At 45.3% G+C, this 288,358-nt stretch overlaps 1 protein-coding gene across 1 annotated transcript; it reads left to right on the top strand.

Moving 5' to 3' along the window:
• Positions 1–46,399: 46,399 nt before the first annotated feature.
• On the top strand, positions 46,400–244,274 carry LOC146785774 (phospholipid scramblase family member 5-like). Its single transcript, XM_085633635.1, has 7 exons — positions 46,400–46,998; positions 102,915–103,078; positions 156,084–156,126; positions 167,550–167,770; positions 172,165–172,326; positions 230,218–230,379; positions 243,684–244,274. The coding sequence occupies exons 1-7, from the start codon at positions 46,986–46,988 to the stop codon at positions 243,720–243,722; spliced, it is 804 nt and encodes a 267-aa protein (XP_085489761.1). The 5' UTR covers positions 46,400–46,985; the 3' UTR covers positions 243,723–244,274.
• The last annotated feature ends 44,084 nt before the right edge of the window (positions 244,275–288,358 follow it).

Below are 288,358 nucleotides of genomic sequence, written 5' to 3'. Positions count from 1 at the left end.
GGCCGAGAGCAGTGGGTTTGCATCCCAGCAGTCAGCAACACTGCCAGCAATAACATCAACAGCACCAACAGGATCATCAGCCACATTTAAAAAAATGGCAGGTGATTGGTTTCTACAGAAAGGGTTTTGTACGTCCATGACTGATGCAAAGGCAAAAGAGGCCAAGCAAATCGGAGCACCCCTGAACATTGAGCGGATGGTTCAGGCCAATTTAGATGACACAACAGAGGTCTTCATGGAGCAAATCCCATTGGTGTATTGGTATGGGAAAAGAAGCCAATGGCCAGTGCTCAGCAGGGTGGCGATAAAGTATGTGGCTTGCCCTGTTGCAATTGTCTCTTCAGAGCGTGTTTTCAGTGCTGCTGGTGCCATTGTTACGGTTAAAAGGACCAGTCTCTCGCCCAAAAGCGTGGAGAGGTTATCCATGATCAAAATTAATCAACACTTTATACCACCGGAGTACAAAATACGTGAATCACAGCAGGAAGAGGAGAGCGACTTCGATGACATAAGTAGTGGGTTCTTGCATGACGTACTTCTGTCCGAACCACCAGAGTTTGAGGACGAGCTCCTCTTCCCTGACAACTAGGCTTTCAAATTGTTCTCCCTTCCTTTATTTGTGTGTGACTGTGTATCTGTTTTTCTGGTTCAAAATCTAATCACAACAAATCCATCAACAGTCTCCTCTTTTTATTTCCCTATTGGAGTTGCACGTCTGTGCATAACTGTCCACTCCACTCCTCAGGCTCCTGCTCCATCTTCCTTACTCTCCCTAAATACATTTCAAGCAAGCCAGACATTGGATGGAGATGGAGAATAGTACAATACATGTTGCCTCTAACAGTCCCTCCGTAAGAAGTGAAACGTGACTCCAGCTATATTCCGTTTTGTTTCCCAGCCAAAAGAAACTCATCACTGACTGTCAGAAGGCTAGGCAGGCATCAGATTTGACAGCCAAAGAGAACAGCAAGACAGGTAATGAGTGATTATTTTGAATGATGGCATGCATTGCATTAGATGCTTGCTGACTACGAATGAATGTGCATGAAGTTGAACTATACTAGATTATCGACAAAGTAAAAGTGACTCAGGTCAGGTGACAGTCAATGTTTCCTTGTTGTTTAATAATCACATTGTACTCCTACCACTGCAGGTGCCGGCCAATATCCGTTGCAATTTTGTAATATGGAATATATTATAAACGTAATCAGTCACTACAGACTGAGTTGGTGTTGGAGAACACGTACCACACGGTCATCATGATGCTGAGGAGCATACTATCTTTGCACACAGTCAGTCAGTTGGATCGGAGATAATTGATGGAATAACTGCGTTTCATGGACTGCCTTAAAAGGTAAACAGTTTCAACAAGAACCACAGCAGACCTAGGCTATATGTCCGTGTAGTGGTGTGGACTGAAGTAGAGTGTAGTGGTATGAGGGACAGTGGTGCATTGATTTAGTCACTTCATTTGGAAAATGCTAGGTTGCTGCAGTGCATATGCCATTTGTATGGCTCAGTCAAAATGTAAGGTAAGGGGTAGGGTACCTGGCCTGTGCCACGGTTGTCCTGTTCTGTGGCTGTGCTGGCTCCTGAGTCCTGTCCCGTTGTTGTAGTAGCTTAACGCTGTAGAGTAGACACTATGTATCCTATCCAAGCTGCCTCAGTCTGACAGTGTTCTCTCAAGAGTCTTGTCTTCTATTTTTGCACTCCACTGTAATTGAGGTTTTTTTTTAATTCAGTTATTTTTCAAAACCCCTTTTGTTTTTCCATCTACACTTACAGGCCGGCCTTTAACCTGTGCTATAGTGGGAGAAACAACTCACACTTGCCTTACCAATCCGCATCAGGCAGGCAGTGGTACCCAAGATTGATGTGCGGAGTGTCCATGGAAGGGAGGATCAAGAGGAATGACGAGAATGATGCAACTCCACATTTGGACCAGGATAATACAGTAACTTTAGTATCATTCATCATTCGTCTTTTAATTTATTTTATTCAATTTTTCTCTTCAATCATTACAACTGTGTGTTGTGGTTTGTTTGGTAATTGATCCCTACAACTATTTTTTCATTTCCTTTGCTAGCTTGAAAAATAATAGTAAGCCCGGTACAGCATGTAATTTGGTTCGGTCTGAGCTCTGAGGGCGGCTGACAGGCAAGGCAAATTTCATATTAATATTTTCTGCCCTGTACTGTCTAATTGTGTAGTCAGTAAGTACAACTCATTATCATTAACCATCAAGTTCTCTTCCTCAGCATGCATGCATTTCCTTTTTCTCACTTTATACTTTGATTTCTTTGATAATGGATCATGGTCGTCTTACAAGATTGTGTTTTACTTTTGTTGTATCCATGCATACTGTCTGTTTTTCTTTCTCAAACCTTTCCCAAAACCCCACTTACCATCCATTCATCAATCCCTAACCCTCTTCCCCCGGGCTGTGTGATTTATATTGAGGTGTGATGTGACTACATTAAATGTACACCAACAATTGATCACACGCTTGCTGGGGCAGTGTGGTGAAAGCAAAACTAATTGAATTTAAACTAAGGCAGGGCAAGGATCTTCTTCTGCTTGCCCACCCATGCTGTAGTTTACTTAGTTCTACTACTCCTCCCACAGTCTCTCAGTCAAGTGACTTTCTCTTTCTTTTTTCAAATGCTATTGCCATTGTCTACTACTACCACCACAATAATGGCATCTTCTCCGTTCATTTGGGAAACCAACCATGCAGCCATCAGTGTGCCGAACTTCATCATCATCAATCACAGGTAAGATACGTTTGGTGGGAGGTATAATGGACTAGGAGGAGAGACTGACAGTACTATTATGACTATTAAAAATAACTCAGTGAGGGGTACTGCATCTATCGGTTTGTGTGTTACAAAATCGGCAGATCTTTTAAATCAAACACTGGCTGCGGGCATGAAGCAGCAAGGAAACAAAGTAACAAACCATGTAACTTAGATTGAATTCGGAAAACAGTAACCCACCACAAAACATTAACATTGTATGTTTAAGTAAATAAATAATATAAAATTTAAAAGACCCTAACAAAAATTAACTATCCCACTCTGACCTAACCCACCCCACTCCCTAACCCCAACCAATGTCCACAATGAAAGTACAAGTCCCAATGTCCAAAAGCGAATCCCCAATGCCCAAAAACCCACCCACCAACAAAAGGAATTAAAAAAGGGGCAAACTACAAGGTCATCTATAGTCGGCGGGCCTTCAGGTGTTTATCCACCAGGATTTTTACCCGCTCCTCTAGGTTCTCCTCCAAGCGGGCCATCCGGCGAAGCAGCTGGCAGCGAAATGCCCTGCAGTTACATGCAGGGTGGGGGGAAGCAGTGGTTGAGATGGAGGCGCGGCGGCGGGCGGCTGCCGGACCCCCGCGCTGTAAAACTGGCGGCAGGGCCTGACTGGGGCCCGGGGCATTGGAAGAGGCTGCAGCTGCAGCCGCCTCCTCCTCCTCCTCCGCCTGAGCCACCAGCCGGCGACATTCTTTGCAAATGGCCTCCAGTTTATGGCGCCGGGCCCTGGCGGCAAACTCCTTCCTAGATGGTTTGGGTGCGGATGTGGAAGGAGTATCTATATCAAGAAAGAAAAAGAAAATGTTGTAGCCAATACTCTTAGCAAAACAGACACTAAAATCATTCAGCACATAGTGTCACAGTATCACTAGCAAGCACAGTACATAACATTTGTGATTTGGTGGTAAGTATCTATATTCCTACTTCCTTGGACTCTAACATTTGTGGGAGTTTCCGACATTATACTCATACTATGTACTCCGGTACACCAGTCGTGTTGTTCTTATCTCTAGTTTAGCGCAATTACATAACCTTGTTGTAGCCGGCCCGGCATGCCAGCTTAGTCAGCTAAGCTTGCACCCAAGAGAAACAGATATGAGTCACATGATGCAGACTCACGTTAGTTTTATTTACTACTACTGTCTGCAGGTGGGGAGGCTCATATTTTTGTATTACGCCTTATGGCCGGTGGCACTGGCCATACTGTCTATTACATGAGGGCAAATGATAAATTTCACTTACACCCTGCCCTGGGTACTACAAAAAGGCTGATTATTTATCTGATCCAATGATCATTGCTTATATTTATATTATAGATGGTAATACGAGCGACATCAGGTCAGTAGTGGTCGGTACTGGGAGTGCTGCCGGGCGGTGATGTGGGAAGGTGCAGGGTGGGGGTAGTAAACTATGAATTACGGACAATCACAGGTAATTAAACAATACGTACAAAAAAATAAAAAAAATTGTTGCACGCACTGCATCGCATTCGGCGGTGCAGTGCGCACAATGAAAATCATTTCATTTATTTTTATGTTGATTACCTGTATTTGGCAGTTATACATAGTTTACTTGCAAGTGCCCCCCACCCTGCCCCTCCCCATGTCACTGCCCGCCAGCACTCCCACCACCAACTGCTACTGCATAGGGCACTTTGCTTTCATTGATTATGTAACCATAACCAACAGATAGGCCACCCTTTGCAGGCTGGCTGACCCAATCGAAAATACATTAATAGGTAGGGAGCGGTCCCCGGAGTCGGAGGAAGGGGCTTCGGCTTGATAATATATATATATATATATATATATATATATATATTACCTACTGGCGGTCGCCAGTAGGTAGTTATAGTTAGGACCACGTTTCCATAGGAAAACCTCAACATTCTATTTTGAATAACTTTGGCGCCGGTCGACGAATCCTCGCGAATTTCTCAAAATAGGTGGGGCGCTACGCTCCGCTCCTACCCTGAAAGTCTCGGGGGGATCCGTCAAGCGGGGGCTGAGATAAAAGGGGGGTCCCAAAACGCGTTTTTCCCATGCATTTTTCCATAGGACCTTTAGAACGAGCTACAGCCCGAACGGCTGAACAGAATTACTCAAAATTTGGCAGAGAGGTAGTCCCTAGGTCAAGGAAGTGCCTTTTGTAGGTTTGGTGTAAATCTGTTCAGTAGATTCTGAGAAAATAGCCTTTAAATCAATATATATATCTGAGCCAGCTTACGGTACGCTTACGGTACGCTTACCGTAAGCGTACGGTGGCGTGCGCGAGCGCGATTCTGATTGGCTCTTAGATCTTAGTAAACATTCGAATCGGCCGAAACCAGGAAGCGGCGGCCGCCATTTTGTGTATTTCACTCTGAAAAAAAAGAGTGAAAAGAAGGAAAGGGGGCAATGAGGAGAGTTACAGACCCCCTAACAATTGTAAGGGGGTCAAAGAAGGACAGAAAAGTACAAAAAAAACATTTATTGATTTTAAAAAAAATCACGGGGTACGCGTACGGTAAGCTTACGGTAAGCGTACGGTAAAAAAAATAAAAAAAAATAAATGAAAAGCAGATTTAAGAGTTTAGAAATTAGGGAGCTCTAAAAAGAGCTGTTGTGTTTATGAAGTCATTTTTTTAGTGGTACCTACAAGTAAGTACCGATGCAGAGTCTAAGGTTCAAGAGGAAGACTCTGTTCCCTTCATCATTGAAGTGCACACCATCTCCTCTATAAATGTCTTGCATGTCATAACGCAAGTTGTTGTGGTAAATGGCACCCATACCATAGTCACGGAGGAAAGCAGAAACAGATTTGTTGACGTGCTTTCTTGCTTTGTCAATCTGTGGACAGAAATGATTGGACCAGTTCCATTTTTGCCTTTGGCATATGTTGGAAAACACAAAGGCAGTTTTAGGGAAAAGTGTAAACAGTTGTGCAAAGGTGTCCTTCATAAGCATTTCCAGACCTACCCCAGTCAAAGTGCCTAGGTCATTGCCACCACAGTGCACTATTATGAGGTCAGGGTGTTGGATTTGAATGAAGGATTTTACCAATGGCATCAATTGGTGCCACTTTAACCCTCTCTGACCAATCCATTTAATGTCTACATTTGGCAAAGCAAGGTCTCTCACCATATCTGTTTTCTCTGCAAACTTTTCACTCCAGAAGACATAGCTGTGCCCTACAATCCACACTGTGAGCATCTTCAAAGGAGAACTGGATGCACTCAGGAGGTGTCTTTCAGTAGAATGGCAATATGAAAAGAAAGACAGTTTGGAAATGGAGGCATACATATTTTTTTAAAACAAAAAGAACTGATTGGCTGTTTCATACCATTCCAGAATAAAAACTAGGCTGTATGTGAAAATTAATAGAAGCATGTTTTGTATTGGTACAAAAAAATGTGTAACCAAAGAACAGTACTATGGATTTGCTGTTAGGTTTGAAAAGTCAAGCACTCTTGCTCTGTGGAATTGAAACATTGTGTGTCGAACTTCTGACCTAACTGCACACAGCAGTGTTCCATGAGCTGTTGCTATGGTAGCAGGCAGAAGTCAAGTTGGGGGAAGGGTACTAGGCAGAAGTCAAGTTGGGGGAAGGGTACTTTTGGAAAAGGGTTCGTTTTCAACCAATAGAAATGTGTGAATACATGTGAAAAAAAGGGGGAAGCACTGAGATTTGAAACTTACATGTATATGTGTGGAAAAATAGAGGGAAAGTTTGCCATTATCTGGTTCTGCTGAGAGGAGAGAGGTGAACACAACAGAGATCCTGGCTCTGATAATCTGCTGTTTGAGTGTCACATTTCTTTCACAACTAACTAATTTTAAAGGTGAGTTTACAGTTTGAGAGGGGATGTATGTGGTAACTTAAGAAATGAATAATAGAAATGGGAATTGTTTTTGTTGTAGTTACACATGGTGGTTTCATAATGTGTCAGTGTGTAAAAGTGATTTTCACTTGGCCCGAAAAAAAAAAAGAGCAGTAAGTGTGCTTTCAAATTGGCAAAGAAATTTCGTTTTGGGACTAATGTGAAAACATGACTCTGTGTACATAGAAGAATTATAGGCAGAGATTTATTGCGTCTTGCTCTGGTGATTTCACAGTTGCATTAGATGGAAAGGGGGAGCGAATTATTGGGGGAAGAAGCAGAGGCTTAGCACACACCCATGTCCTTGCCGTGTATAGTCATGCACAGTATTTACAAGCCAGTGGGGTTTTCAGGTTTAAGTCTGTAATGCAAATACATTCAGCATCACTAAGGCTGGTTGCCCTTGCTGGAGTGTAGGCAGTCACAGAGAATGCACATGGTGGTGGTCTGAAAAAAAAACAGCTTGGACACGTGCAATTAAATAAATCAAAAATAGTGGTTTCATAATGTGTCAGTCTGTAAAAGTGATTTCAAATTGTAAAAAGAGATTTTCACTTGGCCCGAAAAAAAAAGAGCAGTAAGTGTGCTTTGAAATTGGCAAAGAAATTTCGTTTTGGCACTAATGTGAAAACATGACTCTGTGTGCATAGAAGAATTATAGGCATAGATTTATTGCGTCTTGCTCTGGTGATTTCACAGTTGCATTAGATGGAAAGGGGGAGCGAATTATTGGGGGAAGAAGCAGAGGCTTAGCACACACCCATGTCCTTGCCGTGTATAGTCATGCACAGTATTTACAAGCCAGTGGGGTTTTCAGGTTTAAGTCTGTAATGCAAATACATTCAGCATCACTAAGGCTGGTTGCCCTTGGTGGAGTGTAGGCAGTCACAGAGAATGCACATGGTGGTGGTCTGAAAAAAAAACAGCTTGGACACGTGCAATTAAATAAATCAAAAATAGTGGTTTCATAATGTGTCAGTCTGTAAAAGTGATTTCAAATTGTAAAAAGAGATTTTCACTTGGCCCGAAAAAAAAAGAGCAGTAAGTGTGCTTTGAAATTGGCAAAGAAATTTCGTTTTGGCACTAATGTGAAAACATGACTCTGTGTGCATAGAAGAATTATAGGCAGAGATTTATTGCGTCTTGCTCTGGTGATTTCACAGTTGCATTAGATGGAAAGGGGGAGCGAATTTTTGGGGGAAGAAGCAGAGGCTTAGCACACACCCATGTCCTTGCCGTGTATAGTCATGCACAGTATTTACAAGCCAGTGGGGTTTTCAGGTTTAAGTCTGTAATGCAAATACATTCAGCATCACTAAGGCTGGTTGCCCTTGGTGGAGTGTAGGCAGTCACAGAGAATGCACATGGTGGTGGTCTGAAAAAAAAACAGCTTGGACACGTGCAATTAAATAAATCAAAAATAGTGGTTTCATAATGTGTCAGTCTGTAAAAGTGATTTCAAATTGTAAAAAGAGATTTTCACTTGGCCCGAAAAAAAAAGAGCAGTAAGTGTGCTTTCAAATTGGCAAAGAAATTTCGTTTTGGCACTAATGTGAAAACATGACTCTGTGTGCATAGAAGAATTATAGGCAGAGATTTATTGCGTCTTGCTCTGGTGATTTCACAGTTGCATTAGATGGAAAGGGGGAGCGAATTTTTGGGGGAAGAAGCAGAGGCTTAGCACACACCCATGTCCTTGCCGTGTATAGTCATGCACAGTATTTACAAGCCAGTGGGGTTTTCAGGTTTAAGTCTGTAATGCAAATACATTCAGCATCACTAAGGCTGGTTGCCCTTGGTGGAGTGTAGGCAGTCACAGAGAATGCACATGGTGGTGGTCTGAAAAAAAAACAGCTTGGACACGTGCAATTAAATAAATCAAAAATAGTGGTTTCATAATGTGTCAGTCTGTAAAAGTGATTTCAAATTGTAAAAAGAGATTTTCACTTGGCCCGAAAAAAAAAAGAGCAGTAAGTGTGCTTTCAAATTGGCAAAGAAATTTCGTTTTGGCACTAATGTGAAAACATGACTCTGTGTGCATAGAAGAATTATAGGCAGAGATTTATTGCGTCTTGCTCTGGTGATTTCACAGTTGCATTAGATGGAAAGGGGGAGCGAATTATTGGGGGAAGAAGCAGAGGCTTAGCACACACCCATGTCCTTGCCGTGTATAGTCATGCACAGTATTTACAAGCCAGTGGGGTTTTCAGGTTTAAGTCTGTAATGCAAATACATTCAGCATCACTAAGGCTGGTTGCCCTTGCTGGAGTGTAGGCAGTCACAGAGAATACACATGGTGGTGGTCTGAAAAAACAGCTTGGACATAATTGTAGTCTCTCAAGGACCTTGTAATGTGATAAATGATTTTTAGTGTTTTTTTTAAAAAATAAAAAAAAAGGTACGCTTACCGTACGCGTACGGTAAAAAAAAAATAAAAAAAAGTTTTTAAAAACATGTAAAAAAAAGATGAAAGATAAGGTTGGCTCTTAAAAGAACCGTTGTGTTCATGCAGGGACAGAGGAAAGGAAGCATGGGAAAATCATTCAAAGCTACAAATGTGCTGATCTATTTTGTTGTTCACTAGGGAAACACTGGTCTCCCTATGACAAATTAGACCTTTACAAAATGTGCAATGAATATCAACCTTCCGAAATCGAAGGTTCATTTCCAGAGGGCCAGCAAAAGGAGATTCTCCCCCCACAGATGAAGGGCTCACCTGACCTGCAGAAGAAGGAGTAAGCTCTGCAGATGATGGTCCAGGCTGAGCTGCTGTGGATGTACTGGCTCGTCTTTCTGAAGAGTTACCTCCAAAAAGATGACCATGTGTCCTTCTGTGTACATCCTGGAGGTGTCTCTTCATGGTGTGATTCCCAAAGGAATACTTCCTGTTAGGATTACCTCTAGAAAGTACACGCTTACACAGCTTGCAAGTAACTAAGGGTGCATTCACCTTTTGCTGGCCTTCTGGAAAAGTAAAATAATCCCAAACATAAGAAGGCTTTACTTTCCTCGCTCTCTGCCTCAAGACAGTGCTGCTGGTGCTAGCCTCACTCTCAGAAGAGCTCTGCTGTTCTGCCATCGTATCCCAAAGACAAACCAGCTCCTTCTCCCAAGGGATCACAAGCAGAAATGAGGGGAATGGGTGTGGTGTAGGAGAGTTCTAGAACTGAAAGTACTTTCAACCAATCAAAAGTTGTGTTTCATGATCACATGACCTACCGTACGCTTACGGTACGCTTACGGTGCGCTTACGGCAAAAAGTACGCATGCGCGTAAAAAAGACACGCGCTTGCGCGCATGCGCATAACAGTCACTCCCCGGCACTTCCGCGTAACGTGCGCGTGTGGCGTAAGCGCGCACGCGACCCACGCGCAGTACGCGCGGCTACGCAAAGTACGTAACTATACGCAAGCAGCGTAGATAGATTACGGACGTTGCGTAAACCGTACGCTTACCGTGAGCTTACGGTACGCGTACTATAAAAAAAAAAAAAAAATCTGGAAATAAATTTTACATGTTTATTTTAAAAAATATATATAAAAAAAATATTTAAGGATTTTAAAAATTTAAGCATAGTCTTTATAAAAGGTAAGAAAATTAAATTAAAAATATGTTTGAAAAAAATGAAGAATAAAAAAAAAAAATAGCATTTAAAAAACCTTGCAAATTCACTGAAAAAACCATGGGTTTCACACACGTTATAGTTAGGAATTAGCATTTAAAAAACCTTGCAAATTCACTGAAAAAACCATGGGTTTCACACACGTTATAGTTAGGAATTAGCATTTAAAAAACCTTAGAAATTCACTGAAAAAACCATAGGTTTCACACACGTTATAGTTAGGAATTAGCATTTAAAAAACCTTAGAAATTCAGTGAAAAAACCATAGGTTTCACACATGTTATAGTTAGCTGAACATTTTACTCGTAAAAAACCAATGAAATTGCCCCGTTATAGTTAGTTCAGCTAACTATAACTCGCGCGCCCGCAATGCACTGCTGATGACGTCACATATTACATCACTCATGACATGGTCAGTGACATCACTCATGACATCACTGATGACATCTCAAATGACATCACTGATGACATCACTGATGACATCATCCTTGTGATAGAGTGGCAGACCTCCTCTCACCTTAATATAAGCTTTGATACACACATTCAAAAATAGAGACTAAAAATTTCAAAACAATGGACATACCAATACCAGTTACAACAACCTCTTCAGTAATTCTAAGATCCACATACACATCCACTCATTCACCAACAGTCCTATACAGTCACTCATACATGTACTCACTCATCATATGTACTCATACACCTATACATCCTGTTACATAATGCCACTCATCCATAGAGTTACTCACACACATAGTCACTCATGCTAATAAAGAATCAAACATACATTCACCTGCATATACAGTTATACACACACCACCACACTTACTTCTACGGAAACTTACACATACTTAGTCTTTTAAACAATCACTTATAGAAACACATACTTATTCATACAGGAACTCTTTCAATCTCTCCCTCTCACATATACTCACATATATACACCAATAGTCACATATACTAGTTTAAAACATATGTAGTTACTCCTGAAGACACTATTGGGACAGTCATTCACTCACTAACACACCCATACACACACTCATCCACCCATACAGTCCTGCACACATGCTGTCTTCAACACATACAAACAGTGAGTCACTCATTCATGCACCTATGCACTACGTAATACCCCCCACCGAACCATACAGACACTCAGACTGATACTCAAAAAAACAACTAATAACCTATTTAGACACCCATGTAGCTACTCACCAACCCATGCAGCCACTTATACACAAAGTGAGAGATACACTTAATCAGTCAGTTACACAATCAATTTTTCAAAAACAAATCATCCATTTAGACACTTATATACCCATTTATTCTTCCATCGACCTTGAGATATACATATATAAAACATATTTAATTTTCAGAAAAACACACATTCACTGGATGATGTCATCAGTGATGTCATCAGTGATGTCATTTGAGATGTCATCAGTGATGTCATGAGTGATGTCACTGACCATGTCATGAGTAATGTAATATGTGACGTCATCAGCAGTGCATTGCGGGCGCGCGAGTTATAGTTAGCTGAACTAACTATAACGGGGCAATTTCATTGGTTTTTTACGAGTAAAATGTCCAGCTAACTATAACATGTGTGAAACCTATGGTTTTTTCACTGAATTTCTAAGGTTTTTTAAATGCTAATTCCTAACTATAACGTGTGTGAAACCTATGGTTTTTTCAGTGAATATATATATATATATATATATATATATATATATATATATATATATATATATATATTATCTACTGGCGGTCGCCAGTAGATAGTTATAGTTAGGACCACGTTTCCATAGGAAATCCGCAACATTCTATTTGGAATAACTTTGGCGCCGGTCTACGAATCCTCGCGAAATTTTCAAAATAGGTGGGGCGCTGTGCTCCGCTCCTACCCTGAAAGTATCGGGGGGATTCCTCAAGCGGGGGCTGAGATAAAATGGGGGTCCCAAAACGCGTTTTTCCCATGCATTTTTCCATAGGACCTTTAGACACAGCTACAGCCCGAACGGCTGAACAGAGTTTCTTGAAATTTGGCAGAGAGGTAGTCTACAGGTCAAGGAAGTGCCTTTTGTAGGTTTGGTGTAAATCTGTTCAGTAGATTCTGAGAAAATAGCCTTTAAATCAATATATATATATCTGAGCCAGCTTACGGTGCGCTTACCGTACGCGTACGGTGACGTGCGCGAGCGCGATTCTGATTGGCCGTTAGATCTTAGTAAACATTCGAATCGGTCGAAACCAGGAAGCGGCGGCCGCCATTTTCTCTCTCGCACTTTGACAGGGGGTTGAAAAACAAAGGGCAAAAACATGTAAAGGGGCTGTTTCGACAGCTCCAAGCACCTAGCCATGTTGAGGGAGTCCCCAACGATCCCCCAAGTGAAAAAAGGCAATTTTAATTTTTTCGAAAATTTCGCCGATTACGCTTACCGTACGCGTACGGTAATAAATTATAAAAAAAATAAAACAATATCCACACTTACTTCACCCCATGTGCCAATGGTGCCCGAAGTGCACCATTTGTGCATGGCATATTAAATAGAAGCAAAAAATATATTTTACCTGTCACAACGATGCTCATCATATGTCCTCCTTGTACGCACGGTGCGCGAAGCGCATCGTGCGTTCATGGCCCATCTAGTGTAACGTGTAACGTGTAACGTGTAACGTGGGCACGCGGTGCGCGAAGCGCACCACGTGCTCACTGTGAGCGCACGGTGCGCGAAGCGCACCGTGCGCGCACGGAACGAACTGCGTTAAGTGGGCGCGCACGCCACGAATGGCGTAAAGTAACTTAGCATTTAAAAAACCTTGCAAATTCACTGAAAAAACCATAGGTTTCACACATGTTATAGTTAGCTGGACATTTTACTGATAAAAAACCAATGAAATTCCCCCGTTATAGTTACTGTAGGCAACTATAACTCACGCGACCGTAATCCTCTGCTGATGACATATGTGTCTTTATGAAAAAAAAATATTTGTAATATATGTATAGCTAAAATTTAATGGAAGAAGACATGGGCAGAAAAGTGTCTAAATACAGTATTAGCATCAGCAGAGGATTGCGGTCGCGTGAGTTATAGTTGCCTACAGTAACTATAACGGGGGAATTTCATTGGTTTTTTATCAGTAAAATGTCCAGCTAACTATAACATGTGTGAAACCTATGGTTTCACACAGTTACTTTACGCCATTCGTGGCGTGCAGTGTAACGCAGTTCGTTCCGTGCGCGCACGGTAAGCACGCGGTGCGCTTCGTGCACCGCGCGCCCACTTTACGCAGTTAGTGCCGTGCACGCACGGTGGGCACGGCGCTTCGCGCACCGTGCGCACATGGAGGACATATGATGCACTTCGTTTTGAAAGGTAATATTTTAATTTTTCGTAATTTTTTTAAGCCATGCACAAATGGTGCCCTTCGGGCACCATTTGCACCCGGGGTGGACAGAGTGTGGATAATTTTTTTTTTTTTTTTTTTTAAATATTATAGTTTATCTCATCGGTTATAAGCCATGCACAATTGGTGGCCTTCGGTCACCAATTGCACACGGGGTGGGGAGAGTGTGGATAATTTTTTTTTTTATATAATTTTTTACCGTACGCGTACGGTAAGCGTAATCGGCGAAATTAGCGAAAAAAAAAAAAATCCGTTTTTGGCCTTGGGGGATCTTTGGGGACTCCCTCAACATGGCTATGTGTGTGGGAGCTGTCTAAACAGCCCCTTTACATGTTTTTGTGCTTTGTATTTTCATCATCACTCTCAGGTAGAGAGAGAAAATGGCGGCCGCCGCTTCCTGTTTTCAGCCGATTCAAATGTTTACTAAGATCTAAGAGCCAATCAGAATCGCGCTCGCGCACGCCACCGTACGCGTACGGTAAGCGTACCGTAAGCGCACCGTAAGCTGGCTCAGATATATATATTGATTTAAAGGCTATTTTCTCAGAATCTACTGAACAGATTTACACCAAACCTACAAAAGGCACTTCCTTGACCTGAGGACTACCTCTCTGCCAAATTTCAATTTCACTTCTGAGGGCCACCAGTGGTCACCCCACAGCTCCACTCCCTTCCCGACGACCATCACCTCTGTTTTAGTGGCGTTTAGCTGAAGGCAATTGCCTGTCAGCCAGCTAGCCACCGCCTTCAGTCCGGACTGAAACCTGGGGGCCTCAATCTCCGCATCCCCACTGAGAGTAACCGCCAGCTGAGTGTCGTCAGCATATGAGACCAAAGTAAGGCCCCACTGCCTAGCGACATCAGCCAGCGGTCTCACGTAAAGATTGAACAACGTGGGACTCAGCGAGGACCCTTGCGGAACCCCCATGGCCAGTGGTTGGTAGTTGGACTTGAAGGGAGGGATGGCAACACAGAAGGAGCGGTCATCTAAAAAGGAGCGGAACCATTGCAACACCTGACCGCCAATGCCAGTCTCCTCGAGCCGACGCAGGAGGATGCTGTGGTCTACCGTATCAAAGGCGGCGCTCAGATCTAACAAAATAAGCGCCGCCGTTTGACCAGCATCCAACCTTGCCCGAAGATGTTCCACCATCACAAGTAGCGCAGTTTCCGTACTGTGCCCAGCACGGAATCCGTTTTGTGTGGGGTCGAGGGCATTGGTCCGAGTCAGATGTTCAGACAGGGCCAGGTTGACGTGGGCCTCCGTGATCTTGGCTGGCCAGGGTAACAACGAGATGGGGCGATAGCTTTCAGGCTTGGAAGGGTCCAGGGTGGGCTTTTTAATGATCGGGGACACCACAGCTTGTTTCCACTTAGATGGAACAATTCCCGTTTCCAAGGAGAGGTTGACAAGGGAGCATACGGCTGTACGCCCCATAAAAGCTTGGTCTCGGAAGAGAGCAGGCCTTACTGGATCGGATGGGGACCCAGATTTGACTTGCAGCGCAAGTTTGTCAAAACCATCCAAGGTGAGGGGGGGGGAAAACAAGCAGTGTAGTCTGATGGTGGACCCCATTTATACTTTCCTCAGTGAACCCTATGCTAGGGAATGTCCTATATATAGCTTGGACCTTCCCCAAGAAGTAACATGCAAGGGATTCACAATGGGAAAGGGAGCTCACGGTCGTAGAGGTAGTCCGCTTCGCTGTGAGATCTTTTACGGCCTTAAAGATAGCTTTTGACGGATTCGGACTGTTCCGGAATTCGGTGGCATAAAAAGCCGCACGGGCTCGGCAGTTAGCTCGATGGTAGAGCTTAACGGACTTGGCGTATGCAGCTTTTAGATCAGCCCCATAGGTTTTCCTCCAAGCCCTCTCTGCTCGTCTACAGGCACCCTTTAGGGCCCGGAGAGTGCCATCGTACCAGGGACTCGACTCTCTGGGATTGATTTTAGTTGAAACGATGGGTATCAGAGAGTCCAAGGCCCTAGTTATCCATGAACAGAAGAGGTCATACCCCCTTTCCACATCCGTCAAAGGGCCCAGCGGCTCCTCTAATAGAAGACGATGAAAGTCCTCTAGCCGAAGCTTTTTCCAAGCCCTCTTCTGAACCCGTCTAGCCGTAGAGATGGAAGGAGTGGCCGAGACCGGGCAGAGGATGGACACCAAGAAGTGGTCTGTCCATTCCACCGGAGAGACAGAGGTAATTTGAATCCCCAACAGATTGGTAAACAGGGGATCCAAAATATGCCCCCCCAGATGGGTAGGCTGGGAAACCATCTGGGGAAGTTGAAAGGCCTCCAGGTCAGAAGAGATGGAACGCACTGTCAGGCCAGAGAGGGTGTCGAAATGTAGGTTTAGGTCACCCATGATAGAAAAGTTGGCACAGTCGGCGACCAAAGGGCCAACAGTGTCAGGGAAAGCATTTCTAAACGCCACATCACTGCCGGGTGGGCGATAGACGACCATCCCGGACAGGGTAAACTCAGGGCTGACAGAGACCTTGAACATGGCACTTTCACACCCGGAGATGTTTAGGGCACCCCAGACGCAAAGGTAGATAGATTTTACCACTAACGCGATACCTCCACCCCTGGACAGCCTATTCAAGGTGTACATAGAATAGCCGGGTGGGCAGGCTAGATTGGTAATAGCGGTATCAGCGTCCTGTAGCCATGTTTCCGTCATGGCAAATACGTCTGGAGCTTCCTCCTCAATGAGGTCATAGATATGCTGATAGTGTTTCAGCGCAGACCTGACGTTTAAATTCAGGATCTTCAGAGTAGTAGGAGTGTCTGTAGTACGGCGGGTCTCCGAGGAAATAAACCTTGGGAGAGGATGCGGAGAGTTGAGAGCCCACCCATTACAAGGGCAATGATATGGGCCACGCAATGGGTGTACCGGTGGAAGGGTGCAACAGCGGCTTACCTGACCGATGGCAAACAGGCAATCCCGCGAGTACGTCAGCATGGTGGACCCAGGATGGTATAATAGTCCTTACACAGAGTACCGCGACGTCCAGCGCGTCCTTAGCGCGGACGGGCGCAGACGGGCAGGACTCTGGCACGACTCCGGCCACGCGAGGACACGCCCGCTGCGCGATCCCGCTGCGCTAGGGGAGGAGCTTTAAGTAGGTGTTCCCAGGCTGCTCCTGCGCACTGAAGCGCTGGAGGGTAGAGACACCTCTATCCACACACCCCACTCCAAAATGGCGGCCAAAACGGACAGGTCACCCACCCCAGAGCCAAATCCGCCAAAACGGCAGTGCGGGGGCCAATTATGGTGCAAGTGAAGGGCGCTGTCTAAAAGCAGGTATACAAACAAATTAAACACAAAAGTTGTTAAAAATCACGAAGGTGAGAGCAAATGCGCGCAGAGCGCTCACGCAGCTACCTTGTCATAATGATACATATATAACTTAGCATTTAAAAAACCATACAAATTCACTGAAAAAACCATAGGTTTCACACACGTTATAGTTAGGAATTAGCATTTAAAAAACCTTGCACATTCACTAAAAAAACAATAGGTTTCACACATGTTATAGTTAGGTGGATATTTCACTCGTAAAAAACCAATGAAATTCCCCCGTTATAGTTAGTTGAGATAACTATAACTCGCGCGACCGCCACTCTATCACAAGGATGATGTCATCAGTGATGTCATGAGTGATGCCACTGACCATGTCATGAGTGATGTAATATGTGACGTCATGAGCAGAGGATTGTGGGTGCGCGAGTTATAGTTATCTCAACTAACTATAACGGGGGAACTTCATTGGTTTTTTATGAGTGAAATATCCACCTAACTATAACATGTGTGAAACCTATGGTTTTTTAAGTGAATATATATATATTTTCTTGAGCATCACTCAAGTTATGATTCATTAATTTAAGAAAGGAACAATAAAGTTTTCCTAGGGTTCTATTGAATGGACAAATAGCCAATAATGACATGGTTAATGAATTTCAGACCTATCCTTGAGACTATTTATCTTTCCATTGTGAAAGCAAACACTGTGAAAAACAATTTAAATCAGCAATCATTCTGTTTCTAATGCTTTAAAGAACATTTCATGTTTTTGTCACATTTATTTAATTTTAAAACGACTGTTGGAGTGATGGTAACTCTTTAAGTCTGTTTTCCATTATTATTTGTCACATGATGGTTTGTTTATTTTAAGTAGATTGGCCAAACGATACCTGATACTCGTGATCAAGGGGTTGTCCCCGAAACGCGTTGGGTTGAGTGCGAAGCGACAATAAATCACCGCTTTCTGCAACATTATGGTCTTCGGCTGTTGATTTAATGAAGAGAATCGACATTTGTTTGGATTGATAGGGGCTCGCCGTCCCGCCGAAGAACGCCGCCGCAAGTGGCAAGGATACATGGCGATTGCATTGCTTGCAATGCTCAGCTGAGGGACTTTTGAAAATCCTCGCCCGCTTTTTGAAATCGACAACCACGAAACAAGACGCTGAACCTTTGTTTACAGGATCCGTGAACTGCCATGTTCGTAAGCACGGTACTGTGAGAGCAATCAGAGAACAGCGCCGGATGGTTTCGTTTATTTGTTAACAACGGAGAAAGAAGCAGGCGGTTTTCCCCCGCGGAAGTGAGTATTTGCTCGGAAACCGCTGGGGAGTTGCAAGCGGTCACGCATACGGCGTGTAAAATCAGTTTTTGTCATGGCTTTGTCACGAAACGTGAAACGATGTGAGGCGGCAGACAAAATGTTCGAAAATTACAAGGACAGTGTTAAAATTGGACCCATTACATTGGAGAGTCATGAAGATGCAGCACCCAACAAACGACAGTTGTGGGATCGTCTTTGGAAAGCTCTCAAAATGGAGCAAAACAAATGGTGGGAAGCAACAGCGCTCCAGAAATACATCGACGTGGGGCGAGTACCAAGGGGTTTAAGGATTTTCGTAACCCCCACCTTTAATGATCCAGACCCAGAACTTATCAGCGACTGGGCAGCCAACAACCACAACTGCTCAACTATCATGTTGGGTTTGCTTGTGAAATATGCGAGGAAGGATGTAGAACGACTAACAGATGAAATTGACAACATCACCAAACAGCTGAAAGTCATTTGTGGACAAGATGACTTTCAAAAAGAGATGGATAAACTGGATGTGAAATTGAGCAAAATCGAGGAGGACATTAAAACTAAAAAACAAAGGAAATTCCACAGAGACCTGATCGATTATCAGAAAGGACAGGTATTTACCTTTGCGAAGAAGTACGATAGATTACGTGACACCCATACGACCACTGACGATGTTAATATTGAGCAGATAAGAAGACACACCAATGAAGCCGGTGAAACAAGTGACAACTTAAGAGAAGAAAGTATTGTCAGCGAAAGTGACATCTCCAGCATTTCAGGACGCGATGGGGTAAAAGAACGTATTTTAACAGAATTCACACTTATGGCAAAGGGAAGATTAACAGCAAACAGACTAACATCAAATCGAAGTCGTGGAAGAGGAGGCAGAGGCGCATCAAGAGGAAACAGAACCACATTAGGAGATTTGGGAAGCCCAGTGGGAAGTCGGACAAGGGGCCAGCAGCAAAAGAAATGATGCAACAGAACACAGTGATAAACCTCTCGAAGCGTCCATTGACCGACATTGAGGTAGAGATCCTTTCTATGGGTTTATCTTTTTGTCCCTCGCAGAATTTTAACTACACTCAGAGTCGTATTGATTTATTTTATTTTACACGCAAACTTAGAATTAAGAAATGGTTTGCGACTAAGGTTAAGGACACAAGATTGAGTGTTATTGATGACCCAAGCACAACCAGCATAGGAGATGTTGAATTGTTTAATACTTTGAGGGAGTTGGGAGGTGACAATGATGAAGTTGATTTTGATGTCATTACACGTACTGATTGTAGTGCAGGCACTAGCTTTAGACCCAAATCAATTTTCCTTCCCCAAATCAGGAATGACACCATCGATGTATTTGAAAGAGGGGTAATGCAAGAATTTTCTAAATTATCCAGAAAACGTTGGCATGGCAACAACAATTTATCTTATTTTAAAGAACAAAGGTCCTTGGCATAAGAGGAGATAGTTTGAATGTTTCAACATAGACTACAATGAGCACTATGGAGGTTCTTCCAATGTCCAGCCGGACAGAGGAATATTTATTCAAGTAAGATAACAGGATGGACAAAATACAAGGCACAACAGAGATGGCGAACGGCACAGTCCTGTACCGAGCGTTTGAAAAGAAGGTATAGGGAGTATATCACGCCGAACGGAAAAGCAGACCCTTGCTTCCTCCGGCCGCCAGCTACTCATCGAGAGCTCCGGTCCCGCGCTGTCTGGCAGCCCTATCCGCTGCATATACTCTCTACCTCTGGCCATTGAACACTCGGTTCTGGCCCCTTGCGCCCTGTGTGTATCTACAAGCTCCAGCCCTCCTGAACGCTTGGTTCATCCGTCGCCCACTGTCCCATAATACGACCAACTGTGGACTACGATCAAGCATCCAGACGCCCTCGTGGGGCTTTCGCTTACTGCCGACGAGCTCCAGGCACCCATTGAGCTGCTCCTGGCACCCACCGAGCTTTCCCAGGTCCACTCCGAGCTGCTTCCCAGGCTCCTTGACACTATCTATCAGGCAACAGTTCAATTTCTAGTCCTGATGATGATCCCATAGTATTGAGAGCTAGGGATCGAAACGTCGACCTTTGTAGCAAACACCACTATTTAACCATTGTGACAAAATGAGTGCGTTGTTTGTTGGTTTGAGCTTACACAGTATTATTATGTAAATGTAAGCCGCCTTTTGCTCTTCCCCCCTTTTTTGCCTGCTGTTTCCTTCTTGTGTCTATACTCCCTATACCTTCTTTTCAAACGCTCGGTACAGGACTGTGCCGTTCGCCATCTCTGTTGTGCCTTCTTTTCAAACGCTCGGTACAGGACTGTGCCGTTCGCCATCTCTGTTGTGCCTTGTATTTTGTCCATCCTGTTATCTTACTTGAATAAATATTCCTCTGTCCGGCTGGACATTGGAAGAACCTCCATAGTGCTCATTGTAGTCTATGTTGAAACATTCAAACTATCTCCTCTTATGCCAAGGACCTTTGTTCTTTAAAATAAGTTATTACCCGAGGTCCCTAGGCTACCAGAACGGGTCCCCTTGTTCTTTTCTCTACTACTAACAACAATTTATCTGACACCCAAATGAATGCTATTGTAAACCTTAGAAATGATCGCACCATTGTCATAAAGAAAGCTGACAAGGGTGGTAACGTGGTGGTTTTATCACGTGAGATGTATGTTAATGAAGGTTTAAAACAGTTGATGGACCCAGAGAAATATGAGGCAAGCAGTAAGAAAGAATATGAGAACTCTGTTCATTCTTATCAAACACTACTATCAGTCTGGTATGAGAGAGGTATTCTGGAAAAAGACGAGTACAATTTTCTGGTCTGCAAACATCCCAAATTACCGGCATTGTACCTGCTCCCCAAAATTCATAAGGACAAATTAAATCCCCCGGGCAGACCCATCGTTTCATCTAGGGGAAGCTTTCTGGAGAACACATCTAAATATGTCGATTTTTTTCTCCAGCCTTTCGTGCAGAAATTGCCATCCTACGTCAAGGACACAGGGGATTTCCTTAGACTCCTTAGCACAATACAATGGGAAACTCGTTATAACCTTTTATCCCTTGACGTTGCAAGTCTTTATACCTGCATCCCCCATGATTCGGGTATAAGAGCTTGCGAACATTTCTTGAAAGAGAGATCAGCCTCATTTACTTCACACACTGAAATGTTAACCTCAATGATGCTCAGTTGCTTAACACGGAACTTTTTCATATTTGAGGAGAAAATCTATAGGCAAACCCTAGGAACTTCTATGGGTAGTTGCTTTGCTCCTTGCTTTGCGGGTCTCTACCTAGGATTTTGGGAAGAGACCATAGTAAACAAAATGGAAACCAGAAAGAGAAATGTAATTGTCTGGGCACGCTACATAGACAACATTTTTGTTGTTTGGGATGGCAGCGAAGAAGAGGCCATGAATTTTGTTGAAGAGTTGAATAGTAATGATTTTAACTTGAATTTTACTAGTCAATTCTCAAGCTCAACATTAGAGTTTCTTGACCTCAAACTGACGGTGGTAGAAGGCAAATTAGAAAGTATGCTGTTTCGAAAAGAGACAGCAGGCAATAGCCTTCTACACGCAAGAAGCTGCCACCCAAGAAATCTGATCCATAGCATCCCATTGGGGGAATTTTTGCGCGCAAAACGCAATTGCAGCACAGACGATAGCTATTACCTGGAAGAGGAAGCTATGACTAAACGTTTTCTTGAGAGAGGTTACACCAAGACAGTCATTAGAAAAGCTAAAACTGAAGTCAGGGCTCGCAACAGAAGTGATCTTTTGACTGAAGCCAATGTAAAAGCTGTCATCCCCCCTGATGATAAGATCAGATTTATAACCACGTTTAGCAGACAGGCCCAGCAAGTAAGACAGAGTCTCAACAAATTTTGGAATGTACTTTCCACTGACAAAGACCTGGTTTCACAAGTGGAAACCTACCCACAAATCACGTATAGAAAGGCTAAGTCTTTAAAGGACACTATTTGCAAAACACTAGAGCCATCTAAAGAAAAAGGTTTCAATATCAAGGGTTTTTTCACTTGTCGCAATTGCAAAGCATGCAAATACAGCAAAAACTGCAAAGAATGCAAATTATCACCTTCATGCAAACCATTCACAATCCAAAAACATCTATCCTGCAACACAGATCACGTAGTGTATGCTCTGCAATGTCCTTGCAAAAAGACGTACATAGGGAGCACTCTACATAAAGCCAAGAAACGAGTACTAGAACACTTGAGAGCCATAAGAAATGGCGACAAACAATACCCCATGGCTAGACATTTTCAGGCAGCCCACAACAAAGATGAAAGATTATTATCCTTTGTGGTGTTGGATTCGGTTAATGTGAACATAAGAGGAGGCAATCGTGTACAAGATCTAAGACGGTTAGAATCAAGGCTTATTATCCAATACCACACGATGGTGAGGTTCCGTGTGAGACGGGATGGCACTTTCTGAGTGGTGACGAATATGGATGAGTTTGGTATCTATGAACCGCAAATGACGAGTATAGTGGGTGTACGAAGTTTCGCTATACAGCTACGTATGGTTCGACTCATTTTTGGGTTCGTTCATCCGAACCCTCGGGTTCCATTTTAGATACAGCGTCCATTTTGTTTCTTGCCCTCAGGTAGCCAGCGAACGGGCTTCTTGTCCGCTTCGTGACCCTGGAACTTTCAAGCTTACACGGAGGACACGTGTTTCTTTGAGGTGACTTTTACGATGAGGGAAATGACACGACTAAGGCAGATGGCCCTGCTTGAGGCTCATCTTGCCGCTCCGGTCTATTGTTTCAGTCACGCATACATTAGACACGAGGCCTTTGACCCCTCTATCGAGTTTCCTTTATTGCCCCTAACACTCTTTTCTAACCTGTTGTGCATCCTCGTTTTTCCCCGCATTCTGTTTTTCGTCCTTCCTTAATGCTTTTATGGTTGGGAGGAAATGTGTTTATTGCGGAGGGAATATGTTTTTACAGTTGGGAACTGGCAAGACTGTTGTAATTATGTTCCGGCCTCCTGAAACATGAATGCGACCCTTTTGAAGTTTATTGTGGGAACTGAGTTGTAACCTTTGTTCGCCATACTGTGCTATGGCAAAAACGTGTATTAAAGGAGCGACCCACTTCTACGAATTTGAAGCAGTCTCCGAGAACCTACACGTTGTGTACTTCTTGTGACCTCTGTATCCCTGCAGTAAATAAACGCTGATCTCTGACGTCGCTGGAAGTGTCCCGTGTCTCTGTGTTTGGTACGCCAGAACAGGTAACCCACGAAGGTTTCAGGTGTTGTTCCCTGGCACCGCTGGGTCTTAAGAATAACCCAGTCCTTCAGTTGGCGCCCAACGTGGGGCTCGATCAACGGTACCGGTCCAAAGCCAGACGATCGTGAGGAACTTCGTGTGAAATCTCCGAGGGAAGGTGCACCCCGCTTCATCGATCCAGTTGTCGAAACAAGTGGCCCGACGTCTTTTCCCGCGAAGATCCCCGCCTCCTGACGGCTGCGACGGACCGATGCCCTGACTGTCGACCTGTTTTGGCGCCTGGCGTAGTCCTTTGTACGGCGAGACGATCAACGGGCCTTCCTGGTGACGCCATTGTTCTCTCAGTTAAGTATTTGTGGGTCGCTCCCAGTATTGCTTTGTTGTTTGCATGGTTCCATAGCATTCGTGGTTCTTAGTTGTTGGGTTTTATTTGACGATTGCAATTGCCAAAAACCGAGGGTCTTGCATCTTTGCGAGGACATCGTAATTCGATAGCCCTTGAAGTTTGTATACTTGGCTAGTGTGCACGATGCCTGGCCGTAGTACTTTGTTTGGGTTTCTCAAATATTGCAGCATGGATTCCCGGCTGGAGGATTCATGTCCGATACCTCCGGCTGGAACTCCGCTTTATGAGCTCTATAGTCGCCATGGCGTGGGTCCTATCGTATATAATGAATATTGGGTTCGTTACACTAAAAAGGATGGCGTCCTTAGTTGGCCACCTCATGGTAGTTTCGAGACTGCCATTTTAGATAACTTGGAAGCTAAATTATTTAAAAGGAAAGCTAGGCCGGCCATGTTTGATTCCTTCCGGTTATGGCGGAAAGAGGCCAAACAGAAAGAAATCAAACAGAATAAGAAAAATAAACGAGAAGGTGTTATTACGGTGATGCGCAATGCGGAACAGTATCAGTTAGACAAAGATGAGAAAGAGCAAGAAGTTAGCGCTCGGCTTCACCATATGGCAGTGGACAAATGTTATCCGGCGCTACCTTCTACGATCGATAAGACAGGAGAAGAATCAGTGGAAGATTCGCTTTTGTCTTATCTGATGAAATCGCCACCTCCCTATGCTCCTGATGTTATGGGTCCCGTTCGTCCACCTCTTCCTCAACCCGCTGATTTGGCGGCTGCTGGTCAGCCCGCCGTTCCTCCCGTACTCCCGAATCCCCTGGGGCCACAGATCGTACATCCTCTTGTCCCGGCTTCTCTCCCTACTGCGCCTTTCCAAGTCCCTCCTCAGCCTGTCGTTCCCGCTACTCCTGTTGCTGCGTCTACTTCTACTGTTTCCACCCCTATGGCTGCTACGCCTGTATCTTCTTCCTCTTCTCCTTCTGTTCGTAATCGTCTCATGACTGCTGTTGCTTCTCTTTATTCTCCGCTCTTTGGGCCGATACTTGGTTCGACTCTTTCAGATGTTGCTCAAAGACGCAGCCAGCTTCCTGATGGTAGGGAACGTGAATCGTTGGTGAAAACGGCACGTAGATGGATTCGTAACCCTGTTAAATACACCCCACGTGTAGTGTTTGAAACGTTTTCTCAGTTTAATGTGCCCACGCAACGATTTGTGTTCGAAGAATTGTGTAAGTCATTGAAAGAGGAGTGGGACGATGATATAGTGGATGATATACCACCTGAGGTTTCCGAGCTACAGCTTCGGTTTGCCACGGGTACAATTGTAGGTGACAAAGTTCGAGAGGCTCTGGAACGCTTGCTATCCTTTCGATGTACAGTGCAACCACCTGCGCTGTTTAAGGACGCGACCGCGGAATGGATGGCACAACCTGGTCAATATCCTATGCGGGAAGTTCCCCCGGTATGGATGCCAGGTGATCAGGCTGCTAACCCTCCTGTCCCAGGCCATTTCCAGAGAGTGTGGATACACCTCCCTTGGAAGCGATCGGAAGTTTTGCAAGTGAAACAGTCCCTACCTGATCCCCGTAAGAATCCTGCAGGGTATTATAAAGAGCTGTCCCAATTGGTGGATGCTACTGTTATGAACCTAGCCGATATTGATATGTTGTTCGGCAATGTGGTGCCTCAGCCGATTTGGGCGAAAATTCGTCACGAGAATCACGTAGCCGAGTTAGGCGGTGACTGGCCTGCCCTTACAGCGGCAGATGCCCGGCAGGTTGGTGGGGCTAAACCCGAACAGATTATTGTGGCTTTGCCCCAGAGGATAATTACCCTCATGAAAACACTTATGCCAGCGATGCGCGTCAACTGGGACAAATTATCAGCGTGCAGGCAAAAGAGGGATGAAAGTGTTTCTGATTTCTTTACAAGATTTGAGGAAGCGTTCATTGATCATAGCGGTCAGGACATGGGTTCCGAGGGTGGTCAGCGGCTGTTCGTTGATAAATTTGTATCAAATTTGTCACCCGACCTTGGCAACAAGTTGAAGAACTCTGAGAGTGCGTGGGCTGTTTCTACCACTGCCCAAATATTGGCTACGGCCCAATATTACGAGAATAGAGAAAAAGAGGAAAGTGAGCGTGCAGAAAAGAAAACTAAGGATCTCAAAACTAAGGTCTTGTTGCAGCAAGCCTACCCACCGCGTTCGAATTTCAGTGATACACAGCAGCCAAACAGATCGCAATCACAGTTCTCTAGATCACAGCCGCGAAATGCTTCGCCTGCGCCTCGCTTTGTGCTGGGATATAATCAATGTGCATATTGTCGTGGGGAAGGCCATCTGAAGTTTGATTGTCCGGTTCTCCGTGATAGGGCCAATGGCGTATCGGCTCGGGGAGGACGTAGCGGTCCTCAACAGGTCTCTCGTGGTAGAGGTCGCGGAGTTACCCAGAATCAGGCCGAACGCTTTGCGACGTCTTCGGATTCGCAAAATTGTTTCAATCGGCGCGAACAATCGTCCGGTCGGTCTACACAGTATCATGTGGATGATTGCTATGTTGAGTGTGATGTTGATACGGATGGTATCTATTAGGACAGCCATAGACAAAGGAAGGGAGAAGTATCAGTTCCGGTTGATCAGAGAGGGCCATACGTTTCAGTAGCCACTTTGGGCGTTGTTGAGCCTTTTCTGTTGGACACTGGTGCAGCAAAAAGTTCCATCATGTATTCAAAACTCCCTGGCGCGCCTTTGTCTGGCTTAACGAATGTTTCCGTTGGATTTTCTGGCGCCCCCGTTAGCAATCCAGTTTCTAGCCCTTTGCCCCTCACAATTGGGTCTCATGAGCTGGAAGCTCCTTTGATTTTGACTACTGGTTGTGGTGAGAATCTTTTGGGCCTAGATTTGTTGAAAAGGTTACATGCGACTTTGTACTGTTCTCCTACGGGTGTGGAGCTTACGTTGGGTAAGAGTGTGATTTCCCCTATGTATTTATCGAGCGACAAGCTCCCATCGCAATTGAGATCTCTCCCAGACTCCTTGTGGGCGACAGGTCCCAATGACGTGGGCCTGTTGGATATACCACCTTATGTTGTCCACCTAAAAGTTGGTGCGCGTTTGCCGCGTATACCTCAGTATCGTATTTCCCTGGATGGTGAAAGGGCACTGTTAGCGATCATTTACGATCTGATCGGCAAAGATGTTATTGAGGAGACACGAGGTAATGTGTGCAATAGTCCCGTGTTGCCTATTCTGAAACGAACGGATCCCTCCAAGCCTCCCGTGTATCGTCTAGTTATCGACTTACGGGAGGTAAATAAAGTCGTTGTTCCGCAGTTTCCTGTGGTGCCAGACATTACAGCTTTACTGACTCTGATTCCAGCCACTGCATCATGGTTTTCGGTGATCGATCTGAAGAATGCGTTCTTTAGCATTCCGATTGCTGAGGAAAGCAGAGACTTGTTTGGTTTCTCATTAGGGGGTCGCAGCTTCAGATTCAAACGCGCTCCACAGGGCTACTGTGAGAGTCCATCAATCTACAGCCAAGCTCTAAAGAGTCAACTTGATGCGTTTGTGTTACCGGCTGGTGCAGCCTTGATTCAGTACGTTGATGATCTGTTGGTTGCTGCTGACACTGAACAGCTCTGTAGAGCCGCTACAGTGTCTTTGTTACAGCATCTCTGTGCTTTACATCATAAAGTGTCTCCTTCTAAACTACAATATTGTTGTCAAGAAGTTACCTATCTCGGTCACTTATTGTCAAAGGCGGGAAGAAGGTTGACCCCTGAACGAATTGCAGCAATTGCTCGAATGCCTGTGCCAGCAACTCAGAGAGATGTGCGTGCCTTTTTAGGTATCACGTCATACTGCAGACAGTGGATCCCGAACTTTTCACTGTTAGCGAAGCCATTGGTAGCTCTCACGTGCAAGGACGTTTCAACTCCTTTGCCTTGGACGGAGGAATGCCAGAAAAGTTTTTCTGAACTACGTGATGCGCTGTGTTCGGCTCCTGTGTTAGGTACTCCTGATTACAGCAAGCCTTTCACATTATACGTCCATGAGAGGGACGGTTGTGCGTTGAGTGTTCTAACGCAACAATTTGGTGATAAGCAGCGTCCGTGTGCATATTTTTCCTCGACCTTAGACCCGGTGGCTAGAGCGTTGCCAAGTTGCTTGAGGGCGACAGCGGCAGCTGCGGCGTCTATTCGGCAGTCCGCAGGTCTGGTCATGGACAATATGCTCATAGTAATGGTTCCGCATGCAGTTGATACGCTCTTGAATCGGACAAAGACTCAACATCTGACGAGTGCAAGGTTGTCCGGGTACGAGCTGACCCTTTTGGCAAGTCATATACAGATCAAGCGTTGTAATGTACTGAATCCGGCGACATTGTTGCCGATTAATATGGAATCAGATGATGTGCTGCCCCATGATTGTTATTTACGGACTGAGGAAGAAACAAAAGGTCGTGTGGACCTGAAAAACACCCCCTTGTCAGATCCTGATGGTACTTTGTATGTGGATGGCTCTTGCTTTAAATTGCCGAATGGCGATGTGACGACTGCGTATGCTGTGGTGACATTAAGCACGATTGTGGAAACTGCGAGATTGAACCAGAATTCAGCACAAGCAGCAGAATTAATTGCATTAACAAGAGCGTGTGTTCTGTCGAAAGGAAAGCGAGTGAATGTGTTTACCGACAGTCAGTATGCATTTGGTGTTGCGCATAACTTTGGAAGATTGTGGAGAGAAAGAGGATTTATGACATCGCATGGTACAAAGATCCAGCACGGGCATCTCGTGAATGATCTTCTGGATGCACTTACGTTGCCTAAACAAGTGGCGATCGTCAAATGTAGTGCACATCGGAAAGTGACGGATGATGTTGGTCGTGGTAATGCATTTGCGGATGAGATTGCTAAGGAAACGGCTAAGAATCTTGCGACTCGAATGTATGTCACGAGTTCAGTAAGGTGGCCGACGGAGACTGGTATGTGTGAAAATACTGTTGAAAGTGTGAAAGAAATTCAGAACGAAGCTACTGAAGCTGAAAAGACCAAGTGGAAAGAAAGTACAGGGAAATTGGATATGCATGGATGTTGGGTTGACCTGACGGAATGTCAGAGGTGGATGTTACCAGACGCGTATGTATTAGCTGTTGTGACGATGGCCCATGGGTTGTCACATATTAGTGCGAAAGGAATATGCAAGTTCTTGTCTCCTGTATGGAGGAATGATGGTATCGCTAAGTGTGCCGAAAGAGTGGTTAAAAATTGTATGGTGTGCTTGATGCACAATCCCGGAAAAGGTACCCCCACTCCACCTGGTCATTTCGCTCCTCCTGCCTGTCCCTTTGAGGTTATCCAGTTGGACTTTATCCATATGGAGAGATGCAATAACCTGAAGTATGTTTTAGTTGTGGTTTGCGCGTTCTCCAGATGGATTGAGGCCTATCCTCTTAAGGATAATACTGCCCTGTCCACAGCAAAAATCCTGCTGAAGGAGTATTTTCCTAGGTATGGAATGCCGCGGATTGTGTGGTCGGATAATGGAAGTGAGTTTGTGGGAAGTGTAATGCAGAGTGTGTGTAAAGGCCTTGGAATACGACAGAAATTCCACAGTGCCAACCATCCTCAGGCAGCGGGTTTGGTCGAAGGGTACAATGGTACCCTGAAGCTGAAACTCGCTAAGATTCAAGCTACGACTGGTCTGTCATGGCCTGATGCCTTGCCTCTGGCTCTCCTATCGACCAGAGCAACTGTACACTCTCGAGTAGGGCTCAGCCCATATGAGATTGTGTTCGGTCGCCCTGCAAATATTTGGGGAGTCCCGAGACCTAGGGCTTTTGATAGTCTTGAATATCCAATGTTGATTGATTACTTGCATGATTTGACCACTAAACTACGGTTAATTCATCAACAGGTCTTTGAAGCTCTACCAGCGCAGACAGAGGGTCCTGGACACCAGCTCCGGCCAGGAGATTGGGTGGTCACCCGAAACTTCGGTCGGAAGCGTAACTTGGAGCCCAGATTTGTCGGACCCCACCTAGTCTTGTTGACGACGAGGACAGCGGTTCGACTGGAGGGCCGGAAAAATTGGGTCCATGCCAGTCACACAAAGAAGGTACCGATCCCCTTACCAACCGACGGTTGGGTGAGAACTGGGATTTCGGCCGGAGAAACTGAGACTCCTCCGCGTTTTGTGCCATTTAGCGACGCTCAACTTGTGGAAGAGGATTCGTCTTTGCCGGAACCACAAGTGGAGTCATTAGTAGCAGAGAACCCAAGGTCCGACTCGTCATCTGCTTCATTGAACACTGTTGCGCCAGCTGAACAATTGTTCGTAGAGCAAACTCGACCTGGAAGAAGTCGATACTTTCTTCGTTCAAGGACTAATAAAAATTAACAGTATAGTGGTTTTTAACGTTACGAATATTATGAACAATTACATCCTTTCTTTTTGAGTTTTTGTGCTTTCCACTGCTAAGAGACTTGTAATAAATTTGAACGTTTCAAGGAAACCTCGCCATCCGGGTTACCGTAGGGCCGTGCGGGTACTTCTTTCTGCTTAGCAGGTTTCCGACGTTAGGTTGGTTACTTTTGTCGATCTCTGGGAACTCCTGGGGATTGATAATCGCTACTCAGAACGAAGTGCGTCAAGTACGTCACGGACGGTTTGTAGAGGATGGCATTCTCTAAGCTGGTGGAAGAAGAAAGGGTGTTGGCACAGAGATCAGAGTTATGGAGGGTTGTACAAACAAAATGTTTTTTGTTTCAGGTGTGTCTATTGTTCCTAACTGTATCTATGTTATTTGTGGGTGGAGTGTATTTCGGAGTATCGTTGTTCTTGCCTTCTGTTTCACCTACCTCTTCTCTTAACCTAAGTTCCCTCACCACTGTCTCCCCACATTCCTTTCATCCTTTGCCTCAACATGAGCAGGTTAGACGTGCGGAATTCATGAATAATTCCTTTGTTCAACTCCTACATCAGCATCAGTTGGTGGTGAATACTACCAATTGTTGGGTATGTGGGTTAATGCCACACACCATGGATAGGGGTATTCCGTATCTGGTCCTTCCATACAGCTCCCAGGGTTCAGCTCGAGCATTCCAAACTATGTTCCGCAGTGCACTAGATTCCTACCCCAGTCGAGAGCCACGGTCTGTTAACTTCGGTCCTGGGCCGTACCACAAGCCTTTGGCGATAGCCATAGCAGATCTGGACAGAGATGTTTTCGATGCATCACTCATTCCAGATGAAGAAGTGCAGGCCTATAAGGATCTGAGTGAGACTGAGTATAGTACATCAGTGGGTGATAGACAGCTTAAGAGCTCGTCCCCAATATGGATTGTACCGCACCTTGGAAATTTCTGCTTGCAGGGTTTGGGTCGAAATCCGAGAGCACAACTTGGGAACAGTGCTTGCACTGAAACGTACGTCCTACCGATGCTCTCCTCCCCTGTTTTTCTGACTGCTAAGGGCACCTATTTTGTGTGTTATGAACGCGCATATACATGGTTACCCCGCGATTTTTCGGGTACCTGTTATATTGCGAATCTTTTGCCTCCAACCTTCACAGTTGCCTCGGACTACCACAAAACTAGAGTTGTGAGAGGCGTCATTAGCAAAAAGGATACTGCTGGTCAAGAAGCAGGAGACTTCTTTAAGGGTTTCTTGCCGTTTTGGGGACCTATGGTTAATAGTAGGAACCTACGACAGTTGACCCGTGTGGTAGAATCGACTGCTAATATTACTGCAAATGCCCTTGGTAATCTAACAGCTGAACTGCAGGCGGATAGACTCATGACGTTGCAGAACCGTATGGTTCTAGACGTTGTTCTTGCAGATAGAGGGGGTGTGTGTAAAATTATCCATTCGAGTTGTTGCATTTTTATTCCTGACAATGCTCCAACTGTTTATCAAGCCATCTCGAAGTTGCACAAGATTTCCGAGTCCATACACGTGGACGAAGGTAATTGGACGCTCCTAGGATGGTTTTGGGGCCTGATGTCAACCTGGGGTTGGAAGATTCTAATGATCGTAGGGGCTGTTGTAGCGTTTCTGTTCACGTGTTGTCTTTGTGTACAGTGTGGTCCTGCCTTATGTGGCCTATGCGCTGCGACGTGTATAAGGCGGCCATCTGTTACCAAGGAGACATTGATGAGCAGAATGATGTTCCAGCAGCATCTGAACGATCTGATGAATATTGATATAGATTCCGATCTTGACTAGTGCTTGCCTACATGAGGGCAAAAGGAGCGTCTGAGGTTCCGTGTGAGACGGGACGGCACTTTCTGAGTGGTGACGAATATGGATGAGTTTGGTATCTATGAACCGCAAATGACGAGTATAGTGGGTGTACGAAGTTTCGCTATACAGCTACGTATGGTTCGCCTCATTTTTGGGTTCGTTCATCCGAACCCTCGGGTTCCATTTTAGATACAGCGTCCATTTTGTTTCTTGCCCTCAGGTAGCCAGCAAACGGGCTTCTTGTCCGCTTCGTGACCCTGGAACTTTCAAGCTTACACGGAGGACACGTGTTTCTTTGAGGTGACTTTTACGATGAGGGAAATGACACGACTAAGGCAGATGGCCCTGCTTGAGGCTCATCTTGCCGCTCCGGTCTATTGTTTCAGTCACGCATACATTAGACACGAGGCCTTTGACCCCTCTATCGAGTTTCCTTTATTGCCCCTAACACTCTTTTCTAACCTGTTGTGCATCCTCGTTTTTCCCCGCATTCTGTTTTTCGTCCTTCCTTAATGCTTTTATGGTTGGGAGGAAATGTGTTTATTGCGGAGGGAATATGTTTTTACAGTTGGGAACTGGCAAGACTGTTGTAATTATGTTCCGGCCTCCTGAAACATGAATGCGACCCTTTTGAAGTTTATTGTGGGAACTGAGTTGTAACCTTTGTTCGCCATACTGTGCTATGGCAAAAACGTGTATAAAAGGAGCGACCCACTTCTACGAATTTGAAGCAGTCTCCGAGAACCTACACGTTGTGTACTTCTTGTGACCTCTGTATCCCTGCAGTAAATAAACGCTGATCTCTGACGTCGCTGGAAGTGTCCCGTGTCTCTGTGTTTGGTACGCCAGAACAGGTAACCCACGAAGGTTTCAGGTGTTGTTCCCTGGCACCGCTGGGTCTTAAGAATAACCCAGTCCTTCAGTGGCCCCTGAAGGACATAATTGTGACGAAGAATTGTCTGTACATTTAGGATAGAAGTCCACATAACTCTCGCCTTTTATTCTTGCTGTTTTTTCTGCATCCATGCCTCCACAATTGTCAATGTTTTAAGTAACTTAATGTGATAGGCATTTTCACAAACTTTATTGAGCTGCATTTACTTGACTTTTCTAATAGTACAACAGACTTTCCTTGGGGATTGTATTTAACACTGTTTTTTAACATTCTTATTCTAAGTAGCAAGATCTTTTTTATAGCCTTCAACATCACACATTTTTGTATGTTTTTGTGTATCTGTTTGACATGTATAATTTATAAAATTTATTGATCATTGTTGGTTTTTGTTTAGATCACAGATTGGTTGGATTAGGAAGCAGTCATGAAAAGGATGGAGTTCTGTTCAATATTATAGAAGATCAGCCGATTTTCCCTCCAACACCCTTTTATATAATCATTTTGAGATACACAATGATTGCCCACTGGGGCTTTATTATTTTCTTGAGCATCACTCAAGTTATGATTCATTAATTTAAGAAAGGAACAATAAAGTTTTCCTAGGGTTCTATTGAATGGACAAATAGCCAATAATGACATGGTTAATGAATTTCAGACCTATCCTTGAGACTATTTATCTTTCCATTGTGAAAGCAAACACTGTGAAAAACAATTTAAATCAGCAATCATTCTGTTTCTAATGCTTTAAAGAACATTTCATGTTTTTGTCACATTTATTTAATTTTAAAACGACTGTTTGAGTGATGGTAACTCTTTAAGTCTGTTTTCCATTATTATTTGTCACATGATGGTTTGTTTATTTTAAGTAGATTGGCCAAACGATACCTGATACTCGTGATCAAGGGGTTGTCCCCGAAACGCGTTGGGTTGAGTGCGAAGCGACAATAAATCACCGCTTTCTGCAACATTATGGTCTTCGGCTGTTGATTTAATGAAGAGAATCGACATTTGTTTGGATATATATATATATATATATATATATATATATATATATATATATATATATATATATATATATATATATATATATATATATATATATATATATATATATATATTATCTACTGGCGGTCGCCAGTAGATAGTTATAGTTACAACCTAGTTTCCATAGGAAATCTCAAAATTCTATTTTGAATAACTTTGGCGCCGGTTGACGAATCCTCGCGAAATTTTCAAAACTAATGGGGCGCTCGGTTCAGCACCTACCCTGAAAGTCTCGGGGTGATTCGTCAAGCGGGGGCCGGGAAAAGGGGGGGTCCCAAAACGCATTTTCCCCATGCATTTTTCCATAGGACCTTTAGTCGCAGCTACAGCCCGAACGGCTGAACAGAATTACGTGGTATTTGGCAGAGAGGTAGCCATAAGGTCAAGGAAGTGCCTTTTGCAGGTCTGGTGTAAATCTGTTCAGTATTACCTGAGAAAATAGCATTTAAATGCATATCAATATCTATATGCGCGCACCGTGCGCGCACTGTGCGAGCACCCTGCCGTGCGCGAGCGCAATTCTGATTGGTTGTTAGATGTCGGTAAACATTCGAATCGGTCGAAACCAGGAAGTGTCGGCCGCCATTTTGTCTCTCGCAGTCTGAGGGGGTGAAAAACAAAGGTGGAGAACATGAAAAGGGGGCAGAGTGGACAGTTCCTGACCCCCTAGCCTTAGTCAGGGGGTCACAGAAGAACCCCCAAGGGAGAAAAAAAACCAAAAAAATGTTCTCAAAAATCGCGAGGTGCGCGCACCCTGCGCGCACGGCACGAACTGCGAACCGTGGGTGCTCGGTGCGCGAAGCGCACTGAGCGCCCACAGAGCGCGCAGGGTGCGTGCACCTTGCGATTTAAAAAAAAAATGTGTTTTGTTTGAAAAACCTGAAAAAAAAAAATAATAAAATCATAACTTAGCATTTAAAAACCGTACAAATTCACTGAAAAAACCATAGGTTTCACACACGTTATAGTTACGAATTAACATTTAAAAAACCTTGCAAATTCACTTAACATCACTGATGACATATGTGTCTTTCTGAAAAATAAATATTTGTAGTATATGTATAGCTAAAGATTAATGGAAGAAGACATGGGTAAATAAGTGTCTAAATACAGTGATGTAATATCTGACGTCATCAGCAGAGGATTGCAGTAACTATAACGGGGGAATTTCATTGGTTTTTTACGAGTGAAATGTCCAGCTAACTATAACATGTGTGAAACCTATGGTTTTTTAAGTGAATATATATATATATATATATGACGTGCTTGCAAACTACTGCGAGTCAACTGTATTTTGATAATACTACCTATATTCCCCTATGCTTTGCTACTGTGGTGCAGTTTCTTTTATATTTTCTTCAAAGTAAGACTCTCCAGTGACACTTTCCACCTATGCTGTCTATTGATGATAGTACATCCAGGCATACATCCATTAAAGTAAACGTTTATCCTTCTTTTTTATATATCTCATAACAAACCTTAGTTGGTTTCACCAACAACCACCCATGCTTCCGCTCCTTCCTTGCTTGCCTTGGATTTGAGTTTGAACCAAACACCGCTGCTTCTTGCTAGCTAGTACTATCCACCCATACTGTATCGCCCACCCAGGCAGGCATTCTCTTTCACCTTCCACCCATCCTTCAACAACCCATGCATCTGATCTGATTACTATCAGCCACCTATGCATGCTTCCAACATATCCTTCTCTGCCAGTCAGTCATATTATTTATCTCGCCCGTCCTTCCACCCTTCTTTCCCTCTTTGTTCAACACATCCATCAAGGTCATCTGATCATCATTCACAGCTGATTTTGGAGTCAAATAGAAGAGGCCATTGGTTACTCAACTCACGCTGCTAATGCTAAGTAAAGGGTGTCTTCTTCAAACGTTGTATAATGTTCACCACAACTTAATAAGTCGCACAGTACAGTGAAGTAGTGAACACAATTCCATCTAGTAGTAATGTCAAGAAGTAATGAATATAACTTACCACCGCTGGCCACTGCTGGTGGCTCCCCCACTGTTGCTCCTGCAGGTGCTGCCAGTTCTCCTGCCCCCTCTGGAATCGCCGCATCGCCGCTGGCCCCGCCGGCACTGGTGGTTGGTAGTGTGCCTAGAAAAAAACATCACAAATTTTTAGATGCCTGGAAACCTCTGCCTATTTTATTAGTGTGCACTTGGAACATTGAAAAAAAAGTTAATACAACATACATCAGCAATAGAGTAGTAAGTACAGTCAGTAGACAGACACTAGTAGTGATATGGTTTATAGGGTCATCTAGTCCTACTCTACTCTTTTGAAAGTTAGCCTGAGCCATGTGTAACCCTTTTAGATTCATCAGGTCGACTACTACTCTTTTGGCGCATATTTAATTATACCTGGCAGCTTATTGACATGTGCAGTAGACGCATTTGAGGCCACATGACTGTTGCGTACAAGTGAAGAGGTCGAAAAACAATGAAGGCACTTTGTTATTGAGTTTGGTTAGTCCGTATTGCTTAGCCATCACATACATGTTACACTTTTTGCCATGACTGCAAAATGCTTGCATTCACCACTATACTATCTAACGGCTAACGTGCAGCATTTTTCTCATATAATAGGCGGAAGATTCCCTTCTACAAACCAGAGATTTACAGAGCTTAGGATGCATGATGTAACCAGTATTTCTACGTTATACGGTGAGGGGTCTTCCAGAATTGAAAAGATCTTATCTCTTGTTCTTGTTGTCATGCACTTGTAAATGTTTACTGTTTTAATCTTATGCATTTTTCTTGCTGGCTTATTGACGATGGCTGTAGTAAATTAAATTTCATATAACGACGTACAGAACTTGTTTCAAATAAACTTTTTGAACTTACACATAGACTCTGTGGTATTTGGTGTGGTGGGGTGGACTTACACAAGTGAGTGAGCAAAATGGTGTTATGTTCTGGGTTGTCTGTCTCAGTCATCATCAACATTGTGTATCTTCTTCGTGGGGGGGTCGGGAGTGGGACCCTAATGTCAGACACTATAGCTAGTCGGTCAGGGGATCATGGATTCTTCGGACTGAGGTGTGATCAGTAAGGTCCAACCTCCCATCACCAACATCCTATTTTGTTGTGCATAGTTCTGTATGTGGCTCTGCAGAATCACTACAACAATAGTAGTATCATGTACTATCCAATCCAAAATACTAGTCAAATATCTGAGTGGCCATTTTGTTTGTGGTAATTGTCAAAGCCTCAACATTGAGAAGACTAGAAGAACACAACCCAAAGGACAGGACACAGTGGCTAGAGCTATTGGTCAATCAGAGTTTTATTATTCCAAAGAAAACCTTCAATAAAGATTGGGCAACTGTGCAAGCTTCGCTACAGACAGAATAATAGTAGTAGTAGTAGTACAGAGAGTCATAGCAGAGGCAGTTAGAAGGAACTTAGTTAGAGGCAGGGATGAACAGAATTTGGAAACAGATAGTCAAGGTCAAAGAAGCTTTTGTAAAAAATAGAATTAGAAAGTGGAACCATAAGTTATAGTTCGGAAAAAAAAGATGCAGTAAAAGTTAGGGAAATATAACTGTCAATATAACCACTGGAGGACCTACTGGGGCCAGCAGCAGGAGCCTCGCTAGAGAAGCGGTCCTGTGGTTCCCCCACCGACTCCGCCCCATCTTCTTGCCCCTGGGTGGTGCTGATGATCATGTAAAATATAATAAAGAAAGAGACAAACATTAAGGAGTGCTGTGAAACAAATAATAATAAATCATTTGGAAAAATAAGTCAAACAACTTTTTAGGAAACAACAATTGCAATAAAATTGACCTATCTAATCAGATGGATCGACTACTGGCTGCTTCCTGCATTCACGGATCGTCTACTTATTTATGAACACTCCAGTGTTCCATAATTATTCTGATTACAAATACTAACGAAGTCTACTAAGTACCACCTGACCTACACCACCTATTCCAGACGGGCCAATTGTTCACTAAGTCTGCATTTCCATTTTTTTCAGCCATCAAATTCATAGATGAAATGGAGGACACATGCATACATTTGTGCATACATACAATAAATTGTGGGATGGTTGCATGATTCTGATCTAGTTCTGCTACTGACTGACCATGCTAAGCCTACCACTCACTAAACAAAGTACAAAAGGTTCTACGGAGGACTGGGGTAAGCAGCACTCAGTGACAGAGGAGGCGTCACGCAGACCGCATAAAACAATTATTAACTAATACTAACCAACTAAACCTAGTATCCAATATCTAACCACCACTATTTCACAGTAGGACAATGGAAGGACTAGAGTCTCTCTAGCAAATTGCATTACCTAACTTCAGTTCTCTAAAATAAACTCTTACATAATTAGCACAAGCTAGCGCAAACTAAGTTGTAAACAAGTAAGAGTACCACCGAGCACCTGGGTCCTACAATCACAGAAGATTTTGCTTTTTGGAACGTAATTTACCAGCAACGCGTAGCACGCAGCAGTAATCTTATTATTCGTCAAATGTAATTTATACACAATAAGTTACTCACCAAGCCCAACAACCTCGACACCTAGCAGGTCCAACAGGTCCTGCTCCCGGTCCAGGATGTCGGACCACCGGTGGGCCAGCTGATTATGGGTGCGCCGGACCCCAGAGCACCGGAACACTGCCCGGCACACCTTTGCCCACCAACGGTGACGCTCCTGGGTAGCTTACCCAGAGCCGGGCCTGCTGCCTGCTGCCAAGGTCAAGGGGAGGTGGCGCTGAATGAAAAAAACAAGGACGGCCACCTCCGCCTCCCCAAAAAGTTACCAGGCCTGCACCCCTGCAGGACGCATTCTGCCGCAAGGCAGGCGGCCCTTGTCTGCTCCTGCAGGTCCCTTGCCCTTGACACTAGGTGTGCCCTTAGCCATGGTTCTGGGGTGTGTGGGAGGAAGAAAAGAAAAGTTAGAAGGGGAAAAAAAGTTAGGGGGAAGAAGAAAGAAAGAACTTTATAATAGTAAAAAAACACACAGTAAAAGTAGAAATAAAATGCAAAATATAAACTTAGGGAAAGAGAGAGATAGATGATAACTAAAAAAAGTCAGAAAAAATGTTTTAAATACAAAGGATTACAAAGATTAAGGGAGGATAGAAAAGTAGGCCCAGAACCATAGCATAGAGAGAAAAACAAGATGGCCGCGCCCATTCGCGATCGCGTGGGTAAGTTTGCGCTATATTTCTCGCGAACATGCACTATTCATCGCGAACAAGTAAAATGTGCTCCTGAACACGACAACGCGCATCGCGAACATGCTATCCGCGACTCGGATGAGGAAATAAGGCATCGCGAGTGGGCGGGACAATTGAAAAACTAGATGGCCGTGCCCATTGGCGACCGCATGGGTAAGATCGCGAGATATTATCCCCTGAGCATGCAAACAGCTCCCCGAACAGGCTCACCGTGCTCCCGAACAAGAAAAAGCCATCGCGAACGGGCACCCCAAGCAACTACGCAAGCTCGCGAAGCTACGTGTAGCTCGCGTAGTGCAAGTACATCTTAGCGTAGCTTCGCGAAGCGTGACTACGCAAACTACGCCCAGGGTTAGTGTACACTGTAAGTGCACTCACTACCACAGTGCAATTCAATACAGGATTTTAGTATTTAGAATAAATCGCAAAGGTGCACCTCCTGTCTTTTTGCACGGGAACGCCTACTCTGCATTTCATTATCAGCACTTTAATGCAACTACAGTTGAGATAAATCTAACACACTATTCAGAAGCTGGTGCAAACTGTAGGCATCACCAGTATTGCTGTGATAACTGCCCCAAAATTTAACACCATGGTGGACACCACAAAATAACAGTAATAAGAACGAGAAGGAGTCACACAGCTCTTAAGTAACAACCAAAAACTTTATTGAATTATTTTTTTTCAAACTTTATTTTTTCATAAACATATATATAAAGGATAAACTAAATTTAACAAACAAAACAACAAGGCGGAAGACTCCGGTCGGGACCATGAATGTCGACGACACAGCCTGGAAAATAAAGCACAAAATAAAGACGTGTGTAATGCACATATCAAAGGAGTGAGACACAGAGAAGGAAAAAAAGCCAGAGAGAAAAAGAAAGGGAAGGAAAGAAAGGGAGTGAGAAAGGGAGAAGGGAGATAGAGAAAGAGAAGGAATGGAAGGAAGACAGTGAGAGAGAGAGTGAAGAGAGGGAAGTGAGAGAGAGAGAGAGGGAGAGAGAGAGATACTGCCGCCCCTGCGCATCCATGACCAAAAAGTTACCTGCTGCCAGTGGGCACTCTATGTGCACGTCAAAGCTCCGCGGTCCGGCAGATCTCACAGATGTTGCTGAGTCATGAATTGCGAGACCACATCAGCTTCTCCGCGGCCAGGCAGATCTCACACATGTCGCTGAGTCCTGAGTCATCAATGGTGGAGACCACATCAGCTTTTTGTGTCGCTAACCCTGTGCAATGCAAGTCAGTGCCACATGGTGATAGGCCGCTGACAGCCATACAACTTAGGGTGCGACTAACCCTGTGCAACTCAAGTCCGTGCCACGTGGTGGTAGGCCCCTGACGGCCACATTAGCTTCAGTTGGCACTAATCCTGTGCATCTCAAGTCCGCGCCATGTGGTAGAAGGCCCCTGACGGCCATACAGCTCAGGGTGCGACTAACTCTCTGTGCAATTTTTCATGGACTCTTTATAATAGAGACCCGTGGAGCGTCCGCCATCCAGTCACCACTGGCAATAAAGGATGTGACTTTGTCGATCCATTATATTTGCATGGTCACATGGCCTGTGACGCATGTGCCGGATGGGTGTGGTATGTGTGCAAACCTGCTCTCAGGGAGTGGCCGTGACATGTTGACAACTAGACCACTGACCTGCACACCAACAGCGAGTACGCCTGCGACAGGTAGCTATGTGGGGTGGTGAAAACGTGTTTTCTCAATGGATTTTCTATAGGAAACTTTAGACAAGGCTACAGGTCAAACTGCTGAACGGAATTCCGCCAAATTTGGCAGGGAGAAAAGTCTTGGTCTAGAAAGCGATCTTTCTTGCATCAAGTGAAAATATAGAAGAAAGGTCTCGGGGGCAATTTAATATACCGGAGCTCTGTTTCTGCGAGATAACTCTTTCACGCTCCCTCTGCCCAACATCACCACTTCGCAGCTATGTCGTTAGTAGCCAGTCCGTCGGCTCACAGCTCTCTACCTTTGCGAGCTAGTACGCTACTGTGCCTGTACCTCTGTGAGCTACTACGCTGCTGTTCCTTTGGGAGCGGACGGCTCGTATTACTGTGTCTGTGAGTCGAGCGGAGGGGCCGCAGTTGTTCCTCTGTGAGCCTGGGTGCGAACTGTTCATAACTCACACTACATAAGCATTGAAAAACCATTTTGTGATCAGTCCGTCAGCTGGCATCTGTCCGAGGCTTTTCTAAAAACATATCGTAGTTCTTTTTGTGAGAGATACCCCATTCACTCTGCCTCTCCCCACATCAGTAGGTTACGCACCCTCTTCCCACATTACCAACATACCCCCAACAACCTTCTTGGGCCCGGAAGTGTCCCTGTGCGGTTGGACAAACAAGAATCTTAGTCATGTATAGGTTTACATATAAAACATTTTATTTAAAGAAAACAACAACAAATTAAACTGAAGGGGGTCTGGTGCAGTGGTCGCTGCCACGAAGTTGGGGTCACTGCTATTCAGGACTCAGGACACAGTTTCACATGTGGGATTGGCTTGTGTTGAACAGGGTTAGTGGCACCACGTGTCGTGCCTAGTGTTGTACAGGGTTAGTGGCACCACGTGTGGCCAGCCTTGCATATGGAAATATGCCTAACTGATCAAAGGGAGTCTGGTGCTGTGGTCGCTGCCACAGACTTGGGGTCACTGCCATTCAGGACTCAGGACACAGTTCCACATGTGGGATCGGCTTGTGTTGAACAGGGTTAGTGGCACCACGTGTCGCACCTTGTGTTGTACAGGGTTAGTGGCACCACGTGTCGCCGGACTTGCATATGGAAATATGCCTCACTGATCGAAGGGAGTCTGGTGCTGTGGTTGCTGCCACAGACTTGGGGTCACTGCCATTCAGGACTCAGGACACAGTTCCACATGTGGGATCGGCTTGTTTGAACAGGATTAGTGGCACCACGTGTCGCACCTTGTGTTGTACAGGGTTAGTGGCACCACGTGTCGCCGGCCTTGCATATGGAAATATGCCTAACTGATCAAAGGGAGTATGGTTGGTGATGTGGTCGCTGTCACGGACTTGGGGTCACTACCATTCAGGACTCAGGACACAGTTCCACATGTGGGATCAGTTTGTGTTGAACAGGGTTAGTGGCACCAGGTGTTGCGCCTTGTGTTGTACAGGGTTAGTGGCACCACGTGTTGCCGGCCTTGCATATGGAAATATGCCTAACTGATCAAAGGGAGTATGGTGATGTGGTCGCTGTCACGGACTTGGGGTCACTGCCATTCAGGACTCAGGACACAGTTCCACATGTGGGATCGGCTTATGTTGAACAAGGTTAGTGGCACCACGTGTCGCCGGCTTCTGTTGAACAGGGTTAGTGGCACCACATGTCGTGGCTTGTGTTGAACAGGGTTAGTGGCACCACGTGTCGCCGGCTTGTGTTGAACAGGGTTAGTGGCACCATATGTTGTGGCTTGCGTTGAATTCTGCCTCAATAAGGCCACGTGATGATGACTTGTGGTGCAGTGAGTTAGAAGTACCTTTGGCGCTGACCGTGTACATACCCTGCGATGATGCGTGGTCCAGGGGGGCCGCACTCGGACCAATTTCTTTTGTCTATTGAATTCTGCCTCAATAAGGCCACGTAGCGTTGACTTGTGGTGCACTGAGTTAGTGGCACCTGAAGCACTCAGCGTGTGTGCACCCTGCGATGATGCGTCGTCCGAGCAGGCTGCACTCGGAGAAATGTCTTTTGCCTACTGAATTCTGCCTTAATAAGTCCACGTGTCGATGACTTGTGGTGCAGTGAGTTAGTGACACCTGAAGCACTCAGCATGTGCGCACCCTGCAATGACACGTGGTCCGGGCAGGTCACACTGGTAGCAATGTCTTTACATGCATTGAAAGAATCTTCATAGCAGTCAAAATCTCCAAATAATTCCATTTCAGTCCGCCAAGGTGTGAAGAGTTGCAAAAGAGCTAAATAGAAAAACTTTCTCTTATCTGGAGTATCACAACTTAATTTCCTGTGATTAATCAAATTTCCTTTGGCATTCTTTACGAAACATCCATCAGATCCAATTACAGCATATTTCTCTTCATTTATTTTTTCTTTAACATTTTTTCTAAAACTATAATGTTGCAGTATTTCATATAGACATATGTTTTCCAGGTATGGACTGCTATTTGGATAGTATGCGAGGAACCGCAATTGAGTTATATGCAACATATTGTATGTCCATATTTGCATTCCACATCTTCAAAATTACTGGATTGCATATCATTAGCGTTAGTTGTGACTCTCATTTGTGGTGATTTTTTTGGCTGAAGGAATCGATGGAAAAGTGGTGAAGTTTGCAGTTTTGACCAGGTTGAGAATGGGATGATAATTTAAAAACACAGAAAAAAAAGAAAAAAAATAGGTTTAATGAACATTATAATTAGAAATTAGCATTTAAAAAACGTTTGAAATTCACTGAAAAATCCATAGGTTTCAAGCACGTTATAGTTAAAAATTAGCATTTAAAAAACCATTGAAATTCACTGAAAAAACCATAGGTTTCAGGCATGTTATAGTTAGAAATTAGCATTTAAAAAACCTTAGAAATTCACTGAAAAAAACATAGGTTTCAGGGATGTTATAGTTAGTTGGACATTTCACTCATACAAAACCATAGAAATTCCCCTGTTATATTTAGTAGAGCTAACTATAACTCGCGCCCCCGCTATGCACTGCTGATAACGTCACATATTACATCATTCATGACATGGTCATTGACATCACTGATGACATCACTGATGACATCTCAAATGACATCACTGATGACATCATCCACGTGAAAATCTGATGCACGTCATCACATCCTAATGTAACCTTTGATACACCCACTCTAAAATACAGAGTATAATTTTCGAAACCATCAACACACCAATACCAGTTAGTACATATCCACTCACTAATTCCTAGCTCTACACACACATCCACTCATTCACCCATACAGTCACTCATACATACAGTCAGTCATCAATACAGCGTTATCATATGCACTCACATATCTATACAGACACTCACACACCGCCTCTCATTCATAGAGTTACTCACACACCTAGTCAGTCATGGAAATAATCAATCACACTTTAATTTACTCACCTGTACAGTTATACACACACCACCTCACTTATTTAAACATATACTAACCCATACTTACACTCTAATACAATAACTAATACAAGCACACACTGATCCATACAGCCACTCTCACAATAATTCACTCTCACATATAGTCATTTATAAACTCCAACACTCACATATACTGCCTTTCACATATGCAGTTACTCACACATGTACCACTGAGGCATCCATTCACTCATCAACACACCCATACACACACTCACCCATTCATACAGCTGTTCACAGATGCACTCTTGAACCTATACACCCAGTGAATCATCCACTCACACATTTATAGACAGTTACACCCAACTCCACCTACCCACACAGACACTCAAGCACCCATAGAGATACCCGAAAAAACTAATCAATAACCCATATAGATCCTCATTTAGGTACTCACCAACCCATGGAACCGCTTACACACCAACTGACAAACTAAACTGTGTGAATGTCTGTATTAGTTACTAACACATGCATTCAGTAAGACAAAATTAATCACTCACTTATACAGTCAGTCACACAAATACTAAATCATCCATCCTGACTCTTATACACCCATTCATTCTTCAATACACCTTGGCATAAACATAAAACATATTTACATTTTATAGAAACACATAGTCACTGGATGATGTCATCAGTGATGTCATCAGTGATGTCATTTGAGATGTCATCAGTGATGTCATCATGAATGATGTAATATGTGACGTCATCAGCAGTGCATTGCGGGGGCGTGAGTTATAGTTAGCTCTACTAACTATAACAGGGGAATTTCTATGGTTTTGTACGAGTGAAATGTCCAACTAACTATAACTCCCCAGAAACCTATGTTTTTTCAGTGAATTTCTAAGGTTTTTTTAAATGCTAATATCTAACTATAACGTGCCTGAAACCTATGATTTTTTCAGTGAATTTCAATGGTTTTTTAAATGCTAATTTCTAACTATAACGTGCCTGAAACCTATGTTTTTTTTAGTGAATATATATATATATATATATTATCTGCAAATTATGCAGAATTTAATTGATTATGTGGCAAGCAGTGAGGAAAACACTGCAGTGTCATAATCACATAAATCCAGTGGCCATGCTGAGAGGTAGGCCTGTCTAACATCAGTGGTTTTGCAAAAGTCCAGATGGTTCATTCACTGTAAGTAATCATTCGAATTTAAAAGGTTGCATGCCTGTGTTTTAGTTTGTTTTCACTAGTTACTACGATTTTAAAATGTTTGTTTTGTTATGCCTACTTTGCACGTTATAAATATTGTAGCATATATTTAAAAAAATGCAATATTGGGAAAGGTGAATCTTGGGTTTATCGCCCAATCCCAGTGCAAATATGTTTTTGAATTAGGATTGGCTGCTGAAAGCTATACACTGAAAAAGCCCCCAGATTGGCTAATACAAAAACGATTCATCAGTTTATACACTGAACTGCATCCTCCACTCCGCTGCTTTGACAAGGCGCACTTGACATCGAACACTTAAAAGGCTTCAGTTACAAGGGGCATTGACATAGCATGTTCGAATTTCATGGCATCCTTTGCTTTAAGTAAAATAATTCATGGTATTTTGTTGCTGAAAGGGGGTCGGGGAGCTAACTGCGAGACTGCACATCGTAGTGTTATTATATATAATAAAATGGTTACGCGTACTCTTTCTTTGCTTCGTTCAATGATTCTCTTAGTTCGGGAACCGTGAATCATCCGCATCTCCATGGTGACTTGGTTAGACAAGAAATATGAGCTTGAAAACCAAGGTTACTTTCCTGCTCTTTCTCTCTCTCTCTCCGTCTCTGAGTTTCTGCGTAGCAGGTGATGATGAGAATTGCATTTTGATTTGCGAGCTTAATCTAAAATTAAAGCCTGCGTCGGCGTCGCCCGGGCCCCGGGTGCTCTGTATTCGGCCTCAGTAGCCGGCGACGCTCGCAATTAATGACGTCCGTGTGGTGACGCAGGCAACGTGCACATGAGCGACCTTGTGTCCGAGGGCCTGTCACCGCCGTATACCATAATCAGAAGATACCTTCATTAATATCCCTCCATGCTCCCAATAGCACACAGAAGAGAGAAAGGCACCAAAAACGGAGACGCAATATGCGTCAATGTGAACCGGATGCACTTCGATGGAATAACTTTGTTTGTGGACCCTGCCCTTAGTCTGTGGATGCCGTGCTTGCCGCTTCTTGTTTTCTTTTTACCTGACAGCATTGTGATAGCGTGGCACAAATAAGAATTTCCCAGCAGCCGTCCACTGTTGTCCACCCGACATCCAATATCTGCTCTGGCAACCGGTGAAAGCAGATCCGCTCTCTTGCTGTTTTTTTGTAAACTAACACCGCCACCTTGACTACAGCAGAAGTTCCCCACCGCGGGTGTTTGCTATTTGCCTGTCCACCGCAAGAACAACTATTCGTGGACGCAGCGAGAAAAAAAACTCCCTGCAGTTTGCTACAATCGACAAACTCACTTCACCCCAGCTGTCCAATGGCCTCCCCAGGTAAGCACAGATTCGACCTTGTTATTTTAGGGTGGCATTTGGCATACTATAAATGTATATTTTATTTCCCGCTTGGAAAAACACGTAATAGCCGTTTTGCATGCGTGCAGACGTCTGAAATGGAACATGCATGTCAAAAAGTTCTTTCAGCACGCGTCATGCGCAAAAGTTAAATGGAGCGCGAAACGATAAATGCAGTGTGAGACTTAGACATTACATTGTACATTTAATATAGACAGTGCATTAAAGGCATTCGGCTAGAGTTACATGTCACACATTTTGTTGCATGTACAGCAATGGATAAACAATTGTATGCTGTTTGGGAACTCGTCTATGTGCTTCTTTTGAGGAGAAAGAATTAATCAACAAAAACTAAACAAAATATTGATTCCCAATGATTAATTATCCACTGTGGAATATTCTTATTTTCGTTCTTGTATTGTAAGAGGACATGTTCGCCTATTGATTCTTTGCACTATCCCTTCAAATCATTCTCGCTACTTAGTTTAATACCCAGCACAAGCAAAATGAATCTTCCAGAACCTACTTTATATTGGATGAAGTCCCAGGTACAAAACGGATGTAAACACCAAGTCATGGCAGCAGAGCAAGAGGCTCACCTTCCTTCTAGGGTGGATGACGTCATGCACGCTTGACCACGTACTAGGTGACGTCAGGGGCAGACTTTGCTATGTGCCTAAAGCAGATGTGATACAGCCCACCATTCCCACGCCTGTTCTTGATGCCATTCACATGCAGCAGATATTGTCCTGTTTACCTTACCTAGTTTTGCTTCATCTCCTCTTTCCTGTAGGATAAAGTAGTTCTAGTTGGCATTTTTTTTCTATCTCTAACACCTATTTAAATGGCAGCATATTTTCCAGATGGATTTACAAAGTCACTCTGCTCCTTCGACTGCGTTCTTGGGGTCTATTCACAAAGGTAAACTTACATGAGAGTAAATCTGTGTATGGAAGTTTACTCTTACACTTTTGAATAACTTTACTACTGAATGCTCCTGACCATTTCCGAGTGTAAAGCTACCAAAAAATGTAGTCTTACATGTCCCCACTCCTGAAATAGCAGTGTAATCAATACAAACAGCAAATACAATTGTAAACTTACTAATAGTATTGACTTTCCACCCTTGCGATTCCAAGAGAATATGGCACCTGAGACTTTGACAATTCACCCACACCTCAGCAGCCTATAACACTCACTCCTGGACTGTTTTGGTCTTTTTACCCGCTTCTGACTGTTGAGTGCTTTTTTGCAAATTCAGAAATTTTCTCGATGGATCTCTGACCATTCCCCTTTAATCCTCCATTTTGTTTGGTGTGTTTGAGGGCTCTGGTGGTACAAGAGCTGAGCGATCATTTCTGGGCATGCCTCCCCTGGTTGCCAGCATGATGTTGCTGCAAAGTGGATGTCCCCTGCCCCTCCCACTTTGTCGGGATTGCAGCGAGGGGTTGATTGGTGGGCACAACAGGAGCATGTGGTTTATGCAGCCAGAGGCTGCCACTGCAACCATGGCCAGGTCTGGGGGAAGTGGCTGGGTCAATTTGTATAAAGGGATTAGAGCTCTGGTTTAGACCATTTAGGATGTTGATGTACCACTTGAGTTTTGATGATTCATGCTGTGGCTGTCTTTTCCTATGTACCTCGATATATGTGTGTCAGTTGTTCAACTCTTGCCACGTTCTGTGGTCTAAAATCAATACAATTTGTATATCAAAATAAAAAAAACTAGCATTGACTTTACAACTATATTTGGGATTCAACACACTTAATTGAGACTCCACAATGGAGGAGGAGATCTCCAGATGGTAAATTGTAGGGGAAAGTCTGGGTCTATGAAACTACCAGTTACCATCAAGGATATTCAAATCAAACACATGATTTTTTGTGTATAAAGTGAGTTGATTCCTTGATGGTGCATGGTTATTAAGGAATAACTATGCAGGTTTAATGTGGTTTTATTGGTGTATTTGGCATGGAACTATTAATATTTTTAATGTACAATTTTTTATATAATATTTCCTACGCACTGAGAATGGTTACTATTGCCTCTACTTGTGGTTTATGGGACAACTCCCCAAAATAAATATATATGGTAAAACTTAAAAGTTTGTTACACTTAAAAATAACTAGGAAAATATTCTACCTCAAATATTAAAGTAATTTATTGAATGTATTTACTTTAAATGTAGAGTGATAGAGTAAAATGTTAGTATTAGGGACTTAATTTTACATTTAAAATAATTATTTTGAACATAATAAATTAATATAAAAGCATTTTTCTGAAGTTTAAATTAAAAAATATTCCCATTTAAAGTAAAAAAAATATAGTTTTATTTTGTATTTAAATGATTAAAAATGATGTTTGAATGAATGAAAAGTCATTTTAATCATTTTTAATATAAAATAATGTTACATTCTTCTTTAACCTTAAAAAGAATATTCGAATATCAAAATAAAATTACATTTACTTATACTTTCAAATAGTTCAAATAATGTCATTTGTTTTAACATTAATTCTTATAGGCTTTTATTTCAAGTCCCTACCTCCAATATTTTAATCTGGAGAGTGCTTCTGTACTAGTGGTTGGCTGTGTGTGATATTGAACATACTCCAGGTCTAATCTGGAGTACACTTGCTACTGTTTTGGGTAATTTTTCACTGTAGTAACAATGGAAGTGCAGTTTGTGAATAGCATTATGCTTATCCTTTTGTGAGTTGGTGGTCCCTCCAAACCACTTCCTAGCTCTACCAAAGCACTCCTCCCTTACCTCCTCCCTTTTAATACTAAGTATTCCTGATCGGGGCGTAGCCTGACAGCATGGCCACCTAGCCGTGTCTTAGGCGAGCTCCGTGCGGCGGCCCAATGTAATTCAAAATCCTGCATTATCCTTGCTTTATACCGATACCGGTTTGTAGCCTGAATTGAAGCAGACCCTGTGCATCCATTGATAACGGCTGCGGAGGTGAATATAAAGCTGCATTGTTAGGAGTAACGGGGCTGCCCGGACTGTGTAGCGGTGCCATCTTGAGCTGGGGGAGCCGGAGACGAGGGTCTGCAGAGAAGTGCCGAGTTCCCGGATGCCCCTGGGACTTGTCTCGAGGAACTGATGAGGTGTGGTAAGCGGATCCGGGGCTCCGGGGTGAAGGTCCTGATTCTGCAGCTGCATTACAACGGAAGCTGTGACACCGGCGGGCCGCTGGAGTCCAGAAGCGGAGCCCAATGCCAAGTGATGGAGGAGCCCTCCAGATTCTACCCCTGTACGAAGCTGTTGGGAGAGGCACCGCTCCTCAAGATTGAGGCCTGCTGTGAGGAAGTCCAGACCCGATGGGGGTAGATGGCGAGAGCCTCTCCCATACAGGCAGGGTGGTGGGGAGCCTCGGATTGAGACCCCGAGGTAAGAGGGGACACTGCCTGGGCCTCAAATATAATTGCATGGTGAGTGGATCCTCTGAGTGGAGGCCAGGGAGTCGAGGTGACAGAGGCAGACGCCGGCCTGGAACCAGCCCACACACAGTGCCATATCAGCGCAGCACTAGCTTCCACTGAGTACTGGTCAGACTCCCCTGGCATTAATCTACAGCTGACGTAACCCAGCTGTATGGAGGAACTGCAGATCACTGCACTTTCCCATTTCGGCTACATTTATGGGACATACTATAATCTGGACAGCGGAGGTGAACTGCACCTGGCGGAAGGCGAACCCCTGGATGAAATTTAGACAATGAAAGCTGCATGGTTTACTAAGGGGAAGCCAGCAGTATAACTAGGGGAACAAACTGATGGCTTCTGCAGGTGAGGAGAATCGTGTGGTGCAGATTGAAGGACTGACGCACCCTAGAGGAACGTAATCCCAGGGCAGCACATGATTGTGGTTTATGGTGGAGGACCGTCTGGACACGGATTGAGATGATTTGAGGGTCCAACCTTTTATGGAAAGAGGGAGGAGTTCCCTCCCTGGGGCCTTTCATCACAAGTCCAAAGCTGACTGACTGGAGCTGCTGGGCAGAGACTTAAAGAAATGGCTGGGTAAGAAGGCCAAGTTACATACAGTGTAGCCCAAGCTTAGACTGAAATTCTACAAGGGAAAAAGCTGTGCAGAGAGGTGAAACAATCGTATTCCAGACAAGAGTGTGGCTCACTGGAGAGTCGCTTTAGTTGTTCCCACGGCGGAGACATCACACAGGGAGTGTTCCCATTCTGACCCTTGAGCACCATGGGGAAAGAAAAGCCAGTGAAATCACAATCAAATAAAATACTGAACTATGCCCAGCCGGTCTTCCATGGTCCTGAAGACACCACTGGGAACCAAGCAATGGACAGGGGAACTCTGGAAGGAGGGACTGAAGATGCGCCAACACTGATGGATGTAGTACGCGCCGTCCAGTCCACAATAGAGGAGATGATAAAAAAGATTAACAATGTGGCAGAGATGTCTACCTCCTGCGTTGCGACCTCCGGAAGGTTTTGGACAGGGTAACGGTCACAGAAAATGATACCGACGCATTAAAAGAGGAAGTTAAAAGCCTTAGCGCCACAGTGGTGGAACTGAAGCATCAGGTAGTTTAGCTCGATGACTGAGCGGAGGACTCCGAAGAGCGATCACGAAGGCGGAATCTACGATTTGTGGGTTTTCCTGAAACGGCAGCGGGCCCTGTAGTGGACCTGTTTTTGGAGGAATGGATCACCCGAGAAATGGCCCCTCAACAGTTATCAAACTTCTTCAGTGTGGAGAGGGTACATCGAATGCTTGCGGCCCCCCTGACGCCTGCAGCACCCCCTCATGCTATTATTGCAAAGTTACTGAATTTCAGAGACCTAGACCTTTTGCTCCAACTCTCTCGCAGTGGACGACAGTTCTTCTTCACGGGCCATTCCATTACAGTGTATCCTGATTACACGCAACAAGTTCAGGAGCAGAGGAAGACCTTAGTGGCAATCAAATGGCGACTTCTGGATTTAAACTTGAAATATAGCCGTATGTTTCCGGCGAAGCTCCGGATGGGAGTGAGGGCCGTGCCCTGATCTTTTTCTCGGCAGAGGAGGCGAGAGACTGGTTGGATGCTAGGGCCCTGGAGGGATGATGTTTGGTTCCTTCTACGAGCTCTGTTGGGACACCCACCTCACAGCCCTCACTGGGAGGTCGCAGAGAGTCCACCCGCCAAAAGCCTCAAAGGAGAACAATGAGCTTGGGCCGTATCACGGTCCGTCGAGACTGAATATTGCATGCTTCGGACTCGAAGGTGGTCCCGGACTCTATAGAACCAATGCCAGATCTTGCACAGGAAGACGGAGGACCAGGCAGTGGTCATGAATATCTTTCTCTGAGCTGAACACTGACTGCTGAACTGTACAGATAAGTTGACCCCGTGTAATTGATAAGTGGTCCTCAGAAACTAGATGGCTTTACATTTTTTGGGATACCTGGGAGGTTTATATTCTGGAATGTAGGGGTGACTCCTTAACCTTCTAGCTTCCTCTTACTTTAATCTGCATATGTAGGTTGAGAGCCATCCCAATGCAAAAAGTTTTGAGTAACGTGTGGCCGCCGGAACGGCAATGCCCCCACTAGACTAGGTCCGCCGGGGTAGCTTGAGAGCAACCTCGCGCCTTGACGTTATCAGTTCTCTTACACAGCGTTCATTTAGATGTAAATATTGATATCTTGATATCTTGGATACGGCTAAATTGGGTCACGACCCTAGAGCAGCCATGCAGACATTGAGGTATTGGTGGGAATGGGGTGGAGGGGGTGGTTTGGGGCGGTGTGTACTGTTTCTTATGAGGATCATCTGTTGCACATATGAATCTTACTACTGCCCGGGGTTGGATTCCAAAGTTTTGTTTTCAAATGTTGGTTTGTTTGTTGGGGAATTTTTAATGACACGAAGCATTATGCCATTATACACAGATTTTGGACTACACTGGAGGGAGATACCATCGGGGTGTGATACACATCAAGCACTTGATACAACATCACCATGGCAGTACAGATGTTTAGGTTTCTTAGCTGGAACGTCTGATGGTTGGCAACCCTAGATAAGCGTCGTAGAATACATGCTTTCCTGAAGAGATATAAAATAGCAATAGTAGGGCTACAGGAAACACACATCTGGGGAAACACAATAGCGAGTCTCCGTAAACGGTGGAGGGAACAGATATATGCTATATCATATTCTGGTTTTGCACGTGGGGCACTGGTATGGGTGGCACCGGGAGTTCCTTTCCACCATATCCAAAATGTTCTAGACCCTGAGGGGCGGTATGATATTGTGTTTGGCAGATGGGAAGGAAGAGAGATCTGAATTATTAACGTCTATGCCCCTAATCTGGATTGCCCTGATTTCTACCCGGCTGTTTTGAAAGAGGCAACTATCTACATAGGTGCTGAGATCCTCCTCTTTGGTGATTTCAATTGTGTGTTTGATGGAAAATTAGATAGAGAGCCCCCTAAAGAGCACACTAAACCCCGTATGGTGAACTCCCTCACTGGTATACTTCAGGGTATGCAATTGAGAGACAAATGGAGAGCGTGCAAATCCAATAGAACAGAGTTCTCTTGCTTTGCTATGACCGAAGCCATTTCCTATTTACCGCGTTATATGTCTGACCTTGCCCCACAGTTGCTGACAGTGTCCAGTGGACTGTGACGACCATCTATTCAACTTTGGAGACTCCGAGTAGAGGCCCTTACAGACCTCCCATATGTGAAGACGGTGGCGGAGGTTATTCAACATTATTTTGCTGAAAATTGGGGTTCCACATCCACCTGAGCCACTGAATGGGAGGCACTGAAATTCATGATCTGGGGGGGGGTCTGCATGAGGACTACCTATGGGGTTATGTCAAAAAAAGAGGGGGGACCAGGAGTTTGATAATGGTCCAGTGCCTATGCTCCAAAAATTAGATCAGGTACTCACAAAAAGAGGCACTGTTCCCAGGTGAATCAGGTCAAGGAGCGACCAAGATCCACATGCGTAAATGAAGGGATAGAGAAGATTAGGTCAGGGATTAGTTACTCTGGATGGCAGGGGAGACATAATATTGTCTCTTGTTGCCCTCACACACCCCGAAGGATGTCATGCTTCATCATCGGGCGTTTGCTCCTCGTCGGGCCGGCGGTGCAATGCCCTACGGGTCCCCCGATGGGTCTCTTTGGCGGAGATCTTTTAGAGAACTGCCGATGGGTGCATGCGGGTATGTGGGAGGGAAGTACCAGAGTGGTCAGTGCAAAGTGGTGTGTGCAAGGTGAGTTTAAGAATACCTAGGGATACCAAACAAATTGTCATTTAATAAAGAGATATCCTTGGTATAATAAAAAACCCGTAGGTTGATAGTTATCTGTCAAGACGTTATGTGTCTGGATAACTTAAAAAATGGTCGACATGTTTCACGCCTTGGGTGGTCAAAGTGATCCTTGGCGTTTCATCAGGACCAGAAGTGATGGTGAAATGTGAATGGTGCACAAACTAAATAAAGCGGGTAGGGTGGTATTAGCCCTCTCGCTGTTCAGAAGGGGGGGGAAAAGGTTTAAATCGCCTACACAGGTAGTGTGTGAAAGAACCAGTATGTTATGCCCCCTTTGAAACTGACCTAATATAAAGAAAAGAAAATGGAGAAAAAGCATAAAAAACGGTGCAAGCTATTTCAATGGCAAATGCGGAGCATCATTGTCTCTGCATCTAGCACCAGTTACCGAAGAAATAGAAAGTCCGAACATTATGGAGGCAGAGAAAGGCTGACTCAAGGTATATCAGGTTCGCGTGCATTGCATACCGCGTCGGCTGTCAATGGGTGCGCGGAGGGAGGTCGGGCCCCAAGACCCAAGCCGGGAAGGCTCGGTGACAGAAGCCAACCAAACCCGCACCGTTTTTTATGCTTTTTCTCCATTTTCTTTTCTTTATTTTAGGTCAGTTTCAAAGGGGGCATAACATACTGGTTCTTTCACACACTACCTGTGTAGGCGATTTAAACCTTTCCCCCCCCTTTCTGAACAGCGAGAGGGCTAATACCACCCTACCCGCTTTATTTAGTTTGTGCACCGTTCACATTTCACCATCACTTCTGGTCCTGATGAAACGCCAAGGATCACTTTGACCACCCAAGGCGTGAAACATGTCGACCATTTTTTAAGTTATCCAGACACATAACGTCTTGACAGATAACTATCAACCTACGGGTTTTTTATTATACCAAGGATATCTCTTTATTAAATGACAATTTGGTTGGTATCCCTAGGTATTCTTAAACTCACCTTGCACACACCACTTTGCACTGACCACTCTGGTACTTCCCTCCCACATACCCGCATGCACCCATCGGCAGTTCTCTAAAAGATCTCCGCCAAAGAGACCCTTCGGGGGACCCGTAGGGCATTGCACCGCCGGCCCGACAAGGAGCAAATGCCCGATGATGAAGCATGACATCCTTCGGGGTGTGTGAGGGCAACAAGAGACAATATTGTGTCTCCCCTGCTATCCAGAGTACCTAATCCCTGACCTAATCTTCTCTATCCCTTCATTTACGCATGTGGATCTTGGTCGCTCCTTGACCTGATTCACCTGGGAACAGTGCCTCTTTTTGTGAGTACCTGACTACCTATGGGGTCCAACACCAACTCAATGCTGATATTGATTCCTTGGAAACACGATTAAAAACCACAGAGAACACACTATATAAGACCCCGACTGATATGACAGAGTGTACACAGGTTAAAGGGGAATTACTTGAGGCTTGGTCCTGCTTAGAGAAGCATAAATACACCACTTATAGGCAATGACTCTATATGGAGGGCGACAGATCGGGAGCACTTCTAGCTGGATTGATTCGTAGCGAAACAGAACAGGTACCAGTGCATCAACTTCGTAATGATGAGGTGATGCACACACAAGCTGCGATACTTACAGCATTTGCGACTCACTTACAACAGACATGCACAGCGGCCCCCCAGTCCGATCACAAGCCTTGCCAGACTATCTAGACGCAATGACACTGCCTACCCTTGAGGAGACAGAATTTGCGGCCTTAGGGGCACCACTTGCTAAGGAGAAAGTGTTAACTGTAATTAAGATCCTGCTGTCGGCAAAATGTCCTGACAGTGATGGCCTCCCGACTGAGTTTTATAAAACATTTGCCCTTCAGTTGGTGGATCATCTCCTAGAAGTGTACAATGAGGCTGTCCATGATGGAAGCTCTGGTGTCTATGGTTCCTAAGCCAGACAGAGACCCATTGTCTCCAAATTCTTATTGGCCTATATCTCTTTTGAATGTTGATGAGAAGATACTTAGTGGAGTGCTGGCAGCACAAATCCAACCATATATATGACCCGACTGGTCCACCATAACCAAGACGGTTTTATCCCTGGTCGAAACACCACTCATAATTTACGACTCCTTGCACATACTTGGCATGCACCGCACTTACAAGACACAGATTGGGCCTTGTGTCTTTTAGACATTAGGCAGGCCTTTGATACGGTTGAATGGGAGTATATATGGGTGGTGCTTGCTAAAATGGGATGGGGGAAAAATATTTGAGCTGGTTAACACTTCTTTATATTAGACCGATGGCTCTGGTCCCTTTTCACAACCAAGTATCTGACAGCTTAGTGCTCCGGAGGGGTACTTGACAGGGTTGCCCCCCTGTCGCCGCTCCTTTTCGCTCTGGTAATAGAGCCATTGGCGATTATGCTGCGACACAGGATGGCACGGTGGGGCCATTCTGTTAGATCCAACATTGCACGTAGGGTCAATGTATGCTGATGATATACTGGTATATCTCCACCATCCCAAAGAGGCGGTCCCAGAGCTTCTTAGAGAGTTTACTACTTTTGGTGTGATATCAGGCCTTTGCCTTAACCCAGGGAAGTCTAAGATGTTCCCTATGGGAAAACTGAGGGATAAAGAAGAAGGTGAATTACCCATTGTGTGGATAAGCCGGGTCACAGACTCAGTGCAATATCTTGGGGTCTGGTTGATTCACACACAAGAGGCTTATTTGGAACATAATATGGGACGCTGTGTGGACGTTATCCGCAAATCAGTGGAGTTATGGCGTGACTTACCTTTATCCCAGATGGGACGTGTTGCCTTAATAAAAATGGTGGTCCTCCCTAGGTGCTTATATATAATGCAGAAGTCGCTCTACCATACATCGCGGGAGTACTTTCTCCAGTTGGACCGTCTGTTAGTTGACCTATTGTGGGGAAACAAAAGGAAAAGGGTGACGTTGCACACATTGCAGAGAACTTGGGAATGAGGAGGAGTAAGGAGGAGTAGAGGTTCCTGGATTAGATTTCTATTATATGGCAGTGCAGTTCCAACATGCCGTACAGTGGCTTGATGAGAATGACAATTGGGAAAAACAGTTATTGAGGCGTACTCCCATATTATTGTTAGACATGTGGCCTCCACCAGGGTTTCTGCAGTTATGATAGCGATACATAGAGCGCCCTATGCTCCTGATGCCCTGCTGTGGGCAGTAGCCCCACTCAGACAAATAATCCAAACTATGTCCGTCTCCAGATGGGTGGAGGGAGGCTGTCAGATGATGGGCGATCTATATTTTAATCAGCGGTTTCTAACCAGAGAGGAGGCCGAATCTGCATTTGACTTGGGCAGAGGTCAATACCTTCAGTATGCAAAGATTTCAGTGGTGACACGGGGGATATGGCCGATGTTCCCGGAGGAGCCGCCCAAAGCCGCCACCCTTCAGGCCCTTGTGACTCTGTCCGGGGGCTGTAGACTGTTGTCTCATATATATCGGGCACTGAGAGCATATCTCAATAGACGCCCACTTCCGATCCAGGCCAAGTGAGATGTAGTATTAGAGGAACCCCTAACAGCTTCCGAATGGGAAAGGGTATGCGAAAGGGTTAAACAAATCAGGTCCAATAGTAGATTTAAACTCACCCAATTTTATGTTGTTCATCAAACCTATTTGACCCCATGGGTGCTTCATAAAATATATCCAGATCGTTCTTCTTGTTGCCCCCGATGTGTATATAATGAAGCTCCATTCTTACATGTGTTATGGGAATGCCCGAGGCTGCAATTTTTGGGGAATTCAATACTGTAGCATTTATGACAGGTCACAGGATGGACACTACCCCAGTCCATTAAGGAGATACTGTTGGGTCTTCTCCCCAGCCCCAAGGGGAAGAAGCTTACTCGTAGATTTCTCCAACTGGGGCTAGTGCTGGCCAATAGAAGGATAGTGATTCACTGGATGAGCGCCCAGCCCCCAAGGTGGAAAATTGGGCCAAAGATTTCAAAGGAATGGGCGACAGCTGAATAATCCCAATGAAGAGAGTCAGGAGGGATGAAAAGTTAGAAGAGATTGTACTGTGCTGGGATTCTGTTGTATCTGTACTGATTTTATCATTCTGGATTTTAAATCTTAATAAACAAGTTTAAAAATATATATATATATTCCGGATTTTCCAGCCACTCTCTCTGTCCCTCCCACATTTAACACTAAAACGTATACTTGTGTTTGCCAAGATCTCTGCAGTCGGGTGGAGAGCTATTAACACAAAAGATAGGAGAGTTGAAGGTATCGACCTCTGCATATATGCATGTGAATTGAATTTCTAGTATATTAGTAGCACTACTGTGTTACTTAGCAGTCAAAATTATAATTCCCTTTGAGGTCACTCGCCTTTCAAATCACCCTACATGCATCCAGTCTCTTCATATACATTCACTCGGTCTTGAAAGAGCAGAGAACTCCACAGAATACTGAAATATGTATAGCTTCAATTCTTTTAATAGAAAATATTATTCTTTTTTCAATATGTCTATTAAGATGAGACAATGAAAGTCAATATAAAAACATATACATAAAATCTATAAAGATACAGAGAAAGGGAGAGGCAACAAATAAGCCAATTTTATTTGTCATAGAATCAAGTTGATTTGTAGGGATTCATAAAATCACCACATTGCAGAAACCAATATCTTTTCTAAATGTGATATTATTGTATCTGACTGCATGGTTACCCCCACTTTTTGCCTGGTGTTTTGCTGGTTTTCGACTTAGTTTGACTAGGATCCTGCTAATCAGGACCCCAGTCTATCTGCTTTCTGCCTAAATTGGTTGTTCATGTACTTTAGGTACACTCCGGATTGGATTCTGGGGTAACCCTATAAGTCCCTAGTATATGGTATAATATATACCCAGGGGATAGGTACCCCAGTGGCCTCTCAAGGGCTGCAGCATGTATTATGCCACCCCTGGGAGACCATGCAAAATGACACAACAGGTATGCTACAGCAGCCTGTGTAAGGTAGTGCATTCACCCCTTACCTAGATATAGGTTCACTATATCCATATCACTACACATATAAACCTATCAGTCATCCCTATGGCAGGTCTTATCAATCCTGAAGGCAGGGTGCTGGGTTTTATGTGAGAGGGTGCCCATGCATGAGCAGAGCCCCTCTGCAGATTTTGGAACCTTTATTCCGGGGTTGTTTGTGATGCAGCCAAACCATATACTCTTAGGTGCATTATAACCTTGCGGTAAATGCTAACTTTGGAATGGCTGCATGGAAACATGTTGTGTTTGGTGTCAAACTCCTTGGAATCATACCTCCACACCAGTAGGTATGATTCCACCCTACTAGAGGGAGAAATATGACAGCACCGTTACACCCGGTACCAGCTTTGCAAGCCCTGGCATCACAAAATGGATGCTGCCAGCCACAGACACGAGTCTGCCCTCCTGCTGCTGGCCAAAACTCCGGCAGGGGACAGCTGGACAATAGGCTTCCTGTCACAGGGTGGTGGGTATTGGGGCTGGGTGGGTGCACTCTACAGGACTTTAGATTTACCTGGACGAAACTCTGCTACAGAATCCCAGAACGTCAACTATCTAAACAACGTTGGATGATCGAAGAATCTCCCTTGGAGTAAAGGAGTTACTCCCCTACAAGGCAGGCACCAAAGACGCATCCGTCTGGTTTGTAACTACACAGCTCCTGAAGGACTCCGAAGATTTTGCAACACAGGAGGTGGGTTTCCAAGTTTTCCTGAGGCCGATCCGTGCTCTCAGCTAACCTGATATCCAAAGCCCTCGTGGGAACCGTGCAACCCAAACCCCTGGACACAGTGAATATTTGCAGCAGCATATGCTTTTTGGCAATCCCTGAGGCTGTGCTTTGGGCTACTTGTAGTTAAGACCCCGAGCAGTGATTCCACCAAAGATTACTGGCCTACAATCCTCGAGTGTCCCGTGGGCTGGTATTGAGTGATTCCTCTCGTGGTCCCTTCGCGATCCCTTGTCCGTCCACTTGTGGGTCCCTGAGAAGGGTACTTTTACCTTCAGTGGGGTTACCTGGTTGCTCCAGACGTGCCCTGGCTCTCTATCGCTTGGGGAGTCCACAGGACCATGCTGGTCCACACCGAAGCCTTTTTAATCTCACCGCGTGGTTGCCGTTGCCAAGGATTGTTGGTCTCCAATCCAGACACCGACCCGCCAGCACTCGACATCCTTCGTGGGACAGCTCGCCTGTGGACTGTGGTCATCCACTCTTGGTCCAGGTGGCAGTGGAGTCAAACTTCACCTCATCGCACCTGAAACACCCGACATCGGTGGGCATCCGTCTATCGTGTCCCTGGTCACAGGCATGTGACCCAGACTATGTCCCCTCTGCTTTCAGGTTCGTCTCATTTTCGATCCAGGCTTGGATCACACCGGACACTTTTCCTTTCCATGGCAGCAGCACTTTGCAGCAACTCGCCATTGAAAACAGCGAAGAGTCCCGACACCCTTTGACACCTATGCACCCGGCTTGCCTGGGTTAGGTAACACAAGTACTCCAGTGCTCACATGGGTGCTGGTCTTAGAACCTTCTAAGTCTTAAAGGGTTTGCTCCAAGTCCTCTCCTAAGTGTCCTTAATCTTTAAAACTCCAACCGCGACTTTCCCATAGGATTGTACAGAGCTCGCGGCTGTGTTCTCACACTGCACGTGTCCCCTGTGGGTCCCCTGTGTCACTACCTTGGGTGGTTCCTTGGGCTTCCAGTGATTCTACGTGCTCTAGGCACTGTGTCTAGTCAAGTTGTGGTTCTTATGCCGCTTTCTTAATATATGGTTTGGTCTCCCCCTGGGGCCCACTGTGTATTGTGATATTTACTGTAGTTTTAGTACTGTAATATTGTGTGCCTTGCTCTCTAATCTCATAAAGAGGTTAGTAGAGAGTGTTTAGTAATAAATACATATATTTTATATATATATACCTTGTGTGGTTCTCCTTTCATTTGGTAATTCAAGAGATTATAATCTGGTAAACCAAGCTGCTTTATATTCCTTCGAGACTTAGCCTGAAGGCTGCTCTCCATAGCTACCACTAGGATAGCTTTCAATAAAGGTTATCTTAAACCTAATCATCAATAAGGGTTGTTTGGACTGGTGCAAGGTGCCCACTAGAACTAGTGGACAGCATATACAAGACCAACTTCTCACAATTATATTCCACAAATTTAACAAAGTCAAGGCGTCAACGCGTTTCGGTGGATTGTATATGATAAAACCACCTTCTTCAGGACAACAACAAAATATATTCCTCTCCTAGCGGTATTATAAACAGCTGATAAGAAGCACTTATTTATAAAAGCCACTACGTTTGAGATTTTTCAGCAGTGTTCATTCATATTTCAAGTCTGAATAAGAGGAATGAAAATAATTGGCAAATTTTGTACTGAATCTGTAGGAAGACGAATACACCAATTTAGCACACCCTTTCCCTAATCAGTCACAAAGACATCTTATGCACTCAATGTACCTTGGACCCATTGCCATTTTGGTAATAACGAATATATTACCTCATGCATTTCTGCACACAATGTTTATGTCACACTGGTTTGATTTGTGTGATATTTGGAAACAAATGCATTCAACCAGTACCACAATCCATTGCTGAGTGAAACAATAACACCAAATAGCCCGCCTGACTAGTAGCTTATTCATTTTCCCCTGTAAAGTCAATGTATCACACATCCTGTCAATCATGGAGTACTCTTTCCTCTTGTCACCTATGCAGTATTATGATAATAATGAGAAATTGTACAATTGCACTGTAAATCTTCACAACATTTGGCATATAATTAATGCGTCTGGCTCAGTTCCATCTAGATCCATGTGGCAGGGAAAGTTTAAAGGAGGTAAGAGGGGTTAACAATTTTTTTCTCGCTGCTACCAACAAAACTACTGAACACAATCTTTCACCAATCTTTTTTTTTATAGAGCTTTAAGTATACTCTGAATAAGGCCTTTTGAGGTCAGGAAAGACGCCATACCTGTCCCCACACCTTATTGGATAAACTAACAAAGCACTTCCAGGAATACTATAGAGAAAGGCTTTGGCTCCACCCACAAGTTGGTGGACATGCATCCATTTTTCGATTGGGTAGAAAGTGTGTGCCTCCACAGAATAAGTGCATACCCTTCAAAAGCTGTAGTAGTAAATCAGAGATCTTTATTTAGTCTAGCGATTGTGTTACAACCAAGATTGACCTTCAAGTCCAACACATGCTACTGCAATGCTATTTGACTCTTAGTGACACAATTATGGTGTTTGTTCTTCTCTAGCAGCAGGCCAAATGGAAGGAAGGCAGTCAGGAGGAATGTGTTACTGTTTTGCAGTGACAGCACTTCCTAATTTCCTTTCCATTATCAGAGATACCTGAACATGGTATCTCTTGAGAGATTGTTTTTTTTGTTTTTTTAATTCCTAGTTTTGATATTTATAGTTTTGAGAGGCTTGTGTAGGTTCACCAGCTCCTCAAAGCTAATTTATAAATTCATGTCTTATTTATTTTGAAATAAAAATACATTACTATTATTATTCAATTGACTTCAAACATAATATTTGTACATATGAAATAAAATTAATTTACTTTTTTAATACTATAATTATAAATTACCCTTGAATTGTAAAAACTATACTGCCCCTAATGCTACCTTTCCCTGAACCCTACAAACTCTTTGCTACCTTTTACTGCTACCCTTTCCCGACCTTAGAAACTCCATGACCACCCCTTACTACTACCAGTCACTGAGCTCTAAAAACCCATTACTACCCCTTAGCGTTTCTGTTCCCTGAACCCTCCTTAATACTCATTAATGCTACATTTAATGAACTGTAACAATCTTTACTAATTGACACTAACTTTCCCTGAACCCTAAAAACTCCTTACAGAAATGTAATGCTTCCTCTCCATAAACCATAAACACCACTTACTATCTCATGATGGTAACCTTTCATAAAACCATAAAAATGCTATTCTGCTCCTTAATGCTACCCATCTACTAACACTAAACAATCCATACTACCCCAAAAATTATTACATTTCCTTTAACCCGAAAAAGACCAATGCTACCCCTTAATACTAGTTTTCCCTGAACTAAAAAAATATTACTACCCCTTAATTCTACCAATCCTTGAACCACAAGAAACCATTTACTACTTCCTAACAATACCCTTCCCTGAATCCTAAAAACTCCTTACTATCATTTAACACTAACATTCTCTGAACTGCAAAAACATGTTACTACCACTTAGTGCTACACTTGCTGAAACTACACACTCCTTAATGTTATCTTTCCCTCAACCCTACAACCCTTTTACTATACCTTATGACTGCCCACCAATAAACCCTAAAAAAACTCTTACTACCCTCTAACACTACCCTTTCAGGAACTCTGAAAACCCTTGCTAGCCTATACCATTAACTATCCCATAATCATAAAGAACTCCTTGCCACCCCTTACAGCTTCCCATCAACGAATCCTAATGACAGTTTACTATCTCTTAAAGCTATCTTTTCTAGAAACCTAAAAAACCCTGCTAACCCTTAATGCTACCATCCCTGAACACTTACTCCCCCTTACAGCTACTCATCCCAGACCCTAAAACCCCCATAATGCCCTTTAATACTACAATTTTTTAAACTCAAACATTTTACTAGCCCTTAATACTACCCGACCATGAATCCGTTACTACCTCTTTATGCTATCCTTCCCTGAACCATATTTACTAACTGTTAACACTACCCATTCCTATAAACCATTTGCTAGCCTTTAATGATAATTTTGTCTGAACCCTACAACCCTTTAACACTACCCTTCCCTGCATCCTACAAACTCTTTATTGTCTCCTAAGTGCTACACATCCTTGCACGCTGGCTACCTAAATCGAACCCTAAAACCTCTTGCTACCACTTAACATTACTCTTCCCTGAACCCTACAATAACTACTACCCCTTAATGCTACCCTTCCCTAAATACAACAAACCCTTTACTATCACTAAATGCTACCTGTCCTTCCACCCTGAAACCCTAACTACCCCTTAATTCTATCTTCCAAGAACCCTAAATTCCCCCTGCTACCACTTAACGTTACTCTTCCCTGAACCCTAAAATATTTACTGCACCTAAATGTTCCAATGCCTGAACCATAGAAAATTCTAAGCACTCCTTAATGCTTCCCTTCCCTTAAGAATTTCCTCTCTGAACCATAAAACTCTTTACTATGCCTTAACACAACACTTATATTCAAAACTCCTTGCTGTCGCCTAACGGTACCTTTACCTTCTCTTAATCATTCCCTGAATCCTACAAACCCCTTTCTTCCCCTTAATGTTATCCATCTCCTTACCCTTAAAACACTAACTACCCTTTAACACTACCCACTATTAAACCCTAAAAACCCATTACTACCCGCTAACAGTACTCAATCTTGACCAAATTAAAAACCCCTTAATGCTACCTTTCTCTGAAACTTAAAAAGCTAATAGTGCCCTTCTCGGTACCCTAAAGATTCCTTAATACACATTAACACTACCCTTTCCTGAATCCTAGAAACTCCTTACTACTCCTTAATGCTACCCTTGGTTGAATCCTACAAATTCTTTACTTTCTTTTAATGCTCACACAGGGACTCTGCATGGTAATCAAATTACTGATTCCCCATGTATTACTAATTTCTGATGTGGCCCTCAGGGTACCACATAATCTGAACCGTCGGCTTTACACTTTTTCTTTAGCTGAACCTCCTGTGCACAAATGTTATTCCTGGTTTTAAATCTTTATTGCCTCGTGGGAGTAGTAGCTAAATGACTAACTTTTATAGTCTTCTCCAAACAAAGGCACGTATTGGGTTCAGCCTGCATGTAATGTAGAATTCAGTAATGTCATTACTGAATGTGGAATGCTGAGTGTGGTGTTTGAATGTGTAGGCAGTTGTTTTCTTCCCAGCTGCCCTTCTGGTAGATGAGTATGTGTCTGCAAGCAAAATGTTGGATTTGCAATTTTACAAGAAAAAAGAATGTAATAATGGAGTGGCATATGTTTTATAGGAGACAGCAGCTTCCTACGGAGCCTGTTAAAAGCTTTGTAAGTGATAAGAGGGTATTTCAGTGGCATGTGACTTTAAAGTGTTTGAAGAAGAGGTGATTTGGAATCAACTAGTGGAAAAGTCTAATAGCAAACAGGCGCAGGAGAAATTACTCACCATGGAGAATGTGAAACTTGAGAAAGCCTTAGAGATAGTGAGTGGCATTGAGCCTACGACAACGTTTATGGAACAAATGTTCATACATACACACGTACATGCCCTGCAGGTCAATGATAAGTCAAGGAGGAAATGGAAAAAAAATATGCTACGAAGAAGTCACTAGAGAGCTACCGATAAGGCAACAAAAACTATTTGGTAAAATCTCCTAACAGTCCTGCTGTATAACGTTTTGTGGAAGATGTAAGAAAAAATTACATTTTCTTAAAGTGTTCAAAATGTGTTGCGGCAATAAATCTAAAGTGCCTGCTAGGAGTGTGAATACAGTAGAAAGGGGTCATGACATGGCAATCCAATCCTATTCAGATGAGGATAGTGGGTTCACTGACTGAATATCGACACCCAAAATATCTCCATAACAAAATATCATGACCAAAATATCGATGTCAAAAATATCTTCATCCTATACTTATAATGGTAAGTATAAAAAAATCGAGAAAAAATATTGATGTAATAAATATTGTGGTATTATTTTCTTTTTAAATATATATAAATTAAAATAATAAATACGCAATATATTAAATAGTAACGTTAAATTTCAAAAAGTTAAATAGATGTAAGATATATTTTAACAAATATAACAAACTTAATAAAAAAAGTTAAACACACATATAATAATTAATATATATATTTACATGTATCTACTTAAAAACAATTATTAAACTAATAATTATAATTTATAGAATAATTTCAAAACTTTTAACTAATATAAAAATATAATAAATAAATATATGTATATTCACAAAAAAATCAAGGTTACAGGGACGTTATAGTTAGGGTCAGATTTTACTCATACAAAGCCAGAGAAATGCACTATAATTCATGCCCCGTACTGCATTGCTTATGAACTCACATACTACATCACTCATGACATGGTTAGTGACATTACTGATGACATCACTGATGACATCTCAAATGATAACATGGATGACATCAGTGATGACATCATCCAGTGACTGTGAGTGTTTTTTAAAAAGTATATGATTGTTAATTATATATACCAAGGTGTATTGGTGAATCATTGGGTGTATGAGTGAAGGTGTGGATGAATGAGTGGGTGCATGACTGACTGTATAAGTGAGTGATTAGGTATTTCAGTGAATGTATGAGGAAGTGACCGTTTGAATGAATGTATGTATCTGTCTGTCAGTTGATGGCTAAGTGGTTGTATGAGTGTGTTAGTGGGTATGTGAATGGCTATATAGGTGATTAATTGGTTGTCTGACTACCTCTATGGTTGTCTGGGTGGCTGTGTGTGTGGGTGAGGAACTGTGTGATTGCCTGTATTGATGAGTGAGTGGGTGAGTCAGTGACTGTATGAGGTAGTGAGTGTGTGTATGAGAAGCTGTTGGTGATTGAGCGCTTGTGTTAGTATGGGTGAGTAACTGGGTATGTGAAAGGCAGTATAGATAAGTGACTGGGTACCTGAGTGACTGTATGTATGAGAGAGTGAGTGAATGTGAGAGCAGCTATATGGATGAGTGCATGTTACTGTCAGTGACTGTAAATGTGAGTGACTACATGTTACTATTTGTATGAGTAAGTAAGTGGGTATGTGTGTAACTGTTCAGGTGAGTAAGAGGCTGTGTGATTGACTATATGGGTGAGTGTGTAGGTGTGTAAGTAGTTCTAGGGGGGACCTACTCAGTATGTGAGTATTTGTATGGGTGTATTTGTTCTAATTTTTATTTTTTTATTAGGAAAGTTCATCAATATATAAAATTCATTGACATATAATAGACAAGGTCAGCCGAATTTAACATAATCTCACCGCTTCCATCATTTCTAAGGTTAAAAAAAATAACAGCAGAGCATGATAAAATATAATCATTTTAAACAGTCAATATCACATTTACCTTTAAAATATTTAAACACTTTAACTTTATCAACACATTACACCATAAAACCCCTCCTTAGTCAAATATTTGCCACAGCTTACAAAATATGTGACCCAGATCTTAATGTGTACACCTTTTTCCAACTCCTTGATCCTAATTATTTTGGATCAAAAATACTGGAATTGAGCAATTTCTCCAGACTGCCATTTTTGGAGAATTAAAGATCTAGCTATTAAAGTCACACTGTACGGTTGTTTTTTAAGTGGCAAATCAACTTTTAAGTTGGGTGAGTACCCAAAAACAGCTGTCAGTGTCTAATGGGTGATGCAATTGCAAAATGTGGCAGCAGAATTGACTAATTTCGTCCCAGATCTTACTCAGCTTTGGACAGGTCCATACCATATGTTTCCAATTGCACCCTTCCTCTACATCACATCTGAAATAATTGGCCGGAATCTGCTGATTGATCTTGTGGAGGAAGGCGGGGTTCTGTATAGCAGCCACTTGATGTAAAACTGCATGTGTCACATATTTGCACCCTTCAACAATCAAAAATTAAACTTGTTAATCTTATCCCAAGCTGGCACTGATATCTGGAGATTTTCTTTAGCCTGCCATTTAGCTAGCACTTTCTCATGGAGCTTAGACTTCCCATAATAATGCAAAAGAGAAACCCAGCAGCTAATTGACCTGTGGGTGTTGGATTCTATCAGATCTTCAACAAGTTCTGTGGATGCCACAATCTGGTGTCGATTCCGATCCTGTAAAACCCGGGTACGAATGGTCGTATGGAGCATTTTTTCCGTCTGACTCGTACCCGGGAAAAACACCTTACAAACTCGCAAGTACGATTCGCACAGAAACACCATTTCCGTACGAGTCGTAAAAAACACAGACCGGCAAAAAAATACATACAAATCTGAATCTGGACAGCGCATACGCGACGTCCGGACGGAGTCAGGCAGCGTTCTATGGACCAGCAAGTACGATTCGTGCCGACGTCACTCCGCATGCAGCATTTTTTACGGGAGCCAAAAACTGCCGGGAAATTGAGGACGATGTGAACAAGGAGCACCGGTACGCGATGGACAGCGATGGACCCCAACCTACGCGTCATCCCGGCCCTCATAGCCTACAACCTCGTGTACAGAAACCGCCGCAGACGCCGCAGAAGGTCAGAACAACCCCCAGGGGCAAAGGGGTGTGTGTGTGTGTGTGTGCAAGGGGCAGGAAACATAACCCACACCCCTAAAATTACTGAAACATCATGAACAATAATTACCTCCATGGTCTGGTCACTTCGGGGGTGTGTTCACCAATCCTACGTCCCGCCACAACGGAAGTGGACGTGGACGCGTACCTGTCACCACCACAATGGTGGTACGGGACGTACCCACGCCCCTCAGAGCGTGGGTACGGACCGTACCACGCCTACCCCTACGTCACACCAACAATGGCGGTACGGCCTGTACCCACGTCCCAAAGGCATGTGTACGGGCCGCACCCCCAAAGTTGGGGTGCCGTAGGGGTACGGGCCGTACCCAGGCCATCAGCGCGTGGGTACGGCACATACCACGCCTACCCCTACGTCACACCAACAATGGCGGTACGGCCAGTACCCATGTCCCAAAGGCATGTGTACGGGCCGCACCCCCAAAGTTGGGGTGCCATAGGGGTACGGGCCCTACCCAGGCCATCAGCGCATGGGTACGGCTCGTACCACGACAGTGGACACATACATAGGGGTGTGTGCCTATCACACCCAGCAGTGGCCAGACATATGAGGGGTGGGTGCCTATCACTCCCAGCAGTGCCCAGACATATGAGGGGTGGGTGCCTATCACTCCCAGCAGTGCCCAGACATATGAGGGGTGGGTGCCTATCACTCCCAGCAGTGGCCAGATGTATGAGGGGTGGGTGCCTATCACTCCCAGCAGTGCCCAGACATATGAGGGGTAGGTGCCTATCACTCCCAGTAGTGGCCAGACATATGAGGGGTGGGTGCCCATGACTCCCAGCATTGTCCAGACATATGAGGGGTGGGTGCATATCACTCCCAGCAGTGGACAGACATATGAGGGGTGGGTGCACATCACTCCCAGCAGTGCCCAGACATATGAGGGGTGGGTGCATATCACTCCCAGCAGTGGACAGACATATGAGGGGAGGGTGCACATCACTCCCAGCAGTGCCCAGACATATGAGGGGTGGGTGTAGAGGACCCCCAGCAGTGGACAGAGCCATGGGGGTGTGTACATCACCCTCCGATGAGCAAAACTCCATGGGTGCATGAAGGCATACACAATGTGCGACAATGTTGAGAGTGCCATGACAACACATCACTGACTGCAGTGTCCCACTCCCATTAGGATGGATGTCCTTCCCCCACTGCATGACACACCACATGTGGGTGTGATGACAAATTACACATGCATACCCACCCCTGGCGGAGGCAGCACAATACACACACTGAGATCATGCAACAAGACAGTATCCTCATGTCAAACACCACTAAACTAAGAGAGCCTAAGGGAACACACACTGTCACCCACATTCCAGGAATGATAGGAATGTACAGGTGCCGGGGCAGCCAACAAGTTGTAGCCTCCCATGGAAGGAAAAGGGTGGAGTACACACAGATACAATGCCCACAATTGTCAGTCAGGTGCCCAAATACCCTGCAGAACACGTAACACATGTGTGTGAGGCAGGGAGTACACACATGCTTAGTGCAGAAAAGGGAAAATGTCCACATGAAGTCATGTCAATATACTCCATACACAAGTACAGTGTCCAGCAAGGATGCCACAAACGATGCAGGTGGAGACATAGCAGAGCATGCATGGCCAAAGTCGAAGGGATGTGTCACACACCGAGGAAATGTTGACAGAGCTCAGCACAACAATTGGGAAACACCCTGCAGGGAAGATGGCAGGTGCCACAGAGTAAGGAACACACCTTGGGACAATGTCACCATGCAGTTAGAGCTAACATGACCTAAGAATACATGCAGTCACCTTGTGACGGCATGCAGATACCAGGGTCCACCCCATGAGCAGCACACTACAACATTTCCCAGACGCACAACACATCATCACCACCCCAACTCAGGGAGCAGCAGCACCAACAGCAACACCAGAAAAGCCATAGTGTGCAAAGGAAAAACAAAAAACCACATTCAGCATTTCGAAGAAAAGTAGCTACAGTACACTATTCACCAAGCCCATGGGCCACGCCAGATGCGAAGTCCTGGGGGGGACACGTTGGGACTTGTCTCCCCTAGCTTGCCTGCACAGTGCACTGTACCATATCATCCACAGAGTGGGGGGCATCATGTGAGGGGGAAGAACCAGGCACCGCAGGGAAAGGAGGGGCACGGGTAGGTGTTGTGGGTGCAGGGACGGACAACTCCACCACAGGGGGTGGGGCAGCACCAAAGGAGGAGGTCAGTATGGCGCTGCACATTGCAGCAAGCTCTTCCAGTGTCTCCCCTGCACCCGAAGGAACCACAGGCCCCATGGAGGGGGGGGGTCAGAGGGATGGGTTGCAGCGCAACTGGGGGAGGGTGTGGAGAGGGGGGAATCAACTACCCTGCCCGGGGAATCCCTCAAACGCTTGCGGGGTGGTGTCACACTGGGGCTGGGGTCGGACTGGCCATGAAGGACTCTCTGTTCGACTGTTGGGCAGGAGAGCCAAGGGGAGTGGTTTTGGAGGTAGTGGGTCGCGAGGACTGCGGACTCCTACTGTGACAGCGTGGCTGCTGTTTTCCCCCCGACCCAGTGCCTCTGCCTTTTCCCCCCTGTGTGTGCGTGACAGGAGGTGTGCGCTTGGCCTTCCCTGGTGGTGTGCTGCCTGTGTCTGGTGGGGTGCGTGCATGGGGACGTCTGGGTATGTATGGGACAGGCATGGTAGTGGGAAGTGCGGATGGTGCCGGGGTAGGGGGGGACAGAGCGCTGCAGGAGACCCACTGCTGCCGTCAGTGACGAGTCAATGGACCTCAGCAACATCCGTTGGTCAGACATCGCTGATGACATGCCCTCCATGTACAACACCATCTGTGTCAGCAGTCTGGTGTGGCCATGGAGGACACGCAGGAGTGATGTCTGACCAACCTGCAACTGGCGCTGAATGTCCACAGACTCTGCATTGACGGCAGAAGGGGAGACAGGGGCAGGGGGTGCGGTGCCTGGCACGAAGGAGACATGTTTGGTGTACCACAAACTCCCCTCAGAACCCAGAACCCCTTATCCGACTAGCTTAGCGTCCCATTCGTTAGCCGAGGTTGAGCTCGGCAGTCCCAATGTATAGACAACCCAGAACAAGCGCATGACAATATTCTCAGGAATGGTGGGAATCAGACATACCTGTTCGTCATTATTCTCAGATCAGTCCACAACAGAATAGACACAGACACGGTAAAGTTGAAAGAGTTCATTCAATGAACCTCGCGTCCTAAGATGTAGTACTGTGGCTAACATAAGCAGACAAATGGTTAAGTACAGAGCATCAGCATTGTTGCATTATCATAGACAATGAAAGGAGCAATCATGAGAAAATGACAGTGGAAACAGCAACCTTCCTGTCGCCAGTAAACCAATAGTAGTATCATTCGACTAATCGAAGGTCTCTAGACTTGAACGGGGGACCCCCACCGTACAGATCAGCTCAGTGGTATCACATCACAGGATCATCTAGTATCTTCCCCTGCGAAAGTTCCCCATCACAATGAAACTCAAACGTGCTGCACTGCAATATGGCAAGCATTCGTCTATCAGGTATCTGCAGCTGCGTGCATGTAATGGCTAAATAGTGGGCCGATCAACCTGCACACAACAACATGCACCGTCTAGTCACCCAGACTGTTTGTGTACACAATGTACAGTACAAGCTCCCTGCTCACTGTGAAGGATGTCAAACAACAGACAGTCCTCATGTGAAGCAAACTCGAGTAGGCATTTTAAAATTGATAACACGCAACTACAGTGTCGCGTGCAAAAGCAGCAAAATTGGCAAGATGGCTCACTAACAACTAACGCGGTGGTGCCAACATAGCATTGTACATAGGGAGATAGGAATCATGACTACACCCCCCCTTGTTCGTACCACTAACCACTAGGGGCGCAAAATCGAGAACGCAGAGTTCAAGTTTGGTAGAACGGAACCAAGGGCACGAACTGGAAGTCCATAGAAGGGAAGCGAAAAAGTCAGAAAAGAAATGTCAATGATGAACGATGTTGCAGGGAAATGAACTATGTAAAAGGGGAAAAAACATAACATCGATGGATGCACCATGAAATGAGCACGGCTAAAGTCAATCCATCAAGGTATAAGCACAATAAGTTGCAACAGCTTCCAAGAGGAAATCATTAGAACGTTCCGCAAAATTATCTGCCATCCTGTTCAGCAGGGGGAAAGAACACACGTGTTCCTCAACAATCGGGGCATCCAGCACCATTTGTGGAAAACAGGTGGGGACATCAAGATAACTTCTGGATAAGAATTCAGTTGCAGCCGTTCCGATGTCCCAATTCCCTAGGACTCCATGTGCTGCAGCACAGGCCATAATCCTGACGCCAGAACAGTCCAACTCATGAGCCACTAAGGAGCTCATCAGTCGATCATAATCCGGGTCAGGAGACACCGAGTTAGACAGGCACAAATCCAGAGCCCATTCGAATGGACAATCTAGGCAATGAAAGACAGGTTGCACGCAGGTAAAGAAGGGAAACCGGAAGGACAATCCATAGGCACTGCTTAAGGTCGCCAGCGGCAGAGTGCCGTAGAATTCAAGCATCTGTTTCCGAAGATGGAGCAGCCGGTGCATGCTGTCTTGTAACGCAAGATGTGAAGCCACAGCGTAGTACGCAGATCAATAGAAGCAAAGGGAGACCTCCTGAAGAACCAGAACCTTTTGGGCCTGGCGGTGCAGGGTACGCCTTAATCTCCGGGGTTCTCCTGCTCAGCTACACAGAGACACGGGACACTCTGTCAGGCGTTAGAAGATCGGATTTATTAGCTGCAGCTAGTACAGTTATCCCAGAAGTACACAAGGTAGGTTCTCAGGAGACTGCCACTTCACTCCGGGGCGCACAATCTTATATAGCACATATGTGAAATATACATTAACCAAATACACACCCAGAACATATAAGAAAGAGGCAATAAGAAAAGTTGGAAAACAGAACAGAACCACAGAACCAATAGAAAAGGTTTGAAAACAAAGTATCAGATGACTCGAAGAAACCTCTCCTCCGACTGTGTTTGTTACCCCTCCCTCGAACTAATTCATTAACAGATCTGCAACTAACTTGCAGGTGGCGAGATACGTTTGTGTGTGTTGGAGGACAGTTGTGAAACGAGAGAATGCTAGCAGAGGACAGCGAAGGCCAGACGATAAGATAAAGTCAGAAGAGAATAGTGTGAACCAACAGATAGTTGAGACGGGGATTAGGAAAACCAGACAGGGATTAGTGGACTTGGCCAGTCCTAACACCAGCTTTGTAAATAGAGGCAGAAGGCTTATTTCGACAGGAAGCTGCAGAAAAAGCAGAATAGACTTTGTTTGCCGTGCTGCCTGAGTGAGGGCAACACAAAATGGCGGCTGAGCACAAAATGGCGGGTCGATTCGATCACGATCGAAAATCAAATTTTCTCAGACCCTCCTTTTGCCAGAACTCAGGCAAGATAGACTCATGTTAATCTGAGTCAATGTCGATGGCCATGAGGTCATCGAGCTGTTAAAGTAGCATCATTCTAATATTCTCTGCTCTTTGTGATTTGGGTTTAGGGATGCACATAGTAGCACAAAGGTCGCAGATGGCGGGACCACAGTGCATACAAAGGCAACAAGAGAAAATGATGGTCAAAACTACTCCAAGGAATGTCAATGTTTTCCAACCCCATTTGGACAGTAGTCTCCAAAACCACTCCAATAATGACCAATCTCCTTCGTCCTGATGAATCGACTCAGAGATTATATGTAATTTAGAGATAACTTGGTATACTGTCGGAGCGTCATCAGGTATGAAAATACAGCAACTTGACCCGATCAATTTGCACACTCCACCACGAACCGCAAGAAAAAAATCTAAGGCAACTCGGTTTGTAAGGTCATAAGACGATCCGCCTGTAGTTCTGCCGTGATATTACTTAAGGCTCCTACAGTGATATCTATAGTGGTTTCTACGACACGAACCAGTTGCCTTATATTTCTGCTGTTGGCCATTGGACCCCAAAAAGGAAGAAATCCTTTGAGGAAATCTCCTCCCTCTTGTCCTGCTGTGTCTTTAGAATCAATAATCCCTCTGCCATATCTGTTTCGATGATAGTTTGCAGAAGCGGTGTATGTAGGGGAAAGAAGGAAAGCTATATAACAGGTACCAGAAAAACCCGTTGGCAACCACGTGTAAGCCCTATTGTGGCAGATAAAATACGTGCCTTGAGATGGCACTAGAGGCGGCGAGTTGTGAGAGGAGTAGACGTATGTGTGGGAACAGTTGTTTCTTTGTATGGTGTCAGAAGGCCGACCATTTATTTGCAGACAGAAATTTCCCTGATTAGGAATAGTCCAAATTGGTGGAGATTTTCTTTGTTTAACCTTACCACTAAGGCTAGTGACATAATGGGTGACGTTCCAGTTTGTGTACGCTTTCCTTTCGTCAATGGAAATCTTACTATTTTCCATGATTTTAGCCATAGCTACCATTCCCTTTATCAATGAACTATGACTAAAATCTGGACCACCAATATATGAACTAACAGATCGTCTGAGTTTGCTTTGATAGGCATTGGAGAAGATAACAAAATAAGCCCAAGCAGAACCCTCATAAGAAAACGGAAGAACTAAATATGGCATTCCTTTTTCTACGGTATGTGGCATAAGTCCACACACCCAACAGTCAGTTGTATTGATCACTAATTGGTTTTGATGTAATAACTGGACAAAGGAATTGTTATAATATTCAGTTCTTCTAATGAGTTCATGTTGAGAAAGGGTATGAAATAGATGTGGAGAGACAGTAGAAGAATACGAAGAGGTAGAAGGAGAGACAACTTTTTGCTGCAGAGCATAAATAATCCAACTTATAAACGCCAAAAGGATACACAATAATATAATAATACATAAGGTTATACTAAAACGACTGTACATTAATCTACAGGATTCTTTTTTCATATCATCCTTTCTCTCTCTTTTGCCTAGTGTAGTTTCCATCTTTCTAAATGGATGCTCACGGCAATCTTCCTCGATCACTTAATTATGATTATCTGCCATCCTATGACACTGCAAGTCCTGCAGGCCTATTGCCACTACTCAGGTCACAATCAAGACTCCTACCGTGACCCTGCAACCGGGATAGAATACTACACAGGAGAGAGAAAATTTTTAAGTGTTCTTTGGTCTAGGTCTCAGATTATGGTGTTCTTTATCAGGTACAGTTTGGTCACGGAACAATGTTCGCGGATTTGTCGTATTCAAGCGACGATGTAGTGTTATCGCTTCCTGAAGAATGTCATCGTCCTCTTTCTCAGACAATGTTCCATTCAGGCATGCATCGCTAAAAGGTACGAATCGTGGAACCTTCTCACTCTCAGAGTCACCAATGCCCCTACGCACCCATTGATAGAAGGGTAGAGGCAAAGGCACTTTCTTACAATGCACGCCGTGAATCCAATTTTTATTTCCTTCGACTTTGACTGCTGTTCTCGTCACCAAAAGTACTAAACGAGGCTCCCTCCACCTGGGCTCCAAATTTTTCGTCCTTTGGAAATTTTTATACAGACCCAGTCACCTGGTCGGATGGAATGACCTGGGTCTGTGGAAGCCTCCGGTAAAGCACTCTGAACCTGTTGATGGAGAACACGTAATTTAGTTGTAAGTTCATGCAGTAGTCAATCAACATTGGATATGGCAAGTCTGAGTATTTCTTAGGGCGAGGGACTCCCCATATATTAGCTGGGCGCCCAAAGACCACTTCGTAAGGGCTAAGTCCCAAACGAGAGTGCACAGCAGTTCTGGTAGACAGGAGAGCCAGTGGTTAAGCATCGGGCCAATTAAGTCCTGTACTAGCCTGCACTTTCGCTAGTTTGAGCTTCAAAGTTCCGTTGTAGCATTCCACTAAACCTGCTGACTGTGGATGGTTTGCCGCATGAAACTTTTGCTTGATACCAAGACCCGCACAAACTTTTTGCATGACTTGGCCCACAAATTCGCTCCCATTGTCACTCCAGACAATGCGCGGCAAACCAAACCTGGGGAAAAATTATTTCAGTAGAATTTTGGCTGTGGATAAGGCTGTATTATCTTTTAGAGGGTATGCTTCTATCCACCTAGAGAAGGCGCATACTACCACCGGAACATATTTGAGATTGTTGCATCGTTCCATGTGAATGTAATTGATCTGCAACACTTCAAATGGATATGTCGGAGGAGCAAAGTGACCCGCTGGAGTTGGGGTTCCCTTTCCCGGGTTGTACATCAAACAAACAACACAATGTTTCACTACATTGTCTGCACATTTTGGGATTCCTTCATTTTGCCACACTGGAGCCAGAAGCTTGCATATGCCTTTTGCACTTAAGTGGGCTGGACCATGCGCCATAGTAACCACTGGGAGTACATAGGCATCTGGTAACAGCCAACGTTGGTGTTCAGATAATTCCACCCAACAACCCATCTCATCTAACATTCCCGTACTTTCTTTCCACTTACTCAATTCTTTCTCTGTAGCCTCTTTCTGAATCGACTTTACACCTTCTACTGTATTCTCATACATTCCTCTTTCTCTGACCCAATTCGCAGGACCCGCCACATACATTCGACTTGTAGCGTCTCTCGCTGTCTTTTTCGCTACTTCATCTGCAAATGCATTTCCTCGGCCAACATCATCTGTAATCTTTTTGTGCGCACTACACTTCACAATTGCTATTTGGGTGGGCAAAGCAAGTGACTCAAGAAGATCAGTCACCGACTGACCATGTTGTATTTTAGTGCCATGTGAAGTAAGGAATCCCCTCTCTTTCCAAAGACGCCCATAATTGAACGCTACACCAAAGGCGTATTGACTGTCGGTGTACACGTTCACTCTTTTTCCTTTTGACAACACACATGCTCTCGTTAAAGCTATCAGTTCTGCTGCTTGAGCTGAGTTGTGTCTGATACGGGCTGTTTCCACAACTGTATGTAAAGTAGTTACAGCATAGGCTGAAACTGTATCTCCATTAGGCATCTTAAAACAAGCACCATCTACCCATAGAGTTCCATCCGGATTCTCTAGCGGCGTATCTTTCAAGTCAATTCTTCCTTTTGTCTCTTCCTCAGTACGGAGGAAACAATCATGTTGCTCCTCAACACTTTTCTCCTCTGGAAGGGGCAACAGAGTAGCTGGATTTAGGGTATTACATCGTTTGATGTGTACGTGACTAGCCAAAAGCGTCAGCTCGTATCCAGTTAGACGAGCACTCGTAAGATGCTGCGTTCTTGTTCTGTTTAGTAAAGTATCCACTGCATGTGGTACCATGACAATGAGAGTATTATCTAGCACCACTCCAGCAGACTGTCGAATAGAAATCCCTGCTGCTGCTGTCGCTTTGAGACAATTAGGCAATGCTTTAGCTACGGGATCTAACATAGCCGAAAAATAGGCACATGGCCGCTGTTTGTCTCCAAATTGTTGTGTTAAAACTGACAACGCACAACCCTCACTCTCATGAACATAGAGCGTAAAAGGCTTATTGTAATCAGGAGTACCTAGTGCAGGAGCGGAACACAGAGCAGTACGCAAATCAGTAAAACTCCTTTGACACTCATCAGTCCAAGGAAGAGGCGGAGGTGTATCTTTCAAAGTGAGTGCCAACAAAGGCTTGGCCAACAGAGAGAAGTTAGGGATCCACTGCCTACAATAGGAAGTAATACCCAGAAAGGCATGTACCTCCCTTTGTGTGGATGGCACAGACATTTGCGTAATCGCCTGAATTCGTTCTGGGGTTAATCGTCGTCCCTCCTTTGATAGGAGATGACCCAAATAGGTAACCTCTCGACGGACATATTGTAGTTTGGAAGGTGAAACCTTATGATTCAGATTAAACAAATGGCGTAACAATGCAACAGTCACATTTTTGCAAATATCTTCTGAATCAGCAGCGATTAACAAGTCATCCATGTATTGTATAAGAGCAGCACCAGACGGCAAATGAAAAGTATCAAGATGGCATTTTAAGAGGAGGAGGAGCCTAGCGCGCAACCAAGATGGCCGCGTAGGTGCGAAGCTCCCGAGGACCTCCGCGACCTCCTGAATTAATCCTGATTATATCCTGTCTTTGATGAGGGGACTGTGTCTGTGTACCCGAGCTGAGGCGGCACCCGTTTTCCGTTTTCGAATCGGACCCCGGACACTGGTGGGAGCACCGATCGAAGATTGCGGCCTTCTCCGCGCCGGCCCCCCGGATTGGAGTTGTGGGGCGGTCCGGGGACAAAGCGAACAACAGCGGCGGGCAGGGCTGGGCGACTCGCGTACCCCGCGCTTTCACTTTCGCGCCCTCCTTGCCCTCAAGCGAGGTAGGGTTGCGGAGCGGGGTGCGGTGGTGTGGCCTTGTCCCGGTGCCTGGCTGACCCGCCGGCTGTGAGTTGTCCTGCGGTCCAGTGGTCACCCCCCCCCCCGGAACCCGTGAACTGGTTTATCGGCCCTTTCGAGGAGATTGGCACGACTTTGGGAGTGCGACATGTCCACAAAGCAAGATGGCGACCGGGCAAAGGTGAAATCGACCCGCCGCGGCCCGGCACATCAGTCAAACAGTATGGACCGCTACACCCTCCAGAAGGGATCCCCAGAGGCACAGCGTACATCCCCCGCGGGCCCGGCTGAGGCGTCTGCTCAGCCCGCGGATCTGACCCTCCGGGACGTCATGGGCGCCATTGCCGAGATGAAGGCCTCGGTGGACCAGCGCTTTGATACTCTTGCGCAGAAGATAGACTCGGCCCTGGTGGATGTGGGCCTGGTGAGAGCCGACTTGTCTAAAACAAATGACCGGGTCGATTCCCTGGCCCACACCACCTCGAGTCTCACTACAGACGTGGCGGTCCTTCAAAAGGAGGTGAACCGGCTTGGCCAGGCGAGCGCCATGATGGACCGTCGATTGGAGGACGCCGAGGGTCGGGCCCGGAGGAACAACGTTCGTATTGTCGGGGTGCCGGAGGGACGGGAGGAGGAGGCGGCGGATTTGTTTGTGGAAGACCTGATCCTCACCCATCTCCAGCCCCGGGGGCTGAGTAAACTTTTTGCGGTGGAACGGGCTCACAGGGTCCCCGGAGGAAGACCTAAGGTCGGAGCCCCGCCGCGGCCTCTCATTGCCCGGATTTTTAACTTTCGGGACAGAGACGCTATCCTGCAGACTTCCAGGCTACAGGGACCGGTCAAGCTCGATAATATGGACGTGAATTTCTACCCTGACTTTACTCCGACGGTCCAAAAGCAGAGACTGAGTTTTCTCGGAGTTAAACGTCGCCTACGGGACCTGAACCTTAAGTACTCAATGCTTTTTCCAGCTAAGCTGAGGGTGGAGGTGGATGGTCGCACGCACTTTTTTGACCGTCCCGAGGCGGCTGGGGACTGGTTGGATACTCTGCCTGGGGATCGGGGCCGGGGGGGTGGGGGGGGTGCGGTTGGCGGGGAGGGCTCGCCGGATCAGAACTGAGGGGTGAATAGTAGGCCTTGCTCTGGACAACATTTTGGTTACCATTCACTGATCGTGTATGATCCCCTCCTATGGAGGTCGTACGGGGTCCACTGGGGGCTTTCCCTCCTCCTCTGGGGGACTAGTTAGTTTTTCATCTATGGGGCGACAGGCACACTGCACTTTGGGGGGGCTGTCTGGGCTCATGCAGGGGTGCAGGGAGGGGGGAGTTCTGTTGGGATGGGTGGGTGGGGGTGGAGTGTTGTTTGTTTGCACCGCAAGGCGAACCCTTTACTGTATTGTTGTTTTTGAGATGCTCTTTGGGGGACGATTGATGGCTTCCATGTATGATGGGGGGTAGGGATCTGACTGTGTTATCATGGAACGTTAACGGACTGGGGGATAGGATTAAGCGTGGTGTGGTCCTGCAGTATCTGAAACGAATTTCACCAGATGTGATCTTCCTGCAGGAGACACACCTTATAGGTAATTCCTTTCATGCCATGAATCGGAGAGGCTATCGCTTGGTGGCCCATTCGGGCTTCACCTCGGGCTCGCGGGGGGTGGGCATCATGATTAAGAACTCGCTCCCATTGGAGATTGATGAGGTGCGCCATGATGAGAGGGGGCGTTACACTGTCTTGGTGGGTAGAATGGAGGGCAGAGTGGTCGTTTTTGTATCAGTGTACGTTCCGCCGGGGTTGCAATCTACCACGTTTGCGGACCTGGGGCGCCTCCTCCTTGACCTCCCGGGTGGGCTTCTGGTAGTTGGGGGGGACTTCAATGCGGTGGCTTCTGGGTCTATGGATCGTCATCCCCCTAGGGACCTCCCCCGGGCACAGGCGTGGCTGTCCGGCCTTTTAGATACACTAGGATTGGTGGATTGCTGGCGACTAAAGCATCCCGCGCAGCTGCAATACACCTTCCACTCGGGTGCCCATGGTAGCCTCTCGCGGCTTGATTATATCCTTGTTCCTGCGGCCTATGCTGGGAGAGTGGGAGAGGTGCGCCATTTGGCGCGGGGTATTTCAGATCACTCCCCACTACTGCTGCACTTTGATGTCTTCCCGAGGGGGGAGGGCAGGGTAGCCCCAATCAATGCCTGGTACCTGCGCGACCCCACTATTCGAGCCGAATTGATCAAATCCTTGCAGCGGTACTTTGAGGAGAATGTGGGGTCTGTCCCTTCGGCTATCTCCCTTTGGGAGGCTTTTAAGGTAGTTCTCAGGGGGGAGGCCCTCTCCTTTATCTCCCATGCCCGGAGGCGCGAGCGGGAGGAGGTAACCCGGGTGGAGGCCGAAATTACTGAACTAGAGGGTGACCTGGGGAGCGGGGTGACGGATGCCACATTGCATGTTCTATACCTCAAGCAGGCAGCCTATAGGGCCCTCGTCACGGAGGCGGCCAGGGGCCTCAGTAGAGAGCAGCAGGGGCGACTGTATGATGTGGGTGATAAGGCTGGTAAATTGATAGCGTGGTTGGATAAAAAGGAGAGAGCGAGTCGTGTGGTTCCGTTGATCGAGAGGATGGATGGTGTATGTGTCACCGAGCCGGACGCCATTGTCTCCTGCTTCGCGGATTATTTCCGCGAGGTGTATTCCCTGGTTTCTCCCTGCTCGGAGGAGGATTCCCATGCCCTGCTTCGGGACATCGCGCTGCCCTCCCTTTCGGTGGAGGACAGGGATTCGCTGGACGCTCCTCCCACCTCGGACGAAATTGCCCTTGCTATCCGCTCGGTCGCATCTGGCAAGGCCATGGGCCCCAATGGCATTCCTATCGAGCTGTACAAGCTGCGACCGGATGTGCTGGCGCCCCACCTGCGCGCGATGTTCCTGGCGGCCCGCTCGCGGGGTTCCCTTCCGCCGGACCAGCGTCTGGCCACGATCGTGGTGATCCACAAGGAGGGGAGACCCCGTGAGCGGGTCACATCCTATAGGCCTATCTCGCTCTTGAACGCGGAGCCCAAAATCCTCGCCAAGGTGCTGGCCAACCGGCTGGTCGGCGTGGTGGGCGACTTGGTCCACCAAGACCAGTCCGGCTTCATACCCCACCGTAACACGGCCCTTAATCTGCGACGCTTGCACGGGGTGCTCGCGCGTGTCCCGTTCGTGCGGGAACCGGCCATCTTGGCGTCCTTGGACGCCACCATGGCGTTTAATACGCTTGAGTGGCCATACATTTGGGCGATGCTGGCGAAGTTTGGCTTTGGACCAGGCTTCATCAGCTGGGTCAAGTTGTTGTATTCCGGCCCATTGGCGCAGGTGGTGGTGAATGGACGAGTTTCGGCCCCATTCGCACTGGGACGGGGCACGCGACAGGGTTGCCCCCTGTCGCCTCTCCTGTTTGCACTGGCCCTGGAGCCCCTGGCGGAGTGGCTGCGGTGGCACCCTTCCATCCGTGGTCTCCGCTGGACCCCCGAGCATGAGGACCGTGTGTCCCTCTACGCTGATGATATCCTTCTATATCTCGCCTCCCCGCGTAAATCACTGATCGTCCTAGTTGATGTTTTGCGCTCATTCGGTCGCAACTCAGGCCTCGTCATCAACTGGGCGAAATCCTGTGTATATTTGCTTGCCGGGGAGGCTCCGGTCCTACCACGGGACTGTCCGATCCAGATTGCCTCCCAGGGGTTTCGGTACCTGGGTATATATATTACTCTGGACCCGGAGGCCCGCTACGAGCGGAATTTGCTGCCCCCCCTCCAGCGCTTGAAGGAGGACGTGGTGCGTTGGCGGCGTCTGCCGCTTTCGCCGCTCGGCTGATCGGCCTTGTTTAAGATGATGTCGTTGCCGCGCTTTCTGTACGCTCTCCAGAACACTATGGATTTGGTTCCGGCGCGCTACTTCCGAGAGGTGGAGAGTTTGCAGCGTCGCCTGTTCTGGGACGGGAGGCCACGTATTGCCTTGGCTAAATTGACGCTCCCGTGGTACGATGGGGGGGTTGCCCTCCCGGATATTAAACGGTATTACTGGGCCTCCCAACTAGCTGCGATTAATCATGGCCTTTACGGGCCCGCCCTGAACCCGGCATTTGAAATGGACAAGATGCTCCTGCCCGGTGGCGACTACAATCGAGCGCTCTACTCTGGCGCACCGGACCCTATCCTGACGGGACCGACGCGTGTCATGGTGCGTGTATGGCACGCGGCTAACGCAGCTATGGGGTGGAAGGACCGTTTGACCCGGGCGTCACCGCTATATGCGTCGACGAGGTTGGGCTCCCTGTGGACCTCGAAGGGCTTCGAGAAATGGGACACGATCGGCATCAGCACAGTGGGAGATCTCTGGACGAGGGGGGGATTCAAAACTTTCGAGACGCTGCAGACGGAGTTTCAGTTGCAAGGCAGTGAGTACTTCCGGTACTTACAAGTCCGCCACGCGCTGGGCTCCGTCTTCCCGGATGTCGCGTCCATTCCGGAGTCTTCCCCCCTGGAGGACAGAGTGCTGGATGGCCATGTCCCAGACAGCACGATCTCCCTTATATATAAAAAACTGATCAACGACCGATCGGGCCTGCTGACTGGCCTCCGCGAGGCCTGGGTTGCCGATGGGCTGGAGTTGGACGACGAGGACTGGATGTCCGCGGTGGCCTCTCCGAAGGAGGTGGCCATCCCGGCTCGCCTTCGCTTCGTCCAGCTTAAGATCCTCCACCGGGTTTACGTGACGGGGCCAAGGCTTCTACGTATGGGCTCTGCTGAGGATGGACTGTGTAAGCGTGGCTGTGGTGCTTTGGCAACTTTCTTGCATATTCTGTGGGAATGCCCAAAGGTGGAGCGATTCTGGCGTGGTGTGCACGAGGTCCTGCGAGTGGTTACGCGTGTCGTGCTGTTGCCTGAAGCGAGGAGATGCTTGCTGAATGTGTGGGAGCCAACTGACTACTCGGTTCCGCAGACGCGGTGGGTGACTCTGGGATACATGATAGCTAAGCGTGACATTGCTCAATTGTGGGGATCCCAGAGGCCTCCGGCGGTGTCGGCCTGGAAAGAAAACATGGATTGGTGTATGTTTCGTGAAAAGGTGGTGTATGTTGTGAGGGGTAAGCCTGGGGCGTGGGTGAAAATCTGGGGCCCCTGGAACGCCTATCGCGGGGGTATTTGCGAGCCGCCGCTGCTGCCGGCTGCCTCACCAGCTCCGTCCCCCTAGCCGACCCCCTCCCCCAGCCATGGGCACGTGGTTCCCCAGTCCCTGATCTGTTCTCATTCCCCTCTTCAGAGTTTGGCGATTGGTTGGGGTCCCCCACTTAAGGAGCGCGTGCTGTCACTTGGGATTGCGGGTTGCCTTGCGGGTGTGGTTGTTTTTGTGTTGTTGTGTTTCGACAAAAGGAAACCGTATTGTGGGTTTGGAGTTATGTGGCCTGCACTACTGATATCTCCTGATTTACCCTTTTTGCACCGCCAAGAGATTTTTCTGTATGTATGTCATATGCTTCTGCCACTCTAGCGGCCGGCCAGACGGTTGTAGGCCCATACTTGTAACTATTTGAGATTGCAATAAACGGTTTCAAAAAAACAAAAAAAAAAAAAAAAAAAAAGATGGCATTTTAAAGCTTGGCTGTAAATGGAGGGACTTTCACAATAGCCCTGAGGTGCGCGTTTGAACCGGAAGCTTCGGCCTCCAAGAGAGAAGCCAAAAATATCCCTACTCTCTTCTGCAATGGGAATACTAAAGAAGGCATTCTTTAGATCGATAACAGAAAACCAAGTCGCTGTGGAAGGTATCATTGTCAACAGAGCAGTGATATCTGGAACGACAGGAAATTGCGGTACAACAATTTTGTTTACCTCCCGAAGATCAATTACGAAACGATATACAGGTGGCTGAGAAGGATCAGTGCGTTTAAGAACAGGAAGAATAGGACTATTGCATGTGTTTCCTCTCGTTTCTTCAACCACACGCTTCTGAATCAAATCATAAATGATTTCCAAAAGCACTTTTTCACCTTCAGTGGAAATTCTATACTGCGGAATACGCGGCAATTCAACATTAGGCTTGAGAGTGACAACATAAGGTGGAATTTCAAGACAGCCCACATCATTCGGACCCGTGGCCCAAAGCGTTGCCGTAAGAGAAAGCAATTCAGGTGGAAACTGATCTTGGGACAAATACATTGGAGAAATCTGTTTCTGTCCTAAAGTAAGATGTACACCAGAAGGAGAACAATAAATCGTAGCATGCATTCTTTTCAATAAGTCCAAACCCAACAGATTCTCACCGCAACCATTCATCAAAAGAAGTGGAGCTTCCAAATCATAAGGGCCAATTGAAATAGGCAAAGGGCAAGAAACTGGGTTATGAACAGGGGCGCCAGAAAATCCTAAAGATACATTTGTTAAGCCAGACAAAGGTGCCCCAGGGAGTTTAGAAAGAATGATAGAACTTCTCATCGCCCCAGTATCTAAAAGAAATGGCTCTAAGACACCCATTGTAGTGACATTAACATAAGGTCCATTCTGATCTACTGGAACCGACACAACTCCCTTACTTTGTCCATGGCTGTCCTAGTTAGCATGAAGACTTTCATTCTTGCCTTCAATATAATGGTCTTCATTGTAGTACTCTGTAGACCTAACATTTTGCTGATCAAAGTAATTCATGGAATTGGGAGGAGGAAGGGCACGCTGTTCTGGAGTCAACACACCTCGACCTCTACCTCTATTTGCTGACTGGAAGCCAGCACGACCTCATGGAGCAGATAATGCTCCACTGCGCTGCAATAAACCCGGGCAACTATTCTTAAAATGACCTTCTTCTCTACAATAGGTACATTGATTAGGACCTAGCAAAGGTCGCGGAATATATGGCTCAGGTTTTTGATACAACCTCTGAAACTGCGGAGGCTGTTGAAAATGAGGCTGAGCATAGCGAGGAGGATAAGCTTGTTGCAAGAGAACCTTTGTTTTTAATTCTTTCGTCTTTTTCTCTTGCTTTTCTTTTTCTTCTTTATCTCTGTTTTCATAATATTGTGCAGTAGCCAATATCTGGGCAGAAGAAGAAACAGCCCATGAACTTTCAGAATCTTTCAATTTGTGTGACAGCTCGGGAAGCAAATTAAATACAAATTTGTCCACAAATAATCGCTGTCCACCCTCTGTAGCCATATCTTGACCACTGTGATCAACAAATGTCTCCTCGAAACGAGTAAAGAAATCAGAGACACTTTCATCTTTCTTTTGTTTGCATGCCGCTAATTTATCCCAATTAACTCTCAATGCAGGCATCATCGTTTTCATTAATGTAATAATCCTACCAGGGAGTTCTGAAATCAAAGCATCAGGCTTCGCACCACCCACTTGATCTCTATCTGCGGCAGTTATAGTATCCCAATCAGCACCTAATTCCTGTGCGTGATTCTCCTGCCGAATCCTAGCCCATAATGTCTGTGGGACTATATTTCCCATCAACATATCGATATCAGCTAGATTCATGATGCAAGCGTCAACTGTCTGTGATAATTCTTTATAACCCGCAGAGTTTTTACGAGGATCCGGTAGAGTCTGTTTAAGGGCCAAAACTTCAGATCTTTTCCAGGGGACATGTACCCATATACGTTGAAAATGAACGGGAATAACTGGATTAGCACCTTGAGCTGCAACCTCTTTCTTCCGTACTGGAGGAACCTCTCTCATGGGATAATTTTTCAGTGTCAGTCTAACCGACGTATCGGAATCAAGGAAAGTCTGAGAGGACAATAAGTTTCTAAAGGAAATAAGTGTCCTTACAGCGTTTTCAACTTTGGAACCCACAATAAGTCCTTTATCAAAGTCAGCCTGAACATCTAACAGACCCTGTGGAACCGAATTCAAATTCACATCCTCCCATCCTTTAATGAGAGTATCACACATTACATTGAAAACATATCTTTGCGTGGGTGCGTTCCATTGTGAGAAGGTAGGCATAATATCAAGCACACTGTATTGGGGACCCTTTTTGATCCATTTTCGTGCGAGATATTCCAACCTTTCTCGTTCTTCAGAATCTGGGAACTGACTACGAGATTGTCTTCGATAAAAGCCGGAGACACATTTAAAGCTTCAAAGAAAGGAGATAGAATACCAGTGACAGTGTCCGTGAGTCGCTTACGCATAGACGGAGAATTGGACATGAGGATAGGAGACAAGGTATTAGGCGAACTAACAGAAGGAGAACCGATAATTGCAGGAGGTGCAAAAGGCAAAGGAGATCGAAGATCAGGAGATGAGGGCAAAGAAGTCGAAGTTAATGGTAAAACTGGCAGAGGCGGTAATACTGGAGGAGGCAAATGCGGAAGAGCCAGAACAGGCGGAGGTACCTCTGGCGGCTGGACAGGCTGTACTAACTGGGGTGCATTGGCACCTTGTGCATAAGGCGGAGGCAATCTCATTAAATGAGACATTAGGGGATCTTCTTCTAAATCTTTCTTGATATCGGAAGGGGAAACAGGCAACACCGGATAGCATTTATCTATCGCCATACGATGCTGTCTCTCTGAGATTTCCGTCGCATTATCAATTTCATCATCTTTAAATCATTGGGGAGCCTGTATAATTGTCATACCCAGTGCTTTCCTATCTTGTTTTGTCTGCTTAATTTCTTTCTGTTTGGCTTCCTTATGCCAAAGGCGGAAAGAGTCAAACATTGCTGGCCGGGCTTTTCTTTTGAATAAGACTGCTTCTAAATTATCTAGCACATCAGGCTCAAAGCTACCATTTTCTGGCCATTTTAGAACACCATCTTTCTTCGTGTATCGGGTCCATGCCTCATTAAAGGCAATGGGGCCAATACCATGTTTTGAATAGAGCTCGTATGTGGGAGTTCCAACCGAAGGAATCGGACAAGAGTCCTCAAGCCGGGAGTCCCTATTACAACCAAAGCAACAAAGTTTTCCAAACTTAGTCAGACCAGGCATCTCGTGATTTCACCGGACTGTTCACAAACTTCAAGGGGGTAAAACTCAGTTTATGCAGCACAAATGCACTTACCCCTCGGCTTCGGCTATTGCAATAGTCGAATCTAAGGACCAAAGGAACAAAGGAACTAAGGAACAAAATTGTGGGAGCGACCCACCAAATACTTAACTAAGGATGTCTTCTCACGCCAACAGAGGCCCGTCTATCGTCTTGCCTTACCATACATCACCAAAGGAAGGGCCAAGGCAGGGCGGCAGTCAGGGCAGCAGTCGTCAGTAGCCGTCTGGAAGGAGTAACCACGCTGAAAAAGACCTTCGGACCACTTTCGACATACAGGGGTCGCTTGACGTGGCTTGCGAATCCTCCAGAATTTTCTTGCGGTGTTCCTCACGACCTTCAGGCAGAACCGGTACCACTGAAGCCGCCCCACGTTGGGCGCCAGTTGAAGAACCAGAACCTTTTGGGCCTGGCGGCGCAGGGTACGCCTTAATCTCCGGGGTTCTCCTGCTCAGCTACACAGAGACACGGGACACTCTGTTAGGCGTTAGAAGATCGGATTTATTAGCTGCAGCTAGTACAGTTATCCCAGAAGTACACGAGGTAGGTTCTCAGGAGACTGTCACTTCACTCCGTGGCGCACAATCTTATATAGCACATATGTGAAATATACATTAACCAAATACACACCCAGAACATATAAGAGAGAGCCAATAAGAAAAGTTGGTAAACAGAACAGAAGCACAGAACCAATAGAAAAGGTTTGAAAACAAAGTGTCAGATGACTCGAAGAAACCTCTCCTCCGACTGTGTTTGTTACCCCTCCCCCGAACTAATTCATTAACAGATCTGCAACTAACTTGCAGGTGGCGAGATACGTTTGTGTGTGTTGGAGGACAGTTGTGAAACGAGAGAATGCTAGGAGAGGACAGCGAAGGCCAGACGATAAGATAAAGTCAGAAGAGAATAGTGTGAACCAACAGATAGTTGAGACGGGGATTAGGAAAACCAGACAGGGATTAGTGGACTTGGCCAGTCCTAACACCAGCTTTGTAAATAGAGGCAGAAGGCTTATTTCGACACGAAGCTGCAGAAAAAGCAGAATAGACTTTGTTCGCCGTGCTGCCTGAGTGAGGGCAACACAAAATGGCGGCGGAGCACAAAATGGCGGGTCGATTCGATCACGATCGAAAATCGAATTTTCTCCCTCTGAAGATGCTAGAAAAAATAGAATGATGAAATGCGGGGATCACACCAAACAGAGTATGGAAGGAGGTCACGAGTGCGGATCCCACAATTTAGAAAAAAACATCCAGGCCACTTGTTGACGAGGCATGAAAGATAGTCTGAATCCGAGTCCCAAATATGTAGTGGGAGATCAGTGTCCAAAAGTGCTTGCACCTCTGTGCACGTGTGAGCTACGTGAAGGACAAATGTTTCTTGGGATGAAGTCAACACGACTTGTTTTTGAGACAATAGAGCCCTTATTCTGCTCATCTTGTTGAACTCTGCTTTCAAGGTTGGAATGGAAGGCCAGATGGATACATCGAGCCGGCCATGCGGGGGTGGGAAAAGGACGTAATGACAGAAAACCACTCGTAGTGATACAGTCACGATGTGAGGAATTCCCGGAAGCATCCCACAGCAAGCTTCATCATTGAACAGCACATAATTACCGTTATCAAGCAGCGTACAAGACGGTGTCATAACTGGCACACAAATCCACTTCAGAATACAAGCTAAATCATGAGCGTGCATATGACAAGCACCATGCAATTGAATCAGCCTACACACCACAGAATGATCAGGAGTGGAAGTGCACCCTTCACCTTTTAAATAAACCTCCTTGCCATCTCTCACGCACCTGTTGTCACCTAGCACGGACACAAGGGACCCGAGCAAGTGGGAGGGCGGTGATGGGACTGGACAGGTCCTCCACCTGACTCCCCTCGGCCTCCGTGCCACTTGCTGCGCCAGACTCCCCAGCACTGGTGGACCCGGTGCTGGATCCCTCCCCCGCGTCCGTGCTAGTGTCTCCCTCGGTTTCCCCCGACGATGCTGTGGGCAAGGTGAAGAGACAGGAAATGATCAGACACCTGTATACATATGACACATGAGTCCAAACTACATAGGACACAGCGCATAGCATGAACAGCAACATGAGTGACATCTACAATACTACAAATATATGTAGGCCCTGCACCACACAGTTGGTTTACACACCATGCCACTGGGAAACAATGGAGAGCATGACACAACAGAAATTAACTTGATATCAATTGATACAGAGGAGGTACTCTCTGGGGACAGTCGAGCACTGCATCACTGGCATGGCACAGTCCCCTACACCCGCAACTGTCCCCTGATGCCAGGGACACGGATAATGACACCTGACATGTAACTACCGGTGTTGTACGATGTGACTATGTCATGTGTGTGTCATGTGTTCCCATGAGCTTGCTGTAGTTGTTGCTGCATCCAACATGTGTGTGCGTGTCGATGGGCATGGCACACTATTACGCACACCAGGCCACATGTGGAATCAGACGTAACAGGTGTATGTATGCATCGCACATGGACTTGCAAGACAAGGACATATCTGCGTAGTCTCAATGTTTGTGTGATCATTCCTGACATGTACCCCTTCATGGCAAGGTGTGTGGACTGTCCTATTTCAAGGACATGTGATCTGTGCCTCTAGTGTTCCGCAACCGGTCTGTATGATGAAACATCCTTCTCATGCACATATGTGGTTGTCTGTCACTCCTGTAATGCGTCTGCCTGTTCACTTACACTGGCCCTCAGCTAGTTCCATGGCATGTCATATTGACCTCGAGCACCCACGTGTGTAGCTGACTGTTGGTAGGGGTGTCACCTGGCTGGCATACGTGTCCTGGATGCATTGCACAGTACAGACTCTGTATGTAGCATATGTGTATTAGCTGTTGAACATGTGCTCAGTTCATTGACAGTGGTGTAGTGCTGTACTCAATCTTCATTATTCCTTCCAAAATTCTGCAGGGCACCGCCTCTCCCCCGACCAATGCCAGACTTGGCTGCCATGAGGGAACGTGACTGTATACGCCGCTACCGCTTCTCCCAACCGTTGATTCACAACTTGACCACAAGGCTGGAACCACACCCCAACCGCTACACAGGTATCCTACTGCACTGTCTGCCAAGATGAAGGTGAGGGCAGCCCTACATTTCTATGACACGGGTACGTTTCAATTGACCATAGCTGATGTAGGTGGCATGTCCCTGACCATGTTCAGCCGTGTCCTGCATGATGTGTTAGAGGCCATGTTGTTACACCTGGATGAATTCATACATTTCCCAACTCGTGAGCAGTTGACAGGTGTCAAGGGTGAATTCTATGCCCTGGGAGGGATGCCCCATGTCATTGGGGCCATTGATGGGACACATGTGGCTTTGGTACCACCACACGCACAGGAGGTAGCCTTCCGTAACCGCAAACATTACCACTCCATCAACGCCCTTGTGGTATGTCTTGCTAACATGATGATATCCCATGTCTGTGCCCGTTTTCCAGGATCAGCACATGATGCCTACATCATGAGGCGTAGCAGGGTGCCTGAAATGATGCTGCAGCTGCGCAACGAACGTGCATGTCTTGTTGGTGGGTATACTCCGTTAGTCCTGTGTTTAGCGGTATCTTAATATCTTACTGCTTCTCCTGACCCACTTCTGTCCATGATGTTTCCATGTAGGGGACGCTGGCTATCCCAAAATGCCATGGCTGATGACGCCGCTCCGCATCCCCAGAACAGCCGCAGAACACCGGTACAACGACACCCATGGGCAGACGAGGCGCGTGATTGAGAGGACGTTTGGACTCCTGAAGAGCAGATTCCGGTGCCTCCACAAGACCGGCGGCGCACTCCCATATGCCCCGGTGAAGGTCTGCAAAATCTTCCTTGTGTGCTGCATGCTGCATAACAGGGCAGTGGAGAAGGCTGTGCCACTCATCCTGGATCCGGATGAGCAGGATAATCCACCCACGGAGGATGAAAGGCTCGGGCACGGGGCATGTGAGGATGAGGATGGGGACATCCGGAGTCAGCTTATCCGCAACTTCTTCTCATGATGGTGAGTCCCTGTGTCTGAGTGTGCACGCTTAGAGCCTTGTGTGGCATGTGTTGCAATGTGTGTGTCGAGCTGACTGTGTGCTAAGTGACTTGGAGGTGTGTTCTGATGTGTCATTCAAGTGATGATGTCATTCCCCAAATTTTAGCGGGTACACAAAAATCATTATTAGCATGGTGACAACATAAATCCTGTAGAGTGCATGTACATGTCTGTGGATTACTAGCTCTTCGCTGACTTGTTGTGTGTCTGTCCTCCCCAGGTTCCTGCGGCTGTCGTTTGCTCATGTCATCATTGCACTCCTGCTATTCCTCATGAGTATTGCAACGTGTGCTGGATCAGAGTTACATGCACAGACATGGTGAAAAGTAATTTTGGGTAAGGAGTGCAGCAAGGCGTTTTGTGGGTGGTACGTGTTTGTGATATGTGGGGACTGCTCCTGTGCATGTTGTGTTACCGTGCATACATGTCGACTCACCATGGGCCACCTGACGTGTTGCATGGCTCCCATGAATTGATAGTCACCCTTCCTGACAGTAATCTGTCATGGATTGTGGATTCTGATGAAGGCATCAATGTGTGTATAACGTCCCTCAGGAACATACGGGTTGCCAATGGTGGACATGGTGTGGGACATCCCCATATGAGGCTCAATGGGGAATTGTACACTCTCCGTGTGCAGCAAGGGGTGTGAGGCTCAACCCCTTCACTTGTGTGCCAGCTCAGTAGGATTTACCACATCTGTGTGTTGCAGGGGGTGTCCAGTGTAGGTCACACATGGTCAGCAGAATGACCTGTGATTCTGTTCCAATGGATGCAATTCCATTGGTGTGAGGCTGAGTAATAAAGGTGTTCGTCACACTCCAAGGTGCCTCGTCTCTGTCAATGCAAGTTTCTTGCATACTTGCTGTCGATAATGCATAGGAGTCCATGTGTAGTCTAGCGACATGCATGCAGTTGCTCATGGATTAGGCTCTCTATTGGGCATGAAGTACATGGTTGTGTATGTTTTTTAGCAAGGTCGACCACACAATGGGCCATCACCAGCTCCTGAGGGTGGGTCTCCTGTGCGCAGGTCGCCCTTCAGTTTCCTGATCCGGTGTAATGGCTCTTTGGTGATTGTGCATGCATTGTCTCCGGGTGTGCCATGTGACACTGGACACTCCTTACTTTACACACGCGCCTGTTGCAGTTGTCCTTCTGACATCCTAGTCTTTGTGTGCAAAATGGGGCATTTTTCAGGGAGATGGCGCCCGCTGCTGCGGGCCCTGCACAAGCACACAGTGGCCACACACACGAGATGGTGTGCATCATGTTTGGCTCGCTCACATATGCCATGCTAGTCCACAGCATCTGTACCTCATGCTGCAACGCCCTCTGCATTAGGCACATGATCCACAGATAGATCCACTCCAAGTTACGACAGACCATCCCCCAGGTCCATGACAACATCCGTGTCATATACTGCCCTGCCCTCTACGGAGCAAGTACATCCGAACTCCCAGGAAACTGGTCCACTTCCAGGGGGCATCTGCACACCTCAGCTTCTACACCCTGCGCCCCAGCCACCTCACCGTCCACCATAGATAGCTGCAATGGATCACTGTCTGCTGCAGGATGACCTCCACACTCCCCACCCACACTCAGGAGGCAGTCCACAACCCCGACCCCAAACCAACCTTGTACGTCTGTCATCCTAGATCCCGTTGGGCCATCTCCATGCATCCAACCTTGCCCTGGCCACCGTTCTTCACATCCACCGTACTCCAGCATACAGGACATTGTTCTCCCACCTGGCCACACATACCTGGGACTCCCTCCCCGGGTACCTCTACATGGGCAATGACCTCTACGCCTTGATGATGATCTCCCAAATAGGTCTGTCCGCACAGTTTAGCAGCCACCCTCAGCAGCCAGAGGCCATCACAGGTGAGTGTTGTGCTCCATGCCTACATTGAATGATACCTTGTGACCCATGTGTGTCCTGTACCAGACTCTGATCCCAGGGTATGGATGGCTGGAGTTAGTTCAACACTCAGGCATAGTAAGACATTTCCACACGCATATGTCGTTGAATAATGCAAAATGCCAGCAACATCTCATGTGCAGAACAATATGAATTTATTTTTGGTGGGGTGAGTCTTTTGGTAGATGTGCTTAGGTGCTCTACCGGGGGAATGGAATCCAAAGTTCACAGGGGAGATGGCATCCTTGTCATTTGGAGTCATCAGAGTCCAGACCACAGTGTTGGTCATCATTGGTCAGACTGTGACCAGCAAGTCCATGTGGCAGAGAATGTCATTGGGTGAGGTGGTGCTGTTGCGCCAGAGGGCCAGGCCAGGTGACCTGGGAGATGTGGATGGTCCGCTGACTCTCACGGTCTTTTCCGTGGACGACCCACCTTCCTCCGGGGACCCTCAGATGCAGGCCTTGACGATGCTAGGGACGCTCCGTCATATGAATCCTCCTCCTCCTCGTCCCTCCCTGTGTCTGGTGCTGGTCTACACCTGGTGGTACAGGGAGGGTTTGCCAGGCTTTGGGCGATCTGACGGAGTGATTGGCTCACGTCCCTGTGCACCGCCAGGAGCTCAGCCAGTCTTGCCTCCATCCGTCCTTGGTGTTGTTGATGACTGGCATGATGCTCGACCTGCAGGTTCTTTATCTCATCGAGGGTCCCCTGCATCCCAGAAAGTCTGGACACGACCTGGTCCATGCCTCTGGTGTCACGCCGGTATGAGTCCAGGATGTTCCGTATGTGTGACATACCGGGGTCCTGAGCTGGCTGGTCAGGTTCGCACCTCTGCCTGCCTCCACTCCCACCACCCCTGCCCACACGAGCCTGGCCTGCCGTTGTGGGCACATCGGGTCTACGGGACCCCTGAGGGATGGCATTTGCAGGGTTGCCTGCCTCCTCCTGGGTGCCCTCAGAACCTTGTCCCTCCTGGTCAGACTGGCTGTGTTGTTCAGTGCGAGCAGGGCTCCTGGGTGTCTCCTGGGATGTGGCAGGAATGGGGGTGGGGGTTGGCACAGATGTACCTGACGCAGGTGCTGCAGGGGCTTGTACACCAGAGGGGCCAGGTTGGTCGGGGTTATCCACGGAGTGCTGAGAGTCGTCGCTGCCGGTGGGATCGTCTTCACGCAGTGCCTGGGACTGTGATTCTTCCCCCCCAGTGTTGGGGGGAGATCATCGACGTTGCCCTGTGTGTGAGAGAGAGACAATGTTAATGCTGTTTCATGCCACATCCATGTTTCATACATATGCAAGTTGACACAGTTCACCCAGGTAGTTGGATGTCCCTAGCATTCCTCTCAGTGTCCACTTGGGGATGGGCATGTTGCGGGGGACAGATTGGGATGTTCTCCTGAGTGTGTGACCTGTAGATAGTTGGCTCTGATGCTTACTTGGCTCTGGATTGGTCTTGTTGTGTCACATGTCCATTGTGGGAGTGTGTGAATCCGTTGCCTGCCGGGGGGGGGGTGCTTGTGTTAGGGGGGGTGTGACCGGGCGTGCTGATGTGTGTAGTGTGAGTTGTCTTTGGGTCTCCCAGGTGATGTGTGTGTCCCCTCATGGTGCATGCTGGCATGACTGTGTGTGTGAGTTCCTGTGCTAGATACCTGTGCTTGTGGAGTTGGTGTTTGGGTGTACAGTGGTCCCAGGAGGGCCTTGTGCTGCATACCGCAGGTCCCCGTGTCAGCTACCTTGTCAGTACTTTGCCAGTCCCTGTGCATTGTGCATGGGTATGTACCTATGCCATATGGGCTGAGGACATTGTTGTCTGTGTCTCATTTTGACAATGTGTTGTGTGGAGCCCACCCTCCCAGCCTCCCGGACATCCAGTTTTGTGTTTGTGGTTGTTGTAGCCTTGGACATGGCCTTGCCTTGATTTGTGATGGGGGAATGGTGACGTTAGTGGCGTGCTCTCCATGCCACTGGAATCAAGCTATCCTGGCTGAAGAGGGGTGGATCCCCGAAACCGGTCCTAGGATGCTTGTTTCCAGTCCAGGGAGGACCTGGCTTGGCAGTTCGGGCTGGACTGTTCCTATGAGGCACAGGGTCAAGACTGATTTGCATATGGCTGGGTTCAAACTGGAATGGCATGGTGAGCAAAAAAACGATGAATTTAGGCCCAGATCTCTGTACTGGGGTGAATGTATGACATTGTTCTGCATTCTGTCCATCAATTGTTGTTTTTGCATTTGTCACCCCGAGTGGGACGGGTATGCTCAGACGTGAGTCCCGTGCTCTCCATGCCACTGGAATCAAGCTATCCTGGCTGAAGAGGGGTGGAACCCCGAAACCGGTCCTAGGATGCTTGTTTCCAGTCCAGGGAGGACCTGGCTTGGCAGTTCGGGCTGGACTGTTCCCATGAGGCACAGGGTCAAGACTGATTTGCATATGGCTGGGTTCAAACTGGAATGGCATGGTGAGCAAAAAAACGATGGATTTAGGCCCAGATCTCTGTACTGGGGTGAATGTATGACATTGTTCTGCATTCTGTCCATCAATTGTTGTTTTTGCATGGGCGTGGTTTTTGGGTGTGGTTGTGTGCGGTGAGTGCTTGGGGGTAGTTGCGTGCATTTGTTGTGGTTGGCAGGCGCGCAACGCCCATTGGACTCACAGGGCTTCAGCCCCCCCGTCGTGTGTGGCAGCCCGGGATGAGACAGCTTCCCGGCGCACTCACAGCCGCACCCGAGCACTTTAACAGACCATTTGCATGTTAATGAGGCCTCGCTGTTGTTTCACCCCTTTAAGAGCCCCTGCAGCTCCACTCTGCCTATGGCTTAAAAGATTCATCCCGTCCCCCAAAACATTTTCTTGGCCTCCCCCGAAATTTGGCTCTAGTTGCGCCTCTGGTGGTTGGGGTGTGGATGCCATTCCCCCCAAGTTACGTGAGTTGTTTGTGTACTCACCAGGCTCTGCGACTCCTTCGACTCCGTGTAGTCCCACCGGCGGTAGCATGGCCATCACCTTCTCCTCCCGGGGATGGTAGTGTACGGGTCTGCGGGGCGGCCCACCTCCAGTGATGTTGGTCTGGGCATGTTCTTCATTCATTTTCCTCTTGACCGCCCTGCGCAGATCGTACCACCTGGCTTGGCATTCATGCCTGGTCCTTCGGACGGGCGCAACAGCATTCACCTTGTCGAGAATCCTCTGCCACATGGCTGATTTTGCAGCTATGCTGGTCTGCCTGACCAATGTTCCAAACAGCTGTGGCTCGACTCTGATGGCTTTTTTGACAAGGAGCTCCAGCTCCGCCGTGGTGAACTTTGGATTCTTGTCTGTGGGCATGGTGTGGGGTGTGGGTGTGGATGTGGATGGTTGTGGGTGTGTGTGAATGTGAAGAGGGGGATGTTTGTGGAGGTGGTTGGGTGAAGGTGTGTGAGTGAAGGTGTAGCGAAGGTATGAGTTGTGTGGGGTTGTTTGTCAGTGGGGTCTGGCAGCAGTGGGTCTGTTGCAAAGGCTCATGGGTTGTGTGTGTGGGCCCTTTTTATTGGTCCATTTTTGGGTGGGGCTGTGTTTGAATTTTGGTGGCTGTGTTATAAGTGGTGGTTGTGATTTGGGGCCTCTTTATGCCTGTTTGGATGTGCCAGGTCAGTCTTTGAGATGTATTTTGTCATGTTGACGTGTTTTGTGTTGTTGTGCGAGTCGGATTGACCCTCCTTGTGCTGTTTTACAGTGTCCTGGTTCTGTAAGAGTATTTTTCGTGTAGGTACGATCCGTACATACGTGATGCTGGGTGAGGGGGCTGGGGTACAGTGTTGGTGTGTGGCTCGTACATGCGGTGCAGGGGTACGGTGCGTACATGCGGTGGGGGCTGGGGGTACAGTGCGTACATGCTCGGCAGGGGTACGGTGCGTACATGCGGTGGGCGCCTGGGGGTACAGTGTGTACATGCGGTGCAGGGGTACGGTGCGTACATGCGGTGGGGGGGCAGGAGGTGCAGTGCATACATGCGGTGCAGGGGTACAGTGCGTACATGCGGTGGGGGGGCTGGGGGTACAGTGCGTACATGCGGTGCAGGGGTACTGTGCGTACATGCGGTGGGGGGGCTGGGGGTACAGTGCGTACATGCGGGGCAGGGGTACGGTGCATACATGCAGTGGGGGGCTGGGGGTACAATGCGTACATGCGGTGCAGGGGTTCGGTGCGTACATGCGGTGGGGGGCTGGGGGTACAGTGTGTACATGCGGTGCAGGGGTACGGTGTGTACATGCGGTGGGGGGGCTGGGGGTACAGTGCGTACATGCGGTGCAGGGGTTCGGTGCGTACATGCGGTGGGGGGGCTGGGGGTACAGTGCGTACATGCGGTGCAGGGGTATGGTGCGTACATGCAGTGGGGGGGCTGGGGGTACAGTGCGTACATGCGGTGCAGGGGTACGGTGCGTACATGTGGTGGGGGGCTGGGGGTACAGTGCGTACATGCGGTGCAGGGGTACGGTGCGTACATGCGGGGGGGCTGGGGGTATGGTGCATACATGCGGTGGGGGGCTGGGGGTACAGTGCGTACATGCGGTAGAACGGCGCGTACATGAGGGGGTGCTGCTCGTACTTAGGGGGGGTACGGCACGTACAGTTGCGGGCCTGGGGTGCAGTGCGAACAGGGTGTTGTACGGTGCTGACATATTTGGGTGTGGGGGGGGCTGTACGGCTCGTACACGGGCATGAGTTTACCCGTGTACATGTGTGCTACTGTGTTGGCTCCGTACGGGCTTTTTTACGTGCGATTGTGTATTCGGACGGGCGGTCCGGATCGTACTTGCGCGCTCGGACTTGTGTTTTACAATTTGTAAGTGAAACTGTCCGGCTCACTTTCGTACACTTTACCCGACGATATTCGGACGTGGACACTTTCCGACGCACTCTCGTAGACTTTTCCCAACACTATTCGTGGTTCTTGTTCACGTCCCAATCGTACTTGGCAGTTTGTACAGTACTTGTGTGACTCGTACGTAAAAAAATACGGATACGAGTCACCTCTGTGTGGGGTTTAGATCTAGTAGAAAGTTCCTTATTCTAATAAAGGACGATTGTAATGATGCTGTATAATGTTGGATGCTGATATATATCTGATAAAAGGGTTGTCGCATTGAGTATCGGGATATCATAATAGCTAAAAAATTACAACCTGCGTTTTATATTCCACTGTAAAACCTTATACCTAACTTTTTTTTTTGTTAATTGCATAAAATCGGTAGTATTATATTCTTGAAAAATTAAATGCAGAAAAAAGCTATCATATCTGTCAATATTTAACATTTTATCCGAACTGTACGCAGTATATGCAAACATCACAAAAGGAATATTCTCTCAAATTAGGGACGGCCAATCCACCTTCGTTCAGGTGTCGATATAATGTATTTGTAGCTAACCTAGGTGCTTTATTTGCCCTAAAAATTTTGTAAGCATACCCTGCACTTCCTTAAAAAATTGCATCTGTATTGCACTTGGAATGGCAGAAAATAAAAAATTACATAATGGTAAAATTGACATACATATCAATGGAGCTCGGCCAATTATTGCCAATGGCAAGTGATTCCATTTTAGGAACCGACTTTTAATTTTATTCAACAGAGGAACAAAATGTAAAATGTATAAAACAATAATATTCTCTGAGCTATATATTCCTAAATACCTCTTGGGTCTGGCATTAACTCCTGAGCGAAGTTCCGGTATTAAAGTGTCTGGTGCAGTATGACAAAGAAGGATCTCTATTTTTGTTTTATTTATCTTATACCCTCCCATCAGTTGGTACCCCTGAAAAATTTAAAATATGCTTTTTTGAATCCCTAAATACGGTTCAAGTAATAAGGCTATATCGTCGGTGTACAACTTTATATTTGCCATCCCCCGGATTGGAGAGGTTAAGTTGCTGCTCGAACAAATGGCAATTGCTAATGGCTCTATAAAAAGAGCAAAAAGTATTGGTGACGTAGGATTCCCTGGTCTTGTTCCTCTGTAGGCATTGCATGTGCCAAAGCATATAAAACTAATAATTATTTGAGATGAGGCCCCTCTATAAAAACCAGAGACCAGGCCGATAAATTTGGCAGGGAATCTAAATTCAGCCAAAATGCAAAAAATACTTTTCCAGCAAACCAAATTGAAAGCCTTCTCATCCTCTAAAATTAAAATCTGGACTGGGATTTTATTGTGGCTAAAATAATCTAAGGCATCAATTTAAAAAGTAGTTTCAAAAGATAGCTGCCTCCTTAATAGAAATCCGCACTGATCTGGATGTATGACTGACCCTATGCACTTAGTCATTCTGTTGGCTAGCAGTTAGGCCATAATCTTGCAGTCAGTATTTAGAAGACTTATTGGTCGATATGAATGCACATCCTCCATATCTTTATTCTTCTTTAAAAAGCTGACCACTACCGCCATTTTGAAGGAGGACAGTACCTCACCACCCCACAGAATATAAGTGGCTAATAATACCAATTCAGTGTTTAATACGGGTGTGAGTGGGTGCATCAGAGATGCTGTGAATGATGTCATGAGTGATGTCATGGGTAATGTCATTTGAGATGTCATGAGTGATGTAATATGTGAAGTCATGAGCAGTGCATAGCGGGGGCGCGAGTTAGAGTTAACACAGGTAACTATAATGGCTGAATTTCTCTTGTTTTGAATGAGTAAAATCTGACTCTAATTATAACGTTCCTGTAACCTTTGTTTTTTTAGTGAGTTTCTAAGGGCTTTTAAATGCTAATTCCCCTGGGCGAAGTTCACAGAGTTCCACTACGCAGAACTCCACGAAGAGACAAAAAAACTCTGTGGAGTTCCACAAGTGGCGAAGTGCAGCACAAACTTCCTGAGGGGCAGCTCGCACTCGCCAACTTACCTTTGGCGAGTGCAGATGAGAAAAAAACTCTGCTGCACTACACATAGTGGAGTTTTCTGCACTCCATGAGCTCCACGGAGCACAAAGTGCAGAAAACTCCGCAAACTCCACAAACGAAGTGGAGTTCATTGCCGAGGCCTAACTATAACATGCCTGTAACTTTTGTTTTTTTACTGAATTTTTAAGGTCTTTTAACTAGCATTTACAGAGTGGTGGAGAAAGGGGGCTGGGCCTCCAACCAGCTCTCAGGAATTCCACAGTGTAGGACTTACAGAAGGTATCAGGGGGGCTTCTTGGCCGCCAAGGACCCGCTGGAGCAAAGGGAACTTTATCTCTCAACTAGTTTTGCATTTTGCGATGCAGCGTGCGCTACGAAATTCGTTTTATTTATTTAATTGTTTACTTACCTGTAATTATCCATGTTCCGGTTTTTAGAACCCCCCACCCTGCCCCTCCCCCGCCCCGCCTTACCGCCCCACGGAACTCCCTCTATGGGCCGCGGCTGATTCACAGAAAATGCTCTTGGTACTAGGACATTAAAAGGGTCCAACATTATCTAATATGGGCTTAAAATAGTTCATTTTTAAACAAATACATTTATACATTCATATTGATACTCCTTGAACTGGGATCCCCTATTGATCCTGGCCTACGTGTTTCGAACCCAAGTTTTCTTTGAGGGTTATCTTCAGGACAAGGGTTTGGTGAATTCTTAGGGGCACGAACAATAGGGTTGAGGTCTTATTTAACTGTAGTTCATGGCAAGAATATTCAATCATGTTCCTTGAGTTTTAAACGTAGGTTCCTAAGTTATAGAATTGTTTTTAGATTTATTCTCGTACACCAAATCAAGAGAGCAGGAGAAACTTTAGAGGATGTTTCATGTTTATTTTTGCGTTTCCGTAATATTTTATCTTTAGGAGCGGATTCAGGATCCCAGTCTGATTCCTTTATTAAATTTGTTTGGGTTCTCTCTGAAACAAATCATACTCCTGCAAAACGGCAAAAAAAATTATTAAGGCAGCACATTCAATGATCAATTATTTATGAATTTATGGTTCTCTCTGTGGCAGGTCACCTGTGAGCAGCTGCCAGATTGAACTAGGCAGTAGTCACACTTGCTCAGTTTGCACATGTGCACACAGGAATTTGTACAACTGTCCAGTACAACCAGCGTAGTGTTTTGTAGCCCAGTTGCATGGCAGTAGACCTTATTTTAAAATACCACAGCTGGGTAGCTCCTAACTCCATTCTATAGGTGCTTCTACTGAGTGAAGCTCAGTGAGAGTCACAACCAAATTCTAAATACCAGGAAATCTAACATCAAAAAATCTGGGGATTAAATGTGTCAGATCGCACTATCGCACTAAAGCTGTACATATAGCTGCATCTCTCCCTATATACATATTTGTATGTATGGGTTCTGATGATATCATAACCGCTGAGGCCAAAGGCAAAGTTGTTTTTAAATGTCACCGGAACATTAAGGTGTCAAAATAGGACAGTATTAAATGTTATCTTTAATGTAACTTATATAAAATGTTAATATTGATGCAGTTAACCTAAATTTGTCAGTGAAATAGGGAAATATGAATAGGAACAAGTGTGTGAAATGTTGAAGAATAATAATGGTTGCCTGTAGATACATTTTGAAGACAATGCCAAAATAGTAAATTTGTGCTGAGCAGATCTGTCTGAGGGAGAACAAAAGGTCAAAACCTGTTGTCTTCCATTTTAACTCCCATGATAATGTTTGTGAAAGCCATTGAACTGATTTACAATACACTTAACATTAAATTAAAATTGCATGTTTTGCCTAAATAAAATAACTGGCAAAAATACTAATATTCATAAGTTAGAATTTACTTTTTAAAAAGTGATAATTTATTTCAATGGCTTCACGTCTCAAAGTAAATATTGCTGCATCTAACAAGTGACATTCCATTTTCTACTTCTAAATTAAATATATTTGTTTGTAGATCTTCATGATCACCTAAATAAAGGCATGAACAGTTATCCTCCTGGTTCATCACAACCTGAGAGCAAAGAAAAGCCTTCTGAACCTACAGCTGTTTGGAATGAAGCAATTCCTACTCCTCTTCCAGCATTCAAATTTCCTCCTGGCTTGGGGCAGTTGAGTAAGGCACGTATATCATTTAACGTGGTGCTTTTAATTAAGGTGGTATACTGCTCCAACCTACCTTGTGAAGTGGTTTGACTTTCAATTAGTTCCTACTTAATGGTGCATTGATGGTTATAGATGTGAGCTACATGGTAGAAATCCCTCACCTGAGCATTTGATTTCAGGGTCTTCAAATACAATTTAGGAAGGGTATCACTACACTGCCTGAACCAATTTACTAAGACATGGTTGAACAGATATTTCTTATTGTGCTGCGCTGTTGTATAATTTTATGGCATGGATCACCTTTAAGTTTCTAGTGAAATGTGAACACATATTACTGTTACTGTAGAAAAGTGGTAATGTAATCAAAATAGGTTCCAAATTGTGTTAACTGTTTACAAATTAAATCTATTGTGAGTAATTAGAGATGAAACAGGTGTGCCTAAGTCACATTTCCTTAAGGAATTCAGAAACTGCACTGCTCCATCGGAGTACATGAACATTTGTCCAAACATGAAATATGAACAATTCTCAGTGATGTAGGCCCTCATTAAGTGTTGCACATTCTTTTCTGAGCCCTACAGAAATTATTATATGCTCAGGAATTGCATTTTTTGGCTAATTACCACACCTACTGTATTTCTACCAAGGAGAAATGTCCATTAAATAACAAAAACTGAATTTTGGTGAGCAAAGCAACAAAATCCACATGTTATTTCCCATTTTCAAGCAAAAACTTGAAATTGACAATACTTGCAACACCTTTAAATTCTGATCCTTGTGGTATTGGATTCTAAAAGATGTGGTGGTTTGGATTTATGATTAATGAGAAATGTAACACTCTGTAATCACCAGGTGCATTAAACCCCGATCCGCAGAGGTACATTTTGGATGGGCAAGCCTGCTGGAATATAACTCTGGTAAAAGGGCTAGAAGTTACCTGAACATGCAAATCTTGGTGTACTAAACACCCCGAAACATTGTAATATGTCTGATGAATTAAGACTCCTGTAGTCCTTTCTATGGAATCCTGTATTACAAAATGGCTTGTGTAAGCGCAATTTTATTTAAAACATTTTCCATATACAGAAACGCCTTCCGCTACACATCCATCAATGTTAAGAATGTTCCGCTTCCATTTTTAGCTTGAATACAGATCTCCTTCTGCTCTCGACAGGAGAACGTTTCTGACAATTTCTATGGCCTAAATATGTGGGGGGGGGAAACTTTAATAAATACCCCGAGCAACAGCAGCACCTGGCAACACCAGAGAGTGGTGGGGCAGGCAAATGGATAGTGGATGGGTGCAATCATGCGAGGTCAATCAACCAATGAGCATTTATATGTACACCGTCACCCTAGGGGTATCTGGGTGCTGTGGATGCGACCTCTCCACTGAAGAGACAGGACAGAAACAAACAGAAAGAGAAAAAATTAAGGTTGGAATCGAGCAGGAAGAGGAAAAATGAAGGTTAGAAATGAGCAGAAAGAGGACAAATAGCGGGCAGAAAAGAGCAGAAAGATGAAAAATAAAGGTCCGAAACGAGCAGAAAGAGGTAAAATAAAGGTAATAAACTAGAAGAAAGAAGCAAAATTAAGGTCAGAAACCAGCAGAGTCATATTGGACCAAACTCTCAGCGAGAGTAGTTACCCTCCCTGCTGGCTTGCCTCCTCCAGTCCTCTGCTTCAGTCCCTCGGCACTAGAAGCTTGAAGCAGTTGAATACCCTGCACCAATTCAGGCGCTGCTTTCATGCTGCTGATCATGTTCAGCAGCATGACAGCAGTGCCAGCATTGGCTAGAGCGCACTACTTTGAAGCTCCTACAGGCAGTGTGTGACTGTGCCTGTTCTCCACCTGGCTGTTTGAGATAGCTGGGTTGGAGAGGCTTACACTGCACATGTCAGGCTGGCTGTCACAAGACAGTCGGCCAAAGTGACATGCGCAGTGTAAACTGTCAGAGTGAGCACCACTCCACTGCTGCCAGTCAGCAGCAGTGGCCCTGCCCCCAAACACCGTCTCGGACTGGGTGAAGTGAAAAATTGATTTTATTTTTAACAAAATGGGACTTGTGTTCGTTGAACTTTTCACAGGCAAACAGTGTTTTGAATCAAGCATACATTAATTGCAGAACTGATGCGTTATATAGTCACATATTAGCAGTATGAGATCCAAACTCAGAATTCATAATCAACATTTTGGCCACTCTCTGCAGATCTTTTGTGCACAATCTTGGCGTCCAATGCATATTCTGAACAAGCAATGTTGCTTTAACATATTCCACAGTTAATACACACGCAATGCTACTGTTTATCCAATGCAAGGAAAATATTTTTCTTGCCAAACAGTCATGCTGATTCACCAAGTTACACTCAATTTGATTAATGTGTTTATAGCTGCCATTTCATGTGTGAAATTTTCAGGCATTCCTGGCTTTTAACCACCCACTAGCGCTTTGCATTTTGAGAATTTGTGATCCTATTATAACAAATTAAAATGTAGACTTCAGATCCACGATTGAACATTATGAGATCGTTGATTATTATCTATTGTTAGTTCATGGAGATAACGTCGATTTTCCCTGACAACGCTGGCAAAAAAACAAAACAGACATCTCTTGAGAGAAATACAGGTAAAGTATTTGAATTCATCAAAACAAAATAAAGTCGGGAACGCAACCATTCATTCCATCAATCAAAATTCTTTATTCAGCACAAATACTGGTGTTACAAAATAACATAAAATATATCACCAATAAATATAACATTTAAAAGCAATAAAAATTAAAACAGCCAAATCATTCATAAAAATATATATGTTACAATACAATACTTTTCCTAAGATGTATAGCACCCCAAATATAATGTGCAGTAATAAACCATACAAAAGGATGCTCAAGTGCAAATATATGACATGATGCAGTTTTATGGGGAACAACCTTTACAACGCAACTTTTACAACGCACTACCATTACAACGAAACTGTTACAACGCGAGTGCATTGACAACGCAGGACATTACAACGCAAGTCTTTACATCGACTTTGTTGGACAGGCCACATGAAGGGCTTGCTCCCTCCCCGCATGACAAGGCCCAAGCCCCGGACTCCCAGGTGTTACCCACAAGAGCAACCCGCACCCCGTCTTCCGACGGAACACCTGCCCCCGGACATCCATGTATCATGGGGCCGAACCACTACCGGCTCCCCCGGCCGGATCAGCCGCCATCGTGGACACTGCGCCACGAGGCCGCGTGGCCTCAGCTCGACCCTAACCCTGGGCCTGGCCCGGCCCCGACATCCCGGCACCACAATCCACCCAGGAGGTGAACGGACCACTTGGCAGGTCAATGGGAGAAAGAAGTGTTGATGGCTCTCCCCTGCCAGGTGCCGATCGCCCTCCAGCTCCCCCGGGCGCTGGCTCCACCCCCTGCTGGGTGTCTGGACTCCCTCATCCCGGACCCCCCGACCTCCAAGTGCGAGGGTCCGGACATCAAAGGGCGCCAGACCTATAACTAGGGCAGCTCCAGAGCAGGAAGGCAGTTGTATCCTGGAGTCGAGAGACACCGAGAAGAACTCAGCCTTGACGGACTTCCGGCACTGCCGTAGCCCTGCCTTGTGAACTATCGTCCTGCCTGCTGGCGCTGCCGCGGCCTTCTGCATCCTCCATCCTCGTCGGGACCTGCTGGCGCTGCCGCGGACCGTTGTAACGACCACCTTCATCGGGACCTGCTGGCGCTGCCGCGGACCGTGTAACGACCACCTTCATCGGGACCTGCTGGCGCTGCCGCGGACCGTGTAACGACCACCTTCACCGGGACCTGCTGGCGCTGCCGCGGCCCGTCCAAACCAGAACACCGAGCTCGAGGATTGTGAGCTATCCACCATACCATCTCAGCTACCAGATTGGTAACCAGACTGTCCCGCTACCCCCTTTCCCAAACCAAGAGACTAGAATCGAGGGGACCCCTGAGTCCAGACCTCCTTGTACCATTCCATCGTACCTTAAGAAATCGCTTATAAAGAACGTTAAATCCTATCCTTGTGTGGTGTATATCTGTGGGGGGGAAGTTACTCATCTGTACGATCGCTGGAGACGGCTCTCCCCGGAGACCTCTCCCCTTGTCCTCGGCCGACCCTCCCGGTCCGTCTAACATTGGTGGCCAGCGGCGCGATCCGAATCAACGCGTAATCGTACAGAGAGTAGCTCACCCCACGAGAAAACCACGATGTCAACCATAGAGAGCGGATCCACCGAGAAATTCCAGATGGATAAATTGGAAGAGTATAGCCATCGTGAACTGAAACAATTCTGCATGGAACTAGGCATTGCTACCACCGGCCTGAGTACCAAAGACGATTTTAAGCACGCCATTGAGTCGTGGGCAGAAACCGGGGTCGCCGGATCCCCAGACCAAAACGGCGCAGCATCGGAGAGGAACGCCACGGCTCCCGAGGAGCGAGGAACGGGCCTCTCGCAGGAAGAGATCCAAGAAAGAGAAAAAAACAGATTACATGAGTTAGAAATGGCACGACTCAAAATGGACGGTGAACTAAAATTAGCAGAGCAAAAACTGAACCTAGAACATCTGCGGCTCCGAGAAGAACGGGAAGAAAAACAGAGGCAGAGAGAGCTCGAAGAAAAAAGACTAACATTCGAACACGAGCGCAAACTGGCAGAAATAGAACTACGGAAGCAGAGCAAAGAACCGGAGGTGCCCGAGCGACCGCGCACCCCGGGAGCGACAGAAAAAAAAGTCCACATCCCCAAGGATGTTGTCCGAGAGTATGTCCGAGAGGACGACATACAACAGTGGTTCAAGGCCTACGAGATCGCCATGACCTCCCACCGGATCGATCGAAGTGACTGGGGAGCCGGCCTATGGGGGAGGTTCGTCAACGAAGGCCGCGATGCCCTACTGCAGCTCCCAGACCATCAGATGTCATCCTATGACCACATGAAGGCTGCCCTCCTCACCCGATATGGGCTCACACCCGAAACGTACCGCCAGAGGTTTCGGGACTGCACCCGGATCCCGGGTACAACGTGGGTGGAATATGTCAACTATTTCAGCCGAGCCTTCGAGGGTTGGATCAAGGGAAGCCACGTAACGACCTACGAGCAACTTTTTAATCTCATGGTGTGGGAGCACCTGTCTAACAACTGCTTCGTCAAGCTCAGGCAGCACCTCCTCGACAGTAAATTGACTGACCCACGGCAACTCGCCGCCGAAGCTGACCGGTGGGAAAGCACCTGAGTGGGCCGGAGAGGGCCACACGAGCAGAACCGGAACAACCAAGGTCAGCACCGTCCCCGAGGAGGAGGAGGAGGAGGCCAGGGGCGAGGGAGAGACACCGTCCCGGCCGCTCCCGCTGCCAGCACCCCGCCCCCGGCCAGCCGGGGGAACCCCCCGATGCGCCCGGGGTTCCGAGCTAACGTCACGTGTCACCGATGCCAGCGAGTCGGCCACTACGCCAATGACCCGAACTGTCCACAGAACCAAACTCCAAAACCCCGCCAGGTAGCTGCCGCCGCCCTGGGGGGAGAACAAATCTCCGAAGAACAAGAAGAATACGAGCAGGCACAACAAGAGTGGGAACCGGCCGCCATGGTTCTAGCGTACCTAGGGGGAAAAGACATGGTCCCGCAGGCCCCCCTACCCGCCAACACCAGAAAATATAGCCAGTGGGTAAACATTAATGGGCGCCGGGCCGAAGCCCTACGTGACACCGGGGCCAGTGTGACGGCCGTCCGCTGTCACCTGGTAAAACCAGAGCAGATCCTGCCGAACATTCTCTGCCCCGTCCGCTCAGCCGACAATTCCGAGAGTCTATGTCGGATGGCCTGCGTCCCCTTCGAATGGGGAGGGGTCTCCGGCCTGTTGAAGGTGACGGTCCGGGATGATGCCCCCGTGGACTGTCTCCTGGGGAATGATCTTGAGAGTTCCCCGTGGGCCGCCGTCGAAAGAAGAGAGCACCTGGGGATGCTGGGCCTCCCGGACTGGGCGTGCGCAACCACCCGGTCCATGGCCGCCCGTGCCATCCCCCGACCAGAAGAACCAGAATGGCCTGCACCTCCTCCCCCGATCGCTCCAGTAGAGGACACCGACTATACCGACCCCCCAGAGCCAACCCCCGAAGGGGTCGCCCAGCCCCAGGACCTTCCCGGCCTGGCTCAGTGGCGTCAAGAAGGGGGGCCCACCCAGGAACAGTTCCGCCAGGAGCAGAAGACCTGTCCCTCCCTCGAGGGACTCCGCCAGCAAGCCATCGCCCAGAGCGCAGGGGACTCCACCGGAGCCCATTGGGTCTATTGGGATAACGACCTGTTATACAGTGAACAGAGAATCGCGGAGTTAGGGTCCAGTCGAGTGCTGGTGGTGCCCCTCCGTTTCAGAGACTTCCTGCTAAATTTGGCCCATGATGTCCCTCTGGCTGGACACCTGGGCCAGGACAAAACCTACAGTCGCCTGGTGACCCACTTTTTCTGGCCGAGGATGCGAAACGACGTCCTCAACCACTGCCGGTCCTGCCCCACGTGCCAGGCCAGCGGGAAGAGCGGCCGCAAGCTCAAAGCACCTCTGCAACCCTTCCCAGTTGTCACCACCCCGTTCGAGAGGGTGGGAATAGACATTGTGGGGCCCCTGGACCCGCGCACAGCACAAGGACATCGGTTCATCCTGGTACTGGTGGACCACGCCACCCGCTACCCCGAGGCTGTGCCCCTGCGAACTGTAACAGCTCCGGTGGTCGGCCGGGCCTTAATGGGGATCTTCTCCCGGGTGGGCTTCCCCCGAGAAGTCGTCAGCGACCGAGGCACAAACTTTATCTCGAAATATATGAAGTCCCTCTGGCAACAGTGCGGGGTCACCTACCGATTCACGACCCCCTATCATCCTCAAGGAAACGGACTGGTTGAGCGATTCAACCGCACGCTCAAGGGAATAATTGGGGGATTGGAAGAGCCCCTCCGTCGCCAGTGGGATGTACTACTTCCGTGCCTCCTCTTCGCCTATCGAGAAGTTCCCCAGAAGTCCCTCGGTTTTAGCCCTTTCGAACTCTTGTACGGGCACCCTGTGCGAGGGCCCCTCAGCCTAGTCAAAGAAGGTTGGGAAATGCCCCCCCTAAAGACCCCTCCAGACGTCTTCAAGTACCTCCTGGCACTACGCAATCAGACCCGGCGATTCAGGGAAATGGCAAAAGCGAATATTGAGGCCAGTCAGGAGGACATGAAAAAATGGTACGATCAAAATGCCTCCTCCGTCGAATTCGAACCTGGTCAACAAGTGTGGGTGATGTCCCCCACCGAACCATGTGCCTTGCAGGACAAGTGGACGGGACCCTTCAAAGTGGTCGAACGCAAGAGCCCCGTCACCTATCACATCGATATGGAGTCTCCCCGGAACCCCCTCCGGGTCCTCCACACCAACAGACTCAAACCCCACTTTGTGCGCTCGGAACTCAGCCTCCTCATGGCTACAGACAGTGGAGCGGAAGAAGACTCCAAGCCTCTCCCTGATCTCCTGAAGACGCAGGAGAAAGACGGTTCCGTGGACGGGGTCCGGCTCTCCGATGCCCTCACCCCAGAGCAACGCCAAGGCTGCCGGGACCTCCTGCTGCAGTTTGCTACTCTGTTTTCCCTCACCCCAGGGGTCACCCCCTGGTGCTTGCACGACGTGGACACTGGGGACAGTCCCCCTATCAGACACCGGGCATACCGCGTACCAGATCGGGTGCGGGCCTGCATCCAAGAGGAAGTGTCCAAGATGCTCACGCTCGGGGTCATCGAGCCCTCGGACAGCCCCTGGGCCAGCCCGGTCGTGCTGGTCCCCAAAGCCGCTGCCCCCGGCACCACTCCTGAACTCCGATTCTGCGTCGACTATCGGGGCTTGAATGCTGTCACCAGGACCGACGCTCATCCCATCCCCCGAGCGGATGAATTGATCGACCGCATGGGGGCTGCCCGCTACCTCAGCATCTTCGACCTGACAGCGGGCTACTGGCAGATCGGTCTCACACCCCGAGCCCAAGAACGGTCCGCCTTTTCTACCCCCGATGGCCACTACCACTTCAAGGTCATGCCCTTCGGCATGAAGAATTCCCCAGCTACTTTTCAGCGACTAGTGAACCAGGTCTTGGCGGGGCTCGAAGAGTTCAGCGCCGCCTACCTGGACGATATCGCTGTGTACAGCCACCACTGGTCCGACCACCTCCACCACCTCCGAGAGGTCCTGCAAGCCCTCCAGCAGGCCGGCCTCACAATCAAGGCCGGCAAGTGCCAAATTGGTCAGGGGTCCGTGACCTACCTCGGACACCAGGTGGGAAGCGGTCTGGTGGCCCCTCGGCAACTCAAAATCGCTGCCATCCAGTCCTGGCAACCCCCAGTCACGCAGACCGAGGTCCGAGCCTTCTTGGGACTCACCGGCTACTACTGGTGGTTCGTGAGGGACTATGGCAGCATTGTGGGGCCCCTCACGGGTCTCACGTCCAAAAACCACCCGAAGAAGATTAACTGGACCCCCGACTGTCAAGCGGCCTTCGAGAAGCTGAAAGCCGCCCTGTGCACCGCCCCTGTGCTCCAGGCCCCCGATTACAGTCGGGAATTCATTGTGCAAACGGACGCCTCCGACCACAGCATCGGGGCGGTTCTCTCCCAGCTGAACCCCGAGGGTCTTGACCAGCTGGTGGCCTTCATCAGCAGACGCCTCCTGGCCCGAGAACAGCGCTGGAGCACAATCGAGAGGGAGGCCTTCGCAGTGGTGTGGGCCCTCAAAAAACTCCGGCCCTATCTCTTCGGTACCCACTTCCGGGTGCAAACCGATCATCGACCCCTGCAGTGGCTAATGCAGATGCGGGGGGAAAACCCAAAACTATTGCGCTGGTCCATCTCCCTGCAGGGGATGGACTTCACTGTGGAACATCGACCGGGCCAAGACCACGCCAACGCAGATGGCCTGTCACGCTTTTTCCGCCTCGACGAGGAGAGTCCCCAAGAGGATGGGTGACTCTCCCCGCCTTCAGCTGGGGGGGACGCATGTTGGACAGGCCACATGAAGGGCTTGCTCCCTCCCCGCATGACAAGGCCCAAGCCCCGGACTCCCAGGTGTTACCCACAAGAGCAACCCACACCCCGTCTTCCGACGGAACTCCTGCCCCCGGACATCCATGTATCATGGGGCCGAACCACTACCGGCTCCCCCGGCCGGATCAGCCGCCATCGTGGACACTGCGCCACGAGGCTGCGTGGCCTCAGCTCGACCCTAACCCTGGGCCTGGCCCGGCCCCGACATCCCGGCACCACCATCCACCCAGGAGGTGAACGGACCACTTGGCAGGTCAATGGGAGAAAGAAGTGTCGATGGCTCTCCCCCGCCAGGTGCCGATCGCCCTCCAGCTCCCCCGGGCGCTGGCTCCACCCCCTGCTGGGTGTCTGGACTCCCTCATCCTGGACCCCCCGACCTCCAAGTGCGAGGGTCCGGACATCAAAGGGCGCCAGACCTATAACTAGGGCAGCTCCAGAGCAGGAAGGCAGTTGTATCCTGGAGTTGAGAGACACCGAGAAGAACTCAGCCTTGACGGACTACCGGCGCTGCCGTAGCCCTGCCTTGTGAACTATCATCCTGCCTGCTGGCGCTGCCGCGGCCTTCTGCATCCTCCATCCTCGTCGGGACCTGCTGGCGCTGCCGCGGACCGTTGTAACGACCACCTTCATCGGGACCTGCTGGCGCTGCCGCGGACCGTGTAACGACCACCTTCATCGGGACCTGCTGGCGCTGCCGCGGACCGTGTAATGACCACCTTCACCGGGACCTGCTGGCGCTGCCGCGGCCCGTCCAAACCAGAACACTGAGCCCGAGGATTGTGAGCTATCCACCATACCATCTCAGCTACCAGATTGGTAACCAGACTGTCCCGCTACCCCCTTTCCCAAACCAAGAGACTAGAATCGAGGGGACCCCTGAGTCCAGACCTCCTTGTACCATTCCATCGTACCTTAAGAAATCGCTTATAAAGAACGTTAAATCCTATCCTTGTGTGGTGTATATCTGTGGGGGGGAAGTTACTCATCTGTACGATCGCTGGAGACGGCTCTCCCCGGAGACCTCTCCCCTTGTCCTCGGCCGACCCTCCCGGTCCGTCTAACAGACTTGCACTAGATGGCGTGCTAACATTAAAAATAGTGTAGTTTACTATCCCAACACCTTCCCTACTGTTACGTGGACTGGAGTTGGAATAGTAAATTACACTTTTTTAATGTTAGCACGCCATCTAGTGCAAGTCGATGTAAAGACTTGCGTTGTAATGTCCTGCGTTGTCAATGCACTCGCGTTGTAAAACTTTCGTTGTAACAGCATGCGTTGTAACAGCATGCGTTGTAACGTCATACATCCCAGTTTTATAATCCCTGATATTTTGTGCGAGAAAAATCGGTTTTAAGTAACGTTTCCTAAAACCTATATAAAAAACACAGAATAAGATAAAGAGCTGCATGCTTTGTGTCGATACACCATCACAGGGACAGGGGGTCATAATTCTAGGACATTTATTAATATCAGAAAAGGCAACCAGTTGATGAACAGTGCCCAACTGAAATCTGGGTAGGACAAAATGGTGTTGCCCATTGATTAACCAGATAAAGTATGAATGGCACCCGTCTGGCAGATCACTTGATAAATATGTGAAAACTGTTTGCTTCCTGGATTCTTCCTTCATCCTTCGCTCCAGTCAATAATTAATACAGGAGGCCTTGATTACACTTTTCACAATGGAGAGGCTACTTTCGGGGTCTCCAAGAACAGGTAGATCAAACAATAAAAAAGTTATTTATATAAGACAGCAACTTAATCTTAAGAACATAGTCTATGGCAAGGCAGTCTAGCCTAACAGATTTCGAAAAACTGGCTTAACTTTTTGCCCAGATAGACTGGCATAATAGGAAAGGTTTTAAAGCTAAAATCAACTCGAGGTAGCACAGTTCAGCTTCCATATGAAATATAAAAGATGATGCAGATCTAGGTACACACAACAAACGTTTAAGAAAACAAGTCTCTTCTATCTGGAGGATTTACTGAGTGTGTAACCCCATACTCCTCCTCCAAAGGCTGCAGTTGATACACCTCTCGCTTTATATATTTCGACCCTCGCCTTAATTGGTCGATAACCGATTTAATGTGAAAACCGAAATACTCCCTCACGTATTCGACTGAATTTCAGCTGAGTATTTGAAACCTGTTGCACCCATGATACATTGTTAGAAAATAAGATCCCTAGATAACAAAAGGAGTTTGGACTTGCATTCGGTGAACCTTCTATATGGAAAGATCTGCACTTGTGCACCTTTTTCCCGCCGCAGCCCATCATGAATGTTTTTACCCTGATTATTTTCATTCTCCTAGAGAAGGCACTCAATAAACTCCCTTATTCTATTTTGAGGAAAATAATGATTTAATAAGCGAAATCACTCAAATAAGTTCAAAAGCATAGTATAGGAAACATATTTTTTTATAATTTGAATGTATAAAGCATAAGAAAACATGATGCTCTAATGAATAATTAGTTTAGTTTATTAACTTGGACTACGTTGGTAAAAATATTTTGAAAATAATTGTATATATTTATCTTAAATATAGAACTAAAGAAAAAATGCAACAGTACTATTAACTGCAATTTTATTTAAAAATGTCATTATTTACAATATATTAAGTTGCATTAAAATATTTGTTCATCAAGTTTAAATTAAAAGAATACATTTCGATCCAAAGATATAAAAATATGATGCCTTAAAATTTGTTAAAAGTGGTGCATTAGCTTGCACCTACAAAGCTATTGAAACTAAGAAACAGACATTGGAGGTGCACTCAACCCAGGTAGATAATAAGCAAGAAGCAATGAGTGACCAAATTAAGACTCTTAAGCACAGATATGAGGACTTTGAAAATTGCTGTCACAGATCTAACTTGCATATTGTAGTAGTATCAGAGGGTTCAGAGCCTGCAGGTAGCACTAACCGCCCAGAGACTGCGATGATTAAATGGATTTCCAAACTTATCACTACTCATGCATGTTTTGGCCAGTTCCCAAGGCAAAGTTCTTTTTTTATTTTTGTCCAAAAAGCCACTGGTGTTTGTTAGGAAATGAACAACACGCAAATATTCAAGAAAAGTCGGCTTCCGATGGCCTTCCACCCTTGCCGTTATTTCTTGCCAGGAGATCGGCCTATTCTGATCTATAAAATGCCTTAACTCGGAAAGAGTCCACAGCCTTCCCAAATACTTATATATCTCATTTGCAACTGTAGGCCGAGACTTGTACATTCTCTTAATTTTAGGAACTGGAGACCAGATGAGCCCATCTTTTTAAAAAAAGGCTGGAGTCTAAAAGAATAATCTTTCAAAGTCTTATAACGTGTTTTCTTTGGAAGTTTGGAAGTTTTTAAAAACACTCGATTTCTTGGGTCGTTTATCTATAAAAAAGTTGTCACTAAAAAGATTAGATCCTATCGAGCCAGATACTAAGTCTAAAAAGGCAGCCTCATAATAAATTCTCACATGGGGTAGTGCTAAGCCTCCTTGTGTTATGGGTAATTGAACCACACTTAATTTGACCCTCAGAGCTTTCTTACCCCAAATGAATTCCCTGAGTAAAGTATCAATTTCATTAAAATAAGACTGATTTATTTTGATCAGGACGTTGGAAAATAAAGAGATGAGCAGCGGAAGTATAGACATTTTAATCATTGAAACTCTACCCACAATCGAAAGGGGGAGTAATCTCCATTGTTCTAACAGCTTCTTGATCTTACCCTTCGTTTTTATATAGTTTAATTCAAATAGCTGACGATACTGATTAGATACGTATATCCCAAGATATCTTATAGGATCATTTGTTATAGCTTGTGTCTTTAAACAAGATGGAAAAGAGTTCGAATCAGTGTTAAGAGCTAGAACCTCAGTTTCATTGGCTTTTATTTTATAGCCGCCTATTTGTTCAAACTCCGAAAATTCCCTCAGAGCTGTTTCGAGGTTTTTTCTATCAGGAATCAGATATAGAATAATATCGTCAGCAAAAAGTTTAACTTTAGCCATCGGGGGTTGGATAGCAGCATTATTTCGAATCCTTAAAACCAGAGGTTCGATAAAAAAAGTAAAAAAGTAATGGCGAGAGCGGACAGCCCTGTCTGGTTCCACGGTTTATTTTTATGGCTCCTGCACAGTTAGAGTTAATTATGACCTGGGCAATAGCCCCCTGGTTGATGTTACGTAGCATATTAACTACCTGTGCAGGAAACCCGAACCGACCCAAAGTAAAAAACAAAGTTTTCCAATTCACCAGGTCGAAGGCTTTCTCCGCATCAACCATTACAATACTAGCCGGAATGGAATTTGTATTAAAATATTCCAGTGCATGTATTAAAAACTGGGTATTAGCCGCCATCGATCTCCCGACTATAAAGCCGGTTTGATCTATATGAATTATTTCTTGGGTGGCTGGTAAAAAACGTTCTGCCCATACCTTCATCAAAATTTTATAGTCAGAATTCAACAGACTAATGGGCCTATATGAATTCACATCTTCCGGGTTTTTATCTTTTTCAACAAAAGAGACAATTATTGCTTCTTTAAAAGTGTCTGGGACTTTCTCACCCATTTTAACAAAGTTAAATAGGTTTTTCAACGGAGTAGCAAGTTCTTTTAAAAATACTTTATAAAACTCAATAGGGAAGCCATCCTGCCCACAAGCTTTTGCCCCGGCTGTTGATTTAGTACCTGTTGAAATCTCAATAGTTTGTATTTCCCTTTCCAATTCGCCAATCCGATTATCTGATAATTTAGGGATGCTCATATTTGTAAAATATTCCTGGATTTGCTCCTCCGTCACTAAATATTCAGTAGAGTATAGCTGGCGAAAATGATCCACAAAAATCTGTGAAATATCGCTGTTACTAACTATTTCTTGGCCAGTTTGAGGGTCCTGAATTTTAGTTATTATAGCTGATTCTTGTTTTTTCCTTGAGGAGTTTGCCAAAAATTTACCAATTAACTGGCTTTCTTCGTAGACCCTCTGTTGGAATATACGTGAGTTGCAAACCTCTTCTAAAGTAAAAAAGTCCCTCAATGCTGTTTTTGCCTGCTCGTATTGATTTGAAAGAAGCTGAAGCTGGAGAGCATATTCTTGGTCCACTTCAGTTTGCAGTTGAGCTATCTTGGTCCTCCGGGCACTGAACTGGGCAGCCGTGTAAGCTATTATCTGTCCACGGGCTGCTGCCTTAAACCCCCTCCATACTGAAAAAGGGGCGGCCATGCTCTCGTTAATCAGAAAGTATTCCAAAATCCATTTTCTGAATTTCTGAACCCAATCCTCATTTTGCAAGAGGAGATGATCCAGCTGCCACCTGGGACGTTCCCTACCTCTTCCCCCGAGCACCAATTCTATCGCGACATAGGCATGATCTAAAAATGGATTACAGCCTATGGCGACATCTCGAATCTGAAGGGATCTAGAAGTAAGAAAATATTCTATTTGAGATGCCGTCCGAAATCGGTGCGAATAGCAAGTGTAAAATTCTTTGTCTGGATTAACTTCCCACCAAGGGTCCACCAATTGATATTCTTGTATAATGGTTCCCATAATTTTTTTTGTATTTAGTTTTAATTGTCTTTTATTTTTATTTGAAGTATCTTTCCTTAAATCCCGTATATAGTTAAAGTCTCCGCCAAATACCACCTGTCCGAGAGATCCTATCAAAAAAATCATTAATCTGGGTCAGGGGTATAATATCATCTGTAACTGGACCATAGTAATTTATAAAATTTTACGTTTTCCCCTGTAACTTAGCTATTACCCATAGCCACCTCCCATGTACATCCCCATAGATTTGTTTAAATTCCCAAGGAAGTTTACTAGAAAAATAAATTGCTATCCCTCTAACAGCAGAACCCGACGACGCAAAAAAAACTTTTGAAAAAATCTTAGGTATAAAAAGATTTGGAGAATTAGATTTCAAGTGCGTCTCCTGTAAAAACAAAACTTGGGGATTTAAGGAGGATAGCCATCTAATAAGAGCGCCATATTTCCTTCTATTTAATATCCCATTAGTATTGACTGATAGGATCTTACATTTACTGGTTTCCATATTTGACCCTTTTATATGCATTTCTTAGACTTTCAGAACCTTCTGCTCGTGCTCTTTTTCCTGCTGTAACACCCTTCCCATCTCAAAAAAGAAAAAACCCACCCCTTGGAATGTGGAAAAACCCTACAACCCACGCTCTCCACATTTCACCCCTCCCATCTGACTTCCTGGGTGTCATGGAATTACACCCTAAGTGGACCCGCTGACCCCTAATCCCCCCCGGAAAAAAAAAAGAAAGAGAAAAAGAGGAACAAAAAGGAAAGGTCGATCTTTGCGTATACCAGGAGCTATACGCAAGATGTAGAGGGACTCCCCCTTCCTTCCTTTCCCCTTCCCTTTTCCCCCTTAACCAATACAGTTAGTCTTAATAAAACCGGGAGCAATAATAACATCAAGTACTCTTAATCACGAATGCCAGTTATCCATCAAGAAGAAATTACATTTTCTAACCAGCCCAGTTTATATCTTTCAACTTATTTCTTTAAGGGAAACACCCTAAATATTTCCCATTACTACGGTTGATTTCTCTATATATTCCAATAATTCCAATAATTCAAGCGCTGGCCCCTGCTGAGATATCTTTTAGCAGAGCCTGGGCCTCTTCAAGATCTGAAAACATAAAAAACTTTCCTTTGACTAAGACTCTAAGTTTTGACTGCTGAGCAATCGATGCTTGCGCGCCATGAGCTTTAAACAGATGCAAGATTTTAACAAATTCTTTTCTCCTACGCGCAGCAACAGCAGTCATATCAGAAAATATGCGACACTTATTAGTCTCGTTCACAGGAAACTGTCTCTGCTGGATTGCTCTTGTCAGGATTCTCTCCTTGATGCGAAAGTCAGCAAAATTCATCAAAATAGTTCTTGGTATTGTGGAGCTAGGGAAAGGCTGTGCAGGGACTCGGTGAGCTCTTGTGATGGTAAGGTGGCCCTCAAATTCAGGCAAAACACTCTGTTTAAGAAATGAGTTCACCCACTGTAGAGGTTGGGAGCCTTCTATTCTTTCAGGTAGCCCAACAATTCGGAGGTTGGATCTACGAGAATGATTTTCAAGTTCCTCCAATTTGTTCTCTAAATAGTTTTTCTTTTTCGCCGCCTCTTTTGCCACTCCCATGGGCATATTCATTTGCTCCTCCAACACGGAGATTCTAGCTTCTGCTTCCTGTAATCTTATAGGAAAGCCGGTCATCACTTCATCGATTTTGCCCAATCTTAGATGAAGAGCAGCAATTTCCACTTGCTGCGCTTTTTTCATTTCACGTATCTCTTCCAAAATTGGATTCAACATGTCTCTAATATTTAGCTGGTAGACACCTGTAGTCTCTATATTCTGACTAGAGTTGTTTAATGGGTCATCTGTGCCGATGCTTGAGCTTCCCATCTTAGGATCTATCTGCACTGCTGCAACTTCTGACATAACATGTCCTTGAGGTCCGACTTGAGGCTGAGAATGGAATAGTAGCTGGAGCTGGGGGTGTAGCTGTGAGGGCATCATATTCCCAGAGATTTCAATTGTATTCTTTCTGGCTGCTGAATCTGCTTAGTCTTGCGAAGGATCTAACCTAGAGATCTTCTTCACTACTGCATTCGAGGAGGTTGATGCCATGTGGCGCGCTACCAAAGTTTGTGCTTGAATTGACTCCAAATGCTGCCACTGGACTCCTAAGCGATCTATTTCAGGATTTTGTTGCATTGCTACCTGATCCTCAAGAGCCTCTGATACTGTCTCCTGCCATAAGGCATTAGGTGATTTTATAACTAAGCCTGAGTTCAAGGTTGGTGAGGAGGGTTGGTGGTATGAAGGTTGTAAAGGCTGTGAGATGGCTCTCTTTACGAACAGTGGAAACTCTTTAATTTCCTTTACCTTTTTATTTAGGTCATCCGGCGGTGGACTAGTTGATACAGCAGTGGCTTCCACCTGCTCTAATATGTCGTTTGACTGGTTATTTGACTGGTCAGCTGCCAATACCTCTGTTTCAGGCTGCCGCTCACCTTGTGGAGAAATAATGGTGAGGGAGGGCTCATCCTCTGAGCTCTCAAGGGTGCAGTCGAGGCCTGGGGAAGTGGAATTATTTTGTTTTTCTTTGTCCTTTGCAGTCCGGAGTGCAGCTTTTTTAGCTAAGGCCTGGCGTGTTTTTGCTTTAAGGCGAGCCGCAACATCTGCTTTACTAGATTTACTAGCAGGATTTCCTTCCTTCTGGGGCTTACCCATTTTTTCCCCCTTTCTTCACTTTCAATATTTTGTGAATTCTATCCTTATACAGCTCTCCCTTAATATCCCTTAACCTTTTTCACATAACTTCAGTTTTCTTGTTTTATTCAAATTAGGCTTCAACAAATTTCTCCATGATTTCACGCCTTCCTAAACAACCTGTGTTACTGTCCAGCTCCTCCTACCCTCCTCCTCACCTCCTCACCTCCGCGTTTCAGTTTTTTCCTTTAGGCTTGACAGCGTCTCTTCGTTTTAGAATTGCAGCATGTGGCTGTCTCGAATGGCCTCCCAGCAGCTGCTGCTGACACAAGAGTGTGCCCCAGGGGGGAAAAGCCGGCTTGCCTCAAGATGCGCTGCACTTCCGAGCCGACCCCGCCATCGGGAAGGACGCAAAAAAAAAATTCCTTCACCGTAGATTCTCCGTAACTGTTGCCTCACAGTCCCTTCCTCACGCGGAACCGCACTTCGCGCATCGCGCACCAGAAGCGGCACTCCGAACTCAGTAACCAGCTACCGCCATTGCGGATCACCAGTGGCTACACGGAGGCATGGAGCTCCGTAGCCAAACCCATCGACCTAGTCTGAACATTGAGCAAAGTTCTGATGACTATCTCTCAATTGCACAAGCACACAGGGTTTCGTCAGGGCCTTACATAGTGGGAAATAGGCCACACTATTATCGCCTACTTCCAGGACTTTCATGCTAAGGAAAGAATTTTCTCGATTGCTAAGGAGCACAGGAATTTTTCTGTGCCAGAGGGCTATTATTTCTCTATCTTCCTAGACCTTGTTTGGGAGACGACATCTAGGATGCGAGAAATGCGGGCATTTATTCCTAAGTTTAAGGCTTTATTGGTTTGAGTTCCATTCACAGAGGTGGTAATCCCTCAAAATTAACTGGAAAGGCTCTTTTGTTATATCTGTGGAACCCAAGCAAGTCAGGCAATTTCTAGATACTGAATGCACTGAACACTGATCATGTTTGTTACAGGTGTATGATAAATGGGCAATTTACCTAAACTGGGGGTTGGTAGGACAGGGTCATATTAATGGAGTTGGCTGTCTGATGAGTGAGAAATGTTACTCAATATTGCCTGTATGTCAAAGGGGGGGGGGTCTTTATCCTAAACCATTGCGGAGCTAGGGGCCATCTGGAGACCTAGGTGAGTTGCAGGGAGGGTGGCTAGAGTTGGGAGTTGAGGGAAGGTGGGGGGAGGAGGGAATAGGAGCAGGAAGAGGGGAAGAGAGCTGAGGGTGACAGGGGTTAAATAAAAAAAGAGTGTGCATGCAAACTTAATGCCAGTAAACATGGCAACATATGGCAGACTATATATGAGAAACAAGAAGCCGAAAAATGGAAATAGTTACTATTTTATCATGGAATATTGATAGTCTAAAAAGTGGGAGGAAAAAGTCAAAGATATTCTCTGAAGCTTGGCTCTTGAAACCTGACATTCTGGCCCTCCATGAAACTTATTTTATGACAAAGTGGCTAATATTCACTGTATATCTAAGTGCTGCAAAGAATACACTGTACCTAGATTATATGATTCAGTATGTGTTACATATTGCTCAGGTCAAAGAGGTGTTTCTTTTATAATCATTAATAAGGCACTTAGACTTAAATGATCCAAATCAGTTAGTGAGGGTAGGTGGGTAATGGGGGAAATGGCTGACCATCAAAGCAAGTCGATAGCTGAGCCGAGTCGATATCCCAAAAACTGTTATTAAACAAATTAAGGATGTTGCAGGGAGAGACTGCACTCGACTCTCAGAGATTCTATTGATTCTATTGATTCTATCGATTCTTTTGAACTTACTACTCCATTCTATATAAGGAGGAGTCCCAGTGCAGCCTCACAAATAAACATGACTACTTAACTCCTTTTGAATTGCCCAAACTACCGACAAGTGCTAAGGATATGCCGGACGCTGAAGCGCTCATTTGCATGACTAATGGGTGCTGGAGCTGGAAGTACTCGTTTTACACCGACTTACATCGGCTCGAATTTAGGTAAAAGTATATATTTTTTTTTTAGATCATAGTGCTATATCTCCGCACTTCACACTGTGATAATCCACGTAATTGTATCCGTTATGGTTCTGTTTGCCTCCTCCTCTCTCCTCTCCGCCCGGGAACTCCCGCGACTGGCATCAGCCCGCCGCCATGTTTTCCCCTCTGCTCCAGATGATGCACTTTTGTACTGCAAACTGTACTGATTTATAAAATAAATTTATGTTGCCTTGATTTAGCCAATCTGCTGATTCCAGTTATTGAGTTATGTATTTCAATGTTTGCACTCTCAATCACAATTAGAAATTATTTAAAAAAAAGTGATGCATAGAAAGACGGGATTTAGCCTGATGTACATGGCTTGTATATAGCTCCTATATAGAAAACCACTGGCCAGAGTTCAAATTTATGGCACAGTTATGCATGAATTTTGATTTTGTAGGGGAACGTGCCAAGCTTGTCTGCTATCCCTGCTATTGTTCTCAATTGAACCTCTGGCAAGGTGAATGAAGATAGATGCGTTAATCTGATGGTTGAGATCGGACTCAGAGTGGGAAGATATAATCTCGCATCATGCGGACGTCATACTTCTGTACTTGGTGGATCCCGAGAGTGCGATTCCATGAGTCCTAAGAATCCTGGAAGAGTTTGGAAGATATGCTGGGATTCACAGTAACTGGAGAAAATCTGTGGGCTTCCCTTTAACGGATTGGGAGGGACTAGGGCTGCCCCCTCAGATGTGAAGCGAAGGGCTTCATGTACCTTGGGATTTTCCTAACTACTAATCAAATGCAGTTCTTCTGGGAAAATCTGGAGGGGAAGCTGGAGAGATATAAAAATGATGTACGACATTGGCAGAAGCTGCCCATATCTCTGATGAGCAGGATGGCCCTATACAAAATGATCTATTCACACAAGTTCCTCTATATCTTATAGAACACTCCCTTTGACATTCCAGACAGGAGACAAGAGTATCACGAAAATAGCGTTCTCTGCTCTTACCAGAAACCCCCGATGACAGAGGCGTGGCACTCACCAATATACGGTTATACTGTTGGGCTTCTCAGCTAGAGGTGGGTAATGACTGGGTATTTGCAACACAAGAGCCCTCTCTGTTGACAGACAGATGGGCCTTGGACCCTAGGGTCTACCTAAGCAAAGTATATGGGCTAGGGAAGGGCCATCACACTGCCAACCCCTTCAGCTTCTGTAGTGAGGTTCTGGGGGAAGGTAACAGCCATATTGGCTGAAAGGGGAAACTGACACTGGAGGCACCACTCTGGGATACCAATACATTAGAAGAACTGCAGATAATAGAGGGATTGTAGGAAGCGGGCTCTCTATATAGTGTAATAAAACTAATAGCGCAGTGCAGAGAATCCAGTGGATCTCTTACTAGTGCACAGAGGTTAAAGTAGATAATACTAATGTGTTTTTTGTGGTAATGTGCATGAGTAGTTTGTCTTATCAGAGGATAGAGCTCAGCATTTGTTGTACTCACAGAGGCAATACATGAGATACACTCTCAAGAATAAATCTGAGACCAACTTATAAAAATTATATCCATTTTATGTTTTTTTTTAGACCAAGATCATCAAACAACATTTAGCACTCTAGAAGTTATCAGACTATATCACTTTTGTGCACAATTATGCACTATTGAAGTCAATGGGGAAAAGCAGTCAAAGGCATATAAAATCAGGCAAAGCTTTCATGAAGTTCACCTTCTCATTTCTAGTCGATAGCAAGACCAGGGCTAAAGTTCCAGCAGTAGAGGTTTGGGAGTGACCCTGATTTGGCCGGGAGCAGGGTGTGGGAGGTGCTGGTCGCTGGTGCATTACAACGAAGGGGGTCACCTGGAAAGGCACTGCACAGGAGGATTTATATGCATGTCTGGTGGGTCCAACTGGAGGGAAGAGGTTGCAAGGGTTGCAAGACCATGGGAGCATGGCTGATTCATCATAACCGGGGCCAGTGAGGCCAGGTGCAGAGCAGATAGGTCAGCCAGGCATTGTGCACCAAGGATTCTCGACATGTCTCAATGGCTGCTTGCTTCTGGTGTCAGTGAAGTCCAGCAGGAACTCTTTGTCTCATTGTTTGCTGTTGGTGGTCAGGTACCCGATGTATTGGTACAGTGCGGTTCCGGGAGGCCCTGGTGTCTCCAAGCTTGGTGTGGAGACAGATTTGACCATCGTCTACTTCTTTTGGTGAGGGTGCTGCATTGAAGTCACCGGGGAGCAGCATGCCGACAAACCAGACGCTGCTGGATCGGTGTGTGCTGTGTGCAGGAGAGTGATACCTTCACTTCAAGGGAGGCTCTTGGTGATTATTTGAAGCCTGGAGGAGCTCCCAGGTTCTTGGAGTCTTCACAGGTTCAGGGCAACCTGATACACCACGACTGTGGCGTCCTAGACGCAGCAGGCAGAGTTTGGTGCCAATTACGTCTGCAGCAGGGCTTCAACTCTTGGGCAGTGAGTCTTCTTTGTCCTTTTCTTCTTCTTGTCCATAAAATCTAGGTTCAAGGTCTAGGGATACCACCTAAATACAAAATGTAGTGGCGTTACAGGGGGAGACAGGTAGAAGCCAATGGGCTACATACCTTAAGGATGCCTATACATTGTTAGTGGCCACTTCCTGTGGGAAGAAGCATTACTCTAGCCCCGATAGGTTGATTCTCCACCATCTCAAGATGGTGAATTTTCAGGAGAGTGGTTCACATGGCGTGCCACATCTTAGGGGTGGTGTTGACTGAATGTGGACAGTTCTCCTCATCTAACTAATTTTCCCGTCTGTCCTCCTGCCAAATGTGGAGCAGGACAGGGGGGTTGGCACCCAACACTATCTGGGGAAGCCTGAACTGAGGTTCAAAAGTGCAACACCTTTGAATCTTCCCACTCTGGAAGGCCACTCTGGCCTGGAGGAGGAGTGAAGCATCTCCGCCCAGAGCAGTCTTTGTTTCTGACCTCTGGAGCGCCGGCTCGCACTCCATGAGGTCAGAAACATGTCTGGTGGTGGCAGACTGGCTATGACTAGTCAGAGACCACACCAGTCTGTGGTAGGTTTTCAGGGGACCCTCTAAAGGGTCTCCTGAGTGCATGTATTAACAAATACCATACTGGCATCGGTGAGGATTTTTTAAGAGAAGATGTTTGATACCAACCATCTTAGGGTACAGTGAAGCCATCATGGATCTAGGAAAATCATAATGACAATTATCCAGTTCATGTACTCTTTAGGGCTTCCCTGTGCACTTACAATATCCAAGAGTAGCTCAGATATTGCAGGGTCATATCTGCTCATGCAGATATGTCCACACATGGGATATAGTGCACCCTGCCTTTGGCCTGTAAGGCCTGCAGTAGGGGTGACTTACCTATATCTCATGCAGTGTATGAGGGCATGGCACACAGGGCTGTGTGCCATGTTGACTCTTTGTATTTCTCTGCACCAAGACACTCAGCCTACAATGGCTGTGTGCATGGTATTGGTGAGGGGTCTCTGGGGTGGCAGAATTTGTGCTGCATCCCCAGTGGACCGTTCTGAGTTCCCACGCCCTAGGTACCAAGGGTACCCTTTACTAGGAACATTGAAGGGTGGCTGAAGTTGTGCCAATCGTGGTACAGTTTTGGGAAAGAGATCTGGAACGGGGCACATCAGGCATCAAGCAAAAAGGGAGAGGTAATCATGTCAAAAGAGGTACTTTCCTACAAGACCGCCCTCCAAATGAAAGAGGATGAACTAACTTTTGCCTGGGGAGTTTTCACTGTTTAAGTAGAAGAATCTGGAAAGACCATCATGATTGGCAATGTCAGTCCCAGGTCTGTGTTCCACTGTGATATCCATTGTCTGTAGAGATACGGCCCACCTTAACAGTTTCAGGTTTTCACCTTTCATTTACATAAGCCATCTGAGAGGTCTGTGGTCAGTTTGGACAAGGAAGTGAGAACCAAACAGGTATGGGCTCAACTTCTTCAGGGACCAAACCACAGCGAAGGCTTCCCTCTCTATGGCACTCCTAAGCTGCTCTCTGGGGAGCAGCCTCCTGCTTACAAAAGTAATAGGTTGGTCATGGCCATCATCAGTGGTCTGGGGTAAGACTTATCCTATCCCATTTTCAGAGCCATTTGTCTACACTATGAACTGATTGGTATAATCTGGAGCTTTCAGAATATGTTATGAGCACATTGCTTCTTTCAGGGTGTCAAAAACCTTTTGACAGCTCACTGTCCAGTTAATTTTGTGGGGGCATTTTCTTGTAGGTCAGTTCTGTGAGAGGGGCCACAATGGACCCATACTCTTGCACAAATCTACTGTAGTATCCTGTAAAGCCAAAGGAGGCCATAAAAGGGGCTGGGTGGTTGGAGCTTCCCAATCCAGAATAGTCTAGATTTTGGGTTGCAGTGGTTGAACTTGGCCTCCACCCACAAGGTGGCCCAAGTATATAACCTTGCCCTCCCATATCTGGCACTTACTTGCCTTGATAGTGAGTCCTGCACTCTGCAAAGCCTTTAGGATCTTTTGGAGGTGGATCAGGTGATCCTACCAGGTGGAGATGAAGACAGCAATATCATCAAGATAAGCTGCACTCAAGGATTCCATTCCAGCAAGGAATTTATTCACTAACCTCTCAAAGATGGCAGTCACATTCGTTATTCCAAAGGGCATCACAGTAAAGTGAGAGTGCCCATCTAGGGTTGAGAATGCTGATTTAATTTTTGCTCCAGGGTTCAGGCCTACCTGCCTATTCCCTGATGTGAGATCAAAGGTAATCAGATATGTGGCTGCCCCCAAGATCATCAGTTAGGAATTAGATGTGCATCAATTTTTGTAACTGCATTGAGGCCTCTTTAGTCCACACAAAATCTCATTTCTTTCTTCCCACCCTGGGAATGAGGCTTGGGGACTAAAACAACTGGGCTGACTGAATGAGAGTTCAATGACACCTAATTACAGCATCTTGCTTACTTTAGCTTTGATGTTTTCTTTGATATAATTAGACTGCATGTAGTTTTTGTTTTTGACAGGTAGGCTGCCACCAGTGTCCTCATCAGGGGTACACAAGCTAGTCTGACCAGGGGGCAAAGAAAAGAGTTCAGCAAACTGATGTAGGGCTTGCCTGCAATCAGCCTGCTGTTGGTTAGAGAGGGTGTCTGAGAAGACCACTTGTTTAACTGAGCCATCCTTTTTTGTGAGAGAGGAGGTCAGGGCGAAATTCACTCTCTACTTCCTATTCCTCATCAGTGACCATGAGCATGGTCATCACAGCCCTGTCATTATAGGGTTTCATGTGATTGGCATGCATGACCCTCTTGGGGTTCCTACATGTGCCAAGGTCTACCAAGTAGGTGACCTCCCCTTATCTCTCAAGGATAGGCTATGGCCAAGCCCATTTATCCAGAAGGGCCGTAGGTACCACAAGCTCCAAAACCTATACCTTTTAGTCTTGTTGGAATTCCACCATGGCAGCCTTTTGGTCATTCCAGAGCTTCTGGGGCTCTTGGCTCGCCTGAAGATTTTTGATGGCTTTTTTCATGCACTCAGCCATCCTGGATTGAAGGCCAAGCACGTAATCCACAACATCCTATTTAGGTTCTTTGAGAGGTATCTCCCATCCTCCCTTTACAAGACAAAGTGATCTCCTTACAGGATGTCCAAACAAAAGTTCAGAGGGGGAAACCCCTATTTCCTTTTGTGGCACCTCTTTGTAAGCAAAATGCAGGCATGGTAGTAAACATTTCATCTTCTTCTGAGTTTTTCATGGAGTCTACCAATCATACCTTTTAGGGTCTTTTTAAACCTTTAAACAAGCCCATTTGTTTGTGAATAGGTCTCCCCACACTCAGTCAACATATGTTTTGAGTATGCAAAGATAACGTTTGTACTTCTGTCTGATGCTACCTCCTTAGGAAACCCAAACATAGTAAAAATACCAAGGAGAGCTTTGGCCACTGCAGGGACAGTGGTTGTTCTTACGGGGATTGCCTCAGGATAGTTAGAGGCATTATCCACTACCACTAGTACAAATTGGTTTCCTTATGCTATTTGATGGTCAAGGGGACCAACAATGTCAATTCCACCCCTCTATAAGGGTACTCCAACTACGTCAAGTGGAATTAAGGGGGTTTTGGTGGCTGCCTGTCTTAACACTGGCTTGACAGCAGGCACAGAAGTTGTAAAACCCCTTCGCCTTCAGGGACATACCTGGACTGTAGAAGTGGTCACTAACCTACTCTACGTTTTTGTCTGGCCAAGATTCCTAGCTAGGGGAATGTTATGGGCCAATGTTAGGAGAAACTCTCTAAACTGCAGAGGCACTACCACTCTCCTATTGGCACCAGGTTTGGGGCCTCTGGCCTCAGTGTAAAGGAGTCCTTCCTCCAAATAGGTCCTATGGGAACCACTGACACTTCCCTTGTCCAGATCAGCAGCTTTCTGCCTCAGGCTTTCAAGAGTGGGACAGGTTCTCTGTCCCTGGCACAGATCTTTCCTAGAGGATCCCCATGGGCCCAAGAGCTCAGCCGTGTAAGTTCCAAGCTCCAGGAGCTCAGTTCACTCTGGGGCTGACAAGTCTTCCCCCTGAGGAGAGGGGACTTGATCTAGTGTTTGTACAGAAACTGGTTTCCCAGACTTCTTGCGCTTTCTCTTGGAAGGGCAGTCCATAATTTCAGGCTACAACACTTCTTTTTCACCCTGGGTTCTGTTCTACACTGTGCTCTCGTTTCCACACACACCCATTCAGGTATTCCCAGCATTGCTACATGGGTTTTCTTTTCTACCTCAGCCCATGCTGAGTACTCCAAAACATTTCCAAACAGACACTGTACAGGGATAGTACTGGACACCACTATCCTTTTGAGGTCACTAACCCCTCCCCAATCTAAGGTCACCAAGACTATTGGATGTACCTTAGTCTGATTGTCAGCATTGAGGACTGTATAGATCTCTCCAAGCAGATATTGATCCGAGGACACCAGTAGCCTAGTCCCCATGGTGATACTGGCACCTGTGTCTCTCAGGTCTTCCATCCTAATCCAATTAATATTTTACGCTTGTCTGTATCTCTCCATGTTACTTGCCATACAGCCAGGGTAGCTACATCCACCTCTCCCTCTGAGACTAGAGTTGTGTCAGTGAGCACCTTGACATGGTCAGGGCTCACCTGTGATCCCATCTAGAGACTCACTACTGCATTTACCGCAGGTATGCTAGAGGCATTCTTATTGTTTTTACAGTTAAGGTCTCCAGTTCTGTGCCCAGCTGTCTTGCAATCAAAGCGCCAGCCGTCTTTGGATTTCAGTTTTTACCCTGGTACCCACGATTGGAATATGAAGAGTTTCTGGGACCACCCTCCTGAGCCATTTTTTGGGAGCCTGATCAAAACTAATTTTTGTATTGATCTTTATTGATCACCCTCATTCCCTTAAGGGGTCTTTTTGGCTTCTTACTTTGGTCACCCCCACCAGTGGTGGATTTGGTCACCCTTGTTTTGACCCAGTGGTCTGCCTTCTTAACCAGCTCTAGAGGAGAAAGTGGACCTAGCTGTACCAGATTCTGATGACACTTCTCATTGTAACTGTTAGACCTGGCTTGTCCAGCGGGTTTATCCCCAGACTTTTTGCTTTTTGTCCTTCTGTTTCTGACCTGTTTTTGTTGGTTTTACTACTCTAGGCACTTTACCACTGCTGATCATTGCTAAAGTGCATATGTTCTCCCTGTAAATTGTATTTATGGATTGGTGATTCTATGATTGGCATATTTTATTTACTGGTAAGTCACCAGTACAGTGCACTGTGTGTGCCCAGGGCCTGTAATTCAAATGCTGCTATTGGGCCTGCAGCACTGATTGTGCCATCCACATGAGCAGCCTGTAAATGTAACTCAGATCTGACACTGCAGTGTCTGTGCACATGTCGACCTGGAAAGTGTACTGCCAGGTACAGTGTATGTGAAAGGTAGGACATGCCCTGGTGTGTGTGGCATGTCCTGATAGTTAAATACTGCCAATTTTGTTTTCACTATTGAAAGGCTATCTGTCCCATAGGACAGAATGGGAGTTTATTTATATTTCTTGTATATATAACTTCCCACCGGGACAAGATAGGAAGTTGGAGTTTAGTATGCCTGAATTCAGAATATAAAAATGCATCTTTTAGTAAAGATGATTATTTTATTGTGTGTTTGAAAATACCACTTTTAGAAAGTGGGTATTTTCTTGCTTAGCCATCCTTTGTACCTCTGCTGGTTTGTGGATTGACTGTCTGGCTTTTAAATTACAGGGTCTGGGGATGTGCATTCTCTCAGATGGTCACCGGGTGGGGTGGTTTGATGTGTGTCCTGCGTTTCCTGGATGAGTCAGGGTTGGGCTGAATAGACCTTGGCTGCATTCAGAGTAGGGGGAGGAGATTTCTTTCACACCTGAATGGGCCTGGTCTGCCTTGGACAATGCTGTCTCCTCCTGCCGGTCAGCTGCACCAGAGAGGAAAGAACTGGTTTGGCTGGGCAAAGAGCTTCTCTGCCACCAGAGAACAAAGGAATTTGTGCTACAAAATGTGGAGCCCAGACCCCTGAACTTTAGATCACTGCTGAACTAAGGGAACTGCCAGGAAGAAGAACCAGGAAACATGGAGGAGGAGTATTGCCCCTGTATTCTGTGTTTGAAACTACCACTTTTAGAGTATAGGTACTTTCTTGCCTAAGCCTTCCAGTGTGCTCTGCTATTATGTGTATTGGCTGTCTGGTTTTGAAGGGACAGGGCAGGCTGAGTCAGACCTGGGTTGAATAGAGCGTCCTGCCTTGGTGTGAGGGGAGGGGTAGCTCCTGCACTTGAATAGGGCTGTGCCTGGCAAGGAGAATGCTGGCTCCACCTCCCACTGTGCATCTGAGGCAGACCCCCTCTTTCTGAAAGGAAGGATGCAGCCTGATCAACAAAGTGCTCCAGGGCTGGGCAGAACTGGTTCTGGCTGGGTTCAGAGACTTGGGACCCCTAAGAACAAAGACTTTGGGGGTGTAAATATTTGTGCACCAACCCCTACAATTTGTATTGCTCCTGGACAACAAGAAGAAGAACCTCTGTCCGTGTGACTACAGGGATCTGCAGGAGAAGGACTGTCCTTGTGCTTGTGTGCTATTTCTGGGACTGGCCTGCAGTTGTTACTACTGGACTCAAGAGAAGAGGAAAGAAACTTGGATTGGACTTTTATTTTGGCTACAGCAATTACCCAAGGGCTAGAAGAGAGCTAGCCTCCTGCTGGAGTCTCAGGCACATCAGACTCCACCATCAGCCTCCTGTTTCCTCCCAGCGAGGATTTCTATCTGTAGGTGAGGCTCCTGTGAGTTCCAGGGCCTCTAGTTTACTGTTGAGAAGAGAGCGCTGAAAATCGTCGCTAACCCCCGTTAGCGAGCCGCTGCAGCTGGTGAGCGTGAGGAAAATCGCCGCTCCGCTGTCGCCGAGTGCTCGCTAACCCCGAAGATCGTCGCAGCACCTGTCTGCGGGCCTGAAAACGCCCGCTATCCGAAGATCGTCGCAGCACCTGTCTGCGGGCCTGAAAACGCCCGCTATCCGAGGATTGTTGCAGTGTTTGTTAGCGGGCCCCAAAGCGCTCGCTAACCCCAAATCATCGCATCAAGCTCATCGAAGCACGGACGCCGAGCGTTCGCCATTTTCCCCGCATCGTATCCAGATCATCGCTCCCTCGCGGAGCGCCATTTTCTTCAACGCAGCAGAATCGCACACGCAACAGGCTCGGTGCATCATCCTCCCTTCGCGGCAAGGATTTTATCTCATCACCGGCTTAGCGTGAAGAAGTTTGTCGCTTTGTCCTGCCCGCAACCCAGCGCATCATCCTCCCTTGCGGTAAGGATTCAACGCATCGCTGGTTAGCGTGAGGAAATTTATCGCTACAACTCCTTAGCGACATTTTTGTTGCTTTGCCCCAGGAATCAGATACTTTGTGAGTAAAAGGGTCGCAGAGACCACTGCATTGAACTGAACATCATTTTGTGCATCCTGAACTATTTTTGCAGCATTTCTAGAGTAAACTATATTTTTCTAGTATTGTGGATTTTTACTGTTATTGGTCTTGTGATTAAGTCTATATAAAAATACCTATTTTTTATAACTACTTGAGTGGTGTCCATTTGTAGTGTTCCTCATTATATTACTGTGTATGGTCATAAATGCTTCACACACTGCCTCTGAGATAAGCCTAGCTGCTCGTGCTACGTTACCACAGGGTTGAGCAGGGGTTGTCAAAGGGTGTAGGCTGCTTACTCTGACTTAGGAAGAAGGGTCCCTACTTGGACAGTGGCCAGCCATTGCCAACTAGAGACCCCCATTTCTAACAATGACTGGATGAGCGCCAATCATCTACAACTAAATGGGAGCAAGACCGAGATCATTCTTTTTGGTAGGGCACAGGAAGTTTGGTCAGAGGACTGGTGGCCTCTCAAACTAGGTCCTGTCCATCACCAAAAACAGTAGTGCGAAATTTGGGTGTGCTGATTGATACCCAACTATCAATGAAATATCATGTAGATCACCTAATAGGTACTTGCTATGGAATCATGCATAGGTTAAGAACAACCTTCCAGTGGATCCCAAGTGATTCAAGTAAGCCACTGATCCAAGGCTTGATCATAGGTCGTATTGATAATGGCAATGCCTTGTTGGCCTCAATCAATGAAGAACTCTTTTCCATGCTATAAGTCCTGCAGAACACTGCGGCCAGACTGGTATTGAAACTCCCTTCCAGGGCTCCATCAGCCCCTAGCCTGAAACACCTCCACTGGCTTCCCATAAGGAAACATACTCATTTTAAAATCCTCTGTCTAGTACATAAAACTATGCACGGAAGAGGACCCAGCTATCTGATGAAAAAACTTAGTTGGTGCAGGCCCACAAGGATACTCAGATCTAGCACTAAATCCTTACTTAACTCACTTAGAGTGCGCACCGGAAAAAATGGCTGGAGATCGTTTTCCTTCCTTGCCCCCATTCTCTGGAACAAACTCCCATCCCATCTGCTTTCTATCACAGAGCACAGCCAATTTCGCAGAGAATTAAAAACATGGTTGTTTGATAGTTAGTACTTTTCCATCTCTTTCTCAGCAGGATCTGGAGTCATGTGCTAGCGCCGTTAGACCCTCGGGTGATATGTATGCTCAATGAATATTCCTAACTTGACTTGACTTGACTTGACCCCATGAGGTCAGAAACATCTGGTGGTAGCAGACTGGTTATGAGTAGTCAGAGACCACCTCAGTGCATGGCATGTTTTGAGGGGATTCGCTAAAATGTCTCCTTTGTGCATTTATTATTAAATTTCACACTGGCATCAGTGACGATTTATTAAGACCAAACATCTTAGGGTAAAGTGAAGCCATCATGGAGCTAGGAAAATTGTAATGACAAGTATAGAGCCCATGTATTCTTTATGGCTTCCCTGTTCACTTACAATATCCAAGAATGGCTCAGAGTTTGGAGGGTCATATCTGCACATGCAGGTATAACCACACGTGATATAGGGCTCCCTGCCATAGGGTTAAAGACCTGCCATAGGGATGACTTACCTATATCTCAGGCAGTGTATGAGTGTGTGACATGTCGACTCTTCAGATTTATCTGCACCAAGACACGCAGCCTGCAGTCATGGAATTGCAGTTTGCATGGCCTTGGTGGGAAGTCCCCAGGATGGAACAATTTGTGCTGCAGCCCCAATGGGCCCTCTTCAGTATCCATACCCTAGTTCCTTGGGGTACCATTTACTAGGGACTTACAAGGGTGACTGAAGTTGTGATAAACGTGGTACAGTTTTGGGAAAGAGTTCTGGCACTGGGAACCTGGTTAGCAGGGACTCAGAGCACTTATAGTTTGAAATCACATCAGGCATCAAGCAAAAAGTGTGGGCTAACCATGTTAAAAGAGGCAATTTCTTATATGAGCACAGGAAATAGGCCCTGATGGTGGCCAGACATAATACATTACTGGGGGGGCAGATTGGGAGTCGAACTGCGATTGGTGCATGAGATCTGAGTAACTGGTATATAGGGACCGGGGATGTGCACAGAACATGTCATTAAGTGTTGGGCCCCTGGAGGAATGCGAAGGAAGAACTGAAGTGAAACAAGGTTGTTGATGGGCATAACAGGCACCACACTAAGTATACAGGGGGGACTGATGCTGAGTAAAAGCCTGGGGAGGTTGAACATGAGTGAAACGCCATGTGGACTGTTAGTGTGATGCACATTATGGGAGATGGATAAATGTATGTGGGTGAACATTGTGTTAAGATTGTGGACTTCAATTCTTCAGTTAGTAGATAATATAAAGAGCTGTTGGTTGTGAAACTTAGCAGAGTTTTAAAGAATGCATATAATTAATTCAAAGTAATTTAATTACATTCATTAACATTTATTTTTATATTAATTGTAACATGCAAAAATGTTTATTAAAATATTAAATAAATTAATTTTATAATTAAAGAAAACATTTACACTATTCCTACTTTCATTATTTTCTGTGGGATTGTGTTAAAGTACCTGTGATTGGCCATGTTTGGTGCTGGATGTCTGCTCTAAGCTGGAGTAATTATCTGTCATTGTGGGTCTCTTTTTGACTGTAGTAAATTTAGAAGGACAGTTTTTGATTAGCAATGAGTTTACTCTTTTGTGGGTCGGTATGTGTGCCTCCCTAAACTCCTCCCTTTCACTCCCTTAACCCCTTTTTACTACTCCCCAATCTCTCTCCTTTGTTTGTAAGTATTCCTTAGCAATACTCTCCACATTTACTACTAAAACGTAAACTTACATGTGCCGACACTCCGCATTGGGGGCAGAGAACTCCACACAGAAAAGATAGGAGAGAGAGAGAGAGGCGTAAACGCTACATGTAGGTTTGTGAATATCATTTTGTAGTTCAATTGTACTACTATTGTAGGACTCCAAAACTTACTACAAAATACAGTTTGTGAATAGTCCCCCTGTCAGAACCCCTTTCAGAGGGCCACAAGGCAAGCAGGATCTATTTGGCCCAGCTGTGGGGTTGAGGTATTTTACTCCTGATGTCCTGGGGCTCGAATTACTATGAGCCCTAAGCAAGAGGTCCAAACACCCCTTCAGACATTGACTCTCAGCAGTGGCATTGGTAGAACAGTGTAAGGCTTCTCGGGGGTGGAGGGGAGAGGTAGATGCAAGAGTGTGAGCACAGGCTCGTAATCCAAAACATACTCAGCATCAATAAATGGTTGTCCAGTCAAATACTTGTGCTTATGAAAAAAGGAGAATTTATATATGACCACGAAGTAAAATGCAGCACACAAAAACAATACACACAGCCCCTGAGTTCAGACCTCTAGTGTTTGTTAGGCAGGTCCTTGAGTCCCACTTTCTTCTCACTAGAGATAGTGGTTATTCCCATTCACTGTAGGCCACATTCATATTAAGCCCCACTAGTTGTCCAAGTCTCAGGAGTCCCGCTCTGACTTTCCAAAGTCAGAAGAGTTTCAGTGCCTGAAGCACTATGTGGCAGAACAAGTTACCCTGAGGGGGGGGCTTCTTCCCATGTCATCCGTCTTAACAGCTCCTCCAGGGGTTGCACTACCCGAGTCCCTGGGAATGTTTGACTGTCTGGTGTTGCAGAGAGCTGTAGCCTCTTCTGATGGTGAGTAACATTCACAACTCAGCAGGAGCAGTGTCTGGGCACCCATGGTGCTTCCTCCAGTGAGAAAGGGAGTTCCTCTGAGCCTTCCCACAGGTGAATGGGGGGGTGATCACTTAGGTTCAGATCCTCAGTCGGGTGTCTTGCTTGTGTGTGGCACATGACTTAGCCTTTCTGACAGGGTGCGGTTTAGCAAGACCGGAAGGGGCACACAATGCACTACCCTCATAATGGTAGAGGGCTACTGTCCACACCAGGAGCTGAGTACTTCCAGTGCGCTGGTGGCAGCATACCATTATCATGCTGTGAGGTCAATTAATATGGCCAGGCCTCCAGACCTGTGCCATGGTAGAGGAGCCTACAGAGCCACTCAGTAGGAAGTTCCACAGTTGTGTGCTCATCTCAATTTTGGCCTACTTGAGGACAGATTTGGGGAAACAGCAAGTGCCTTTTTGAGTGTACCACAACAGCATGCACATGAGCCAGAGTGTGCTACATTATATGGAGACAGTGAGTCCCTTGGTGAGCTTACAGCAACTGCATGTACACGAGCCAGAGTGTGCTACAGTACATGGAGACAGCACATGCCTGTTTGAGTGCACTGTATGGGTATGTACGTGAGCTAGAAAATATGCTACAGTTCAGGGTGACAGCGCATGCCTGGTTGAGGGCACCGTTCTGGTATGTATGTGAGCAAGCGTGCTACAGTACATGGGGACAGCCTATGCTGGGTAGAGTGCGCCATGCTGATATATATGTGTCCATGGGAGAGAAAAGTACATGAAGGGTGAGACAAATGTTTGTATGCAGCGCTAAGGATTTATGAGTGCCTTTCAGGAGTACAGTTAAAAAGGGCTTGTGTTTTTAATTGGGAACCCCAGACAGATTTGTGTGTTGCTTTATTTCTGAGAACTGTGTTGAGCACATACAAGAGGATGAAAGAGCCATGTTCTTCAGTGCACTTCAACATATCTACTACTTGAGCATTGATGTACTGCTGCTATTCAATTCTGCTATGCTAATCACTATATTTGTAAGGTTACTCCATTTACAAATTGATATTTATTATATTGTCTTGGAAAGTTGCCACCTGTCTACGCGGAGGTCTTTAAATGCATTCTAGATGGTCCTTTTCTTTAAACATGTCCCAAAGGCTGGCTAATGGATGTTTTCCTCATAGAAACCAAAACATCGACAACCCACTCACATCAGCCCCCCAAATAAGACCACTTGTATCATAATTTTCTGAACTCCTATCCCTGAGGCTATGATGTGAGGCTGAGTGACACTGTACACACCATAAGGCCACTTGCGAAAAACTAAGCATATTGGTTGCTTATGTGTCTTATATGGTATGTATTTTATACATGACACTCTGGGGTATATTCTCAAGGACTTATCGCCGAGTTATCGGCACTTTAGCGCAGCAAAAGTGGTGAAAGAATTATCGCCCCAATCTCAAGCTGGTGCAAACTGCCAACATCCCCAGTTTACCAGCGATAGCTCCCGCATAAAACATCGCCACGGACGCGAGCGACAACTAACGTTAATGATATGCAGAGTAGGCAAAAAACACACAAAAACACCACTTCGCGATATTCTCAACGACCAGCCAGGCCTGCGATGTGATCCAAAAACAGGCTATAAGGTGCATTAGCACCATGGATTTAAAACCTGCCTTTTACTGGTGTAAAGCAGGATGACTACCTGCAGTATGAAAGGGAGCCCAGCCCAGAGCCACATCTGAAGACCAACACATGTCATGGAGACACTGATCATGCAGCTCGGAGACCCAAGAGGTCCACAACACCCACCGCCGCCACCCCCATGCCCCCCACGACCACACCACCCCTGACTAACACTGAGGCAGCATAGAACAGGACATCGGACGTTCCAAAAACGGCATGGCTCCTCAGCCACTCAATAGTAACCCTGGGCGTAGTTTGCGAAATAGCGCTACGCGTAGCTATGCGAAGTGCACTTCGCACTACGCAAGCTACGCGTAGCTTCGCAAACTGTGCAATCAGTGCAAACTGCATCTTGCACAGTGCAAGCGGTCATTTTCTGCTGCTCGAGTAGATTTCTACTCGAGCGGCAGCTTTCTCAACGCGGACTGGTAGTTTCTCATCGCGAGCGGTCACGAGCATACGCGACCATTTGCAATGAGAAACCTTACCTCCCTGCTTTGAGAAGCTCGCCGGGAGGTTTATATGCCACGCTCGTGATCGGCAACTTCATGTTGCTGATCGCGAATGAGGAAAAAGTCTCGCCGGCATGTCATTTTGCTTGCTCGCGGTCGCCAACTTGACGTTGAGCGAGCAAGCAAAAAATGACCGCTGCACTACGCTACGCTACGCATGTTTGCATTGTGCTATGTGCAATTCCCGTAGTGCAAAGTAGCGCAAACTTTGCAAACTACGCGAGCGTAGCGTAGTGCTTTGCCCAGGCTTGCTCAATAGTAGAATGCGGGGAGAGGTGGGAACCACGTATGGTTGAAGGAGGCAAGTCACCCATGAATACGAATGCACACAATGCCAAGTGTGGCTGTGATGTGCTGGACAGACCTTAGTCTGCAAAGCACAGAACTGTCCATGTGGACATATACTGCTGGTGTTTGTAGTGTTGTGGACTGTGGACGCAACCATGTTACCTCAGGCAGTGGGGAAGACCTCCGTCATGTAGCTGTGTCCCCCCCCTGTAAGCGTAAGCGGAGTGGGCTGGTCCGGCATTTGCCAGTCCAGCGTAGGAGTGTGAATAAAGAGGCCGGGGCTCTGGGCGTGGTTCACTTCTGGGATGGCCAACGTGTCTGTCAGGGCGGCGCGCCTCACCCTGCCACAAGGCCGCCGCCATGACCGCCGTCCTCCCCAGCCGATCGCTGGCATTTGCCACACAGGCCCCCAGCGAACCCAGTGGCACAGCACCGCCGAGTTATGTCTGTGCTGACTACTGCTGTCGACCTACACTGCGGTCAGCAGGGCTCACAATACAGATCGAGTCGCGATTGCAGATGACGCAGTCCAGTAGGTAACAGACATTGCTCCCAGTGCGGCCCGCCCGGACCGCGCATCTTCACAGGCTGCACACCCCCTTAGCGCCACAGGTGCCACTAACTCTGTGCACCACAAGTCAACACCACGTGGCCCTATTGAGGCAGAATTCAGTAGGCAAAAAACATTGCTCCCAGTGAGGCCCGCCCGGACCACGCATCATCGTAGGCTGCGCACCCCCTGAGCGCCACAGGTGCCACTAACTCTGTGCACCACAAGTCAACACCACATGGCTGTGGGCCCCTGCTGACCTCTGCCTCCGGCCTACACTGTGGTCAGCAGAGCTCACACACACCAGATCCATTCCTGACCTTCACAAACGATGCATCTTTGCAGGCTGCACACTCGCTGAGCACCTCAGGTGCCACTAACTCTGTGCACCACCACTCATGGACCCTTTATGATTGAGTTATGTGCTGTGGACGTAACAATGTCACCTCAGGCAGTGTGGAAGACCTGGGACGATGATGGAGATGAGGCAGGTGTGCGGAGGGGAGAAGGCACAGACAATGGGAGGGCAGGAGGCAACAACCAGAAGGCAGCAATGCAGACTGGAGGTGGTAGTCCAGCTACACACCAGGAGCTATGACTGAGTTATGTGCTGTGGACTGCGTACGCAACTATGTCACCTCAGGCATTGGGGAAAACCTGGGACAATGATGATGAAGATGAGGCAGGTGTAACACACCCCAATACAGCTGCAGCAGTTGTTTGTGTTATGTTGGTGTTTTCTGTTTCCGCTCTAATAGTGATCACTGTTCAAGTTGTTGCCACCACCAACCATTCCCTAAGGGCTGGCTTACACTCACCCCACACCCATCCAGCACAGGCGTCACTGGATATGTGATCCTGGTAATAAAAAGGGGCCGGGCGCTCGTGCCCATAGCCAGTTCCACTATCTATCCAAGTGTGTCCGTGTGGTCATTATGTATGAATGATGGCCCCGGGCCCTACCATATTACATTCTGCTGCGGACAGCGGACGCAACCATGTTACCTCAGGCAGTGGGTAAAAGCTTGGACATGTAGCTAAGTAGTCCCCCCCTGTAAGAGACAATGTTGCAATGTAGCATGCACTCGGAGGGCGGGCTCGCTCGAACGGAGTAATGAAGGAGCGCAAGACCGCTCGGGGTCCAGGATCATACATGCCAAGTGTTGTGTGTAACTGTATTGCCGCAGCATGAGCAAAATGCCTAGCCACATTAGCAGCGCCAGTTCAGCCAGGCATGACCTCTACATCTGTATCCGCCCATCCTTAACGTAGGCCTACACTCACGTGGCCCATCACCTTCAATGGCCAACATCACAGTGTCGTTGTCAGGCTTGTAGACATGCGCAGACAGGCATGACAATACTGTGTCGTAGGAGTGCAAGTGATGCAATCGTGCAGCGCACAGAAGTAAATGGGTTGGGGAGGGAGGAGCAGCTGTGAGGCAACATAACACACAGTGATGCCGCTCATATGCCACATGCAAGACATGTCAATAATAAATCCCAAAGTCGCACTCACCCCACCCCCAACAAGCCACTTCACATTTCATGAATGCAAGCAGATGACAAACTTACACTAGGGATGAAAGCTCCTTTATCTGAAATATCAGGCGGAAGCGCATCTGCACCTCCGACCTTGGAATTGCATGTGCCCGGCACCCCCTGACTGATACTATAGCAGCTGATGACAACTCCCACACTAGGCACACCCCGACACAAGACCAACATATACACACCCGACACACAGAAGTCCTTGCTCGAAGTTATCTTGCATGGAATGGCCTTCACACTTACTCCCACAACATCCCAGGCGTACAAACGGTGCACACTAAAACAACTCATTGATCCGAGATGTGGCATTTCATCCACAGAACTGGCGCAGGTCAGAAAAGTGCTGCTTCAACAAGAGCCACTAACGCAATGGCCGGACATCCCGGACACATGCCCAACCCCTGTCACGTGCAACTGTACCGTGCACGAATGCTGCATTTACTGGGGGCACTGCCACTTGCAGTGTTGTGGATCAGAGGTCAGTTGAGCTTCTGCCTTGCCAACATCACCTGCGTTCAACCTGTGTTGCATTGTTGATCGTGCATATTTGAGTGGTGCATGGATGTCTGCCTATCCAACAGGACCATAGATGAACTGGATCTTGACATGTGTGTGCGCCCCCTGTTGGCACACGACCAGGAGTGTCACCGTGATACCCATTGATGGGATGCCTTGCTACTTGGCATACATGCTGGCAGCTGGACCGGGGAGATTGCACAAATCCTCGTGTGCAGTAACCTAATTGAACTGCTCCCATATTGGGCTGTAGTCCTAATTGGTGAAAGGGGGTGGATGCAGCACATCTGTCCGGTCTTGCTATTGGATGGACTCGCCGTCCTGTTTGATGAAGTCAACAACGACCTCATGTTGGAAATGATGGCCTACGAAGCTGCAATCACTTTCATGGACGAGTAACTACGTACCTGCAGCCACAACTGATTTGAGCCCATTGCACATGACCCGACACCTTGTTGCATCTTGGAGATCTGGTCACATATCCCATGACAACAGTGGACATGGCTGCATTCGCCTGGACTCCGAGTACATGAGTGGACAACAACACGAGTTGACACACACCTGTGAAAGGTGAGGCACTCCCCCCGGAGTGGACAGCAGCGCTTGGCAACATTCCTCATTCTGACATACTGCTGCATTGGTCTGCATGTTGTGGCACTTATCTTACCCCTACTGACAAGCATATGCTAATAACGTGTACGCATCTTCACTTGTATTCAGCTGTGATGAGTGTTGATATGAATGACAATGTGTGTCTCACTTCCCATCTGGGTCACGGACAGACATGTGCATTAATATCATTACCCAGGGAGTACCTTTTTGTTGAATCACTGTCCCTTCATTCATCCATACTTACATACTTGATTGATCATAGCCATGACACATCTGTGTGAATTAGAATGTTTTATTCACATTCAGTGGTTGTGTTGTAGCTGGAGCAGTACAGGGCCATGCAAACCCCACTTCACATTGTTGCCCCATGGAAGGCCAGCCAGAGTCCTTTAGGGATTGACAAGTTCTGCGGAAGTGGAAGACTTCAGTCCGCAGTGTGATTGCTGTGTCACTGGTAACCAGAAAAATATGGCAGTCCATGTCGAGGTCCAAGGTGAGTGTCACTGAGTGTATCGGGGGACAGTGGAAGGTGTTATTCCACATCTTGCTGGTGTGCAGCCGTGCAAACATTGTTTCTGCTTGCATCCGGTCCAAGCTCTCCATCATTCTCCTTATGTCCCGGGTGACATCGCTGGAACCACTCTCACCAGACAGTTGCTCTTGGCTCAGAGTCATGACTGCAGCCATGGATTGTTGGAGAGCATTGAGCGGACAGTGTGTGTCCGTTAGGGACTGTAAGTGGTCCCTGATGGGACTTAGACACCCATGTATGGCATCTAGTTTGGCTGCCATGAGGTCGAACCCCACCCGCAGCTGATCAGCCATCTTCTCCTGGCACCCTAACACACGGCATTGGAATGCCATTTGTTGGTCGTGGGGGTCCTGGGAGACAGCTGAGGTGGTGGGTGCTTCCTGCTGAGTGGTCTGTGCAGGGGGTGGGGGCTCCTGGATGCAGCTGGGATGGCCTGCTCCTGGGGGTGGGGTGCCAGAGCTGTCCATGAGCTGTTGGAGGGCATCAGTGTCGGTGTTGGGGGAGTCCTCTTCATCATAAGTGCTGTGTTGTTGGGTCTGCTCTGCAGGAGGTGTTGATTGTCCCTCTGCAATGTGAAGGGGATATGCATATTGACATTGTGTTAACATGTATAATCACGCATTGTACAAGTTTACTAACAGACTGCATGGCCATGTACATTGTGACTGTTTGTGAGGAGATGCCTATTTGATGCGGGACAGTTGACATTTCTACACCATCAGGGATGTGAGGTTGTACTTGTACATTGTCATCTCACAGTTTCCTGCTATGCCAAAGGCGAATGGCCATTTTCTGCACACAAGCGGCAGCAGTTGTGTCCTCTGTTCTGTTGTGAAAGTGTTGCAGTTTTTACCACATTATTGACAATGTTGATGTGCTCTGATTCTTATGTGTGTGTGCTGCATTTTGGGTGGGTTGTGCCTTCAGCTCTGATTTTGCAGGCCCTTATCCCTTACAGGCGGTGTGCCTTTCACTTCTGTGCCTATTCAGTGCTGAGATGTTGCAGACTTGGGCAAATTGGGCTCTTGGTCGGAGTTGTGACTCTTGGGCATGGTTTGTCCGCAGATGTGCTATACTTAATTGTGCATGTGTGCCATTGTGCCATCTCCACCCGTCCCCCCAGGCCCTGGTCATTACTCACCCTGTTGCTGTTGGCTCAGGTCCTGTTGTGCAGTGTCCGGTCCCAGACTCCTGCTACCGTCTCCCCAATGATGGTCCTAGGATGGTCCTCCATGGGGCTTGTGGGGTTCTGGTTATCCTCTGTGCTTGCTCCGGCTGCCTCCATGGTGCTTTGCAGGTGTATGTGTTTTGTTTGGGTTTTTGCAGCCATTTTTATAGTGATTTTTTCCCGCCTGATTTGTGGGACTTGCAAGCGTGGCGCTGCTTATCACTGTGTTTTTATCGTTGTTGGGCCCATTGCAGCTTTGTTCACATTAGGGTATAGATTTTTATCGCCGTCCAGGTGATTCTATCGCGGACATTTGACGCGTTCTCGTGGATATATCACAGGTTACCGCTGTTTTGTGAATAGGACATTAACACTGAGTTATTTTCCCGCAATAGACGACGATATGAAAGATTGCGTTAACCTATTTTGATGATGATTATCACACGTTCTTGAGAATATCCCCCTCTATTTTTATCTCTCTGTAAATACGGTAATATATACATATTGATGTTTGTTATTAAATAATATTAAAAATTATATTTTCATACCATGTCAAAGAAGGCTTACTTTCTGTCTTAAATGTTTGCCCTTAATGAATTATTAATTTAAAGTATACTCATTTTTAGATACATTTTGATTGGATCGTGTTTAACCAATTTCTAAATTTTAAAGGCATTTGTTTGCAAATAATTCCTTCAGAAGTGTCTTTTTGTGTACATTGTTAACCCATCTCCTGAGGGCAAATGTGGTTACTTTATTGTGTTCTGTTTATCTTTAAATCCGGAGCTCAGTTCTTCAGTCAGGGCAACGGAGAATTGTATTCTGTCACCCTGAAAGAATAAATAACACACTCCAAACTATAATTCAGGCCTTCTTATCTAGCCTGAATATAATAGATGCTTGGTGAAAGATACTTTTAGTTATTATTTTTATCATATTCTATATTGTCTCACTTTGGGGAAAAATGCTAAGATATCTGATATTTTGTTATGAAAAGGTACAGCCACCCTTTTTACTTTTCACTTTTTCATCTAAAAGAAACAGTAATGGGGAGATCTCTTTTATTTCTCTAGTGTTATTTCTGTGGCTCTGGATGTTGTTTTGCATTATTGGAAAGATAAATATTTTACTTTCTTTGCTTAAGTTAATACAACAGAATCTTAAGAAAGAGTTAATTCTGTATTGTTGGTAAGGTCTGCTGCTATACAGCTGGGATAAGAGTCTGTCTGATGTTTACAAGTGAAAATGTGGACATTTTTTTTAACAGTTTTAAACCAGATGTGCTTCCTCATGTTAAAACAATTGGGATCTTAAGAAACAGTTAATTCTCTATTGTTTGACGAAGTGACCCACACACATTAACACATGAGGATTTGAGGGATATTTATACTCTGAAGTTTCATGGGGTTATTTTATACTTATGAGATTGGATGGTCTTACCCTCAACCCCCCGATTTGGTTTTTTTACATCCTGTTTATTCATGTCTGCTGTGAGTAAGCCACTGATGGAATCTTGGTGACAGAAATATTTTGTTAAAATGCTTTTGAGCTGTAACTGCCAGTGCCCACCTTTTAACATAGGTTCAGCTGCTACACAGCTGGTACAAGAGTCTGTGGAATGGTTACATGTGAATATGTGCACATGTTTTGTCTGTATTTGAATGGGACTCAAGCACAAATATACAAAATGTTTAGACCTATATGTGCTTCTTTATGTATTTTGACCTTTGTGATATTTATCTTAATGAGATATTTCCCTGATGGGACCAGTTCATTACTGCTTGACTTGCTGGAAGTTCAAAGACTCTCCCTGTACATTATGACTATTTTGGAGTATTGGACCTCTCCTTGAAGATGCAAGAATGGGGAGGAATCAGCATTGGGTGATTAGAAGCCTCCTACTGTCAAGCCTTGGCATGGTGTTATCATAGAGAAAGAGGAAAAGCAGGCAGAACTCTGGTACGAGTCCCAGGAGGGGTTCCCTTTGAAAAACTGGAGGGAAGAAATCAGTTTTGATGTGTAGAGCCATGCTTGGAAAATTGGTAAATCAGACATTTGATTGATTCTGCCATTTTGAAAACACCAGAATGCTGTGCAGGGAAGCAGGTCAACATATGGGCTGCTCCCAGGAACAGTCATTTAGGAGTGGCGGGGTGATGTGGCATCTGTGGACTGGGCAGGGACAATGACTTTAGAGAGCTCTCCACCTCTATTTTTAAACCACTACACAAGGACAGAGACTTTGAGAAGAGTGGAGCTACATAAGAGGAAGGATGGATCAGCTTGTGTGTGGAATGGAAGGACTTTGGGCTTGTATCTCTTTGAGTCTATTTTGCCCTAACTCCAGAGCCAATGACACTTGACACTCCCTCTTGAGGATATTAAAGACTCTGAAGGAAGAGGAGCCCTTGTGCTTTTTTGGACTAGGTCTTACTAAAGATGTCCTAAGAAGGGGTGCCGCAGGCATTCTTAAGTTGCCAGGACTCCTAGGAAATTCAGGTAGGGAGTGTAATATATCTTTAGGGCTACAAGATGCTACTGCCTGAGGCTACCGGGCTAGGAGACTAATAGGTGCTGAGGGCAGGTCTCCAAAGAGCTATTTATCTGAGGAAAATGCAACAGAAAATGTAGAGGGTAGGATGTCCTAAGGTTATGCTCCTGGTGGCCAGGAGCCAGAACCAAAAAAAATACCATGGTAAAAAGGCCAATCAGATTTAAAAAGTCTACATAAAGCTGGTGCAGGGTGGCATTGCTCAGATCTATCAGTGTGCCAAAATCCTACCTGTATTCACCAGATGGATGTTTTTAATGTCCTCCTTGTGAGCTTGTGTGCTGTGGATCCCCGGGGACGAGCAACATTGTGGGTGCTGTTACACTCTGAGGAGGGACGGGAGACCATTGCCTTGAATGGAGAGGGTATTGTAGTATTGTACCATTTGTGTGCCCTCAAGCACAGAAGGCACCTCCTTGGCAGTCCCTGTATCTCTGTGCCCGAACCTTGAGGGGCATGGTAAAGGCAGGGACACAGCTTCTCCCACATGCACTGATAGAGGCAGGCAGGCGAGAGAGAATGGCTAGAAGCCAGCTCACCCACCATTGCAAAAAGGAGAGTGACTGGCATTCAAGGAGCCTGCTGGGACCACATTGGCTTCATGGCTCTCAATTGGTCTTCACCAGAGTGTGTGTGGATATCTTCCAAGAGGGCCAGGGGCACTCACATTTGGAAATAAAAATAACCACTCTAACTGGCACTTTGAACACCCCCCCCCCCCCAAAAAAAGGAAAATGTTAATGACCTCTGGTCTGCAACTCAAAAATGAACCCAAAGGGCCAAACAAGCCACCATATGCCTTTACAGGGACGTACAAAAGTTGTTTATTCATGACGGTCAGGTCAGGAATCACGTCAAGATAGTAAGATTCTGAGGCTGCCAGGAGAGCAGCAGTTCCCCACAAGGGCACCACATTCCACTTTCAAGTTGTCACTTTAAGTCCTCTGTTGCCTTCAAGAGTTATAGTAGGAGATATTTCTTAGTTATTTAAACAACTGCAAAGCTTGTGTGTTAGGTCTAGAAGCTGTAAGGTGTATAGATTTTGTTTTAGTTCCTCTTTAATTGGTAAGCATTCATATGAAACCTAAAATAGGACCGCAAATAAAATGCACACTGTTGCAGATTGGTAAAATGTTTTATTATTTAAGGGTTTTGACTTTTTATCAATATTTTTCTCATTTTTGCTTTAAGTACCGGGTAGGGGGTTGGGGCCTGCTAGTGCACAAACTGTCAAAGGGGCATGCAGAATATTGGGGTCAAGATTACATTTAGTTAAGTTACTTGATTTTTGTGACCTTTGCTTGTCGTGCACCTCCTGTAGCTAGTGAAGCAATTTAGAGGGTATCATCATAGGTATTCCTACCGGCCCTCTTGTACATATTTGTCATTTTGTGACTATTTAATTTTAATTGATTTATTAAGTGTTTGTTGTGTTTCTGAAGTTTGAGTCTCTAGACCACATCACCTCCTCGAGTAAGCATTGAACTGCTCTGCCTCACCACCTTGACAATCAAGTGCTACAATGAGCACTTAGTGCTCCATTTTTCATTGCTCCTTTCATTGTTCTATATTAAATGTTGACAATTTGGTGGGAGGTGAGAATCTTGGTTTATATTTATGATCAGTCAGTCTTCTTTTCCTGGGGTATTGTCCTCCTGGTCAAGTTTAAAGTTTTGGGGTTCATTAGGAGATGCCCGTAGTCCTCACTTGCTTCAATATTCAAATTTGACGGTGCTAGGTTACTTCAATTGCCATATGGATGTCATAAATAATTAGGGAGCAAAGACATTAATTGACATTCATACAGTTTTTATTATTTCTTGGCTGGCTGTAGGTTCTACCCTACTGGCCGGTCACACCCTGGATGTGATATTTGAAAACTATCCTTTTGAACAATCTGTCCCACCTGAAGCTCAGGTCTGGTCAGATCATATATTTATTCCTTTTATTTTGGTGGCTGAGCCTTATAGATTCATCAGCAGATCAGTGATCAAGGAGGATACTTGCTTGTTCAGTGGGGGAAAGTCTAGGTCCCAGCCTCTGTAATCAACTGGCCTGATCCGACTACTTTTACTGGGGAGTTAATTAATGGCCTGTAATTGTTCAATGACTAGATCATCAAGGCCATAGATGATTCAGCTCCAGTCTGTCATTGAATATATAAACGTCTTGTTCCATCTGCTCCTTAGTTCTCGGCTAACTTGGCCAAGCAGAGTTTAGCTTGTAAACAGCTTGAACAAAAATGGAGATCACATTATTGTTCAGAGGCCAAGGCTAGGTACAAATTAATTATAAAAAGCAGCAAAAATCTGATAAAGGAAGCCAACAGAGTATACTTTACGTTGCAAATTGAATCTGCAAAGAATGCTCCAAGGGAGGTTTATCTGAGGCAAAATATTTTCTTCATCTTAAAGCTTCTACTATTGAAATGCAGCCTTCACAAACCTGTGTGACAGTCTCTCTGTTAATGGATTATTTAGAGATGTTTACTCTTTTACTTCCATTGCAATTGGGATTTAGACCACATCATTCTACTGAATCAGCCCTTCTTTTTTTTTTTTTTTTTTAAAAACCTTTATTCGCATAAATCAGATACACAGCTATTCAGCCGACATCCCGGAGGTTCGGCAGCTAATCAGTCAACACGTGAAGTCCTCCGTAGCTCTAATGCAGGAGAATGACAAAGGTTTCATTTTTGAAAACTACTTACAATAAGCACAACAAGCAAGGCAGTACACACCACAAATTCGTGCCAGTTTCCAGCGGGGGCGCGGCCCCATTTCCAACATCAAATCAAAGCCACCGATCGGGAGGATGAGGGAGTGCAGAGGCACTAACATTCTAACAGAGGTGCATCAGAAAGACCCAAGTCGGAAGTGAGGCTAGGGGGAAAATTGCTCCTCTGGCGGTTCAATGGCAGGAGGCAGACATATGCCTCTCCTATATTGGTTCCAACTTCCCCATACCTTATGCCATTTCTTAGGCCTCCCCCGTGCACTATACACCGTTTTCTCCCGGAACATGCTCCAGTCCATGTTGTCCTTCCATGCATCCAGGGTGGGCGGGCTATGAGATCCCCACAGTCGTGCTATATCTCGCTTAGCCACCATATTGCCTAGGGTCGCCCATTGAGTCTGCGCTGCGTCATAATCTGTAGGACCCCACACATTCAAAAGACAGCGCCGCGCCTCTGGGTGCAGTACTATACCCGTGACCTCCTGCATCACAACGTGAATCCGCTTCCAAAAGTCCGCAATCACACCACACTCCCATATGATATGTAGAAAGGTGCCCACCATCCCGCAGCCCCTCTTGCATAACCCATCCTTGGAAAAACCCATATGAACCAGCCGGGGCCCAGTGACGTAGACTCTGTGCAGTATCTTAAGCTGGACCAGCCGTAGTCTGGCGGGGATCGCGATCTCCTTAGGAGAGGAGACGGCGTATTGCCAATCTTCATCGTCCAGATCAAGGCCGTCCCTAGTCCACTGATCCCGCACCCCCATGAGGAGGTCGGTCCGGACATTCACAAGCTTTTTGTAAATTAGGGAGATTGTGCTCTCCGGCATATGGCCGTCCAGGATCCGGTCCTCCAAGGGAGAGGACTCAGGCACCTTTTCCCCCTCAACGAGCACCGACCGCAGCGCATGGCGCACCTGCGCATACCGGAAATATTCCGTGCCCTCCAGCGCATATTCCGTCCGTAGTTCGTCAAACGACTTAATCCGCCCCTTGGCCAGCAGGTCACCCACCCTGGAGATGCCAATCAGATCCCATTTCTTGAATCCCTTGGAATGCCAAAGTTTCCCCAGCATATCTGAGTCATACAACGGAGTGGCGAGGGTGAGCCTATCTTTCCAGCCCAACGAGTTCGTGACTGTCTTCCACACATTCACCGCCACCCCGGTCGGCCCCGTGAGGGACCCAGCCGGGGGCCTCCAGTAAAGTGCTCTATAGTAGCCACCCCCACGCAGCAGCCACCGGTCCATAGCAAAGCCGGGGCTAAGCGCCGGGCCGTAGACTCCATGGTTGATCGCACTCAGCTGGGAGGCCCAATAGTATCTTCTGATGTCGGGAAGCGCGATACCCCCATCGTACCAAGGAAGAGTTAGTTTTGCTATCGCTATACGTGGACGGCCGTCCCACAGCAGCGAGCGCTGGAGACTCTCAACCTCCCGAAAGTAGCTGGCCGGAACCAGCTCCTGGGTGTTCTGCAGGACATAGAGAAAACGGGGAAGAGACATCATTTTGAATAGCACAGCACGGCCAAGGAGGGAAAGCGGCAGCCGCCGCCAGCCCGCTACATCTCGCCGCAAGCGCGCCAGTGGAGGGACCAGGTTCCTCTCATACCGTACCGTTGGGTCGGTAGAGATATAAATCCCAAGATACATGAAACCCTCCCGGGCGATCTGGATCGGGCAATTCCGCGGGGGAACCGGGACGTCTCCACACAAGGCATACAGATATGACTTCCCCCAGTTAATGGTTAGTCCCGAATTCCTCCCGAAGGAAGTCAAAATGTCGCAGACAACTATGAGGGACTTCCGGGGTGAAGCGAGATAAAGCAGGATATCATCGGCATAGAGGGAGATGCGATCCTCGTGGTCAGGTGACCAGCGAAGCCCCCTCACCTCCGGGTGCCATCGTATCCAGGCCGCCAGCGGCTCGAGAGCAAGAGCAAACAACAGCGGCGACAGAGGACAGCCCTGCCTGGTACCTCTCCCCAGCCCGAAAGGGCGGGACGCCCTACCGTTGACCGCGACTTTAGCGAGAGGCTCTTCATATAATAGTCTCACCCAGCCCACAAATCCGGGTCCAAAGCCGAATTTCGCAAGCGCAGCCCACAGGTATTCCCACTCTACCGTATCGAAAGCCATTGTTGCGTCGAGCGCTGCCACAATGGCCGGGTCCCGCATCGTCCCCACCCTTGCGATCACTCCGTGGATGCGCCTAAGGTTCAACGCGGTGTTGCGATGCGGGATGAATCCGGATTGGTCAGGGTGGATCAGATCACCGATCACCCTGACCAAACGGTTAGCGAGGATTTTAGCGAGGATCTTCGGCTCGGCATTAAGGAGCGAGATCGGCCTATATGAGCTGCACCTGTTCCTGGGCTTACCATCTTTATGTATGACCACGATTGTTGCCAGGCGCTGGTCGCGTGGGAGGCATCCCGTCTCCTGCGCCTCCACGAACATAGCTCGCAAATGCGGAGCGATCTTATCTGGCCGAAGTTTGTAGAACTCAATTGGCAGGCCATTCGGGCCCGAGGCCTTGCCCGAACGTAACGAACGGATAGCCCCCGCGATTTCGTCGACTGTGATATCGCCATCAAGATCGTCCCTGTCTATGTCGGAAAGGCAAGGCAAAGCAAGATCACGCAGGAGTTCACACGAATCCCCCACTGGCCTGTCCGACACGGAGGTATAGACCGTGTGGAAGTAATCCGCAAAGCACTGGACTATGCCATCCGGCTCCGCGACAACGACACCATCCTCCGTCACGAGGTCCGGCACAACACGATTGACCCGCTCCTTTTTATCCAGCCACGCGATTAATTTCCCGGCCTTGTCCCCGACGTCGTACAGACGGCCCCGCTGTTCCCTACTCAAGGCTTTGGCCGCGTCCGTCACAAGGTCCTTGTACTCCGACTGCTTAAGGGTCAAATTGTGCAGCGCCGCCGCCGTAACCTCCTCCTCCAATGACAGCTCCAATTCCGCGATCTCCGCCTCAATCTGGGCGACCTCCGCGTCTCGCCGACGCTTGGCCGCTACTATCAAGGAGAGGGCCTCTCCCCTAAGCACTGTTTTGAACGCTTCCCACAAAGACACAGCCGACGTGACCGAGCCGAGATTCTCCTGGAAGTAACGATCGACCGCCTTAAGCACCGCACTACGAGTCATAGGGTCCCTGAGATACCACGGGTTAATTGGGGCCACCCTACCCCCCATTCCTCTACCAACATCCATACAGATCCACACCGGCGAATGGTCAGAAATACCCCGTGCCATGTGCCTGGCCTCAGAGACAAAGGAGGCGTGTGCAGCTAGGGTAAGCACATAATCAATTCTGGAGAGACTGCCATGCGCCCCGGAATGGAAAGTGTATTGCCGCTGTGTGGGATGCAGTAATCTCCAACAATCAACCATTCCAAGGGTATCTACAAAGTCCGGAAGCCATTTCTGAGCCCCCCCCGAGCTCCTTGGCGGGTGTCTGTCAAGCAATCCGGAGCCTACCGCATTAAAGTCGCCACCCACCACCAACATTCCCTCTGGGAGATCCAACAAAGTCCTCTCTAAATCCGCAAGTGTGGAAGGTTGCAGTGCAGGAGGGACATAAACCGACACCAGGACCAGCGTCCTGCCCTCCCACCTCCCCGCTACAGCCGCAAAGCGTCCCCTATCGTCAACAGTAGTGGAGTCGACCTCGAAGGGCAGGGAGGACCTGACGAGTATTCCAGCCCCTCTAGACCCCGAGGAAAACCCGGAGTGTGCAACAAACTTGTAGCCTTTCCTGTTGAGTGCATAGCACATGTTACCAATCAAGTGCGTCTCTTGCAATAAGACAATATCAGGGGTACATCGCTTCAGGAATTGCAGGACAATCCCACGCTTAATACGATCCCCCAAGCCATTTACATTCCAACTGAGTATTTTTAAGCCCCTACCCCCCATCCCAACATGTAAGGAGACCACCCCCCCGCGTGGAACCGCACTAGAGTCACAGAAGCTTGCATCCTTACGCCTTGCATAACCAAAAACAACAACAACCCCAACAACAACCCCAATCCACCCCCCACCCTGCACCCCTGCGTAAGCTCTAAAATGCCCCCCAACTTGCAGTGTGCCTGTCGCCCCATACAAAGACTAATGTACAAAAAGAACCCCAGAGGAGGAAAAAGCTCCCATACTGCCCCCGCTACCCCCCGGACTGTCACCCTCCCGGGGGAACCGGAGATCTGGTACTTAAGTCCAGGCTCATTGTTCATCACCGCCACCGTCTGCTCCACCGGAGCGTTCCACGTTAGTCCGTCCTTGGGGCAATGTGTCCAGCCAATCTCCGACCATGTCCGGTGATTCAAAAAAGAAAGTCCGCTCTTCGAACACCACACGCAACCTGGCCGGGAAGAGCATGGCGTATTTCAGTCCCATCTCTCGTAGCCTTCTCTTGACCGCCAGGAAGCCTTGTCATTGCTTCTGTACCATCTGGGTAAAGTCCGGATAGAAACTTACAGTGGTGTTCTGGAATAGCGTCGGGCCGGACACCCGTGATGCTTGCAGAATGGCATCCCGGTCCCTGAAGTTAAAGATCCTGGCGACAATTGGCCTCGGAGGGGCCCCCACCCTGGGCCTCCCGCCAGGAGCTCTGTGGGCCCTTTCAACAGTAAAAAACGTACTAAGGCCTTTGGGCGCCAGATGGTTCACCACCAGGTCCTCCACAAACAGGTCCACTGACTGTTCCTCCGAATTTTCCGGGACCCCAATAATGCGCACGTTATTGCGCCTTGCGCGGCCCTCGAACTCTTCCAACCGTCGGGCAAAGTGATCATTTGCAGTCCGCAAGGTACGGACTTCCAGCTGAAGGCCGGAGACGTCGCCCAGGAGGCCTGCAGTCTTGAGGTCCAAGGACTGAACCCGCTCATTAGTTTTCCCCAGATCTGCCCGAATCAGATTGACGTCGATCGATATGGCATCCACTTTATGCGCCAGGGTCTCAAATTGTTGCCCGATAGAGGACTTCATCCCCTCGATGGCCCCCATGATATCTTGCAGGGTTGATTCCGCGGAGGGGGGCGACACGTCCTTCAAGGCCTCCAGTGTCTGTCCCGATCCGCCCGGCGACCCCTTCTGGTGGGCATAGCGGTCCATGTTGTTAGTCTGGGTGTAGCCTCCCCGCCTGGTACTTTTGGGCTTCTGTTTTTCGGCGTCCGATTTACTCGACATCGCAATCTGCCGCGGGGACAATCTCTTTGCCCATACAGAGTAGACAACCATGCAGTCAGTGACTGGCGCTACCCATGTCCAGGCCGGGCGCGGTGGAGACAGGAAAGCGAAAGCGAAAGTGAAAGTGAGGACACCTTCCTTCCGACGACTCGCCCCTCGCGTGGCCGCTGTTGTTCAATTAGTGCACGGGCACTGTGCCAACGCAAGTCCCGGGCACCTTCCGGGGAGTAGGCCACAAACTTCCAGGCAGTACAACTTCGGTCTCCGGTGGGCGATTTCGATCCGGACAACGGCTCTCGCCTCAGCAATGGCTCCCCTCCAATATTCCGGGCATCAAAAGCAGGATAATAGACAGGATATCTGCCGGAGGGAGCGAGGGTCTCGGGAGCTCTAGGCTCACGCGGCCATCTTGATCACGCGCTAAGCTCCTCCGTCGAATCAGCCCTTCTTGATGTATCTCAATATTTCGAGATCATGCTGGATTATGGTTGCAATGCTTTGTTTATTCTCCTTGATTTGTCTGCGGCATTCAACACTGTTTTGCGTGCTCAGCTCATTCAGCGCTTTGTTGACATTGGAAACGGGACCAGGCCTGGTCTTGGTCTCAATCTTTTCTTGCAAACAGGAAGCAGTTGGTTACAACTGGTCATTTCACTGCTGTAAAAAGATTATTAAAGCATGGGGTTTGCAGGGGTAATCAATGAGCCCAGCGTGGTTCAACATTTACATATCCACTTTGATATTTCTAAGTGAATCCTTTGGGATCATCCTCCTGTCTTATGCAGATGACCATCAACTGATTCTGTCTTTGGATAAGAATTCCTTTTGCTACGAACAAAATTTCTATACTTTCTTTGCCCAAGGTGTTAGATGGATGGAATGCAATCACCTGAAGAGTAACATGGAGAAAACTGAAATTATTTTGTTTGGGAAGAATAATGTTTTCTCAGTCTGTCGTTGGTGGCCTAATGATCTTGTGAGCCCCCAGCGACTGGAGCTCAGGAATTTAGGGGTAACATTTGATAATGATTTATCTATTCATCCTCAAATTCTACTTGTGTTTGAATTTTTTTTTCTCTCATCAAAGCATTTTAAAGGTTTTTTTAATTTGATACGTTAGCAGCTAGAAATAATGTTGGCCCATGCTCTCATTGTAATAATCTCTATCCTGGCACTTCAAAATATGTAATCAATATGTAACAAGTGGTAGAAAATACTGCTACAAGGTTGGTGCTCAATCTCCCTCGCAGGAGTTCTTTATCTGAGGGGCTGAGGACGCTCCATTGGCTACCGGTCCATAAGCTAATTTTATTTATTTCATTGGCTATCAACTGTTTTCAGAGCCCTTCATTAAACAGATCCGAAATACCTTTCAGACAGTTTATATCCCATAATATTGAGAGGACTTTAAGATTAACTAATAAAAAACTCTTTTGATTTCCCGTTTTCAGGTTGAAAACCAGAGTGAGATCATTTTCTGTTTTAGGATCTAGAGCCTAATATCACCTCCCCCTCTCCCAGGTGTTAGCTGAAACTGAGGCAGTTTTTAGAAAGCGTCTTAAAACTTGGCTATTCTCCTTGACAAATTAGTTGTTTGGCTGTTTTATTTCTTTAAGAGCGCTGTTTCTTCTCTTTCTTTTCTTAATTCCGACCTTTTTCAGCAGTGGTTGTCATTAGATGTCTTGTGTTTGTAACACAACTGGATGCTCCTTCGGAGTGGCAGCACGCTTTATAAATAACTTTTTTCATTTCAAACCATAGAAGTTAAAGACTCAAATTGGTAAAATTGGGGCCCAGTACATTTCAGTGCCTGGGTCTTCTGACCTTGATTTATCACAATAACTACATGGTTAATTAGGTAGTTTATGCATTTGGAAACACCCCTGTACTGTATATATGTATCATGGTCTATGAAGGACAATTCACCTATGACTGTTTTAGTATTATTATGTATTGTATTCTATGTTAAAGGCCCTTTCATAGATAAACTTGAGACTATATTTAGCTCAACAACTTGCCCTCCTATATTGTTAATGTTTGTTACAAAAAAGAATGCAAATATTAAAGTATTTTAAAAGTGTCACTTGATGTCTATTTTTTTCTTTCAGTTAGAACAGGTTATAATCCACCAGAAGGTAGAACTCCTGGGAGGTATGTATATATGCATTTCCTAGACATGTTTTTAGATTCAGTCATTAAATTGTCTAGTTTCTATTGATGCATTGTACAGAACATAAATGCCCTTAATTTAATACATAAGTGTTGTTTTTATCATCTATATAATCATATTTACTCTTGACCTTCACAGTTGAAAAAATAATTCAGAAAAAAGATGATACGCCAATAAGTCTGATGTTTCTGGCTGATCCACATTTTCCAACTGAGGGCCTGATTCACGGAAGTACTTATGTGTAGTAAAATTACGAGTAAGGATTCCCTGCACTCGTGGCGGAATCTCAACATCCGCTGCTGAACCTCCGCGTGGCAAACTCTCTGCAGTGGCCAACGCGGAGATTATGCCCCGAAGTAGAGAGTCCGCATTCATAACTGTACTTCACGTAAGTAACTTCGTGAATCGGGCCGAGACTTTGCCGGGAAAACTATAGGCCAAGATTTCCAAGGCAAAAATACAATTTCTGTTTACAAACTAGCAATGAATAATTTTAATTTGTGAAAGATTTCCTAAATGTGTCATACTTACACTTGCTACTTATGCAATGATATGATCTAATTATGTATCTGTTTGATTTATGCTAATTGTGTGATTTTATGTATTGTTGTGTGATATTGTTCTTCTATGGATATGTCTTTATCTGAATAAAGCAATTGATTGATTGATTGGTTTATGCTTTCATATGTGATTTGTGTTTGTTGCTCATGATTTACTAATGATCTTTCATATCATTATAGTCATCCTCATTAATAACAAAGTTGAGGCAAAGTTTTATTGGATACCAAATATTATTTTGACATTGGTGACAGTGCTCAAATGATCTCCATGTTTCGAATGGAACGTTGGCATTCTATGTCCTGGTAGGGAAACAAGGAATCTGGCTATAATTGTTTGCCTACAGCAGCTACTACCAGCGTCCCAAAGTTCTCACCTACAATGACCGCCCTTCCTGTCCGCTGCCATGGTGAAGGACCTGTGGCATTTGGCACAGGAGAAGCTAAGGCAGTGGGTGTGATAGAGAAAAGCAAGGATGAGTTAGCATCCTCTTCTACAGCTCATGCTGTTAATTTTAATCAATGGGGAGAGTAAGCCACCTTCCTTTGCCTTGCTCTAACTCCACTTTCACCTCATTCCCATTGCATGAAACTGTACTGCTGCATGCTATACGTCCGTAGAGGGGGTATAGCACAATATGACAGGGAAAGCAAGCAAGGGGGTGTGACCTTAACACAGATGAGAAATGGATCATCTCCCTTCACATATGGCTCCTGTTTTCCCTGACTCTCAGCCACTGAAAGGACTGCAACATTGGCATGTGTATCTCTTAAAGTCACCAATATTCCGAGAAAGTAGAAGCTCCAGATGGCAGGTGCGGTGTTGACGTGAGCCATGGCATGCTTTGCACGCTCTCATCCTTCTTCCTAGAAGCATTTCAGTTTTACCATTCTTTTCCATCATAGAACAGAATCTTCAAAAAGCATTTTATCCTAAAATAATTTTAATTGGCTAGGGCTCTTTGGATCAAGCCAATTATAGGATCTGATTTACCAAAAGGCCTTGTGTCCTTAGCTTGTGCCAGTATGCGCTCTCATTGATTTTATGGAGTGCGATTGTGCCATATACAGGTCTCAAACCAGAACTTCAGCCAAAATAAGGTGTTGTGTTGTTTCAATTAGATGATAAAATCTAGCGCAAAGAGAGAAAATTGGCCTCCTACAGTGTAGCAGGAAAACGTCTTAGCAGCAGTACTAAGACAAGTGCTGCAATTCAAGCAGAAAATAATAAATTCTTATCCAGGTGAAAACATTCAAGAAAAATAAGACTCAAATGTAAGTAAAGCAATACATGACAAACTACAGGAACATAGGGTTGTATTAAAAATATCAAGCCCTCCAATAAAACAGGATTGTGGGCAGTGATAATGTGGGTTGGGATACAGACATGAAAAACATATTTAAATTAGATTTATTGTTAGTTATCTACTCATAAGAAAGAAAAATGATCCCTGAGACCTATGCCTCAAGGTTAAAATAGCTAAAAGAGTACTTTTGTCAGGAAAAAGTGTTGAATCTATCTTGCTGGAGGACCATGAAGAATGTAAATAATGACAACTAAACTCAGACAAAAAACTCCCTCTGTGTTGGGGTCATTAGATATTTGTTATTAAAAAACAAACTTCCACTTAGGTGGCTTGCCATATAAACTGACAATGGCCATTCACATGCTTTTTGTACTTTTCAGGGTAACCACAGTAATGGTGGTTCATCAGAAGTTAAGAAAGAATACTGCTGGGCTTCCTGTGGTCTCTAAATTTGGCAGGCAGCGGTCTGTAAGGGTAGTGGGCATAATGCTTTCATCCGCCTTTACTGAAAGAATACTGCCTGACAAACTCTAAATTAGTCTCCCAAGTCTTTTAAAGAAGGGATTATAAAGGGTCAGTAGGATGCAGTCTATATTGATGGCATAATAAATATGATAGATCCATCTACTTATTGATAAATTACTTTAGAAACTGTTCTAAGTTGGTATGTAGGCAGTGGTAAATATAGATTTTAGTCTTATAGGGACCTAGAAATTGGTGAAAGTCCTAAACCACTGAAGGCATGAATTAGGATTCCACCTGTAAGAGAAATCAACAACAAATAGATAAAGCTAACCACCAAGGGAGAGAAAGAAGACAGGATTTCTAACACTAATGGGTCAGTTGACACAAACTGAGAACAAATGACCCTGGGTTTCTCAACACTTCAAGCTCAGAACATAGGAGCAGGATAATATTAGAGAGAAGGAAAGAGGAGGCTCTTCTCACAGAAATGGTAATCTACACCAGCACTCAGGCAGCACAAAAAGTGATAGATGTAATGCTTGAAATAGTCTTAGTCACTGGTAAATTACTTTGTGTCACATGTCATTCTATCTATTTTGAGCTTGTCTCTGCTTTCACAAACATATGCCATCCATATGCAAATCAATATTGGTCCCATCCCAAAGAGTCTGTAAAAATAGAACTGCAAAGATCAGATCCGGATGGAAATATTTGCAACCCTGGGCTAGTTTTTGACTTACTGGGCATCATCAGTGAAGAACAGCATGAGTCTTCTGGCACAGAGAGCTATTGAACTATCCATGTACATATGTCGCCTACTTAGGGTTGCTCATGTTAGACAACACAAAAAGTGATAGATGGAATGCTTGATTTAATTACAATCACCAGAAATTACCATGGGCCACATTCCAGCACATTGGTGTTTACCTATCTGCCATAACACTCAGGGGAAGCCAGCTCTAATCAATATTGGCCCTGCTTCACAAGGGATGGCCCAGACTGCACTGCCAGGTTGGGCCCCCTTTAAACTGCAATACAAACCAAGTCAGAACAGTTTCAACTATTTTGGGTCACATCAGTAAGATGAAGCTTAAATCCTATTGCATAGCAATCTTGCTATCTACATCTCAACCTCCCCCTCCTACACAAGGAAACTCTCAACAGCTCAAAATGTAACATACTGAATTATCTGAATTAATTTCAGCCACTAGTATTTACTCTGGTGCACATATCAGTACATCATTTTTTAGTTCACATGTACCATTAGAGATAGAAACCACCCATGTAAAACGTAGTCTTGCCTCAATAGAGGATCCCAGTGAAACTGTCAGGGTAGGTGTGTGAACACCAGCAACTGAAGACTGGTGAGTTACAGTTTTGGTCCTGTGGAATTGGAACCCATGTATCTGCATACCCCCCAACCTAGGAGGACACACTGGGTAATAAAAGTGATAAACGGAATGCTTGAAATAATGTCAGCCATTTTCCAGTCCAACATTTTTACACAATATTTTCTAAAAATGGACTGGAACTAGCCTACTACATATTAGTCTTGACTCCACTACACAATGGTAGCCCAGACCAAAGTGCCAGGTCAGGGCATCCTTGTACCAGAAGACAAGCATTGCGAGATTGGATATTGCCTTATTGGACCACATTGGAAAGGTACAGCATGAGTCTTTATGTTTAATGTATTTGGTTAAGTCTAATGCGCAATAGGGTTTCTTGACACTGAAAGGAGGATGATTCAGGTAAATAATTGGTGAAACAGATACGTTTTTAAGGTCTTTCTAAATTGTATAAGTGAAGGTATGCTGCAAAGGTTAAAAAGTAAGCTGTTCCAAGTTCTTGCTGCGGCCACAGAAAAAAGCACTGTCTAAAAGCATGCATTACCTAATTTGGGGACAACATTGGGCCTTGAGTCCCCCACGAATAAGTAGCGCGCTTCACAAATCCCTGATTGATCTCAGATTTGTCTGAGGCATAAACTAATGAAATCGTTGTGCCATGAAAACAGGTGGGTGAGAATAAATTGCCTTATGTACTATAGTCTTGGCCTTCAAGTTGACTCTTGCATGACCCGAGAGCTAGTGATTAGTTTTCATTGCTATGGTGGTAGAGTACATGTTTTCGGGCTGCATATCATGCGGACACCATTATTGTAGCATCATTTGTGGTCTGGCTAGGTGTTTCTTGTGTGCCACTAAAAAGATGGAGTCACAGTAATCTAATCTGGATTAAATAGTAGCCGTGACTACAGGAATTCTTAGTTCAGATTCCAAGAAAGGAAATATCTGCCAAAACATTTTTAGCTGATAGTAAGAAGACTTGGAAGCTGTAGCTACTTGAATACTGAGGCTGAGATCCATATCAATATAGACACCTAAGTTATGAACAGAAGAGGCTGTGGGTGGGAGGAAACCTATACGAAATAGACAACAATGTTCCTGTATTTATACTTTATGAGAGGTAGAAAGAAGATTAGTTTGATCAGGGTTCAATTTTAAATAGTTTTCGGACATCCATCAACACATGAATGAAAGGCTCTGTCTGCCAGTAACAAGGTATCATATTGATCCTTGGCTTGATTGGGAGATAGTACAAACATAAATTACGGGTCATCAGCATACATGAAGGACATAGGGACATATTTACAAGCTGGCGATAAAAAATTATCGCTGCTTTTGTGGCCGTTTTCGGCCGAAAAGCGGCAATAATTTTATCGCCTAATTAGCAAGGCCACGCTAACGCGTGAAACCTTGCTTTAGCGTGGGGATTCCTAACGTCCAGCTTTGCATCTCTAATGAGATGCAAAGTGGGCATTCCTGACCTAACATGACAGGAGAAATGTCGCTAAGTGACATTTCTCCTATCATCAAGCCCCACGCTATTAAGCATAACGTCAGGAAAAGTAGCGATAACCCCTGTTATCGCTACTTTCCTTACGCCTGCTTCAGGACTGACTTAGCCATGATATCCTATGGAAGGTGGATATCATGGCTAAGTTTGTGAGTCCCTATCAGCAAGCTAACGCCACACTACGTGAGATAATCTCACGTTAGGCAGTTAGCGTGAGGATTTTTATCGCTGAGGAGATAAGCGTTGCTAATAGCACGCTATCTCAGCGATAAAAATCCACGTTACCCGGCGATAATTATCCTCACGCTAAGAGCGCTGAGCGATAATTATCGCCGGTTGTTGCTGATATGCCCCTTAGTTCTCAGGTGACGCAACAGATGCTCCAAGAGCCACATATAGATATGAAATAGTAGAGGTGAAAGAATGGAGCCCTGTGGGAGGCGATAAAAGGTAAGGAGTCGTTACCTTGTGTTGCCTGTTTCAAAGAAAATATTTCAACCAGGACTACATCAGACTTTTATCAGAATCTCGCAATATACTGTGTCAAATCGATCTACAGGTCCAGGAGCACTAAGGTTTCTGCAACACTGGGCTCCATAATCATTCAAAGGTTATTCAAGACTGACACAATCACCAACTCAGTGCTGTGACCTTGTTGAAACTAAGCTTGTCGACTATCAAATCATTTTTTTCCAAAGGCTTTACTAAGAGATAGGTCTGACATTGTTTACAATTGTGGGATCTAATGAGGATATGTGCAGTAGTGGTTGCATAAAGGCTTTCTTCTAGCAAGATGTAATATCACCAGCTGAAAAACAATATTTCAAATCAGATAAAATGTGCCAATTTCTGGAAGTATTTACCTGGACAGATGTGTAAGAGGAGCCTGTGGAACGGCTCTGCTGAATCAGAATAGCAAGATCCTGCTCGGTGGGGAACATCTTCCAACATAGGCATGGTCTGAGCTTAACAGGCAAAAAATCTTAGTGACTGTATAATCTTACCAAGGCAGGATGGACGACTGACAATGTCAGCTTCAATTTCTATTCTAATTTTCTTAATTTTGGTAATTACAAAATGGAGAGTTGTTCCCAAACAAGAGCTGAGGATAGCATTGCTGGCGTACCATTAGCGGTCTCCTGAAGTGTTCCGATGATTCTATATAACTCTCTAGTGAGATTTGTGGAAGTTCTCAAATAAATCAAATGATTAGAAAAGTTTGTACTTTCTTTCCTCGAGCTAGTAAATGGTTTTGTATTGAGGATTATAAACTCCTTCCCTATGATCTGCCAGCTCTAAGGAGGAGTTTACTTTTTTACAGTTCTTCAGTTAACCCAGAATAAATGTGTTTGTGATCAGATTATTAATCACCTTTACAGGGAGCAACTCATCAGAGTTTTATTGAGGCATTTAAGATGTCAGGTAGACCATCTGTGATGATGATTCTGCCTCGTCTGGAAGAGTGACACGTTTTTAAAGAATTACCTAGCCAGCTGTAAGTGGGCAAAAGGCCTTCCATGAACGGCCTTTAATGATTGTAGATGTAAATTCTCTTTCTGCTGCCAAATAACCCTGGCAGCAAAATGGAATAGCTATATGACAAGTGAACTTTGAAACCACATCTGAGCATCCCCTTTGAGAAAATCACTTGGTTCAAAAAGTGATGGCTTGAATGCTTGGCATATTCTTAGCCATTGATATTTTTTCACCCCATTTCTCTCTCTCACCCTCACACACACACACACACACACACACTCACAAACACACATGCACAGGCAAACATGCGTCAGCCAACACTTTCACATACATACTGCAAACCCTAAATTCAAGGTCCTGATGCACTATGTTTCTAATTGCAGCTTCTTTGGCAAGCATCGCAAATAAATGATTGCATAGTTAAATGTAATGTCAGTAGCTTCCATTGAGGTAAGGGCTCTCAGCTGCTGGACGCCCTGCTGTTTTGCCCAACGTTGCAGACTGCTGATATGCAATCAATCAACTAGAAAGAAACCCTTCATCTTCTGACTTGCCAAGATCATGATCGTTGCTTTGAAATATACAATCAATAATACACACATGCATTAGAACAAAATCGACACATGAGGCACAGTTTCGAGTGTTTCATTTACTACTGCTTTGTAAAATCTTAGGGCTTGATCGCGAGTTTGGTGCAGCAGCACCGGCGTAATGACGCCTACGCTGCACCAAACCCTGTCAAGGACTGCTGGCCGTATTATGAGTAGAACTCGTGTAACACGAGTTCAACTCATAATACAGTCCCGCAATGGGAATGCCAAAATAGTTCCAGCACAGCATGGATGGTGGCGTCCATGACGTGCTGGAAATTTGTGGGGATACAGACAGGTGGGAATATTTTATGCCCCCCTGAATGTGTCTCCATTGCCTTTTGATGGCGGGTGAAGGACGAACTCGTAATATGCTGAGCGGGACTACGCCGGGCATTGTGGCACAGCTGCACCACTTCCAGTGAACGACTGTTCCCTGGCGCAGCCGGCAATCCGCCGCCAATACGACTTTGAAGGTGAAAATCAGCAAAATGGTCACCCCTGTGCCACTGTGAGACTGGCAATCGCAAGGATGCCAGACTCGTAATCAGGCCCTTAGTTTGAATGACAGCTTTAGATTTCACATCTGTTTACCATCTGACTTCTCTATTAATATCCACCTCTTCGTGAATGCATTCAATATTAGTACTGTGGAGTGTTTCTGTTGTTTATAAGTACCATTCATAAATCTGTTACTGCCTGTCTGGAAAATGTTCAAGTGTTGTCTGAGTAGAAAACAAATAAGTGAATTCACCTAATTTCCAATAACATTGTATGTTTAAGCCAAGTCTGTTTCTGTTCAATTGTCCCATCATCCCTCTCATGCTATCTTGCCTAGTTCCATCACAACACCCAGAGCACCCATAGTCCCTTAATGATGCTATGTCCTTATTTCATCATTGTATGTCCCTAGTGTCCCCGTATACTCAGGGTATTATCTCCCTACATAACTGTTCACCAGCCTCTCACCAAGGTCTCTCATGCATTCTGGCATTCCAATACTGTCACAAGCCCATGCTTTCATGTACCACATACAGCATCACCAGAACATGCCATAAGGCATGTACTATCCCATTCTATACCAGTCCAAATTCATGTATCATCAGTTCCCTAAATTGGCCGGCCCCCCTGACACTATTTCTCTGTCCTCCCCTGCACCTCAGCTACTTAGGAGAATATTTTTTGAGGGTTTGCGTCGTTCTTGCATCACATAATATGGTACATGCATGACGCCAACCTCTCAGTCATATTCAGGGAGCCATGCAAAGCCACTTTGCCTGGCTTTGAATGGTCACAAACATGGAGTAATGCAATGCAGCGCAGATCACTGCGTTTCCTCACTCTGTGCAATTGAGGCATTCTTTGGGCGCTGCAGTGGGTGCTCCCACACAACTCTCATGGTTTTTGATGCATTCCCAGATTTACAAAGCATTGCACACCTGGAAATGCGTCAAACTCTTACGCCTCCTCAGGTGAGGTGTAACAAGGGGAAATATTTCTTTCTCCTTGTTGTTTTCTGTTTCCATGTGTGCTGCATTCTGAGACACACATTTGAAAGAGGAAAGCGCCTCTAGGGATTGTTTTGTGCAGGAAGGTGACCCTTCTTGTAGAAAAACAATCAATCAATCAACAATTTGTTGATTTCAGGAACTAGCCTATAAAACATGCAAAACATTAGATTAAAAAGTTATTATACATTAACTATTTCTTCTTAAAAATGTCCAACAATAAAATATACATTTCAGTGAAAGGCCAATTTTAAAAGTAGTAGCGTTACAACTACAGTTGAGGCTTAGATTTTTTAGATCAGATATTCCCAAGCAGCTTTGAATAAGATAAAAGTGCTGAGTGAAAACAAAACGTCCGGTACCATGCTAATGTAAACATATTGACGTTACAGTAAAGCAACAATAAAAAGAAATATTTTATGGGGACAGTACATAAGATTTTCAGAACATGGCACCCGACTTTTTCCTGAGTAACCACTCTGCATAAAAATATCAGCTGATGCCAAAAACTATAAGTGAACTAGTATCAGACTGTAGAATTCGATAATCCTCCTTGAGTTGTCTCACACCAATAGAAATGCAGAGTGGCTTAGTCCAGGTCCGCCTTGGTCTATCATATGCGGGGCAAAATAATAGCACGTGTTCGACATCCTCAATCGGGTGATTGCAAAATACACATGCGGCCAATGGAACAATAGATTTTCCAGCTGTTTGTGAATTTTCTAGCCAGCAGTGGTCCAATCCTAAATGTAGTAAACAGCGTGCGGGCCTGGGGTGGTTGGATCGCATTCATATACAATTCCTTTGAAGGTGCAGTTTTAAAGATAGAAATTCTCCCACCAGACCACCCCGGCTTTAGCAGTACAATGGAATGCAATGGTTTCAGTATTACAAAAGTCAGTTTTGACAATGCCGTTATTTCTAGTGTTAATTGAGGGAGAGTTCCTCCAATAGGCACTAAAGCCTTAATTGTTAAGAAGGGGTTTAACATATTCAAACCAAGGTGGAAGGTGTGTTTTACCCAAATTCAGAACTTCCTCAGCTGCCAACCTATAGTGTTGTAACTCAGGGATGGACCGCAGCCTAACCCAATATAAAAGGGGTTTCAGCGATGCCACGCCATCAGCCAAAGAATAGTGGTGTCATTGGGGTGCACTGCGGTAAACTAAACTAAAATCTCAAAAAGCTGTTTTATTTGAAGATCAAACCTTTGATGTTAACAATCTCCCAAATGTCTGGTCCATATAGTGCTGCAGCCTGAGCTTTTTCCCTCTAAACCTCAATGGCATGGGAGACAGATTTAGGGGTGGTTTTCTTAAACCTCTTTGTGATTGCTGAAGTGCTATGTAGCAATGTTAGTTCACTTTTGTGAATGTGGGATTTCCAGTGTCTGGTTTTGTCAATTCTAACCCTGAGGTCCACAAAGGCCATGTATAAGTGATCCTTGGAGAGTCTCAGATATTTCGATATCATAAGGTCAAAAGTAAACATTAGGCCTGTTGTGCTCACCATAGAGTGGAAAGTGCCTGTAAAGGGGACAGGATGGAGTCCTCATCAATCCAGTCTAGTAGTCCAACCAGAACTTGGTGACAGAATGCCTTTTGGGAGTTAATAATAAGACTGATCGACCAATAGTTGTTATGTACTGTTTTTTCTCCCTTTTTGTATAGTGGGGAAATTTCGACACTGCACTAAGAATCAGAGATTTCCATCTTGTCAATATCCCACATGTAAGTGCCCCATCTGGTGGGTTCAGAACAAATCAGATCACCTGGGTCTTTGTCAGGACCAAGTGCCTTCCTGGGTTGCCCTGCCTGAATGGCTCTGAGCGTTCCTTCAATAAAACAATCTTGCCTGTAACACAGGAACTCTTTCACCATGGTGCAAGGGTGCATGCGTTAGTGCTAGACTGCCAAAACGGTGCCAGTGCAGGGGGAAAGGACCGGAATGCACTGTATGCAATAATTACAATGCATGCCTGCCCTTTCCCTAAGTTGCAGAACAGTGCAGCAAGGTAACTTGCTGTGACGCCCTGTTCCATAATTCCAGTAAATGTGTCCCTTGATCTTTAAAGAGGTTTCCTCTCCTGTGCATATATCATGACTCTTCATGCTGCCTACAAATTCTATGATGATCCAAATCTTGCCTAGCATATCTGATCCTGGCCTCTTCTACCCAATCATGCCCCAACTACTTCAACACATGCATTAGTCCCTACCTGACCCTGCCCCATTCTGCTTATCCCACAATCTGCTGGCAGCTAGCATACGTCTGAAATCCCTCCATACCCCATGCAGCAATTTGAGTTACATTCTAGCGACACAAGATATTGACTTAACATTGCCCTATGTATTGTTTACCTGTATCACAGATTTTAGGCATGTTTTACATTGTATGTAGAGTACAGTTTGCTGACCATGAAAACTGACTTACAATTGATCTACAAAAAGTATGTTAAAAACAGTAAGCAGTATGTTTGTGACTGATATCTTAAAATTATGAGATAAAGGTAATATTTGCAGGAGAATGCATGTGAGGTAAAATAAATACTAGCCGCTTATCAGAAACTCTTTTTTTATGCTAAGCATAGATGGATGAAGTGAAAATAACTTTGTTCTTGTCTCACTCAATTTTTTTATTAGTATTACTTGGAACTGAAACCAGCAACAAATATGAGATCAAGAACAACCTGGGGCAGAGAGTTTACTTTGCCATTGAGGAGAATGCCTTCTTTGATCGAACTTTCTGTGGACCCATACGATCATTTACTATGAGAATTGCTGATAACAAAGGCCAGGAGGTCATCCATGTCATTCGCCCCTTAAGATGTAACAGTTGCTGGTGCCCTTGTTATCTACAAGAGGTCAGTAAATATGGTATACAGATTACATATATCTTCTCTGTTCCCCTAGGGGGAATCTATCTTACATTCTGAGAGCATTGACATACTTAGGGTAGTAATGGCCCTTAGCAAAAGACTCCTCATTTTCTATGGTGTCCATGTGCAATTTAGAGTTGTAATCCTGACATATGTGTGACATTTCATGAGAAGATATTTTATTTATTTCTGAAAGTGAAGTAGAACAAAAGTGTAAGAGCAGGGCATAGAGTTCACTTTTTTCATAATAAATACAGTTCAGTACTAGGGGTCGGTGGTAAACCTTGCTCTGCCAGTGGAGTTTGCATCGTTTTGACACTCTGTGCACTGCTTGGAGTATGGAGTTTAGCAAAAACTCTGCTAAGTCCAGGGCGTGACACACGTTTCACTGGCACCACCCCTTATCTAATAAATGATGACCCAGTGCAGCGAACACCCCTGAGCTGTCTGCATTGAAAAATGTGGCTGCTGTGAGAAGTTGGCCTGATATATGCTGTCCACTAGTTATAGTGGGCACCTTGTATCAGTCCAAACAACCCCTTATTGGTTATAGGTTAAAGACAACCTTTATTGAAAGCTATCCTAGTGGTAGCTATGGAGAGCAGCCTTTAGGCTAAGTCTTGAAGGAATGTAAAGCAGCTTGTTTTACCAGTCTATAATCTCTTGAGTCACTAAATGAAAGATATCCACACCAGGTATATATATAAAATATATGTATTTATTACTAAACACACCCTCCTAGTCTCTTTATGAGACTAGGAGTCAAAACACATAAGTTATACTTCAATAATCACAGTAAAATAGCACAAATACATGTCAGGCCCTAGGGGCGAGCCAAACCATATACTAAAATAGTGGTATAAGAACCACGACTTAACTACACACAAGGCCTAGAGCCTGTAGAATCGCTGGGACCCCAAGGAACCATCCAAGGTAGTGACACAGGGGACCTGCAGGAGCCATGTGCAGTGTGGGAACACAGCCGCGAGCTCCCATTAGCTTCAATGGGGAAAGTCGCGGTTCGATTTTTAAAGATTAGGGACACTTAGAAATGATTCAGGACCAAACCCTTTTGGACTTAGGAAGTTCTAGGGCTAGCACCCACGGGAGCATAGGTATCTTTTGGTGTCTGGTTGCGTCGTCGATTTCAATGGGAGCTGGCGAAGAAGTGCTGCTGCCGTGAAGATGCGAAGTGTCCGAAGAGATCCAAGCCTGGATCGAAGATGAGAAGAACCTGAAAGCAGAGAGGACAGAGTCTGGGTCACTTGCCAGTGACCAGGAAGGCGATGAGCAGATGCCCACCGATGTCGGGTGATTTGGGGTGAAAGAGGTAAAGCTTGACTCTTCAGCCACGAGGACCAGGAGGCGTCAAGGACAACCAGGAGCTGGATTCGAGCTGTCCCACAAAGGATGTTGAGTACTGCAGCATTGGTGCCCACATTGGACACAACAAGCCTTGGCAACAGAAACTCACGTAGAAACAAGAAAGATGCTTCGGTGCAGAACAGCAAGGTCTGTGGGACTCACCACTTGGATGGGAGTCAGGGCACATCTGGAGTAACCAGGAAAGCCCAAGGAAATGCAAAGTTACCCCCTCAGGGACCCACCAGTCAATGGGCCAGGGATCGCGAAGGGACCTCAAGACGAAACACAGAATGGCAGCCCTTGGGTCACTCGGAATGACCAGGCTGACAATCTTCGGTGGATTCAGTGCTCGAGGTGGGGGTTATAAGTCAGCCCAAGCACGACTTCAAGAGACGTCAAGAAGTCAATGCACTTGCAGAAATGCATGGTGACCAGGAGTTCCGGTTCCACGCTACTCACGAGGGCTGCAGGTCTCAGCTTTGCTGGGGACTCGGGTCGGCTTCTGAGATGTCTGGAAATCCTCTTCCTGGGCTGCAAATACTTTGGAGTCCGGCGGGAGCTTCGATGATGCAGACTGGCAAATTGCTTTGTTGGTGCCTGCCAAGCAGGGGAGTCACTCCTTGACCCCAAGGGAGATTTTTTCAGTCCTCTGGTCTTGAGCAGAGCGTTGAAGGTCCAGGATTCAGCGTCAGAGTTTTGTCCAGAGTAATCTAAAGTCCTAAGGACAGGGGTCCCATACTTATACTAAGGTAGGAGGTTGGACATACTCTGGGAACCCACCTATGGGAGGGTTTGGAAAGAGGGGTGGCTACACCCATTTCCGTTGTCCAGTTTCACACCAGAGCAGGGGCTGGAAGCCCCTGAACCGGTTTGAGCTGGACTATGCACAGGGACACCAAATGTGGCCCCAGTGCAGGACTTCAAAGCACTCAGAGAGTGCTCCCACCCAGCCCCAATACACATAAGCCTGTCTGGGAGGTGGGTTCCCCTCCCTGTGACAGAAAACCTATTGTCCAGGCCTCCCCTGCTGGAGTTTCAGTCAGCAGCAGGAGGCCAGACCCGTGTCTGTGGCTGCAGCATCCATTTTGTGATGCCAGGGCTCCATTAAGTTTCTACCGGGTATACCAGTGCTGTCATGTCTCTCCCTCTAGAAGGGTGGGATCATACTCCGACACCAGTTACTGGTGTGGGGGTATGATTCCAAGGTGTTTGATGCCAAACACGACATGTTTCCGTGCAGCCAGTCCAAAGTTAGCATTTACCCTTTGGTTATAATGCACTTAAGAGTATATGGTCAGGCCGCACTACAAACAGCATCAGAGAAGGGTCTCCGAACGCTGCAGAGGGGCTCTGCTCATGCAGGGGCACCCTCTCACATAAGAACCAAGCACTGTGCCTTCAGGAGTGATAAGGCCTGCCATAGGAGTGACTTATAGGTTTATATGTATGTATATAGGGTGAGATATAGTGAACCTATATCTCAGTAAGGGGTGAATGCACCACGTTACCCAGGCTGCAGTAGCAGACCTGTGGTGTCATTTTGGGTGGCTTTCCAGGGGTGGCATAATACATGCGTCAGCCCCTGGTAAGCCTCTGGGGAACCTATGCCCTGGATACATAGTATACCATATACTAGGGGCTTATAAGGGCACCTCAGTTCCAATCTGCACTGTACCTAAAGTACATGGAATCATTTTAGAGAGGGAGCAGCTAGACTGGGGCCCTGATTAGCAGGGTCCCAGCCAGATTAAAGTAAAAAAATAGTGAAACACTAGCAAAAAGTGGTGGTAAACATGTGAAGCAGATCCTACTCTCCTACAGCTGCAACCGCCCGCTCCACTACAGAGACAGGTTCATCACAGCTGTGTGCTTGTTTGATAGCTTTAAAATCTTTAAAACTATCAAACAAGCACAGAACAATGGTGAACTAATCTCTGGGATGCCACGGGATAAAGGTTCTACTGTTGTAATCAAAAGATGGGGGGAGATAGAGGTTGAGGTTAGGTTCACCCTCCTAACTGAATGAAGTTTCTCAAAATCTGGAATACCAGAATAAAAACTGAACAGTGGGGAAGAACAGGGTCTTCACTAAACATGAAGGAAAATCCTCTTTCCAGAAGGAAAAGTTATTTTCTAGAGTCCCCACACACACCAGGGTTTCCCCTAGGTGGCATGCTTCATCATTGGGCTCCTCTCAATCTCCTGCAGTTTGAGGCGTTCTGCGACTTACGGAACTTGGCAGGAGCCCTAAGTTGTGGAAAATGTATAGAGCAGTGAAAGTGGAGTGGAAAAACAAAAAGTTAAACATACCTAATTAGTGGGCTAATATTTTATTCCAGCCCCTAGTCGGTATGACTAAAATCAGGGGTTAATAATAGGGAAAGTCTAACAACAATGAGTATAGAGTCCCTAGTATTGGGTCGACACGTTTCGAGGTGTCCCCTCAAAGCTTTTAAATCTGATTATTTCGCATTAAATATGTTTGTCCTTTGCCTCTCAAAGACCAGTCACTGAGCATGGCTCTGAAGATTGCTAAAAGTTTGGAAGAGGGCTAACAGGAGCACAGCTCATTTCCAGTGGTGCTCCTGCCCTGCCAAACTCATAATACCCCAGCTGTTTGAGTTGGGGTAAGCTCTGGGTTTTTATCAGCTGATGCCACCAGTATACACACTTGACCCATCTGACACTGGGTCACCAGATCTCAATGATGTTTGCCCCTCCCTTTAAACATGTGAATGTCAATCATTTTCCTTACCCAGGACCACCATGCAGAGTGTGAAAATGCAAATCTCCCCATCCATGATAAGGGAGGAACTTGCCTCCAAACCAGGATCTTTTTTGTTTTCTTCAAACACCAAAGAGAGCACCCACCTGACAACTGATTAGGTGCAGTGCGTTCAGTGAAGCCAATGTCTATTGCTATGTGTAATGATTTCATTAGAGTATTTAATGTTCTTGGCAATTGATTTCAATTTTCTATGGACTGAATTATATTATTCTGCTTTTTCTGATAGCTAGAAGTGCAAGCCCCTCCTGGTTCAACTGTTGGCTTCATTATTCAAAATTGGAACCCCTATCAGCCAAAATTCACAATTCAAAATGAAAGAAAGGAAGATGTCTTAAGAATTATTGGCCCCTGTGTAACATGCGGCTGTTTAGGCGATGTCGACTTTGAGGTATGTTTGTACACAAGAAGATTCATTCATTCATTTCCAATTAAAAATATTAATTGTATTCTAGCCCATGCATTGAACCACAAGCTTTATTTTTTATAATTACATTTATTATAGTCCACACAGTAAACCACATGCTTTTTTTAATAATTAATTTTATTATAGTCCATAAAATTAACAATGTTTTCTTTTTTACAATTTTCGTTGAGTGATATTTATTATCAAACATTTAAAAATTCTCTCAAATAGTTCCATCTACATTAAAATGACAATCATTTAATGGTATCTGAATGGTATGTTTATCACTTAAACTGCTGTCAAAAATAAATACACAATTTGTTGATGAGACTAAAGTATTACAAAAACTTCACTCAATGATCAAAGCTGTATAAGGAAAATATGCCCCAGTCATGGAGAGTATCCAATCTGAGAAAACAAAATTGTTTGTTTGCCTGTGGCCGCCTTGTTACATGTGAACGTTTCAACATTTTGTCTGTATTATTGTTTCTACTGTTATGCTTATGCAAATCATCCTAACTGTTACCCGAGATATCAGGTTTCAGAGCGCTTTACAGGAGCACCAGTTTCGTTACAGATGAACACATTCACTTTTTTTTTTTAGGCACAGGGTGATAAGTGATTCGCCCAGAATCACAGGATGTTGAATGTTATTTCTTGTATACTGCTATTTAATACTCACTGAAAAAAACAAAGGTTAAACTGAACTTTTAGTTAAGCCTTGTTATAATATAAAAAATATTTTAAACAAAAAAAATGAAATTCACAGTTTTAGATTACTGAGCTAACTATAACTTGTGTTACCGGCATGCGCTACTTTTGACCTCTCATAGGACTTCACTTATGACATGTTCAGTGAAATCATTAATAACATCATTAATGACATTTCAAATTACATCATTGATAACATCACTGATGACATCATCCAACCAACTGCTGTTCGAGTTACTCTATAAACCTTTTCAGCATTTCAGATATGAAAGTAAATAGTAAATGGTGATAGAAAGAAGGGGATGAATACTATCATTCTCTATGCTTGTTTATGGTGTGGTGCACCCCAGATACAGACACAGACAGTGCAACACATTACATTACTTACGTTTATGAGCCCCTGAAGTAGCAATGCTCATCATGTGATATGGGGAACTAGGCACAAGTTAAATACCATATAAAAATAGAAATGGCACCTCCCGGTACTGCTCACAGGTTCCATGGGTTAAAGTGGAGAAGGATGTGGGTAGAAGATGGGCTTTGCATGGAGTGAGCAGCTGTAACTCTTCCAGGGAAATGGGGACCAGTACAACCCATGGGTGAAGGAAGGATCATCCTATCCCTAGATCAGTAATTACAGAAACTGCTAGAAATGATGAATCAATGAGGTTCCTGTGGGCATCACTGGACTGCATATAAGACTCCAGAGCTGCTGGTTGGGCTGTACACCAACATTCGGAAAGCCTGGCTTGTGTTTCTCTGCCCTGAGAAGGAGTTCCATAGGTTAAGGGTGGGTGTGTCCATGCTTCCACTCAGGCATTTTGGCGCATTCCCAGATTTATTAAGACTAGTGAACCTTGCAATGCGTCAAGATGCTACGCCTTCCCAGGTGAGGCTTAACAAGGAGAAATATGTTTATTTCTCCTCAGTTGTTTCTCACTGTACATGTGCTGCATTATGCAGCACAGATAGATAGAGGAAAAAGCAGCAGTGGATTGTCTTTGTGTGCAAAGGTGATGACAAAAAACAATCCTGGCTGTAAAGCAGGCACCCTTGCACTATAGCACAAGGGTGCCTGCATTGGTGCTAGGCTGCACTCAGTACACCAGCCCCATTCCTGCCCTCTAACTGTCACAGAATGCAGCATTGCTTCACTTGTTTGTAGATCTGCCCCTGAACTGACAATATTGGCAATAGTCACAAAAAAGATCGATACCCCAATTTACCATGATTGAATGCAGGTGCTCACACACCACTAAGCATTAGTTTGAGATGCAGATCAGGTGTATACAGAAGAATTGATCAGTTTTCGATTCAATAAAATACATTTTGCATCTAAAAGCTTCTGCAAGCGCAATGCACAATTGGTAAGTAAAGAAATGCAAACCCCCTATAATCTAGAATAAGGGGGAAAGAGCCAGGGGCTATTAGCAGTTGAAACCAGAAGTAAGCATGGGACATACAGAATAACATATAATATTCCTACGCATAATGTAGTTGGCAAGAAGTGACACATTTTACGCAGCTTACATTTGCACGTTTGTGATCCCATTGACATTTATACTCGAGTGTGTATCTCAAGTATTAATGTCACACAAGGCAGCACTAGCTCATATTTTTGCCAAAGGGTAATCTTTCCTGTCCTGCAAAACTCCTCTTTTGTGCGAGGATGGTCAACTGACTCTTACTAAGTTGGGCACTATTATATTTACTCCCAAAACTGTAGCTCTACAGACGTACTTGCAGATTTGGACATCTGCCCTTCTCCTTCAGGTCAGTGTATGCCTTTTTTTAACAAGAAAACATCATGCTACTCACAAGTCTTTCCTAGGTTCCAAAGTGTAACTAAACAAGCATTGGCAAATCCAATGTGCTGCACCCTCCACTTTCACACTCCTTACCGTGCACTCACTTGGGCAGAGTATTTTACCTGCGGGTCCTGGAATAGGAGCAAGAACCCAGAAAGAAAGTCTGCCTCTGGCGGCGGCAACATTAGCACATCAAAAAATGCATGATAAGAGGACCAAAGCATGTGAAAGTAAAGAGAGCTGAGTTGCTCTGAAAAGGTTCCAGCAAGTGTCTTCTGCATCATTCAAAGGGCCTTATTATGAGTTTTGATCGTATACGCAGTCTAACTGCCGTGAGCTCAGTGGTCTGACTGTGGCATTACTACTTGGATGGATGCTACTGCAAAGACAGCAGCTGAACCGTCGACACTACCTGAACACTGCACACTGCCGGGGTAGCGGTTGAGGAAAAGCAGCTGCCATAGGGCGGTACAGAGGAGTTTACTGTCCGTATTACCAGTTGACTTTCTGACGAACTGACCACGGCGGTAAGACCACTAGCTTCAAGTTGGTGCGAACGGAGGATTTGGGGAACATACACACCCCTTTCCGGTTCTTCCCTTCAGAGTTTGACATGGATTCCTTTCTTCAGGTCCCCCCGTCTCAGCAGCATCTTTGCCCCAAGGGTTACAAAGGACAAAAGGATTGATCTGAATTCGGGAGGGCTAAATTAATCAACTCCTCCAAGAATTATTTATACAAACCCCCTCTGAGCCAATCACAACAGATAAGAGGTCAAATCGGAAAAACTGAATTGATCGGAAAATGTATTAAATAAATACATTTTTCAGACACACACATGAAAATTGTATTACATTCTTTTTAAAGGTATATTTGCAATACACATAGTATTCATACAGTTTTTTAATATTCATACAGTTATTTCATTAAACTCTTTGCTCTTGAAAATGTTGTTGTTTGTAAAACTAGAGTGGCAGCACCACCCATTACCGATTGGTATGCATATCAGTGAATCCTATAGCCTTTGAGAAACTTGATAACAATATGACTGAGAGGATACTCGATTTCAGAACAGGGTGGCATAGTTGCTTTCTTATGTATCTGAAGGAGCCCCATCCATGTCATAACAGATTGAAAGCCTTGAATTTAATTTCACTATAATTGAAGTCACAGAGCAGGATATTGACAGGGCTCCTTCAGACGTTAAATGATACTCACCAGAGAGACATTGCTGCACAGAGACTTTTAGGTAGGAAATCAACACTTCACTAAATTAGGAGGAGCTACTTGTAGAGTGATTATATATGTTGTACACATCAACTGCTGTGGAAGGCTCGAAGTTCAGTGGAGGGAAATGTTTGCTTCTCTGTTTACTGTTATTCATATCAGTGTACAACTGGTCAATAATTGTTTTATTGCATAGTGATTGGTTCATTACAGACCATGTAATGCTGTGTAAAACGTTGCTGCTATATGTTCTGTCACGGAACTCTGGTTCCATAGTTGACACCTATGCAACTAAAACATAATAAGATACTAGTGGTAAAAAAGGTTACTCCTAGATGCTAAGTCGAGGTTTTAAAAATGTAAAATGAGAGAGTTTCTGTCTTTACACCACATTTAATGATCAATGGAACAGGTCTGTTGGTTTCAGCATGAAAATCAATAAACATGACCACAAATAAAGGTTATGAGAGACCGATGAAGTGAAAAAGTAGAAAGAAGATGAAGCTTACAGATTGTAAGAGGTGGCTGCTGAACTTGACATACATTTCCCAAGGCATAAGATAACTGAAAGATAAGGAGAGGTTAATATATATCCAGAGAGATGCTTTGCATTAACTGTGTTTTCAGCTTGCATTTAAAGATCTTGATGGATGTGGTATCTTTCCAGGCGGGGGAGAGAGTTGCATCATGTATTACCGCTGTGGAAAGTTCTTTCCCTCCAAGGTTCTTCTTTTTCCTTTGGGCTGTGGCAAGGCTAAAGTATTTGCTGAATCACAGATGTGAACAGACCAATTAGGCATGTGTGTCAGCTTAGGTGTGTGGTTTCCAAATGAGGTAGAGTGTGTTTACTGATAGGCAGCTATTTTGCTTTGGCCCAGAAAGATAGAATTTGCACATGTTTTTTCAGGCCTACTTTTGTTCAACTAGAGACTTTCTTTATAACTGAAAACATCTATAAAGCACACACAAGTAAATACTATAATGAAAATGATAAATGTTTTTAACATTTCTAGTGGAATTAAAATTGTAAAACATGCTGCTGGGGGCTTGCAAATAAACCAGAGTACAAATCACATTTCCTAAAAACTAAAATTCACAGGTCCAGTTATCCTATTAGTATAGTCTGCTCCCATCATCTGTTAGTTACCTTGAGACAATAAGCACATCAGCAAGGTCTAATTGCAAAAAAATAACAATGGTCGTATATGGGCCTTCTTAAAATTATGAGGCTTTTCACAATCAAATGTTAAATCTACAGGCCTTGTGAAGTCGTGTACAATGTGAGCCTATCATCTTTGTCACCACATTAATAATCAGCAAAACAAGCCTGTTGACTTTAATTTGGACATAAACATGGCCATGTTAGATCTGCCTAAAAAGGTCCATTAAACAGTTTAGACAGAGCCAAAGTATCCATTGACTTGAACATTACCCTTACATCTGGAGAATTCAAGCATTTCCTGTGGCTGTACCTTAAAATTGATATATGTGCTAAACCCCTTCCTATCGCATATGTAAGAGAGCTCACATTGTAAAAACAATTCCTATTTTATTTGGCTCATTGTTTGAAATATAAAGCCCTTTCCTTTATTGTTTAACAGAGGGTTTACATTGCAACATGCCATGCTATTGGTTTTGTCAAATTTTATTTGAGGAATTCACAGTGTAAAACACCTTTCAATTTAATTTCTCAGAGATCACATGTGATCCAGTGTTTTCTGGGCCCATTTGCTTACCATTGGGCATCTGATGTACCTTTTTATCCAACTGAGAGGTGATGGGAGTTAGTATTAACAGTCAACCAAAATTTCAATTAAGAGAGCAAACCATTTGGCTGCACAATGAGGACGAGGAATTGGTAGCCAAGTTCAAAAGGTTTTAATACAAGTTAATAATCAAATTCAAATACCCTACTCTCAGCCCTATGCTGTAGAGGTACAAAATAGCCACAGAGACACCCAGTTTGCGAAATAAATTAAGGTGAATTAGTATAAAACAGACAAGCAGTTCTGTAACTGCTATACAGAGGAATACCATCAACATCTGGTTCTCAGAAAACAATCTAAGGTTCTCTCTCCTATACATAAGTAATCTAGAATTCAAAATTGGAAAGCGTAAGCTTCTCAGACGCTTCTATGAGTCAAGTGTAAGTGTGTCAGCCTAAGACACACTTAAGCCGAAATCAGAGAAAGCATTGAGGCAGTGGCGTAGCTAGCCCTTAGACCGCCTGGGGGGGTCCCTGCTTGTGCAGCGCTACGGCGGCCGAATTGAGGAGTGGGGAGGGTTGGGGGTGCTGGCGGTGCTGGTGGTTTTCTCGGCTTATGGCCGACCCATCGACGGCTGCACTAAAGACTTGGGGGGCAGGAGATTGCTGCCCCGAATTGGCAGGTAAGAGCTGGGGGGAGGCCACCGCCCCCAAAACTCATGCCGCCTGGGGCAGACCACTCCCTCCGCCACCCCCTTGTTATGACACTGCATTGAGGCATGAAATCTCTCAAAGTCCAGAATGCTAGCACTGTCTCAAGGAAGAAATGCCTCAAGGAAAGGTGTCCGCAGGGATCTGCAATGTGTCCGTAAAGTGATATGGGTCACACCAGAAAAGAGATCTGCGTCACAGTCCAAAGGGTACAGTATAATATAATGTATAAAGTCCATTTGGCAACACCCCCTTGATCACACCAACAGGGTTCTATGAAAATCTATGAATCATCATGCTGCAGACTGCCACATTCTCATTTTGTCCAACACAGGACATGGTAAGTTCATCTTTCTGCCAAACACCTGTAGGTTGTAACATTTGAACAATGACTCATTCAGTGGCACTCTGTTTCTCTAAGTACCTTTTATCAAGGTCCTTTTCTCAGACTCCTAATTCCCCTATCACTGCATGTGAATACTTGCAAAAATAGTGCACATGTAATATGAATGCGCACATTTAAACATAAATGAATATGCGTTTCAAATGCATTAAGTTTCACACTACATGCAATACGCCATAAGTCATCACAAAATTTGGTCCCAACTATAAATGAGAACTACAATGAAATCAAAAAAATGAATTTTTTATGCACACATTACACACATTAGTAATCATTTTTGGCTAGATCACATTTTACATGTGTAAGTACATTTTTATTAATCAAGGGGAGTGGAGAATGGAGCACTTGTCCTGTGTAACCAGGGTCTTTCATTTGTGTCCGTCATAAAAAAACCCTCATACATGTACACAGGCTGGTGGCGGTATATCTTGATTCTCCGCCTTTGTGTACTGTTTCAGCATCATCATTGGGTCTTTTTCTTTGTAAATATGCTGACCTCCACCTGGAGGAACACCTGCTGGTACTGTCAGTAGTGGTCAGAAATAAGGGTAAAAAAGATGCTCGTGCTCTCGTGAAATGATTAAAATCCCTATATCACTTGTGTCCTCAATGATTTATTAGGGAGGCAGTGATGTGGGAGGTTGAAAATGAGAATCGTGCGTTTCTAAGATCGAGTTACTGATCTAACACACTGTTAGGGTCAACATGTTTCAGCCCCCTGGGAACTCTAGGGGCTTTCGTAAGGACCGAGGTTTAGTAAGCAGGGCCCCTTTGGGCTCTGCAGTGAGAGGTGTACTCACCACTCTTGTATTGTAAGGTCAGACCAATAGTATCTGTACCTTAAAAGAAAAAGAAAGAAAGGTGCAGTTGTACATGAAACTTAATACATTGATAGTTTCAGGAGGAGACTCCGGAAACAGAATTACTCAGTTTACCACATTGGGTATGAGTTCTTGGCATAAGTTATGCGTTTGAATAAATACAAAAAAAGGTAGGGAAACATTATGGATTGATTCAAGTTTTAAGGAGTATACATCACGTTATCTCAAGTAAACAAGATAAGGAAGGGGCTGCTAGATTGACATTAGTGCCCAGGGCTGTTGATAGAAAATTCTTTTCTCGTGTCTTTATATTTTGTAAACATGATAGTCAATTACTCAGGACAGTGAGGCAATGGTGGGCTTAGTAAATGCGCTGTCTCACTTGTAGGACGTGTACCAAATTCTTTATATCTTTGTTACGAAGGGAAGGTCATTGTGTGCGTGTGTGACTGACTGTTGTACATTTTGAAAGCAATCATTGCACTCAGGGTCAAAGCCGTTTATCTGAGAGGACTCAATTGGCGTATGTGGTTCATAAGGAGTCCGGAGTTTTCCTGCGGCAAAGGAGTGTAGGGATTAAAGACTCAAATATATGCGCTGTGCGTTATTAGCAAAGAAAGTATGCGTGATGTAAAAACTAGAGAAAAGCAGTTGTTTATGTAGGTACTCTAGTTTGAGGAAACTTTAGCGGCGGCCTTTACCTTATGAGCGTTATAGTAATGCTTCTTGGAGTCGCCGGTGAGCCTCAGAATACCGATTCTATTCGGGGAAGAAATACATTTGTTAAGAGGCATCTTACTTGGTACGCAGGTGACGGCAGGAAGGTTTGCTGGAAGGTTTGTTCGTATCTCTCACCGGTTCCTACACAGTAATTCACTTGTGCTGGCTCTGTACACGGTGCTCCGGATGATGCAGGGGCCGTTCATGGTTCGTTTTTATCCCCAGTAATGATAAAAAGGGAAGAAGGACTATTGATAGTATTGGTTGGCATGGTTGATTGCCACAATGTTCTTTATTGATGGTAGAAAGACTACAGTGCGGTCAACACTTCTTTCATCGGTTAAAAATTATTAAAATAAGGTGCAATCAATGTAAGTTTACGATATTGTTTATATTTTGGAGCGAGAGAACGATGTGTTTAATGGGCATGGGATGTAAGTCATTTTACATTTCAATAAAGAGTTTCATTCGGGTTATGAAAGGTGTTGGTCTTCTACTATGACAAACTTCCTGGTTCGCTCATTGTTTGTGTATGAAAGATAGAGCAGTAAGGATTTCATTTGGGTTATGGAAGGTGTTGGTCTATTACTTTGGGGTTCTGTTATTTTCAGGTGATTTATGTAAGAAAATCATCTATGATCAGTCATGATTCTTTTACAGGAAAGACTCAGAGGGTAGGATCTTATGGTTCATGATAATACATGCCACGGGATATTATCGTTCAGTCCCCTGTGTCCGTGTGGAGGCGGTAAATCCAACGTTGTTCTTTTTCAAAAGAATCTTCTCTACATTGTGTGATTTTGTTTGTAAAGACTCAAGAATTACCCACTTGAGGTCATCGGGATCATGATTATGCTCAATGTAGTGTTTGCTCATCCTGGTTTTTACCCGTTTGCAAGTTACGTTGCTCCTGTGTTCACAAATTAGAAGTTTTACTTTACGGCACGTCATTCCTATGGATTTGAGGCCACAGGGACATACAATCATGTAATTTACATGTGTTGTATTGCAGTTTGTGTGATGACATAGCGTCCATGTGAGATTGGGTAGGAGTTGTAGTGTTTTGGTTGATTTAGTGAGTTTACAGACTGAACAGGAGCCACAAGGGTGGTGTCCTACTATGGGACTGAGGTTCCAAAGTATTGTCAAGGTTCCTTTATTTGTAGGAGGAATTGGTCTTGTGTGTACAATAAGGTCCTTAATATTCTGTGTTCGCTTATTGGCGAAGCGTGGTTTGGGCCAATTCAGGGTATTGGACGTTAGAATTCTCCAGTTTCTGTTTATTATTTTCTTTACAGTATTTGTGGATGTGCAATATGTTGTGACACAAGTCAATAGGTCTGCTGGTTCTTCTCATGGAACAGATTCCAGTAAACTTTCTCTGGGCTGATTCCTTGCTCTTTTTTGGCACTTCTTGATCGTCTTCACAGGGTAATTCCTCAGTTCTAGCTTGTGTTCTAAAGCTTTAGCTTGTGTCTTATAGTCCGTCAGCTTGCTGCAGTTTTGTTTTAGTCGTAGAAACTGACTGTAAGGTAAGTTTTCCCTCAAGGGTCGAGGGTGGAACCTGTTGTAAGATAAAATGCTGTTTCTTGCTGTTGGCTTGTAGAAGGTTTTGGTTTGTAGTATATTGTTTTCGGAAAAAATCGTGACGTCAAGGAAGTCTATTTTTCTGTTGTCTGATGAATATGTGAATCTAAGACATTCGTCTCTTGTGTTGATCCATGTTAGAAATTCTTGTAGAGCTTCTTGAGAGTCTTCCCAGATCATTAAGATGTCATCTATGTATCTGCGCCAGAATTTCATCCGTGTCAGGAAAGCGTTGTTGGGGTTCTGTATCCATTGTCGTTCAAAATCACTGACATATAGTCCCGCTACACTAGGGGCGAATGTGCTGCCCATTGAAGTACTGTGACATTGAGCAAATAGGGTTCCCTCATATTCAAAAAAGTTTTCAGTGAGGGCCATCCTGCAACACTCTAATACAAAGTGCCTGGGGGTTCTGTATTGCCAATCTTGGGAAAAGAGAATGTCCTCTAGAGTGTCTAGGTTTTTTTGTTGTGGTAAGCTTGTATACAGACTCTCAACGTCGAGTCCTACCAAGAGCATTGTTCTTTCATCATATGTTTGATCTACCAGCAGGTTGAGGAGATCTCTTGTATATAGTAAATAGTTTTCTGTACTATTGGTCTCAGGAATTGGTCTGCAAATTGTGAGAGAGGTTCAAGGACAGAGCCAATCCCTGAGACTATTGGACGTCCTGGTGGGGGTGACTTGTTCTTATGGGTTTTGGGTAATGAAATGAAATTAAATGAAATCCAATATATAATGCGCTACTAAGCCCAATGGGCGTCAAGGCGCCTAACCCAAAAATGCTAGTTAAATCAAATGGACTTGCTTACTGGTAGGCCTTAATGAAACACCACGTTTTGAGCGCTTTTTAAAAAAGGGCTAGTGAATCTCCGAGGGGAGGGCATTCCATAATCGAGGGGCCACGTTAGAAAAGGCCCTGCTGCCCCATCTGACTTTCTTAAAACGGGGAACTACCAGAAGATTCATCTCAGAGGAGCTGAGACACCTGCTTGGGGTATAGCAGGTTAGCAGGGAACCTTAGGCATCAGAGGATCCAGCCAATAGGGCTCCAAACACCAGGCACAAAAGTTTGAACGAGATCCTATGCTGGATTGGAAGCCAGTGCAGGCTCTTCCTGGCTAAGGTAGCTGAGGAATGAGTAGAAATATGGAGTTCTGGGTGATTTTGTTCTGAGAAATTCAGCTTCATGTTTTGAGATCCATTGATTGGTCTCAGCCTTCTCGACCATGAGTTCGACTGTTCTCTGTAGTCTTTTGGTTGGATCTACTGTTATTTTTTGATAGAATGTTGTGTCTGAAAGTAGTGCTAAGCATTGATTGTTGTATCCCTGCTTGCTCAGGAGGACAATGGCTCCCCCTTTGTCTGCTGGTTTTATTACTAGGTCTTCATTCTTGCGTAGTTCCATCATTGCTCTCTTTTCTTGTTGTGTGATATTCACAAAAGGTCTTGTAGTTGGTCTCATATTTTCTACCTCTTTCATGATTGCTTGCTCAAAGGTTTGTATTTCTACAGGGACCATCTGAGTTGGTGGACAAAAGGTTGATTTGGGTCTAAGATCAGTGTCACTGTCTTGACTGTGGTTTTCTTTATTCATAAAGTACATTTTTAACCACACCGTCAATTAGTTACATCTTACTTACATGAAGTAGCACCCGCATTTAGAAAGTCCCATTTCATCTCTATGGGGAACACATTTTCTAGTAAATGAAGATGATTCTTATGCATACTTATTTACACAAGACATGTTGTGTAAATAAGTTCTCTAATCCTACAGTGAAGGCACTCTTTAATATATATCAAGTGCAACACTTACATTAATTTGTTATACAATACATGAATCATGTACGGAGAGCACTTTCATACTGTGTCTTTCTCAAGTGTCTGCAACATTTGTGACATGTAAAGGGTGGACAATCTTTGTGCTGCACTACCAGCTAAAATCTCTTAATATTTAATCATTTTCTAGAATATTCACAATGCAAATATGCCTATGTTGTTTGGGAAGGAGTTCACAACGTGAAACCTCTTCCTACTGTATTTCTCAGAGAGTTCAAAATGCAAAACCACTGTATATGGTATTTGCAAGCAGTTCCATGTAAAACCCTTCTTATAATATTTGTAAAATTGTTCACATTGTGAAAACAGTTCCTCCTCTTTTCGGTCATGGGCTACACAATGCATCCATAGCCCTTTTTTACTGCATTCAAATTCAGATCAGCGTTAGAAAATGCTTGCATACAATCCTTAACACGGGGAAATAACAATATACCAATAAAACTATATTGCTTTTCCTAATAAATAATTCAGGCCTACCCTCTTCCTCATATCTTTTCACATTAAATAGATCAGACCTAAGCATCTCACATAACGTTTGCCAATGAACCAATCAGGCTTCCAACCTTTATTATTAGTTATGGTGCAATAGCCAACTCAGGCCTACCACATTAGGCATCATCTCTGCAATTCAAACACTAATTTTCATCAGAAACACACACCTTCTGCCAAATCACAATGGTCACAGTTTGGGTGAAGGCCAAGCCCCTGTCTCCATAGTACTTCTTAAAGCTCTTTTTCCATTGACCAATAATTTGCATTGTCAGGCCCAACCAAAACACTGTAACTGTGACTGGCAAGGTGTGGCTGGGGGTAAAAGAAGGTGATGAGAGTTTGGTGAGGTTGATTAAAGCAGAATACATTTTAAATGCCTCCAAGCTAATTGGTACAAAATAATTTTGAATGCTTTGATGCCACCTACAGCCCTTCCCATGAGATTTTTGAAAATATAAGGAAGCCAATTATACTGTGCAAAGTATTCCCAACAGCAGGCAGAAAAATGCTGTTTGATCCTTGCTTTTCAAAGCATTGAAATCTGATAATATCTTGCATTGAACAATTTAGCACTTCATTTTCTCTCAACTTAGTAAACTCTTTCCTAGAAAATCAACAAACTCAACAAAAATTATTACAAGACATGCATCCTTCACAATTTTACTTGTGATGGACATGGTTAGTTTGGCAATAAAGACAATCAAGAATCTAGGTAAGTGAATAGCATTTGCCAGACCTTCCAAAATGAGGTTTTGTAACGTAATCATGAAAAACCAATGCCCTGAAGTGCAATTAATTTTTCCCTGTACAAAGGAATTAATGCTGATTTTTCCTGCCCTCGCATGGTGGACCTGGGCAGACAAACTAAGTTAGAAGGTCTGTCTTACAACAGACAGACTTTCTCATACTGTAACCTCAATGGCCCATGGTACATAAGCTAGGGACAATGAGCTTCGCAGATTGGTACATTCACCGGTATACAGCAGATGTCCCATTCCTCCAAGCTTTAAATCAACCCCAGTGTGTTTCCAACTCACTAACTACAGTTTCAGTCATTTTATTGGTATTGGCAGACAACAATATGAAGTTCATCTCAAATAAGCTAAGTTGACCTAAAAATAACTTTCAGCTAACTCTTGAGCCAGGTTCAGATTCAGCCCATAGTCCTGAGTAAAACCTTTGCAGCAAACGTTGACTTCATCAGTTAAAATACATTGGCATATGCAGATGAGTGGGAGACTGGAGACATTTATAAAAAATAATAGATGTATGTATGTATGGAAACTTGAAAGATTAAATTGTTTTTATTTTACATAAGCCTAGTCCCAAGTAGCTGTTGAAAAGTAAAGTGGCATAGTTGCAAGAGCAAAATTAATGAACTCTTACCTTTCAATTGGCTCTTAATTGTCAAGCTATGAGACAGTAACTGTTGCACGAAATGCTTTTGTTGTGCCACACAAGCCACAGGAACCAGTTTGTCTCACAGGAACTGGTTATTGAAACTGGTCATGGACTGACAGTAAGAGATTTCATGTTTAAATGCTAACAGTTGTTGAAAGAGACGTCTGTCCTTATTTAGTTTGGCGGCTGGGATACTATGTTACAAACGTGGCAAATGCCCTGCCCTTCATATTCCAAGTGCATTATAGCCTACTTGTAATATGGCAGATGTGGTAACGGTCACGTTTTGTAAAGAGTATCATATACTCTCAACACTAAATAAGGCCACAAGCTTTTAGTTGCTAACAAAGTTTGTATATAAATTAAGACAGTATGAGGCTTGTGTTTCATTGGTAGATTGAGGTTTACTTCACATGCTCCAGTACAATTAGGACACCTTTTATTCGTAGTTGCAGGTTATAAATAGGGTTACTTAGTTAATGCTAAATCCAGCGGATCTCTGACAAAATATCGAAGGTCAAACAATTGACCTGCAAAAATATCGGAGCAAGAATATCGATGTCAAGAATATCGACATCCTATCTACAACATGGTAAGTACAAAAATATCAGAAAAAAAATATCGAAGTCAAAAATATCGTTATTAACAATATTGATTTTTTTAGTTAAAAAAAAGTGTGAAATAAACTAAATAATACTTATAAATAAAATAAACATAGTTAAAAATATGTTATAATGTTTAAAATTAATAAGTAATATATATAATTAAATAAAACATTAATTAAACATACATATAATATTTAATATATATACTTACTTAGGGGTCGATTCCGATCCTGTAAAAAGGCCCTATGAATAGTCGTACGGAGCGTTTTCTCCGTACGACTCGTACCAGGTAAACTCATTTCACAACCTAGGAAGTACGATTCGTACAGAAAGCCTTTTTCTGTACGAATCGTACAAAAGACCGTACAGCAAAAAAATACCCAAGATTCCGATCCGGAAATGCTTGTACGCGACGTCCGTACGTATTTCACCAGCGTTTTCCGGCCCAGCAAGTACGATTCGTACCGACGTCGCTCTGTACGGCACTTTTTTTATGGGAGCCAAACACAGCCGGAAAAGCAGAGTCCGATGCGAACGGCAACGCCACGGAGCCCCGGTACGTGACGTACAGCCATGAACCCCATCGTACGTGTCATCCCGGTCCTCTTGGCCTACGACCTGGTGCACCGCACCCGATGCACACGCCGCAGAAGGTGAGAACAACATGCAGGGGTACGGTGCGTACCACACATACCCCTACGGCGCCATGACAACAGTGGTACGGATGGTACCCACGCATGAATGCATGGGTACGGTGCGTACCCCTACGGCCCCATGAGTCCTCATGTACGGACGGTACCCACGCATGAATGTGTGGGTACGGTGCGTACCCCTACGGCCCCATGAGTCCTCAGGTACAGACCGTACCCACGCATGAATGCGTGGGTACGGTGCGTACCCCTACGGCCCCATGAGTCCTCAGGTATGGACCGTACACACGCATGAATGCATGGGTACGGTGCGTACCCCTACGGCCCCATGAGTCCTCAGGTACGGACCGTAGCCACGCATGAATGTGTGGGTACGGTGAGTACCCCTACGGCCCCATGAGTACTCACGTACGGACACATACCCCGTTACGGCAGCAGGAACATTTGGATACGAGGCGTACACACGCCAGGAATGTGCGCATAGAGGACTGGCCCAGCATGTTACCTACAAATTGATGTGTGTGTCTAGGTCCTGGCCAGCAGTGTACAGCTCCAAGGGGGTGCGTGGGTGGGTGCAGAGGCCTCCCAGCAGTGCCCAGACATATGAGGGGTGGGTGCATATCACTCCCAGCAGTGCCCAGACATATGAGGGGTGGGTGCAGTGGACTCCCAGCAGTGCCCAGACATATGAGGGGTGGGTGCAGAGGCCTCCCAGCAGTGCCCAGACATATGAGGGGTGGGTGTGGATAACTCCCAGCAGTGCCCAGACATATGAGGGGTGGGTGCATATCACTCCCAGCAGTGCCCAGACATATGAGGGGTGGGTGCAGAGGACTCCCAGCAGTGCCCAGACATATGAGGGGTGGGTGTAGAGGACTACCAGCAGTGCCCAGACATATGAGGGGTGGATGCATATCACTCCCAGCAGTGCCCAGACATATGAGGGGTGGTTGCAGAGCCCTCCCAGCAGTTCCCAGACATATGAGGGGTGGTTGCAGAGGCCTCCCAGCAGTGCCCAGACATATGAGGGGTGGGTGTAGAGGACGCCCAGCAGTGCCCAGACATATGAGGGGTGGGTGCATATTACTCCCAGCAGTGCCCAGACATATGAGGGGTGGGTGCAGAGGCCTCCCAGCAGTGCCCAGACATATGAGTAGTGGGTGTAGAGGATTCCCAGCAGTGCCCAGACATATGAGGAGTGGGTGCATTTCACTCCCAGCAGTGCCCAGACATATGAGGGGTGGTTGCAGAGCCCTGACAAATGAGGAGTGGTTGTAGAGGCCTCCCAGCAGTGCCCAGACATATGAGGGGTGGGTGCATATCACTCCCGGCAGTGCCCAGACATATGAGGGGTGGGTGCAGAGGACTACCAGCAGTGCCCAGACATATGAGGGGTGGGTGCATATCACTCCCAGCAGTGCCCAGACATATGAGGGGTAGGTGCATATCACTCCCAGCAGTGCCCAGACATATGAGAGGTGGGTGCAGAGGACTCCGAGCAGTGCCCAGACATATGAGGGGTGGGTGCAGAGGACTACCAGCAGTGCCCAGACATATGAGGGGTGGGTGCAGAGGACTCCCAGCAGTGCCCAGACATATGAGGGGTGGGTGTAGAGGACTACCAGCAGTGCCCAGACATATGAGGGGTGGGTGCAGAGGACTCCCAGCAGTACCCAGACATATGAGGGGTGGGTGTAGAGGACTACCAGCAGTGCCCAGACATATGAGGGGTGGTTGCAGAGCCCTCCCAGCAGTGCCCAGACATATGAGGGGTGGGTGTAGAGGACTACCAGCAGTGCCCAGACATATGAGGGGTCTGTGCATATCACTCCCAGCAGTGCCCCACTCCCAGAAGGATGGATGTCATTCACACACTGCATGACACACCACATGCGGGTGTGAGGACATACAACACATGTATACCAACCCATGGCGGATGCCCCACAATACACACCCGGATTTAATGCCAACAGACTGTATAGTCATGGAAATGCATACTAAAATAAGTTAGCCAAGGGAACCACACACTGTTACGCACATCACAGAAGTGATAGGAATGTCCAGGTGCTGCTCCAGCCACCCAGATGATGTCTCTCATGTAAGGAATAGGGTTCACTGCCACTAGATACAATGCCCACAATTGTGAGTTAGGTGCCCAAATACCCTGCATTACCCATGCCATTTGTGTGTTAGGCCGTGATTACACACATGCATAGTGCTGAAAAGGGCCAATTGCTCCCTGATGCCATTGCTACATACACAAAACACAAGTACAGTGACTGGCAAGGATGGCACAGACCAGTTAGCAGGAGACATTGGTGAGCATGCATGGCCATTGTTGAAGGGATCCGACACCAACAAAGGATATGTTGACATAGGTCAGCACAACAATTGTGCAACTGTTTGCAGGGAACATGTCAGGTGCCACAGAGGAAGGAACACTTCCTGGGACAATGTCTCACAATCCAAAGGAACACACACTCCAAATTAATATTTTCACAGACATTGAGATGGCACACAGACACCATGGTCCACCTCATGACCATCATACTAAAACATTTCTCAGAACCCTAACAAATTACCAGAACACCAACTTCATGGGCCTCATCACCAACATCAAGTACCTGAAATGCAATAGTGTGGAAACTAAAAGAAAATGCTTTATTCAGCACACAAACAAAAGAACTTGTCCAAGGGTGGACGGATGCGAGTGTGTCCACCCCTACCTTGCCTGCACAAAGTCACCTCAAGGGCTGTCGACCGGGGGGGGGGCATCATTAGTGGGAGTACCAGGCACCGGAGGGACAGGAGTGGGTTGGGTAGGTGTGGTGGGTGCAGGGCTGGGCGTAACCACCACAGGGGGTGGTGCAGCACCAAAGGTGGTGGTGAGCAGCTCGCTGCACACTGCAGCCAGGGCTTCCAGAGGAACGCCTGCACCGGAACGAACACCAGGGCCAACGGAGGGGGGGTGTCCGAGGGATGGGGTGCAGCGCTCTCGGGGGAGGTCGTGGACATGGGGGGGGCTCAACTCCCCTGGCCGGAGACTTCCTCAACCGCTTGTGGGGTGGTGTCACAGTGGGGCTGAGGGACAGACTAGCCATGTAGGTCTCTTTGGGTGACATTTTTCCAGGGGAGCTAAGGGGAGTGGATTTGGAGGAAGTGGGTTGTGAGGACTGCGGACTCTGACTGTGGCTGCATGTCTGCCGTTTGCCCCCAGACCCTGTGGGTATGACTACATCCCCCTGAGTGTGCGTGCCAGGAGGTGTGCGCTGTGCCTTAGTTGGGGGTGTGCTGGATGTGTCTGTTGTGGTGTGTGCCTGTGACTGTATGTGTGTGCTTTGGACAGGCATGGGAGAGGGCAGTGTGGATGGGTCCGGGGTGGGGGGGGACGGAGCGCCGCAGGAGAGACACTGCTTCCTTCAGTGAAGAGTCCATGGACCGCAGAAACCTGCGTTGCTCAGTCATCGTTGATGACATGCCCTCCACGAACGACACCAACTCTGTGTGCAGTCTAGTGTGTTCATAGAGGACATGCAACATCGATGCCTGACCAACCTGCAACTGGTGCAGTGTGTTCACAGACTCTTCACTTAGGGCAGCAGGGGTGACAGGGGCAGGTGGTGCGGTGCCTGGTCCGAAGGAGGCACGGTGGGACCCTGCACGGACAGGAGGGATGGGAGCAACTGGGAGGGTGGAGATGGCAATGGAGGAGGCGGGTACAGATGGTGGGATGCTACCAGATGTTGTTGCATCCTCCGCCTCCTCAAGGATGTCAGCCTGGGACCCGTCGGTGTCGTACATGCTCTCGCCTCCGGACAGGTCCTCCGACTGACTCCCCTCGCCCTCCGTGCCACTGTCTCCTGCTGACTCCACAGCACTGGTGGCACGGTCGCTGGGTCCCTCCTCAAGGTCCATGCTGGTGTCTCCCTCGCGTGTGGATGATGATGCTGTGGGCAAGGAGAAGAAACCAGAAAGCATCAGTCACCTGTATACATCTGACACATGAGCACAAGAACAATAGGTCACAGTGCATATCAGGCAATGCTTCATGAGTAACAGCTGGATAACTCCGCACATATGTAAGCCCTGTACTGCCCAGTTGGTAGACCCACCATGCCACTTTGACACCAGGAAACTCAATACACAAAAGGCCACTACTTGAATGAGCAATACACTGAGAAGCTAGTGTCTGTGAACTGGTGAGCACAGCAATACAATGAAGTCATGACACCTCTTGTTTACCCTGAAATAAACAGGAGTGGTGCACTCAAGGTAAACTTACACACCTCAATACTCAAGGTGCCACCACACTGAGAGACCTGTAAGTCCCTTGGAACACAAAACGAACAAATGTTGGTACTTTGGGACTCACACAACTTCAACCAATCTACATGTTTGGGATGTGCCAATTGGCCATTTTGCTAAAAGAACACTGATGTGCCTGCATGCAAGATGTGGCACAAGGCAGTGCATACAAAAGTACATTGACACTGTCATTGAAGAAGCTGCCACCTGTTCGGAGGAGCCACTGTCAGAAATAGATTGTGTTGCAGAAAGTACATATACATGGGCCCAAGGAGGTCTGGACGTCTTGACACTCGTTAGTTTGTATCACCGACAACTAATGAGTCTCACAAAATCAAGACCACCGTGGGCACATGTATATGGAGAATCTGTGACAACATTTATTTAAAACAGTGGCTTCATAGAAAATGTGCCAGCTCATTCCATGACAGTGTCAATGTACTTTTGTGTGCACTGCCTTGTGCGACATATTGCATGCAGGCACATTAGTGTTCTTAACACAAATCAACAAATTTCCACGTGTGAAACATGAACAACTGTTGACAAGTGCTGTGAGTGCCAAGGTACAAATCATGAAGAGTAACAACTAGAATCATGTCAGTTGTCACCAGGCCATCCGTCACCTGATTACACAGTTGGCTACACATTTGACCTACTGCCTGTCATCTGGAGTGGCCCCCATGTCCACACCCAGGACAATGCATAAGCCAATGGGACTACAATTGGGTGTTAAAAAAGGCCAGCTGTACTGTGGGGACACCCTCATGGCAAGCCTGAATGTACACACAGATGTCAGCACACACAGTCCAAAATGCGTTGCATCAGAACCTCACACGTGCCAAAAAATGTATGGGTGGGATTCTTGTTGGTAAAAAAAAAGACACAGGCTGCAAAGCACGTACATTGAGCACCACAGCACCAGCATCACAGGGGCACTGCCCAGTGTATTTTAGTCCAGCCAATTCTCCCACACAAGTCAGACCTGCCACTTAAAAATCTGGGTTGCACATGTATGCCTCTCCCGCACCCCCCTCCCCCAATACCTGAGTCTATGTGATGTATACATATCAAGAAGTGACACCTCTTATTCAGGGTTACTACAACTGTGCTTGCAAAATTGCTTCATTGACACCACATCAACTCGTGGGGCTGACAACACATATTTGTGACAAACAACCATACACAGATTGTTGTCAATACCCACACAGGCAATGCCCAGTGTGAGTATGCACAAGCAAAATGTTGTATCCCTGTCCAGTGGACACATGTAGCACACATTAACCAAATCAAAGTAGGGCAGGGAACAATGCCACAAGGTAGACCTATGCAGCACACACAGAGAATGTGTACAGTGTTGGATGACACACATGATTAGGAGGCCAGGGTGTCTCAGGGGACTGTAGTGGGCCCACTGCTCCATGGTCCTGGACTGAGCTGACTCTACCATGTACAACCGTCATGGCACTATGCATATCTCACACTCATGCACATCATGTCTGAGGCCACAACATTGCACATGCATGCTGCAAGGGTGTCCAGTTGAAGGGCCACACTCCTATGTTGAGAATCAGCATCAGTGACAGCAACTATGGACCCCCTACATAGTGAACAGGTCATGGCACAGGCAAGGTACCGACACAAGTCACAGACCACCCACCCACATGATGCAGAAAGCAATGTGCACTTAGATGTACTGGCACCATAGATGACCATGTGCAAATGTGATTACACACACACCAGGGGACACATGTCAAGGAGAGGAAGGGATGAAAAAGATGGCCAGGTGACATTTAGAAAGAGAAAATGCACTGCACATATGAACTCTGGGAGTGTATTCATGCAAAATAGCACTTCCTAAAGCTGGTGACACATAACACAACAAAAAGCCATGTACCTACCCCCTCCTTGCTGCAGTCCCTCCTCTAACTGCCTATCGAGGTCAGGGAAGACCACCGCCAGGACACGTTTCATGTGGAGGGTCAGGTGTCGGTGCCCGCCGTGGCGGCGAGGTGGAGAGAGCTTCAGCTGGACCCGGGCGATCCGCTGGGTCCAGCACCGGATGTCCTGCCACCTTTTGCGGACCTGGGCCAGCTGCCAATCATGCCCCCGCAGTCCTCACGGCCCTGACGACGTTGGTCCAGATGACCCCCTTCTCTTAGGCAGTTACCTGACAGGATGACAGTGACACAACATCAATACACCTGCTCTATGTCCCAGAAACACACATCAGAACATCTTTGAAATGTTGAACAAGGCATAGGATGCTGACAGGAATAGCCTCATTCACAACATGCAAGTGGCCTGTGTGCAAGCCCCAATGCAGTACATGGCATTGAAAGTCTACAGGTGGCATGAGGGGTGCAAAACACTCAATGCACATGCCACACACTGTGCAGCACATGCAACAGCAGGCTGATGGGCAGCATGTGCCATGCAGTCACATGTCCCACTCCACTGATGCACCCTCAGCAGACTAGACAGACACACCCAGCCACTGAGCACTGGCCTGTCATTGACTACAGCGGATACAACCCTCACTCTGCACATGTGCCATTTTCCAGGGGGGAGTCACAGGGCTCGTGGCAGCTCTGCAAGTCAGAAACAAAGCACGGCTCACTTGTCACATCAGATGGTTAGATCAGTAGCCTTCAACATGCAGGTGTTGTGCAACAGTTCACATAGACACTCACCCACATGACAAGGAATATTCACACACATCAATGTCCATGAGGTCGTACACGTCATTTGGACACTCTCACCACAGGTCCACCCAACTCATACACATCTGTGGGTACAGTCACCTGTCACACCGGGGGGAACACTGAATCACCTCAGGACAACATGAAGAAAAGCCCCCAAGGATTAGCCAGGCTGAATGTCTCATGCACTATGCAGTGAAAGTCACTGTAAGCACCATGCAAGTGAGGAGTGCACACAGGAACTACACTGCATGAGTGACATAAGCATGCCCCCCCGAGACACACTCTGAACAACATTGCATGTCAGTCCCACCTGGACACAATATTGACTGTCACACAACAGGTGCATAGGCAAAGGTAGTGGACTCAGAACTCACCTGCTCCCCTGGTCTCCCATACAGGCTGGTGTACTGTGGGAGGAGGACGTCCAGCAGGGCCTGATTCTCCTCAAGGGTGAATGGCTGGGCCCTCATCCACAGCACAAGACATGGTCCAGGGAAGCAGAGACAGCAACAATGTTGTCGACAGGAAAGTTGTGCAGGCAAGTGCCCCCTCATGGCTTCTGGCTGCCTTATATCTGACTTGCTGAGGGCCATTCATTTTGAGGAGTACATAGTGATTGGTCAGAATCATTCGCATCTTACGTTTACTCCAATCCCTTTAAACATACAGCAGTGACAGCATTAGCATCGTTCAAATTTAGAGCATCATGTCAAGTCAACAACCACTTAGCAACATTGTATATTGTGGCCAACTGACTTTTCCTGGACACCTGCTAGAAAATTTTGAAGACAAAACTCGGTATCCATGGCAACCTGCATGCATTTAGGGCCTAATACCTGTCCCTTATGTGTCCCCTATGTAAATTTGAAAACCACACACAAGTACGGTGCGTTTCACACGTACCCCTACGGCACCAGTTGCACTGTGCGTGTGACACGTACCTGTAGGCACTGTTAGTATAGGTACGTGTAGGCACTGTTAGTACACGTGCGTGTACGCACCAGTTGTACATGTACGTGTACGACTGGTGCGTACACAGACGTGTACTAACAGTGCCTACACGTACCTGTACACGTATGTGTAGGCACCAGTCGTACACGTATGTGTACGACTGGTGCGTACACGGACGTGTACAACTGGTGCGTACATGTACGTGTCCAAGTACGTGTAGGCACTGGTAGTGCACGTACGTGTATGCACCAGTAGTATAACATACGTGTACGACTGGTGCATACATGGACGTGTACAACTGGTGCGTACACGTACGTGTCCAAGTACGTGTAGGCACTGGTAGTACACGTACGTGTAGGCACCAGTAGTACACGTACATGTACGACTGGTGCATACACAGACATGTACAACTGGTGCGTACACGTACGTGTCCAAGTACGTGTAGGCACTGTTAGTACACGTACGTGTAGGCACCAGTAGTACACGTACGTGTACAACTGGTGCGTAAACGTACGGGTACTACCAGTGCGTACACGTATGTGTACTAACAGTGCCTACACGTACCTGTACACGTACGTGTACGCACCAGTTGTACACGTCCGTGTACGCACCAGTCGTACACGTACGTGTACTACTGGTGCCTACACGTACGTGTACAGGTATGTGTAGGCACTGTTAGTACACGTACGTGTACGCATCAGTTGTACACGTACAACTGGTGCGTTCACGGACGTGTACAACTGGTGCGTACACGTACGTGTCCAAGTATGTGTAGGCACTGGTAGTACACGTACGTGTATGCATCAGTTGTACACGTACAACTGGTGCGTACACGGACGTGTACAACTGGTGCGTACACGTACATGTCCAAGTATGTGTAGGCACTGGTAGTACACGTACGTGTACGAACCAGTTGTACACGTCCGTGTACGCACCAGTTGTACACGTATGTGTACCACTGGTGCGTACATGTACGTGTACGCATTTCACACGCTTACAAAGGTGATACAGCCGTACACATTCCAGGAATGGAGGGCTACGAGTCGCACATGGATGTCCATCAAGTACTTATCATTGCATACTTTCAGGTGCAGGCCCTAGGTGTGTTAGCCTGTGATCTTGCACAGGTCCTTTCATCTCGTTGCACAATTGATGTGTTCTGACCTGTGGACACATGTCCTGTGTGATGGGGCACGATGTGGCACACATCACCTTGACACGTGCCACATGTGTGTCTGTAGTCGAACTGTGTCATGCATAGCCTCAGTGGGTGGCACAGTCATCAACACCCGCACCTGTCTCCTGATGCCAGGTACAGGGACACTTATGAACTGACCAGTCACAATCAGCGTGCCCCTTTGGGACTATGTCGGCTGTGTGTCATGTGTTCCCATGAGCTTCATGTCAGTGTCCCGTCAACGGCATCTGCTGTTGGTGCATCCAACAGGGGTCTGTGTGGAGATGGGCATGTAACACATCTACGCACACCATGCCACATGTGGATTCCCACGGCTGTAGAGTCTGTGTGCATGGGACATCATATATTTTCTGTCATACATGTGTTTGTCGTCTCAATGGTTGTGTCTTTGTGTAGTCACGTGTACCCCTTCATCGCACTGTGTTTGACATGTACATTTGACATTCCATGTGACCTGTGCGTGTGCCTTGCAGTCAGCTGTCTGGATGAGATGACATCCTTCAAATGCAGCTATGTGGTTGTGTGTCACTCCGGTCATATCTGTGGCTCTTCACTCAGACTGGCCCCCAAATCTTTTCAGGGCATGTCATGTTGACTTGACAATCGACAGGTGTATCATGCATTTTGTAGGATTGCTAGCAAGCTGCCATCTGTGTCCTGGATGTATTGCACACACCAGACTCCATAGTTACCTGATGTGTATTAGTTGTGTAGCATGTGCTATGTTCATTGACATTGATGTTTGCCGACTCTCAATCTTCATTCCTCTAAACTATGTTTTGCAGGGCACCACCTGTCCCAAGACTAATGCCAGACTTGGGTGCCATAATGGAACGTTCCTGCATCCGCGGTTACAGATTCACTCAACAGTTGATTGAGGACCTGACAAACAGGCTGGCACCACACCTCCAATCGCAACACAGGTATCCTACTGCGCTGACCCCCAAGATGAAGGTGATGGCAGCCTTACATTTTTTTGCAACAGGTACGTTTCAATTCACCATAGCTGATGTGGGTGGGATGTCCCAGACTATGTTCAGCCGTGTCCTGCGTGATGTTTTAGCAGCCATGTTGGAGCACCTTGATGAATTCATCAAATTTCCAAGTCCAGAGGGGTTGAGGGATGTCAAGGGGGATTTCTATGCCCTGGGTGGGATGCCCCATGTAATTGGGTCCATTGATGGTACACATGTAGCTTTTGTACCACCACAGGCACAGGAACAAGCCTATCGCAACCGCAAACATTACCACTCGACAAATGCCCTTGTGGTGTGTCTTGCTAACATGCTGATTTCCCATGTCTGTGCATGTTTTCCAGGATCAGCACACGATGCCTACATCATGAGGCGTAGCAGGGTGCCACAAATGATGCTGCGGCTGCACAACGAATGAGCATGTCTTGTTGGTGGGTGTAGTCTTTTTGTTCTATGGTTTGCGGTATCTTAGTCTCTTACGGCATCTCGTGACCCACTTATTTACATGATGTTTCCATGTAGGGGACTCTGGCTATCCCAACATGCCATGGCTGCTGACACCTCTCCGCAACCCAAGAACAGCTGCAGATCACCGGTACAAGGATGCACACGGCCAGACCAGGCGAGTGATTGAGAGGACGTTTGGACTCCTGAAGAGCCGATTCTGGTGCCTGGACAAGACAGGCGGGTCCCTCCCTTATGCCCCGGAGAAGGTCTGCAAAATCTTCATTGTGTGCTGCATGCTGCACAACATGGCAGTTGAGAAGGCAGTGCCACTCATCCTGGATCCAGATGAGCAGGAGCATCCACCCGTGGAGGATCAAGGGCTTGGTCATGAGGCTAGTGATGATGAGGAGGAGGGGGATGATATCCGGAGTTAGCTCATACGCAACTTCTTCTCATAATGGTGAGTCACTGGCTATGAGTGTGCAAGCTTGTAGCGTTGAGTGGCATGTGTTGCAAGTGTGTGTCCAGCTGACTGAATGCACAGTGACTTGGATGTGTGTTCTGATGTGTCACTCGAGTGATGATGTCATTCAACACAGTTTTGCAGAGAGACTTGATTGGCAATTTACATGTGTCCATGTTGCTGTTTTGTACATTTCCATGTGTGCGTTGAGAATCTTTTTTTGGTGACTTCTCGTGTGTCTGTCATTCCCAGGTATTTGGCACCTGTTGTCTGTTTGTGTCATCGTTGTCCTCCTGCTATTCCTCGTGTGGATTGCAACGTGTGCTGAATCAGCGTTCCATGCATGGACATGTGGAAATGTCAGTTTGGGTGAGTATTGCAGCAAGGCTTTTTTGTGGTGATACAGGTTGTGATTGTGTGGTGACTGCTTCTGTGCATGTGTGGTACCATGCATACATGTCTTCTCACCATGGAGCATATGACATGTAGCAACACTCCCATGACATGATAGTCAGCCTTCTTGACAGTCATCTGTAGTGGAATATGGCGTCTGATGAAGGCTTCAATGTGTGTGTACCTTGTCTCTGAAACATTGCAGAGGCTACGGGTGGACATAGTGGGGGACATCACAACAACATGCTCTATGGGGAATTGCAGCCTCTCAGTGTGCAGCAGGATGTGTTCTGCTCATCGCCTTACCTTGTGTGCCAGTTCATTGGGATTTACATCATCCGTGTTGTGAAGGGGGTGTCCAGCGTATGTACCACATGTTCTGTCAACTGACCTGAGTCTGTTAATATGGAGGCATATCCCTTTGTGTGTGTATGTGGAATAAAGGTGTTCAGCACAATCCAAAGTGCTTCATCTCAGTCACTTCAGATCTCTTACCAGTTTGCATGCGTCATCTATGGCAGACTTGACAAAGATTGGGCATATGAGTGTATGTGTACTTTGGCAACACGCATGCAGTGCTTCATGGCTAATGATCTCTATTGTGCATGATGTACCTGGTTGTGTATGTATTTGTGCAGGTTGCTGCCCACAACGGGACATGAATGCCTGCTGATGGTGTGTCTCCTTTGCGCATCTCCGCATTTTGTTGCCTGACACAGTGGCTGTCATTTATGGTGATTGATCATACACTTTCTGGGAGTAACCCATGAGTGAGCTGACACTCCTTCCTTGACATACACCTGTTGCACTGTGCCTTGCAGACCTCCTTGTCTTTGTGTGTTGATTTTTGCATGATTTCTAACCCCTTCCGCCTGCTGCTGCCTCACCTGCGGCCCGCCACTCCGAGTGCCCTGATTCTGCAACCCCCACGCCTCTGAAATGCTCAGCCCTTCCCCCTCCACCCATTTGTAATGCAGCCAGCAGCTTTTCTGTGCCACTGTAGCCCCAGCGCTGTGCAAAAGCACAGACCGTCTGCGCCTGCAACATGCACAGTGCACGACCCTCTAGTCTTTGCATTACCCACATCACACAACAGGCTCATGCTGCAGCCACTCTCCAAGCAATATCCTCGTGACAATCATCCTCCTGCCATCAGGCAACCCCTAAGCACACACAGCGCTGCCCAGCCTCCCAGACCCTGTCATTCCAACCAGGTTAGGTGCCTCCTACTCCACACCCGCTCCATCCACCAGCTCGCCATTGGACTCTGTTACCTCCTCAACACTGCAGCCCCACACATCACCTTCATGACAGTAACCTGGACAAAAGCATCCTCAGCACATGACGTCTTCATTGCCATCTTATACGGATCCAAGACCACCCGCAGGGATGCCAACACCACTCCCGGGGGCTGAATAGGTAATTATTGACAAGTACACCCTCAGAGTCACAAGTCCAGGTTTGCAGCAACTCCCTAGCAACCCTCGGAGTAACACTCATCTACAGATCTGCAGGCCTACATCCACAATTCCGCTAAGCCATCAACACATACATCTGCACGCAGGCCCTCACCTCCACAGGCTACATGTGGCTGGGGGCAGTAACTTCTTGCGGGAGGGGACACACACCACCATCCATCATTGGTCCATCAACATTTGAATTCACGTCTCCAACAAGCAACACAGTGCCTCTCACCCCGCTACCGATCCCTCACAGATGCCAGATGTAAGTCGCCACAGACAAGCTGTGTGGGACACTCAAAACAACACCACCGCCACACCCTGCAAACTCACACACTGGATCAGCAACTGATCCATCAATCTAGCCACATTGACGGACTTTCCTGTGAAGCACAACAACAGTTGAGGCACCTGGGACAAGGCAGACCTACTGGACTCCTACAGACCTAGCCGGACTCTTGTGCGAACCTTGCAACATTTTCCTTACAGCCCTGGAAAACACAACACACAGCCATCACCATATCTTCAGCAAGGACAAGTGGAGATCCTTCAGATAGGGCCGAGACACCCAAACACACGACATCAAGGAGCTCTTCAGCATTGTGAGTGAACTGACAGCTGATCTCCATCCAAGACACCCCACCCTTGCAAGGCAGATCCCATCCCTTGCTACTTTGTACCACTGCAAGCTCATGGCCATGGACAACAGCCTTGGCACACAGAGGCAGACAGCAATATTTTCCGCTAGACAAACCCCCCTCAGGTCATGGACTCCCATCAGCAGCAAGTAAACAACCGGGATCATGTGCACCATCCACTCTGGCTCTCCATCAGGCCCCTTCCCACACAACTTCTCAACCACATCATTCGCCATCCTTGAAGCCCACGTCCTGCCCGTCATGAATGTCTCCTTTGAGATAGCCACATTCCATGGCTGCAGGAGGCATGCAGAGCCCCAGGCCCTTCTTAAACAACGGACGGCAGTACCACAGGATCTCCTGGTACATCAGCCTACTTCCCTACCCAGCAAATGTCACCAGGAAGACACTCAACTAGCAACTGTCCAATTTCATACATGCTACCAGCTCCAGCCAACTGGCACCCAACCGTTTTACACAGTATTCACACCACTGCAACCGTCATCATTGCCAACACCAACGAATACTTTGCCCTGCTCACCAATGGTGAGCCCACCACCCTTGTCCTCTCAACGCCATTCTACACCATGTGCTACCACACTGTCAGCTCACACATCTCCAACAGTGGTATCCAGAGGAGGGCCCAGGATTCACTCAGGAAGTAGCTCACCAGCAAGGGCCAGGCAGTCTGCTTCCACCCTGCAACATGTAGTACACTGGGGGCATCTGGCCCATGCCACAGGGCTCTACTCTCAGCGTGACGATCTTCAATGTCTCCATGAGCCCCATCTCCACAATCACATGCACACACAACCTCATCATCATCTGGTATGCCATTGACACCCAGCTGCTCCTCAAACTCACCAAAGATCCAGCCATTGACAGATCCAAACTTCACGAAGGCATGAGATCCGTTGATGAATCACTGAACATCAGCCATCTGAGGCTGGACTTGGACGTGACAGAGGTCATCCTCTGAGGATTGTCCCCTTATGGCTGGGTCAACTCCTTGCGTCCCACTGGTCTGTGCACCGCACCAGCACCCAGTGGCCACGCAGGCAAGCTGGTGTTCATGATGGACCCATCGCTCACAATTAACATGCAACTCACCAACATCTGTACCTCATGCTGCAACACCCTCCACATGCTACTGATGGCCCGCAGATAGATCCACTCCAAGGCAAGACAGGCCGTCCCCCTGGTCCAGGATGCCAGCCGGCTCAAATACAGCACCGGCCTCTACAGAGGACAACAACAAACATGCAGGAGAACTTATCCACATCCAGGGTGCTTCCGCACACCTCATCTACAACATCCCCCGCTCCAGCCACATCACTGTCCACCTAAGATAGGTACAATGGCTCACTGTGTGCTGCAGGATCACCTTCAGACTCCTCAACCACACTCAGGAGGCAGTCCACAACCCCTGACCCAAACCGACCTTGGACGTGTGTCATCCAACACCACGTTGGCCCTACTCCATGCAGCCCACCTTGCCCTGGCCACCATTCATCACATCCACATGACCTCTGCATGCAGGAGATAGTTCTCCCACCTCGCAAAACAGACCTGGTACTCCCTCCCCGGGCACATCAACATGACCCATGACTTCTACACCTTCATGTAACTCCACCAAATTTGTCTGTCAGAGCAATATAGCAACCCCCCCCTCAGCAGCTTGAGGCCATCCCGGGTGAGTGTTCGGGTCCATGTCTGCATTTGGTAATACATTGTGAGCCATGTGTGTCCTCGACCGGACTCAGATCCAAATGTATGGATGGCTGGAGTTAGTTCCACACACAGGCATACTTTAACATATCCCCACACGTAGGTTGTGGACTCATGCTAAATGACTGCAACATGAAATTTCAATGATTACATTTTTAATTTCGAACTCTGGGGCGTGATTTGTGCACAGAAAAAGGGGAAATGCAGGGACCATAGAATCAAAAGTTCACAGGGGGAGATGGGATCCTTGGCATTTGAAGTCATCAGAGTCCAGCTCACAGTGTTTGGCATCATTGGTCAGACTGTGACCAGCAAGTCCATGTGGAAGATTATGTCAGTCAAAGGGGTGATGTGGTCGCACATGAAGGCCAGGTGCCTGGCCAGGTGACCTGGGAGATGTGGATGGCCCGCTGCCTCTCACGGTCTTTTCCGTGGACGACCAACCTTCCTCCAGGGACCCTCAGATGCAGGCCTTGACGATGTTTGGGACGCTCCGTCGGACAAATTCTCCTCCTCCTCCTCCCTCCCTGTGGCTGGTGCTGGTCTGCGCCTGGTGTCACAGGGATGGTTGCCCATGTTGTCGGCAAACCGACGGAGTGAATGGCTTATGTCCCTTTGCACCGCCAGGAGCTCAGCCAGTCTTGCCTCCATCCATCCTTGGTGTTGTTGTTGACTGGCGTGTTGCTCGGCCTGCTGGTTTTTGATCTCTGTGAGGGTGCCCACTACCTGGCTGATCTCCCTGGTGTCAAGCCGGTATGCCTCGATGATGTTGCGGATGTGTGACATACCGGTCCCTTCAGCTGGCTGGTCAGGTTCTCGCCTCCGCCTGCCTCCACTCCCGCCACCCCTGCCCACATGAGCCGGGCCTGCCGTTGTGGGCACATCGGGTCGACGGGACCACTGAGGGATGGCAGTGGCGGTGTTGTCTGCCTCCTCCTGGGTGCCCGCCGCACCTTGTCCCTCTTGGTCAGACTGGCTCTGTTCACTGCGGGCAGGGCTCCTGGGTGTCTCCTGTGATGTGGCAGGAATCGGGGTGGTGGTTGGCACAGATGTTCCTGAAGCAGGTGCTGCAGGGGCTTGGACACTAGAGGGTCCAGGTCGGTCGCGGTCATCCACGGAGTGTTGAGAGGCATCGCTGCTGGTGGATCCGGTTACTCCCAAGCCTGTGACTGTGATTCTTCCCCCCATTGTTGGGGGGATGTTCATCACGTTGCCCTGTGTGGGAGAGAGAGACAATGTTAAAGCTGTTTAATGCAACATGAAGGTTTCATACGCATTCAAGTTGGCACATATCCTCCAGGTAGTTGTATGTGCCTAGCATTCTCCTCAATGTTCACTTGTGTATGGGTATGTTGTGGGGGACAGATTGATATGTTCGCCTGAGTCTTTGACATGTCCATTTGTGGCTTGGATGCTTCTTCGGCTAGGTATTGGTGTTGTTGTGTTACATGTCCATTGTGGCAGTGGGTAAATCCATTGCCTGTCCTGGTGGTGTGTGCTTGTGTAAGGGGTGTGTGTGACAGGGCCTGCTGGTGGGTGTAGTGTGATTTGGCCCTGGGGCTCCCAGGTGATGTAGCTGTCCCCCCATGGAGCATGCTGCCATGACAGTGAGTGTGAGTTCCTATCCTAGATATCTGACCTTGTTGTATTGGTGTTTGTGTTTGCACTGGTCACAGGAGGGCCTTGTGCTGCCTACACCAGGGCCAAGTGTGAGCTATCTTGTCAGTACTTTCCCAATCCCTGTGCATTGCGCATGGTGCATGGGTATGTAGCTGGGCCATATGGGATGAGGGCAATTGTGGCTGATTTGGAATTCAAAAATGCGTTTTGGTGCACCCACCCTCCCAGCATACGGGACATCCATTCTTGAGTTGGTGCTTCGTGTAGCATGGGACATGGCATGGACTTGCTTTCTCAATGGGGCATACACATGTTATTGGCATTCGCGTTGTTTGTGACTGTGATTCTGGCGGGTGAGGGCTTGGGGGTAGTTGCGTGCATTAGGTGTAGTTGGGGTGTGGATGCCATTACCCAAATGTTACGTAAGTTGTTTGTGTACTCACCAGGCTCTGGAAGTCCTTGGAGTCCATGTACTCCCACCGGCGGAAGCATGGCCATCACCTTCTCCTCCCAGGGATGGTAATGTACTGGTCTGCGGGGTGCGCCACCTCCAGTGATGTTGGTCTGGGCATGCTCTTCATTAATTTTTCTCTTGACCGCCCTCCGCAGATCGTACCACCTGGCTTGGCATTCATTCCTGGTTCTTCTGATGGGTGCAACAGCATTCACCCTCTCGACGATCCTCTGCCACAGGCGTGATTTTTTAGCTATGCTGGTCTGTCTGACCAATGTTCCAAACAGCTGTGGCTCGACTCTGATGACTTCATTGACAAGGATGTCCAGCTCCTCCCTTGTGAACTTTGGATTCTTGTTGGTGGGCATGGTGTGGGGTGAGGGTGTGGATGGTTGTGGATGTGTGGGTCTGAATGTGACGGTGTGTGTGTGAATGTGTGGAGGGGGTATGTGTGAAGGGGTGTGTGTGTAGGTGTATATGTTTAGGTGGATGGGTGCAGTGGTTTGTGTGTACTCTGTAGCAGTGGTGAGTCTGTTGCAATGGCTCATGGTTTGTGTGTGTGGGCCCTTTTTATTGGTCCATTTGTGGGTGGGGCTCAGTTTGAATTTTTGGTGGGTGTGTTATAAGGGGTGGTTGTGAGGTTGCCCCTCTGTTTGCCTGTTTGGATGTGTCCAGGTCAGTCCTTTTCATTTTTTGTGCAGTGTAGACATGTTTTGTGGTGTTGTGCGAGTCGAATTGGCCCTCCTTGTGCTGTTTTACAGTGTCCGTGGTTCAGTACTGTACTGGGGTACGAGTCGTACAGCCACACACCCCCATGCGTTGTGTATGTACGGCGCGTACACGGACATTGCTATGTACGGTGCGTACACCCCATTGCTTCTGTACGGTGCGGGTGCGTAGACCGCCAGCGTGTATGTACGGTGCATACCCCCAGCGCGTAGGTATGCAACGTACCCCCAGCGCGAATGTACGGTGCGTACCCCCAGCGCGTATGTACGCACCGTACCCCCATAGCGAATGTACGGTGCGTACCCGCAACATCGCGTACCCGCATCATCCACCGTACATACGCGATATTGAGGGTACGCACCGTACATTCGCTATGGGGGTATGGTGCATACATACGCGCTGGGTGTACGCACCGTACATATGTGCTGGGGGTACGGTGCGTACATACGCGCTAGGGGTACGCACCGTACATTTGCGCTGGGGGTACGGTGCGTACCTACGCGCTAGGGGTACGCACCATACATTCGCGCTGGGGGTACGGTGCGTACATACTTCACTTCATAGCGGGCATAGTCATTCCCCATGTACGGGACATTTTCCGTACGAATCGTAAATTGTAACGCCAGTCCGGATCGTACTAGTACGGTCGGACTTCATTTTTATGATTTGTACGGAGAAGTGTCCGGGTCCGTCTCGTACTAATTTTCCCGCTACGATTCGTACGGATCGGGCCGATCCGTATGTACTTTTTCACATACGGATCGTACTTCACGGGTCGGACGTGACTTGTACGATTCGTACGGATAAAAATACGGATACGAGTCGTACGGGAAAAAAAAATACAGGATCGGAATCGACCTCATAATAATCAGTTTTAAAAATGTATTTAATAACTTATAAATTATTAAAACATATTATAAATTACATCGCGTACCCGCATCATCCACCGTACATACGCGATATTGAGGGTACGCACCGTACATTCGCTATGGGGGTATGGTGCATACATACGCGCTGGGTGTACGCACCGTACATATGTGCTGGGGGTACGGTGCGTACATACGCGCTAGGGGTACGCACCGTACATTTGCGCTGGGGGTACGGTGCGTACCTACGCGCTGGGGGTTACGCACCATACATTCGCGCTGGGGGTACGGTGCGTACATACTTCACTTCATAGCGGGCATAGTCATTCCCCATGTACGAGACATTTTCCGTACGAATCGTAAATTGTAACGCCAGTCCGGATCGTACTAGTACGGTCGGACTTCATTTTTATGATTTGTACGGAGAAGTGTCCGGGTCCGTCTCGTACTAATTTTCCCGCTACGATTCGTACGGATCGGGCCGATCCGTATGTACTTTTTCACATACGGATCGTACTTCACGGGTCGGACGTGACTTGTACGATTCGTACGGATAAAAATACGGATACGAGTCGTACGGGAAAAAAAAATACAGGATCGGAATCGACCTCATAATAATCAGTTTTAAAAATGTATTTAATAACTTATAAATTATTAAAACATATTATAAATTACCAATACATCTATACACATAAAACAATAACATAAATAATAATTAAATAATGATGTATAACAAATTAAAAAATATTTTTTACTTTTAATATTTTTAAAATTAATTATAAACTACATTAGCTAAAATAATACAAAAAATATTAAATAGCGGAGGGAATAAAACTACTATTCCAACTCCAAGAAAGAACAACAGTAAGGAAAGTGTTGGATAGCGTACGGCTTAAAATTACTATTCTCACTCCAGGGAGTGCAACAGTAGGGAACGTGTTGGATCGTGTAGGGGTATAAATGACTATTCCCACTCCAGGGAATGCAACAGTAAGGAAAGTGTTGGATAGCGTAGGGGTAAAAATTACTATTGCCACTCCAAACAGTGCAACAGTAGGGAAAGTGTTGGATAGCATAGGGGTAAAAATTACTATTCCCACTCCAAAGAGTGCAACAGTAGGGAAAGTGTTGGATAGTGTAGGGGTATAAATTACTATTCCCACTCCAGGGAGTGCAACAGTAAGGAAAGTGTTGGATAGCGTAGGGGTAAAAATTACTATTCCCACTCCAAACAGTGCAACAGTAGGGAAAGTGTTGGATAGCGTAGGGGTAAAAATTACTATTCCCACTCCAGAAAGTGCAACAGTAGGGAAAGTGTTGGATAGCGTAGAAGTTAAAATGTACATACTTATAAATACAATTATTTTTTTAAATAATTCATGATTTAATTATTAAATAAATTATTTACAAATACCAATAAATAATTATTAAAAACATAATTACCAATGAATAATTAATTAACAATAAATTAATAATAAATCCCAATAAATAATAAATAATAAATATTAATTACCAAATAGTAAATATCAAAAATTAAAATATTTTTCATAACAAAAACATATTTATTATTAAAAAGTAATTACCAATTAAAAATATAGAACAATTAAATCATTTTTTATTCCAAAAAATAAAAATTATCAGACAGTAATTACCAATTAATAATCACCTATTAATATATTAATTAAAAATATCAATACATAATATTTAATAATATTGAATTACCAATTAATGATTAATCAACAATAAATGAATGTTTAATGTTCACTAAATGAATTATCAATATTGTATACATATATTTTAAAACCAGTAGAACACTTAACAAAAAACATATAACACATACATATTAAATTCATAATAAAATACATAACAATAATATAAATATCGATATTAGTAACATCGATATTAGTAACATCGATATTAGTAACATCGATATATTTGATATCGATATTACTAACTTCGATATTACTTACATCGATATAAAAAAATCGATATTACTTACCTTAGGGTCGATATTCTCACCATAGATATTTTTAACATCGATATTCTGTCCCTTCGACATTATCAACTCGATATTAGTGTGGGTCGATATTTAATTTTCGATATTTTGACTGCCCACCAAATCCAGCAGGAGCTATTGATGTTTCCAGCTCAGCCCCAGGTCCTCTCTGAACCTTTCAACAGACACTAGTGGAATAAGGGAAAAGGAACTTTTTACGCAGACATCATTCAATGCACCAGAACTCTCAGTCAGGGCAGGGGAGACACATGTTACTACAGCTTTGGCCATCATTAACTACAGTTTGCACAGGCCTGATGAATACACTTTAACACTGCACAAGAAGGTTTGCAAAATGGTTAGTAAATTAATGCTATCTTTTGTGTCAATTTGCAACATATGAGTGCCCATGCAAAACTTGAAAAAATGATTGCCTTTGTCTGTTTTACGAGTGATCCCTGTCATAAGAAGAAATGTGCTTTATGGATGATTTTTTTGTTGAACGTATATTTGATCTTGATAATTGGGTTAAAGTGTCACAAAAACAATGTGGCAACTCTGTCAATTCATGACCTTGTGGGGGAGCTTTGGACTACATTACATAACACTTTTACAACCTAAATCCAATGGATAGAAAAAGGTTTACCCTTTGCCATTTTGGCACTGAATTCATACCTCTTTCTGCCATATGTGTTCTGAGGTTGGAGAACGTTTGAGCTTCATAAACATTTGATCGTTACAAACCTTACGTAGAGTTTATTGCATTTAAAAAAATTGATTTTTGTTGTGTAGTGTGATTATCTTCTTTTGTGCAGAACTACTAGTTTCTTAAGGCGATTACAATTGTCATTGTGAGAGTATTGTTTTCTGTGTTATTACCATTTTAGATTGATCTATTGTGGATATTTTCTCTTTTTTTATTACTGTTTATAACGTAAACAATTATTAAAATATTATGAGATATAGTTAAAAGTTGTGTGTAACAACACTTGATAACACAGTCATACTCTATTGCATGTATGATAACTTTGTTGTACTATACTTAGACTAGCACAGCACAAATGCCAATGAGTTAGGAATTATTTTCTCATCCACTTCTAACAGGAGAGCCAAAGATGCTCTGTGAGGTCTACTTTCCATAACAGAAAAACGTTCAAGGTTCAAACCTGTTCCTGTGGTGGACGTCATCACAGGGTACGCATATGATATCACCAGGGACCACCAAATTCACAGTTTGTGGAGACTCGGATGAAGGGAACCTGAAAATGCCCACAAAACGAAAAATGCACAGGAACCCCTGAGACAAAAGAAAAACAAAAGAGATGTTACGGTTGGGCCATCAATCTGGAGCATAGTCGTTGCACAATATAAAGATTTGAGCCAGTCATAAAAATGAACTTTTCCAAATATGCCAATGAGTTGTTTTCTTTGAGATACCATTAGCCGTAAAAATGCAACACAGTTTCTAACGCACAAATTATCATTCTTCTAGCTTGATGCCCCTGATAAGGTGGATGCACCCACAATAATAATTAGCTTCTATTTGATCCCTATAGTATATTTACCCTTATTGCTGTCCATGGCATAGGCTATGCTCCAGTTTGTCTTGAGCTATCAAGCCAAGTTTTACCCTTCGCACTCTGCCACTCTTGAGCCCCAGAATGGGAATATTTACATTTTTTGGGTAGATCTGACTAACCACTGACATGCACTTCAGCGTTTATATACATTAAACAACACATATTAGTCTGCGCTGCCTTATATGCCTGCTTTTGGACATGCTACTTTTGTAGATTCAGGTCGATGCACAGATATATGCTGAGGCACTTCCCATTTCCAAGATCAGTGTAACACCCGGTACATGGTGGTATCCATGGCAACAGTCTACAGCTGTTGGACCGTAAAGGGTTAATTCACTTCAATTCAGCAAAATGACCTTTACTAATTGCAGATGCTGGAACCTTTATAACCTCTAGAAATCATTATGGCCTTTTATATTTATCCAGTTATATTTGTATGAAGAAATGCAAATAATGTTGACACATCAGAATTAGAAGGTCAGTCTGTCATAAGAGATTAACCTTTCTTTTGTATCAGTTATTGCAAAACACTAAAGCTGTTCAGCTATTCCCATGTATTAAAGCAAAATTTAATTATCACGAGAAAGATTGTTGAAATATGTGTGCACTGCTGAAACATTAGTCTAATATTTCAATGGGCTTATTCTGTTTTTTTATTTCATATGGTTGACACATTTGGAAAATGCTTGAGTTTTTGATCTATCCATTGTTTAAAAGGTTTTATAAGAAATAGTTTTCTGCTTAAAGACCTTGGGCCTTCTAAAAGCAGTATTTCATGATTATTTTGGTTAGATAATATATTTATAGTTGGTCATCCAGTGATTGACGTCAGAATGCATCTCAAAACTCCAACTGGCGTCATCAAAAAGCAACATTCTAGAATTCTTGTAAGTGATTGCTACACATGCAAGATTGCTTAAAGAGAATTGTTTTTTATCGACAAAATATAACCCCTTTAAAACACAACACAAACCTTTCTGTAAAGTCCAACTTATTGTAGTTGAAACAACAATTCTAGATCAGAGATAACATCCTGAGACCGTCCTTTCACCCCAACAGCTTTCCGTGTACTCAGAGGCCGGCTCTGGAACACCGGAAAATAAGCAGGGAATGGAAGCAGATTTACAAAAATAAACAAGCAAAACACAATGACTGCATGTACTAAATCAATATATAATTAAAGCATAACACAACACATCTACCCTCCTTAAAATAATAATAATTTTGTAAAAAGATAACAAAATAATATGTTTTAAGGTTCTTCTGTATCACACACAAAATCATACATCCATTTAGGTCTGGAAAGTACCCTTCTGTGCTCTTCCATTGCCTTCACACTCTCCGTTCACAATGCCATCCAAACATTCATTGACATCGATGTCATTCTCTCCGATGGGTACATTCCTAGCCTCCACTTCTGTTTCCACATCAATCGATTCTGTCACTACTTCTTCATTACCATTGTCCACCTTTTGGCTCATGAGAATGAGGGCCTTTACCCTCATTCTCAACATCCACCTCTTCCTTAAAGTGTTCGGTGAAGGTCTTATCACCCAAACACCTAAAATTCACTTCATACACACCATGTTCCCCTTTCAAAACAGCAATTTTTCTGAGGTTCCAAATTTTCCCATCACTAAGACGGACTACATTTCCTAAAACCTCTGTCACTTAGAGGGGATCAGAGAACTCGCTCCCACCTTTTTTTACTTTCCATGCAGTTCTCACTTTCACCCACATGCCTTCACCGATCTTCACATTCTTTGAACCCCTCTTGCAATCAAAAGATTCCTTATTCTTCTGATACTTGTCCACTATCCTCTTTCTCACTTCTTCCGTGGACACATTACATTCGGTGCTTCATATTAACCACTCCAGATTACAGTTAGTCCTTGCACTCCTACCCCTCATCAACTCAAAAGGAGATACGACCAAAGCATCATGAAAGGTGGTAATATAAGCCCAAACTGATTTAAGGACTTGATTTTCCCAATCTATAGCTTTTATTCTTGGCATTTGTACAGCACCTTTCAAAACTCTGTTAAACCACTCAATCATTCCATTACCACTGAGAATGTAAAGAAAGGTAGTTCTATGTTTCACTCCCAGTTTTTTCAAAATAACTCCTTGCAACATTAGACTTGAATTATACACCATTGTCACTGATCACTTGCACTGGTAATGCTTTGTCAACAAATACTTTGTCCATAATTTTAAGCACTTCCACAGAATCATTGTTTTCAACAACTTTAACCACTGGCCACCTCGAAAATACATCAATTATGGCAATCATATATCTGGAAGGTGAACCAATAGGACCCATAGGTGCCGATTACGATCCGGTAAAAAAATTCCCCGTACGACTCGTATCCGGTCTTTTTACCGTACGAATCGTACAAGTGCCGTACAAACTGCCAATTACGATTCGCATGGGAAAAAGTCCACACGAATCGCATTGGGAATGATTCCCCACACGTCCTCGGGTCGGAAAATGTGTCCGACACGTCCACGGACGATTTACCGTACAAATGTGAAAAGTGAAGTCCGACCGCGGAATTACGATCCATCCCGTGCGTCCGATGTTACAACCGTATGGAAAAAACACCGTCCGCACCGAACTCCCATAGCAACCATGGAGACATGTGCCCGCATACGTGCCCGACACTCCCCCCAGCCCTCCTATGTACGAGTCGAATCCCCCCCTCCCGGCCCCCGTATGTACGCGCCGACCCCCCCCAGCCCCCGTATGTACGCGCCTTACCCCCCCAGCCCCCGTATGTATGCGCCGTACCCCCCCAGCCCCCGTATGTACGTGCCGACCCCCCCCAGCCCCCGTACATTTGAGTCCTACCCCCCAGCCCCCGTATGTACGCGCCATACCCCCCCAGCCCCCATATGTACGTGCCGACCCCCCCAGCCCCCGTATGTACGCGCCGACCCCCCCAGCCCCCGTACGTTCGAGTCGTACCCCCCCAGCCCCCGTACGTTCGAGTCGTACCCCCCCATGTATGTACACCCGTGTACGTGTCGAACCCCCCGTGTATGTACACCCGTGTACGTTCGAGTCGTACCCCCACCCGTGTATGTACACCCATGTACGTTCGAGTCGTACCCCCCCGTGTATGTACACCCGTGCACGTGTCGAACCCCCCCGTGTATGTACACCCGTGTACGTGTCAAACCCCCCGTGTATGTACACCCGTGTATGTGTCGAACCCCCCGTGTATGTACACCCGTGTACGTGTCGAACCCCCCCCGTGTATGTACACCCGTGTACGTTCGAGTCGTACCCCCACCCGTGTATGTAAGGTGCGTACGCGCTGGGGGTACGTTCTCGTAATACGGCGGTCAGACCACTGGTGCGGCAGTCCGCAACTGCCACCGCACCTCCACTGCGCATTTGGCGGTCCTACGGACTGCCAAACTCATAAGTAGACCCTTAGTTTTATTCTTCAATAACTCCCGGATGGTGTACACCCTGTTGGAAAATCCATTCTCAAATTGTTTTATAGAATTCAATTAGGCCCAAAAATGACTGAGGCTCTTTCTTGTTAGAAGGATGAGGAGCGTTCTGAATTGCTTCCACTATCTTGGGTTTAGTCACTGCCCCCTTGCCACACAGTACATGAACTAAACAGGTCACAGAATGGCAAGCAAATTTGCATTTGGAGTGCTCCACTGTCAACCCATTCTTCTTTTAACACTCAAAAACTTCCTCTAATGCTTCATCATGTTCAAACTTGTTCTTCCCAAAAATTAAAATATCATCCTGAAAACATTACGGTAGGATGTTTTCTGAAAAGTGGATACATGACTCTCTGGAAGATGGCTGCTGCAGAAGCTACCCCAAATGATAATCTTTTGTACTGGAGATAACCCATGGGAGTTGTGAACGCTGTGTATGGTTTCCTCTCCTACTTCATTCGAATTTGGTGGTACACAGCTGACAAATCTATAGTGGAAAACCACATGGAATCCTTCACTAATGCAAGCATTTCTGAGATCTTGGGTAATGGAAATTTATCAACCACGATATTATTGTTTACATGGTGCAAGTCAATACAAATTCTGATCCTTCCATTGCTACATCTCACCACTAGGATTGGAGAAATCCACTCTGAAGACTCAATGGGCTGTATAATGTCAGTTTCAACCAACTTTTCCAACTCTTTCTCCACTTCTTCCCCAAGAAGGACCGGTATTCCTAGCTTTATGCACTTTTGGATAGGCACCATTTTTAAAGATTATGTAGTGTCCAAAATCCTTTAGCATTCCAATTTTTCCACTGAAAACTTGTGGTCATTCTTTAAGCATCTCAGACCCATTACCTCCTCATAGGTCCTCCTCGTCCCAGTCCTACCAAAGTGAGGCAACCCTGCCTCATGACAGCCAATCAAAATGCCAGTATGATTTTTATGTAATATAAGCCCCTCCCACCCACTGCCATGCCTATTTATTTTGCTGTCCGACATCGGTTGGAATGCTGGTGTGCTCCATGTTTCCTGTTGCTGTTTCTTGAGGTGGCCGTGAGTTTTTCTTTTATTTTACATGTATTGCACTTGTGTTACACGCAGCCGCACCAGTGTTCCGGTAGGCCGAGCTCCCCGCACATGTGCTTGGATGGGGCGGGGAGCTTTCCCTTGCGTTCTGGCCTTGGGTCGTTCCGGTGCTGGAGTCTTCTAGTGGCATCTGGCTCCCGCGGCCATGGTTGTTTCTTCTGTGGCTGTGGGTGAGGCAGTAGGGCTGTCCCTTTGTTTTTCAAAGTCTTGTGTTGTGTGGGACTTGGTTGCTTGGTAACATCGTTTTAAGGAAGTGGCTGGGCACTTCCTGGTGTGTGCTGGGCTTCCTGTTTGGTTTGCTCTTCCTGCTTGTGGCTATGGGTTATGAGGATTCCTCAGCATAATGTCCAGGAGCTGCAGGAGGATGACCTTTTGCAAATTTCCAGGTCTGGTTTGTAGGATTTAATTCATTCTGCTGTGCAGGCAGTGCTACTTGAGCCTCCTGCCGAAAAGGCTAAGGATGATGATGAGGACATGGACAAATCTCCTAAGGGGGAGTACATCCAAGGCAAGGTTTTTTCGGACATGTTGGTCCATATTCATGAGGTGCTGAGAAATGACCCCAAGTCATTGTCTGATGATGGGTTTTACTTCCAGTATAGTTCCTTTGTGGTGGATGACCTGCCTTTTCATGATGTCCTCAAGGATATTCTGGCTAAAGAATGGCTTGAAGTCAAAAAGCAGGGGATTCCCGGCTTTCTGGGAAAGCGGTATCGCCTGGCGGACTTTGACACCCAGTTCCCTCAGGTTCCTAAGGTGAATTCTATTTTGTCCTCCATGGCGTCTTCTTCTTCTTCCTCTTTGTCTTCGGAGGAGGCTTCCCTGGCTGACCCAGTTGAGCGGAAGGTGGAGTCTGCTCTGAAGCGTTCTTATGCTGCTTCTTATTTTGGGGTGCATGCTAGCACTTATTCCATCTATGATTTGCAGGTCCTTATCAAGGATTTTGAGAAATTGTTTGACTGTCTTCAGGATCAGGGGGATCTCCCTCCGATTTTGGCACAGGTGGAGGACTTGGCTCAGTTTCTTTCTGATGTGACTTTTGATACCCTGTGGGCATTCTCCTCAGCTGCCGGAGCCGCGGTGGCGGGTAGGAGGTCTCTCTGGACCAAGCCTTGGTGTCTTGATGATGCTCATAAGGCTTTGGTCCATAAGTTGCCTGTTTGGGGATGATTTGAACACGATGGTGCAGCAGTCTGCGGAGGAGAAGAAGATGTTGAAACATTTTCAGACTGTACAGAAGAAGAAGTCCTTTCTCCATAAACAGGGGTTTCAGGGTGCTTTGTCTTCCTCGCAGCGCTTTCGTGGTCGGGCCCGTGGTCAGGCGGCTGCATTCCATTATAAATCGCAACGGATCCATTTCCAGTTTCAGGTGTTGCCGTTCGGCTTCTCCATTGCTCCCAGGACTTTTACCAAGGTGTTGGCTCCTGTTGTGGGGGTTTTGCAGTGTCAGTGTTTCTCTGTGTTTCCCTACATGGATGATTGTCTGGTCTCTGCTTTCTCCCTTCCCAAGGCTCTTCTGGCAGTGGAATCAACAATGGCCTTGTTCCAGGATCTGGGGTTCGAAGTTGAATCTGGCCAAGTCTCATCTGGTTCCTGTTCAGAGACTTCAGTTCATCTGGAGTCTGTTCGACACCTTGCAGGGTTCGGTGTTTCCCCCTCCTGTTCGGATCCTTTCCCTGCATACTCTGTTTCGGGACATGCTGAGTCACCCTTCTGCCCTGGCTCAGGTTTAGTTGCGCCCCTGGGGTTGATGGCTGCCACCACAGTGGTGGTTCTTAGGGCTCACCTGCATCTCAAGCCCTTGGTAAATCATTTGTTGGCTCGGTGGGACCCTTCCTGGGCGAATTACAAGACTCTCTCCTGTTCTGGTTCATGACTTGGACTGGTGGCTTTGCACTCCCAATCTGGTGAAGGGGGAGCGTTTTCAGCTTCCTCCTCCCCTCTTGCTGACCATGGATGCCAGTCTTTGGGTTGGGGGGCAACTTTGGGGTCCTTGGAGGCCAAGGGTCCTTGGTCTCAGCGGGACAGTGCCCATTTCTCGAACTGGCGGGAGTTGGTGGCCATTTGGCAGGCTGTCCGGTTCTTTCAGGTTTCTCTCCTCGGGGCGAATCTGTTGGTTCGCAAGGACAATCAGGGAGCTCGTTGTTACTTGAAGCGCCAGGGGGGGCCCAGGTGCTCGTCTCTGAATCTGCTGGCTTCCATGATTTGTGCCTGGGCAGAATCTCACCTGCTGACGTTGAGGGCTGTTTACATTCTGGGGCGTCTGACCTTTCATGCGGAAGGCTTGAGCCGCAACCTTCCGTCTGTCTGTTCCTCTGTTCCGGGACTTTTGTCTTCGGTTCGGGACTCCCTGGATCGATCTTTTAGCATCCCCTCACAACGCTCTTCTCCCCCGGTTTTGTTCCGAGTTGGTTTGTTCTCGGGCTTGGGCAGTGGATGCTCTCTTGATTCCTTGGCCTTGTCGTCGCCGCCTTTGGTTTCTGCTCCTGATGCAGCTGGTGGGGGCAGATTTGTCAGCCTTCCCTTGGTTCTGGCTCTGCTTCAATATACGCACCTGTCTTTGCCCAGTCTTCATTGCAGGCATCTGACGGCCTGGCACTTGAGCGGCTGACGCTGGATTCTTTGGGCTGTTCTTCTGTGGTGGCCTGTGACATTCAAATGTTGTGTCGGCCTTTGACACTTAAGAGCTATGTTAAACATTGGGGCTCTTTTGTCTCCTGGTGCTCCTCTCATGGTGTGGATCCTGTGGTTGGGTATCAGGCTTCTATTCTTGACTTTCTCCAGGATGGGTTTTTGAAGGACCTTTCCCCTTCCACCTTGTCTGCTCAATGGGCTGCAGTTCTGGCATGTAGGCATCCCAGAGCCTCCTTGGAGGTTTGTTGCTCCTTTGGTGAGTTGGGGTCTGCAGTTGCCCTCTTTTGAGCCTTTGTTGGAGGCTGATTTGTTGTGGTTGTCCACAAAGTTGGCTTTTTTGTGGGCCATTACCTCCGCTCTGCGGTTTGGTGAGTTGGGTGCTTTGCTTATCACCTTCACTTACTTGCTGTTCCTGCAGGATAGGGTTGTTTTGAGGTTTGACCCTGCTTTTCTCCCTAAAATTTCTTCCAAGTTCCATTTGCAGCAGGAGGTGGTCCTTCCTGATTTGCCTGGGAATGGGGATTCCTTTGTTCCTTCGTCTTTGAGTGTTCGCAGGGCCCTTCAGGTTTACCGCCAGCGTACCCTAGGGTTTCGTCTTTCCCATGCCCTGTTTGTCTCTTGTGGGGGTGTGGCAAAGGGGAAGAAGGTTTCTACTTCCACCACCAGTCGGTGGGTGCGTTTGGCGGTCTGCCAATGCTATAAGTCTGTGTGTCTGCCTCCTCTGTCTCAGGTGCAGGGACGCTTGACACGTTCTGTGTCGGCTTCCTGGGCTGCGGGGGTCTCTATTAGCCAAATGTGAGGCATTGTCACACCTATAACATCAAAGCCCTCTTTTTTTGTGAATTCATGCACCTTAACATGGTCATTTTTAGTGAGTTCTTGTACTCTAGAAATATCCTTTCTAGATTTGCTAAAAATCTCAGTTTTTTACTTTTTCTATGATGTCTTCACTAACATCTTTGCACTCTGCCTTTAGAGCTTTAGCTCTGCAGCTAGAAAGCTCAGTTTTTCTCACAATAGCCAAAATATCCTCCAAACCAGCATCCCCATTAATCCATAATCTCTCTTGGATTGCTGGATCACAAGCATGCATGACCACCTGATCCTGTACGAGCTGTTCTTGTAAATGGTCGAATTTGCAATCAGCAGCCATTTTCTTAAATGAAGCCACATACTCATCAATAGTTTCCCCAGACTCCCACAATCCCAATACATACTTTAGGTGCAAAATGGTTAGCAAAGTCCCATAAAGCATTATCAAACACATTTGAATCCCCACTGCCAGTAGTCTTTTTCATTTGCTCATATACTTTTAACTTCTCCGGTCCCAGAGAATGCAAGAACATTTTCCTTTTCCTTTCTGGTTTCATCTTCCCTTCTTCATCAATTGTGTCCAAAAAATTAACAAAATATGATTTCCACCCACTCCATTTCATACACGGATTGTCTCCCGCAGATCAAAATGCTTGTTGGGGGTTGCAGAGCAAAATTTTGAGTTACCATTGTATAAGTGGTAAGAGAAAGATCCACAGTGTCCACTCTATAGGTCACTGAATGCAGCACGTAGGCATTGACGTGGGCTTGGCAACATCAGGACGCCCAGCAAATCCAAAGACTTTGTCGATTTGTGCCCTGGCCAATTACGAATTACATCTCTGGAAGGCTGAATAGCATTCCAAAGAGAACGAGATGACGCTGGTTCCACATGTGCACTGAAGTAAAAGATGCACTTCTGATAAATGCACGGCACATAAACTGCTACAAGCTCCTGAACTTAGTAAGGGTTTACCTCATAAACAAAATCTTCAAAATCCATGTATCACGATGCGAAGCAGCCCAAATCTATGCTGTGAAGCAATCCAAATTTCTGAGGAGACTCTATCTCTAATCTTCAAATGAACAAGATAAATAAAATCCAAAAGAGGTGTCAGAAAAACTCCAAGATATGCTCCCAGGTGTTCCAAATCTAGTCGCCAAATTTGTAAAGTCCAACTCCTTCTAATCCAAGATATATTAATTGTAGTTGAAACACCAATTACAGAGCAAAGATAACATCCAGAGACCGTCCTTCCACTGCAGCAGCCTTAGGTGTACTAAGAGGCAACGCTCTAGAACCCCAGTTAATAAGCAGCTGGAATGGAGCAGGTTTACAAAAATAAACATAGCAGAACACAGTGACTGGATGTATTAAACAATATATAGTTAAAGCATAATACAACACTTTCTCTCAAAAATATCCTCTTAGAAATACATTTTGAGTGCATTAAATATGAAAGGCTTTTTGTATCTCTTACCACAATTTTACTTTATAAATGGAGGTAAATTTCTTATATAACTGAATGGGGAGATATGAAAGACACACTTGATTTTAGGCAGTTGTCAGGGTCTGGGTGATTGGGAAGGCTGGATTTGAATGCTTAGAGCACCTCATGAGAATCAGTGAACCACAATATGGTGTGCTGTACAGAATCGTGCATCCAGGCAGTGGGGGGTGTTGTCATAGATGGAATTTTGAATTCTATGAAAATATAAATATATTGTTGACACTGTTTCTCAATGAAAACTCCCACTAAATCCATTGACAACAAGTACCTTTCCCTACAGGCAATTTAATTTGTATAGTACCCTCCACATGCATGTCATTCTAGTTGCAAAACTCAGTTGTAATGGTTATATGGATGGAACACCACACCAATGGTAATACTGAGTAGAGTATTACTGTTTCCCCTGTGTGCTTGGTTCTCCCATTTCCATTTTATACATGACCATTCATTGAAGTTGAGCAAGTGCCACCAAAATGCTTTTAAAAAGGTTTCTATTCGTTGAGGATGCAGACTGCTTTAGGTTTCACTGTTAACACTGGTATCACTCCATAGAGATTTTCTACAGAATCTTGCAGGCTCTGATTCTTATTAGGCCTGGACAAAATGTTTTAATAATGCTGGCAAAATTCACAAAATTTACAAATTTTGCATTATACAAAATGGATAGAATTTTTCTAAATTAGGCATTTTGTGATTTTTTTTACCTACATGCATTTCTCACATTAAAAGGTCTTGTGAGGCTCCATTGAATATCTCGCAGTTTGACATTTTCCACTCAAACCAGGCTCCCATTGGTATCTGACAGAACTTTTTTAATGTGAGGAGCCTGCTCTAGTACAAAAATTACGTTCTGCAAGATACTGGGAATTCACATTTCATTATGAAGGTGTAATTTCATTCTATGAAAATGTTGTCAGGTACAATTTTGCGATTTCTCTCAGCCCTCATTCTCATCTGTACTCTAGAGGGGCACTCTTTGGAACTGCATTGCTATTTGTTCATTGAGTGATACGTTTCCCAAATATGCAAACCAGTAGAATGTCAATACGACCATCATTGTATCTAGATAAACAATTATACTGCAATTGCCAGGAGCAGGATATACAGGCTAACGGTCAGGTAATGGCGAATGAAGCTCTAGGATGCTTAGTGGTGGTGTGCGTTATTCACTAATGACAAACTACTCATGCCTGAACTATACTCTGTGTATTAACTGGACTGAGGGGGCACTGTCTTAACTGGAAACACTTTCTAAATTGAGGACATTGACCAACGAAGCAGCACTTCCTGTAATAAATGCCACCAAGGGCCAGATGTACAAAAATGTAATTTGCAAAATGTTGTCGCAAATTGCATACTGATCTTTTGCGAATCCAATGCAATTTTGCAAACCAAACTATGCTAATAGGTTGGTTTGCAAAGTCAATATTCAGAGTGGGTTGCAACTCAACCTACCTCATTAATATTCAAGAAGTAGGTCCAAAACTGTGATGCACTCATATTGGCGGCCATTACAGTGATTGTGGCCTACTGGGACAGCAGACCACCATGTCTGTGATCACTTTTTATATATTAATTTTAATAAATGCAGCCACTTTATCCATAAACATAACGGGCTGCATTTAAAAAAGACATGGTAGTGGGCCGCTTGACTACTGCCCACCCAAGAAAAACTCCTTTTTTACATTTGTAAAGGTGGCGGAGTCCCAGGGGGACCCCTTTGTGAGTGGGTTACCACTTCTTGTAGGAGTGGGTAAACTGTCAATGGTTCGCAGCAGAAATTGCATTTGCAAGCCATTGATACATAGCATTCTGAATCACAGTTTGGAAGGGACACCCGAAGCATGCCTCTTCCAATTTGCAATTCAGTATGCATTTCCAACCTCATTTTGCAATTCTATCAGCAAGTATTAAAGGTGAAGGAGTCCCAAGGGGACCCCTTTGTGAATGGGTTACCACTTCTTTGAGTAGTTGGTAACCTGTCAATGGTTGGCTACAGAAATTGCATTTGCAAGCCATTGATACATAGCGTTCTGAATCTCAGTTTGGAAGCGACACCGTTCACATGCCTCTTCCAATTTGCGATTCAGTATGCATTTCTAACCTCATTTTGCAATTCTATAAGCAAGTATTGAATTTCAAAATGGGTTTTGTACTTACTAAAAGGTAGTTTAATGGTCGCAAATCCTTTGGTTTAGCAAATCGTAGGGTTTGCAAACACTATGAGGCACATCTGATCCTACATGAAAGAAGTGACACTGCCACAACAGGGAAGCAGAGTACATTGCCAGGACGGGCTGACAGAGCAATATAATGGGGAGTTAGCCGGATACTTATTAAAAATGTGACTATATATGAACTCTTAAACATTATATGCACTAGTGTGTAACAATTGGCTTGAACATGGCATTGCTGAATGTGTGGGGCTATCTGAATTTGGGACTCTACATAGACTGCTACTGTTGAGCCAGGTCTAGTACCATATGCTATAAGACAGGGCGTTAGCCTAGGCTTGGATACCTTCAAGAGGATGAGGAGAAGCAGGCATAAACTGTTGTATGTGATTTCATAGAAAACCGATTTCATGGAATACAATTAATAAGAAACCATTTAATCTAAACTGTTTAATTGAAATCTGGGTATAAATGGCATTTACCTTTCAGTGGAAACCAATTCATAGAATGTCTTTTGGGTCAAAATTGAGTTTTGAATGCCTATAGGTGTAAATGCAATGGTTGCGGGTCTTAGGGCCCGATTGCGAGTTTGGCCTAGCGGTGCTGGCACTGCGCCAAACCTGCGCATGGCCCACCGGCCGTATTATGAGTTGTAAAAGTACAACTCGTAACATGGTCGGTGGTCCTTTGGCCTTTCCCACAGCGGTGTACGGAAAACAGGCACCGCAATGGGAATGGCAAAAAAGTTCCAGCATTGCATGGAAGGTGACATGCATGCTGTGCTGGAATTGGAGGGAATATAGAGCGGGGGGCACATGTTGTGTCCCCCTGAATGCATCCTCATGGCGTTGGGGGGACATGTGATTGTGATTGTGTTTCAAATTTGTAGAGTGCATTATCACCGTCAGGTCTCTAAGCGCTGTCAAGAGTGAGAGGAGCGTCCGGCCAGGGGGTGATTTTAGATTAGGGAGAGCCCCCATGCTTCAGAGAAGAGGATAGTTTTTAACCTTTCCCTAAAGGGGAGAAGGGCCTGCTCCTTGCGGAGATTCTCTGGCATTTTGTTCCAGAGTGGAGGGATCAAGTTAGAGAAAGCTCTTCCTCCCATGGTGGCAAGGCTGAAACAGGGACATGCCAGTAGGCATGCTTCTGAGGATCGTAGGGTCTGGTTAGGGGTATAGAGGTTTAGGCGGTCTTTAATGTAGGTGGGGGCATGGCCATAGATCGCTTGATGTGCAATGCAGAGGCCCTTGAATTTGGCTCTCTGCTTGATGGGTAGCCAATGCAGCTGGCGTAGGAGCGGGGTAGCGTGGGTTTTCCTGGGGAGCCTAAAGATCAGCCTGGCTGCGTCATTCATAATGACCTGAAGTCTCGTTAATAATTTTTCCGGGAGGCCGATGTATAGGGCGTTTCCGTAGTCAATACGTGACACTATCATGGCCGACACGGCTAGTCTAAGAGTGGAGAAGGTAAGGAGGGGGGCCAGTTTACGCAGTAGTCTCATGAGGCCAACACATGTTCCCACCACAGCGGACACTTGCTGGGTCACCGTGAGTTTGGCATCGATCTTTATCCCTAAGCTCTTTACAACCACTGCTGGTTCTGGGTTTGTGCCCAAGTCCCGGGGCCAGAAGAGGTCGCTCCAAGGATTGGAGTCGGTGGTGACGGCCAAAATCTCTGTTTTATCAGGGTTGATTTTGAGGGAGTTGGCTGTCATCCAATTGGCAGTGAATTTAAGGATGTTTTTCATTCTGGCGTGGGAGACAGAGGAGCTATCAATTTGGATGATTTGGGTGTCGTCGGCATAGTTGTAGATCTGGCAATCCATGAGGTTCAGTGCGACTATCAGGGGTTGTAAATAGGCGTTGAAAAGAAGGGGAGACAGCGCCAAGCCCTGTGGAACCCCACAGGAGAGTAGACCTGGGTCAGACGCGTGATTTGACAGTTGGACTTTCTGCGAAGGGCCACTGAGGAAGGATGTGAGCCACCTCAGGGTTGTGCCCTGGATACCTAGTTTGGAGATTCATGACAGTAGTATGCTGTGGTTGATAGTGTCGAACGCTGCGGACAAGTCCAGCAGGACCAGGGCACAAGGCTTCTTTTTGTCGGCCCGAAGCCTGAGATCGCCTAACACTGATACCGTTTCTGTGCTGTGATGGGCCCTGAATCCGGCCTGGATGTGTTGTAGGAGATTGTTTGCTTCTAGATGGTGGGAGAGGGTTTTTAGCACATGCTGTTCCAGCACTTTCGCCAGGAAGGGAAGTTGGGAGATAGGCCTGTAGTTTTTATGGTTCTTCACATCCACCCCTGGTTTCTTTAGAAGTGGGATGACCCGGGCTTCCTTGAAGTTGGCAGGGACGTGGCCAAGTGCCAGTGATTGATTGAGGAGTGACAGCACTGCATTTTCGATCCCAGGTATGGACATCTTGAAAACCCTCGGCGGGCAGGGGTCCGCGGGTGAGCCAGACTTGACCCGCTCCAGTAGAGAGGACAGGGAGTCGCTGGTCCTAGTGGGGAAGGTGGTGAGGGGTTGAGTGTAGGAGGGGGCTGGTGGCTCGGGCATCAACAGGCAGGGAACAGTGGGGGTTGCAGCGATGACGTTCAGTAGGTTCTTGATCTTCTCAAGAAAGAAAGCCTGAAATTTATTACAATCTTCCAGACTTGGGGAGGGCTTTGGTGCCTGAGTTTGTCTCAATTCTGAGAGCACACAAAAGGTTTCCTTTTGTGTGTCATCTGCGGTGGCAATCCTAAGTTCGTAAAATTCAGCTTTCCTAGCTAGGATTGCTTTTTTGTAAGCGGCAAGCGTGGAGAGGTATTCTAAGCGGGTGTCTGGGTCGTAGGCTTTACGCCAGGCTCTCTCCCGCTGGCGTAGTGTTTGTTTCAAGTCTCTTAGGGTGTCGTTGAACCAGGGTGCCCCTTTGCCCTTGTCCCTGATTCGCACTCTGCGTGCAGGGGCTACAATGTCTATGGCCTGCTTCAACCTGGAGGACAGAGTGATGCTAGCTGTATCGGGGTCGCCCCAAGGTGGGATCGGGGAGGCTGATTTGCGTAATGTGTTAGTCAGGTATTCAACTCTGATTTTCCCCCAGCTCCGCAGGACTTTCCACTCAGGGGTGGGGTGGGCTGTATGCTTTGTGGATGGAAATTAGCCGCTGATTAAGTGGTGGTCAGACCATGCGCAGGGACTGATATTTAGTGGGCCAGTGAAAGGGTGTGATGTCCATACCAGGTCGAGTGTGTGGCCCTTCTCATGTGTAGGAACATTCACCAGTTGTTTGAGATCTAGGGATGATAGTGCTTTGTCTAGTAGTTTGGCCTGGCTTTCCCTGGGAGTCTGATCCCAGTGGAAGTTAAGGTCTCCCATCACTAAGATGCATTGATATCGCGTCCTGATGTCTGTGACTAATTCTGTGAACAGCTCTATGAATTTCGGCGGGGTTCGCGGGGGACGGTAAACTATCAGGAAGACGAGGCAGGTGGACGGGGAGCAGATCTTGGCCCCCAGAACATCCGCCCCTTCGATGCTTTCCGTGCAGATGATTTCTGCTTTTAGCTGTTTTTTATGTAGAATTGCTGCTCCGCCCCATCTAGTGCTGCCTGGTCTGTTGTGGCACAGGGCTGTGTAGTTTGGTGGTAAGGTGGCCACTAAGTCTGGAGTGGAGGATTCCTCCAGCCAGGTTTCAGTAACTCCAAGGATGTCCAGAGCATCATCTTGGAGAAGTGAAACAACCTCTAAGTTGTGTTTCTGTAGGGAGCGAGTGTTGAGATTGGCCACCCTTAGTCCACATGGAGTGGAGGGCCGGGGCTGGCTCGGGGGGGAGCGAGCCTCAGGAGTGTTGCGCAGGCAGCGGTACCAGTGATTTAAAACACAAAAGTAAGTGACATTCAATTTTTAAAAAGCAAGTTCAATTTTTAAAAAAGCTTCGATTTTGGTGCGTGTATTGGGTCAAGGGGTCAGGCGGCCTCTGGTCGTGAGTCATGGGTGTCCTTTAGGGCTCCGTTTGTTCCTGCACCGACAGCCTTTTCAAGGCAGGGCTCTGGCGTGAAAAGACTGACGGTCCAGAAACTTAAAATATGCTGAGCAGGACTGCGCCTGTCCCTGCTCAGCATAATGCGTTGTGGTGCTCCTGCACCACCACCAGGAAACAACTGTTCCCTGGCGGAGCCTGCAGTCCACTGCTGATACGACTTACAAAGTTCTAATCGGCATAAAAAGTGGACTGCCACTCGTAATGAGGCACTTACGTTCAGAAACAGATTTGTCAAAGTTATTAATCTGTGCTTTAGTTCATTATTTCATATTTATATATTTTATACTGTTAAACAAGTACTTCGGATGATTTTAATTTGCTCACACATTTCCACCCATAAACACCATCCATTGCTGACCTCTCAAAACCCCTAAGCAGCATTTATCTCTCCCCCTAAAACTAGGGGTGGGTGATGAATTCCGCTCTGCCGGCAGAGTTCGCAAAGTTTTGCCTGCTCTGCGGAATGCTTGTGAGACGGAGTTCCAGCACAAATTAGCTAACTGCTGCTCACCAAAGTTAGGTTGGTGAGCGAGAATTGGCATTGGTTAGTGCAATTTTCAGGCACTAGGACGGCACCCGGTGAGATGTTCTCAACACGGGAAACAACCATTACAATGCAGTCATTACAACGCACTTCATGTACAAAGCAGTCATTACAACGCAACTGCCTTTACATCGCATGCCATTACAATGCAGCCATTACAACGCATGTCATTACAACGCATGCCATTACAACGCATGTCACTACACAGCATGCCATTACAGCACGTTATAAGGAAAGTAATGGGGAATAGTAATTTTTATCCCCACACTATCCAACACTTACCCACTGTTGCACTCACTGGAGTGGGAATAGTAATTGTTACCCCTACACTATCCAACACTTACCCTACTGTTGCACTCACTGGAGTGGGAATAGTACATTTTACCCCTACACTATCCAACACTTACCCTACTGTTGCCATAAAAGTATTATGCGTTGTAATGGTATGCGTTGTAATGGTATGCGTTGTAATGGAATATATTGTAAATGTAGTTTCTAAAAATGCGTTGTGATGGCATGCGTTGTAAAATCATGCATTGTAAGGGATGTTGAGATGTAAAAACCTTGTTGTAATTGAATGCGTTGTAAATGTTTGCGTTGTAAATGTAAATGTGGCTGAACTTGTAAAGCGCACTGTGACTCCATGGAGTATCCTGGCACTGAAGACCGCTGGGGAACCCGTCCTGGTTTTCCCTGTGAGATGGTCCTTTTCTGGGTATCTCCAAGGTGAAACCAGGCATCCCCGGTATCTGTGGGGGGCTGTTGTAGAGATGAGGCAAGCTTAATGCCCAGAGTTGCCGAGTGTGTTCCTGGTTAGAGTAGGTACCGAGGCGAGAATTATCGAGTCTGTTTTTGACCCTGGTCCACGACCCTGCCGCGTCGGGAATTGAACCCTGGTCCCTGGCCGATTCTCTGCTTACGGGTCTGCCGCCTCTAACCAGTGAGCCACACCTCTCTACTGTAACATGTCCTATTCCTCAACACAGGTGGTCACAGCCTCGTAGGCGGTTGTGACCAATTGCGGTGAAAAAGCTGCAGCTTTAGTAGAAAATCTACTCGAGCAGTAGCAAAGAAGCAGCACCCTCTAGCGCCCTGTGATACTGTTTCCACTGATTTTGCAGCATGGAACAAGCTTCCAGCGCTAAAGTTACTGCAACGTGCTCATTCTCCCTACTCGCAGAACTCAGCGGAATCTCACTGGGTTTTTATGTAACCCTGTGGAATTCTGCACGGTCAAACTCCGTGAGTTCCACCCACCCATACCTAAAACTCTTCACCAGGTCTAAACTACACTCATCCCTAAAGCCCAAAAGCCCTTTTACCGCAAAAATCCACCATCTGTGAACCACAACATCACTCACTACCCCTTACTCCACCCATCCTGACCACTTTCTATGCCTAAACCGCACCCATCCTAAACTCCTTTAAACACCTCAGCACACCCAAAATTCACCCGTCCCTGAACCCTAAAAAACCCTCACCACCCTCAAACCCCAGCCATCCATGTCCCAATAAGAACTCCTCATCACCCAATCTACTCACCCCTAAACCCTGAAGACCACATTTTTTCATTTAAACTCCACCCATCCCTAATTCCTTGAAACCCCTCACCACCCTAAACTCCACCCCATCCTGAACCCTAAAAACTCTACACCACTCCAACGCTACCGATAATTATCCCTTAAAAATCCTCACCAGCATTACACTCCTCCCATCTATGAACCCTACAATCCCTCCACACCCTTGCACTCCACCCATCCCTGAAACCTAAAAAAACTCACACACCTAAACACCACTCATCCGTGAACCCTAGAAACCCCTCACCACCCATATACTCCACCGATATCTAAATACTAAAAACCCCTTTCTATGCCCAAACGCTAATTATTCCTGACCCTAAAAAACCCTCATCACTCTAAACATTACCTAGCCCTGAACACAAAAATCCCACAGTAGTCCTAAACTCGACCTAAGTTTAATGCAATTTTGTATTTTTCTTCAAATTAATTACCTTTTCTTTACAAAAAATCTTTCGTTTCCATTTTTTTGCATTTCCTTAAAATTTCTTTCCCATTATTTGGTTTCCTACAATGCGACTTCTCGGTTCTCGTTCTCCATTAATTCACAGAAATCTGGCATAAATATCTGGTTATTTTTGCAACATAGAGGATTGTAAGTAAGTAGTTGCCATCATTGGCGAGGTTTGTTAATAGACGTTAATAGACGTTCTGACTGACATCACAAACAGCACAAAAAAACTTGTCAATCCCAAGCCGGAAAACATTCCCTTTTAGACAGCTACTCATCAAAGATTGCATGTTATGTGTGGGTAGCATCTATAGCATGTTAAGTATTGGTCCTAACCATTGTGTGTTAGGTATGGGACCCATCTATAAATATTGTCAATCATACATTTCTTTGTTTATGATACAAGTAAAAAGAACAGTGCACTTTTTGCAGATTCACACAAATGTATATTCATGCTCACAACCAGATTCACAACAAAATGTATCCCGAAACTCAAACAACTCAATATAAATACATGCAGATCTTACACTGAGGCCAAGAGATATATTGGCACCCTGCAGAAAAAACACCTTGAACCATTATTGCACTCATATACAGTCAAGCACAGATGTGAATGTTTACACATATAATATATCCATCTTGAAATCCATGGGCAAAGCAAACAACTGTGGACATATTTATGCCTGTGCACGCGCATGAGCACACACACATATAGACCTACATACATGAAGGATCTAATAATGGTCAAGAAAATTACAAGCGCATATGTAGGCAAATATATTCATACATACACCAAAGGAATCACAAAAGAACAAGCTCCAGGAATTTTATATATAGGAATATATGCAGCACCCATAGAGGGACAAATTCAAAGAGAAAATATGCTTTCAAGCACACAGGCCATAGCCTACATGCCTACAGTCACACAGGCATGCATAGGTTGATGGGGAATGAATGATTGTGAGGGAATGATTAATGGATGGACAAGTGTAAGCGAATACATAGATTACTAATTGAGCACACGAGAGTGGATGGATACATGGATGCTTAGAACGATGGTTCGGGAGAATGGGTGGATGGAAGGATGAGTGTATGGGTTAATTGATGATCAAGTATGTGCAAATGGTGGAGGTATCGACAAAATGAGAAGTGAAGCACATGCATGATTATAATAAAGGCTACTTCTTTCATTCCTCCATGTTCTCTTTCATCAATATACCCATTCATAGTTCTATGAAGTTTCTCAATCATCCACCCAATCATGCACTCACCAATACATCCTTCAGTACATCCACTCACTCTCATGAATTCCTCCTCCCATAGATGCATTTTGCAGACTGATGGTATGTCTGAAACACTTCATGTGCAATACTGCCTTCCAAGGTTGTGACAGTGGGTACACTATAGGACATTGTCTCAGTTGCCCCCGTGACAACAGCACTTCCCCAACTCCACAACCAGCAAAATGTCCTAGGTCAACAGACTCACTTTCCCAGAACCACTTCACCCTCCTTCCCCGTCAACAGCGTTCTAATGACAGAGAGGGTGATTGACTTGGGTCATAGCAGTGGCATTGGTTCAGGTGCTCATGCCAAAGACAATGGCAGTAAGGTATGGACACTGGGGGAAAACGAGTCTGAGGCAGAGCATGGCGGGGAGAGCAATGTGAACACCAGAATGCTCAAGTGCAGGTTTTAGCAAGTTATCACTGTTTTTAGCTCCTGTTTGTCTGCTTAATCCTCATGTTTTTACCACAATGCAGGACTGTAATCCTCTTCTCAGTGAAGAAGTGGAAGACACACTCCGTATGTTCCAGTTTGTGAGGAAGAATAGGCATGGACACCTGAATATAAGTTTTATTTTCTAGAAGTGGTGTAAGATTGTATTTTCTTTTCTTGAAGTTCACAGTGAGCGTGTTCCTTGGATGTGCACCTTCCTCTCTGACAGTGCCTGAGGAAAGTTGAATGGCCTCACAGTCTAATCTGTGGGACATTGTGTCATCACTACTCACCTGTAATATTCTATTATAGGCAAGTAGAAAACTAATATTCTTCTTACCAGTGTGTTTTAATGTAGGAACACCCAATAATAAGTAAATACAATGCTGGAGTTCATGCATCCACACAGTGTCAATGAACTGTCCTATCAAAGTGAATTGAGCTGTGGACAAAATTAATGGTAACTCTATACCTATTCCCTCTGAAAAGTAAGGAAAAGGAAATTATAGTAGATACTTTTCAAAGGCACACAGTGCAATACGTCCGTCTTGCTTATATTCTCAAAGTATCTCTGACTTCAGTGCTAACATTTTTTGTCAATTATTCATCGTCACAGGTTGTACTAGAATTGCCATTTATTGAATGCAAAATAAGTGAACTATATCCTGTTTTCTCTAATGCAGGTGAAAACACTGAATGAAAAGTCAACAATTGGCAAAATCTCCAAGTACTTTTCTGGATTTGTAAATGATGTTTTCACCAATGCAGACAACTTTGGGATCCAATTCCCAGTTGACATGGATGTGAAAATAAAGTCAGTGATGATTGGTGCTTGTTTTCTTATTGTAAGTAAAGTCCACAAAAGAGAAAGTGGGTATTCTGCTATTTACAATCTGTGACGTATATGCATGATAACATTCTGTACCCTCTGGGGGCCACATATAGGATAAATGAGTCATAACATATGGTACCAGGCTGTATCAATCTACTTCTGGATATTGCCACATATGAGAGGATCAGTCAGAATAGAGCAACTGTTAGGTCTATTGGCCTTCGCGTGGTCTTCCACCAAACATTTTGCCTTCATCCCCCTATTTTTGCTGATCTTGCTTTTGTTGGCCATAGGACTCTGTGCACTTTCCCAATGCTTATCAGTGCTAAAGCGCTTGTGTTCTCTCCCCTAAACATGGTAGAATTGTCTAATACACAATTGGCACATTTAAATTACTTGTTCGTATTTTCTTGTCCTAACTAATTAGTGTCTGCAGGCTTCCCTGGGTCACATGACAAGGTGTGGCTGGCAGTTGGTCCTTGTGTATTGCTCCCAGACAGTGTGACAAAGGGAAAATAGGTATTGCCAGGATGGGCGACTCTGACTTAACGATGGGGTGGAGCTGTCCCCTACCTCACTTGCACATCGCAAAGACACTGCCTGAACACACTCACAAATGGTTTTTCACTAGTCTTTAATGTTCCCCAGACAGGCTAGGGCCAGGGCATGGAGGAAGAGCATGCATGACATCTCAAGGAGGGTGGAAACCTCCAGAACCTTCTCATACTTTAACGTGGGCACCAAGTATAAATTATGGACCCTCTAGCACAACTCTTCCATACACATTAGGACCTGCGAGAAGGACTGACACTCTTGTACCCTACTGGGCTGCTCTCCTGCCTGAGTGAGAAGGACTGGACCTGCATCTTGGACCCAGGACCACCAGAGTGACTCCAAGGGCTAGTTCGTTGGCCTCCTGATCAGAGCCTCAGTGTACTCTGCTAGCTGTGAGTCCTGCAATCCAAAATGGTGCCATCCCAATCCTGAACCCTTGGAAGTGGGCCTGGAGGTGCTCTGCCAGCCATCTGTGTTCCCAGCAGAACTGACGCAGAACAACACATCACAAGACTCTGCATTGGAAAAGCTGCAAAGCACATCCCCATTGCAGGACTTCACATCACAGCCCTGCAGCTCTTTGGAACCAGAGAGGCATGCCACATCTTCATGCAAGGACCTTGCATTGCCCACTGCAGCTCATCGGAATGGCAGGAGCTCAATACACCTCCAAGCAAGGACAAGGACATCGCATCACACACCGCAGTTCATTGGAACCACCACTGCATGACACATCTCCATGCAAGGACCTCGCATCACCGTTATAGCTCCCTGGAAACACTACTGTGCATCACATCTCCATGCCAGGACCTCACAACACCTCTGCAATGCTTCTCTCGCCAACCAAGATTTAAAGTACTTTATTCCGTGGGCCTAACTGGATCCCTGTAGCCAGCTTGGGCTCCATCGCAGTCTCCCTGAACTTGTGTCTTTGACCCGGTCTAGCCCGACCAGACACCCACAGTTAGTGCTTGTGTTTTTTGGTGCTACTTCTACTTAAATCTTTAAAACTGGATATCTCCTGTTCTACTGATTTGGTTGTTGTTGTTTTTGTCTTAATTGTTTTATTAACCTTTACTCTATCTGTCTGAAATGGTGTGGGATTTTTCTCATGTTGTGTTTCACTTTATTATTGTTTTGAACAGCTGCATACATACTTTGCACATTTTCTCTAAGTTAAGTCTGACCGCTCAGTGCCAAGCCACCAGAAGGTTGAGCACAGGTTAATTTGGGGTTTGCTTTTGACTTCATCCTGACAAGGATTGGGGTTGCTGCTTGAGTAGGGTTTTACCCCTCAACCAGTAACCCAACTTCTTACAGAAACGATTCTTCTCTTTGAAACCTGTTTCCATATGGAAGGAACCCGAAATGGTCAAATTGAGAGGTAGTAGCCAGGCACAAAAACATACCTAGAGCTCAGACACCACTGTTCTCGCAATTCACGTATTACTTGGAGTTATACTTAAAAATTAAGATAATTAAGCAGTCCCTAAAGAACAGCAATATTCACAAAGTACAGGTCATTAAAAAGGAAGCAACGAGGCAGGATCTGCTCTGTCATAAATTTGCAAAGCTCCCATCTTTTTAAGAGGCTAGTCTCTGATGCTGTGCCATCAAAGATGCTAGTAACGTATTCCACTCACATTAGTTCGAACACTCGGAAAGCCACATCATTAATCTCCACAATTCATGCCCTCTACATTGATGTGCTGTCAACATTTGGAAACTCTTTACAACATAGGCAATATCCAGATTTGTGGGGAAACAAGAGTATTTGCCAGAAGCGGGATAAAGAGTTGAGTAGCAAATCTCTATCCTTGTGTTTTTTCACTGACGCATATCCCCCGTGAAAACCTGGCAAGTAAAAGCGTGCCCAAGGTTGTGAAAGCTGGATAAATTGTTGCGTATACACTAACATTGTGATATGTATGCCTATTTCATAGCTCAAAACCCATAATGGTGTAGTGATACTACACCCAATATGTATTCTATCCCACAGTTTCAGACTTCCAGGTAAAGTATTACGCATCAAATTTCACACAAAACCTATAATGAAGACCTCTGCTCTCTGAAACCAGTAATGGCTGTCAGCGTGACTGCTGTGCTAAAGTACTCTTAAGCAACATCTCAGGTGCTAGGCTCTATTATTGACTCCTTTCTTTCATTCTATCCAGGGGGGCCAGAGGGGGACACAGAGTGACAATGTATTGCAATCTCTGATCTAAGTACAAAATTCAGCCATTTTTTAAGACTATTGCACAGACAATGTCCAGCAACACTCATTATTTGATTTCATTCAGAATATTCTGAAACCTTCACCATATTCCACATCCATAAAATAGTTGGGCAGGTTATTCATTGAAGAAAGTGAATCACATTTTACTTGTGATCCATCAAGTTGAGACTGCTGCGGCAGATCATGCCTATGGTGGCTCCATGATTTGTCATAGTGACTCTGGAATTGAAGATTCCAATCGGAATCTTATCATTCACCGTGAATACTGGAACTCTTTCTGGTTTAATATTGGAGATCAGCAGTACCAGTTTATTGAAAGGCTGTTCAAACTATATTCTGATATAGATATAGTCATTCAGTTTGCACTCATGCTGGCGGTCCTTCTAAATGAACTTTTAAACATATTTTGATGACTTATGACCTAAATGATATATTTCCTTCAATATTGTCAAAACAAGCTTTGAGTGTTAAAGGTGGTGTGTGATAAGACTGGTCTGTCATGAACTTGAAAATTGATATTTTGGTCATGAAAAGATAGGTAATTTACTGTTATATTAATCCATATTATCATCCTACATTTCATCCGTTTCATGAATTGTAAGTTTGCCATGTGCCTATTAGTCATGGTGTAAGGCAATGTTATAGGAATTCACCTGTCTGCTACATTCTGCCTTGTGTGGCATAAGCTCCTGCAACTATAAGTGAGTAGTTTTTCACTGGACCACGTTTGCACCTTTCGTGCCTGGTGGCTAGATTCATTACATTTGGATTCCAGAGCACTATTGTCTCAAGGCCCTGGAGTAATCCAGACTATGAATTAAAACCAAAAGAGTTAAGGACTAATCCTGGGATCCAATAGTATTCTGGATTGTGATCTATATATAATCACCCAGAATTTGCCTTAACATAAATAATCGGAACAGATTCAAATCCATTCTCAAACCACTCCACTGCCTTCCAAGAGAGGCCAAAAGGAAATAGGATACCAAATTTCTGATTTCCAGATCCCATTTAGAGATGGAACCTCAATGTTTCTGATGGCAGCGGCTCAACTGGTCCACCATCAGAAACTATTAACATAAGAGTCTGACTGCCAAAATGCTGTCAGGTCACAGTGAGTTTTGCCCCACCTGATTAAGAATAGTGTTGCCATCACTAGATGTCCACGTCAGGCACGGCATGATGGTTCTGGTTAGAGTAATAATTTATAAGCCCCCAAAGCTTTAAGAAGTACTCCAGTAGTACTTCTTTGCATATTCTTTGATACCTATGTGAATTGACCCCAGATTTGCTGATGGTCATTCAGGCTTTGCATGCCCAGGCTGGGAAGAATTATGATCTTTTTGGGGTCCTAAACTGTATCTAATGTACCTGCCTCTGTGCTGATCTTGAAGGGTGCATCGCCATTTCTAATTAAGTTTCAATTATCCATCTCAATGCGGATATTGTTCTTCTGCATTTTCCTCTACAACTCAGTTTCCATACTTTAATGCTAAAAATGTTTATTTGTCACATTTTGGTTCATATCGCAGCTTTTTCAAGACTATATTTTTGGATTTAGGTACAGTTTCATTCAGAGAGATGCTGCAGTATTCATTATGAAACAGTCACGGCTGCTCTCAGGAGCCAGTAGTGAGGTGGGGAGGTGGGGAAGGGGTGGGAAAGGTGGGATAAAAATAAAATAATAAAATGACTTACCTGCCGGCTGGCCGTCTGGCCAGCGGCCACCTCTCTTCGGTTCTCACTGTCCTCTTCCTGGCTTCTGTTCTAACAGGAAATAGGAAGAACCCAGGCTCCCCAAAGCCATTCACAACACTGCAATGCAGCGTTGTGATTTGTCTCAGCGCCGTGGTTCAGCGCTTAGATGGGGAATAGGAGCCTGGGCATATTCTCCATCCAGGCTGTAAAGGCAGCCTGGGTGGAGAACATGCAAAGTGCGCATGAATGTTTGGCCGTCCGGAGAGGGAAACATTCATGCACATTTAGTATGGTGCCACCACTCCTCCCCCTGCACTTCCCAGACTCGCCCCACAAACTTTACTCTGCACGGAAAAATAAAATGATAATAACACCGCGTTATTATCTTTTTATTTTTCCTATTTTGCCGTTGTGAAAGGCAGTGGGAAAACGCTCCTCTGCTTTAGCGTAAGAGCCGCCTCTGTCATAAAATCAAATCTGTGTCAAAGAAAATGGATATAGTGGAAACTGTCTTGCTTATTAAGTGGTTGGCTTGATTATTCAAAGCCCTATTTTCCCGTCACATTTTTTAGAAACTTCATACTGTATCAATGTGGCAAGTTGAATTTGTGTGGGTGGCATTGGTTTAGATGGATGAGAATTAATTATTTGTAGCTGAAAACATGCTCACCTTTCTCTGATCAAGGGACTATGATGAGTACGTTTATTGTTCAATGTTATGAAGGTTAGTAGTAAAACCAATACATTTGATTAATATACGTACCTAGTGACTTTCCGATGTTTACGCAAAATGTATGGAGTAGAGCAGCGAGGATGCCATGAACTCAGGTGCAAGCAAGCAAAATGGCCTCTTTGGCTGCTGTTGAGGTAGTAAAATAAATCACTGTCATTGTTCAATGAGCCCCTCAGGGCTCTGGGCCCTGGTGCCACTGCATATGTTCTAGCAATGTTAGCTACACATCTGAACATATGTAGACTATTCCAGGATGGCTTCTTTGCATAATTCAATCAGACACGGACCAATGCAATGATTCACTCCCCTACTGCTATAACTCAATCTTCGTTATTGGGTAGGTTTGTAAACCAAGACGTGTATAAATAAATATGGATTGTCCTATATGTAACAATGCTGCATCTGTGAGATGGCCGCACAGAATCGCCTCTTCGGTGTAAGGTTTACACTGCCTAAAGGGTCGGCTGAGGAACAAAATGCAGCTCTGACAAAAATTCTCAAACCAGCCCTGCTTCCTTTGTCTACTCATGCTTTGTCACTCCTTCCAGCTATACTATGTATCCTTGAATACACCCTATACCATCAATGTTGGAAAAATTGACAGAGAAAAACATCTCACCATTATTTCTATGGACGTCAATCAGTGATTACTGGTGAATGTTATAGACCATACAGACTTTATACTGAATATGCTATGTGTTGCATTCACAAATATTACTGTTGACCAAAAAATGGAAAAGAAAACAAGGGATTGTGTATATCATCTAGCGTTTTTCTTCTTCATTGATGAAAATAAAGACAATTGCATACAGTTAAATAAAACAAGAAAATACACATAACACCATCAAACACAAAGACATGTGCATACAATATAGTTGAACACATCCAAAAACAAACATAAATGAACTGGTAAGTTACATTGAATAATGTTTAGACATATACTTTGTTCAATTAACAAGAATACATAAAACATTAAGTGTGGTGTCCTGTACTATTAGTGCATGGGGGTTTACTTATTTTGACCCTCTGCTCTATAGTCCAAAAGGTACTATTTGGCACTTTCCAAAGGTAGTCGGAGCACTTCAACTATTTCTAGGTGAGGTTTTTATCCACATCACCAATATTACATCATTTGATTTGTGCTCTTTCAAATTGACGATGGCTACTGGCCACACCAATGGATACGCCAGCGCATTTCAACCTTCATGTAGGGTCTTATATATTTTGTAGATGAAGGTCTTCTTCAGGGCTGGGGGACTTTTGTAGGCACACTATGTTGTAGACATCAAAAGCACAGAATTATATTGGGATCCCTTATGTTCTCTAAGAAAAAGAAAAATAGAAATACAAATCTGAGACTGATCACAGGAAGGGTTTCATAAAAGTGGACATACTGTTCATGTGGACTATTGGGCCCTAGATATGGGAGAAAGAAGTAAAGGATAATTCACATCATAAGTATTATATTTAAAGCCCCAAAGGTGCCATTTGGAAGGTTACAAAACAGGGATATCTGGGTAGTCAGGAAATATAATCTGTCATGGGCTAAAGCCTGGAGATCTGCCTTGGAGGTGCTGTTCTCCTAGCTAGGGCAAAAATCTAAATTATTGGAGCGGTCTAACAACCGTACTGTAGCATGCCCGAAAATAGTGTCATGGGTTAAATTAATGTAGTTATTCCCCATTGTGTTTACATCCAGCGGTCCGTGATGTAGCGAATGAATGGCTGGTGTAATGGGGTGCATGCAGCTAAAACCAGTGATGTTTGTAGCTGATAATTTAGTCTCTCACCTCCGTGTCTTACAGTACAACAAATGAGTATGTGCCCCATGGGGTGTTCTGACAGGAAGTGCTCCCCGAGGGTTTGAGGAAGAGCGCATTTAAAAAAAAAAAATTTTACATTGTGTTGTTCATCTCCCACATGGCTCATGGGGGTAAGGAGGAGACCCTTGTTTGATGGTGCACATACGGGGGTGGGTACCCTGGGGATTGAATCTGGTCCTCTCAGTTGCTTTCGTTATTTCGCTCATGTTTCTCCCCTGCAGAAATGGAAATGGGAAATACAGAACCACTACATGTGTCTGACATCCCTGACGTCTCATCTCCCGATTGGATGGGAGGTTACACCAGTCGGTGTCCTGTTTTGCGTTGCCATGGTAATGAACTAATCTGATGTGAAGCCTCAGAGGCTCTGGCAGATAATTGACCTTGGTTACTCATGAATGAGGTATGATGTGTCAATTAAGAGGGGAGCCTTAGATGGTTTGCGTTACACAAGGCTTGTCACAAGTGTCTGTCATTGTTAGCCTATATAATAGTCACATGGTGTTTGTCAGAATCATTCAGGAAGACAATCTTCTAACTTTTCTCCTCGTTTATTATAAGGATACTATTTGCTCGCAACAAGGATTTACATCAGGCAATGGGCCATCTCGTTGATATCATTTAACCTGTGGGAGAAAGTGGGGAAATGGAGAATCATATTGGCCTGTTCCCTGGAAAGGATGGAATCGATATTCTGTCCTTTACATGCGTTAATACTGTCCATTTGATCTCGGAAAGTCCTTGGTTCATTTGTATCAAATGTTGAACCATTGGGGTATTTTGTACTTTGCCTTTTAGGCGTGATCTGTGTTGTGTGACTCTTTTTCTAATCACCTGTGATGTTTTTCCCACATATGCCAAGTCATATTGGCATACCACACAGTATACCACGTTTGTTGTATTGCCGTTTGTAATTCAGAATGCTTGATTGTTGTAACTTGATAGAGGAATCCTTCCCCTTTGATTGTAGTTTCACAGGACATACAATTGCCACATTTGTGGTGTCCTTTCATAGGAGTTAAATCAAACATTGTACTCAAGGACACCGTTTCCATCTTGCCGGCTGTATTCGCTCTCATCAAATTACCCTGTAGATTTGTGTTCCTTTTTAAAGCAAATAAAGGAACGGCTTTCAATTTTTCAAGACTGCTGGCATTGTCCAATTTTACCTTATGATCTTTTTTACCACTTTGGTGGCACCAGAGAATGTAGTCACACATACCATGGAGTTGTTGCGGTCCTTTGGTTCCAGCAGTGTTTCTCGGGGCATGTACCATGCTCGTTTTAGTGCCTTCTGAGTAATTGTTTGGGATAATGGCATTGTTGTAGTTTACTCATAAGATCCCATGCATTGATGAAGCAATCCTCTCATCTGGAGCAATTCCTTCTAATCCTCAAGAATTGGCTGTATGGTATATTATCATGCAGATTTATTTGGTGGAAGCTCTAACGAAGGAATGTGTTTCTATCCGTCTTCTTGGTGTACTGTGTTGTGTATTTTTGTGTTGTCTTCATGTTTTACCATGATGTCCAAAAAATTGATCTTTTGTTTATTGACAATCATAGAAAATTGAATATCAGGGCCTCTGATATTTCACCATCTTAGGAAATCTGTGATTTTTTCATTTGGTCCTCTCCCAATCATGAATACATTGTTGATGTATTGTTTACATATATGGATGTACTCTCTGTAGGGATTGTTGTTGATTCATTTTTCCTCATACATCATCCTCAGGAGTGAAGGGGCAACCCATCAAGGTCCCCTCGATTTGTAGGTAGACTTGTTGGTTACATTTGAAAAATTGTATTTCAAACTCACTACCACCAGTTTCAACAGGAAGCCTGTGGGAACCTCATGTGAGAAATGTAATTTTTCAAGGAAAGCCTATAGCGCCTTCAAGCCACTGTCCTGGGGGATGTTTGTATAGAGGTTTACAATATCAAGGGTGACAAAAATATATCAGAGGAAGCGTCATCGGCAATACCTTCTATGGTGTTAATTGTCCGATTGGTGTCTCTAAGATAACTTGGAATATGAGAGATAAGAGGTTTCAGAAAGGTGTCTACATATTTCACTGACGTGCTAAAAGTGAATTAACCCCTCAGATGAAGGTCTCCCTGGTAGATTGACGGGGTCCTAGTGTATTTTAGGGAGGATATAGATCAAAGGCATTCTGGGATGGACTTTTTTTAATATTTTGATTCTTTCTTCTACAACCATCCACCTTCTTTGACTTGTGAAATGAGTTCCATTATCCTTGTAGCAAGCATAGTGCTAGAACTGTCCTGGATTTTCTCATAATGATGATCCTCATTATTCAGTTGGCTTTTCACCTCCGCTTTATGCTCGCTTCTGTCCATAATTACAATTCCTCCACCTTTGTGCGCCAGCTTAATGGTTGTATCTTGGTAATTTTGTAGTCTGATCATGGCTTTATGTTCAACTTTGGATAAATTCCATTTTGTATGTTGCTTTTTCCTTTCCAATGTGTCAGTGTCGGACATCCTCGGCCCCTTTGTAAAATAAGTGGCTGGACATAAGTTGATTGACCTTGTTGGTTAAATATAGCACTGGTCGAGGGCTCAGCATCACTTGAACTGTCTGAGTGCGACAAGGTATCTGAGAAGCAAATTAATTTCTTTTGACTCCTTCCTGGGAACTGTCTCAATACAGTTGTGTTCAAGGGCTGTTTGTAGAATTCTTTTTTAAGGTATGGATAGTTTCTCTTCATATTGAAGTTGCTAATGTCTCTTTGTAATTTTGCTTTTTCGAATTCTTCTGTGTTTTTCTTGAAAGTAGCTTTCTCCTTCTCTAGTTTGTTCAAAAGTGCTTGAGCGTCTTTAATGGCCACATTTGACAGCAATGCCTCTTCGAATTCTTTAATTATTTCTAATTCTTTGATGCTTAATTTTTCAGCCGTCTTAATTGATAGAAACATCCAATCCCATGAACATTTAGGGCTCTATTAGGATGGCGGTCGGATGGCTGCCGCCGGAGGTCATCTGTCCACGATCGCAACCCATAAAACCGCCGTTCCCAGTAGCATGGCGGTGACGACCGCTCAAATGGGGCTGGTGCAGGTCCAGGCTCCACTGGCATGATTATGATGCCGGCGGTAGCCAGCCTTTCCGCCGCGGTGGAAAGGCATGCAGAGAATGTCTCCGGGGGCCCATTGCAGGCCCCCAATGTGTTTGGGGGGGTGTGGGTGCACTGGGCACTGTGCAGTGCCTGGCACGAAGTGAAGGGATATGCTGGACATGCTTTTTAGACATCACGGCGGTGCTCCTGGCAGCAGCAATCGCCGCAATGTTAAAAGCCGTGATCGTACCACCGCGGATTTCGACTGTGGAGCATACTAATTGGACTGGCCGTTATGCTGCGGTCCTAGCTGGCGGTGTTTTCCCGCTACAATGGCAGTCGGAGTGATTTTCCGACCGCCATCCTAATAGACCCCTTTGTTCCAATATGACTGAAATCACCAAGGTACTCTAGGATATCCACAAAGATGACTGGTATGTTTTTCACTTGGAGTCCTAAAGGTATGTTTCCCACTCTGAGGTGCTCTAAAAGCACCTCTCCATGTAGTGCAGTCCTGATTTGTTTTTTCTTCAGTCTGGTGATTTTATCAAGTTCGGATTGTTGCCCTGAGTTACTAATGCTACTTCCGATGTTGAGTGTAGATGGCCTTCTGAGAGGTTCTTCTATACCTTCTTGTGTGAAACTTGGGGTTTTTGGTTCTGTCATATCTATTGTCAAGATGAGTTCTGGAGGACGCAGTGTGATTCAAACTGAATGACTTGTGTGTGGCACATGGAGACAACAGTGTTCAGAAAAAAGATACTTATGGTTCATGACCCCGGGATTAACCGGGGCTTTGCAAGCGATATTTTTCTGATTCTTTCCAGCCATGCATTCTCTTTCTCTGTCCTTCTCTCCGCTCGCTTTTCTCTCTCCCAGGTCTATTTGGGGTATATTTACAAGGGGATAATTCCACCAAATAAGCACTTTTGTGATGTTCCTGTTGCGCTATGCACTGCACCATCTATACAAAGTGGCGTTAAGCCACTTATTGTGGCTTAACACTGCTTAGTAAATGTGGGACCCTTTCACGCAGGTATCTACGTGAAAGGGGCCTGCAATGGGTGTTGCTGTGGGAGTTCCACCGCAACACCCATTGCTTTTTGATGCTGTCCCAGATTTACAAGGGGGTGTAAATCTTAGGCAGGGCCAACAACTAGCGCTATGCAATGGCAGATGTTAGAATGGCACAACAAGGAGAAATACTTGTATTTCTCCTCATTTTTGCTGTTTCCATGTGTGCTGCATTCTGCAGCACACATGGAAAGAGCAAAATGTCTTTAATGATTGTTTATGTGCAGGAAGTTGTCCCTTCATGCACATAAATAATCATTATATAATTGATAATTTGCCACTTCTAAATGTGCAGCAGAATGCAGCACACATAGAAGTAATAATTTGCCATTATTGATTGTTTATGTGCTAAAAGGGACACCTACCAGCATATAAACAATCATTCTCTGTAAAGCAGGCACGATTGCACTACAGTGCAAGGGTGCCTGCGTTGGCACTGGACCGCTAGATTAGCTTCCGCGCTAGGAAAAAACACGGGAAGTGTGTATTGTTGTAAATACTGCGCTTTTCTGCGTTTTGAACATGTCAGAGTGCGGCGCGGCCAATTTTGGCACAGCTCCACACTTCGGCATTTTCTTGTACAAATGCCCCTTTGTCTTTGTCTTCCAGCTCCCTCCCTCTCTTAAGTAGCGGCCGATGTCCAAGCAAAGTGGGAGGAAGAGTGAGGGGGGACCTGGGATGGCGGACAAAGAAGCAAAAAAAAATTTAAAAACATACTTGCTGCATTGCCGGTCTTCTGCTCCTCTCTAGCTCCAGTCCACTGCAGGCACAGGCTTCCAGACTATCCCGCAGCCAATTCTGACTCTGCTCTCATGCTGCTGGCAGCATGAGAGCAGCGTCAGGTCTGGCCTGAGCACCCTCAATTTGAGCTCCTAGTGAAACTTGGAGCCAGTAGCTGCAGCCTCCAACCTGGCAACGCAGCTCGGGTTGGAGACAGCTTCAGTGCTCTTGTCGATTTGGCTGTACTGAGACGGCTGGCCAAACCCACACGCGCACTGAAAGCAGAGTGTGCAACCACTCCCCTTTGTGCCAGTCATTCCCCTGGCCCGCCCCCAAAGACTTGGCTGGGAAACAAAATAAAATGATAATATACCCAGGTTTATTATTGTTTTCTTTTTCTTTACTTTTTAGGCTGCTGGCGGGGGAGGGACCCTCCTCCGCCATAGCCGGAGGAGCCACTGATGCCTCACTTCCCCTTGGGAAAGTGACAGAGGCACCAGGTGTGGCCCTCAGCTTTTAAAACCGGTCCAGTGGGAAAATGCCCAGTTGAATAACTGTCTGCCCCTGTGTCTAAATCTGTGACAAATATCAGGCAGTGCTTAAACTCTTTATACATTAATACATGAGTAATGCATCTGAAAGTGATACAAACCTGAAAGGCCTTCTAAGGATTGAATCTGACATGTTTCTTGTTAACCCCTTGTGTGCCCCGCCCTGTGCCGGGCGTTGAATTAGCGGGCGGGGTTCATGACGAGATAGTCTCGTCATGGGCACAGCGCAACCGCGGCCCATGACGAGACCATCTCGTCATGGGCACTCAAGGGGTTAAAACTCACGCATAACAAGCAGCACATGGGAAGAACAATAAAGTGGGCGTAACCTGATATTAGCTTGGACTCAAGTTATTGATTGATGTTTTTTAATTGTGTTTCATATTGCTCAGTGTGTATGCATTCATAATTTAGCAAGTTACATATTGTAGTATTTATTTTCAAGTAACAAACTATTTTTCTTTTACAAAGTGATGAAATAATTGGAAATGAAACCCTTAATGGAACTACATAATTTGTTGTAACAACTCCAGAGATAAGTATGTGATAAAATATTAGTGCTAATTCTGATAGGTATCCGGGGATCAAACGAAGAAATTCAAAGAACGTTTTGCATGTGTAATAATAAGGTAATAATTCTGTCTTTATATTCAGACACATTAATATAGAGACACATCATCTAAGCAATGTATCTGAATATAATCATATAATCAACAAACAGGCCTTTCTAATTTGATGTAATGACCCTCGATGGGAAAGGAATATCAACTAGTTACGGATTGGCATGCTGATTTTTTTTTTATGTAATTCTCTTTATGACTCATAACGCATTGCATTTTTGATTGCAGGATGTAATGTTCTTTGAACACTCATTGGATGGAATATAATTGCCATGACGACGTTACCAATAAAACATTTAGCGAAACATCAAGCCAGTAAGTTCGTGACATAAAGATTTCCTTCGAGCTTTGGAAAGTGGGAAAAAATATAATTCAACTTGCACAGTTTTGTGAATGGGACATATTTTCTAAATTAACAAAGTAAAACAGTTTGTAAAATTTTGCCTGGATAAAACTCTCCTGCCTGCAAAGATATTTTTACAGCAGAAGTTTATTTCTCTGACAGTTTTGCTGGAGAGTTCTGCTAAAAGATAGACTTTTTTCCTGAAAAACCAAAACGCTGTAGGATTTTCTCCAGCTATTTTGTTTAACAATTTGGCAACTCTGTGAGGATGGTAAAGTTAACAGCGTTTTAAAAAATCTTCATGTATTTGCACACTTTGAGTCTTCATCAAAACATTTCTGCACTATTATTTATTTTTTATTTTATTTATTCAGTGACATTGGCTCACGTTTAGCTTCCGATAATATTTCTGTATTCTGAAAATATTTTAGAAAAACTTAATATGTATCTTTTATTAAACGATTATCCTTGCTATCAAAATTGTGTGGTTGATTTTTTAATATTAATTCTGAATGCATCATCACAGGGAATTGAGAACATACACGCTTGAATTTGTAACATTCCTCTTGCAGCATCTTGAAATGTATGACATATGTTCACAACAAAGGTTTTCTACAAATTACGACTTCTAGAATAAAAAGTGCCTAAGGTTGGTTTGGAAGTCAGCAAAGCATCTAATTAGATATATTAATCTACACAGTACGAGTTAACAATCTCTCAAATAACTGTTGAAATTACATTATTACTACCTGTGAATATATGGTCCCTGGATGTTCAGACCGATGCATTACATGCTTCTCTTGAATTCACACCTCGATTTGTGCATGTAATATAACTTTCTGGCTGTACTGTATAATATTTAGCATTTATATAGAGGAGCTTCAGGCCCCTGCCAAGGGGCAAGCATATTTTCATTGAGGCCTATTTAAGTTACTTGACAGTGTTGGCTGTTGTGTGAGTTTCAAAGTTGTGCTGAAAACTCTGTGTGGCAAACGCCACCACACACTGTGAGAATACAAATAGCTGTACAAAATTGCCCTTTTAGGAGGATCTGCATCCCAAATTAGAGGCCATACAGTGCATGACATTTGGACAGATGACTCCAAAAAAGGATTCTTTTACATGAAGTAAACCAAAAGTGACAGAGAAGAAATCCTGGAGGCACTATCAAACACCCAAATATATACTGTAGAGACTCCTCCAAGACACAGATCCCAGAGTCACCCTTGAGCAACCAAGGTGTGTCATATTACAGTAAATTAGTCTAAGTGTGCATCTTAAAGCAGTGTCCATCCAAGAACTCTTGCCTTGGAGCTACATTAAGACCATTTGGAAAATTCAAACCATTCCTGCAACATTAAGAGTGTTAGCACTATTTTTGGTTAGACTCCATGGTGCGAAAATACTTCATTGTATCCTAAAAAATCTTACAAGTGCAAAGAAATCAATGAATGAGAATGAAATAATGCTACCTTATCAAGCGCCACAGTGACAAAGACAAGATATCCAAGCGCTAGCGTAATACCAACAAGGACAACTAGCACACTTAGGGAAAAGCCAGTTTTCCAAGAATTTTCTCAATGTAAGTTGGTTAGAGATGATTAGATATGGATCTATTTAAAAGAGAAAAGAGGAAGGCTTTGACTGCCAAAAAGGAAAACAATCTACCCTCAGATCTGGAGTGTTTAATGCAAGGTTTCAGAAGATTTGCTTACGGTGAATGTAAAGATTGAGAGGGGACTTATCTCCTAGACAAGATTAATGCAATATCAACCTCATCAAGTCCTTATGATAGATGAAGAGAGAGTTGAAGAGAAAACGTTGCTGGATGAGAAGCCAATTCAGTGTCACTAAGCAATATACATTTCAACACATTTCATGCTATTATTTTAAAGTTGAAAGTTCAATGTCCTGCTGACTCCCGATAACTAGAACATACATGATGTGTTTGCACCATGTTAATTGTGTGAGTGGTGTCCTATCCATTGTTTCTTGTTGGGTGCAGGAACTAGATGTCTAAATATTGTGCCTTCTAACATCTTTTAGATCTAGGGTAGTACTGTAACAAGGACAAAATAAATATATAGGCATCCATCTACAAAGCACCAACTTAGCTAAAGGAGCAGTTTCACACTGTTTGCGTTTGCATACAAAGGAGGCTGGTAATCATCGAAGGCTTAGTCGACCCAGTTACAAGCATAAAGCAGAGATTCTCACAATTGTGTGAATTGATGGCTGGAGCATCAAGCAAAGTTAGAGAAATGGGCAATAGCCAGCAAGCTATTTAAAGGAACAGGTAATGATGGCCTTTGATTTACACTTAAGTCACATGAGAGAAAAAGTAGAACAGTTCTAATAGTTGGCCCTTAGCAGAAGTTACAGAACATCGTCAGGCCCTAGATGGCTTATCCACTTTCCAGACTAGCCAATCACACTCGAGAGGATGAGAAATAGAGCACTTGGTAGGTTTCTGCCCAGGGACAACAAGATAAAAGGGTTGTTTGTGTTACCCTCCTATCCTTATCTCTAGAGACAAAATAGTTTTTTTTTCAACAAGGTAAGTGAATGGAAAACTGCAGTCAATATTTGACTATTTCTGAATACAAAATCAAAAAGAACCCTACTCATTTTATGAACTAACTCTTCACGATGACGAAAACACAGGGTTTTCTTAGATAACACTCACCCACCAGAGTTGCCCCTTGGTGGCATGCTTCATCATTGGGTTCATCCTGTTCGGCTGCGGAACGGGATGTGCTTCGACCTGCGAGTTATGTTGGACCACTTGGTAGGTTTTTAAGATATGAATCGATGACAAAAAATGGGATTGGGGGTGTATTGTGTAGCGAGTGGAATATTAAAAATACCTGCCTAGTAGGTAAAATATTATTTATTCAGGCCTCTGGTCGGTATGATTAAAAACAGGGGCAACATGTTTCAAGCCTTACCACAAGACTTTTCCTCAGGACCAAGGAAACTCCTTGATACCCCTCCTTTTGTATTCACATCATAAAAACCAAAAAAGTGCTCCCACGTAACACGTCGGTCAAAGCACGCCCCATTCCATAGCAAAACGGAATGAACCCGATGATGTACTTTCTTCACCGCCGAAAGGTAGTTCATAAAAAGAGTTGGACTCTTTTTGATACACTAGATAGGAGGAAAACCCCTCTTTCTTCCCCTTTGTTTGATAAGTATTTCCAAATTTACCTGCACTTGATTGTTAAAGGGAGGAATGATGGCAAAATGTCCTCTAAAACAGGATTTTCTCACTCTAGTTATTGAGGAATTGCAGGGACCATGGAATTCCTTGTGCTGCATGGTAGTGGCAGGGGCCAGTACAAATGTTTTCCCCCTAAACTTGTTAAGCTCCAAGTGCTCGCTAGCTGGATGCTTACAACTCAACCTAAGAATAATAGATATAACTTTGATGTAAAAAAGTAACCAATTATGCTCCAACCACAATATTTTGAATCTCATAAATATTTAATAAAACACACATAATATACTAGTGACATTTGTTTTATAGTTTATCATCCATTGGACCATAAGCAAACACTTGGTCCAAAAATAACAGAGAAAGCAACTGTATATAATCGTAATGCATCTCCATGAGCCTATCCATGGGAGACAATGTAAATTTGATAGGAATCCTACACAGAATTAAAAATTCGATACACAATTACACGCTACTTAGTACCGGTCCTTCACACAAAATCATTCTTTTCAAAAAATCTAAAAAACAGAGGCTGGTGGCACATGTAAAAATCCAGGAAAAATAAATAATTTTCCTTTAAAAAAATGGGGGCTCTTTCTCACATGTCATTCATAAATGTTATGTAGGGTTTGTAGATCTCAGTAATTTTGACAATGAGCTGACCTATAGGTACCGATTCCGATCCTGTAAAACCCGGGTACGAATGGTCGTACGGAGCGTATTCTCCGTACGACTCGTACCCGGGAAATGCACCTTACAAACCAGCAAGTACGATTCGTACAGAAATACCATTTCCGTACCAATCGTAAAAAACTACGTGCGACGAAGAAATACCCACAATTCCGATCCGGGACATCGCGTACGTGACGTCCGGACGGAGTCAGGCAGCGTTCTACGGACCAGCAAGTACGATTCGTGCCTACGTCACTCCGCACGGATCATTTTTTACGGCAGCCAAAAACTCCCGGGAAAGTGAGGACGAAGCGAAGAAGGAGCTGCGGGACGCGACGGACAGCCATGGACCCCATCTTACGTGTCATCCCGGCCCTCCTAGCCTACGACCTGGTGCACCGAAACCGCCGTGCACACCGCAGAAGGTCAGCACAACACCCAGGGGCAAAGGGGGGCGAGGGGCAGGAAACATAACCTCCACCAAATTTGTTAAATACCATATACTGTCCTTACATTACCTCCAGGGTCTGGTCACTTCGGGGGGTGTGTCCACCAATCCCCATGTACGCGTACCCGTCACCACTACAATGGTGGTACGGGCCGTAACCACGCCCTCAGAGCGTGGGTACGGTCCGTACCATATGTACCCCTACATCACCACTCCAATGGTGGTACGGGCCGTACCCACGCTCTAAGGGCGTGGGTACGGCCCGTACCACCATTGGAGTGGTGATGTAGGGGTACGCGTGGTACGCGCCGTACCCACGCCCTCAGAGCGTGTGTACGACCCGTACCACCATTGGAGTGGTGATGTAGGGGTACGCGTGGTACGCGCCGTACCCATGCCCTCAGAGCGTGGGTACGGCCCGTACCACCATTGGAGTGGTGAAGTAGGGGTATGCGTGGTACGGGTCATACCCACACTCTGAGGGCGTGGGTACAGCCCGTACCATTATTGGAGTGGTGATGTAGGGGTACGCGTGGTACGGGCCGTACCCACGCTCTGAGGGCGTGGGTATGGCCCGTACCACCATTGGAGTGGTGATGTAGGGGTACGCACCGCACCCACACCCTCAGAGCGTGGGTATGGCCCGTACCACGTGTACACCTACTTCACCACTCCAATGGTGGTACAGGCTGTACCCACGCCCTCAGAGCATGGGTACGGCCCGTACCATGCGTACCCCTACATCACCACTCCAATGGTGGTACGGGCCATACCCACGCCCTCAGAGCGTGGGTATGGCCCGTACCACGCGTACCCCTACATCACCACTCCAATGGTGGTACGGGCCGTACCCACGCTCTGAGGGCGTGGGTACGGCACGTACCCCTACATCACCACTCCAATGGTGGTACGGGCCGTACCCACGCCCTCAGAGCGGGGGTACGGACCGCATCACCCGTACCTCTAGGGCACCAGTACATTAGTGATACAAGGCATACACATGCCACAAATGTTGGCTTAGGGCCTGGTGCAGCATATAACCAGTATATTGGGGTGTGTACATGGCCAGGACAGCAGTGTACAGCACCAAGGGTGCGGGTGGGTGGGTGTGTGTCTGCCAAGGAGTCCCAGCAGTGGACATAGACATGTGAGGGGTGGGTGCATATCACTCCCAGCAGTGGACTGAGACATGTGAGGGGTGTGTGCCTATCACTACCAGCAGTGGACAGAGACATGTGAGGGGTGGGTGCAGAGGACTCCCAGCAGTGCCCAGACATATGAGGGGTGGATGCATATCACTCCCAGCAGTGGACAGACATGTGAGGGGTGGGTGCAGACTACTCCCAGCAGTGGACAGAGACATGTGAGGGGTGGGTGCAGAGGACTCCCAGCAGTGGCCAGAGACATGTGAGGGTTGGGTGCAGATCACTCTCAGCAGTGGACAGACATGTGAGGGGTGGGTGTATATGACTCCCAGCAGTGGACAGACATATGTGTGTGGGTGCATATCACTCCCAGCAGTGGACAGACATGTGAGGGGTGGGTGTATATGACTCCCAGCAGTGGCCAGAGACATGTGAGGGGTGGGTGCAGAGGATCCCAGCAGTGGACAGACATATGTGTGTGGGTGCATATCACTCCCAGCAGTGGACAGACATGTTAGGGGTGGGTGCAGATCACTCCCAGCAGTGGACAGAGACATGTGAGGGGTGGGTGCAGAGGACTCCCAGCAGTGGACAGAGACATGTGAGGGGTGGGTGCAGAGGACTCCCAGCAGTGGACAGACAAATGAGGGGTGGGTGCATATCACTCCCAGCAGTGGACAGAGACATGTGAGGGGTGGGTGCAGAGGACTCCCAGCAGTGGCCAGAGACATGTGAGGGGTGGGTGCAGATCACTCCCAGCAGTGGAGAGACATGTGAGGGGTGGGTGTATATGACTCCCAGCAGTGGACAGAGTCATGGGTGTGTGTACATCATGATCAGATGAGCACAACTCCATGGGTGTATGTACGCATCCCTAATGTTCGACTATGCTGATAGTTTCATAACAACACATCACTGACAGCAGCGTCCAACTCCCATGAGGATGGATGTCCTTCCCCCACTGCATGACACAACACATGTGGGTGTGAGGACAAATGACACATGCATACCCACCCCTGGCGGATGCAGCACAATACACACACAGAGATCATGCCACAAGACTGTATACTCATGTCAATGGCCACTACACTAAGAGAGCCAAAGGGAACACACACTGTCACGCACATCCCAGGACTGATAGGAATGTACAGGTGCCGGGACAGCCACCAAGATGTTGCCTCTCATGGAAGGAATAGGGTGTACGTCCCACAGATACAATGCCCACAATTGTCAGTCAGGTGCTCAAATACCATGCAGAACAAGTACCAAATGTGTGCTAGGCTGGGATAACACACATGCATAGTGTGAAAAATGCTGATTGTCACCATTAAGGCATGACAACATACTCAATACACAAGTACAGTGACTAGCAAAGATGGCACAGATGATGCAGCCGGAGACATTGCTGAGCAGGCATGGCCATAGTTGAAGGGATCCGTCACCAACAAAGGAAATGTAGACACAGGTCAGCACTACAAAAGTGCAACTCCCTGAAGGGTAGATGTCGGGTGCCACAGAGGAAGGAACAGTCCTTGGGACAATGTCTCCAAACACAAATAGCACACACGACCAAACATACCTTGCAGAGACATTGTGATGGCAGGCAGATACCATGGTCCACCCCATTAGCATCAGACGACAACTTTCTCCTGACACATAACACATTACCACCACCCCAACTCCGGGACCATCAGCACCCACATCAATACCTGAAATGCAAATGTGTTCAAACGGAAAACAAAATGCTTTATTCAGCATTAAATGAAAAAGTAGTTAACGACACTATTAACAAAGGCACATGGCCAGTCCAGATCTAAAGTCCTTGGGGGGGACACATGGCCACGCGTCTCCCCTAGCTTGCCTGCACATTAGAACCCTCAGGTTCCTCGACTGGGGGGGGGCATCATGTGGGGAAGGACCAGGCACCGCAGGGACAGGAGGTGGAAGGGTAGGTGTGGCGGGTGCAGGGACGGACGCCTCCACCACAGGGGGTGGGGCAGCGCCAAAGGTGGAGGTCAGCTCGGCGCTGCACACTGCTGCCAGGTCGTCAAGCGTCTCCTCTTCACCCGAAGACAACACAGCCTCAAAGGAGGGGGGGTCGGAGTGATAGGGTGCAGCGCTACTGGGGGGGGGGGACAGGGGGGGGCTCATCTCCCCTACCCATGGAGTGCCGTTCCCGTTGCGGGCTGGAGAGACAGAGGGGCTGAGGCCCAGCACAGCCAAGTAGGCCTCTTTCTCTGGATGTGTGGTAGGGGAGCCGAGGGGAGTGCCTTTGGAGGGACTGGTTAGTGCACCATGCGGCCTCGGACTGTGGCGGCGTTTATGCCTGTGTGCCCCAGACCCAGTGGGTGTGCCCTCATCCCCCTGAGTGTGCGTGCCAGGAGGAGTGCGCTTGCCCTTACGTGGTGGTGTGCTGGCTGTGTCTGGTGGGGTGCGTGCTTGTGAATGTCTGTGTGTGCTTGGGACAGGTATGGGAGTGGGAAGTGTGGATGGTGCAGGGGTAGGGGGGGACGAAGCGCTGCATAAGACTCACTGCTGCCATCACCTCAGCAACATCCGTTGGTCAGACATCGCTGATGACATGCCCTCCATGTACGACACCATCTGTGTCATCATTCGGGTCTGGCCATGGAGGACATTCAGCAGCAATGTCTGTCCAACCTGCAACTGACGCAAAATGTCCACAGACTCTGCAGTGAGGGCAGCAGGGGGGACAGGGGCAGGGGGTGCGGTGCGTGGCACGAAGGAGACACGGTGTTGCCTAGCACGGACAGAAGGGACCGGAGCAACTGGGAGGGCGGTGATGGGAATGGAGGGGGCAGTGACAGATGTAGTGCTGCTGCCAGGTGTCGTAGCAGCCTCCACCCCCTGGAGGAGATCAGCATCGGACCCGTCTGCGTCATAGTCAGTGTTGTCACTAGACAGGTCCTCCACCTGACTCCCCTCGCCCTCCATGCCACTTGCTCCCGCAGACTCCGCAGCAGTGGTGGCAGCGGTGCTGGATCCCTCCTCCACATCCGTGCTGGTGTCTCCCTCGGTGTCCTCCGATGATGCTGTGCGCAAGGTGAAGAGACAGAAAATAATCAGTCACCTGTATACAACAGACACATGAGTCCCAATTAAAATGTCACAGTGCATATCAGGAAATGCATCATAAGTAACATCTAGAATAGTCCGCACATATGTAACCCTGCACTCCCCAGTTGGTTGACCCACCATGACACTTGGAAACAATGGAGATCATGACACAACAGCAAATAACTTGATATCGAATTATACTGAGAAGCTAGTGTCTGGGGACAGTTGAGCACAGCAAGAACATTACTCCATGCCACCTCTTGTTCACTGTGAACGAAAGAGTATTGGTGCACCCAAGGCCAAATAACACACCTCAATACTGAAGGTGTCCCCACACTCTGAGACCTGCAAGTACGTAGGAAACCATAGCCAAAAACATTGCAATCCCTTGGGACTCACAACACTTTACACAATGTACATGTTTAGAATGTGTGAATGTGCCACTTTGTGAACAGAAGACACATCTGCCTGCATGACAGAAGTCACACAATGATGTGTACACAAAACTACTTTTACACAGTCATTGTATGAGCTGGCAGCCGAATTCTAAAAAGCCACTGTAAATAAGAAATGGGGTATCAGTAAGTACATATACATGGCACCACGGTGGTCTGGATGACTTGACACTCGTAAGTTCGTATCAGCAACAACCAAGGACTTACACACATGCAAACACACTGTGTGAACATGGATATGTATATTCAGAAGACAAGTGGTCAAACTGTGCCTTCCAGTGAAATGTGCCTGCTTGTCCACGGAAAGTGTAAAAGTACTTTATTTTGCACTTCCCTGGGAGACATCTGTCATGCAGGCACATTATTGTCCTTCGCAACCAACTAGCAATAAGAAGCATTGGAAAAATGCAGAAATGTTGACAAGTGTAGTAAGTGCCAAGGTACAATACTTATTGACAAAACTTGAATCATGCCACCTGTCACATGGCCATCCGTACCATGATGACACAGTTGGCAACACATCTGTCCCACTGCCTGTCATGTGGAGTGGCACACATGTCCAAACACAGGACAATGCATTAGCTAATGGGCCTGCAATGTGTCTGGATAAGGAGCACCTGCACTGAGGAGACACCCTCATGGCAAGAAAGAATGTCCACACAGATGTCAGCACACACAGACCAAACTACGTAGCATCTCGCCCACACACTGGTGGCAAAAATGGATGAGCATGAGCCATGTATTTCCATTTTTGACACATGCTGCAAATCAAAAACATTAAACCCTGCAAAACCTGACTGGGTCACTGCATGTTGAGTGTCTGTCCAGACAATTATCACACACAGGTCAGACACGGCAAGGAGACATAAGGTTTGGACATGTAGGCCTTGCCCGCACAAACCCCCCATACCTGAGACAATGTGATTGAGACAGATCAAGAAGTGACACCTCTTAATCTGTGTTTGCTCCAATGTGCATCACAAATTCCTAAATGTACTCCACATCACCTCGTGAGGCTGCCAACACATATTTGTGACCAACAACCATCAACAGATAGTTGTACATAGACACACAGGCACTGCCCAGTGTGAGGATGCACAAGCTAAATAGGGTCAGCATGTACAATGGGCATATGTAGCACACTTCAGAGAAATACAAATGAGGGCAGGGAACTATGCCACAGAGGCCAAACTATGCTTAACACACAGAGAATGGGCACAGTGTTGGATGACACACATGATTCAGAGGCAAGGGTGTCTTATGGGACTGTAGTGGGAACACAGCTCCATTGTCCTGGAATTATCTGACTTTAACCTGAGCTACCGTCCCTGCACTATGCATATCTCTCACTCATGCACATCATGTCTGAGGCCACAACATTGTTAATGCATGCTGCAAGTCTGTTGATTTGAAAACTCACACTCCTATGTTGAGACTCAGCATCAGTGCCAACTAACATGGACACCCAAATGACTGTACAGGACAGGGCACAGGCAAGGTAACAACACATGTCTCAGACCCCCCCCACATGATGCAGAAAGCAATGTGCACTTGGATTAACTGGCAGCCTAGATGACCATGCGCAATAGAGATTACACACAGACCAGGGAACACATGTCATTTAGGGGAAGGGAGGAGGACCAGCCCCGTTTGACTTTGGGGAACAGGCTTGTGTGGAGGTGAGTCTTTGAACTGCCACCGGGCGATCTTCCGGGTCCAACACCGGATGTCCTGCCAGCGTTTCCTCACCTGGGCGAGGCGCCGACTGCGACCCTCCACAGATCTCACGGCCCTGACGGCCTGCTTCCATATCTCCCCCTTGGCGTAGGCGGTTACCTGTGAGGATGACAAAGTGAGACAACATCACTACACCTGCTCCATGTCACAGAGACACACATTTGAACATCTTTGATATTTAGAACAGGGCATATTATGCTGGCAACCAATTGCACCTTTCTCATAGGGACATTAGCCTATGTGGAAGCCCCAAAGCAGTACATGGCATTGAAAGTACACAGGTGGCATGAGGGGTGCAACACACTCCATGATCATGGCACACGCTGTGCATCACATGCAACACCAGGCTGATGGACAGCACCTCCAAGCAGTCACATGCCCCAGGCCACTGACGCAACCTCAGCAGAGTACACAGACACACACAGGCACAGATCAATCACCTGTCATTTGCAACAGCGGATACAAACCTCACTCTGCACATGTGCCACTTGCCTGTGGGGTGTCACAGGTGTGGTGCTAGCTCAGCAAGTCAGACACTCTGCACGGCTTACTTAAACCCCTCAGATGGGTGGAGCTGTTTCCTCCTCCATGCAGCTGGGGTGCAACACTCCACATAGACACTCACCCACATTCACACACATCAATGTCCAGGGGGCGTACACATCATTTGGACACTCTCAGCACAGCTCCACTCAACTCACACACATCTGTGGGTACAGTCACCTGTCACACGGGGGGGCCAGGGAATCACCTCTGGCAATAGGACAAAATTCGGCATAAGGATTGGGTCGGCTGAATGTGCCATGCACTATGCAGTGAATGTCACAGTAAGCACAATGCAAGTGAGGAGTGCACACATGAACTACATCATGCTCTGCATGGGAGACATAAGACATTCCCCCCCGGGACCCACTCTAAACAACATTGCATGTCTGTCACACCTGGACACAATGCCAGAAGTGGCAGTCACAAAAAAGGTGCACAGTCAGAGGTAGTGGAGTCAGCACTCACCTGCTCCCCGCGCACGCCGCAGAAGGTCAACACAACACCCAGGGGCAAAGGGGGGCGAGGGGCAGGAAACACAACCTCCACCAAATTTGTTAAATACCATATACTGTCCTTAAATTACCTCCAGGGTCTGGTCACTTCGGGGGGCGTGTCCACCAATCCCCACGTACGCATACCCGTCACCACTACAATGGTGGTACGGGCCGTAACCACGCCCTCAGAGCGTGGGTACGGTCCGTACCACATGTACCCCTACATCACCACTCCAATGGTGGTACGGGCCGTACCCACGCTCTAAGGGCGTGGGTACGGCCCATACCACCATTGGAGTGGTGATGTAGGGGTACGCATGGTACGCGCCGTACCCACGCCCTCAGAGCGTGGGTACGGCCTGTACCACCATTGGAGTGGTGATGTAGGGGTACGCGTGGTACGCGCCGTACCCATGCCCTCAGAGCGTGGGTACGGCCCGTACCACCATTGGAGTGGTGAAGTAGGGGTAATATCCCTAACAAAAGAAGGGAGAGCATGAACATGAGTTTGCAAAAAATAATCTACACACTGTGTAATCTGTTCTTTCATACCACCTATTGCAGAAATAATAGGTCTGCCAGGAGTTGGACAAGTTTCTTTATGAATCTTCGGAATAGGATACAAAGTAGAAATAACAGGAAAGTCATTCATCATGAACTTGAACTCTTGATTGGAAATCAACCCTTGTCTTTTCCAACCCATCAAATCTTTTTTGAGACTCTCCTTAGCCTTATTATATTCCGTCATGGTACTGATGACATAACAGGCCGGGTCGGATAGTTGTTTATATGCCTCTTCGGTGTACTCTTTGCGTGGCCAAATAACAACATTTCCGCCCTTGTCCAATTTATTAATAACTATATCCTTGTTGTTACTCAGTTTGTAGATACGATTTTCATATTCAATATCACGATGTTTAAATCTTTCTTTACTGTGATTGATCTTATGATATAGAAACATTTTGGGATTTCTATGGCTTAACTTTGCTTTATCCACAACCTTGCAATGCAGTACTGCCTGATGGAATAAATCATTTTAACATGCTGTGTGAGGTTCTCCAATTGTGGGTGTTTTCGATTGGAGTATATAGTGGCCCATCCAGGTCACGGGGAACCCCCCTGCCGAAGTGCGGGTCCAGCGCGACACTAGACCGGCGCAGAGGGAACAATGTGTGGTTGCGTCAGGGTAATAACAGTACGGCAGCAACTTTGAGGTGATTGAGCAACCCAGTAGGGTTTTCATTTTTTCATGATGAGAATTGGCAGCGGCATCCACGTAAGGATTTATTAAACAAAGACTACCGATACCAGAGGGCAACGTGCTGACACGCCCAGGAGGCAGGCCTAAGTACACATTTAACAAGTCACCTGCTCGCTGCCTCTCCCAGTATGCCATTCCTGTGCTCAAGGGTGGAAGGACGCCAGAAACATGTTGGGATTTCTATGGCTGAACTTTGCTTTATCCACAACCTAGCAATGCAGTACTGCCTGATGGAATAAATCATTTTAACACGCTGTGTGAGGTCCTCCAATTGTGGGCGTTTTGATTGGAATATATATATATATATATATATATATATATATATATATATATCCAAAGAAAAGCTTGCTCTAAGCAATGAGGCGCCTCACACTCTGAGCTTTTCATTCCCATTTATTGGAGATATCACAAGGTTGAAGCAGCATGCATCCCACAAACTTCTCTTAAGCCTGTATTCTCCATACGCGTTTCGGGAACAGTTTCCCTTGCTCACTGGCACAGGCATCTTTGAGGAACGGCGACAGAGTTCTCAGCACAGCTGTGCATATTTAAATGTTCCGCCCAGTGGGCGTCAGTAGCAAGTGCATGTTGGTAAAGTGAGTTCTACTAAATATTTTCATAGTGATTGCACCGTCGATTCCTCTAATTCAATTAAATCCATAATGTGGCAATTGTGATCGCACCCCACTTACAGCCTTGAATTTTTCAATCTCCAACTGGACCCGGAGTTCCAGCAGCGTTTCTTCGTTTTTTACGTTGCGGACCGGCTCTTCCACCGCAGGGCACCTCACGGTCCGAGCCGACCGTAATACATCCAAAGAAAAGCTTGCTCTAAGCAATGAGGCACCTCACACTCCGAGCTTTTCATTCCCATTTATTGGAGATATCACAAGGTTGAAGCAGCATGCATCCCACAAACTTCTCTTAAGCCTGTATTCTCCATACGCGTTTCGGGAACAGTTTCCCTTGCTCACTGGCACAGGCATCTTTGAGGAACGGCGACAGAGTTCTCAGCACAGCTGTGCATATTTAAATGTTCCGCCCAGTGGGCGTCAGTAGCAAGTGCATGTTGGTAAAGTGAGTTCTACTAAATATTTTCATAGTGATTGCGCCGTAGATTCCTCTAATTCAATTAAATCCATAATGTGGCAATTGTGATCGCACCCCACTTACAGCCTTGAATTTTTCAATCTCCAACTGGACCCGGAGTTCCAGCAGCGTTTCTTCGTTTTTTAGGTTGCGGACCGGCTCTTCCGCCGCAGGGCACCTCACGGTCCGAGCCGACCGTAATACATCCAAAGAAAAGCTTGCTCTAAGCAATGAGGCGCCTCACACTCCGAGCTTTTCATTCCCATTTATTGGAGATATCACAAGGTTGAAGCAGCATGCATCCCACAAACTTCTCTTAAGCCTGTATTCTCCATACGCGTTTCGGGAACAGTTTCCCTTGCTCACTGGCACAGGCATCTTTGAGGAACGGTGACAGAGTTCTCAGCACAGCTGTGCATATTTAAATGTTCTGCCCAGTGGGCGTCAGTAGCAAGTGCATGTTGGTAAAGTGAGTTCTACTAAATATTTTCATAGTGATTGCGCCGTAGATTCCTCTAATTCAATTAAATCCATAATGTGGCAATTGTGATCGCACCCCACTGTGTTGAGAACTCAGTCGCCGTTCCTCAAACTTCTCTTAAGCCTGTATTCTCCATACGCGTTTCGGGAACAGTTTCCCTTGCTCACTGGCACAGGCATCTTTGAGGAACGGCGACAGAGTTCTTAGCACAGCTGTGCATATTTAAATGTTCCGCCCAGTGGGCGTCAGTAGCAAGTGCATGTTGGTAAAGTGAGTTCTACTAAATATTTTCATAGTGATTGCGCCGTAGATTCCTCTAATTCAATTAAATCCATAATGTGGCAATTGTGATCGCACCCCACTTACAGCCTTGAATTTTTCAATCTCCAACTGGACCCGGAGTTCCAGCAGCGTTTCTTCGTTTTTTACGTTGCGGACCGGCTCTTCCGCCGCAGGGCACCTCACGGTCCGAGCCGACCGTAATACATCCAAAGAAAAGCTTGCTCTAAGCAATGAGGCGCCTCACACTCCGAGCTTTTCATTCCCATTTATTGGAGATATCACAAGGTTGAAGCAGCATGCATCCCACAAACTTCTCTTAAGCCTGTATTCTCCATACGCGTTTCGGGAACAGTTTCCCTTGCTCACTGGCACAGGCATCTTTGAGGAACGGCGACAGAGTTCTCAGCACAGCTGTGCATATTTAAATGTTCCGCCCAGTGGGCGTCAGTAGCAAGTGCATGTTGGTAAAGTGAGTTCTACTAAATATTTTCATAGTGATTGCGCCGTAGATTCCTCTAATTCAATTAAATCCATAATGTGGCAATTGTGATCGCACCCCACTTACAGCCTTGAATTTTTCAATCTCCAACTGGACCCGGAGTTCCAGCAGCGTTTCTTCGTTTTTTACGTTGCGGACCGGCTCTTCCGCCGCAGGGCACCTCACGGTCCGAGCCGACCGTAATACATCCAAAGAAAAGCTTGCTCTAAGCAATGAGGCGCCTCACACTCCGAGCTTTTCATTCCCATTTATTGGAGATATCACAAGGTTGAAGCAGCATGCATCCCACAAACTTCTCTTAAGCCTGTATTCTCCATACGCGTTTCGGGAACAGTTTCCCTTGCTCACTGGCACAGGCATCTTTGAGGAACGGCGACAGAGTTCTCAGCACAGCTGTGCATATTTAAATGTTCCGCCCAGTGGGCGTCAGTAGCAAGTGCATGTTGGTAAAGTGAGTTCTACTAAATATTTTCATAGTGATTGCGCCGTAGATTCCTCTAATTCAATTAAATCCATAATGTGGCAATTGTGATCGCACCCCACTGTGCTGAGAACTCTGTCGCCATTCCTCAAACTTCTCTTAAGCCTGTATTCTCCATACGCATTTCGGGAACAGTTTCCCTTGCTCACTGGCACAGGCATCTTTGAGGAACGGCGACAGAGTTCTCAGCACAGCTGTGCATATTTAAATGTTCCGCCCAGTGGGCGTCAATAGCAAGTGCATGTTGGTAAAGTGAGTTCTACTAAATATTTTCATAGTGATTGCGCCGTAGATTCCTCTAATTCAATTAAATCCATAATGTGGCAATTGTGATTGCACCCCACTGTGCTGAGAACTCTGTCGCCGTTCCTCAAAGATGCCTGTGCCAGTGAGCAAGGGAAACTGTTCCCGAAACGCGTATGGAGAATACAGGCTTAAGAGAAGTTTGTGGGATGCATGCTGCGTCAACCTTGTGATATCTCCAATAAATGGGAATGAAAAGCTCGGAGTGTGAGGCGCCTCATTGCTTAGAGCAAGCTTTTCTTTGGATGTATTACGGTCGGCTCGGACCGTGAGGTGCCCTGCGGCGGAAGAGCTGGTCCGCAACGTAAAAAACAAAGAAACGCTGCTGGAACTCCGGGTCCAGTTGGAGATTGAAAAATTCAAGGCTGTAAGTGGGGTGCGATCACAATTGCCACATTATGGATTTAATTGAATTAGAGGAATCTACGGCGCAATCACTATGAAAATATTTAGTAGAACTCACTTTACCAACATGCACTTGCTACTGACGCCCACTGGGCGGAACATTTAAATATGCACAGCTGTGCTAAGAACTCTGTCGCCGTTCCTCAAAGATGCCTGTGCCAGTGAGCAAGGGAAACTGTTCCCGAAACGCGTATGGAGAATACAGGCTTAAGAGAAGTTTGAGGAACGGCGACTGAGTTCTCAGCACAGTGGGGTGCGATCACAATTGCCACATTATGGATTTAATTGAATTAGAGGAATCTACGGCGCAATCACTATGAAAATATTTAGTAGAACTCACTTTACCAACATGCACTTGCTACTGACGCCCACTGGGCAGAACATTTAAATATGCACAGCTGTGCTGAGAACTCTGTCGCCGTTCCTCAAAGATGCCTGTGCCAGTGAGCAAGGGAAACTGTTCCCGAAACGCGTATGGAGAATACAGGCTTAAGAGAAGTTTGTGGGATGCATGCTGCTTCAACCTTGTGATATCTCCAATAAATGGGAATGAAAAGCTCGGAGTGTGAGGCGCCTCATTGCTTAGAGCAAGCTTTTCTTTGGATGTATTACGGTCGGCTCGGACCGTGAGGTGCCCTGCGGCGGATGAGCCGGTCCGCAACGTAAAAAACGAAGAAACGCTGCTGGAACTCCGGGTCCAGTTGGAGATTGAAAAAATTCAAGGCTGTAAGTGGGGTGCGATCACAATTGCCACATTATGGATTTAATTGAATTAGAGGAATCTACGGCGTAATCACTATGAAAATATTTAGTAGAACTCACTTTACCAACATGCACTTGCTACTGACGCCCACTGGGCGGAACATTTAAATATGCACAGCTGTGCTGAGAACTCTGTCGCCGTTCCTCAAAGATGCCTGTGCCAGTGAGCAAGGGAAACTGTTCCCGAAACGCGTATGGAGAATACAGGCTTAAGAGAAGTTTGTGGGATGCATGCTGCTTCAACCTTGTGATATCTCCAATAAATGGGAATGAAAAGCTCGGAGTGTGAGGCGCCTCATTGCTTAGAGCAAGCTTTTCTTTGGATGTATTACGGTCGGCTCGGACCGTGAGGTGCCCTGCGGCGGAAGAGCCGGTCCGCAACGTAAAAAACGAAGAAACGCTGCTGGAACTCCGGGTTCAGTTGGACATTGAAAAATTCAAGGCTGTAAGTGGAGTGCTATCACAATTGCCACATTATGGATTTAATTGAATTAGAGGAATCTACGGCGCAATCACTATGAAAATATTTAGTAGAACTCACTTTACCAACATGCACTTGCTACTGACGCCCACTGGGCGGAACATTTAAATATGCACAGCTGTGCTGAGAACTCTGTCGCCGTTCCTCAAAGATGCCTGTGCCAGTGAGCAAGGGAAACTGTTCCCGAAACGCGTATGGAGAATACAGGCTTAAGAGAAGTTTGTGGGATGCATGCTGCTTCAACCTTGTGATATCTCCAATAAATGGGAATGAAAAGCTCGGAGTGTGAGGCGCCTCATTGCTTAGAGCAAGCTTTTCTTTGGATGTAATTTACGTAAGTGGGTCGCGACACTGCTCGTCATGCTGCAAATAACCCCAAAGGATTCTGGATAGTGTAGTGGCTACGGTGAGTACGCCTACACCACGAGTATATAGAAATATAATGCCATCCCTCGACACGTGTTTCGAGGTAATTGCCTCTCGTCAGCAGGGAGCAGGTAGGTATGCGGGGTGCCGATGACTGCCATATATATAGGTAAAATACCTTCCAAGGCGCGCAGGTGCAGACACCGAGGCAATTACCTCGAAACACGTGTCCAGGGATGGCATTATATTTCAATATACTCGTGGCGTAGGCGTACTCACCGTAGCCACTACACTATCCAGAATCCTTTGGGGTTATTTGCAGCATGACGAGCAGTGTCGCGACCCATTTACGTAAATTACTAATAGCTCATTCGAGCGACTTTGGCTGACGAGCCCGGTGTCTGCACCTGCGCGCCTTGGAAGGTATTTTACCTATATATATGGCAGTCATCGGCACCCCGCATACCTACCTGCTCCCTGCTGACGAGAGGCAATTACCTCGAAACACGTGTCCAGGGATGGCATTATATTTCTATATACTCGTGGCGTAGGCGTACTCACCGTAGCCACTACACTATCCAGAATCCTTTGGGGTTATTTGCAGCATGACGAGCAGTGTCGCGACCCATTTACGTAAATTACTAATAGCTCATTCGAGCGACTTTGTCTGACGAGCCCGGTGTCTGCACCTGCGCGCCTTGGAAGGTATTTTACCTATATATATGGCAGTCATCGGCACCCCGCATACCTACCTGCTCCCTGCTGACGAGAGGCAATTACCTCGAAACACGTGTCCAGGGATGGCATTATATTTCTATATACTCGTGGCGTAGGCATACTCACCGTAGCCACTACACTATCCAGAATCCTTTGGGGTTATTTGCAGCATGACGAGCAGTGTCGCGACCCATTTACGTAAATTTTCTTTGGATGTATTACGGTCGGCTCGGACCGTGAGGTGCCCTGCGGCGGAAGAGCCGGTCCGCAACGTAAAAAACGAAGAAACGCTGCTGGAACTCCGGGTCCAGTTGGAGATTGAAAAATTCAAGGCTGTAAGTGGGGTGCGATCACAATTGCCACATTATGGATTTAATTGAATTAGAGGAATCTACGGCGCAATCACTATGAAAATATTTAGTAGAACTCACTTTACCAACATGCACTTGCTACTGACGCCCACTGGGCGGAACATTTAAATATGCACAGCTGTGCTGAGAACTCTGTCACCGTTCCTCAAAGATGCCTGTGCCAGGGAGCAAGGGAAACTGTTCCCGAAACGCGTATGGAGAATACAAGCTTAAGAGAAGTTTGTGGGATGCATGCTGCTTCAACCTTGTGATATCTCCAATAAATGGGAATGAAAAGCTCGGAGTGTGAGGCGCCTCATTGCTTAGAGCAAGCTTTTCTTTGGATGTATTACGGTCGGCTCGGACTGTGAGGTGCCCTGTGGCGGAAGTGCCGGTCCGCAACGTAAAAAACGAAGAAACGCTGCTGGAACTCCGGGTCCAGTTGGAGATTGAAAAATTCAAGGCTGTAAGTGGGGTGCGATCACAATTGCCACATTATGGATTTATTTGAATTAGAGGAATCTACGGCGCAATCACTATGAAAATATTTAGTAGAACTCACTTTACCAACATGCACTTGCTACTGACGCCCACTGGGCGGAACATTTAAATATGCACAGCTGTGCTGAGAACTCTGTCGCCGTTCCTCAAAGATGCCTGTGCCAGTGAGCAAGGGAAACTGTTCCCGAAACGCGTATGGAGAATACAGGCTTAAGAGAAGTTTGTGGGATGCATGCTGTTTCAACCTTGTGATATCTCCAATAAATGGGAATGAAAAGCTCGGAGTGTGAGGCGCCTCATTGCTTAGAGCAAGCTTTTCTTTGGATATATATATATATATTACCTACTGGCGGTCGACAGTAGGTAGTTATAGTTAGGACCACGTTTCCATAGGAAATCCGCAACATTCTATTTTGAATAACTTTGGCGCCGGTCGACGAATCCTCGCGAATTTTTCAAAATAGGTGGGGCGCTACGCTCCCCTCCTTCCCTGAAAGTCTCGGGGGGATTCGTCAAGCGGGGGCTGAGATAAAAGGGGGGTCCCAAAACGCGTTTTTCCCATGCATTTTTCCATAGGACCTTTAGACAGGGCTACAGCCCGAACGGCTGAACAGAATTACTAGAAATTTGGCAGAGAGGTAGTCCTCAGGTCAAGGAAGTGCCTTTTGTAGGTTTGGTGTAAATCTGTTCAGTAGATTCTGAGAAAATAGCCTTTAAATCAATATATATATCTGAGCCAGCTTACGGTGCGCTTACGGTACGCTTACCGTACGCGTACGGTGGCGTGCGCGAGCGCGATTCTGATTGGCTCTTAGATCTTAGTAAACATTCGAATCGGTCGAAACCAGGAAGCGGCGGCCGCCATTTCGTGTGTTTCACTCAGAAAAAAAAGAGTGATAACAAGAAAAGGGGGCAAGGAGGAGAGTTACAGACCCCCTAACATTTGTAAGGGGGTCAAAGAAGGACAGAAAAGTACAAAGAAAACATTTATTGATTTTAAAAAAAATCGCGGGGTGCGCGTACGGTAAGCGTACGGTAAAAAAAAAATAAAAAAAGAAATGAAAATCAGATTTAAGTGTTTAGATATTAGGGGGCTCTAAAAAGAGCCGTTGTGTTTATGAAGTGATTTTTTAGTGGTACCTACAAGTAAGTACCGATGCAGAGTCTAAGGTTCAAGAGGAAGACTCTGTTCCCTTCATCATTGAAGTGCACACCATCTCCTCTATAAATGTCTTGCATGTCATAACGCAAGTTGTTGTGGTAAATGGAACCCATACCATAGTCACGGAGGAAAGCAGAAACAGATTTGTTGACGTGCTTTCTTGCTTTGTCAATCTGCGGACAGAAATGATTGGACCAGTTCCATTTTTGCCTTTGGCATATGTTAGAAAACACAAAGGCAGTTTTAGGTAAAAGTGAAAACAGTTGTGCAAAGGTGTCCTTCATAAGCATTTCCAGACCTACCCCAGTCATAGTGCCTAGGTCATTGCCACCACAGTGCACTATTATGAGGTCAGGGTGTTGGTTTTGCATGAAGGATTTCACCAATGGCATCAATTGGTGCCACTTTAACCCTCTCTGACCAATCCATTTAATGTCTACATTTGGCAAAGCAAGGTCTCTCACCATACCTGTTTTCTCTGCATACTTTTCACTCCAGAAGACATAGCTGTGCCCTACAATCCACACTGTGAACATCTTCAAAGGAGAACTGGATGCACTCAGGAGGTGTAATTCAGTAGAATGGCAATATGAAAAGAAAGACAGTTTGGAAATGGAGGCATACGTATTTTTTTCATAAAAAAAAGAACTGATTGGCTGTTTCATACCATTCTAGAATAAAAACTAGGCTGTATGTGTGAATTAATAGAAGCATGTTTTGTATTGGTACAGAAAAATGTGTTACCAAAGAACAGTACTATGGATTTGCTGTTAGGTTTGAAAAGTCAAGCACTCTTGCTCTGTGGAATTGAAACATTGTTTGGCGAACTTCTGACCTGACTCCACACAGCAGTGTTCCATGAGCTGTTGCTATGGTAGCAGGCAGAAGTCAAGTTGGGGGAAGGGTACTAGGCAGAAGTCAAGTTGGGGGAAGGGTACTTTTGGAAAAGGGTTGGTTTTCAACCAATAGAAATGTGTGATTACATTTGAAAAAAAGGGGCAAGCACTGAGATTTGAAACTAACATGTATATGTGTGGAAAAAGAGAGGGAAAGTTTGCCATTATCTGGTTCTGCTGAGAGGAGAGAGGTGTAAAGAACAGAGATCCTGGCTCTGATAATCTGCTGTTTGAGTGCCACATTTCTTTCACAACTAACTAATTTTTAAGGTGAGTTTAGAGTTTGAGAGGGGATGTATATGGTAAATTAAGAAATGAATAATAGAAATGCAATTCTTTTTGTTGAAGTTGTGTTTATTATTTTCTGTTTTGGGAGAAATTTAAATGTGAGGAACAAGTAAAATAATATGGACTATGTTTTCACAATAAATTAAGGTGTACTGGTATAATAAAAGAATAGTTTAAGGGTTTGAGGTTGGACTCAGTAATGCAAATACATTCAGCATCACTAAGGCTGTTTGCCCTTGCTGGAGTGTAGGCAGTCACCCAGGTTACAAATGGTGCTGGTCTGAAAAAGCAGTTTGGACATGTGCTTTTTAAAAAATCTGAAAAGTGGATTCATAATGTGTCAGTCTGTAAAAGTGTTTATCACTTGCCAAAAAAAAGAGCAGTAAGTGTGCTTTCAAATTGGCAAAGAAATTTCGTTTTGTGACTAATGTGAAAACATGACTCTGTGTGCAAATAGGAATTACAGGCAGAGATTTATTGCGTATTGCTCTGGTGATTTCACAGTTGCATTAGATGGAAAGGGGGAGCCATTTTTTGGTGCAGAAGCTGACTCTTAGCACACAGCCAGCTACTTACCATGTGGAATCATGCACAGTATTCACAAGCGAGTGGGGTTTGAGGTTTCAGTCAGTAATGCAAATACATTCAGCATCACTAAGGCTGGTTGCCCTTGCTGGAGTGTAGGCAGTCACCCAGGTTACAAATGGTGCTGGTCTGAAAAAGCAGTTTGGACATGTGCTTTTTAAAAAATCTGAAAAGTGGATTCATAATGTGTCAGTCTGTAAAAGTGTTTATCACTTGCCAAAAAAAAGAGCAGTAAGTGTGCTTTCAAATTGGCAAAGAAATTTCGTTTTGTGACTAATGTGAAAACATGACTCTGTGTGCAAAGAGGAATTACAGTCAGAGATTTATTGCGTATTGCTCTGGTGATTTCACAGTTGCATTATATGGAAAGGGGGAGCCATTTTTTGGTGCAGAAGCAGACTCTTAGCACACACCCAGCTGCTTACCATGTGGAATCATGGACAGTATTCACAAGCGAGTGGGGTTTGAGGTTGGACTCAGTAATGCAAATACATTCAGCATCACTAAGGCTGTTTGCCCTTGCTGGAGTGTAGGCAGTCACCCAGGTTACAAATGGTGCTGGTCTGAAAAAGCAGTTTGGACATGTGCTTTTTAAAAAAATCTGAAAAGTGGATTCATAATGTGTCAGTCTGTAAAAGTGTTTATCACTTGCCAAAAAAAAGAGCAGTAAGTGTGCTTTCAAATTGGCAAAGAAATTTCGTTTTGTGACTAATGTGAAAACATGACTCTGTGTGCAAAGAGGAATTATAGGCAGAGATTTATTGCGTATTGCTCTGGTGATTTCACAGTTGCATTAGATGGAAAGGGGGAGCCATTTTTTGGTGCAGAAGCAGACTCTTAGCACACACCCAGCTGCTTACCATGTGGAATCATGGACAGTATTCACAAGCGAGTGGGGTTTGAGGTTTCAGTCAGTAATGCAAATACATTAAGCATCACTAAGGCTGTTTGCCCTTGCTGGAGTGTAGGCAGTCACCCAGGTTACAAATGGTGCTGGTCTGAAAAAGCAGTTTGGACATGTGCTTTTTAAAAAATCTGAAAAGTGGATTCATAATGTGTTAGTCTGTAAAAGTGTTTATCACTTGCCAAAAAAAAGAGCAGTAAGTGTGCTTTTAAATTGGCAAAGAAATTTCGTTTAAGGGCCTAATGTGAAAACATGACTCTGTGTGCAAAGAGGAATTATAGGCAGAGATTTATTGCGTATTGCTCTGGTGATTTCACAGTTGCATTAGATGGAAAGGGGGAGCCATTTTTTAGTGCAGAAGCAGACTCTTAGCACACAGCCAGCTGCTTACCATGTGGAATCATGCACAGTATTCACAAGCGAGTGGGGTTTGAGGTTTCAGTCAGTAATGCAAATACATTCAGCATCACTAAGGCTGGTTGCCCTTGCTGGAGTGTAGGCAGTCACCCAGGTTACAAATGGTGATGGTCTGAAAAAGCAGTTTGGACATGTGCTTTTTAAACAATCTGAAAAGTGGATTCATAATGTGTCAGTCTGTAAAAGTGTTTATCACTTGCCAAAAAAAAGAGCAGTAAGTGTGCTTTTAAATTGGCAAATAAATTTCGTTTAAGGGCCTAATGTGAAAACATGACTCATTGAACAAAGAGGAATTATAGGCAGAGATTTATTGCGTATTGCTCTGGTGATTTCACAGTTGCATTAGATGGAAAGGGGGAGCCATTTTTTGGTGCAGAAGCAGACTCTTAGCACACAGCCAGCTGCTTACCATGTGGAATCATGCACAATATTCACAAGCGAGTGGGGTTTGAGGTTTCAGTCAGTAATGCAAATACATTCAGCATCACTAAGGCTGGTTGCCCTTACTGGAGTGTAGGCAGTCACCCAGGTTACAAATGGTGCTGGTCTGAAAAAGCAGTTTGGACATGTGCTTTTTAAAAAATCTGAAAAGTGGATTCATAATGTGTCAGTCTGTAAAAGTGATTATCACTTGCCAAAAAAAAGAGCAGTAAGTGTGCTTTCAAATTGGCAAAGAAATTTCGTTTTGTGACTAATGTGAAAACATGACTCTGTGTGCAAATAGGAATTACAGGCAGAGATTTATTGCGTATTGCTCTGGTGATTTCACAGTTGCATTAGAAGGAAAGGGGGAGCCATTTTTTGGTGCAGAAGCAGACTCTTAGCACACACCCAGCTGCTTACCATGTGGAATCATGCACAATATTCACAAGCGAGTGGGGTTTGAGGTTTCAGTCAGTAATGCAAATACATTCAGCATTACTAAGGCTGGTTGCCCTTGCTGGAGTGTAGGCAGTCACCCAGGTTACAAATGGTGCTGGTCTGAAAAAGCAGTTTGGACATGTGCTTTTTAAAAAATCTGAAAAGTGGATTCATAATGTGTCAGTCTGTAAAAGTGATTATCACTTGCCAAAAAAAAGAGCAGTAAGTGTGCTTTCAAATTGGCAAAGAAATTTCGTTTTGTGACTAATGTGAAAACATGACTCTGTGTGCAAATAGGAATTACAGGCAGAGATTTATTGCGTATTGCTCTGGTGATTTCACAGTTGCATTAGATGGAAAGGGGGAGCCATTTTTTGGTGCAGAAGCAGACTCTTAGCACACACCCAGCTGCTTACTATGTGGAATCATGCACAGTATTCACAAGCGAGTGGGGTTTGAGGTTTCAGTCAGTAATGCAAATACATTCAGCATCACTAAGGCTGGTTGCCCTTGCTGGAGTGTAGGCAGTCACCCAGGTTACAAATGGTGCTGGTCTGAAAAAGCAGTTTGGACTTGTGCTTTTTAAAAAATCTGAAAAGTGGATTCATAATGTGTCAGTCTGTAAAAGTGTTTATCACTTGCCAAAAAAAAGAGCAGTAAGTGTGCTTTCAAATTGGCAAAGAAATTTCGTTTTGTGACTAATGTGAAAACATGACTCTGTGTGCAAATAGGAATTACAGGCAGAGATTTATTGCGTATTGCTCTGGTGATTTCACAGTTGCATTAGATGGAAACGGGGAGCCATTTTTTGGTGCAGAAGCAGACTCTTAACACACTGCCAGCTGCTTACCATGTGGAATCATGCACAGTATTCACAAGTGAGTGGGGTTTGAGGTTTCAGTCAGTAATGCAAACACATTCAGCATCACTAAGGCTGTTTGCCCTTGCTGGAGTGTAGGCAGTCACCCAGGTTACAAATGGTGCTGGTCTGAAAAAGCAGTTTGGACATGTGCTTTTTAAAAAATCTGAAAAGTGGATTCATAATGTGTCAGTCTGTAAAAGTGTTTATCACTTGCCAAAAAAAAGAGCAGTAAGTGTGCTTTCAAATTGGCAAAGAAATTTCGTTTAAGGGCCTAATGTGAAAACATGACTCTGTGTGCAAATAGGAATTACAGACAGAGATTTATTGCGTATTGCTCTGGTGATTTCACAGTTGCATTAGATGGAAAGGGGGAGCCATTTTTTGGTGCAGAAGCAGACTCTTAGCACACACCCAGCTGCTTACCATGTGGAATCATGGACAGTATTCACAAGCGAGTGGGGTTTGAGGTTTCAGTCAGTAATGCAAATACATTAAGCATCACTAAGGCTGTTTGCCCTTGCTGGAGTGTAGGCAGTCACCCAGGTTACAAATGGTGCTGGTCTGAAAAAGCAGTTTGGACATGTGCTTTTTAAAAAATCTGAAAAGTGGATTCATAATGTGTTAGTCTGTAAAAGTGTTTATCACTTGCCAAAAAAAAGAGCAGTAAGTGTGCTTTTAAATTGGCAAAGAAATTTCGTTTAAGGGCCTAATGTGAAAACATGACTCTGTGTGCAAAGAGGAATTATAGGCAGAGATTTATTGCGTATTGCTCTGGTGATTTCACAGTTGCATTAGATGGAAAGGGGGAGCCATTTTTTAGTGCAGAAGCAGACTCTTAGCACACAGCCAGCTGCTTACCATGTGGAATCATGCACAGTATTCACAAGCGAGTGGGGTTTGAGGTTTCAGTCAGTAATGCAAATACATTCAGCATCACTAAGGCTGGTTGCCCTTGCTGGAGTGTAGGCAGTCACCCAGGTTACAAATGGTGCTGGTCTGAAAAAGCAGTTTGGACATGTGCTTTTTAAAAAATCTGAAAAGTGGATTCATAATGTGTCAGTCTGTAAAAGTGATTATCACTTGCCAAAAAAAAGAGCAGTAAGTGTGCTTTTAAATTGGCAAATAAATTTCGTTTAAGGGCCTAATGTGAAAACATGACTCTGTGTGCAAATAGGAATTACAGGCAGAGATTTATTGCGTATTGCTCTGGTGATTTCACAGTTGCATTAGAAGGAAAGGGGGAGCCATTTTTTGGTGCAGAAGCAGACTCTTAGCACACACCCAGCTGCTTACCATGTGGAATCATGCACAGTATTCACAAGCGAGTGGGGTTTGAGGTTTCAGTCAGTAATGCAAATACATTCAGCATCACTAAGGCTGGTTGCCCTTGCTGGAGTGTAGGCAGTCACCCAGGTTACAAATGGTGATGGTCTGAAAAAGCAGTTTGGACATGTGCTTTTTAAAAAATCTGAAAAGTGGATTCATAATGTGTCAGTCTGTAAAAGTGATTATCACTTGCCAAAAAAAAGAGCAGTAAGTGTGCTTTCAAATTGGCAAAGAAATTTCGTTTTGTGACTAATGTGAAAACAAATGTAGTAATATATTTAAATAAAATAAAGGAAATTTTTTTTAGTTTTTTTCAGGTATTGCTGAAGAGCAGTGAACAAAATTTAAGATGCCTACAAAATCCAGAGTAAAAAAAGACCACAAAAAAAACCTATATTTGAAGACAACTGGAGGACCTAAGTTAGTTGAAGATGCTCATGTTGGGAAAAAGAAAAAATCTTCTGGTAAGCAGACAAAAAAAATTCTAAAAAACATATTCAAAAAAAGGAAAAATGTACAAAATGTCTGTACTGGAAAGAATGATTTCAATCGAAAAGCACAGGAAAAAATTGAGAATTTAGTTAATGCAAATATACCTTCTGCAACTAAAAAGATTAACTTAAACAGAAAAACAGCGTTTAAAGAGATACGTAGAAAAATGTTTCAGAGAAGAGTTATGTCCAATTTGATAAAGGATGTGAAGAAATATAAGCAAAAGACTAAGTTTTATAAGAGAAAAAAAGAAATTGAAGCCATTGCAGCAAAGGCATTAGAATTAAAAAGGAAACTATTCATTTTAATTTTGAATAGGATGCGTACATTAGACAAAATGGTTAATGTACTGAAATCACATAGCAAAAGGAAAAGAGTAGTGAACAGAACAAACTTTTCTAAAGTGTTTTTAGGAAAATGGATGCATAGTTCAAGTAGTGAACCTTTTTTTAATGAAGAGAGTTATTTTCAAAGTAATAGTTTGCTGCATGCAGTTGACACCAGAGGTCGTGCTTATGAAGTGAAAAATGGTTGCATAATGGAGAAGGAGATAATGGTTCCAAGAGATGAGGTACAAGTGATGGCGGATGAGGCTATGGGGAGACGTCCTAAAGCCCCAGTGTACACTTGGAATTGTAGTAGTATTTGCACTGTGCGTCAGGAATCTATTGATAAATTTCGTGAGTTTCTAAGAGAATATAGCAAAAAAAGTGTAAAACAGAAGATTAAGGTGCTTCAAAGTTTGGATCCATGCAGAGTGAGAGAGAATACTGGTTTGCAGGGTCATTCTCTGGCTTGTCTATCTAGAAAAGTGTGTAATAGTGTTTTCCATCATTTTAGGATGCTGGCTGTTCATCATACTGAAATGAGAAAGTTTGTGAGACGGTTGTATTTTGCTAAAAGTCCAGCAATAAAGTTAGATGAATTGAATAGGGCTCTGTTCCGTGGAACGGTATCAGATGTAGAGAAGGTTGTTGATGAAATTCAGTTTTGTTACTTTGGTCCTGAACAAAACAGTGCAGAGAAGGACACAGTAAATGAGGAAGAAGTGGAAGAGAATGTAGAACCCTTTGTAAGTAAGACATTTAATGATCACATAACAAAATTTGCAATAATCTCTAATGAAAGACCAAATATTACTTGTATTTGTTGCCGCAGAACTCATTATAGAAAACAAACCAGGTATGTTGATCTCTACAGAAAGAGTGAAAATGAAGATAATTATAAGTGGAAGGATTTTGCCACATATATATTTCTTGAAAATTGTTTTGAATTGGGTGAAGTTCAGCGTATTTGTAAATACTGTTACAACAAGTTAGAGGAAAATAGAATGCCGACCAGAGCTGTACATAATAATTTAGAATTGGATGCTATTCCTGCTGAACTTTCTGAATTAAATACATATGAGTCTATACTCATTCAATGTGTTCATCCGTTCCAGACCATAGTACGTCTGGAGCCCAAAACTGGTAAATTACCTCCTTCAGATTTACTGAGAGGTTTAAAAGGTAGAGTGGTGTATTTGCCCTTGGATTTGAAAAAAAATATGGAAACTATTGATGCGGATACTTTGGAAACTGAACCATTAATTATTCTGGTTAATGGTGTACCTACAAAGAATAAGAAGATTTGGCAGGAGCTGGTAGATGTACGGAAAGTACAAAGAGCAAATTTGTATTTGAAAAGGAATAACAAATGGTATGAATCAATTTATATAGAAGAAGAAGAAGAAGAAGATTTACAAGAAGACACAGAAACACCAACTGGACAAATTGAAAAAGTGGACAAGTCAAAGGAAGAAGAAATTTATGAACATTTTAGCATACATCCTCTTCATTCAAAAGAAGTTATGGGAGACAATATTGATCTATTTCAGATGAAGAAAGCAAAAGGAACTCCCGTGAGTGTATGGGAGGAGAGCTTGGAAGCTCGATGTTTTCCCCAGCTGTTTCCTAAAGGAAAAGGAGGACGATACGATGAACGTCCGGAACAGATTCCAGCTTCTGAGTATCGGACTACAAGACTATATGCTGAAGATCCCAGATTTCGACAAAGTATTCCTTATTTGTTCCATCTTTTATTTGAAAGCGACTTGTCTGCACTGTCTTATGCAGTAAATCACATTTTAAAAAGTGGAGTACATTTACAAAATGTGTCTGCTAAGGATTTTATGGAGAAAGTGCAGCACCGAGATGATCATTTGGAAACACAACTGATCAATCTGATGGCTTGTCAGCGTGGGACAAATGAATATTGGTACCGACGCCATGGTGAATTAAAATGCATGTTACGGAATTTAGGAACTCCAACATGGTTCCTTACCCTAAGCTGTGCCGAGTACGCTTGGGATGATTTACTGGATTTTCTACGAGAGGCAAATTCAAACATTAAAAACATCGAATACAAGACAGCAGGAGAACTGTGCTCATTGGATCCAGTTAATGTTTGCAGATATTTCAATCATAGATTTGAGGCTATGATGTCCTTCATCTGCAATAAAAAAATCCACCTCTAGGAGAAGTAGTGGATTTCTTTTGGAGAAAAGAGTACCAGGCAAGAGGTGCTCCTCATATTCATATGCTGTTGTGGATCAAGGATGCCCCAAAGTTTGGAACAGATACTGATGAAGCAGTGTTATCTTACATTGAAGAATATGCAACATGTGCTATACCAAAAAGCACAGAAGAGAAAAAGTTAAAGGAGCAAGTTTTACGTTTCCAAAGTCATCGGTGTGGAAAATACTGTCGACGGAAATACAAGAGCAAAGATAAATACTACACTAAATGTCGATTTGGATTTCCTAGACCTGTTGTTTCAAATGGAAGAGTTAACAGTTGTATGTCATCTGTGAGACATACTATCACAAGAAAATCACCTAAGAATACCTACAACCTTAAAAGAAAAGAAGAATCAAAAAATATAAATGACTACAACCCAGTGATTTTATCCATGTGGAACGCTAACATGGATATACAGTATGTAGCTGACAATTCCATTGCTGTTGCTCGATATGTAACGTCTTACATTACGAAATCAGAAAAAACAGAATTGAAGGAAATGTGGGAAGAGATTTCTCACGAGAAAACTGTCAGTAAGAAGCTGTACAGTTTCAGTTTGAAGATGTTATCGCATCGAGAAATTGGATCCTACGAATGTTCAGATAGGTTATCTTCTGCAAGTCTCTACTCGAAATCAAGAAGAAGAATTTGGGCAAGTTTAGGCCTTGCAGCAATGAGAAATCGGGTACTGAAATCTGTTGGAGAAATTGAATATTTGGCCGAGAATGACCCAGAAAGTACAGATATTTCGAAATCAAACATGTTGGACACATATTACCCAAAGAGAAGTCATCATCTGGAGAACATGTGTCTCTATGAAGTGCTGCAGAACTACATTTATTCACGGAAAGCCGCAGAAGACATCAACAATGGAAAATATAAAGTCATTGGTGAGGAAGGATGTTTGGTGAAGCAAACAAAAGGAAGTTTGATAAATCACCGGAAGCTGAGTTGCGACACTACTGACAAAAAGGAATTTTACTACTTGGCTCTTTTACAGCTGTTTAAACCATGGCGTACAGAGGATGAACTACTGGGAGAATTTCAAAGCTATGAAGATTCTTTTAATGCTTGCAAAGACAGCATACAATGCAATACATTCACAACTTATCTGCAAATGTTAAATGAAGAAATTGAACAGGAAACTACAATTGCAGCAGAAATAGCTAGAGACAGTTCTCAGGACAGCCAAAGTTCAGGAACACTCAGTCAAGATCCCCTAGGACAACCAATCGTTGAAAATGAAGCATCAATAGCCATGAATGAAGTGGAAACGGCTATGAATCAAGCTCAAGGAGAATTTATAGACTTACAAAATTTGGAAAGACAACTGAACGAAGAGCAGCAACAAATTTATGAAGAGATCAGAAAAAAAATTGATCACGGATTTCTACATGAAAAAAAAGAGTGCTCATGCACATCATTTCATCCAATCAGGATGTATGTAAGCGGACAAGCTGGAACTGGAAAAAGTTTCCTAATAAAAGTCATCAGAAGCTACCTACAGCAAAAAACGGATTCTACTTTGTCTTGTGTGGTTACTGCTCCAACTGGGTTAGCAGCATATAACATAAAAGGAATCACTTTACATCGTTTGCTAATGTTACCAGTGGAGCATGAGAACAAAATACAATACAACAAGCTAACTGGAGAAGCATGCTTGGAAGTTTCAAGAGTATTGAAGAAGATGCAAGTTCTCATTATTGATGAGGTGAGCATGGTATCGAACTTAATGCTTGCCTTTGTGCATTTAAGAATGCAGCAAATTCTGAAGACAGACTATGACGTGTTATTTGGAGGAAAACACGTCATAGTTTTTGGAGATCTTTTGCAACTTACTCCAGTTAAGGACAACCAGTGTTTAATACTGTGACACATGAAGACACGAAGAAGTCATTGGGAAGCATCGGTAATACAAATATTTGGTCCTTCTTTGAGTACAAGGAACTTACAACTAATATGAGGCAAGCAAACGATGAAGAATATGGAAGTATTCTGAAAGATATCAGGATTGGACTACTCACAGAAGCTGGCAAAAAAGCATTACAGAGTCGGCTGCTACATAATTTATTTCCAAAGGAAGAAATAGTTGCAGAGAAGATATACAAGAACATTGCAGAAAACAAAAGTGTCATCTGCTTAATGCCAACTCTACGTGAATGCTCAATATTCAATGAGGAGCTTTTGAAATTGGAAAAGGAAGATATCAGGAAATTGGAAGCAGTGGACAAAATTGAGGATGGAAGAATTACTGTCACATTAACAGGCACACTGAAAAATAAATTGGATTCACTAGAGAAGAAGATTTCCAAAACAGCTGGATTAGAAAAAAATCTATATGTTTGCATGAACTGTAGAGTATTTTTAAGGAGAAATTTGGATGTTGAAAAAGGTTTAGTTAATGGAGCTATGGGAAGAGTTGTGGGTTTTATTAATTATCAGAAAAAAGATGGAATTGAATGTTTAAAAATAAAATTTGATCAGATAGAAGAAGTTAAAGACATTTGTCGTTGTTCAGTTCGTTTCATGCTTGTGAAAGACTTATATGTACGTAGGAAGCAGTTTCCGTTTTCGCTAGCATATGCTGTAACTATTCACAAGTCTCAAGGATTGACTGTAGATTGTGCATTTGTGAACATTGGTTCAACTGTGTTCAAAGAAGGTATGGCATATGTTGCTTTGTCACGAGTGAAAACATTATCAGGTTTATTCATGATAGACTTTGATGACTCAAAAGTTAGTGCTGATACAAATTGTGTAAAGGAGTATAATAGATTAAGAAGAAGCTATGCTCCTCATTTAGGTCAGTATCCTGTGTTGGAGAAACTTGTAGTTTCTCGTAAAAGGAGAAATGAGAATATCTGTAATGAAGATGTAGAGAGGAGGAAAAAAAAGAGGAGTGATGTAATTGCAAGCAAAAAGAATAAGGAAAATGAAGAACAGGTTGTAGGATGTTATTTTGAAAATAGCTCTGGTGTCAACTGCTACGCTAATGTAGTGCTGAATGTTGCATTTTATCTGGAAAGTTTGCAAGAGCAGATAATAGTAAATCAGGGAAAAAGATTCTGTTCTGTGCTGAGTCTCCTTTTTGAAAAGCTGAGTAATGATAAAACTCAAATAGAAAGTGCTACTGAAATTAGAAAAGTTTTAGATGTATGTTCAGGACGAACACAGTTTTCTCAAAATGTACAGCAAGACGCACAGGAATTCTTGATTTATTTTCTTCAGGTACTGGAAGAAGAAGGGGTTAACATTGAAAATTTATTTGGTCTCTCTTATAAATGGGAACATAGTTGTGAAAACTGTTATAATATATGTGGCTCTAATGTTGATTCTGAAAGGTTTATTTATTTAACATTGCCAGAGAGTAAAACAGTCACTTTTGCTAAATTAGTTAAAGATGCTAATCATAGCTTGCAATGCGGTGAGTGTAAATCTGACATGTTTTCAACATTAATTTTAAAGGAATACAGACAGTATGTAATTTTAATGATGCAACGATGTAGAGCTGATGGTTCAAAATTGGATACTTTAATAAAGAAGTTTACAGGACAGCAATTATCAATTTCAGGAAAAACTTTTGTAACAGTTGCAATAATTTTCCATGATGGACCTACTTTAACTTCTGGTCATTACACAGTTTATCTTAAATGTGAAAAAGGCTGGACACTGTGTAATGATTCCCAATTGATTTTTAAGCAACGTTTGCCTTTTGATTTAGCAAATTCCTATCTAATCTTCCTGAAACCTAAATTTTAGAGAGATTTGGCAACATCTGGACAAAACAATTTTACCATTTTATTGGATTACCATTTGGAATTTACAAATAAAAAGATTTAACAAATTATCATTTGGCCTAATGGAAAGGTAACCAATTGTAATGTGGAATTTTTCCATTTTTTAAGGAAACTTTGGAAAACCAAAAATTTAGAAAAAATCGGTAACATCTGCACAATTTTAATTTTGGAATGTTATTGGATTGCCATTGGAAATTTTTTCAAAAAAGATTTTTAAAATTACTATTTGGCCATGCGGAAAAGTAAACAATTCTATTGTGGACTTATTTAATTATTAATTATTCTTTCGGAAACCAAAATGTTACAGAGAATCGGTGACATCTGTACAATTTAAACTTTTGTTTTTTATTGGATTACCATTGGAAATTAAACAAAAAAAGAATTTTAAAATTACTATTTGGCCTAAAGGAAATGGAACCAGATGTATTGTGGAGTTATTTGACATATATTATTGTGATTATACTTCTGAAACAAAAATATCAGACGGTATTTTAAAGAAATAAGTATTGATATTAGATGATATTTTTTAAGAATATTATGCATTTCTATAAAGTTATGTTTATGCAAAAAGAGATTGTGGGCTTTTTTAAAAACAATCTTTGAGATTGTTAATTTTTTTTTTGCCTGCTGTTAAATGATGAATGCAATTGCTTTCACAATTTATAGTGAAATGCAATATTTTCTAAAAACAGCAAAAAAAAGGCAAAAATATTTTTTGAAAAATATGTAAATATGTGTACTGTATTATTAAATGTTTTATTAAATATTAATACTTTTTTCTTTTTTTTCAGATTGAGATAGAAAATTTTCGAAAACTAGAACCATTTTTAAAGCAATTAAAATAAAAATTAAATGAATAAATCTTTTTTTGAGTGGGTATGGTAAGTCAATAATGTCATGGTCCCTTTTTTCCACTTCTCTACAATCACATTTTCAGTTTTTAATTGTAGTCTCTCAAGGACCTTGTAATGTGATAATTGATTTTTAGTGTTTTTAAAAAAAAAAAAAAAATTACGCGTACGGTAAAAAAAAGTTTTAAAAAAAATATATAAAAAATAGATGAAAGGTAAGGTTGGCTCTTAAAAGAGCCGTTGTGTTCATGCAGGGACAGAGGAAAGAAAGATTGGGAATATTAGACGGTACGACAAGTGTGCTGATCTATTTTACTGTTCACTAGGGAAACACTGGTCTCCCTATAAGTAATTAGATCGTGACAAGTGGCGCACCGTACTTCAACCCTCGCAAACCGAGGGTTAATTTCCAGAGGACCAGAAAAAGGAGATACTCCCCCCACAGATGAAGGGCTCACCTGACCTGCAGAAGAAGGACTCGGCCCTGCAGATGATGGTCCAGGCTGAGCTGCTGTGGATGTGCTTGGTTGATTTACTGAAGGGTTACCTTCAGTAAGTCGAGCATGTGTCCTTCTGTGTACATCCTTAAGGTGTCTCATCATGGTGTGATTCCCAAAGGAATACTTCCTGTCAGGATTACCTCTTGAAAGTACACGCTTACACAGCTTGCAAGTCACTAAGGGTGCATTTACCTTTTGCTGGCCTTCTGGAAAAGTAAAATACTCCCATACGTAAGAGGTCTTTTGTTTCCTCGCTCTCTGCCTCAAGGTAGTGCTGCTAGCCTCACTCTCAGAAGAGCTCTGCTGTTCTGCCATCGTATCACAAAGACAACCCAGCTCCTTCTCCTAAGGGATCACAAGCAGAAATGAGGGGAATGGGTGTGGTGTAGGAGAGTTCTAGAACTGAAAGAAGTTTCAACCAATCAAAAGTTGTGTTTCATGATCACATGACCTACCGTACGCTTACGGTACGCTTACGGCAAAAGTACGCATGCGCGTAAAAAAGACACGCGCTCGCGCGCATGCGCATAACAGTCACTCCCCGACACTTCCGCGTAACGTGCGCGTGTAGCGTACACGCGTACGCGCCCCACGCGGAGTACGCGCGGCTACGCAAATTGCCTAACTATACGCAAACAGCGTAGATAAATTACAGACATTGCGTAAACCGTACGCTTACCGTAAGCTTACCGTACGTGTACTAAAAAAAATTTAAAAAAAAGGAAAAAATGTATTGCTAATAAATTTTACCTGTTTATTTTATAAAAAATGTTAAAAAAAACATATTGTAGAATTTTAAAAATTTAACCATAGTCTTTAAAAAAGGATAGAAAATTAAAATAAAAATATGTAAAAAAAAAAGAAGAAAAAAAAAAAATTAGCATTTAAAAAACCTTGCAAATTCACTGAAAAAACCATGGGTTTCACACACGTTATAGTTAGGAATTAGCATTTAAAAAACCTTTGAAATTCACTGAAAAAACCATGGGTTTCACACACGTTATAGTTAGGAATTAGCATTTAAAAAACCTTAGAAATTCAATGAAAAAACCAAAGGTTTCACACATGTTATAGTTAGCTGGACATTTCACTCGTAAAAAACCAATGAAATTCCCCCGTTATAGTTAGTTCAGCTAACTATAACTCGCGCGCCCGCAATGCACTACTGATGACGTCACATATTACATCACTCATGACATGGTCAGTGACATCACTCATGACATCACTGATGACATCTCAAATGACATCACTGATGACATTATCCTTGTGACAGAGTGGTAGACCTCCTCTCACCCTAATATAACCTTTGATACAAACATTCAAAAATAGAGACTACAATTTTCAAAAAAATGGACATACCAATAACAGTTACAACAACCTATTCAGTCATTCTAAGATCCACATACACATCCACTCATCCACCAACAATCCTATACAGTCACTCATACATGTACTCACACATCATATGTACTCATACACCTAAACATCCTGTAACACAATCCCACTCATCCATAGAGTTACTCACACATAGTCACTCATGCTAATAAAGAATCAAACATCCATTTACTTGCATATACAGTTATACACACACCACCACACTTACTTTTACAGAAACTTACACATACTTAGTCTTTTAAACAATCACTTATAGAAACACATACTTATTCATACAGGAACTCTTCCAATCTCTCACTCTCACATATACTCACTTATAAACACCAATAGTCACATATACTAGTTTAAAACATATGTAGTTACTTATGAAGACACTATTGAGACAGTCATTCACTCACTAACACACCCATGCACACATTCATCCACCCATACAGTCCTGCACACATGCTGTCTTCAACACATACAAACAGTGAGTCACTCATTCATGCATCTATGCACTACATAATACCCCCCACCGCACCATGAAGACACTCATACACTCATACTGATACTCAAAAAACCAACTAATAACCTATATAGACACTCATGTAGCTACTCACCAACCCATGCAGCCACTTATATACAAAGTGAGAGACTGATACAGGTATTTACACATTTAAACATTACTCACTTAGCCATGTATTCAAAAAGATACACTTAATCAGTCAGTAATACAATCAATTTTTCAAAAACAAATCATCAATTTAGACACTTATATACTCATTTATTCTTCCATCGACCTTGAGATATACATATCTAAAACATATTTAATTTTCAGAAAAACACACATTCACTGGATGATGTCATCAGTGATGTCATTTGAGATGTCATCAGTGATGTCATGAGTGATGTCACTGACCATGTCATGAGTGATGTAATATGTGACGTCATCAGTAGTGCATTGCGGGCGCGCGAGTTATAGTTAGCTGAACTAACTATAACGGGGGAATTTCATTGGTTTTTTACGAGTGAAATGTCCAGCTAACTATAACATGTGTGAAACCTTTGGTTTTTTCATTGAATATATATATATATATATATATATATATATATATATATATATATACATATATATATATATATATATATATATATATATATATATATATATATATATATATATATATATATATTATCTACTGGCTGTCGCCAGTAGATAGTTATAGTTAGGACCGTGTTTCCATAGGAAATCCGCAACATATTATTTGGAATACCTTTGGCGCCGGTTGATGAATCCTCGCCAAATGTTCAAAATAGGAGGGGCGCTCCGCTCCGCTCCTACCCTGAAAGTCTCGGGGGGATTTGTCAAGCAGGGGCTGAGAAAAAAGGGGGGTCCCAAAACGCGTTTTTCCCATGCAATTTTCCATAGGGACCTTTAGTCCAAGGTACAGCCCAAACGGCTGAACAGAATTACTTGAAATTTGGCAAAGAGGTAGTCCTCAGGTCAGGGATGTGCCTTTTGCAGGTCTGGTGTCAATCTATTCAGTAGTTCCTGAGAAAATCAAAAGTAAAATCATATATATATGTGGGTGGAGCCTAACCACACATCTCATCCTGAGATCTGATTGGCTGTCAGCACTTCATCCAAGAAGTGTTGGCAGCCATCTTGGGACCAATATACATGATAGCACCTCATTAAAAAGCATTGCAGTTAATAGAAGGTTTTAAGACTTTAGTTACATTATAAATCATTTGTTGATGGTACCATACTCATTTTAGGAATTGTGGTATGTTCTAAGGTGATTTCACCATGTGAAAAAGCCTTCTGCTGGGATATCATGATTGAGAGAAAAATATTTTCTTATGCTTTTCCCACAGAGGTTTGGAAGGTGATCTATAAGCTAAACTGAGAGCTTATTTTCTGTAAATTCACATTATCTTTCTCAGTCATGTGAGAATGAAGTCTGACATTCTCAGTAAAACATGTACATCCAACAAAGGCAGAGACTGTCAGTTGATTCCTTTGTGTTCTACTGCAGCTTCCCAGAGTGTTCCAAAGAACAACTAGAGTGCTAACAGTCCTACTTATGATAAACGTATGGCACACCTGAAGCCATCTTGCTTGGATTAAAGTGGTAACTCTTAAAACATTTAATTTAAAAAGGAACAAAATGAGGGGGTTCATTTTTCCATAAAAAGTATGATTAGTGCTGGAGAAAGAAAAATTAGGGCACATTTTGAGTGACTTCTCAAATCCTCTTCTATTTCATTAAAAAATTCTGACATGCAGACTGAAACATGCACTTTCAATACCAGCAGCAGTTTTCCCTGGTGAGCAGTAGCTTTACTACAGTGATCTAATGAGCAAAAAGAGTGCTAACATTCTGAATTTATGGCAAATGTGTGACACATCTGAATGCCTTCTTGATGGAATCAAAGTAAAAAACTGAAAGTATTTCCTACTGAGGAGACTGCAGTAAATGAGGAAATTAGGAAACTTCATAACAAATAAGTCTCCCAAGATGGCCACCAGACACAAAAGAGCCCAAATGTAGCCCAAATATCACCCAGATGTAGCCCAAGTATAGCCCAATGACAGAATGTCCCAGAGTGTTCTTAAAAACAACTAGAGCGCTTACTGTCTTCATTATGACAAAAGTATGGCACACCTGAAGCCCTCTTGATTGGAATAAACTGGTAACACTTAAAACATTTAATTTAAAAAGGAACACAATGAGGGGGTTCATTTTGCTATAGAAATTATGATTAATGCTGAAGAAAGAAAATGAGGGCACATTTTGACTTCTCAAATCCTCTTCTATTTCAGGCTGAAACATGCACTTTTAATACCAGCAGCAGTTTTCCCTGGTGAGCAGTAGTTTTACTACAGTGATCTAATGAGCAACTAGAGTGCTAACATTCAGAATTTATGGCAAATGTGTGACATATCTGAATACCTTCATGATGGAATCAAAGTAAAAAACTGAAAGCATTTCCTACTGAGGAGACTGCAGTACATGAGGAAATTAGGAAACTTCATAACAAATAAATCTCCCAAGATGGCCACCAGAGACAAAAGAGCCCAAATGTAGCCCAAAATCACCCAGATGTAGCCCAAATATAGCCCAATGACAGAAGTGTGCAAAACACTTATTATTTTGTGTTTTTGCAGTGTTATATAGTGCAGACTTGTCAGGTATTGGAGTGCTTTACAGGAGCATTGGTTACATCACACAAGAACAAATTCATTTTGGTTGTAGACATGGAGAGACTAAGTGATTTGACCAGAATCACAGAATGTCGAGCTGAAGCAGAAACTCCAACCTGGTTCCCCAGTTGCAAAGTCTGCAGTTCTGGAAGTAACACCACATCCTCTCCCCTAAGTGCAATATTTAATCAAGTGGTCAACTGGATAAAAAAACATAAAAATAACAAATAATTTAAAAGTGCTTTGTCGCTATTTGAAAACTCAGAAAATATGTCCTTATTTTAGTCTTTTTGAGCACTAACCATAATTTTGATGCCAATAAGACCCTCTCATATATGTAATTTCTAAAGGAAATGCTCTAGGTATTACAGTTTTGAGTACATCAAGATGACTTCAGGCGTTCCACACTTTTGTAATAAATATAGAATGTTAGCAATCTAGTTGTTCATACTGTTGAGAGGCAGAGGCCAGGGGCACGGACTCTGAAAATTGAAGGCAGGTAGGAGGGTGCAAAGGCAACAATTTAACCACACTGAGCAGGCAGGAAGGGCCGTGGCAGCACAACAGACTATGGAGGGCAGTGGAAAGGGGGGAAGGGGCAACAAACCAACAATACAGGACTTGCAAGAGAGGCTGTGGCAATGTAATAGACCATTGTGGGCAGAAGGAAGAGGCAATGGTAGTACAACCATACATGCCAACAGACCCGATTCAGCCAGGAAACGTCCAATGTTTTTAAGCTCAAATGGGCTTTATTTGATCTGTCTCCTGTCTACAATCTCCTCTTTTTCAATGTAACTCAAAGGGGAAAATCAATACCCCAGTTTTTTTTCAAAATCTCCCTCTTACCAAGTTCAAAATGTCCGCAAGTATGGTACATTGGATCATGGAAGGAAATGGGGTAGGGACATGGACTTGGATAACAGAGGACAGGAGGGACATGGAGAGGTGCACCAAACTGACCCTGCAGGGCAGGCATCAGGGTTTGCACCAGCACAATACACCACACAGGGCATTTGGGACGGGAGTGCAGCACAACAATCCATATAAAGCAAGAGGGAGGGGACAGGACCATGCACATGGACAAGAGAGAACAGAGGGGCAAGAGGCAATGGTAGCTAGCTGACCATAATGGACAGACAGGAGAGAAAGCTGCAGCATAACAGACCATAAAGGGCAGGAGGGACGGATCAGGGGCATTACAATGGAACAGACAAGCCAGGAGGGAGGGAGTAGGGGTCTGCACATGTAAAAAGAGGGCTGGGGGCAAGGGGGCAGGGCAGGAGCAGCAAGATAGCCATGGAGGTCAGGCAGGATGGGCACTAGAAGCAAGACACACCATGAAGAGCAACAGTGAGACTGTGATGGCATACACACAGACCATGGAGGGAAGGTGGAAGGGGGTCAGGGGCAGCTAACTGACCACACAGGGAAGGTGGGAGGGGCCATGGCAGCACAGAAGACCATGCATGGCAAGTGGGAAGGTTAGTGGCAGCACAACGGCTATGATGGGCAAGAAGGAGGGTGCAGGGGCATGCACACAGGACGATGGAGGATAGAAGGGAGGGTCAGGACCTGTGCACAGACAAGAAAGTTCAGGGGAAGGGGCCTCACAACAGACCGCACGGGGCAGGCAGGAGGAGCAGTTGCAGCACATCAGACCAGGGAGGGCAGAAGTGTGTGGCAGTACAATGGACCATGTAGGACAGGAGGAAGAGGATAGGGGCATGGCATGTGGACAGGCAGGGTGGAGGTGTCAGGGACAGGTTACAGTCATCTGACAATGCTAGGCAGGTGGGAGGGGAGTGGCAGCTCAACAGAACACTCAGAGTAGATAGGAGTGGCAGGTCCATGGAACATGGTGGGCAAAAAGGATGGAGCAGGGGCATGCACAAAGACATCGGAGGGGTAGGGGGAAGGAGAATAGGGGCAGCAAGCTAAGCACAGAGTTTAAGCAGGAGGTCAATGATGGGGCATAGAATTGGGCAATGGAGGGCAGGAGGAGTGGACTGGTACATCATACTTAATTGAGGGCAGTGGCAGCACATCAGACCATGCATGGCAGGAGGGAGGAGGCTAGTCCATGGATTCAGACAACAGAGGATATGGAGGAGGTGGATGGGGCAGCAAGCTAACTGTTCAGAGAAGGCGGGTATTAGGAACTTTATTGTTTTTAAAATTTGTGTCTGTGCGAACTACTTAAAATATGAACAAGTATGCAGCATAATCTCACTTTTATTCAGGAAGAAGAGGACGTTTGTGACTGTGACTCCGGGCTCACTTGGCAGAAACACCCCCTGACCCTCCACCCCCTATCGCAAAATGTAATGCCCGTGAAAAGGGTAGGTGAACACAGTGTTATATAGAACATAGTCCTGAGAGCACGAATGAAAATGAAAACTAGATATAGTGTATGGTATAAACTATGCACCAAAAAGTGTGATATAAGATGAACCGGGCGTGAAATATAATATGCAATACATTGTGCGCAATGACAGATTCATTGGAGAGCGCGAGATAGCACAGGCACTAGCGCGCGATGTGTGATATGCGCCTTGGGGTGTAATATGCACAGGGCAGTGTTGTGTAACCTAACTAGTCTCTAAAGTTGTAATATAAAATATGTGCTGGGGAGTGTAACGTTGCATATGCACTGTGACAAAGATATGGATCCCAGATTGTAATATGTATGGCATAGCACTGTGCGTTATGACATAGGCATCGAGGAAGGCACTTTAGATGGGGCAATATAACCCGTGCGAAGACAAGTGTGGCATGACATATTCACGGGGTGGTGTTACAGTGCACATGGGCTAGATAGAGAGTGTCATAGCATATGCACTAGCTGGTGGAATACAACACAGAGGTGTGAGGCAATCGGCGGGCACTGGTGGGTGTAACACAGTATTGGGCTCTGCCAGGAGCGCGCTGTGACTCTCAAGTGATGTTCGTCCCCTTTCCAGAGAGTAAAATAAAAAGTATTACACATCCGGCAGTGGATGTGTGTTTTATTAACCGTGAGGGGGGTTTCTTGCATAGTTTTGGTCGAATTTTTGTCGAATCCCCTTTGAATGGCTTGGTGTGCATGTGCATTAAATGTGCCCGTCAATAGCTACCCATGTTTGTATAAATAAACGACAAGGGTGTCTACCGGGATTAGGCACGGTAGGGCATCAGACATGTCAGAGCTTCACTAGTGGTGTAAATACATTCCACGTGGATTCATTGTATGCATAGTCGCCTTTTAATGAATATCACGCAAATCGTCATGGTGATAGGTACGTACGGTTTGTCCAGCATGTCCTAGGTGTGTCTATAAATATATATTTTTTAAAAATAATAAAAAACAGTGGCCGGCCCTGGGGATTGGGGTCAAAAAAATATAATTAGGAGACAGGCCCTGGGGGATGGGGTCATCAGGGCCAATAAATTAGAATAAGAAGGGAAACCACACAGCCCCCCTTCTTAAAAAATTAAAATAAATAAAAGACTGGCATCGTGCCAGAGGCCACGCCCCCTCCTTGCTGCACTCTGCAAACGCGCCCCCTGGCGAGTTGTAAGTTGGGGAATTAATTCCTCTTCAATACTGAGGGTCCCTGAGGGCCAACTAGCCCAACAGGCATCTCCAGTATGCGCCAGGGAGCTGCGCTGCAGACAGGTGTTCTGAGGCCAAGCCCCTTTTTACAACTCTCTGCAACGCAGCTCTGTGGCGCTGACTGGAGGTACCTAGTGGTCTAGTTTGACCCTAGGTCCCCTTAGGATTCAAGGGGACTTAATCTCTCAACTAAGAACAGCCACAGGGCGCGTTTACACAGTGGTGAAGGGAGGGGACGGGGCCTGAGGTGACGTGTGCAAACACGCACTATGGCACGTTTTAAATTGGGGCTATAATTTCCCTTCAATACTGAGGGCCCCTGGGGGCTAACCAGCCCACCAGGTGCTTCCAGTAAGCGCCACTGAGCTGTGTTGCAGAGAGGTGGTCCAGGCCGCGCCACTTTTTACACCTCTCTGCAACGCAGTTCTGTGGCGCATACTGGAGGTACCTAGTGGGCTAGTTGGACCCTCAGGATTCAAATTAACTTAATCTCCCAACTAAAAATGGCCACAGGGCGTGTTTACACAATGGTGAAGGGAGGGGAAGGGGCCTCAGTTAACGTGTGCAAGCAAGCCCTGTGGCGTGTTTTAAGTTGGGGAAATAATTCCCCTTCAATCCTGAGGGCCCCTGGGGGCTAACTAGCCCACCAGGTGCTTCCAGTAAGCGCCACTGAGCTGCTTTGAAGAGAGGTGGTCTAGGCCGTGCCACTTTTTACACCTCTCTGCAACGCAGCTCTGTGGCGCATACTGGAGGTACCTAGTGGGCTAGTTAGCCCCCAGGGGCCCTCAGGATTGAAGGGGAATTATTTCCCCAACTTAAAACACGTGTTCTTTCTGCACTTCTTTTTTTTCTTTCTGTGCATTTTTTCTTCTTTCTTCACATGTCCTATCTCTGTAGGCATAGTTGGAAATTAGCATTTAAAAAACCTTTGAAATTCACAGAAAAAACCATAGGTTTCAGGCACGTTATAGTTAGGAATTAGCATTTAAAAAACCTCAGAAATTCACTGAAAAAACCATAGGTTTCAGGTGTGTTATAGTTAGCTGGACTTTTCACTTGTACAAAACCATTGAAATTCCCCCGTTATAGTTAGTTCAGCTAACTATAACTCGCG

Source organism: Triturus cristatus, chromosome 11 (assembly GCF_964204655.1).
Source record: "Triturus cristatus chromosome 11, aTriCri1.1, whole genome shotgun sequence".
Classification (NCBI taxonomy): domain Eukaryota; kingdom Metazoa; phylum Chordata; class Amphibia; order Caudata; family Salamandridae; genus Triturus; species Triturus cristatus.
The sequence above is the reverse complement of the archived record's forward strand: the minus strand, read 5'-3'. Positions and strand labels throughout refer to the sequence as shown.

Excerpts from the sequence above, each read along its gene's own strand:
- LOC146785774 (XM_085633635.1), top strand. Across the intron at positions 156,127-167,549 it reads GAAGGTAGAACTCCTGGGAG|TATTACTTGGAACTGAAACC; the intron begins GTATGTATATAT and ends TTTTTTTATTAG. Across the intron at positions 167,771-172,164 it reads GCCCTTGTTATCTACAAGAG|CTAGAAGTGCAAGCCCCTCC; the intron begins GTCAGTAAATAT and ends TTTTTCTGATAG.